Source organism: Paramisgurnus dabryanus, chromosome 6 (genome assembly GCF_030506205.2).
Source record: "Paramisgurnus dabryanus chromosome 6, PD_genome_1.1, whole genome shotgun sequence".
Lineage (NCBI taxonomy): Eukaryota > Metazoa > Chordata > Actinopteri > Cypriniformes > Cobitidae > Paramisgurnus > Paramisgurnus dabryanus.
In genome coordinates this window covers 46,798,606-47,074,625 of record NC_133342.1, presented here as the reverse complement: position 1 = coordinate 47,074,625, position 276,020 = coordinate 46,798,606, and the positions used below count along the sequence as shown (strand labels likewise).

At 39.5% G+C, this 276,020-nt stretch overlaps 11 protein-coding genes and 1 long non-coding RNA gene across 17 annotated transcripts; 9 read left to right on the top strand and 3 right to left on the bottom strand.

Annotated features, from left to right (window-relative positions):
- Positions 1-2,722: 2,722 nt before the first annotated feature.
- On the top strand, positions 2,723-7,666 carry cplx4c (complexin 4c). The gene is made up of 3 exons (XM_065276908.2): positions 2,723-3,128; positions 6,794-6,881; positions 7,442-7,666. Exons 1-3 carry the CDS (start codon positions 2,968-2,970, stop codon positions 7,664-7,666), a joined length of 474 nt encoding a protein of 157 aa, XP_065132980.1. The 5' UTR covers positions 2,723-2,967.
- A 21,583-nt stretch (positions 7,667-29,249) lies between these two features.
- On the top strand, positions 29,250-35,877 carry rx2 (retinal homeobox gene 2). Its single transcript, XM_065276899.1, has 3 exons — positions 29,250-29,529; positions 32,581-32,834; positions 35,434-35,877. Exons 1-3 carry the CDS (start codon positions 29,250-29,252, stop codon positions 35,875-35,877), a joined length of 978 nt encoding a protein of 325 aa, XP_065132971.1.
- A 3,230-nt stretch (positions 35,878-39,107) lies between these two features.
- Positions 39,108-49,362, bottom strand: gpsm2 (G protein signaling modulator 2). 3 transcript variants are annotated; one of them, XM_065276853.1, is made up of 16 exons: positions 49,180-49,362; positions 48,864-48,891; positions 45,931-46,256; positions 43,323-43,544; positions 43,098-43,233; positions 42,583-42,722; positions 42,358-42,481; positions 42,134-42,249; positions 41,903-42,058; positions 41,709-41,817; positions 41,440-41,569; positions 41,200-41,276; positions 40,960-41,127; positions 40,710-40,881; positions 40,158-40,396; positions 39,108-39,792 (listed from the first exon to the last, which is right to left on the bottom strand). In XM_065276853.1, exons 3-16 carry the CDS (start codon positions 45,993-45,995, stop codon positions 39,640-39,642), a joined length of 2,007 nt encoding a protein of 668 aa, XP_065132925.1. In that variant the 5' UTR covers positions 45,996-46,256; positions 48,864-48,891; positions 49,180-49,362; the 3' UTR covers positions 39,108-39,639. The 3 variants fall into 3 exon arrangements, with proteins under 3 accessions (XP_065132925.1, XP_065132924.1, XP_065132926.1); XM_065276852.1 differs by having other exon boundaries at positions 40,710-41,127; XM_065276854.1 differs by lacking the exon at positions 45,931-46,256.
- Positions 49,363-50,415: 1,053 nt separating this feature from the next.
- Positions 50,416-52,223, top strand: aknad1 (AKNA domain containing 1). Its single transcript, XM_065276975.1, has 4 exons — positions 50,416-50,629; positions 50,767-51,839; positions 51,921-51,977; positions 52,086-52,223. The coding sequence occupies exons 1-4, from the start codon at positions 50,416-50,418 to the stop codon at positions 52,221-52,223; spliced, it is 1,482 nt and encodes a 493-aa protein (XP_065133047.1).
- Positions 52,224-53,104: 881 nt separating this feature from the next.
- Positions 53,105-53,658, top strand: LOC135767259 (uncharacterized). Its single transcript, XR_010541985.1, has 3 exons — positions 53,105-53,228; positions 53,366-53,425; positions 53,524-53,658. It is a non-coding gene; the product is annotated as an uncharacterized lncRNA (long non-coding RNA).
- Positions 53,659-53,892: 234 nt separating this feature from the next.
- On the top strand, positions 53,893-68,096 carry LOC135767211 (uncharacterized). The gene is made up of 13 exons (XM_065276873.2): positions 53,893-54,030; positions 55,341-55,429; positions 55,755-55,883; positions 57,812-57,908; positions 59,802-59,896; positions 59,978-60,325; positions 62,209-62,385; positions 62,489-62,538; positions 62,690-62,815; positions 62,921-63,043; positions 63,137-63,248; positions 65,352-65,496; positions 66,070-68,096. The coding sequence occupies exons 1-13, from the start codon at positions 53,893-53,895 to the stop codon at positions 66,268-66,270; spliced, it is 1,830 nt and encodes a 609-aa protein (XP_065132945.2). The 3' UTR covers positions 66,271-68,096.
- A 12,416-nt stretch (positions 68,097-80,512) lies between these two features.
- Positions 80,513-97,021, top strand: fndc7a (fibronectin type III domain containing 7a). Its single transcript, XM_065276849.2, has 14 exons — positions 80,513-80,621; positions 81,073-81,088; positions 81,186-81,443; positions 84,227-84,484; positions 85,999-86,256; positions 86,490-86,741; positions 90,109-90,363; positions 90,458-90,712; positions 90,805-91,059; positions 91,145-91,399; positions 93,285-93,545; positions 93,992-94,021; positions 94,134-94,172; positions 96,528-97,021. The coding sequence occupies exons 1-13, from the start codon at positions 80,568-80,570 to the stop codon at positions 94,163-94,165; spliced, it is 2,439 nt and encodes an 812-aa protein (XP_065132921.1). The 5' UTR covers positions 80,513-80,567; the 3' UTR covers positions 94,166-94,172; positions 96,528-97,021.
- Positions 97,022-102,168: 5,147 nt separating this feature from the next.
- Positions 102,169-152,607, top strand: LOC141282369 (uncharacterized). The gene is made up of 31 exons (XM_073815124.1): positions 102,169-102,235; positions 102,354-102,373; positions 102,463-102,481; positions 102,689-102,949; positions 104,251-104,514; positions 104,607-104,876; positions 105,289-105,546; positions 108,952-109,221; positions 109,341-109,601; positions 109,835-110,095; positions 110,175-110,435; positions 110,508-110,765; positions 110,891-111,151; positions 112,568-112,831; positions 113,820-114,083; positions 115,673-115,930; positions 116,209-116,475; positions 118,460-118,723; positions 126,376-126,623; positions 127,611-127,695; positions 128,445-128,705; positions 130,419-130,679; positions 131,320-131,580; positions 131,718-131,984; positions 143,071-143,328; positions 144,614-144,880; positions 145,185-145,448; positions 148,080-148,340; positions 150,534-150,794; positions 152,062-152,125; positions 152,565-152,607. The coding sequence occupies exons 1-31, from the start codon at positions 102,169-102,171 to the stop codon at positions 152,605-152,607; spliced, it is 6,849 nt and encodes a 2,282-aa protein (XP_073671225.1).
- A 9,236-nt stretch (positions 152,608-161,843) lies between these two features.
- fndc7rs1 (fibronectin type III domain containing 7, related sequence 1) lies at positions 161,844-227,290 on the top strand. The gene is made up of 36 exons (XM_065276976.2): positions 161,844-162,116; positions 165,707-165,967; positions 166,105-166,371; positions 166,904-167,161; positions 167,748-168,014; positions 170,610-170,873; positions 171,749-172,009; positions 174,059-174,319; positions 175,558-175,818; positions 175,956-176,222; positions 176,465-176,722; positions 179,200-179,466; positions 181,933-182,196; positions 185,769-186,029; positions 188,294-188,554; positions 189,799-190,059; positions 190,197-190,463; positions 190,710-190,967; positions 192,646-192,912; positions 195,404-195,667; positions 197,155-197,415; positions 198,096-198,356; positions 199,598-199,858; positions 199,995-200,261; positions 200,789-201,046; positions 201,587-201,853; positions 203,662-203,925; positions 204,996-205,256; positions 212,538-212,798; positions 213,814-214,071; positions 216,621-216,881; positions 217,855-218,118; positions 220,608-220,868; positions 222,043-222,303; positions 222,627-222,923; positions 226,813-227,290. The coding sequence occupies exons 1-36, from the start codon at positions 162,056-162,058 to the stop codon at positions 227,040-227,042; spliced, it is 9,249 nt and encodes a 3,082-aa protein (XP_065133048.2). The 5' UTR covers positions 161,844-162,055; the 3' UTR covers positions 227,043-227,290.
- Positions 227,291-227,363: 73 nt separating this feature from the next.
- Positions 227,364-237,576, bottom strand: prpf38b (pre-mRNA processing factor 38B). Its single transcript, XM_065276875.1, has 6 exons — positions 237,141-237,576; positions 236,290-236,358; positions 236,010-236,161; positions 233,460-233,520; positions 232,066-232,301; positions 227,364-228,483 (listed from the first exon to the last, which is right to left on the bottom strand). Exons 1-6 carry the CDS (start codon positions 237,342-237,344, stop codon positions 227,736-227,738), a joined length of 1,470 nt encoding a protein of 489 aa, XP_065132947.1. The 5' UTR covers positions 237,345-237,576; the 3' UTR covers positions 227,364-227,735.
- A 399-nt stretch (positions 237,577-237,975) lies between these two features.
- eeig2a (EEIG family member 2a) lies at positions 237,976-254,688 on the bottom strand. Of its 4 annotated transcripts, none has more exons than XM_065276887.2 (11): positions 254,429-254,688; positions 252,402-252,522; positions 252,022-252,114; positions 251,801-251,917; positions 251,249-251,295; positions 246,273-246,376; positions 245,981-246,103; positions 244,839-245,022; positions 244,607-244,743; positions 241,101-241,164; positions 237,976-240,922 (listed from the first exon to the last, which is right to left on the bottom strand). In XM_065276887.2, the coding sequence occupies exons 1-11, from the start codon at positions 254,572-254,574 to the stop codon at positions 240,880-240,882; spliced, it is 1,179 nt and encodes a 392-aa protein (XP_065132959.1). In that variant the 5' UTR covers positions 254,575-254,688; the 3' UTR covers positions 237,976-240,879. The 4 variants fall into 4 exon arrangements, with proteins under 4 accessions (XP_065132959.1, XP_065132960.1, XP_065132961.1 ...); XM_065276888.2 differs by having other exon boundaries at positions 237,978-240,922; positions 245,996-246,103; XM_065276889.2 differs by having other exon boundaries at positions 237,978-240,922; positions 252,022-252,051.
- A 927-nt stretch (positions 254,689-255,615) lies between these two features.
- On the top strand, positions 255,616-260,214 carry LOC135767208 (uncharacterized). Its single transcript, XM_065276869.2, has 3 exons — positions 255,616-255,895; positions 256,003-256,423; positions 257,810-260,214. The coding sequence occupies exons 1-3, from the start codon at positions 255,734-255,736 to the stop codon at positions 259,000-259,002; spliced, it is 1,776 nt and encodes a 591-aa protein (XP_065132941.1). The 5' UTR covers positions 255,616-255,733; the 3' UTR covers positions 259,003-260,214.
- Positions 260,215-276,020: the final 15,806 nt, after the last annotated feature.

Here is a 276,020-nt window from a genome sequence, read left to right as displayed (position 1 = left end):
CACCACACACTTAGTTCGTCCCCTCTATCTCCTTGGGATCTGCCCACTTTTCTTGCATTTTTCAAATATTGCCAGTGGGTGGAGTCAGGCTCTGACCAGGGGTTTAGTTACGCTTTAAATACAATTTTAGATTGATAAGGACTTCCTACTGATCACAGAGCCGTAGAACATGCACAAGCTGCGCATGAAACACAGAATCGCAGCCTTGCGATTCAGAATCGATTTCAGGCAGGTCTTTTTAATGGGGAAATCGATGTGTCGTCACAGTCCTAGTTACAATTATTGCCCGTGTTAGTTTGTTAGTAAAATTTGTGCTGAGAAGGTGTGGACAGATGCAAAATGAAAGAGAGGAGAGTATTTAAATGAATCTCTTCACTGGTACTTGCGCCATTATTTAACACTAGGGGTGGGCGATATGACCAAAATCTTCTATCACGATAGGATTAATTTTATATCATGATAACGATATGTATCACGGTAGAGTTTTTTATGTTTTAATAAGGTTTAAATCTTTAATACCATAGAAATGTTCATAATTCTCACAAAAAACATATACAAGCATAGAAAGAAGATAAAAACAAACAAAACTCAAGCTCTCTGAAGATACACAGTCAATAAGAATGATAATAAATAATTATGCATGTATGTATAGGCCTATATATATTTTTATTTAAGGTAGAAAAGTGATTTAATCAGGAGCAGTGAGAGATTTTTTTCTCAATGCTGTTTGATTAACACGAGTGACAGACAGGAGCAAAATTAGGTAACTTCCCCTTTAAGACCAAAGTCCGGATCCAATACACTGTTACACATGCGCTTTCTCTTTTAGCTGTTTACTTTCTCTTAAGACCTTACTGGTCGTGTTTATGATGATGCTTGCAAAGACGGGAATTTTGACGCATATGTGTATTTAAGGCCAATAAAGCGGGAAAAATGCTCACGAGCTTAATAAGCAGAGGTCGCGCGACTTGCGCGCTCCTCACAGACAGAAAGAGCAGCGGTTGCGCGACTTGTCCGCTCCTGACACACAGAAAGAACGCACGCATACAGATCTGTTGTCTGTGTTTCAATGGCTTAAAATAACTTGTTTAAAAACTGCAGTGCTTAAATACGTGTACAAACGTTACGTTTTCGCGACCACACGCACAGGAGCGTGACGTGGGCACGTAACCTCGATAGAAACGATAGTCCAAAATCTCTACCGGTTGACAAATTTCTACCGGTTAATTTTGTCTACCGGTTTATCGCCCACCCCTATTTAACACCTAAATAAAAGCATGTATTAAACCCTACGCTGATTTTTAAGGCTCTTGGTAGAGTGCGCTAGTCCTCATGGAAATGGGATTTTAGCACTTAATAGGTTAAAAAGTAAAAGTTTAGTGCACTTTAAAAAAAAACCTGCACGCCCAACTAAGAAGTTGTAGTACTAAATGAAGAGAGTCTAGAAACAACATATTGGTGTTTGGGTCAGGAGGGATGAGGTCTAATTTAGGAAGAACTGAACAGAAGGGGTTTTAATCTGACTCACCCTGAAGATGTGAGATTATGATGCACTCGGCCTGTATGCAAAATACTCACAGTGTGTTGAGTTATGAGGACTTATTGTGGAGACTACGTTGAACATCTGTGCTTCTTTTATCTTTTTTTACCTGGAGATATAAAAAAAAGAAATTATGTACAACTAAATATTTAATATTCCTATTCTAATAAAATTATATTTTGCACAATTTTACACAGTAAAAATTTTAATAAATAATTACCTTAACTGGTAAAACCTTAAAAATGTTTTTCAAAAGTAAAAATTTCACTTTAGTTTAGGAGAATTTAGTTAAAAGTACTTTTTTTAAGTGTTACCAATTTAAGTAGTTTTTTAAGTTGATCCAACTTTTCACTTTTACAGTGTAGCTGTAAAAGTAATAAAATGTAAGCAAATGTGTGATGTTGACTGCGTTGTTATAAAAAATGGTAGATTTATGACTAAGGCTTTCTGAAATGAAATGGATAATATGGGATCTCATTAATCCAATATTTGGCCTTACTACTTTATACTAAAATAAATATTTATTGACTTCATTTGATGACGCTTACACGTTTTGTCCAACAAGATCATCTTCACAGACAAAACACAACTTTTATGAATTTACTAGAAATGAAAATTTAACCTAGGCTACAAGCGGAATGGTCTCTCTACATCAACGTCATCACCACCAAACTTCTGACAGCTCTTTCAAACTTTATTAAACACATTTAAAACATGTTCAGTGATAAGGAAAATACTATCTTGTTGGGAATTCTCCCCATGTTGTGTTGTTTTTGAGATCTTCAGGTGTGATGACATTTAAAGTAACAACCCTTTTAAATACACTTTGTGAGGGGCCAGATTTAAAGTCACGAGTGGGAGTATTACTTACATAGTGTTTACATATGTTGTAGAATAAAACCTGAAAATATCTTGTACTTGAGAGTTTAAGAGATATTTAAGGATTTTAACCAAAACCCCATCAAAAAACCCATTGACTTCAGGATGATGGAACCGCATGTGCTAAAATGACAACTCGCTTTAGGTTAGCCTAACCCTTACATCAACTTCACATTCATTACAGCAATATTGCTCCATGTTTGAGTACTTTTACTGTGTTTCTCACTGTAAGTATATCAACACAAAGGCAATATCTGTTGTGTCCTTGGATAGCTCGAGTGTTAATGGAGTATTTATAATGAGTTAAGCTCTTGAGCTGTTTTCATCATCTAATACATCGACACCCAGAGTCTCACACCTTCATCTCCATCAGAGGGGTCAAATCCATAATCAAGACGCCTCCATTGTCTTCATCCCTTCATCTTTTCTCCAAACTAGCTTGCACCACAGCATTGCATTGCTGTTCTGAAATTTCATGTTTGGGGGGTTGAAGAGTTAAATTCACAAAGTGAAACCTCCTTTAGGCCTATTCAACCGCTCCAAACAACATGGCGTTCCTCCTCCAGCAGATGGTTGGGGACAAACTGAAGAACATGACGGGGGGAAAAGATGCTGGAGATGAGAAGAACGGAGGCAAAGAGACGGCGGCGTCTAAAGGAATGAACAGAGAAGAGTTTGAGGAGTATCAGAAACAGCTTATTGAGGAGAAGTGAGTAGATCGCTCGCTGATGGCATCACATGACACATGAACACATTTTACAATACATGCGTGTGACCTGCTGGTGTATTGTGTGCTATTGTAATGTTAACTTGCCTTGGTTATGAAAGCTTAAACTATATAGACAACTTAGAGAGAGATACACAAACTTCTGGCATACAGAATTGCAATCCATCAAATGACAATATATGTGAAATAAATAAATCACCTGGATGTAAGGATTTAGTCAAGGTCATAACAAGATGTCCTCGATCAGTCTGAGATAAAAAAAATAAAACAGAAATAAGAAATCATTTAACTCTATAGTAAAAAAAATCCTATATATCAAAAATGTTTTGACTGGCTATGATTTTAGTAAATAAAAGTGATCAAAACAATATGCATTTACAAAAAGGTAAATTTGACAAACAGATTTATACTGTAACTTACTGTATACAGTGCTGGGGTAAAAGAAATTACCATATATACAATTTCAATATATATTCTGTACTTCTGTCTACCATACACAGGTATTTTCTGACTGTAAGTCATATATATTTTAGTGCATTTCACAAATAAAATGAACATTGTAAGTAGTTATGAATTACAAACTTCTAAACATCTAAAAAAATAACATGAATATAAAACAATGCATAATTGTATCATATGGTAATGGGAAACAAGAAAAAAAGTGTTGGGTTGTTTTAACCCATGGGTGGGTAAAATATGGACAAACTGTTGGTTAAATTGTTAAACGGTTGGAAATGTTAACGTAGAATATATCCATATCTGACCTACCCATGGGTAAAAACAAAAAGAAGGATAATGTAGAGTCTATGACTTGTATACTAGAGAGTTTGCAAGCAACTATTCTTTGTTAAACTGCTTTTAAACCATATAACTTATACAAGAGGTTTTCAAACTTTATGTGTGTGTGGACAACCATTTGTAATCAAGAATTTTCCGCGGACCACCTCATAATTCTCAAAAAAAAAAAAAAAATGTCAACACAAAGTCCTGAATTAATCTGAACCTCTAAATACGCTTACTAGCACTAAAACAGGTCATCACATCAGTACAACAGGTTTGTTAAAAGAAAGTTTACTGCACAAAACGGCTGCCACATATTTTATTTATTTATTTACTCAAGCGCCCGAGGGCATGGTATATTTGAACAACGGCTTCTTTCCATAGCAATGGAGTAGTATGAAATCCATACAGTAACAAGAACACTTGGATATAGTCAACATATCAAAACCTTTGGCGATTTTAGGGGATTATTAATCTTCAGAGTTTTACAAGTGCACTTAACAGCTAATCCGCAAAACAATCCAGAAACGTGAGATCAAGAAACTAACAGGAAATTAAAATAATAACAGGCCTTATTCATTCCATTTATAAACATTTCGTTTCATATAAATTGCTTATAAAGGCTATGAATGAATGAATTCTTTATTACGAACAATTAAAAAATGAATTAAACAAAAGACAGCAACACATGAAATACCCATCAATAAAACAGAATATATAAAAATAAAAACAAGTTGTCAAAAGGAAAAGCCATTGGAGTCCATTTGCCAGATGCCGGCGAAGATTTAATGTTTTCATTGGCCTATTTTAGTAATCACACAATAACTTGACAATTTAATTTAAAATTTATATCAATATAGGCCTACATATTCTTAAAAAAAAAAAATTCATATTTTATTTTGCCTTTACACAGGCCACCTGCAGTACCCTCACGGACCACTGTTTGGGAATGGCCAATTTATACAAATACAATGAATTAAAGTGAAGTATCTCCGCCTGAGAGTAAAACCCTTCCCAAACCCTCCATCCTGATCCATTTTTCAAACTTTAGTTAGTGTGTAATGTTGCTATAATAGCATAAATAATAGCTGTAAAATGATAAAGCTCAAAGTTTACAGCCAGGCGATATATTTTCTTTAACAGAAGTCCCCTTTCAAAGCCTACTGCGAACGGCCGGTTTGGACTACAGCCCTCTATTTCCTGCTTTAATGACGTCAGTAGAACAGTTTTCTGACCAAACTCCGCCCACAGGAATACTAAGCTAAGGGCAAGCTAAGCTGCTGTCCAATCACAACACACTAAACAAACTACAGAATCAGAACTCGTTACGTATTTCTGAAGGAGGGACTTCATAGAACAAGGAAGACATCAGCCTGTTTTGAGGACAGTAAAAACAGTGCTATTGAGATAAGTCAATTGTGTGAAAAATACAGCGTGTTTTTTTTTTACATGTGAAACATGAACACGTGTTATATTGACCACTATAAACACAATAAAAGCTTCAAAAAAGAACGAGACCTTTAAATTGTGACGTAAAGAATCGCATTTCCAGGTCCAAGACTCCACTCACTTCATGAGACTACAATCTGAACAGTCGTTTACGAGCGCTGTTTATTCATATCACACATTTAAGCTATATTTTTATAAACTTGCAGTGAACACTACATTCTTTAATCTCATGACATCCAAGACAACAATACTTTAACAATTCATAAAAGATCATCAGGGATAAAGGCACTGCACTGGGTCAGTGTATATTAGTATAGTTTGTTGTTTGCTTAAGGCATCTGATGGAGTGTTTGGACCCAGAAGTTGTGCTGTGTGATGTCAGACTTGACAAGTGTGTATCAGACAACTTACAAAGCTGAATTTCAGTCCTTGGACAAAAAAATATTTAATATTAAAATTAATTTTTAACCATGAATAATCAAGTTGTTTAAACGAAATAAAGAGACTTAATATATGATCTATTGCAGTTGTGAAAACTGACACCAGGATGTCTCCAAAGAATGAAAGTTTTTAAAGTGAGAAACCGATTACACTCTAAAAAATGTTAGGTTGTTTCAACATGGTTAATTAACAATAACCCAGCAGTTGGGTTAAAACAACCCATTATTTGGGTCATTTTAACCCAGCAATGTGTTCTGTCCAATAGTGACCAAGCCCTGGGTTAAAAATAACCCAACATTTTTTCGAGGGTGTGAAAACCACTCTGACGTCTTGGAAAACAGACTTCACACACTGTTGTGCTTTACACTTAATCTCTTTACATAACACCTGAGAGTGTTACGTCCAAAAACTGGGTCACAAGAGCCCTTATCAGGTCAAATGTCATTGCCCAAGAGTTATTTCAATATGGTGAAATTCTTATGGTGTAAAAGTAACCATGAAAAAATAGCTATAGTGGCAAATATGTTGTTTAATGTATTGGATGGTTGAGGTTTGGTTAATAATTTATAAGCCCTGGCCTTGTTTGACTGTAAATAAAGCCACATGTTCCGTATTGTAACCCTAAACCCTTTTAACCTTCTTAGGCTCTGTCCGGCTGTCAATGTCGGCCATTAACTGGGTTGCCAGGTTTTCCTAGCAAAACCCATCCAATTGCTGACAAAACTATCCCAATCGCGTTTTGTGTGTGGGGGATCCTCCTTTAAAAAAAGCATTCCAGGAAATAAAATCTGCGTTTTGTCAGGGATCATCTTGAATATATACTGTAAAAATAATCCTGTTATGCATGAAACATAATACACATATGATAACAAAAAGAAATGACGATACTTTGTTTACAGATTGTAGCATGTCATTGTAGCCTAAACACATCCCAGATTTATCTCAATTTATGATGATGTTTCATGTTTTGTTATCAGGATAGCGAGAGACAAGGAGTTTGCCACCAGAAAAGCAGAGAGGGCAAACCTGCGAGTGCAGCTACGTGACAAATACAGACTACCAGAGGTAATGTGAATGAATGAGGCCGACGACAACTGAATCCCACTGACAACTGAATTCATAAGTGTGATTTTGAACTGAAGAGGCCACGCCGTCTCATGATGCACAAAACTGTTTTATGATTGTAATTTTAATTGTATAAAACAAACACTGCACTGAACATGTGAGTTAAATGAGTGTGACATGGGAATGAGATGTTTTTGTTCAATGGTTTAGTAAAGAGTTAATTTATTAAATAATGAAATATACATTTGTATCAGTTTTAACATCATCTAATGTTTCTAAGAATATTTATATTTATAGCAAAAATGTATTTTGTAATTTTATATATTTTTAAGTTCATCCTGTATACAAACTGTGGTGAGAAGACACATGCTCCACAATCCTGACTATAACTTATAATACTGAAAATGATCATACAAACAATATTTATTAATAGCCGCGTCTCACGTGTACAGTCTTAACAAAAAAGCATTAACCCTTTACTCTTTCTGTAGCCTATTTTAATGATCCGAATCTGTTTGTTTTCCAATCGACGTTTAACACAACACTGTTTGGAAACACAGAGTGCTCAAGACGATGCCACGGTCCAGATGGCCGGAGATGACCTGGATCTGCCTGAGGAGCTGGCAAAGATGGTGGAGGAAGATGAGGAAGAGGAAGAGATCAACGATTCTTTTATGAGCAAACTACAAAACATGGAGGTGGACTTTGACGCAATAAAGACCAAAGCTCAAAACACAATGACGGAGGTGAAGCAGGCCGCAGAAGAGAAATGTGTAACCATGTGACACTGTAACATGTAAACTGTAATCAATTTTACTGTGCATTACAATTATTGATTAAAATGACTACTGTAAAATACATGAACTGTATACATGGCTGTAGGTTATCTTTTATCTAAAATAGCTCACTGTTCGTAGCACACAGACAAGTACGTGTTAACTGATTAACATGCTTTGTTGGTCTTAGAAACTAGCTTAACTTTAAGGTGTGGTTAACATTTCGCTTCTAAAACTGCACAGAAAAATCAACGTGTAAACAATGTGTCAATGACATGTTGTTTGCGTATAGAATATGTTGTTTAAGTATTAAAATTCTGTCTTTTTTATACGGGGCAGACACACCTGGAAAAAAGCATGTCCCACTTTATAGCACCACCTCGTTCTCTGTATTACATTATAAGTAATGTATTTGCGCGTGCAAAAAAAGTGAAATGTGAACCGCTCCTAAAAATGTCACAGGTATGATCATGCAAATGGAGAGCTGTGTTTTTTCAGGCTATTTACAGGTTGGCATTAACAATAACAATGTAATCAAATAAGATAAAGCATATTTGGCTTTCTATCCAATAGGAGGGCTCAGAGCTCGGAAATTTAGCCCAAACCCAGAGTACTCCCCCCTCCTTACCTAGGATAGATATACCAGCTGAGATGCGGTGATGGGGTGAAGAAGGAATATTGCAAAAACTGTCACGGGACAGAGGTGAGGGATGGCTATATATAGAGACATCTTTGCACTGATTGGTTGGATTACATGACCACGCTTCTCCCGAACATAATAAATAAACGTAATAACATGAAAACACGTTAAGGTTTTAGCGACTTTTATCCTGAAGTCAATGGGTTTTTGGTTAAACGCCTTAAATTTGATAAATGTTTTAATCTACAAAAACCCGTACTTGTCAAGTTTTAAGAGGTCCAATAAAGGGTAGTTGCTAACAAACTGCTACAAGGGACAGACAACTTCAACGTCATCATGCATTAAAATATCAATAACAATAGAAACCAATTCACAAAGATTAATCTGCAGAGTATTTCCTTATTAGTGAACATGTTTTAAAATGATAAAAGTTTAAAGAGTTGTCAAAAGCTTGGTTGTATTGATGTTGAAGTCGAGCAACTGTGGTGTAGTTTGTTGACACCTATAGCCTAATGTTAGCTTTTAATTTCTTCTAAATTCAAAAAAGTTGTTGATCTTTCGTTGATCAAAGATAGATAATAATTTTTCCCATAATCCTATTGAAAAAATCCTGTTGACTCTTTGTTGAGTGAACCCATGTGAACCCATCCAGGTTGGCCTACAAAAATGCAGCATTCCTGCAACTGCGTCCGAAAGCAAATAAAGTATAAAGTATTGTTTATACTCGACGCGTCCGCACGTTGGGGCAAAAATTACGTCAACGCGGAGTGGGCGGTCTAGTGCTTTGGGTGCGCGAGACCCCATTTACCGACCCTGAGGCGATTCTGTCCTCGCACGACGACTTGTATCCTCTTCTTTGGGTTAGTTTTTGTGTTCGATTGCTGAAGTCGCCTCCTGTCATTTTAAAGAATAGTACAACAGCGAGCGTGTCAACTATAAACGCCTTGTCTGTTTGTCGAGACGCACGCGAGATCAGCGGAGGCTAGTGTTGTGGACCAAAACGCAAGTATAAACAAACCTTTAGGCAGCTGACTTGTTGCCTTGCTGCCTCATGAGGCAATGACTTTGGAGGCAGCGTTTGTGCTCTTGGGAACACATTCAGACAGCCTTCATAGGCAGCGTAATGGAATTATAATTGAAATACAAACCGTTTGTAGTAACTGATCGAATATTTACAAACTCTATACTGATTTCTTGCTATAAATCCATACAAAGGGTGTAAAAAGTGAAAATAATACTTTATTTACCCTGAAACTGTGGCCGCTTTCTTGCTGCCATTTTTTTTTTAACTCAACCAATCACATTCCTCACGCGCACACACGCATAACATTGTGGGACATTGAACGCAGCAAAGAAAACATCTATGCTGCTACCTAATAAAGATATCTCAGGAGACAGGAAGTAAAGAAAACATTGGACTCGGCTGTGCCCTGATGCCTTCCTGCCTTGAAATGCTGCCTCCGAAGGAAGTATTTGAGAGCTTTTGGATGTAGCCACAGTGTGCTAATCAACCCTATAAAGCAACACACATATATTACACTGACGCTGTGGCACAGTTTACTCACAGGTGGTATCTCACTTTCTTTCATGGGATGTGATGGATTTACTCTGGAGATGAAGTACAGTATGTGTATAAAAGAATGATGTGGGAGTCCATTAGCACATAAAGATTAATCTGTAGATTAAAGCCACAGCATGTCGGTGTCTCTTTGGGATTTAACGTCATCAACAGCCTAAAATTACAGCACAGATTCCAGAGACGTTTGCCAAGCTATACTTGACTTTGTATTGTCCAATAGTTCATGTCTTTTGTAAATAGTTGTGTGTATTCAATCTAAAGCACAACATGTGTAATATAGAAACCAGTGACTTACAGATAATTACAGGTAATTTAATAAAGATTTGGCTTTAGGACATGAGACTAGTTTCATTTGATCAGGATTAGTTAACAGCTTTTATTCCTTTTCTTTGTGTCATCCCAGCAACGCCAGAAAATTGTACATAACTTAAACAATCAATGTAACATCACTTAATATTTATTTTTTGGACCTAACCAAAAATATTGATTCATAAAATTCCTAAAACTAAAAAAAAATTATAATCCAAGTGTAATGAAGTCAATATTATTAGTACAAATTGTTATGAGGAATCCTAAATTTTTAGTTTTTCATGCATTATCACAGAATTAGAACTGATGAAACCTTTAACTATTTAAATAGTTGTTAAAAAAGGTCATATGTTTTAATGTTGTTTTGCTGTAAATTATATTTTCTTTGTAAATGAAACCTTATTCAGGTGATTTGTGTTCGCTTTGGTATCCATGGACACTGTTCATCATGTTGAACTGAATTTCTCTCTACAATAATGAAAATGCATGTCTAAAATGCAGTTTTGTGTACGTTTCTGTGGAAAACAACAAAGCGTAATAATATCATAAAGTACCCTAAATAAACACCAAAATACAATCAAAAAAAATGTTTAACTCAATTAACTAGGCAAAGAAGTTGGAAAGAGCTAATTATATTACAAATAGTGCTGCCTCACAATTAGTTGTGACTAATCGTTTGCAGAATAAAAGTTTTTGTTTACATAATATACTGTGTATTATAATTATGTATAAATGATGTATAAAAAAATTAAATTCTAAATTTTGTTATAAGTTATGGGTGTCAGAATAAATGGTGCAGCTGCCTAGCTGTTACTGGGGCAGTATCCTTTAAGAAGGCCCTAATATGTACCATTTAGGTGCAGATATGTACATTTGGTACCAATATGTACCTCTGACATATAATATGAACGTTTTAGTGCAAAGGTGTACTTTCTAAAAGGGCACCACCCCAGTGACAGCTAGGGACCATTTATTTACTTTTTTATAATGTTTTATTAACGTAGTTCGAGAGAAACACGTCAAATAAACTACTTAAGTCCCTCCAGCTTTCTACAATCAGCTAATCAACAAATACTTTAGTATCACCAGCTGTCTACAATAAATAATCAACAAATACTCTAGTATCACCAAGCATCTACAATCAGTAATCAACATATCAACCCAATCAGCACAAACCAGTCAAGGCAAACCCGTATATAATCACAGTCAAACTCACCTAAGGATTCTCTACAGTCTTCAGAATCCCTCCACCACCTCTTCTCCTCTCACTTACCAGGTTACTCCCTGAACCAAGGGGGATACTCTGTGTTCGGGCTCATTTCTGAGCTCAGAGCCCTCTCCCTGGACAGCACGCCAAATACGTTTACAAATTTAATCTATCCAACTCTTAAAATGATTAGTAGACTTAAATTTAAAATTTAAGAAACTTGTTGAGTTAAAAAATTATGTAAACAATTTCCATATTGTTACATTTTCTCTTGTACAGATATGCAAAAAAAGTCAAAACAACCTTACATACCAGTATACGTAACAGTGTGAAAATTGCTTGCTTAAATTTTTTTACGCAACGGGTTTCCTCTTTTTTTTTTTTATTAAACTAATGTTAAGGGGTGGTCACACTAGACTTTGAGCATGCAGATATTTTTTCAAACCTTGTTGAATATTAGAGGGGAGGAGTGCTTTGTCCATCTTTGCTTTTCAGTAGAGAGAAAGCTTTCGCCATGACGTACAGTTTTCAACTGGTCACATGTCTCCACGTAATACAAATTCGAAGTCAAAGTTCACCGGACTTGAACTTTTGTATGCAGCGAAATGCGAAACATCTTAACACAAGTTTTGCGTTTTTGGTCTGATGCATTTGCATGCGTATAAATGAAAGTCAATGGAATGAAAAGTGTAGTGTGAACGCCCCATTATACTGTTCAAAATAAATATACCTAAGACATTAAATGTAATGTTTACTGTATAAGGTAACATGCTCAGTGAGCTTTCCACATTTTTGACAATTTAGTAACTTAAACAAATATTCTATACACTTTAGACATAACACACTGCTGTTCTCCTACGACTTATAAGAAAAAATGGCATTTTTAAGCAATAGTAAAATAAGCTTTTACTAACATTACTAAAAGACTCTCCCATTTTGTTTTATGACACAAAATAGTTTAAAACAGATTAAGAAGCTATAGTAAACTGCGGGTGTATCTACGGTTGGGTTTTTCAGCACTTCCCCCCATCCTCGCTGACGCAGCTCCTTCAGGCGTGAGCTGCTTTCTGGTTAATAGGATTAAATTGTCTTCTGATAAAACTAAGGCGCTTGATAGCTATGCTGCTCTTCTTAGCTAATTTGCTCTCAATTAGGATAATGAGGAAACAAGCAAAGATGGACAGCTTTATTATTTTAATATGATAAAATGATTATAAGCTTCTTCATTAAGTTAGCTAAGCCAACTATTGATTGTATTTGCCATATTGATCTTTACTGGTAACTGAAGATCCAAATACATGTGTTGTTTTACCTCATGGTTGGGTAACAAATCCAACAGTTGGTTTTAACCAAACTAAAAAATGTCCTTATTTCATGCAACTATGGATTGAAAAACCCACAAATTTTTAAGAACATACATTGGAGAATATCTGAATATCACCTAAGAAATAAGCAACACTATTGTGCAGTAGAGGCAGTGAGGCATACTTGTTTGTATTAGCCAAAAGCCACATCCTTGAAAGTATCCCATATAACTGCAACATAGAGTAGATAACATTTGCACTTGTAGTGATTTTATTGTTTTATACTGTTGTCTGAGGTCTACTTATGATGTTCGCGTGGTTTTTACATTCAAAAACATCAAAAGCAATAAGTAATAGGTATGGATGTCCCGATCCGATCACGTGATCGGAAATCGGCCCCGATCACGTGGTTTCAGACTCGATCGGAATCAGACGTTACCTTCCGATCAGGACTCGGATACAAATGCAAAATGGTTAAAATTGGGCCAGGACCGTACACATACTGAAGGTCTCGCTCTGCTCCGCGCCAGTATACGCGCTGCACTGGTGCGTGTGAAGTGACGCGAATAATGACGTGTTTTCATTCATAGTGTAAGCCCTGTAAACCCTGGCAAAAGGTATTTCTAAAGCCAGCAGCAAATGGCTGAATCCACAGGGAACCGCTTCCTAATTCCTGTTGAATTATCATCTGAAACCTTTCTCAAATAATTCACATCTACCCCCCAAGACAGTTACCCCATGGGGTTAGACAGAAGAGTCACACACCCTACCACACTTTCTCGTCCCCCTCTCCTCATGTTCTCAAAGCAAACTGTATATGGAATGCTACATTCTGCAAACACATGTATCTGAAACTGGTCTTGTTTGATGTTATATGAAGTGTTTTAATGCAAGTGGTACATTTGGGTTTATTAATATGACAACAGGATTCAATGTTAATCTGTGACAATAAATAAGTAAACTTAACCTGATGTTGGGAGACAACTCCTACCTTAGAGATGTTGACCAATCACCCACTGTATGTATATTAGGCAACACCCCTGAATTTTACAACAACCAATCAGTACCAAACTCATATATGCTTTGTCTCTCTGGATATTTAAGGGAATGATGTAAAATGGTTCGGGGGGACTTTCAATATCTAGAAATGTACCCCCATGATGCTGTATCTTTGATATAGCATCATGTATTTCATTTTACTTTGAGGAATCTGTAACCAGATTTCCATCTCCGTACCAGGTATGCATTGGTTTTTTGTTTGTTTCGTATTTGAATTGAAATGTAAATTGGCTTCTGAATTATGTTTTACCTACCTGGTTAATAAATTGTTATGTTTGTATTTATTCTGCGGCTACGAAAGTTATTGACATGATTAGTAAATTACGATGTATCCTTGTTTCCGCAATGTCTGAAAATCAGGCTAGTTCCGGACCAAAATCCCAGACTAGATGGCATAGTAGTACATCAGCGGAGGATTTTGGAGATCCGACTAGCACTTGGCGTTAGTTTAAGTTAAATTAGATGCGTGGAGGCTAATTTCCTGTTTAGAGTAACAAGTAAATGTTGTCTGACCACTCTAAATCAGATGAGCTTCAACCTCTGGTTATTTCAATATTAATCTATCTAAGTTGCATATTAAATTATGGCACGATTATACAAAGCTATCATTGGAGAAGACGGTCAGTTTGTTTTATGATAGTGGTCGTGAGCCTCTGGTTAGAAATAAATATTGTAATAATTAAGTTGCACCTCTATGGGGACTTAATAAAGTATGTTCAGAGATGAGCACGCATAAAAGGCGGCCTTCTGAACATATGGTCTAACCTCTAGCAGTGACCAAGCCTGATTCGGTTGTGATCGTGGGCCCGCATGATTATTAAATATTAATAAACGGCCGGTGCGTGAGTCCAAAGCGACATGAGTAGCCGAATGAACGGATGCAATAACAAGTAGGGCTAAACCAGAATAACCAAACATCCACCCAAATTCTGCAACTGTTAAAAGTAATTATCAATCCGATTTAGATTAACTTTATCTTGGAGTCAGATAATAATACAAAATCGCATAAATGCCAAAACGTCATCTGCAAGCGCTGGAAAAGACCGAACGCACTATAATCCTCGACCATGCCGTTTGGATTCCGTCGTTGGGCCAAACGGATGGATGGGGTCATACTTGGACCCCTTACAATAGGCTTCACACACTTGTGCATGCCCGACAAAACCGGGTTTTTACCACTCATTTAAATGACACGCCGATCGTTTTTGCACTATGTGCTCAGTTAATCTACATCAGTACGCAGCTCCGTGTCTCATTCAGAACCTCAAGAGTGCACATTCGCGCAGGAGGATCACATTACACATTGTAGAGATGATAGATAGAGAGAGAAAGGTCAGAATGGTGCACACATTGAAAAAACTTAATAGAAGTCTAGAAACAAAGTATTAAAGTGTGTATAGCCATGTCAATCATCTTATTACAATATGTTAACTAGATAACTGGATACAACTTACTGTATAGTTTAATAAAATAATGTATTGTGATTATAAATCAATTACGACCTAACTATAGTGATTGTTTAACTAACTGCTGACCAGCTTGGGGAATCTCTATGGCTAATTTATAAGACATAGCCTATTGCTGAATAAGTATGCTGTTTTTCTTGTTAATTGAGTCTTTTTGGGTAGTCTATCTTATGCATAGAAGTAGTCAAGGAGGTTAAGTCTTATAACTTCCTTCAAAGTTTGATCAATTGTGCATAATGACATGTGCAACAAATGCATATAGGGTGTCAGACTCATAGATTTGCATAGTTTAAAATTCAGGTTTTAAAGTTTGGGTCAACCTGTGGCACAGCTTTAAAGCTGAAACTTTATAAAATCCTATCAGAGGTCCAAAATGTCATTGAAACACACCAGTGGCTGTCATCAGGATTAAACATGTTACCCCTCGAACCCTCCCTCCGAACAGAGCATCCCCACAAATCCCAATTTAACCCTCTTTACATATATACTATATTCTCATAATTTTTTAACACATCTATAGTTATGCGCTGGCACAGAGTTAGACCCTTTTGACTCCACACAAAAACAGCAATGCGTGCGGCATGACATAAGGAACATCGGGGATCTGTTTTTTCGCTCTTCTTTATTCTTTTTTTATGTATTACAGAAGTATCGGATCGGGACTCGGTATCTGCAGATACTCAAAATCAAATGACTCGGACTCGAGGGCAAAAAAACCTGATCGGGACATCCCTAGTAATAGGTTATTTTGTATCATGGATTAGTGGCTCTCTGGAGAAATGGTTCGTTTAAAGTGGCGGGCCGCATTGAAGACCTGGACGTAAACGCCCACTGCTATGATTGGACAGCAGCTTCATTCCCCGTCGTTACATGTGGGGAAATGTTTTAAAAAGATTAATGTGTAAAAATAGCAGCCGAACACATATATGTTTGAGCCACAAACGATTCTGAGTGCTAAAGATAAAGATACACGTAAATGACAATACGTATAGTAAAGTAGAAGCAAAACTTTAAACTCAACGTGACTAAATTACCGTAAACAACACAGTAAGTGCGCATCAGAATCTAAACTGCGGCTGATAAATCCTTATCAATAACTTTGTATATTTCTATTGTGCTTGTGAGGTTGCTCTTAGATACACGTAACGTTACATACCACAGTTATATGATAAAAAAGCTTTGTAAGCAACACCGTAAGCGAGCATCATAATCTACATTGCGGCTGGTAAGTCCTTCTTTATAACTAACTTTGTATAATTCTACTATTAAATTACAATCGTATTGTTAAGTGTTTTACCTTTATTAATCGTTTAATGTTTTTAGTCAATTAAAACAGTCAAACATACGTGTTTAGACACGGGTGTTACAACAGGACATATCAAGCGATCTCTTCTAACAAAGCAATAGTGAAACGCAGTAACTTAAAGTAAAATGTTTTACTTACTGTGTATACCGCTGTGTCATTGGATCTGTCAAAAATATTAGTGATGCTTTTGTGTCACGGTAGGAAATCCAATGTTTCCTCCGTGTCATGTTTTGTGTTTGTGTTTGTACTCACGTAAGTCTCCATGTGCTCGTTTGATTAAGTGTTGTCACCTGTGCGCTGATTGCCTCGCTCCAGCTGATCCTCATCTTCACTCAGCTACAAATACTCACTCATCTCTCTCCCTGTTGTCAGATCCTCATTCATGTTCCAGCCACACCACTTGGATTATCGTCTCTCGTCTTCGTGTGTTTGGATTAGTGTTTCGTGTTGTCGTCTCCGTGTGAGTGTTCTGGTCCGTTCCTGGTTTCATCCATTGGCCATCATCACACTCATCACCGACTTTATTATTCAACACTTCTCACGCCACCGTAGACCTTCGATCACCATTGCCAACATTCTGGACTCAGTCATTATTTCAGTATCGTCATTGTATTTACCATCATTGTCAATAAACCTTTTCTGATTGCCTGCACTTGCTTCCTCCTCTCTACCGAGTCGTAACAGTAGGATCTGACCATCATGGAAGCAGCAGGCGATCGCTCCCCATCTCATCTGGAGGAGTTTTAACAGAGAGCCGTAGGTCGAATGGATCGCCAGGACAAGGCGATAGATGAGATGGGTCGAGCTTTCCAAGCAATGGTGACGAAGGTTTCCGAGCTCGCCCTCCAGGCTCAACATTCCTCTCACACCCCTCAAACACCCCATTGCACCTTTTGCACTTAATGGACACAAATTGCCAGTCATCACTCAGACCACCATTCCTGTTTCCCTCGTCACATCTGGTAACCATACGGAGAAGATTTCATTTTTCATCACGGACTCACCTCAGACTCCCATTGTTCTCGGTCACACTTGGCTCCATAAACACAACCCCAGGATCGATTGGCGTCTCGGATCTGTGGTTAGCTGGAGCGAGGAGTGTCACTTGTCTTGTCTTTTGTCTGCTGGTGTTAATGTTTCTGAGTCTGTGTTTCAGGGGGAAGCAGTGGATTTGACTAACGTGCCCGCGGAGTACCACGACCTGAAGGAGGTGTTCAGTAAGTCTCGGGCTGATTCTCTTCCTCCTCATCGTCCCTATGACTGTGCGATAGAGTTATTGCCAGGTACCTCTCCGCCTAAGGGCAAGTTATATTCTTTGTCTATTCCAGAGACGGCGGCCATGCAGAAATATATATCCAGTTCTCTAGCAACGGGGTTCATTCGCCCTTCCTCTTCTCCAGCGGGGGCAGGGTTCTTTTTTGTGGGAAAGAAGGACGGATCCTTGCGACCTTGTATTGACTACCGAGGGTTGAACAACATAACGGTAAAGAATACCTATCCTTTGCCGCTTATGTCTTCAGCTTTTGAGAGGTTGCAGGGAGTGTCTATTTTCACTAAATTGGACTTACATAACGCTTATCATTTGGTCCGTATCAGGAAGGGGGACGAATGGAAGACTGCATTTAACACCCCTAGAGGCCATTTTGAGTATCGCGTGATGCCTTTCGGGCTATCTAACTCGCCGGCAGTCTTCCAAGCACTCGTTAATGACGTGTTGCGAGACATGGTCGATCAGTTCATATATGTTTACCTGGATGACATATTGATTTTTTCTTCGTCTCTCCAGGAACACGTGCAACACGTACGACGAGTGCTTCTGCGGCTGCTAGAGAATGGATTGTTTGTCAAGGCGGAGAAATGCGTTTTTCATGCACAGTCTGTTTCTTTTCTAGGACACATCATTTCGACTGAGGGTGTTCGCATGGATCCTGAGAAGGTTAAGGCTGTGGTAGATTGGCCATCCCCAGAGTCTCGCAAGGCCCTGCAGAGATTTCTGGGGTTCGCCAATTTTTATCGGCGTTTCATTCGCAATTTCAGCCAACTAGCCGCACCTCTGACCGCTTTGACCTCCCCTAGTTTGAGGTTCAGGTGGTCAGACGCAGCTGAGGCTGCGTTTGCCAAACTGAAAAGCTGCTTTGTTTCAGCTCCTATTCTTGTCACCCCTGATCGCTCACGTCAATTCATAGTGGAGGTCGACGCGTCAGAGGTGGGGGTAGGAGCAGTGTTATCCCAGCGCGCATCCTCAGACGGAAAGGTGCATCCTTGCGCGTATTATTCTCATCGTTTATCTCCTGCGGAAGTTAATTATGACATTGGCAATCGAGAGTTGTTGGCCGTCAAATTGGCACTGGAAGAATGGCGTCACTGGCTTGAAGGGTCGGGTGTACCTTTCATTGTATGGACGGACCATAAGAATCTCGAATACATTAGAACCGCCAAAAGACTTAACTCCAGGCAGGCTCGGTGGGCATTATTTTTCGGTCGTTTCGATTTTACACTTTCTTACCGGCCGGGTTCCAAAAACATCAAACCCGATGCTTTATCCCGTCTTTTTGAGCGTTCCGATCGTACTGCTACTCCCGGGCACATTTTACCGGAGACCATCATTATCTCCGCGCTCAGATGGGAGGTCGAATCGAAGGTTTTGACTGCCTTAGAAGGGGTAACGCCCCCCGGCTCGTTGCCCACCGAACCGTTTGTTTGTGCCGGAGGGGTTACGGTCAGACGTTCTCCAGTGGGGTCATTGTTCCAGTGTTGCTTGTCACCCAGGGGTTAGTAGAACTAGGTTTTTAGTCAAGCAACGATTTTGGTGGCCTGGTATGGCTCGTGATGTCCACGACTTCGTCTTGGCTTGCTCGGTTTGTGCTGTTGGTAAGACTTCCAATCGACCTCCAGATGGGCTACTCTTACCGCTGTCTGTCCCTTCGAGACCCTGGTCCCACATTTCGCTAGATTTCATTACCGCCCTCCCACCCTCTAAGGGTAATACGGTGATTTTAACCGTAGTGGACCAGTTCTCGAAGGCGACTCATTTCATTCCCTTGCCCAAATTGCCATCAGCCAAGGAAACAGCGGTAGCTGTCATTGACCACGTCTTCCGTATACATGGCCTTCCAACAGACGTGGTTTCTGACAGGGGTCCCCAATTTGTGTCCAAATTTTGGCGAGAGTTCTGTAAATTGTTAGGGGCGACTGTTAGTCTTTCATCCGGGTTCCATCTCCAGAGCAATGGTCAAACCGAGCGAGCCAATCAGGATGTCGAAAGGGTTTTGCGGTGTTTGGCTTCCAACAATCCTTCGTCCTGGTGTCAACAACTCTCAATTGTGGAGTACGCACACAATTCTCTGCCAGTGTCATCCACGGCATGTCTCCATTTAAGTGTAGTTTAGGGTACCAACCACCTAATTTTGTCAGTACTGAATCCGAGGTGTCGGTTCCCTCCGCAAACGCACTAGTCCAGAGATGCCACCGCACCTGGACCAGAGCTCGCAGAGCTCTGCTCCAGGCAAGGTCGCGCACCAAGGCTAAGGCCGATCGCCACCGGTCGAAGCCTCCCCGTTACGTTGTCAGTCAAAGAGTGTGGCTTTCAACCCAGAATATTCCGATGCGTTCCGTTTCAAATAAGCTTGCTCCCAAATTTATTGGCCCGTTTTCTGTTACCAAAATCATTAATCCGGTAACAGTGCGTCTTAGCCTTCCACCGGCGTACAGGAGGGTTCATCCCGTGTTCCATGTGTCCAAAATTAAACCGGTGATTTTTTCCCGTCTTAATCCGCCTGCCCCGGTTCCCCCCCGCCTCGTATTGTTAATGGGGAGACCACATATTTGGTTAATCGTATTTTGGACTCTAGAAGGAGGGGACGCGGGTTTCGGTACTTGGTGGATTGGGAAGGTTACGGTCCGGAGGAGAGAAGGTGGGTTCCTGCTCGGGACATACTGGATCACCGCCTTATTGATGATTACAATCTACAGGTAAAGCAGGCTGGGAACGCCAAGGGGCGTTCCTAGGGGAGGGGGTACTGTCACTGTAGGAAATCCAATGTTTCCTCTGTGTCATGTTTTGTGTTTGTGTTTGTATTCACGTAAGTCTCCATGTGCTCGTTTGATTAAGTGTTGTCACCTGTGCGCTGATTGCCTCGCTCCAGCTGATCCTCATCTTCACTCAGCTACAAATACTCACTCATCTCTCTCACTGTTGTCAGATCCTCATTCATGTTCCAGCCACACCACTTGGATTATTGGCTCTCGTCTTCGTGTGTTTGGATTAGTGTTTCGTGTTGTCGTCTCCGTGTGAGTGTTCTGGTCCATTCCTGGTTTCATCCATTGGCCATCATCACACTCATCACCAAATTTATTATTCAACACTTCTCACGCCACCGTAGACCTTCGATCACCATTGCCAACATTCTGGACTCAGTCATTATTTCAGTATCGTCATTGTATTTACTATCATTGTCAATAAACCTTTTCTGATTGCCTGCACTTGCTTCCTCCTCTCTACCGAGTCGTAACATTTTGATCACAGTCTCTCTGCAATCCAGCATCGACTTTTGGCTTCTTTACAAATGAATCGGCGGTACACAAAGTAAACAAACACTCCCCACGCGAGCTGGAACTTCTTCAAAAACAAACTTTAACTCTTTCGCCAATGACGAGATAACTTGGCTTCCCTGCCAATGAGGAGAATTTCCTGCTTTCTGCAATACCGCTATTAACCCGGAAGTAGCACCTCACGTGAAAGAGGAAGAACTCCGTGTATGTTTTAAAGATCGCTCTGCATCTTATCTCTATGAAAAGTCCTTCACAAAAATTTTATTATCTCAGCTTTTTGCTCAAAAATGTTTTTTTTAAGAAACCTACCCATATATGAGAGGTGATAAAAAGAAACTAATGAAGGTAGGATGAAACGTTTTTGTTTTGTTTGAAAGCAGAGGGTCTGTGCTTTCATTTGATATATTGCTTGTTTATATATTTAAAGAAGAACATTTTCTGGAAGGCATTAAACTTTGTGAAAATCATGAAAAATGCTGGCGGGGAAAGAGTTAACCACGCATTCCTAATGTTATGTTTCAAGCCTCCGAGTTAAAGGGATAGTTCGGCCAAAAACGATATTAAACCCATGATTTACTCACCCCCAAGCTGTCCGAGTTGCATATGTCCATCGTTTTTCAGACAAACACATTTTCGGATATTTTAGAAAATATTTTAGATCTTTCAGTTGATTAAATGTAATGTTACGGGGTCCAGCCATAGTCCACAACCTTAAAGTCCAAAAAACGTGCGTCCATCCTTCACAAATTAAATCCAAACGGCTCCAGGATGATAAACAAAGGTCTTCTGAGGGTAATCCGTGCGGTGTTGTTGTAGAAATATCCATATTTAAAGTTTTATTAACGTAAATAAATACCTTCCGGTAGCGCCGCCATCTTAGTCACGTCCGCATTCAGGATGAGTGTATGGAGGTTTCTCTGCTGCTGCTCTGTCTCCCCACCCTCTGAATTTGTCATACGTCACTAAGAAAAGTGCGTACACTACGCTAATACTCTCTCCTGAGTCTAAGATGGCGGCGCTACCGGAAGGTAGTTAATTACGTAAATAAAATTTTAAATATGGATATTTCTACAACAACACTGCAAGGATTACCCCTCAGAAGACCTTTGTTTATCATCCTGGAGCCGTTTGGATTTAATTTGTGAAGGATGGACGCACTTTTTTTGGACTTGAAGGTCGTGGACTATGGCTGGACCCCGTAACGTTACATTTATTCAACTGAAAGATCTAAAATATTTTCTAAAATATCCGAAAATGTGTTTGTCTGAAAAACGATGGACATATGCAACTTGGACAGCTTGGGGGTGAGTAAATCATGGGTTTAATATCATTTTTGGCCGAACTATCCCTTTAAGGTATACAGCGTCTGTGTTGTTCCCAGGTTCTTCCACAACCGAAAACTCTAAAACCGTTTCCACGGTTACTCTATCATAACAGATCACAGCGTCAAAATAAAAGTCCCTCAGAAAAAAATTATTTAAAAGTCATCTTGGTTACATTTGGCAACCTTTAAAGACAAGTTTACTGATTGTTGAGACACACTTGTGTCAAGCGTAGCTGTGGGCGGGGCTACAAAAGTGGTCGTTGTATTTGGGTTCGGGAAGGTGCTTCAATTCTACTCTGACATCAGATTTCCTCACTCGGTCATAATACTGGCTTGGTAATAATACTGCCAAAAACTGTTATATTTCAGTAGCACGGACGTTTTCAGTTCTGAAACTTGCAGTATGTTAATTTAAGTATGATGACCTCTTATATAACAAATTATCAAGTTAAAATTAAGTATTTGATTCACCGCTCCTTTAAGTTATGTCTATGTCATCCAATATTCACTGTTTTAGATAGGTTCATTGTAGGGATACACAGAAGGGGTACATCAAATGTTTGGCAACCAAAGTTATTCGGCCGAAAAAAGCATTCTCAGTGTTTGCCAAAAATGAATTTAACTGAACAATAATGTTTTTAAGGATGCAATCAAAAAGCAAACTATTTTCGAACAAATCGTTTCAGTTGCTGAACGTTTGGTGTATCATTATCAGTGAGCTTATGCTAGCTTTAAAATAAATTACACTTACTTTGATATTTTATTTAATGCAATGACATTTAGACTAATAATGAGATGTGTGCTGAAATTCATTTAGGGACAGTAGAGAAAAATACATACTGTATTAAGTTAAATATTTATCTTTTTAAATGGTTAAATAGTGATGCACCCATTCGAAATGTCTGTGCAAGTACCGATATTAATAAATTTAGAACTTATCTCCTTTATTCAGTGATCCTAATTGGTCGTCTAATCTTTAGATTTGATTAAGTCCAGAGACAATCTCAAGCAGATACTGTAGTCTCATTAGGAGAGGGTTGATCTATGAGTCCATCAGTATCGCCTGGCCAACTGGAAAAAAAAAAAACATAGCCCAAAACCTTTACTTACTGTACCAACACAGGCCATTGAGAAGATAAAGGTAAAGACACAATAAACAATTAATAAAGAGTCTGAGCAGTTTGTTTTCCAATCTGAGGTCATGCGTGGCATTGCTTGATGAAGTCTAATGAGGTAGATGAGGTCAATTTACAGCAATTATCAACAGGTAAAGCCTATTTATCATAGTCAACAACACTTTTTTAGATTCACACATCATCTGAAAGCTTTCTATTGATGTGGTTTGTCAGGATAGGACAATATTTGGTCGAGATACAACTATATGAAAATGTGAGGGTGCAAAAAGAAATCAAAATTGTTCGTTTTTAAAGTTGTACAAAGTAAGTTCTTAGTAACGCATATAACTAATGATAAATACATTTTAATATATATTTATGGTAAAAAATATATATATATTTTACTTAATACCATAATGATTTGAATACAATTTATTGTTGACTATTGCTTTTTTGTGAGCCAGGTTCATAAATCTATATTCAAAATCTAAACCTGGAGATAAAGTTTAGGGATTTTGCAAAGTACATCAAATATGCATGCTGATAATAATGACATATTTTCTAAAATATGTACTTCATATAAAGAATTAAGGTATCTAAACAAACAAAAAAATTGGTCTCAATGCAAAGGCGAAATAAATGCATTTCACCTATGGATTTATAATTTTATAAAATTCTAAACCCAAATAATGCAACTATTTCTCTATCCCATGTGATTATAGAGGCATACAGAAATAATGTGATCATTTAGTTTTTTCACAAACATGTTTGTTTTGTGTGAGAGGCCACATTGAATTACATAAAATCGATCAAATCACACTCACACACAAGAAGTTTATACAGTACAAGTATTTACGCTGTATGCTACTCATCTTTATAAAGCATTAAAGACATACGGCTGGTGGCTGCGCTCTTGAAAAAAAAACACATCTTAATAAGTGGTGTGTTGTCTTTGTTAAGTTATGAATTACTGGCCACTTTCAGTAGGTCACTATTATCATTTAGACAAAAGATCGTTGAACAGACATTGTGCGGTGCATCATTAGCGCCGGCCTCCCTCTGTGGCCAAACCACAGCCAACATTTAGTGCAATTACCCCAGTAGAGAACAACTGTCAATCATTCTTAAAGGGGAAGGATTCTAATAATTAAACCTCTTAAGTGTTTTCCTCTTCCACCGGCTTTCTGTGTGTCAGGACAGTTTTTATAGCTTCATCCTAAAGATCAAGACCTCTGCATGCTCTCATAACGGAAAACCTAAATATGAGTGCTTCAGAATTTTTCCACACTTCTGGGAATGAAGTGTGACATTTTTCGGAATAATTTTACTGTCGGCAGCATCTAAACAAGGGGCACTGCGTGTATGAAGTTATAGCGTGTATTTTGCAGGGATGCCTGGGGTCGACAACCAAACGACGCAAAAGGTATCTTTTATTCAATTTATTATACATTTAACCTAGATAGAAGACACTTTGAGCTTCGTTTTCCATGTTTCAAAATTATTTTAAGATCAAAATTTAAAAAGTTAGAGTAATATTGTCATATTTGACAATATAACTAAGAGATTAAAAGAAACAGGGCATATAAATAGCTTGTATTTGTATATATGCTTATGTGAACACTTTTGATTGACTGAACAGTTTTTAATCTTTGTGAGTCATTATCACTGGTAGAGTATAAAACTTCTTATAGTTTTTTATTTCACAGCGAATCAAGCCATATAATTACCACTCAGGAACCTGTATCTACAAAAAAGCACTGTAAAAATAAACATATATTTTTATGTTACTTTAACTTCAAATGTTTCAACTTCAAAAGTTATGTCAACTTATCACAGGTCAAAAACTTAAAATAGTAAGTTTTTGCAGTGTGTGATTTAAACACATTGGACAACACATGACACATGATGTAATATTGCGATGATAAAGTTTAACAAAAGTGTGAGAATTTCTTTATGAGCACATACATTTTTAGATACTTAATATGAGCGTTTTAGAAGAAAAATAATGCACATTAAATAAACTACATTTTGTTTTAACCCAAATAAATAAGTACACTTAACCAAAACCATGAAATGGCCTATAACCCCTATTACTCAAGTGTTTTAGTGTAATGCACAATTGCATGATTCCTCTCATTCAACAATACATTTTGAGTTGAACAAAATTTATTTTAGATTATTAAAACATGGGCTTTGAAAAGTTCACCCATCATGCATTGCAACATTCATAAATTATGCTGCTACTGTTATAGACATTTTGTTTTGCTGTTTGCTGTTTTTATATACTGCAGTTGTTACTGTTATCATTGTTGTTTATTATTTTTGTGGTGAAGTTAAGAGCTCATCTTTCGCTTCATGAGATTTGATTACTGTCACCATTATTGAGATTTCTTCTATACCTTTGGTCTTAACCCTTTTCACTCACAGACAGAAAACATGTCCGGGATTTCACTGTAAAAAAATCGAGCATGAAATTAAAACAACTTAGTTTTTCAAGTCAGTTCAACCTACTATTTTAAGTTTTGGCTTGTGAAAAGTTAACAGAACTTATAAAATCAAGTAAAAATGGTTTAACTACATTTTTTTGGTTAAAGTAACATTCAAATATATGTTGATTTGACAAAGAATGTTACAGTGTGGGACCATTTGATATTGGTTCATTCACACTCTAATTTTCTGGAATCTATGCGTGCGTTCACACACATCCCGTAAAGATACTTTCTTCTCTCCAGAAACACGCATGCATTTTTGTTTCTAATTCGATCATAAAAGAGCCCATGGTGCGCTGTTCTATTGTGCTGGCGTCCAGTCGCTATTGTGGAGCTCCCTGATCTCTGTCCAGTTGCAGACATTTCTCGTTGTGAATGTTAATCTGCATTTAAATCCCCCATGTCAAAGAGCTGAACCATAACTTCTTGTTGCGAGGCACACGCGTCCTCACTACGACACACCCCTTATGCCATCGTTTCAGTCTTTTGTTAACGCAGCACACGTTCCGTAAATGTTATGCCAATGTTACTAGTTCCCCTTCACAGGAACAATCCCAGAATCAATTACGTGACATGTTTGTTCACACAGAAGGCCCTCTGACAATTTTATTGACTTTTCTGGCATCAACGTGCTGTATAAATGGGGTTTAAGATTGCAGTTCTCTCTTTTATCAGGGATTTGAACCAGATTTTTGGGAAATTTGACGTTCCTGAACCGGTTAGAACAAAAAAATAAAGTTTCCGAACTGGTTAATAACGTTCCATGTCAGCTGTGGGACACACAAATAAGTAGGCTGATCATTAGGACATTAAACTTAAATTATTAGTCAACATATTTTTCCTTAAGTCTTTATCTTGTCATCAAACATTAAAAACGGCTACATTATGCGGCATAACTGTAATTCTGACATGCCTACATTTGTTGAGTGCACTTAAACACGCACACACATAGACGGAGAAGGAATTCCAAACGGCACTTCGGGAAGAAGATGCAGCATAAACAGTCGCTCCACATAAAGTGAAAATTGTTTTTCAGTGCTTTATTCACCAAATGTATTTTAATGGACTACAGAATGAGACACAGTAGCGCAACTCTCTCTCAAGTTTATACATCAAGAGTTCTGATCTTTGAAGGGCATATAGAGATAATCACGTTTGATTGGAGTTGGACCGCATGTGCATCTGTGCGTAAAGAAAATTGCTCACTTTAGTGCCTTTTTGCGGTTAAATTGTTTAAAATCACTTAAGTGTTAACATTTGCAAGCCTTTTAAACATGTGCAAATGATCAACTTTAACCCTATTCAAATTTGCGGATTGATCTGTGAATCGCATGCAAGCCGAACCATGGGTTGTGATCTGTACTGATCACGGATCAACTGCAATTTGTTACACCACTAATTAGTATTAAAAAACATCCTGAGATACTTGGTAGATATTTACCTCTTATGATTGAGCATAAGAGACTTGGGCTTGAGTAGGCTACTTGCTGGTGGCAAGCTTCACCGAGTCATATTAGACAGAAATCTTGTCGAAGAACGAAAAAATTACAGTATTAACTGGTTACCATTATTTTAAATAAACGCTTCCGTTCTGGACATATATTTTTTGAAAGTTTCTGGTTTGGTTTCAGTTCCTTGCAAAACATCAAAAGTTCCTGGTTTTCGTTTTCGTTCCGTGAACCGGTTCAAAGCTTTGCTTAATATTACGAGTTTTATACAACTATGCTAAAATGACCTGTTAAAGAAACTTTTTCATATCGTCAACTGACTATTTATAGAACAGGAAATGTTTTGCTGGATTGAGATATTTTACGTTAAGTAAACGAAAAATTCAAATTAAGTGTTGAGTGTAACATTCTTAAGTACTTTTAACTCTTTCCCCGCCATTGACGATATTTCTGACTATCCGCAATACCGCTATTATCCACCAGATGGCGCAACTTACAAAACACTGCAGTATTGCCCTAGGGCAAACAGCTGTATGTCCGTGTAAGTTTTGAGGATCACTCTGATCAAAAGTCCTCTTCACAATGGAATTATCAAAATGTGGTGTTTTTTAAAGAAACCTACCCTACTTGAGAGGTGATTAAAAAAGAGAACTAATGAAGGTAGGATAAAACTTTTTTTGAAAGCAGAGGGTCTTTTCTTTCATTTGATATATTGTATGTTTATAAAAACTAAAAGAAAATTTTCTGGAAGGCATTAAACTTTTGTGAAAAATGCTGGTGCTGGCTGGCAACTTTTTAAAAAAAACACTGTTTTTTTTAAGTTAAGTTAAAGTTGCTTGTTGTTTAAGTAGGCAAAATTTACATTTTTAGCGCAGTGAGTGAACAGTGAAAATTTCTTGTTGCACTTAATTTTAAAGTTTAATGAATTTAAGTTAATGAAGTTATAATTCATTTCAACTTTCTTTAGTATGAGTTGTAATATAATATAAAAATAACTTAAGCTATTTCAACTTTATTTTTTAAATAACAGCAACTCATGAAAAATAGTAAGTTTAAACGACTTGAACAATAAAGTTGATTAAACTTGTTGAATTTTTTTACAGTGACCCCTGTCTGCGCTTACAGTAAAGTCTATAATAAGATTTTAGTGATAAGATTAATAAAAAAATTCTGAGAGGTTAGATTAAAGCTTGATTTATGATGAAACTGACAACTGTGGTCGTGCACAATGTGTCTTTGTGTCATATTTCATGTATCTAGAGTTCAGCAACATTCAGTGTAGAAACAATAAAGCATTTGAACTCAGCGGCCCAGTTGTCTTTCAGTGAAACCAATGAAGCATGGAAACCTTAAAGGGTCAGAGCTGTCCATTTACATTTCACTTGACAAATGTGGCGTGCCAGAAACACAGATTTTGGCCTGACACAGAGAAAGCAAGTTTAGAGGAGAAATAAACTGATTGGAGCACAATCTTAACACTTGCATCTAAACGTATTCATTAAGTTTATCAGACCACCACGGATTTAAAATTCAATGCAAATGTGTTTAACTTTTTGCATAATTTGTTTATACTTGCTTTTGACATCCTAGATTTACTGCAATTAATTCAGACGTATATCTGATAATACACGTAATACATTATAATATGTTTTAACATATTTTTAACATGTTTTTTAGACAGACCTTTAAAGTGGCACGCTGGTCCCTAGATCCGTTCACCTTCAACTATCTGACTGTCACCAGCAAGTTTAAAAAAACTATTTTCTCAAGGAGATTCGCTAGACAAGCAGATTGGATGCATTTGTCACCGGATACAATGAATATGGGGGATGACGGCTGTCTTTCGACGGACAATTACCATGATCTGGGAAAAGGCGGCTCTGGAATGGGCGGTCGTGTCCACAGCATTGATGTGATTCTGGGCTTCAGTAAGGATCAGGACGCTCTGCTCAATCCTGTTGGCGTACATAAAGTAGACGGACCTGACCTGGAGGAACAAGAGAAGCAGATGAACTCTGACCCCTACAGTCACCTGCAGAGTCTCTCTGATAACTCTCAACAGTCTGTCTATCATGGTAAGAATGACTATAAACTCAAAACAGAATGTGGTACGAATGAAAAAAGACATAGAATGGGTGAGATCAGTAATCATTGACATGAGAGAGTTTTGCAGCAATTTTGTTTTTTTAATATTTGTGCAAAACGTGTCTGTATGTAAATTTGTACTTGCTTGCCAAACTCAGGACTTTGATAGGTGGTTGCTAGGGTGTTGCTATGATATTTCGGTCCGTGAATACGGCTTGTATTTTCCTTCAATTTAGGCTGAATTTTAAAAGAGCTCAGCATTAAATATGAGCAATAGTGAAATTGCCTTATAGGGACAGTAAAAAAGTGTTTTATTAATCAAGATCAATGTTTTTAGTCATAAATATGTCCTCATTGGTGTCAAATGACCTCTGCAAGTGATTTGACTGTCTTTGTAAGCTTAAAATTTCTTCTCTTTACTTACATTAAACGGGTAAATCCAAGAAGGCTTCCATGTCATTCCACCATACTGATAAACTATAAAAGCAGAGACGGTTTTTATTCAGAACACGTGAACCAGCTGAAATGAACAAGGAGATCAGTGAGTTTATAATGGCTACCGTAGTTGCAACACGCGTTTGAAAAAGCGAGGCGCTAGAGAGCACTGTTCGTTTGAATGCAAAATACAATTTCACCACTAGATGAGGGAAAATCCTACTTATTGTCCCTTTAACCAACACCATTCGTTCAATTAGTAAAGCTATTGAGTTTCAAAATATTTTGTCTATAAGTAATCTGTATAAACTCCAAGCTGGGAAGTAAGGCAAACTTATTTTAAAATTATTTGGTGCTATGCCCTATTCACATTACAAGTGAGACACAGCGTCAAAGCAACTTGATCCAATTCATTTAATACTGTATGGAGAGCTTGGAATTTCCGGCAAAACAAGCAACACTGACCAGATGGGCTGAAAATACTCTCAACTTTATTGATGCAAATGATGAGCGAATTTCAGCAGCAGATACCAATAGGAGTGAAGCTTTCCATCTTTCATTAGTTACTGCAGTGGATGGTTACCTATTTGTTTATAAGTGTTACTAGGACAAGAAGAATTAAGAAAGCCACCTAACAACCTCATTAAAGGGATAGTTCGGCCAAAAATGATATTAAACCCATGATTTACTCATCCCCAAGCTGTCCGAGTTGCATATGTCCATCGTTTTTCAGACAAACACATTTTCGGATATTTTTGAAAATGTTTTAGATCTTTCAGTTGATTAAATGTAATGTTACGGGATCCACGACCTTCAAGTCCAAAAAAAGTGCGTCCATCCTTCACAAAATAAATCCATACGGCTCCAGGATGATAAACAAAGGTCTTCTGAGGGTAATCCGCGCGGTGTTGTTGTAGAAATATCCATATTTAAAACTTTATTAACGTAAATAAATACCTTCCGGTAGCGCCGCCATCCTAGTCGCGCACGCATTCAGGATGAGAGCTTACGCAGCCTACGGAGGCTACTCTGCTGCTGCTCTGTGCCCACGCCCTCCGAATTTGTCATACGTCACTAAGAAAAGTGCGTACACTACGCTAATACTCTCTCCTGAATACAGAGGAGTCTAAGATGGCGGCGCTACCAGATGGACAAAATAGCGCCGTTGTGTTAAAACTGGACTTTGAAACCCCCTTTTAAACATTTGAGGTTTCAGTACCCTAATTGTGTTGTTGTGTAAACAAGCAACCAACACTCCTAAGAAGTTTCCTGTTTTCGGTTGAAAATGTAGTCCTGTAAACGGCCCCTGAGAAATAACCATCACTGTACATTATTGATTCTTACAGCAAATGAAGAGATTCTGCGGCACAGAGTTTTGTACTCTTTATTGTACACTTCAGTGTTTTGTATATGTAAGAGCTTTCTTAGAAATATACTGGCGCAACTTTTAAACGCTTGCAAAGTGAAATAAAATGAAAGATCTTGAGAGCAGCTGCTTTAGTTTTATCAATAAAAAGCCTAAAGACTGCGGAGAACACTATGGGTTTGGACTAGAAATCAGGAATGATGTTAAAAGATTGTGCTCAGTACATCACGCATTAGATCAATAGGCGAGTAGGCAGTTTTTGTGGCTGTTCAATCTAGTCGAATGGGTTTCAACTACCTCTGAATGTGGTCAAAAGTGGATGAGCTCAAAAAGTTTCACAGCCCGTTTACACCTGTATTTAGCGTTGTCTACTTGGGATCTGATCAATCAAAATGCATCCTAATACCAGGTGTAAACAGGGCCTTAAATTAGCAGTCTTGGTCACATGAGCTCCACGGGTTTAACTGGTGACATCTGTGTGCATGCTTAAGGATTAATGGATGGACTCCTAGTGATGGAACTTGAAAATGTTTGGTTTGTTTTATATTTGAAACCATCGCTGCATCACACTGGTGTATTCTGAAAAGTACATAAAAGAAGTTTGTTTGTTTGAGGACAGGACTTTTAATCTTAATCTTATTATTCAGCACAAGGCCATTTTAAAATAGAACCATGGTATTACCTTGTTTCTTGTACATGATACTACGATTAAACCATGTTTGTTTTGGACACGATACTACAGTAATGCCACATTTAGACACTGTCAGAATTACAATGCCATATTTTTGTTTGACTTTACGTTTAGAGTTTTAAGTATATATTACCAATGTGGCAATAATACATCGAAGTACAGTAATATGATATTACCATTGCTGTTTATTTTTACATTGTTCATTCAGCAGATGTTTTACTGTATGTATTTGACTGATTAAATCATATAGTAATGGGCCTGTATAGTATTTCTATATTTTTGAACACTTTTTGTATACAAAGAAATGTTTTTTTTATATTAATACTGGTGTTATTATGGTTATGCTTGTGTTATAGACTTAAATGTATTTTGACCTAGCAACCACATAGCAAGGTACTAAAATGCATGGAATGTCTTGTCAACAACCTTAACTTCTACTACACAGACAAACTTTTTTTCAACCACATATTATTTAAAAATATGTAAAAAAACGAAATAATGTTGAACACGTGTCCATTGCAACTTTAAACCTTTATTTTTTTGCTGTAGATACGGGTCTTTTCTCCACAGAGAAGTGCGACAGTGATTTGGGAGATCCGAGGAGTTCTATGAAGAGTGAAAGTGGTTCCCCAGACCCCACTGATGAGGATCAACCTAAAAAGAAACACAGACGCAACAGAACCACCTTCACCACCTATCAGTTGCACGAGCTTGAACGTGCCTTTGAAAAATCCCACTATCCTGATGTGTACAGTCGAGAAGAACTGGCTATGAAAGTCAATCTTGCAGAAGTTCGAGTTCAGGTAAAGCTTTGGACGATAACAAGCACTTAATGACATTAATTAAGGCACAATGGTGTAGTGATCGCTGTAAGTGTAATTTCATTAACATGTTGACATTGGAGTTATCTGTAATAGAATTAGTCTCAGCCTTAGACATCAAACCTATGGACCGCTGGCTAAACGTCTGATGGTTGGCTAAATGTCTTATGCATACAGCTCAGTTAACTGGAAACACTTGAGCAGATTTTAAGTCATTTTCTGATTGCTTGAATTATAAAGGATTACTGGGAGATGTGTGTGTCGCATCCTAGAGACAACACAAAGCTGTCTCGTCGTAAAAGAAATCTGTCTTTTTAACATCGGTGACAAAATGCTTTATCAAGATCACAAGTATGCAAGGTTCAAAACATAAAATCTTTAAAAGACATCCAAGAGTTTAACTTGAAGCAATTCATGGAATCTAAAAGAGATATTTTTGCCATTGTTGTTAAAAACTTTGCAGACGTTTGTAAATGATGGTTGCACCCAGTCTTTTATTGTGGTGACAGTTCCTAAATATGACACGGCACAATGTAAAACTTGATTGGTTGCTTTACGTGTCAGTCAGTCATATGGCCTTTTAGGTGGTCATTGGCCATTCAAAGTGTGACTATTAAGTGTAACTTCAGTATGACTATAATAAAATTAGATTGAAGAGCATTACAAGGTTATGATGTTAAAAAAATACAGGTTGTTGATTCAATGAAGATGCTCTTGTCCCATATGAAAATTAACATGGTTACTGTAGTAAAACCATGGTTTTGCTAATAATAATAATCAATACATCAAAAAAGCATTGTAGTTAACTCAATGGTTAAACCTACAATCTAGAGGTTTTGGTGGTCGGAATCGTGGGATTTCAATAAAGATCTTCAGCAGATTACAGGAAATCTTTCAGTGACAACAATGCATATTCTGTTATGTTTCCTAAGCTAAAAATATGTAACGTTACCTTCTCTCTAGACACAAAAGATTAAAACTATTTTGAATTAAATCTTACCTATTAATAAGCAGGCTGTGTGTGAAGTGACTCTAATAACTCTGTGATGTTTGTTTGTGTGGCGTAACTCCAGTCCTCCCAGAAGAACGTTGTCACCTCGCTTTCATTAAAGGCTTGCGTGATTTCATGCAGCGTCGCTCAGAACGATCAGTGCGTGACATCGCAGTAGCGCGAGAGCTGTTTGAAAGTGTACAGAGTCCTCTACTCTCAAATTACTCTCGCGCGACTATGATGTCACACGCCGAACAGTCTGCCTAGCTCACTAACAAGGTGATGGGTTGAATCAGGTGTTTAAAAAAAAGACATGTAAAACATATTTTGAACTGACTTAAGGCCGTTTCACATGGTACGCGGCAACCGCGAGTGTTTAGTTCTTTTTCAATAAGAGACGTGCGGAAAGCGGCAAAACGGGGGCGGTTACAGAGGTGAAGCGGAGTTGGTCCACACGCCTTGCTCGTGCACCCAAAATCCTATTCCTTCTCCGGACATGGTAGTTCATGACAGGCGCCGTTGAAGATAAACATATTTGCACTAAATGCTGCACAAAACGCTTCCAATACAAGAGAAAATCTGAAGCCGCGCGGCGATTTTGCCGCGTACCGTGTGAAACAGCCATTATAAAGACGAGCGGCAATATGTTTTCAGCAAGTGATGGGCGATTTCGAAGCATGCTTCATGAGGCTTCGAAACATTTATGAATCTTTTGTTTCGAATCATTGGTTAGGAGCTTGTTTCAAATTTTAGCAAACGAGGCTTCATTTCGTCATAATTGTTTCGAAACGTTTCGAAAATCCGATGATTCACCGCTAGGGGGAGTTGATCACAAATGACCAGTGTGAGTGAACTCAGGGGCCAGTTTTATTATAAAAGTTCATAAAACATTCATCCTTTTGACTAATAATCCCTACCATGTTGTATACTTTTTGTTAATAGACAGATTTAATGACTAAAATGTGCATAATTAAAAGGGAGTTCGTTTTGCTTCGGTTCAATTTATTTGAAGCTCCGAAAAGCTTCGTTTCACTGTTTTCAGCATGTACCGATCTTCAACAAGCCAAATGCCGAAATATCATCTGCACGCGTAGTCGCGTACACTATAGGCTTGTTCGACTTCTTGCGCCGCAAGAACCGACAGCCGGATGACGTCAAAGTACCGCGAGAATGATTCTAGAAATCATATTTCGTCTCGCTCTCGCGATACCTTGATGTCATCCAGCTGTCGATTCTTGCGGCGCCGCATGAAGGCTTTTAGGTTCTTATTCATTTACGTCGATGGAAGCCGAACGCAGTGGATTCACAATCCAATTGGAAATATAAACGCCCTCAAGTTTTCATTGCCAAACTGTTTCCACTCATTTATGAAAACAGTTAACTTACCACAAAATAAGTAATGCTACCAGGTTTATTTGAAATGACATTGGTAAAATGTATAAAAATATATATGGTGGCCATCTAAATCACCTAAAATACAGTATATTACTAGTATTAGTAATATACTAGTTGAACATTTTAACCTATAAATAATAGGTAATCAGTTCCATTGAGCTTTCTGAGTAATTGTGTCTGTTATCAACTGTACAGGTGTGGTTCCAGAACCGACGTGCAAAATGGAGGCGACAGGAGAAGATGGACACAGGCACCATGAATATTCATGACGCTGCAATGTTGTCCTTTAATCGGCCACCCATACCCCCGAACATGGGGTCTGTGAGTAATTCGCTTCCCCTGGACCCTTGGTTATCCTCCCCGCTCTCCAGCGCCACCTCCATGCACAGCATCCCGGGCTTTATGGGACCGGGCCAAAGCCTCCAACCTGCCTATCCGAGTCACCCCGGGTTCCTGAATTCCTCCCCGGGCATTGTTCAGGGAATGCAGTCCATGCCACCTCCTCCTTACCAGTGTCCCCCTGTATTTAATGAAAAGTACCCGCTGGATGATGTGGACCGCAGCTCTAGCATTGCGGCTTTGAGGATGAAAGCCAAGGAGCACATTCAGTCCATGGACAAAACCTGGCAGCACATGTAATGGGGGAAATTTTGGACACTGTTCTGTTCCGTTGGGATCTTGCAGTCATGTAAAGGACTAAAAGCATTTTTCGATAAGAGTTTAGCCAAATGCCACAGGCGAGACATGGCAACACACAGCTCAACATTCGGAGAGGTGAGAGGATGAATGTATGTCTGACAAAGAACACAAAAAAGGATATTATGTTTTCATAAACAAGCCTGGAATAATGCTGATGATCAAATCTGATTCCTTTGGTAATCACTGGCAACAAAGCACTGTTGGTTGGGGATTGTTGAATTTCAACCAAGGTGTGTCGGTGAAAGCAACCTATAGCTGTTGAGCTTCTTAGGACAGTAGTTTGGTGCCAAGCTTCTCTAAGCTTCAGACTGAAGATTCACATTGGCTATTTTAAAAGGACAGCGCAGCTCAGGACAACTTATACCTCAAGGTCTGCTCAAGGTCATATTCTACCAGCAAGAAATAAAAAACTATTGAACGTTTGGAAGGAGTGACTCTTAAAGTTTTATTTTCATATAAAAATAAGACATAAGACATAGGAATTAGATTTCTTAAACTGAAATGTTAGTTGTATTTACAGACCATGTTGTGGAGATTAAGTCTGTGTAAATCACCTGAAGAGCAAACAGTGCCACAGTTCTGTCTGCTGGGTTTTGACATAAACATTACATCATAAAACATTTGAAGAGGTGAGGGTTCACATCATAGGTAAATCTCACAAAAATGTATATCTTAATGCAAAGGAGAAATAAATAATTAGTTTTTGCACAAAGAAAATGAAGCCTATTTTTACTGGGAGAATGGTAACTGAATGGACGAACGCAATATTAAGAGAGTAACCAAACATCTATCCAAATTTTACAATCTTTGAATATAATAAACCCTATGATTCAAGATTTTATATTTTGGAGTCAACTCAAGATAGTCAAAATGACTTGTAAATCCAAGTTGATTAAACAAAAAAATTAAAGCAGCAAAGAATTTTTTACAGTGCAGAGCGCCCTGAGAACCTTCACCTTGCCTCCGTGGAATCCACCACTTTTCAGTTTTATAATGAAAATGGCACATTTTTCCTTGGGACTTTGGTTTTTTTTGGATGTTGGGGTAAAATATGACCCAAACTGTAAAACATATTTTAGGTGTTACCAATTGTTTCAACTAATAATTTTTACAGTGCATGTACGGTATGTTCTCAACAGGTTTCAAAAAATTTAAGTTAATATTTCTGTTAGAAGTCCTACTTTTCACAAGATACAAGACGATTGTGTAGCTGTCATAGCAGTTGTTTGAAAATGTGTATTGGGGCGTTCTGCACAGTATCCCCTGCTGTTTCTTCATTATTTAACATTATTGATTGCTCTTTGACGCTTAATGCTTCCAGGCCAGCTGTCAGGCACCTGCGTATGGCATGTAAAATGTGCAAATGTCAATCAGATAACAAACTGTAAGAATTGTTTTTTATGTTTTTATATTCAAAATTCAAGGCTGTACTGTCCAATCAAAATATAAACAATTACAATTATTTTATACTTTTTTTATTGGTTGTGGCCTGATTGGTTAAAAAGTGAAAAAAAATATGATCAATTAAATGCATTGTGTGCACTGTGAACTAAAATGTTTTAAAAATTTTGATATTAATGTGACCCTGCACGTAGAAACCCAGCTAAAGTCTTTTTGTTTATTTACTGTTACATAAAATGATTAAAGAACATTGTGTGAAAATATAATCTTGATATCTTTAAAGGGATAGTTAGAGACATTTTCCCACTCTCATATTGTTAAAAACCTGTAGAAATGTGTTTGTTCTGATGACCATAAAGGAAGATATTTTGAGGAATGTTTGTAACCAAACTTATCATAAGCCCCATGGGGCTCATGATCCTCAAAATATCCAAAAGATCCAGCATACGGTCCATGAGCTCGGACGGTTTGCTGTCACCCAGTCCTTGAAGTGCGAAAAGCCTGCTGGCTATCTCAGCGTCTGACAGTTCAAACGTTTTCAACAGGTGGGTTTTAAGTGCTGTATACTTCTCATTTTCGGGAGGATTTGTAAGAAGGCTCACCACCCTGGATGCTGTTGAATTTCCGAGAGCTGACACAACGTAGTAATATTTTGTTGTATCCGCAGACCGCAGTGATCTCACGCAGCGCGAACTGCGCTTCAGTCTGAGCGAACCATGCCGATGCTGACGATTCCCAGAATTCGGGGAGTTTGAGGGCGACAGCGTTCGTGGTCATGATCGCGTCGTGTCTCTGGATACGTCCAGCAGACTAATATCGGGGTCACCAGTGTGGAATTTGCAAGAGACAACTTCTCACTTTAAGCACACGAATGCGTGTGTCATTTATTTTCAAAGGTAAACAACAGAAGGAACTCCAACAAGCGCTCATCAGCGTCAGCGTCATGGGCCGTTTTCTGGCTGACATTTCTAGAAGAGGAATTTCTATGTGACTGAGATGTTTAGCATGTCTAGCACTTTTTGTATGTTTGTGAATGTGGGTAGACTACCATTATTCAACAAAGGCAAGGTAAAAATGGTTTTTCATTCTCTGTCCCCTTCAATAATTCATTCATCCATTATGGTTAACATATTATTTTATAAATGTGTGTTGTAGAAGAGTATAATTAATAAAATAAGAGTTCTTATAAAATATGTTTTTTATGGTTTTCTATGAACTACAAAGAAACCAAAGAAGATTCTCAATTAAAAAAAAAAAAAAAATATATATATATATATATATATATATTATAGTAACCATTACTTGAGTGCAGCTTTAACATTGATGTGCATATTAACTTTTTGTTATTAACAGTAACAATAAAGACAAATAATCAAAATGCATAACTGGTTGTTTACAATTTGTTGTAAGCTGTCAAAACAAAGACTGTCATTTAGACACACTATCAAAATAAAAATTAATAAAAAAAAAAAAAAGCAATCTGCTGACTTAATAATTTAAAGATGCACTCATTACCTCAAGAGTCAAAACAATAACAGGTCGCCACCTACTGGTGTAATGACATAATCTAAAGAAGGTACTGAATGAATCAGAGTCGTTTTGGTGAACAAACAGAATCATAACGATTCGAGTCATTATTTAGAATGGGAACATAGCAAATAACAAGAACTTTATATCGATTCTTCAGTAAGAGGAGCCATATCTTCATAAAAAGTAATACTTTAAAAAATCCTTGTGTGTGCAAGCACGTGTCAATAAAGACTCAGAGATGGACATATAATACAAAGGTTTAATGACTGCAGCAAGAATAGATCATTCAATGATTCTTTTAAATTCTGTACATACCCTTTATTTCAGCAACTCTTGTCCTAACTTTTTTTTGCCTAACCACATTTGTTAACAGATTCTGAGACAAGTAGTAAGTACTTTTTGTTTCAATTACAAATCTCATACTAAATGGTAAATAATGACAAAAAAAAGTTTAATAAATACAAACCTGCAGTCTTGTATCAAAAGATACATTAGTGTGTGGTTAATCGCTATGATTTTTAAAAACAAAGCAACACATCCTAAACTAACATCAGAACTTCCCCATAAACATTGTACATTTAAAAAAATGAACTAAGAGCTTAAAATGTAAAAAAGTTAAAATGTGCTATTTACAAAAATATTTTTTTCATCATCACTTTTGTTTAGTTCATCTGTACATAAAATGCTTTAAAAGACAACTGTCCACAATTATTTGACAAAACGTAGTTCTAACTGATGATCAAATGTGTAACCAACATGATGTGTGAATATTCAGCGGCAGGAGGGCAGTGTGACTCTCTGCTCGTCCATCCTCTTAGCCTGTGAACGCATGATGAGACTGAAGAAATCTTCATCTGGGACGGTGGGTCCTCGAGCAGAAGAAGGAGGAGGAGCAGCACAGCGCTGATCGTCCAGACGAGACCCCTGAGACACAAAAATACACAAGTTATTACACAGACATCAACCTTAACACACCATGGACAATGTTGTCGAACCGTAATTTAAGTAATAAGAACCATAAATTGTGCTCCGTACATGTCATGTTTATTAATGATTTGATAAAGAAAGATGCCTCATTAATTGCCTTGTTCCTGTAGCTCAACTGCTAAAAAGTTGCATTAGCAGTGCAAAGGTCATGGGTTTGCTCCCATTAAACACACATACTCATAAAATGTATATCTTAAATCCAGTCACTTAGGATAAAATCATCTTTCAATATCTTTCCTTTCTGAAGTCTAAATTTTGATCTTAAAGCAGTTAGCATTTTGATCATTTTCTTGCTTTCTTACCTGACACTTGACAAGCATGTCGAAGAACTGGTCGTCCGGTTCGGTGGCATCTGTGCTAGCCATGACTTGACTGAGGATCATCCGTCTATTATTACTGTTGCTGTGTTCAGACAGCGTGCGCAGGCCGGGCAAACTGTTTGCTATCCCTGCCCTCTGTTCATCCAGCCTCCTGCCCTGAGCGTTTTCCAACAGTCGGAGAAAGGGCTCTTGACCCGGAGTTGCGGCAGACTCTGAGACCGCTGGAGAAACAGAGAAACACATGTAAAGCTATCTCAATTTAAGTTAAAAGCAGATGCATGTAGGTTTTTGACTGTATTAAAAAAAAAATTAAAATACTATAATACATTCGTGTAATGTAACGAGCAGATAAACTTGTGCTTTCCTTCATTATTTAAGATGCTTTACGTGTCTGGCAACGTGTCTGGGGTCGGGAATAAACACTGTTTTACAATATTTTGAATTTAGACTGCAGTACTAAGTTAACGTTACATACAGCTCCTTTAAAATGTTTTGGGCTTAATAAAAAAATGTAATAAAAGTATAGCGCCTTACATTTCCTGATGTTTCTAGTTGGAGAAGTGGGTGGAGATGAGGGTCTAGAATTGACAGACACGTGACCCCTTGCATCCTTTATAGCACACCGCTGGTCATCCATCCTGTTGCTTTGGAATCGACTGAGCAGGTCAAAGAAGCCTTCATCTCCTAACATATCTGCACTGCCATTCTGAAAGAGAAAAATGCACTGATTAATAACAAACACCGAGCGCCACTTTGTGTATGGACAGTGCTTTGGTTTCAGTACTTTATTCTGAGGAGTTTCTCGTGTGTTGCTGGTGTCCTGCAGGACTTTAGTGGAGCTGCTCTGCAGTTTGTGTTTCTTTCCTCTTAAACGATTGACGAAGGAGAGTTTTGAGGATGATGATGTGGATTTAGGCTGTTTGAAGAGGATGTCACTGGTCCACTTCTGAGCCTGTACCACAGGAAATAAATCAATCATGGTGCCATTAAATGCTTACATTGGTTGCAAATGCTCACAACTCACATTGATCTTGTCGGGTGTAAGTTTCATCAGCTCCAGGTTCTCCATACTGTGCCGCCTGCTCATCCTGGGTCTTGCTCCTAGACAACAATAAACTCGATTTAATACTGATACAGGAAATCAGTTAAAAAGCATAACAAACAAGTCAATGGTGAAAAATTTCTTATGAAGGACCCTGAGATGAGATACTATGAGACAATAAAGAGACTATAAGCAAAAGCTAAAGGGAATTGAGTGCTGTACCATGCAGGTTGTAGTCGATTTCTTTGCTATCAGAAAGGACAGAATTGTTTGTGCTGTAACTGAGTCCGAGCATCATCTGAAGATCCGATACGTTCATGCGAGCTGTAAGTTCACCGCTTCGATCTCCAGTCTGTGTATCAGAACAGAAAACAACAACACATTAATGCATCACACCTTCATTGTGTTTGCTTGGAGTTAAATCTTGACTGAATAAGTTACACAACATATATATCTCCGCAATAAGGGTGTTTTATCTGGAAAAGGCGGACCTCTTTTGAGATTTCCAGGTGTTTTTCAGCAAAGTGCATTGCCTGGTCATGATTTCCAAGTGCTGTGTGCGCATTTCCTAAACTCCAACAGGCCCTGCCTTCACCGATCCTAAAAAACAAAAACAAATAATCGGTGTGATCACAGCCTCATAATTTTGTGTAACGCATGACAGATTGATATATAAGCAGTGCACCTGTCGTTGAGGTCCTGAGCAATGATGAGATGTTTCAGATGATAGTCTATGGCTCTCTCATAATCCTGCAGCAGTGTGTATGTGTTACCAAGACTGTAGCAGGCCTGAGCCTCCACCGCCAGATCTTTCAGCTGACGTGCCAACTGCAGAGCTTTCCTACACAACACAACCGCTGTCAGACCCCAAAAAACTGATAAGTGCATAAACAGGCGAACGAAAAAATCCACACACCTGTAATGTTCGGCGGCTTTCTCAAAATCACCCAGGAATATACAAGCATTTCCTAGGTTGCAATAAGCTCTCCTTTCTGCAGAGCGGTCGCCAAATTCTTTAGCGATAAGCAGACGCTAGAAGACAAATTATTCAAACATACTACATTGTAAGGATGGGTTTAAAAATGTTGTTCATCCACACGCTGTCATCTATGCCTACTATATTTCATTTATGACACTCACCTGTTCGTGGGAAGCCACTGCATCCCGAAAGTTTCCTAGCAGGTAATATGTGTTTCCCAAATTCCCAAAGGTCCTTCCCTGTGCTGCTCTGTCTCCGAGCTCCTTCACGATAAACAGGTTTGCCCTAAGAAATTGCAAAAAAAGTGAGGGTCTTTAAAATGCATGGTGAACACTGGTGGCTTTGTTTGAAATCTCTGTACGGAAGACATTAGCAGCAAAACTCACTCATAATATTCGCTGGCTTTTGTAAGTGCTGTCATGACATCTTCAGGAAACTCTCCGGGCTCCGCCCCGCTCCAGCAAATACTTTTCCCCTTGGCATGGTACACATTTCCAAAATTGTAAAGGGCTCGAGCTTGACCCACCTTCAGAAAAAAAAAGATTCTTATTACTGTATTATTTGTTTGGGTGTGTTTCCCATGATACATGTCAAAATCAAAATTGACCATCTCAAATAGATGTGTGTAAAGATAGATATGTAAAAAACACAAGTTACAAGTTTATCAACCCTTTAATTTACATTTATAACAGGTTCACTATTCACCAAACTTTCCATGTGCAGGTTAGACATTGCCCATTTATTAACGCATTTACTATACTTGCATCTCTAGACAAGCCTATCCCCTATTAATGTTCAATATTTAAAGTAATATGAGATAAAATGTCACTTTAGATAAAAGCATCTGATAAAGGAATAAATGAAAATGTAATCTATTCCATTAAGCAAACATTGTGCTCACCTTGTCACCCAGTTCCCTGGCAATATCTAAATGCCTCTGGCAGCACACCACCGCTTCATCAAAGCGGCCCAAAACCTTTAATGTGTTCCCCAGGTTACCGCTGGCTTTAGCCTCACCAAGCCGATCTCCAGTGGTCCTGAGAGAGCGGTGTCGTTAATAACACACATTATAAATATCATACAATAAAAACACACACAAAAAAACAGATCAAGTGCGTGTGTGTACCTAGTTAGAGTAAGATCATGATGATGAAACTCCAGAGCTTTGCTGTAGTCATGTAGATGGAAGTAGGCATTGCCCAGCTGACTGTAGATGGCACTGAGCACCTGCAGGTCTTCTGTGCCAACCTGCATGGCGGCCTCGAAGAAAGACACGCCAGCGTTGTAATCCCCCATTTTACACAGGCGTTCCCCCTCCAGAGCCAGGTCCAAACAGGATGCCTCCATCCTACAAGGGCAGCAGGGAGCGTTTATTTAAACGACTGAGGTGGATTGGTGCAAAAAAAATTGACTGCGATAATCATGCGCGTGTCATCAGTAAAGCCGGTACGGTGATTAGTATTAAATCGCCATCAGCTGCTTTCATATGGAGCGGCATTTATTACACAGACCCGTAGTTCACGGAGAACCTAGGCAAAACCGGGTTCATAATCGAGGAAAATCGATTCCGATTATCTATGCCATTTTGCCTAGCTTCTCGGTGAACTACGGGTCTGTGTAATAAATGCCGCTCCATCTGAAAGCAGCTGATGGCAATTTAATACTAATCACTGAACCGGCTTTACTGATGACACGCGCATGATAATCGCAGTCGATTTTTTGCACATCCCTAGTTTTTAGTTTGTTTTAGCTGGCCTGGATGAACTACAATACACCGAGATGGGTCATAAGGGAAAGCTTAATTCACAACACTTTGGGTATACGCAAGTCTATACCTTCGAAAGAATCTAAGTTACAATTCATATTTACGATAAGTGTATAACCAATAAAATACAAACTAGTCATTTTTGATATGGTTTTACAGGTGAATATGGTTAATTTTGTTGTGATGATCATACCATTAAACACACTTTCAAATGTAAAAAAAAATCACAAATATCAAATAATCTGACACCGTCATTGAAACAGTTCTTGCAGACATTTTAACCATCTTCAACAGTTGGTTAACCTCTACAGATAACTAGCTAGTTAGAGGCCAAGGCCATACCTGGTGCCTCTTCGTCTCATACAATCAAAGCCAACAGGGCATGTGAAAGGCATCTAAAGAGCTTCGATGTCTCCTTGAAATGTCCTCAGACTGGGCTGTAATCTCCAAAACCAGCTGTCCCAAACACACGTGCATCACAAAGATGCAACGCTCTCTCAATCAAATAAATCCCACACCAGGAATTACACCACATTACACTACAGGCTAAAATTACTTTTGTGAAATGAAGAATATCGCAAATCGTGGTTCATCTTACAACGTCACACTGGACGTCTTTGACAGCTTTGGGAAAAACTGTCGGGCTCAGCATTTGTACAGCTAATCTGATTGTGTTTCTTCTTTCCACTGTCATGTGTGATTAGGGAGACCACTGAGAGAAACATGACAGAGATTAGACCCCGCTGGGTTTGGTTTTAATGTCATAAAACTCACTGTCATTTAATCAGATGACTAATTAATGAAATGTAATTAAATATTATAGTTATCTGTGTCTGCCTCTGATATAACCTTATTCAGACACGTGGAAAAACAAGAGTTACCAACATGGTCACTAATATATGGCATCCAAAGATAATATTGTTGGGCTAAACAATACTTACAGGGCTCAAAGCTATGAATTTCTGATTTTTACCGGCCCTGTCAAAATTTTCACTGGTCCCACCAAACAGCACTAAAATAAAACAAGCATTGTTTTTGACCCATGTAGCCTTAATAAATAAGGTTAGGTTACTACAACAAAAATGACAAGCCTACCACATAAATTTCAAATATTGATAAAGACAAGTAAAAGGTCAGTAATAAAATAAGAACAAGTAATCAAATGATGAGCAATAGCACAAATAAATACAACAGAACAAATGTAATAACTTTCAGACTGATCTGAAACTAAAATAGTATTGTGATTTTCAGGTATAGAAATTTAAATGTTAATTTATTTTATTTTTAATGCCATATCATCACGAAAGGTTATTTTTATGTCAAAAACAAAGCATCACAACATTCAAATATGGAATTGAAAGCAATCAACTTTAAAGTAATACTGCAAAGTATTCACTGCATATATAAAATATAAAAAAACACGCAATTTTTCTTTGTCCTAGTTCCAGGTTTATTTGAGGTGCTGTCTCTATGATCTAATGCACGCGGATTCAATATGCTGTTAGACATGCGTTTTATTTCTGAACTGTTAACATTTAGTCTACTTAAGACATAACTGATTATATTACGAAGATAATCATGGCACTTCAAGATAATTTTGCATATTGCATACAAACATATTCTTTGTGAGTGACAGATGTTAAGCAGAAACAAAAGAAAAAAGGCTGAACCCGATCCAGCACACAGGGTTACAACAAGCAATCATAAATGATTCAAAGCTTTATTAAATATTAAGCGAACTGACAGACTCTTGCCTTTTCCTTATATAGACACAAGCGAGTAAACCGGTCTATAATTGTCAGGTCAAATCTAGATCTCGGACAGCACTAGTTTCAGTCGCCCAGTTTCTGAGACCCCGAAAGTCTGACTGTTAATGTGCACAATTCAATTATTGCTCCTTAAGTCAAGACAACTATTTACAAATGAAAACTCTTTAAAGGTGAAGTTGAATGAATGTAGGTATGCCTACCTGTAGTGGACATGAAAGGTTTGGATCTCATTGGAAATGCTAACCGCTGCCCTGCTCACAGCCATTGAAGAGCATTATCGAGTGCTGACCTGAGCAAAATCCAGAAAGTAGTCCATCCAAGACAAAAAGGAAAACAAAAAAATCATGTGCAACTAAAGCACTTCTGAAGTCTCATTGATGTTTGTGATGGGAGAATCCAGTGTGAGCACAAGAGTCGTCTTATCCACACTAATATAATAGTGCCGAGCACGGTCTTTCCACAGCAATAGGTTTGGGAAGTATGTGTTTGTGTGTGTTGTGTGTCCAGGACGCTCTTCCGGAGCTCTCTGTGAAGAGAACACAAGATGCCGAGTGTGAAGCCTCATTCGGAGCGTAATGCCATGGCAACACCCACTAAGCAGCGGACACATGCAAGCGAGGCAGATATTAAGACTTGTGTTTGTGCTTTGTGTATTGAAAGCTAAATCAAGGGGCCCTACTAAGTAGGACATGGAGGAAGAGAGATCATCCCATAAACAGTGATCATCTGCTATGAATGCAAGCAAGGACCAGAAGCATGATGTGCAGAAAGAAACTTCATCTTGGATGAAAGTCTTCATCAAACAAAATCTCTCTACCATACATTTTCTCACTCTTGGACTCATCACCAATCTTTACAAACAATAATGCTTAAAGGAATACACCACTTTCTTAAAAAAATCTGGATAATTTACTTACCCCCATGTCATCCAAAATGTTGATGTCTTTTATGGTTCAGTGGAGAAGAAATTAAGTTTTTTAAGAAAGACATTCCAGAATTGTTCTTAATTTAACAGACTTTATTGGACCCCAACAGTTTAGAGCAGTAAACTGTTTAATGCAGTTTTTAAAATTGCAGTTTCAACGAATCTAAACTATCCCAACCGAGGCATAAGGGTCTTATCCAGCAAGAAAAATTAAAAAGATGCTCTTTTAAACCACAATTTCTCGTTTTGCACAAGCCATGTGACGCCCCAGCGGACCTTATGTAATGCGCAAGCACGTCACGCATCACAAATGTGAAACATACACTTGTGGGCTATTTTAAACTATAAACTGACACAAAGCCATCAATTAGTATCATTCAACATACAACAATGTAAGAACTGTCCTCTTTCTTCACACTTGTCAACACTGGGGCGGTAGTTTCACATACATCATTGCGTGAGCTTTCGACGTGCTTGTGCATTACGTAAGGTCGCGCTGGTGCATCACATAGTTGGTGCAAGATGAGAGGTTTAAAAGTAAAAAAAAAAATTCTTGCTGAAAATGACAATCGTTTTGCGAGATAATACCTTTATGGCATGCTTGGGATCATTAAGAGCCCTCAAAAGCTGCGCTGAAACTGCAATTTTAAAATGCATTGAAACCATAAACTGTTGAGGTCCAATAAAGTCTATTAAATTGAGAAACTTTTTGGATCACATGGGAGTGAGTAAATTATCAGGATTTTTTTAAGAAAGTGGAGTATTCCTTTAATAAGCATCATTGTATTGGACCATTTAGCAAGTTATCACATTTTTCATTGATATCAGGCAGCATAGATAAGTAAACTATCACATGTTTGAATAAAGCACATTTGTTTAGGTTTCTCTGGTAAGAACACAGATATCATCATTATCAAAAAACGCACTGTCCATGTGTGTACTACTCTGCATTAGTAACCAACCAGCTAGAATTTAAGTTGGTCAGGATGACTGGTCTCCAAAAATAAGTAAATAAATAAATCTGGGCTGGACGATATGGCCAAAATTTCTATAACGAAATATCTCAATTTCAGACGTGGAATTGGATGTATGGATGTTAAAAAAAAAGCCTTTGGATAAATTGCAAAACAATGCCCACAACGAATGTCTGTCTGTACCTTCAAACTTTTGAACAAATTAATTAAAAATTTGTAAAATATATTTGCCAAAAATAAGATTTTAATCCGAGCAGGCATTCTGTTTTCCCCGCCATCCCAAAGAGCCCAGCTCATGGTTGCTTAGCTACGAAATATGCTACGGGAGCGCACTTTGGAAGAAAGAAGCACCATGACCCACGTTTAAGGCACATTTTTAGAAGTGACATGAACGGCCACAGGACGCTGTGATGTATATTGAAATATCAGAAATGTGTTAAGAAACCATATCATCATTATTGAAAAATATAAACCACAAAATATATTGATTTATTGTCCAACCCTAAGAACAACAGTTCTCCAGAAGAGAAAGAGAATTACACTCAACTGTAAGTGCCAACAAACACAATCTGCATGATAAAACATGTTTCACTGTTCATGCCAACTACCTACAAATCCATTGTGCTCTTTATCAATTACAAACAACTAAAAGAACTCAAAAACAGTGCCAGTTACGAAACTGGTTTGCGTGCTAACCGATAAACAGCTGTGCGATTCTCAGAGACAGGTTGACTAGACAAGATAAGACATGAAGAGAGGTTAACAAGACACACACAACTTCAATGACACACAGGATATGACATCAGCAGTCATTACAAAACACGACTGTCACTTGACAGCTGAAATCAAACTACTCACTGTTAATAGACAAAACGTATCCATACAGAAAGTGACCAAGTAAGAAAATACCAATAAACATCTGCGAGAATTTCAGTAACGAAACAAGGATTTAAGTAAACAGCACCAGGGGTTTGGGTATGTTGGATGAATCAAAGGGGATTCCACATGATCGTACAATTGTAGATAAACAAATAGACAGAGAGATGAAGCTAAAATATACATAGACAATAGGACAGCAAAGCAGAAGCTGCGAGCAACACAAGAAAAACAGCAAACATATAACATAAATTATAGAAAGCATCGCAACGAACAGTAGCAACACTCCCAAAGCAAACAGTCCGAGTTTGAGCAAGCAGAAATATTTATAGAGCTTACACACATAAAATACACCAACCTGAAATGTGTGTCTGACTTCTGACAGCCTAAACAAAGAGGAAAACACAAACATTACAATTCATAAATACATTCAATTTAAATGTACTGACGAAACGATCACTCTAAGTTACAATATATTTACAAAGAGACTGTCTAATGTACGAACCCCCAAAAGACCTCAAGTTTTTATTTTTTTATAAAACCAAGTTTACTTTGATGGTTTAAATTCAGATTGTGTGTTTATTGCTTATTGTGTAGCATTAGCGGGTTAGCGCGTGTAAGTTAGCCCCTTCTTTCTCAACGGCCGTTACGGACTAAACTTCACTCGTACTCACACAAACTCCTCCGTTTCCTCACCGACGATCCCTCGGTTTCGACTTTATGAACAACCAGATGACGAATAACACAGAAATTCAAGCGGATAAAATGACGCGATAAGTTAGAGCAGTAAAACAACAAAACTTAAATTCCTCGAGGCGCTGCAGTAAGAAAACTTCACCAACGCCTGTTAGTGCGAAATGGGCGTGGCCAAGACCACGTTCCTCGACCAATCAGAGCAGAGAATTCAAAGATAACCACACCTCCTAAAGGAATGACCAATTAAATTTGAATTTTCATCTCTGCACACTTTGAAGGGAAATTTTGGTTAACTTCATTGTCAAGAGTTATTACTTTAATTTGGTTTAAATTATTTTTAGCAACAACAAATTTGTAATGGTAATTAAACTAAGCGTTTACCCATGACCTGTCATAAGATATCGTTACTTTTCAAACGCACGAAGCAAGGTTGATTGACAGTTCCCATAGCAATCAGCTGTTTGACTCCACCCCCTGCGCCTGTACAGCACCTGTAGCACAGGGCATTAACATCAGATACGACATTTATTATTTAAAATGCTTAAGATGATCCTTCAGTACAGGCTTGAGACTTAAGCAAAATACTTTATTGGACCTGTACTGTTATGTCATTCACGAAGAAATGAGCCCAGGTCGAGCCGAAAAACTCTCCTCCGACCCCCAGAAATACACGAAACCATAACATCAACAGGTAAGTGCAATGTCATATTCTGATCTGTTGTTTTTTCTGCTTCAAATATATTATTACATTACTATTTATATTATTCTTCAAAGGCTGTAAAATATTTACAGTATTTAAAATACTGTTATTTCCCTTGTTTCTATATTATTTTTATCTACTGTTTGATCTTCTGTAAGCTAGTACAGTAACTTGATTAAGCATTTAATATAAAGTTTAAGCATTTGCTCCTATATATATTAGTACGATTTCTATTTTATGTTTTACTTTCTGGAACATTTAATGTAAGTTAATATGTGACTTTAAAAATTAAAAGCTCAGTGTTAAAAACAGTAACACATTTCTTGAAAACAAATGCAAGAGCGCCATAAATAGGCCTACATGAAAACTGAATTGAATTTGAATGAAATAATGCACGTGTCAAACAGCACGTGCTAGGAGTTAAATGAGATCGGTCTTGTGTTATGCTTTAGTTATAATTTTACATTAGGAACAGTTTTTTAAGTTTAATTTCTTGCGTCTTTGTTGCTAGGGAATGAGTGGAGACGCGAGTGGGGCGCGCGCGGGAGACGCAGAGGACGCACACGCTCGCATCACATCGTCATCTGTGTTGTGGGAGAGACGCATCGAGCAGAGTATTTTTGTGGATATCAGTGATGATGAAAGCCTGAATTTCAGTGATGTACAGGGCGCCTTCACTGTGCACCTGTCCCAGGGGTCTGATTCACCGGAGAGCCCAAAATTCACAGGTAACTAATAGAGATAAGATCTAGGGTTGCAAAATTCCAGCAATTTAAATACAATTTAATGCACTGTAATTCATTTGGGATAAAAGCATCTGCCAAATCTGTAAATGTAAGTTAAACACTATTGTTTGTGTATACAGACAACACAGAGCTATCAGGTGAGACTGAAGAGAGCTCCACAGAAAGTGCCGAATCCATCAGCAATGAGCGTTCAGAGCACAAAAACACCAGGAATAAATCCACAAACCATCCAATACAGAAACAGAGAACTGCAGTAAAGCCGGTCAGTGGAAAACATCAAGATGATGCTATCAACACCAGTGATGAAGAGCATGAGGAGCTCCCATACGACGGTGCACACACCAATCACAAAACCAAATCAAAATCATCTAATCTTTGTGAAACCGTTGCTGGGATGCCCATTCAGGATTTTAACGTTAAAGACACCTTGCAATCAGTTCTTGCTTCCGATCACAAAGCAACGCAGGACGTGGCTCCTCCCTCAGCCAAGCCCATCCAAGCTGCGACCCACATCACTGATTTTCTTCTCAGACACTTTTCTCGGGAAGAACTGCTGAACCCATGCAAGATGATCGATGCTGAGACCCTACCAGAGATCTCTCTGATGGACAGCATTGATGAAAGCGTGCTGAATCGAGTTTCTAATGCTCAACAAGTCAGCTCAGATGAAAGGGAAAATGTTCAAAATAAATCTGAGGAACCTGATTCCTCAACTGCTGAGGGTCATGGCTTGTTTGAAGATTTAGGAAAAGGTACGCAAGAAGCAGCAAGCAACTGCAGTGATGCAAACATATGCATCGATGATGCAGATACCAGTCGAGGCTCTGATGCGGTATCCATTGTGGATGATGAAGATGAAGATAATCATCCTAAACTGTCTAAAACAGACCCTAAGCTTACCTTCAGCAGGACCAGGTCCTTCAGTGAAATGAAATATGGACAGGGACAGGTGCATTACCCTCTACCTGACTTCTCTAAAGTGGCACCTAAAGTTAAAATACCTAAAGGTAATGGATCCGTTAAACCCATCGGACAGTTACAAACTATATCTCGAGTTCAGTCTTCACCGGGAATTCTGGGTAAAAGCCCCTCCTCGTGTACAGCCACAGCTGATGTCATCAGCAGGGTTTTAGAAGACTCTCTTTTCTTCCCAGATAAGGAAGAACAAGCTGGCCTAGCACATCAGTTACAGGTGAATTTATATTTGTTACAGGTACTTGTAATGCTCTTTGTACAAGTTTAACTAATTTCTGACCCTCTGGTTGGTTTACAGGCTGAGTATGACAGGTTACTCGCTAAATACACTGAAACTGAGAATCTTATTGGCCAGGTGAGAATCAAGAGAGTTTTTTTTATAAAGATTTCTTTCTTTCTTTCTTAATGTCTGCCTTTTATAGTTTTATTATTGTAATTTTGGGATTTTATCACTCTTAAATAGCAGATCCATGCCTCCAGTGAGCCTTCTGTGTCTATCAACTGGAATGAGACCATCGGCAATAATGACAACACCAAACTGACAGCAAATACCCCACAGGCACCAACTGCAGGCAAGATGTCATTTTATGTCTTGCTTTAATAGTAGTGCTGTGTTACAGTGTAACCCTGGCAGCAGAGAAATATGAGATGGTTTCTTAAGCGGTTAAACAGGGTTTTTATATCAGGTGACCTTAGCCTCACAATAAGGAAAATACAAAATATGTATATATTATGGTTGTGCCGATAATTATATATATATATTTATATACAGTGCTTAATAAATTTATTAGATGAATTATAAGAATAAATACATTTTAGCATTAAAATATATATATGTGACTAAATAGTTTAGACATACTGCTGGATTAACCATTACAGAAACATAACCATTAAACTATAGGCTGATATCAGTCAGAAAAATCGGATATCCGTATCAGTGGAAAAATTTAATATCGGTACATCTCTAAGTGAGATATCTCTAAAATCGTATACTTAAAGGAACACGCCTACATTTTGGGAATTTAGCTTATTCACCGTATCCCCCAGAGTTAGATAAGTCCATACGTACCTTTCTCATCTCCGTGCGTGCTGTAACTCTGTCTGACGCAGCCCCCGCTAGCTTAGCCTAGCAAAAAGACTGGAAGTGAATGGCTCCAGCTAGCATACTGCTCTCAATAAGTGACAAAATAACGCAAACATTTTCCTATTTATGTGTTGTGGTTTGTATAGTCACAGCATGTACAAATAACAAGGTGATATGAGACACAGCCATCTTTTAACAGTATACATACTGGGAACTATATTCTCAGAAGACGAAGCACTGCTACATGGGCGGAGTGATTTGCTCGCAGCACCCGAGAAAAATGTTCACGTTATGAACTTATTGGGAGCAGTATGCTAGCTGAAGCTATTCACTTCCAGTCTTTGTGCTAAGCTAAGCTAGCAGTGTTCTCATGTCTGCGTTTTGCATCCGGCAGTTTCAGGTGTGGAGCAGTGCAGTCTCGTGCAGGACCCTTCGGGTGCGCAGACAGACGCAAAGACACTGTCAGATGGGGATAGACTGACCTCTGAACTCCGAGACATCATTAATTCATTTACACAGAAGGTACAGCAAAACACCAGGAGCTGAGGATACCTTATCTCTGTGTTTTATCTTAACATTTCAGCAGTTTGTGTAAAATCAGTGGACCTCAGGGTTTAAACTGCACGTTAAAGTGCATCTTGTTTTCAACTTTTATGCAGGTGGATGAATTCAAAACATGTGTCCAAACCATGACAATGAATGTGGAAGAACAACAGATGGTAGACACCAAATGTTTTCTACTGATCCATAATTTATTTCATAAAACATTTCATTCTCATAAAAAATTAAACTCTCATCATTATGGCTCTTTCTGTAGGTGCTGAAGAGCATGATGGAGGCTCAGGATCAGCTGGAGAGGAATTACCTCACAAAACGTGAGGAGCATCGTGCTCTTGAGATGCAAAACTACATGGGGATATCCAGAAACACAGGAGAGTTTGACCCTGACAGGTAAACATCATGTGTGTCGTTATTTTATTTCTCCTTGATCATTTCAGGTGAAATGTAAAACATAAAGTCTCCCAACAATACCTGAACAAATGAAATATAACTCCATTAATTCTCCTGAGCTCTAAAAGAGAAACCGCTGATGAAGTTTCTTTAAGGTTGAGTCAATCATGGATGTTTTAAAGATCCCTTCACATTAATGTTTAGGGAGGTGGAGGGACAGATTTTCAGGATAGGCATGCACCTGGAGGACATTAAAGAGCAGATCGACAGAAATGTCTGCCATCTTTTCTATCCTCCATCATCATCCTCCACTCCTCCTCATTCACCTTGTAATGATATTTCTCCCTCATCACTTCATCAGTCATTGCAAGAGGTAACACACATTGCATGTACACAACACAATAACATAAACTTTCAAAAAAAATGCTACATAGCTGTCACACCTTTGCACCTGATACCAAATGTATACATATCTGTACTTAAATGGTACATATTAGGACATATTTAAAGGGTACTGCCCCAGTGACAATGTGGGACTATTTCTGAAAAAAAAAAATCTGACAGTGAACAAACTCATAATTCATCTCTCATAGCTGATATCACACAAACTTCTAACCGACACTGTGTATAAAAGAAAATAATTTTAAAACAGCACTAAATTGACCTGCTATTAAGACATCACTAATAGATTAAACTAGACCCTTATGCCATCCTCTTGATTATCTTTTTTTCAGACAAACACAATAGGAGATATATTAAAATATGTCCTGGCTGTTGAAAACTTTATAATAGTAGTAAATTATCCCTGCAAACATAGGTCAGACGGCAACGTCGTCTCCCCGGCCAAAAGGGGTCACCGCAGGACGGCACAAATGCACAACATGTCCTAAAATACATTTTGTATACATTTGTATATGTCTATATTTGTCTGAGGTTGCGTGTATTTAAAATTTTATGTATGAGTTTTATGTATTAACATAACTAGTTTTCAATCATGATGGGACGTGATGGAGGGACGTATTTCGACTGTAATCGGTTTTGCTGGGATCCTTTGATTTGAAGCCCCAAAAGGCGTTCACAAGAGAGTGCTTTTCCGGCGCATGACGTGGTATTCTCATAAGCCGTAAATGCACTTGTGCATCGGTTGTTAAGGGAAACTGGTTGTTTTAGTTTGTAAAGTTTTAAATATTGATCACATCGATTACCCTCAGTAGGACTTTATTAACCCAATGCAGCCATGTGGATTACTTTTGTGAATGGTGGATGGACTTTTGTGGGCTTTAAATCACAAGCACCATTTACTTCCATTATAAAGCTTGCAACAGCCAGGACATTTTCTTATATAACTCTGATTGTATGAGTCTGAAAAAAGATGATCACATACATTAAAGATGGCTTGAGGATGAGTAAGTCATATGGGTTTTTTTTATTTTTGGCCGAACTATCCCTTTAACTCACTCATATGCAGAGTGACTATACAATTTGACCTCTCTCTTGTTGTGTTTTCCTCTCCAGAGTTTGAAATTATTAATGTTGTATACCACACACACATGGTGAAGCTGATATTGTTGTTTACCTCATATCCATTTGCCTGTCTTGTTGTGCTCTGTTACGTGATATCTGAATAACCGTAGCAGGTTTGTGGATGCTTGCGTTGAATGAACATCACGTGTCACATTGCAGGAATCGCTCTTCAGCATCTCTACAGTCAGACAAAACATGATAGAGAATGATGAAGATGAGGAGGATGAAGATCACAACTTTATTCTACAGTACGGCTACATTTTATTCTCTCTTTCTGTTTGAACTGATCCATGCACAATCCCCTAAAACAAGGATTTAAATTTAAAGGATTGAAAATGTAGAGGATTTGAAAAGATGGTAATTTTCAACAATAACGCAACATTTCCAGCCCCTTGTTTGCCTTTACAGACAGATCAGCGATGTGGGTTGTAAGAGGAGAGAGGATATAGTGATAGTTAACACAGCTGAGCTCAGTAAAGGCTGATTGGGTTACAGACGTAGGACTATCAGTTTCATTATGGAAACACAAAGTACCTCCTGTTAGTTCTTGTGGATGTTCTTCTGCTCTCTGAGGTGTCCTATCTTCTCCACTGGATATGAAAAAGACAACCTGACGGCGACGCAGGAGCAAGATGACAATGAAGACTTTCTTACACAAACGTATACCACTGCTTCATTACAGCAAGCGCTGACACACGGCAGGTTAGGATCACTGCGATATTTCCTCTGCATGCACTTTAATATCATACATTTTCATTGAATCAGTGAATTATAGTATAGTTTAAAAATCATTATGATAAAACAGTGCTTTGCTAAATTGTGCAAGATAATTATGGTAGGTCAAAGATTTGCCTTTTAGATTAAAAAAGGCAAAATTTACTGTTGTTAAAAGAAAGTTAAATTCTAGTAAGTGTGCTTAAATTAATTGCATGCTTATAACAACATTTCTTATGATCAAAAGTAAAGTACTTTTTTTTTACATACAACATGGTAGTACTATAATTTCTTGGACATGTATGATGGTAACACCCAGTGTTTGGAATAACGCCGTTTAAAAGAACGGCGTTACGTAACGACGTTCATTTTTCAGTAACGGGCTAATCTAATTAATTACTTTTCCCGCCGTTACAACGCCGTTAACGTTACCGGACGTTAAATGCGGTGCGTTACTATGCACTGACTTAACCTGTGTGATCCAAACGCAACCCTGGCTCACACAGCTAGTGAGGAGGTAGGTTAATAACGAGATAAGCGATTATGATTGGCTAAGGCAGAGTAATGTGTTTCATGGTAGCCAATCAGAGCCAGTGTTGTTATACACATGCCAGCGCACGCGCCTGCGGCGACACACACACAGGGCGAATTCCAATCGAAAGTGATGATCACTATGCCCTATTCCCTTCGAAGATCAAATCTATTGATGTATAAACTCTAGATAAAGTTGCGCAATGTTGTCTGATAGTGTGGCTAAGTAAAATACACTTGGTGATAAAATACAGCGTCTTTTTCTGTTTATTTGGATTTTACATCCCCTTCGCGAAGTGCCCTTCAAGGGCGCACAAACGGCATTTGGAATTTACCCACACACACCGAACAGCTAAACAGAGATTCGCGGCAGCAGAAGAGATGGTGAGTCAGGAGGAGCAATCCGATGAAAAGTTGGCATTTTCAAGGTGGAGATATAAGCACTACTTCAAATTCATTATGGTCAAAGCAAGAACGTGCATGTAATGTGCACATTATGTCCGGGAGCGAAGACTTTGTCGACATCCGTTGTAAGCAACTCTAATTTAATGAATCATATTGTTAAACTGTTTACTTTTTTAATGAAGAAAACGAAATACAGCAGCCTATGTCTTCCAGACTATTTATCTCAGTTTGATTTATTTAATTTGCTACAGTTATTGCAAACACACTTTATATTATTTAACTGTTTACTTTTGAAGAAAATACCTGAAGTACAGAATGTCTACCAGACCAGTTGTCTGAGATTGGGAGTTTGATTTATTTAATTAAGAATACGACTACAGAGCAAACACACTTTTTGTTGTTTAAAAGTTAACTTTTTGTGAACAAAACACTTGGAAGTACAGGTTGTTTACTTGACCAGTTGTCTCAGGTTGAGATAGTTTTATTTAATTTAGTTTGCTGAAGTTAAATGCACTTTATATGGTGTAACTGTTTACTTTTCTTACAAAGATAATACTTGAAGTGTAGGATAAAACTCTTGCTGTCTGTTGACGTGCAATAAATATGGAAAGTTATGTATGAACACCTGTCTGTTCTACTCATTTCAACTGACATGTGAAAACTGCTAAAAAAATACAAATTCTTTGACATATAGCAACTTTTTTTTAACCGTAACGCAAATAGTTACTTTCCCTGGTAACGAGTTACTTTTATTATAGGGTAATTCAGTTACTAACTCAGTTACTTTTTGGAACAAGTAGTGAGTAACTATAACTAATTACTTTTTTTAAGTAACGTTCCGAACACTGGTAACACCATAATATACTTTAAAATACATTAGTATACGAGGTAAAAATCATATTACACAAGTAAAATACACATACCGTTACATGTTACTGTACCATATATGTCAAAATATAATCCTGCTATTTTTGTTATAGATGTGAGGAAATCAGGAGACGAGATGAAGACCTCTCAAATGTAGGAACTGATATTATAGGACCTTCTGTTGGGAACCCAACTACAGACCAAACACAGGTAACAAGTTAACGCATGAAGAAATGAACAGATAGAGTCATATTTTAGTTCATTTTTTTTTCACAAAATAGTTTTAAGAAATAAAAGATCACATTTAAAACACATTAGAGCAAGTTAAAGAAGCTAAAATGTACTGTATGTAGTATGGCATTATGTTTTTATGTACTGTTTAGTAGGGGTGAGTGGGGCACAAACTATTACCGGGTTAATTGTAACATGGCTACTTTAGGTATTTACACAGGGCCGAGCAATCTATGCTTTTGGTCTTTTTCTCTTACTGTCAGAAGATGATCTGTGAATTTGTGAAAAGTTTTTATGTGTTTTGGTTTAGATATTGAACAAAGAGTGTTTTGTAGGCATGAAAGTAAATTTCTTCATCTTATGTATTTTTTTCGATTTCTTAAGTCACCAAATGTTACCTAAAATATTACTCCATTTTGAAAGATGTCAGCAACTTCTAGTAACTGATAGCTGGGATTGAAATTTTTTTACACAGCGGGGTTAGTTGTCACATTGTTATAGTTAAGCCCTTAGGTATACTATGATAATGAAATTATTTTTTGTCTTAATTGCGAAGCCTTTTCAAAAAAATCTATTTATACACATTGATGCATAATACAAGGATGGTTAGATGAAAGATCATGGAAGGATGGAAACGTGGGATCTATCTATTATAGGCAGATACTATATAAACATTATCCACCTTTAGTGTATATATACAGAATTTTATTGAATTATTTGTGTTTAAACTAAATTTTCCAGCAAGTGTAACAACAAACCCTCTGTTTCTTGCCACCTATGGGATAAGTTGTAACGTTTGCACTCCTGTCACTTTCGGTGTAATTGTACAATAACGGTAGGGCCCACAAACAAACTTTAAGTGTTTATTCGTAGCAGGGATGTGTGTGTTGCTTGTGTAAAACGTAATAAATTAAACTTCAATATTTTTTTAATGATAGAGCCAAAGCCAAAAAACATTACTTTGTGCCCTGCTCTCCCCTATTCATTGTCAAATTGTGACCCTGAACCACAAAACCAGTCATAAGGTTGAATTGTTTAAAGAGTAACTAAACCCTAAACCAACTTTTTTTAGTTAATGATCTGTAAGAATGCGGCTTTATTAGTGCTGTTCATTGATTTGAGTAACTTTTTTGACATTTGGGTATTAAGTGTTTCAATGCTAGAATATATGATGTAAAATGTCTGAGTGCTGCCCTCTTCAGGTTGAACGGTGGCTACTGCAGTTGAATTTCCCTATTGAATGTTGCGGTACCGCATGACATAAGCGGTATGACCCTACATAAGCAATCTGAAGCTCACCATGCCCTTGTTACGATCTCACCACACCCTTGGTACAAGCTCAGTTCGTCCCCTCTATCTTCGTTGGGGTCTGGCCACTTTTCTTGCATTTTTTAAATATTGCCAGTGGGTGGAGTCAGGCTCTGAACAGGGGTTTAGTTTTGCTTTAACACTGAGATTTATCTTTCCATGTTGAGGTATGTTTTGTTATGGCAAGATAGTATTTGGCAGAGATACAACAAGGGCACAGGGCAGTTGTAGCCTAGTGGTAAGAGTGCCGGGCTTGCAACCCGAGTTATTATAATTATTATTAACCCGAGTGTTGCTGGTTCGAGGCTCACGACCGGCGGGTTGCGACTGTGGTGCCTTTTTGGCATAAAAGAAAAATCTATCACTTTGACCCCTACAATGTATTGTTGGCTATTACTACAAATATACCTAAGTGACTCTATGACTTGGTTTTGGGGTCCAGCTTCAAAATTATAGTAATAGTTAAAGTGCAGATAGAGATGCTGTGAGGTTTTGTGTTAGAGCTGTTATTGTATTTGTGACTACAGTGTGGCCGAAAGTACGAGGATGTCTTTGGTCTTTCAGAGTTTTTGGAGTCCAGAAGCTGACAGCGGCTTTGTCAGTTCTGATGCGAGTCGGCCAAACACAGGACTTTCTCAGACAACCGCTAATGCTTTCAGGTAAATAAACTCTTACAACCATTTAATCTTATCAATGAATTATATACTACAGCAAAACTAAACATTTATTCTTTCCATCAGTTCTGCACATCCTGATGATGTCATCAGCACAGCAAATATAAGCGATTCAGACAGCGAAATGTCTCATTCAAACGTACAAACAACTATATCTGTAACAACACGACCACAACAGTCCACTGTGAACAATGTGCAATATGAACAGCTGGACACAACAAGCAACTTTATTACCCAGAATGCACCACTTAAAGGTCCAAAGGTTGAAGCTGCATCAGAAGGTGGGGCCATTTCCATTCCTGAGCAGATGACTGAAAGAAGAAGAGATATTTATAATGGAAAGCATCACACTTCACATGACACACAGAGACCAGACCGAGACACAAACTCACCATCACACTGTTCCTGTCACAAGTGAGTCTTACTCAATTCCTTTGCATTGTGACATCAAAATTAAGTTAAGTTTGTTTTACCCTTTAGTTCTCATTAGTTTAATTTCTTACTTTCATACAAATTTTTATTAGTGTAACAAACATTCAAGAATAAATTTCATACATGCAGCTTTATTTGTTGAGATAATTTTTAACAAATGCAAACCTTCCATGAGGAAAACCAGTTTACTTTCTGTTTTAACATAAAAAAGACGTTAAAATGTCATGATGAACACGATGTCCTTATCAATCTAAAATCACTATGAGTTTGAGTCGTTTATAACGTGCATTTAAAAAAGCAACACTCGTTAAACTTCTTCCTTTATTTCTTAACGCCATATTCATGGCGAGAACCAGGTAATCCATACACAAGTTTATTCAGAAAAGTTGATTTATACGCAAGTATCTTCAATTTGCATGTTTTTGGCCTGTGGGAGGAATCCGGAGTACCCGGAGTAAACCCATGCTGACACAGGGAGAACATGCAGAAACTCCACACAGAAAGGCCACCTGCCCTAGCCGGGGCTCGAACCGGGTACCTTCTTGCTGTGAGGCAACAGTGCTACCCACTGAGCCACTGTGCCGCCCCCACTCGTTAAACAAAATAATTCAAAATATTCTCTATTATCATGAAAATACCTGAAAAAATCTGAAGAACGGCGATATAAAGGCCCTGTCCCAAATGGCACATTTTGGACTTGTGGTCCTCCTCAGAGTCCACACTTTGATGACATCATAGAGTGCAGACTTAGGGGCCCTTGATGCGAGTCCACATGAGTGCACCGGAGTCGTATTTTGGGACAGACTCGAGCGCCACACCCGAAATAGGAAGAGAAGTTGCCCGTCAGTGTGAAGTGCATGAAGCCTGCTGCAGTGTGGGCTTCGTCGGAGACAGCAATGAAGGGGGCAAAGGGGGCGCTGATGAGCACACTTGAAAGCGTAAAAATGACAGATGGGACACCCTATGGACTCGTAGACTAAGCGAGCACGCGCAATTTAAGTCCACGAGACCGAAGGTCCACATGAAGTGCGCCATTTGGGACAGGGACAAATATTCTTCTAGACATTTCCTGGAATAGCTACTTCTTCCGTGGCACAAAGGGAGTTTCTGCATGTTGTAATTCATTCAAATTCATTTATTGAGAAAACGCGCATTTGCACGATTAATCGTTACAGCCCTACCCCACAGATAATTTATTAAAACATCTTAAAATTGCCACTTTGTAGGTGTGAGCAAAAATGTGCAGTTTTGGGGTGTGTCCTTTTAAATGCAAATGAGCTGATATCTCCACTAAATGGCAGTGCTGTGGTTGGATAGTGCAGATTAAGGGGGCGGTATTATCCCCTTCTGACATCACAGGGGAGCCTATTTTTCCACATGCTTGCAGAGAATGGTTTACCAAAACTAAGTTACTGGGTTGATCTTTTCACATTTCTTGGTTGATAGAAGCAATGGGAACCCAATTATAGCACTTTAACATGGAAAAAGGTCAGATTTTCACAATATGTCCCCTTTAAGAGTGCAATTGTAAGATGAAATGACTCTACACTCTCAAAAACAAAGGTACAAGAATGTACAAAAGTTGTTCATTTGGGCAGCCCCTTTAAAAAAGTACACTTTTGTAAGTAAAAGGTGCATTATTGGTAACTCAAATGTAGTGTACACATTTGTACCTAAAAGGTACAAAAATGGTAGCCTACATATTAGGACCTTTTTAAATCATTTTTCTAAGAGGGTAGTTGCACACAACTTTGCCTAAATGTCACAATAATGATGGCAGAAATGCAGAAAATGATAAGGCTCATCCAGTACACTGTTAATGTTGACCTGATGATCAGATTAAATTTCTGTATTATTGTTTTCAGTAGTGAAGTTATTCTTGCGCTGCAGTATGAGGTCTCACACCTCAAGAGGGCACTAGAGGAGAGTTTAAGTCATCTACCTCATATGAGCAGATGGGTGGATTACCCCAACAGCAGATCTCATTCAGAAAGAAAGCACAGAGGTCAAACGCGTGGTCAGAACAGAACCGGCTCCAGCAGGTAATTAAATCGTTTATGAAACAGGACTTATTATATTTACCGTCTGATGCTGTTGCTTCTTAAACATTAGCTAAACTAATAAACTTTATCAATCTACCACCAGACGTGTTAAGACAGACATCTCTTCTGATACAGAGCCCAGCAGGAGAAAAGGTTAAGAGCTTCACACATCAGATTTAATCCTGTTTTCAATGTCTCTCTATATGTATGTAATATCTAAATTCATGCATACAAATATTGGGGGTAATACTGTAGGTATTTAAAGGACAATAAAGTGAAATTAAAGCAATTTGTGTACTTTCAGTTACAGACGGTGAAGATTCAGATCAAACATTGAGTTTCCAGAGAGGCTTGAGTCCATCGCTTGAACAAACACACAGCCGCTTCAGCGCTCTCTCTGACAGAAGATCATGTAGATCTTCATCCAAGGGTAGGATGACTACACTACACCTGTAATATAATAATGTTATTTATTGTATCTCATAATATAGTATAATAAATATGTTCTCAACGTTTCTACTCTTAATGATCACAGCATCAGTGGACACATCTCAGCTCACGTCTGGTAACCATCAGAGAACCGGTAATGGGCCGACCATTCACAATACCACTGCTGACTCAAGATCAACATATAGTAGCGCCATCTACAGGCCAGCAAGTAAGGAAACTTTGTCTTCAGTTATTGTGGGATTGTTTTGCCAATAATGCTTACCGTGGTAAATTTATGCACAGAGTTGATTTGTCGTTTCAGTGGGAAATCTCTTTATTAACAGCAAAAAACTTGTCACGTCTCTTCCCGCTAATCCTTCCCATAAACCTCTGCTGCAGGTCAACTATGGATCTTCTTATAGTCTACCTGCTGGGTAAGCAATAAACCAATTTAACCACTCACAGACAACTAAACATATAGCCATTAAGTGATCATAACAATACATGTCATTCTTACTATTACAGTATCTAAGTACACATTGTTTCCTCTTCATAATTGCGCACAAGAAAATTAAATATTATTGTTTTTTTGAAGAGCTGTCCATTCTCCATTTGTTGATATTGTTGCTGTTTTAAAGTCGCAATATAAAGCAGCAGGTACTTTTATGATGCACATGGTTCACATATTCTGACACTTCGGGCACATATTTTGAATTTGAAGTGAAGTCACCAGTCGCCATTGCTCTTAACACTGGAGCTCATCGTAAAGTTAAGTCTTTGTTTTTTACTTTGAGTCGTTTGGGGCGAGATGACACACAGCCCTCTCACATGCCATCATAGTGCTTAGTTGATCTGTTCCTGCTGCACGCAGCAGAAGGTTTTTACGAAGGTGAGTGGTTGTGCAGGTGACGTCTCTCCACGCTCGAGCCCACCTCTGCAAGCCGGCCAGGGCGCGGTTAACCAAACTGCATCCCGGGCACGGTACGGAGCAATCACACTAGTCAAACCAACCAGGCTTTGAGGGTCAACTGTGCTCGGACTCGGTTTGGATAATGTGAGTGCACCCTTAATATCCGCGCTATCCTCAGTTTCTGGTTATAGAAACTATGGCAAAACAAGTGGACAAATGTGGATGTGGCGGTTATACAACATCTAACACGCAGCTGTTGTGTCATGCAGCTAATTCATTATGGCATGACCTCATCTGTGAACATGATTAACGAATATCATACGTCTCTGGATGGTGAAAACAACATCTCCCATCGTTCTACTGTCCTTCATTTAAGAGCACCAATTTCATTGTTAAAAAACAACGTTATTTTGTGTATTTGGGATAATACAATGTGTTTGCGTGGTTTATGGTTAAAAACCACGTTTTTTCCCACGTACCGTAAATGTTTGTAGCTACAGCTTTCCCTGTTTTCTTGAAACACACAGATTTTGTACAAAACTGTCCCTGATTGGCCAGCTAATCTGTACGTTGTTACTGGCCTGAATACCTTTGACGTCAGCCAAAAATGTGACGCTCCTTACCATGTTTGAAAGATTTGCGCACAATGCAATGCTAACAGGAGTTAACTTACAGCCTGTGAGTCCAAGTGGGAAGAATTAGGATAATGTCGGTCATGGGAACAAATGTGTTTGTGTTTTCCCCTATATTTCTATTTTTCTTAAATCAAAACAAACCAACTGCACAAACCAATTGATATTAATTGGAATGCACAACCAAAAAACGAGATTTCTGAAAAAATAAACATGTTTTGATAATGTTAAAAACGGATTTATCTCGTTTTGCAACAAAACTCTTCAAAACTCAACTTTTCAAACTGATGAGTTTCGCATTAAATTGATTTTTGTTACTCTTGCAATAGACAATTCATTGTTACATCTATGACTTTGGTTTAAAAATCTATGATTTGTAGATCCTTTTCCTTTTAGAGGCCATTCATTAAGTTGCGCTCAAGTTTATTTTTAATCTAAATGCGCGGCAAACGCACTCAAATAAACGCTTCTGAAACAAAATACGAAAGCTTTGAAAAGCAGAAGAATTTTTTTTTACATTTTTTAACGCCGCAAATTGCGCGAGTGGTACTGGATAAGTGCTGGCAGCCTAGGGACAGCAACCTTCAACCTGTTGGCCTGACAACACCGGCCCTATTGGCCAAAAAGACAGACCGGCCCACCGGGAACTCTCCCGTTCCCCCCTTGGACAAAAGGAAATGTAAAATCGTGAATGGACCATTGGTGCTCTTTAAGATTAGTCATTATTATTGCATAATAGCGACCTCTAGTTGTGAAAAGCCTACGTATTGTGGCTTTAATTTACAGAATTCCTACAAAGTATGTTGTCTTTGTATATTGTTGTATATTTTCCTTATCTAGAATAGAAAACATGAGTATAGACTGATATTTTAGAGGTTTTAATTTTTGACAAAAATGTCACTGGAATTGCTAAATTATCTTTATAACACATAATTGATCACTGTAACTAAAATACTCAACAGTGTTGTCTTAACCTCTGCCGGATGTTTTCTTAGGTTTAAAGTGCGAGATCGGGAGTCAGTACCGCCTGTGTCCAGTAGGAGACGCTCTACTCAATCTGACTCTGCACTGCTTCCCAGTAATGTGTTTTTTCAGCAGACATCACAGCGGACCGGTGCAAGACGACGCTACACTAGCAGGGTTAGTTTATCATACGGTTAACATCCACACAATAAAGCATATACATAAATGCATCAGTCCAGAATCATTCTAGCATGTCACATTCAGGCACAACTGAGATAAAAAGAATCATGAACGATTTACAAAAAGAAGTCTGTGCATGTGTTTCATGAATAACGCCCCATTCAGACAGCCAACGACAAGCAGTAGCAGAGCGACGCGATCTCATTCATTTCAATGGAAACCTGGCGACTTCCGGCAACATGAGCGACAGTGACCGTTGGCGACAGTATGGGCGTGTCCAGCGACGCGAGAAAGTTAAGAAAAGTTTAACTTTATGCAAATGTCGAGCGACTTTCGGGAGCGACTACCAATGAGAACAAAGCAGTGGAGTTCACGTCATCCTTCTCTCGTCAGTTACTAGAGTGGATCGTACTCATTTTGTTTATGACAAGCAGATTTAGAAACGCCTCATTGAAAGAGACAGGCGACACACAGCGATAACGTCGCTGGCTGTCTGAACGAGGGGTCAGAACCATTGGGATGATCTCTTATGACGCACAGTTTCATCGACCCATGTTTTATTTTCATTAGGAGGAATCAATACATAAGACTTTGGACAAAGCCTTACAGGCGGCCTTTCTGGTGAAACAGACCACAGAGAAGATGGCCGACGCGCTCTCGGCTGATCTGGCCAAAGCTCAGCTCCAGAGGAAGATACATAACCAACATCCCATAAACAACAGGACAGCCAGATGTAACTTACTCTCTCTGAGCACTTCTCAAGCACATTAAAGGGTCTTCTCTTATACAACTTTTTTATATGATCAAAAAGTTTTACACGATGTCACTGTCTGTCTGCTATAATGACCATGAACAACAGGGGGCAGAATTGAGTCTTCTAACGTAGCTGCGATAATCAGTGCTTAAACTTCTCTCTGTATCAGCAACACATATTTCAATAATCGTATAATATATCACCTGGAAGCAAAAGGGGGATTTTAATGTTTTAGGTTCCCATATTTGTTAGACTATCACTCATTTTCCTTTAAGCTGAAGGTTTCATTTGACAATAAGAGACAAAACCAACAGCAGTCAAGTTTCGGTCAGTATTTGTTTGTGTGTGTTTTAAGCCCCTGGTCATTGCTGGTTTTGTTCGTGTATAGGACAGCTTAAACTGTTTGGTTGGTGTAAAATATTCAACTATTTCCCCTCAGACATAATCATAAAAGTAGCTAGGCAACCAAATGTGTCTCGCAGATCAAACACACCTGCCACAATGTAACTTACATCCTTCAGAAAGCACTGTAATAATAATGCAATACAAAAAAAGACTGAATGTCTATGTTATACATGAACTTTTATCAGATTGTTCAAAAATATATCTTATTTAATCCTAGCTTATAAGCCTAAAGCTATTTTATTATAACTCTGTTAAATATACACATTTGTATATTTAGGTATAAGCAGTTTTGCTGCTTGAGTAAATTGATTTTGTTTTGTCTTATTTTAACTGGAAAACAAAACCAAAGCCAATATAATGTCTTCTGTCAGATGCACTTTCACAAGCAGAATGGAAAAGGCTTCTTGTTTTTTAATGCTCTCCTAGACCTCAGCAAATATAACTTGCATATGAATATGAGGGAAGGATATACAGTAAGGAGTATGGATATTCTTATAAATCATCTTTGGAAGCAAACTTTTAAAAACAAACTTTAATGCATAAAAAGTAAGATATGCAGAGGTGAATTGCGTCTTGAAAGGTGGGAAATCTTATTTACTGGCAAAGTAACACTATAACAATCCCCTGTAGCAATCTCAGTGTAAAAATAAAAAAGTGAAAATGTCATATGGACATACAGTATCAGATGTCCTTCTCTCATGGCATTGTATGAATATTTTTCCTCTTTGATGTACAGCGCTCTATTCAAAACCAAACAAAGCTCAGACAAATGCAGCCCATGCGTGACCCAAATAAATAAGATTTTCTGGAGGGGATTTTCAATACTCCATCGTCTCTGTCTCTCTAAACAAAATGAAATAGATACACTGCCTTCCCTGGTGGAAATAACATAAAAGAAACCATCACAGAAAATCATGAAAAAAACCATTAGGAACCATTAGCTTTTACCATTAAATCCCTTTTGGGACATATTCCAGTAGGATTTAATGGCCCCATCAATAGAACTGAACACACACCTGTAGAGACCCACAGAGACCATTATAGTTTCCATTACAACCAATACAATTCCCATTAAAACCATTAAATATAGAATTTGTGTGATGTTTATTGTTTTTATTAGCAGAGTTTACTCTTGATATGTTATATCAAGAGTAAACCCATTAATATATTCATTTAAATAGTTGACTGTGATTAACAGGGGTGTGAAATATGTGGGGTTAAAATAAGTTCAATGTGGGAACATCTGAATTAACTAAATAATTTATCATATTTAAACCAACCTGGCTTCATTGGGGTACAGTAATGTAAGTAATTTTCCAATGGTTAGATGAAAAATAAATTCATAAATTGTATATTGTATTAAAGGTGAATTGTATACGAAAGGGTCAATTCCTTGGTAAATGTTCAAAGTAAAACTTTTTTTAATTTGCAGAAATGTACTCTTGTCTTTTTCTCAATCATTTTTTGTGGTCTCACCCTGAGATGCATTTTTAACAATATTAAAGTTCACATTATTGAACAAGACTTCTGATTACAACTAAAAGATTCGTGAAGTGACTTTAAACTTTTGGAAAGAGGCGTGTTCCGGCGCAAACCATCCCTGATGCTATTTTGCAGTTTCAAAAAACAATTGCGCCACTGACCAGAAAAAAAAAAGTTTAAAGTCAGTGGCGCGTTGCGCGTGGTTCATTATGCTATTTTAACCCTTGTGTGGTGTTCGGGTCTGTGAGACCCGTTTTTAATTTTTACTGAAAGAAAATGTATGCAATTAGTTGTTGTTTCAACCTCAGATTCATTGGCCTTGGCTCATTTTCTATAAAGAACATAAAAATAATCAAATTTATAATAACTGTACACTGTACACCCCCCCTACACATATATATTACATATGTGGTGTTTGGGTCCACTGGACCCGGGGCTAATAAGGTATGTAAAAATTGAATGTGCTATGTAACTTCACTCTATTTTTCTCCTTTCTAGGACTCTTGTGAGTGCATGAGTGTGTTTGTATATATGGCTGTACATATATGATGGATGCATGTCAGAGTTTTGTCCTTCTGCACTTGCTGTAATGCCGCACGGATACACATGTTATATATCATGCATGAACATTTGTCTGTACCTACTTTCCCAAACACTTTACCTTCTGTCTATCAGGAACCATTCTACATTTTACCATTATCTCCCTTTCAAAAAAATCCATAATTTTATTGTAGTAAAAGAGTAGTAATCATGGTTATTTGGTATATTGGTTACCATTTGTAAAACCATGGGTTTACCTCAAAACCTATGGTGTGTGTGTGTGTACTTGGTATTTATCAAATGTCCCACAAAGATGTGTGTGTGTGTGTGTGTGTGTGAGAGAGAGAGAGAGAGAGAGAGAGTGAATAATATAGAAAGAAAATTTTTATCCATGTATTTTCATCATTCCAAATTCTGGCCAATAGCAACACATTGTACGGCAGTGTGTGTGGACATAAGATGGACACAGTATATGTGTATAAAATGCAAGAAATGCATAAGCAACACAACTACACAGTAAAACTTGCTTCTTATGTGTTGTGTTGGCTGGCATGAACAGGTTATGTGTTCAGTGTGGATGATGTCTTATGATACGGCATCTGTTCAGTTGGGGCCTGTCCTGTGTAGACTGACACAAATGTGTACAATTTCAAAAAGTTCAAAGAATTAAACATCAACAGTGATGAAAAACATTTTTTCTTTTATACTTTTTTAAAATAAACATGTCCCCCCCCCAATATCTGTATCAGAATAGAATTTTCTTCTTTTATTTCACATTACCACAAAAACGAAATGGCACTTTAGTTCATTAATAGTCCTCTACCAGTAGTAAATGACAAATATTAACCATAAATTCTGTCTATGTTACTTGCAATAAGGCTAAAGTAAACATCTGTAAACAATATTACATAAATTTGTATGACTGCATTGATTTAAGATACTAATAATGCTCTGGGTCCACCAGACCCACAAACATAGTCTAAGCAACAAAAATATGAACACCACACAAGGGTTAAGGGCGCGAGCTTGACCATAATGTATAGCGTGCACAACGCGCACACACTTTGCTTATCTAATCTACACAGATGCAACAGTTATTTTTGCAAATCATAAATTGTTACACAAAAAATATTAATACACGAGATAAGGGAAATCATAGTGGTGAGCATTGTGGTGATAGTTTTTATTTATTGTGTGGCTGCGTTAAAAAAATATCATGCAAATAACGATTAAAATATTTTCATAAGTTAATAATAATAAGTTTGTTGTGTGGCTGTATTACGTTTATTTTATGTAAATAATAATTAAAATGTTTTCACAAGAAACCTTAATGTATATGAACTTGATTTGTAAGAGTACTTTGGGGTTGGACCTTGCTTGCGTTTCTTGGGTCCGATTTCAAAGCCCCCAAACCCTTTCAGCGGTGAGGGTGGACGCAGCGATGTCCTCTGCTGGCGTCTGTGTGGAGGCAGATCCACCTCCCGTTACACGGCGTGCCCGATTTATGCTGGCAAGCTTGGGATTCCCCCGTCTCCTGACATCATTGTAGCGCTTGGCGCAACGATATGCCTGCTGATGAGACTGTGGCTATTTCCTCTCACGCCTGTTTAACCTATGCTGATTTGGGCGGGTTTCTCCTATCCATCCCCATACAAAACAACTTCTCTGTCTTTGACTGCTCTTACAAGAACGTCTGTCTCCTCGGCTGTAAACCGCTCCTGGCGTGCGCCTGGTAAATCCGTCATAATAATAGCAACCCGCCATGGAACTTGCGCCCTTGCGTTTAAAGGGAATGTTGGATAGCGTTCTGATTGGTTTATTTGACGTTACGCCCAAACCACACCTATGAATAATGAACCTACTTCAGACCAACCCCTTATTGATTTGCGCCCGGCGCAAGAGTTATTTCTCACGCCGGGAAAATAGCAACAGCGCCCAAGATCCGCCCACAAACTCACTTGCGCGTTGCGCTTCGCACTTGCGTTTCAGATCGTTAAAATAGGGCCCTTAATGTTTTTTCTTTTTTGGTTCCCATGCATCCACCAGAAACAATCCCACCAATATAACCCAACACATAACATTACAGAGCACTATAGATTTCTTTAAAAAAGCTAAAAGAAAAGCTTTAAAAAAGCTTTCTTTACTTTTTATCCATAGTTTTTATAAAACAAGTTAGTTTAAAATTCTTTAAGTTTGATATAAGGGTCTTATTTCGTACAAAGTAAAATATGTTGCATGATTTATTTATTAATAAACCTAAGGCTATTTATTGTTTGGAGGGTACAATTGGTAAACCGCACCCCGTCTCAAGTGGATTCTGGGTATCAAATCTGGGCACGCAAACAATGCTCATGCCACACTATGATACTGTGGCTGCCCAGAAATGTCATAATCAGATCTGGCATACGAGTAGCGGCTTTTCCCGGCCAGTTTTGATAACACTCAGGTGTCCTGTAGCGACCTCCAAGTAGGTCTCCTTTAGTATCCTGAGGGGTTTTGGCTGTTCAGATAATAATACCAAAAGTGCAAAGTTAGTTTTGTAATTTTCAGGAGAAATGCGACAGGTGTTGATGTCTGCAATATCTCTGAGCTAAAGTAACCAAATCCAGTGCCGATTAATCATGCTTTTGAACAACTGAACAATTTGTAAAAACACTTCAATGAGTAAAGAGTAATGAGATCAAATGAGTAAAGATGAAACTGTATGCCTTTCATCAAAAAAGTCCTGTGAGATGCAAGAAACTATTTTCATATAACAAAGTATTGATGTATTTTTACCATCTTTCAAGTATATCTGCACTTTGTTATGTATATCGGCAAACGTTTACTTTGCTAGATACTTTTCACTCCACTACCTACATTTCATAAATACATGTTTTTTACCTTTAATACTTAATGAATAAAAACTTAATACTTTTAGATTTTTTAAATAATTAAGTATTTTAAAGAAAGTAGTGGAATAAAAAAGTTTTTTTTAAGCTCGAATGTAGTGAAGTACAAGACAAACACTGTCATAAAGTACAGATACTTAACGTGCACCTATTTCCTTGCTAAAAACAACTTTATTTTGTGTATTATTTTTTGTGTTTGCATTATGATTAAAAACACATTGTTTTCCACAAACTGTAAATTTTTGTAATATATTTCCCTGTCTTCTTAAAACGCGTTGATTTTGTACAAAACTCATCCATTTGAAAAGCGCTGTATCCCTGATTGGCCAGCTAATCTGTATGTTGTGATCTTGTGCTAGGTTTGACAGTCATGCATTTCCTATCTTAAATTGTACATTATATACGTAAGGAATAATTGACGACAGGCCGTATAGGTTGAAATTGGTTGTTGTTATTAAAATTAATCAAACTGTTGAGTTTGTCCATATTTGACCCAACTTTTTTTACAAGTATTTTTTTAGAGTGCAGAAATAGTTTAAGCCAAATATTTTACAGTATGTGTGTCCTTCTTTACTCTGGCCACCATCACCAGCTTTGTTGTTTTAGCAAAGTTTTAATGTCCATCCATAATTATTTTCACTCTTTTTTTATTAAGATACAGGAAATAGTTTTAATACTACATACACATTTCCTGTATTTTCTGGTTGTATTCTAATAAAGAGACTAGAAATAAAGAATTATATATGATCACTATACAATTGCAAAAACAACAAATCTAATGGTAGAATGGTGCCCTAAGACTTTTGCAGGTTACTTTATTTCTTCAACCTCCTAAGATCGGGTGTGTCCACATATGTGGACATTACATTTTTGTTGTTTGCACCATAATACTTAATTCTGTGTAGTGTGTAACTGGAACCTGTTGTATACAAATGTGAACAATTACACTGCTTCATGTTCAAAGAAAAATATTTGGTTATTAACCCTCAAACAGGTGAGGGATGAAAGTTTCACATGAGAACAGGAAAGTTTCACGTGAGCACATGAAACTAAAATAATGTCACCTTAGGGGCTCGGTAGGTTCCCTTCATCTCAGAGATATAAAACTTTGTGACTTTTCCTAAATAATCTATCTTTACATACACAAAAAACATTGATTCGGTTGTTCTAAAGGTATGTAAAAATTGTTTTTATTAATCTGTTCTTAATTGAAAGTGAATGGGAAATGCAAAAATGTTTTTTTCTCCATTTGTCAAAAAATAAATATCAATAAATCCAGCATAAATCTGAAAATGTTGACACAGAAATGAAGGCCTGGTACTTGTGCACAAATGCAATGCAAAAAACACGTACTCACACAAACACACACACACGTGCGCATGCACATTCGCGTGCACTCACACACAGACACACACACTTATACTCAAATTTTTGTGCCATTTTGTAAAAACAGACATTTTCAAATGCATCAAAAACTATAAAAATTACTATTTGAAATAACATTTACATATCCAGTAAAATGAATGGGTCTCTATGGGCCTCTGCTGGTCGAAATGATTTAATTCAGTAATTCTTTTATGTTTTTTTTTCTTCCTAAAAACCGATGGCTGAATTAAACACCTACACCTACAAAGCCAAAGTGCAGTAACTACGCATTTGGTCAAAATTAGGTTAAGGATTGAAATGGGATTTATGAGATCTTTTGTTCCCTTTCAGTCGGTCACTACGACGTCACGTCGTGAACGACGAATTGGGAACCGCTTCGCGGGTGACCTATCTGCTTCGAGAAACCTTTAAAACGCCAATGAACTTGGCATGCAGATAATTGCATCTGCCGGCGCCGCCCCGCCGCGCAGGTATTTAATGAGCGGCAGGTGCAGTTATCAAATCAGCTTTTTTAGCTTCGAAAGCTGGCAGTGACACTGCTCACGAGAAGCTGCTCTCTTTGGAATAGATCTCGGCGTGCTAGTTGGTTGGGCGAAGGCACCACAGCGGGGCTCGCGAGTGTTTCCACCTCTCTATCTTTTTTTGTGATCTCTTTCACATTTTTTAGTTGAGTGTGTGCGTTCTCCTCCCTGTGTGCTTCATCAACTACACAGCTAAAAGAGTGATTTCCCCTAAAAGAGCTGCAGCTGCTCACGGGCGTTAAGCGTCTTTTTAAAGATGTCTTTTCGTCCGTGTTCGACTCCTGGATGCGACAAATACATGATTCCTCGCGATGGACACGATCACTGTCTCTCGTGTTTGGGTCTCCAGCACGCTGAGGCGTGGGAGGGACATGCTCCGCTTGCGAGAGCCTGACTCTTGCGGATCTGCGGGGTCGTTTGGCGTTTCTCCGGGAACGCCGCCCTTCGTTGCCGATCGCCCCTAAGAAGGCGGCTGTGAAGCTACGGAGAGACGACCTCCGCCTCACGGTGCTGAATCGGCGAGCTGGTTCATCCAGCAGCCCTCAGCCACCGGATCCGCAACCATCTGAGGTTCCGATGGAGACGGAAAGCGCGCGTTCTGCATCGCTTTCTACCTCTGTCGGGCCTCCCGAGGATTCCGTATCTGTTGTAACATCGGAGGGGGGGCCGTCATTTTCGGACGTGGATCTGGATCCTCTCCCTCCTTCGGGAAGGGTTGCGGTTCCTGACCTCGATCCGGAGATGACTGCCATGCTCGCTCGGGCTGCAGAGACGGTCGGGTTGGAGTGGAGAGCTCCTCCCCCTCCCGTACCGTCCCGCCTAGATGATTGGTACTTTGGGGCTGCACGGGCTTCACAGCCTTCCCCACCGGTACCTTTCTTTCCCGAGGTGCATGATGAGCTGACTCGGTCGTGGAAAACCCCGTTTTCCTCCCGGAACCGGCCGCATCAGCCATCACCCCTCACCTCCCTCGATGGCGGGGCTGCTAAAGGGTATGCCGGTATCCCAACAGTGGAGCGTTCGGTAGCGATGCAGTTGTGTCCTGCCGGCGTTTCCTACTGGAGGGACCGTCCTACCCTTCCCTCACAGGCCTGCAGGCATTCGTCAGCCCTGACGGAGTCTGCATACCGGGCTTGTGGGGAGGCAGCCTCAGCCATACATGCCATGGCTTTGTTGCAGGTTCATCAGGCTAAGGCTCTGAAGGACCTGCACGAGGGAGGTCACGATTCGGCGGTCTTTAAAGACCTATGTGCGGCTACGGATCTGGCGCTACGTGTGACTAAGACCACCGCACAGGCCGTCGGTCGTGCTTTGTCCACTTTGGTGGTCCAGGAGCGCCACCTCTGGCTGTGTCTGGCGGACATGAGAGACGCCGATAAAACCCGGCTCTTGAATGCTCCCGTGTCCCAGACCGGCCTGTTCGGCGAGGCAGTTGAATACTTCGCACAACAAGTCTCAGCCACCCAGAAGCAGACTAAGGCCCTTGCCAACACCTGCCCCGTCGACGTCGGCACCTCAGTCTGCCCCTCGCCGAGGGCGTCCTGCAGCGGCGGCCGCCTCCGTTCCTCATCGGGGCCCTTCTAGGAAGCGAGGAACCGGCCGTCAGCAGCCCGCCCCGCCCTCTCAGCCCGCTAAGCCTGGTGGAAAGCGTAAGTCCAAGCGGCTCTTCGGGAGATGGTGAACGCACCACTCCCCCCCCCGGAGGAGGACCGGGTGGGGAATCCTTGATTTTCTTTAATTTCCGTTCCGCCGGCTTTTCAGCCGGCACCCACAAAACCACAAAAAGAGCGAATTCCTCTTCCTCCTCCAGGTCTTCAGAGGCAGCCGGGGGTGACGGATGGGCTCATAACCCTACGTCCTCCCTCCCCTTTTTCGCCAGTGGATGTGTCGAGCGCACCGAGACATCCTCATCAGAGTCTTCCCCGCGCAGCCATCCATCAGTCTGGTGAGTGCTCATTTACACAATACACATGTCAGCGCAGCCCAAGAGAGCGCGTCATTGAGCACCCCCGTTCCGCTCGCCGCGGGTGCTACGATCGTGCCGTTAATTCCCCTCGCTCGGTTTCTGGAAGCTTGGCAGCAACTTTCCAGCCCGTCGCGTTGGCTTTTACGCACGATCCGTCTCGGCTATGCGATACAATTCGCCCGGCGACCTCCCAAATTTACGAGCATTCGTTTCACTATAGTGAAACCCGTCGATGCGCACGTACTACGTGCTGAGATTGCTGTCCTATTGGCAAAGGACGCGATCGAGCCGGTTCCTCCAGCCGAGATGAGGTCGGGGTTTTACAGCCCTTACTTTATTGTACCCAAGAAAGGCGGCGGGTTGCGACCGATCCTGGATCTGCGTGTTTTGAATCGAGCACTCCACAAGATGCCGTTCAAGATGCTTACGCAGAAGAGCATATTTCAATGCATTCGCCCACAGGATTGGTTTGCAGCCATCGACCTGAAGGACGCGTACTTTCATGTCTCAATACTTCCCCGACACAGGCCGTTTCTCCGCTTTGCGTTCGAGGGTCGTGCATATCAGTACAAAGTCTTACCGTTCGGGCTCTCTCTCTTTCCCCGCGTCTTCACGAAAGTCGCAGAGGGGGCTTTAAAGCCCCTCAGAGAGGGCGGTGTTCGCATCTTGGCATATCTCGACGATTGGCTTATTATGGCACAGTCGCGTCAATGCTTTGCACTCACCTAGATCGGGTGCTCAAACACCTCGCCCGTCTCGGTCTTCAGGTCAACCGAGAGAAGAGCAAACTGTGCCCTACACAGAAGATCTCTTTTCTCGGCATGGAGTTGGATTCGGTCAAACTTACAGCACGTCTCACGGAGGCGCGCGTTCAGTCGATTCTGGCGTGCTTGAATACGTTTTCGGGCAAGACTGCGGTCCCTCTGAAACAATTTCAGAAACTCCTGGGGCATATGGCAGCAGCCGCGGCCGTGACACCGCTCGGTTTGCTACATATGAGACCGCTTCAGCATTGGCTGCACGACTGAGTCCCGAGGAGAGTGTGGCTCACCGGCTTTCACCGTGTCACGATCACACCGAAATGCCGTCTCACTTTCACCCCGTGGTCAGACCCAGCGTTTCTCAGGGCGGGGGTGCCACTGAGACAGGTCTCCAGACATGCAATAGTATGCACAGATGCCTCCAACACGGGGTGGGGAGCCACGTACGGCGAGCTTGCAGCTTCAGGGGTGTGGGCATCACCTCAGCTGCATTGGCACATAAATTGCCGAGAACTGTGGGCTGTATATCTTGCGCTTGTCCGCTTCAGCAGCGAGTTAAGGGGCAAAGATGTATTAGTTCGCACAGACAACATTGCGACTGTTGCGTATATCAATCGCCAAGGTGGAGTGCGCTCTCGTCACATGTCGCATCTCGCCCGCCATCTCCTCTTTTGGAGTCAGAAGAATCTGAGGTCTCTTCGTGCCATTCACATCCCGGGGTCGCTCAACACAGCGGCAGACGCGCTTTCACGAGCAGCACGCCCTGGCGAGTGGCGACTCCACCCTCAGTCGGTCCAGCTGATTTGGAGACGTTTCTTCAGAGCGCAGATAGATCTGTTTGCATCTCCAGAAACAACCCACTGTCGCCTATTCTATTCACTAAACGAGGGAACACTCGGTGTGGATGCATTGGCACACAGCTGGCCGAGAGGTCTTCGCAAATACGCGTTTCCCCCAGTGAGCCTCATTGCACAGACATTGTGCAAAGTCAGGGAGGACGAGGAGAAAATTATTTTAGTTGCTCCATACTGGGCCACCAGGAGTTGGTTTCCGGAGCTCACTCTCCTCGCGACAGCCCCTCCCTGGAGGATTCCCCTGAAGAGGGACCTTCTGTCTCAAGAAGGGGGCACATTATGGCACCCCCGTCCCGATCTGTGGAACCTCCATGTGTGGTCTCTGGACGGGGCGCGGAGGTTCTAGGTGATTTACCCCAAGCGGTATCTAACACCATCGCTGCAGCGCGAGCGCCGTCTACAAGACAGGCGTATATGCTGAAATGGAACCTGTTTGTTGTATGGTGTACCTCTCAACAAGAGGACCCCCGAGAATGCTCGATTAGTATTGTGCTTTCATATCTCCAGCATCGCTTGGAGAAGAGGCTGTCACCATCTACTATTAAAGTAGATATCGCGGCGATATCCGCGCATCACGCACCCATAGACGGTAGATCTGTGGGTCAGCACGATCTGGTCATTAGGTTTTTAAGAGGTGCGCGGAGGCTGAATCCTTCGCGCCCTCCCTCTATTCCTCCTTGGGACTTGTCCATGGTGCTGAAAGCCCTTCAGCACTGCCCTTTCGAGCCTCTGCTGACGGTGAGCGTTAAGTTTCTCACTATGAAAACTTTGACGCTCCTCGCATTGGCTTCTATTAAAAGGATAGGGGATCTTCATGCATTTTCGGTCAACGATTCGTGCCTTCAGTTCGGGCCGGCTGAATCCAGCGTTACACTGAGACCCAGGCCGGGCTACGTGCCTAAAATTCCCACCACTCCCTTCAGAGATCAGGTGGTGAATTTACAAGCGCTGCCTTCGGAGGAGGCAGACCCAGCCATGGCTTTGTTATGTCCTGTTCGTGCACTACGTGTGTATGTGGATCGTACTCAAAGCTTTCGGACCTCAGAACAGCTCTTTGTCTGCTATGGTGGTCAGCAGAAAGGGAAAGCTGTCACTAAACAGAGGATGTCTCATTGGATTGTAGACACAATTGCCCTGGCGTATGAGAAACAGGGCATTCCTTGCCCTTTTGGTTTGAGAGCCCATTCAACTAGAAGCGTGGCTTCATCTTGGGCTTTGGCTCGTGGTTCCTCACTTTCAGATATTTGTAAAGCTGCTCTCAGTGAGAACATCGAGGAACGGCTCCTGTGTCGGCTTGGAGCCTTTCTTTTCGGTGCTGCACGACCGCACCATTATGGAAGGCAGTTAAGGCAAAAACGTTACAAAAAACAGTTTTTGTCTCCTCCACTGCTTGGTGGCCGATGTTGCGGAGCATCGGCTGCCAGCCTCTCACTAGATGTATCCTTAAGAACCTGGGTGAGGCTAGCGCCCACATTGCACCCCCTAGTGGTTTCTTTGTGAGTTTTTCCGTAGAAAGTTCTGATTTACCACGTTTCCCTTAGCGGAGTTCATTCCGCACCTCTCTAGTGTACTAAGAGAGTGTATTTTTTATATAGACCTCGTGTCTTTCTATCCATCACCTTAGTGGTAGACCCCTAGAGGGTTTTCTTTCCGCAGCGATCTTAGTCCCGCCTGACGAGTTCGCTTTCCAGTTCGCTAGTCACTATCGTGGGTTAAGGAACAAGTAGTGACCGGCCTCTGCTTCAACCCCATTTCCGTTCCCTAAACAAGGAGAGTCGGAAGGTTTTCGCAGGCACTGGAAGGGTCAGCTTCAGTGGCGCTTTGGTAGGGATTCCCAATTCGTCGGTCACGACGTGACGTTGTAGTGACCGACTGAAAGGGAACGTCTCGGTTACATATGTAACCCTTGTTCCCTGAAGGAAGGGAACGGAGACGTCACGTCCCGTCGCCACAGTTTGCTGTTCCACTGCTGATACCGGCCGGACCCTTTTTCCTTCTGTCCAGCTTTCTCAGCAAAAAAAAATAGCTGATTTGATAACTGCACCTGCCGCTCATTAAATACCTGCGCGGCGGGGCGGCGCCGGCAGATGCAATTATCTGCATGCCAAGTTCATTGGCGTTTTAAAGGTTTCTCGAAGCAGATAGGTCACCCGCGAAGTGGTTCCCAATTCGTCGGTCACGACGTGACGTCTCCGTTCCCTTCCTTCAGGGAACGAGGGTTACATATGTAACCGAGACGTTTCTTGTGACAAAGTCTCCTGGTTCAATTTTGTCCCATTTCAAAAGTGTGCGCCAAAATTGCAGTAACATATTTGACTGGCCGGTATAAAAAACTTTAAGGGCATTTTTCTCGGTTTCAGTGTTTGCGTAGTTACTGCACTTAGCCTTTGTAGGGCAGTATATCCATATCTAAAAACAATTTAAATCAAATTTAGATCATAATTTTCATACAAATTTGATATTTTTCCGGCAAGCCAATGGTGTAGTTAAGGTACTTGCATCAATGGGCCACCGTACTCAAAACACAGCTTTATTGTATAGATTAGAAGTAAACAAACAAAAAAAAAAGATATATTATTTGTATTATTGAAAATGTATATTTTTCTTACAATTATGCTTTCAACTTTGGGGTCATATAGACCCCAAGGTCCAGAAGTGAACAGAAAACGAGGAGTGTTTGAAGGTTTAATGCATTGGTTTTTCCTAACCCCAAGGAGCTGAAAGAAATCTAAAATGCCAAAGCTCAGGTCTTAGGAGGTAAATCACATTTTAGTCCAGTTCACATTCAGGAACTCTAGCCATTGTGTTTACTAGACAGAAATGACATGACAAGTTAACGGGTGTAAACTATTATTTCTCAGCAGCAAACGACCCAAGTACTCTCCTGTGTCTCCTCTTGAATTTCAGAAAAGATCTTATCAAATTCTTTAAAGACAAAATTATCTGTGCTATATCTACATTCATTCATACTGTATGTCAACAATTGTTTCGTTTGTTACAACAACTCTTGTAAAGAGTTTTAATGTACATCTGAGAATAAATTCATTCTTCATTAAAACCGAAAAATCTCTCATCTTTGGAAATGCATCATCTCAGCAATAAAATCAATAAAAGTGTGTACCATGATATAAACGCCTCTTTTCAGATCTGCAATTGCAGTATACAAACAACAGTTTTATAACATGAATAAAGGATGAGTAAAAAGATATAGTTTGCATCCTTGTGTGATTGACAGCAATACCTAGAACAATGGTAAAGAGTCTTGCATCAGTCATGGAGTGTATTTACAGTATACCGTCCTACTGTGCTGACAGGTCAACCCTCCCACCATCCCAAAGGGAGGGGCGCACACCAACACTCAGTGCTCTCAGAACAATAAAATACCTGTTGGATGTAAAAAAAAAGAAGAAAAAAATGAAAACTTTAAGCTTTAGCCACTACCCTACAGATATCTTGAGTTAAAACAGCAGGAGAGAGCGTGCCCTGAAGGTAGCTCCAATATCAAAGCATGGATTTTAAATATTTATCAAAAATCATCTTATTGATTGTCACTGTGCTACAGGTAAGAATTAACACTTTTCTGAACGGATTCATCTCAGTAAGACTTCTATGCTCTGTCAATTACAGTTTAAGTGCATCTTTTATTTCTACTATTTACATACTAGACCAGTATACTGTTTGTAAGGTTACTGTAGTTTGTAGACAGTTTTATTCTGTACAGGTAGAAAATATATCTCCCTGTCTGAGATCTGTGCTGAGTGATGTTTAAATAAGCTTCCGTCTACACTAATGGCACATAATACCTTCTGAAAGAGTAATAAGGGACTCTGAAATAAGTACATATTTTAATATTCCACAATAGCTACTCTGTGTACTAAATATGTAGCCTATTTTACTGTTTAAAGCTACTTTGCGTCAAGGCAAACTGTTAAAAGCGCACGTGAATTGAATAAAACCTCTTTTAAATAAACACACATGAAGTAACTTGTTGTGTTTCTATCTTTCATTGACAGATATGCACAGCTCAGGGTAAGAAACTCTTATACTGTTTGTAAATTATCGAGTTTTACTTCAGTATTGTGCTGATTTATATGATTATTAATCTCTCTGTACTGTATGTATGCAGGCATCAATGTGTCAGTGTTTACAGTCACGTCTAAGAGTATAACCGTGCGCTGGAGCAGATACGCGGGCGCGAGCTCCTATAAGATCACCGCCACGCCGAAGAACTCACCCGTGCCATCGGTGTTCGCGCAGTTCAGCGGGAGTGCGGTCATGGGCTCCGTGAACGCGCTCTCGTCGAATACGGTGTACCGGATGCGCGTAGAAGCGATGGACAGCGGGGTGAACGTACTGAGCAGTGCCGAGACCGAAGACACCACAGGTGATGCCTTTTTTATACAGTATATCATCCACTATCAGATAATCCTTAATTGGTAACACTTTAATAATGATGCATTTGTTAACAAATTATTACAGTAAACAAACCGTAAGAGTTATTATTAATTTTAACATTTACTTAAACATTAAATCTGATAACGTAAGTCAATAGGCCTACACAACAAATCAACAAAAACAATTGTATTAACAAAGATGCTGTAATAATATATTGTTTATTTTTAGTTTATTGTTAATCTCTACATATCTCCCACTTCAAGTACTAAATAAGTTAGCAATATTTTATTATAAAAACATCTGTTAACATTAAGATGAACTGAGAATGAACAATGCACTTCTACAGCATTTATTAATCATAATTTATTATTTTAAATGCATAAAAATGATCTTCAATGCAGTTTAAAACTATAGCACCAATAGACTAACATGAACAACCAACAATTAAATATTAACTTTGTTCACAAACTTTAACAGAGATCAATAGAAAATAAATAAATCCTCTTTACACATTTTACTCATTGGTTTATGTCAGCTAATGCAGTGGTTCCCAATTTGGGTGGTGTACGATAGTGCCAGGGAGCCTTAGTTCAATGACATTTTATAAAATACAGAACTTTATCATGACTTCTGAGTAATTTATCCTTAAAAAGATACAAAAACAGCACTACATGTATAATTTATGTTTTGTTTAATTCAAAAAGTTTGAAATTTTGTTTTCATGCTTTATGTGAAGAATAGTCTTGGGGTTTGCAAAAGATTACACTCTACACAAGGGACCACTGAGCTAATGCATTAACAAATTTTGGTAGACTTGATTGTAAAGTGTTTTAATTTGGATTTAAAACCAAAATATGTTTTCCTAAATGGGGGCTATGTGTATGGAGCTAGAAGAGTCTCAATAAAGATAAATGCACACACTACATTCACATATGCACACACAGGATTCATAAATACACATGCAGGATACACAAATGCACACAAAATTCACAAATGCACACACAAAATTTAAGAAGCACAGAAGATTCACAAATGCACACAAAATTCACAAATGCACACAAAATTCATAAATACACAACCAATTCAGAAATGCAAACAACATTTACAAATGCACTCAAGATTCACAAATGCACATGACAAGATTCAGAAATGTATTTCTGATGCACACACAAATATATCTTGATTTACAAACTGTTTTTGGTCTGTGAACTTTACTGCATTTGTGTGTGAATTTTGAGACTCCCCTGACTTAGCTCGACACACAAATGCCTTTTTTTAAACAGGGAATGATCTGCAACCAATCAGATATCTCCCTTGTTTTAGTTAATCACAACAACGCACCCCACGTGGGGGATTGTTTACTTATAAGAAGAAGAAGTTTACACAGCGTGATATGCACGTGGTGCGGGCGCGAGCTAACGTTAGCGCGGTGGAGTTCTGTCTGTCAGTTGGTTGGTTGAGACCTCAACATGGCTTCTGGCAACCAAGGGGAGCGGTATGTAGAACTTAAAATGTTTAGCTAGTTATCTCCTTGGTTGCAGATCATTCCCAGTTTAAAATGCAGTAAAGTTCACAGACCAAAACCGTTTGTAAATCAAGATATATTTGTGTGTGCATTAGAAAAACATTTCTGAATCTTGTCCTGTGCATTTGTGAATCTTGAGTGCATTTGTAAATGTTGTTTGCATTTCTGAATTGGTTGTGTATTTATGAATTTTGTGTGCATTTCTGAATTTTGTGTACATTTGTGAATCTTCTGTGCTTCTTAAATTTTGTGTGTGCATTTGTAAATTTTGTGTGTGCATTTGTGAATTTTGTGCGCATTTGTGTATCCTGTGTGTGTATTTATGAATCCTGTGTGTGCATATGTGAATGTAGTGTGTGCATTTATCTTTATTGAGACTCTTCTAGCTCCATATATGTGGGCTTATTTGTTGATTCGTTAATGCATTAATTGCCCCACTTTTCAAAGGTGCCTCTAAACATTGCACTCTAAAAATGGCTGGGTTATTTTTGACACATAATGAGTAAATATTGGACAGAACACATGCTGGGTTAAAAATTACTCAATGTTAGGTTGTTGTTATGCATGCAACCAAGGGGTATAATAACCCAGCAGTTGGGTTAAAGCAACCCAGCATTGAGTCAATTTTAACCCAGCATGTGTTCTGTCCAATATTTCCATTATATGTCAAAATAACCCAGCCATTTTTAGAGTGTGTGTACTTAATTACGAAATATAGAACGAGATACATTCTACTTATTTTGTACATACATGTCGTTGTTTATAACAATTATAACATTATTAAAATGGTTCGTCTACACTCTAAATGTTATTTTCAACACAGCACTGGGCCATGCTGGGTTGTTTCAACCCTAAATACTGGGTTATTTTTACCAACTGTTGGGTCAAATATAATTTTTGGGGGGTTAACTGTAGCCCAAGCTGCTGGGCTCTTTCCTTTTTTACCCAATGCTGGGTTGAAAATAACCTAGCATTTTTTTGTGTGTATGGCACCGTAAACACCTACATTTTTAAAAGTTGGTTTTGGGTTATGCATAGAGGACAACACTGTAACTATATGGATAATCTACATGCAAGTGCTATTTAAAAACACATGTGTACACAGCACATACATTGTATTAAGTTTTTCTTTTGCAAGTACACCTTATCTAAAGTGAAACCCAATTAATTTGCATGCCGTAGATGTGGCATAAGGATAAAGCTTTATGATAATCTTGTTTTGTTGTATTCTTCTTCTTCTCCACCAGCACCTGATGTTCCCTTCATACAGCAGGCTTACTCTAAACACAGCGACAGCATCACAGTGGAGTTCGGGCAGGTGTCGGGTGCCACCGGTTATATCCTACGGGCAGAGACCGAGGACGGATTCTTCTCTGAAACGGCCGTGGGAACTTCTCCTGGGACGGTGGTCAATCTGCAGCCCTATACCCAATACATCCTCAGCGTAATGTCTGTCAATAGTGGAGGGAGGAGTCAGCCATCTCTACCCATCAATGCTAAGACAGGTAAAATTTATTGATCAAAACATCTGACCTTATCCATCACACATTTGTTTTCAAACATTTATAAGCTGTTATATATTATATTCAAGTATAAGTAAAAGTCTTGGTCTTAATTGGTGCTTAGCTGGTTGGTCAACTAACACATCTCCAAAAAACTGTCTGACAACAGTAAAATAATCTTAGTAGATCAATAAACCAAGCAGCTTTTGGCTCTATAACCTCTAGAGCAGAACAGCTGCTCTTAAAAGTAACGTACAGTTTTACTATGATGTATATATATATGCTAGAACTGTAGTATTACTATATTTACATGGGTGCAGATATCTACAGAGCGGTTTAAACTTCAAAACATCAGTTTAAGTTACAATTTCCAGACACAACATGTATTAAGTGTTGTCTGCTATCCTCCACTGCAAGACTACAAGAAAAAAAAATGTGTGGCTTATAAATCTCCACCCAAAACCTCAGCCTTTTATATTAAACTTATATTCAAAAGATCACACATAACAAAACAGAAGGTAAACCGATCTCCACTCTCTGCTTAGATGACAATGAGTTGGCATTTAAAACCTGGAGTAATAATGCTGTATTGTTAAGTAACTATTGTGTAAGATGGTACTTCTGAGGAGGATGGAAACAGCATCTTGCTGGAATTGAATATAAAGATAAAGCATGAGAACTAGGCTGTCGCAACTCCCCGAGGAATAGCTCGCTGTAACATAAGAAGAACGATTTTTTTAAGTTTCACATGTAATACCAGAACTTTCCTTCTACTCTATTTCAGCCCACAGGTTCGCTATAGGTTACTTTCTTTCAGACAATAGGAGATATTAAAATTAGTTTTTATATATTTATATGAATAGAGCTCACAAGTATTTAATGTGCTGAAGTCACCGGCTTCCCTTTTATGCTTCACTGATCAAAACTCACCACCAGGGGGCATTTGTTTTCATGCTTTTGAATCTTTCACCTCTCCGTTGTTCTTGTGCTGTTAATGTTGCTCAACCTGATTTTGCCAAGTGAGAGATGTCCTCAGGGCAACATATTGTGTTGAACCATGGACAACGTTTTTGTGAGTGTGACTTCTCTTCCGAGGGGCGCAAATTCAAAATATTTGTTAGGTGTGTCATGTTAACCCATGTGCATCATGCGTCATGTCAAAATAAGTGCCTGCTGCACACACTTCAAAAGGGTTTATGATAAAAGAGACGCTCCCATTCACAAGATACTTGCAAAACACTGACTTAACACTAAACTCTGATTGCACATGAGATTAAGCAAGTATCTGGCAAACGCGAGTGTCTCTTCTATCATAAACCTCTCGGATTTTGACATGACGTGCCACGCACATGATGGGCTACATGTTGTGATGAGCTTTGCATCGTGTGACCTCAAAAAAGAAGTCACTGGCCAACACTGGCCAAGTATATTATAATAAATGTATAGTTTGGTGGTAGAAATCATACATTTGGTCAGCTCAATTATTCTGTCTTACTTTTCTCTTTTTCTCTCTGTAGTCTTGGTGTCTCCAGCGTTGAATTCCAGTTCTTCCAGCAGTGATTCTATCCAGCTGAACTGGATTCCAGTGGACCACGCTGTGCTGTACACACTGTGTGTTATCAAGGATGGTTCAGACACACGGGTTAAATTCAACACGACTGAGACCAACATCACCTTTCCTGACCTTGAACCTGGCACCACATACTGCATCAAAGTCAATGCCTGGGATCCTGAGGGTAACCTGGGAGATGACATCACAGTCTGCCAAATCACACGTAAGGATCGGTCACCTTCATCTTATCTGGCTCTGCTTTATGTTGATTAAAAGGCGAGACTTTAAAGCAGTGGTCACCAATCCTGGTCCTGAAGAGACACCGGCCCTCCAGGACCAGGATTGGTGACCACTGCTTTAAACAGAAATGGAAATGATTGTTCATAAATACTGAGTTATAGTAAATGAAAATAAAAAAATCTAACCTCCACAGCTTGACATTATCTCTCTCTTCAGGTCCTCCTGTACCTGGCGCTGTGCAGGTTCAGTTAATGCTGGGCCGTTCTGTTGGTCTGGAAGTGTTTTGGCAGTTGGTCCGTGGCGCCGACTCATACTTTGCTCTGAGCTCAACGGGTCAGAACTGCACCTCTCTGGATGCCTACTGTGTCATTAGTCCCCTGAGCTGCGGACAGAACCACACCATCACCGTCTATGCATCCAATGAGGCCGGACCCAGCGATCCTTCAAATCCAGAGGACCTTCTGACCTGTATGTATTATTCACAAACAACAATACTGCTAACTTACTACCAACTAGTACATTTAGGCATTTAGCAGACTTACGAGTTGTAGGAAACAATAAAGAGATTTGTCATATGTACCCAACAATTCAAGAAGTGCTTATACCAAGTTACAGTTGATCATCAAAGACTACACCTAAGTTTCTGATAGTTTTGAAAGGAGTAATGGTAGTGTTGTCAAGTTGAGTAAAATAAAATAAAATCAACAAGTAAAACAAAAAAGTTTTGAATAGACTACATATTAAAAAAGTAGACCTCCAGATTGTTTTATCCCTTTCTCACAAAAAGTTGGAGACCCCTGCTCAAAGATAAAAGCGGTAAGTACTTGCGGATCCACCTTTTCCAGAGGAGATCCGAAGTGTATTGGGTTTGTTCTACCTTCTCCTTGCATAAACATCCCTTTTTTGAACAGTCCTAATGGGAGAACTGGTTTTCCTTTAAGGAGTAGCAGATGGTTTGGCGTCAATGCCTCAAGATCATTGAGATCCTCTGACAGTCTTGTAATGGAGCGATTGTTTAGCATAGCTTCAGCCTCACAGAGCACGGTATGGAATCCTTCATAATCCAAGGTTTGCTGACAGAGCACAGAACACAAGATCTTCCTGATCATCCATATCACGCACTCTCATATGTCACCGTGATGTGACCCAGCTGGAGAGTTAAAACTCCACTTGATTCCCTTTTTGGACAAGGCTCTTTCAATGCGGTCATGATTCAAAGAGGCTAAGGCTTCTCAAAACTCTCTTTCTACACCCACAAAAGTGGTGCCACTTGTCCTCTTCAGCAGATAAACCTTTGCAACGCGTTGATGCACAAGTCTGTGTCAAGAGAATAGGCAACTTCTGGGTGCATGGCCCTGCTTGTCATGGAAGTGAATACTACTCCATATCTTTTCACGATGCTACACCCTCTTTTTACGTCAACTGGCCCAAAGTAATCCATGCCAAAGTTATTGAATGGTGGTAGATCAGGAACCACTCTCTCTGCCATTTTTTTCCACCATTTGCAAATGAGGCATCTTGATATGATCTTTATCACTGCAGTTGGTCCACTTGTGTTACGATATTTTATCCTTCTACCGGAAAGAACATGATTTTTACCTCCATGCCCAAGCTGTAAATGGACATGACAGAGGATAAGATTGGAGATATGTTGGTCCTTTGATAAAATTAGAGAGTGTTTAATGTCCTCAGGGATTGCTGTGCTTTTAAGCCATCCCCCAACTGGTAGAAATCCTCCTTCTAAAACCAGATCCAATTTGAGAAGGCTGCTACTTCTCGGCACTTGTGACTTGCCAAAGGTTTGTGCAGCAAATTCAATGGGGAATCTCTCTTGCTGGCAAAAAGAGATTATGCCCCTAACCCTAATTTTCAGCATCACCTTCTGATTTCCAAGTGATGTAAAGAAAACTTGTATCTCCTTTTACACATCCAACCTTGCTTCTCCAATAACACTGCTGTTTGCACGCCTCAAACTCTTTTCTTTTTTTATTTCAGTTTCTTTCTGCTTAATAAACCACGCAACTGCAACTTTCAATCTTTGCTAATCAGAGAAATGTGTCATCAGTTGGAATGTGGCATTGATGTCAACAAGTATCACATTGACCATCAGACTTCTCTTTACTTTCTCTGTCACTGTCGTTGGCAGTGACACTTCTATCCACAGGAAATTTTGCTTTATAAGACCTTCTGCCTTTTATCCATGTGAAGCATCGTCAGCAGGGTTAAGGAATGTGGGAACGTATCTCCACTGTTCGATTTCTAAGTTGACCCTGATGGTGGTTACCCTGTTTGCTATAAAAGTTTTAAATCTTCGGTCCTCATTCTTTATGAACTTAAAAACTGATGTGCTGTCAGTCCAAAAGCAAGTCTTTTTTAATAGAAGCTGGAGCTCCGATTGAAGCATCTTGTCTATTCATACTGCAACAACGGCAGCGGTGAGCTCTTCAGGAGGAATGGTAAATGGACTGCATTTATAAAGCGCATTTATAGACCCATGGCCATACAAAGCGCTTTACATATTGCCTTACATTCACCCATTCACTCACACATTCATACACCGATGACGGTGTCAGCCATGCAAGGACCCATCCAGCTCATCGGGAGCAGCTGGGGTTTGGTGCCTTGACACTTGGTCAGTTGGAACCGGGGATTGAAACAACAACCTTCCAATTTGTAGACAACCTACATCAGGGATGGGCAACTTCGGTCCTGGAGGGCCGGTGTCCTGCAGAGTTTAGCTCCAACTTGCCTCAGCACACCTGCCTAAAAGTTTCTAGTATGCCTTAATTGACCTTAATTGGCTGCTTCAGGTATGTTTAATTATGGTTGGAGCTAAACTCTGCAGGACACCGACCCTCCAGGACCGAAGTTGCCCATCCCTGACCGACATGAACCACTGAACCACTGCCGCTCCTAAGTGAACCACTACCGCCCCTAATGGTAACAGGTTTCAGGAGGCCACTCGGGCTTTGCCAAATAAGAAAGTAACATGAACCCTCTCATGCATGTTCTCATGCGTTCTCGCTCGCATTGGTGAAGTGATGCAATTGGGCCCTGACAGTCCTCCCAAATCCTGCCGGTTTCACAAATCTGTGGATCTTGAAATATGTCACCACCTCAAGATCTGTCAGCCAATTTTTCCACTTCTGCTTGAAACCTGGAGGTATTGGAACATCCCAATCACACTTCGTCCTGCATAACCCCTGCAACAGCAGCTTGGCCGGGAGTACTTTAAGTGCCAGGAACCCCAATGGATCGTAGGCGAAACTGATGATGGATAGCATGTCTCCCTTGGTTGCCGGCTTCTCTTTGACTCTCAGCGTAACTAAACCCCTGGTCAGAGTGTGACTCCACCCACTGGCAATATTTGAAAAATGCAAGAAATGTAGGCAGATCTCAAGGAGATAGAGGGCACGAACTAAGTGTGTGGTGAGATCGTAACAAGGGCGTGGTGATCTTGAACCTGCTTACGTCACGAGTCATTTTTTGGACCCAACATCCAATAGGAAAATTCAACTGCAGTAGCCACCGTTTAACCTGAAGAGGGCAGCACTCAGACGTTTTTACACCATATATTGTAGTATTGAAACACTTTATATCCAAATGCCTTTAAATGTGTCTCCCTTATTGTTGGGTTCATGTTAACTTATGCATAACCTAATGTTAAAAAATGGAAACTTATTGTAGAGTGACAACACTTGTAAAGACACTAGGACAATAGAACTGACAAGAAGAATAAAAGTACTCCTCCCTTTTTTAATTAAACCTTTAACAATCTATAAATAAATAATTGTTTGTATTTAATTCATGTATTTACGAATGTGATGTTTTTCAGATCCCTGCCCTCCAGAGCTGGTGTGGATCGAGGAACCGGTCGCAGGAAACTGTTCGGTCATGTGGTCTAAGGATTCATGGGTGGATTTCTACATTGCCTTTGTGAAAAGAGACGATGGCTTAGAGGAACAATGCAACACCACTGCCTCGGCCTGCCAATTCAGCTGCATCTGTGGTTACTCGTACCTCACAACTGTTTTCGCTTACAACCAGGCTGGGCCCAGCCCACCGGGTCAAATACTCAACTATACAACAAGTGTGTACTAAACACAACACACGTGCACTTTCAAAAATATACAAGAATATCAACTAAACTGTACAATCTGTATCTTTTATCTCTCCGTCTCCAGTCCCATGCTGTCCAGAGGACGTGTCCGTGTCCCTCATATCCACAGAGACATTGGAGATCTCGTGGTCAGCTGTTCAAGGTGCTGAGATATACGAGACGGTGGCAGCGGACCAGACCGAAAGGATCCACTGCAGTGACACGGCCCCTGTGTGTGCCCTCTCGGACCTTACCTGTGACAGTCTGTACAGTGTGGTGGTGCGGCCGTGCAGTGACGGTGGATGCAATAACACCTGCAGCGCACACACACGCCAGACAGGTACACACACACTAGGGTTGCAAAACTCTGGGAATTTTCAAGGCTATTAATGGGAATAAACTCAGAATTTGCCAAAACTCTATTTCTCTCAGCTCCCTGTGCTCCTGAGATCCAGAACGTGACACAGGTGAACTCCTCAACGGTACAGGTGTCATGGAGTTCTGCAAACACTCGGGCCAACTACAGCGTGCTCGCCGTCAGTACTACAGATTCGCTCACCTGCACGTCCACTGGCACGTCGTGTTTCCTTAGCAATCTGCCCTGTGGAACCAAATATGAGATCAGCGCCTATGCCAGCACCGCCGCAGCCCAGAGTCTGCCTAGCTACACCTTTCCCCTAGAGACAGGTCAAGTGAAAACATCTCGAAAGTTAAATTGATTTTTAAAGTGTCCTTCAGCAACCCATTCATGAATTGTACCCTCTCTCGTTAGGACCCTGCTGTCCAGCAACTCTGAGTGTTGAACAGATGACCCAAGCCATGAGTGATGTGGTCTGGTCGCCCGCAACAGGGGCACATTCATACGTTACCTCTCTGACATCATCCAGAGGTCACGCCAAATGCCATACCATGGATACGCACTGCCTGATGGGATGCATTACGTGTAACACCAACTACAGTGTATCTCTGGAGGCCATCAGCGTTACTGGACATAAATCACAGTGCAATTACCACGGTTTTTCCTCAAGTGAGTTCAAATGTTGTGTTATTATGGTATCACTACAGGATCATCATACAGACCTTTCAACCAGATCATCTGTCATTTGTTAAAGAGGACATTAGGGAGATGTAAAGGGCCGTTCACATAGTGACAATAACTATTTAGACGATAATAACCACATAGCAACAACCTAGCAATGGCATAGCAACACCCTAGCAACCACCATGGGTACCATAGCAACCACATAGCAACAACAACAACCCCAGGTACCTTAGCAACTGCATAGCAACACCTAGCAACCAAATAGCAACACAATAGCAACCCCCCCGGGTACCATAGCAACCAAACAGAATACCTTAGCAAGCGTTTAGCAGGACCTATATCTCTGAATCAGAACACATGTGTGCGCTCTTTTGACTTATGTCAAGCACCACTTCACATTTTCTTCATGAAATGGTCCAATTACTTTTTGTATATAAATAAGCCAAAAACTAAATCTGTTATTTCCCTCCGCATTCCACAGTAAGTAATGTGAAAACAGGGATTAATGACAACAAAATAAACTTGTGAAATTAAAGGGTGAGAGTGAGAAGAGACGTAGAAGAGGCGACAAAAACGCGCTATTTGCGCGTAGTTGGACGCTTGAACATTTTGAGTTTTTTCGCTGGGTGAAATTCTAGTCACTTGAGTCGCGTGTAAATTCGTATAATGGGAGGGGCTTATATAGCTTAAATTGAGTAAACATACCAGATTGTTTGACCTCCTCACTTACTTTCATCCAAACAAGATCCTTTTAATTCCTGTAAAAGTACGAAGATGTCTCATATAGCGATGATGATTGTCCTCCATTGTTGTTTTGTATTTCTGCTTCCACTCTGCTTCCTGTAATCACATCACTGCTAGAGCAAGCTCCTGATTGGTTAATGCGTCGTGAAAATCCTCCAAAGTTCAGATTTTTTAAACGCTCAATTCGCCCCGTGCCATTCGCGCTTACCGCGACACAGGATGCCTATCCGCGTCTTTGCATTGACTTAACATGTAAATCACTCGCGCTTGCCACTTCTTCCGCGTCTGGTGTGAACACATCGTGAGGATTTGGGAAAAGAAACTAATATAAGTATTATTAAGTTTGTGGAAATTAAATGTTTGGGCTTGAATGGCATGAATCCAACAGCAATGGCCGCGATGTAACATTTGTTTATTTATATTGAAAAATAATTATTAAATTTTAAATGGTTTTTTTTGCTGGTATTACCTTATGAACTGCGATTACATTTACGTTGCCACAGTGTGTTCACAATGTAATACATTTCTCATACAATAGCCCATTACATTATGTGAAAAATTGTCATTACATTGAAAATTTTTATAACATTATGTTTTTACAAAATTGTATTATGTTTTGAGAAAATGATACTTATTACATTATGTGCAGTTGATACATTATGAGCTGCTACAGTTTTTGTTGTTTCACTGTCCAGTTAAATAATATTGTGTGACATTATTGTAAGCCATACTGGAAAGGCTTAATCCTCTCCCACCCATAAGCTTCTTTTCAACGTTCTGTTCTCATTTATGATGAGCTTTTATTACAATTCACAAAATGTCATCTGATCCTCCTGACCACTGATCCAACAAACCATGTGACTAATAGAAGCCAAAGCTGAACGTCTCTTCTGCCCAATGATGAGAAGGAGAACGGTCTCTTGACCACTGTAGACCAAAATAACTTCAATCTTTTGATTACATTTAGGTGTACTAGTTAGTAGTGCGAAATCCCAACTGGTTTGATATCTTAAATATGCGACTGTACTTTATATTCTTAGTATCACAAAATAAATAATCAGTGTTCACTTCAGACCCTGTCTACATCACATCTCATCTCATTCTCTTCATCTTGTATCTCTCTAAGGTGGCTGTTGTCCCTCAAGTGTAAAACTGTACCGCATGGCGAACAATACTCTACGCGTGTACTGGCGCTCTTCTCCAAGCCTGTACAACTACATTGCTGACCTGTACGGCACCAGTTCCAACTACACCTGCAGCGCGACACAAGGGTCTAACTCGTGTGACGTTGCGGAGATCTTATGTGGGGAAGTCTACACGGTCGTGGTCGCTCCATTAACACTGGATGGTTCTAAAGTCAAATTCTGCCCAAAGAGACTCTACTCAGGTACAACTCGCTTTATACTACATTATATGCTATAAAATTACTGTGTTTAATGAATAAGAAACGGCAACATTTTCAATAAGGTTATTAGTTAATGCATTAGCTAACATGAAGTACAATTAGCAATGCAGCATTAATTTATTATAATAATTTATTATTTATCATTAGTTAACGCACAATGAAATAACATAAACACCTGTTAACTAACATTATCAAAGATTAATAAATGACAATAACTATATTGCACATTGTTAGTTCACGTTAGCTAATGCTGAAAAACTAAAAAAATGGTGCCTTTATGTCCTAAGAGATAAACAAGAAAGATATTTAGAGTTAAAACAATTAAATAATATCGACTTGATCAGACACTTTAAATAATATTATAAACATAATAAAGCTTTTTTTAATGGAAAATTTGAGAATCATCTTTGTTTCTTGATTGTTTTTAGTTTCCTGCTCTGGGAACACTGTTGGAATGGGTATGTATAACATTATTAAAATGAAAATACAAAACATTCATAACTTAACTAATGAGATATTAAACCCATAAGTTTGAACAATAACCAGTGCTACATGTGTGTGTTTCTGCAGTGATCTATCGAGGAAGAAGAAGTGTGGATTAAAACTCTAGTGAGTGCAAATAAAACACAGTTAACATTGACTGTAATGAGTAAACACGCACATCATCGTTTTACTCTGGTGCCTTGTGTAAATGACAAGATATTCAATACTATAGCAGCTCATTGTGTCAACATCACACAATAGATTACTGCTGGACTGATACAGTACAATGACAGATGTCATTACATTTATGAAGCACAAATGTGATTTATGAGGCACATTTAGATGAGTTGGTATTCTTTGTTTTTCCCTAAGGTTCAATGACAAAAAGTAAATTTATTGCAGTATTAAGCAAATTAATACAAACATTTACACTACCACCTTTTTAGTCATAAGTGAAGAATTTGCAACCCTGTCTGAGAAATCAGGTTAATGTCTTATAATCTAATAGTGAGATGAGGAGCATCAAAGTTTGATTTTACATTGATTTAGATATTAAACATTAAACAGAATGATCTTTACATTATGTAGAATGGTTTTATGTAGTAAATCACAAAAAAAGACTTAAGCTGAGTTTGCACAAACTGGAACACATATATCTTCAAGACAGTATAAAAAGCAAGTGTTGCTTCTGGACCCCTATTTCTTTCTGGACCAATATCCAAATATGTGACCCGGGACCACAAAACCAGTCAATTTTTTTAAATTGAGATTTATCCATCATAAATAAGATTTATATTGTACAGTACGGTATGTTAGGATAGGAACAAATTTGGCCGAGATAATATATTTGAAAATTTGGAATCTGAGGGTGCAAAATTAAAATAGTGAGAAAGTCCTTAGCAACACATATTACTAATGATGTGATTTCTGTTGGGAAATTTTCATGGAACATGATCCTAACTTAAAGGTGCAGTGTGTAAATTTTAGTGGCATCTAGCGGGTGGTGATGGTGCAGTGGATAAGACACATGCCTTTGGTGTGAGAGACCCGGGTTTGAATCCACTGTGAGACACCATTGTGTCCCTGAGCAAGACACTTAACCCCTAGTTGCTCCAGAGGCGTGTGACCTCTGACATATATAGCAATTGTAAATCGCTTTGGATAAAAGCGTCAGCTAAATTAATAAATAAACTCTAGTGGTGAGGTTGCGAATTGCAACCAATGGCTCAGTCCACTGCTTGCTTTTGAAACGCATAGAGAAGCTATGATAGCCGCCACCAGAAAGATGTCATCGTCGGAGACAACTTAGTGAAAAAGTTTGTCCGCTTAAGGGCTTCTGAAACATGGTGGCACAAAATGGCGACTTCCACATACAGTAAGTGGACCCTCGGTGTATGTAGATAAAAACGTCTCATTCTAAGGCAATGAAAACATAACGGTTTATTATAAAAAGGTCTTTATACACCCCTGAAAATATAGTTTTGTATATTATTTTGCTTTCTGTCAAGAGATCCTTTTAAAAATTACACACTGCACCTTTAAAGGGGACATATCATGAAAATTTGGCCTTTTTCATGTTTAATTCCTATAATCGGGTCCCCAGTGTTTCTATCAATCTAGAAAATTATAAAAATACCAACCCTGTAAACCATTCTCTGCAAGCACGTGAAAAAATAGGTCATTGAAATTTGGCTCCCCTTGTGATGTCAGAAGGGGATAATACCCCCCAATCTGCACTATCCAACCACAGTAATGCCATTTAGTGCAGAGATCAGCTCATTTATATTTAAAAGGACACACCCCAAAACAGAACACCTACAAAGTGGCAATTTTAATAAATTATCTATATGGTATTTTAAACTAAAACTTTGCATTACGTACTCTGGGGACACCAAAGATTTATTTTACATCTTAAAAAAGTCTTGTGAAATCTCCCCTTTAATATCCTTATTATTTTTGCCATAATAAATGTATAATTTTGACTCATACAATGTATTGTTGGCTATTGCTACAAATATACCCGTGCGACTTATGACTTATGTGGTTTTGTGGTACAAGATCACATATGTTTTAGATTTGAGATATTCTCATGTGAAAAAAATCCATCATTTCATAACCAAACGATTTTGTGTCTTAGTTGTTAACAAATCAAGTTGGGAATAGAGTTGCAGTTATTGTAGCTATATATAACAATTAAAAATGAAAGGATAAAGGTTAATTTGATTTCTCACGATACAGCCTTTTTACAGTAAGTGTGTTCTGTCCTGAATAGCCAAAAATATTGTAAATACAGAGATATGAATGAGATCAGCCTGAAAGATGAGTGATGTAATTATGGTTATATGAGACAAAAGAATAATAAGAATGTGGTGAGATTAGCTGTAAATGACGTGAACAGCACTTAGGTCAGATAAAAGCACATTATAGTGTGACCGCCCTCTCAAGTGTCCCGATCTGATCACTTTTTGTCCTCTGTTAAAGGGCACGGCTAAGAAGATCACGCTATGACATCACGGACAGCAAGAAGACTTTTATCCCCATCCTATATTGATATACTGTTTGTCAGAAACTTAAACCTGATTGAAAAATATATGTTTAAACATTTGAATTGATTTTTAAACCTACTTTATATGAATGTTTTGATTGTATACTGTAACGCCATGTCCAAACTTTCAATGTCTCTTTAATGATGACACAATCTGAATACAATGTCATGTTAAACATGTACTGTACAATACCTTTTTGATTGAAACTTTAAGCATTTGTAGGAAATCCCCCAAGCAGAAAGCCTCCAAATGCCTGGACCGGTGTGTGTATACAGTAGGGTGGATCTGTAAAGTAGGTTATTGAGAAATCTGAACATGTTTCAGGATTAGTATCTGCCCCGGGTCACATGTGTCCTTTGGATGATATAGCATAGAAACTTCTACTGCAACTTAATACAAAAACAATCTTTAGCACTCTGAATAAACTGCATAAAGCATAAAAGAATGAGAATATATGTGTGTTGTATTATTTTTTTAAATGTTAAAGTTGGGTCCTTGGGTCCACATAACGAAGTCTACGAATTTAAGCAAATGTTTAAAACAGGAGATTTTATTCTTTTAAAGACTCCTTGAATTACAGGGTTAACAAAGAAGCTAGCTGTAAGATAAATCAAATTTTTCCGGATTATTCCATCAACAGGTTTGTCAGATGACATGGCATATGTTTATAAATGACTTCCAGATAGAAACTTTAAAATCTTCTGCAGCCTTTTTATAGAAAATGGTCATTTATAAGGTACTGTAACATAAACATCATCTATAAAGGAAATACTAAAAAGACAAAAAGCAAAAGATTACATTTTTTTATATTTACAAGTTTGTTAACAAATTATATTTTCTTACAATAATTGCTTTGACAGAAAATATTACACATAAACTGAACATTCAAATCTAACAAGAATAAACAATTTGAATAACTATGATGTATAAAAAATGATGAAAAAGCTACATGAGAAAAGAGAAATGAAATGAGATATAGGAGTGTTATCATCTGAAAATATGATGCTCTCAACAGATGAGATGATATCATAATCTTTTACATAACACATATTTTACCCATAAAACACTTTTAAGTTATAATCTTAGACCTCACAGTTTTTATCAAATGAAGACAAATCCACACAATAGGAAATCACATTTATGCCTTCATCAGGTGCTTTTTTAAAAGCAACTTACGGCAACTAATTTCTTCCCTGGGTATCAAATCCATGACCTCTACACTACAGAAACACATAAGGAAGATCTTTACATTTATGTAACTGAAACAAAAACAAAATCTGCATCTTTGGATTTTGGAGAATGTTCTTTACCTTATGTAGGATGATTTAATGTAGAAAAAAATTACTTTAGTTTGTTTTTTACAGAGATTCAAATATTCCATCAAATGAATTTTAGGAGAAGCATCCTATCAAAGTTAACCTATCAGACCAAAATCAATAAGAGGTTTCCCAAGCAAGAATCTTCAAGAAAAATCTGAGCTATTTCATTTTCCTCCAACAGATAAACTTTCACATATGTGATGTAAGTGCACTGTAAAAAAAGTGCTGCCTTAAAAAAAATGTGTTAAATGAACTCAGATTTACAAGTCATTTTAACTTATTACTATTTATCTTGACTTAAGAAGACATTAACTTCATTTTATAAGTTGTAGCAAATCATCTCTTGTCAAGATAAATAATAGTTAAGTTGACATGACTAAATCTGAGTTGATTCAACTAAAAAAATTAATGCAGCAAATCATTTTTTAGAGTGTGTTATTGTCTGCAGAAGGTAAAATGTGTGTATATTCATTAACAGATGCAACCGCATAAGACAACTGATTAGATTTATTGATAGCACTTTATTTTACAGTACGTGTTGTGAGGATTGGTGAGAACGAACCTAAGCGCAGACACAAATGGATAAACACTTGAGACTTTATTAAAGGGATACGTCACCGATTTAGCATTCAGCTTTGTATCTGTAGAAACCCGGCAGTATTACTGAATGACCATGTTTCCCTACATCATTTCCCCCTGAGAGGAGAGATATCTGCATTTTGGTTCTGCAAAAAAGTCCTCAGATCATGCAAAAATCATCATATTACATCATCGGAGGACTTTTTTGCAGAACCAAAATGCAGATATCTCTCCTCTCAGGGGGAAATGAGGGAGGGAAACATGGTCATTCAGTAATACTGCCGGGTTTCTACAGATACAAAGCTGAATGCTAAATCGGTGAAGTATCCCTTTAACAAAACAGAAAAACAAAATCCCACGATGGGGCAAAACCCAACATCAAACTGAATAGCAAAACATTGACAGGACTAGACTATAATATATTAAACCAGACAATAAACTGGACTAGACTAACACTAGAACAAAGAACTTGACTTAACTGGATAATATATGAGAGGAACACAACAGGAACAAACAGTACGTACGTAGACAGAACAATGGGCACAATGACTTAAATAGGGAGAACTAAATGACACACACCTGAAAAGAATCACAAGTACACTCTCAGAAATAAAGGTACAAAACTGTACCTTTTCTGTCACTGGGGCTGTACCCTTTCAAAAAGTACAGCTTTGCACCTAAGGATTTCATTTTAATACCTCAGAGGTACATGCTGGGACCAAAGAGAGCGTATTAGTACCTCAAAAATACATATTAGTATCTCAAAGGTACATATTGGTACTAAATATTTACATATCTGTACCTAATGTTCCATACAATTACTTTCTTAAAGGGTGCTGCCCCACTGACAGCTACGTAGGGTACATATTTTGACTTTTCTCTAACAATGTAGGTCCTCGAGGTACGGTAATCTACCCAAAATTGTATTCTGTTTTTTATTCATGTAAAGGTACCAAACGGAAACTTAGGGTACAGCCCCAGTGACAGAAAAGGTACAGTTTTGTACCTTTATTTCTGACAGTGTAAGGGATCGGGTAAAAAGTGACGAGACCCGGGAAATGCTGGTCAGAATAAACCAATACTAAAACCACGCATCTCCCACATAAAACATGGTACCGCCAGAACCCTGTCACAAAGAATATAATTCAAGACTCTGACAGGATCCTGACACGTGTACTTACCTTGTACATGTATGGTAAATATGTTGCACTTATAGACAAATGTGTTTTACTTACATTTGAGTATCTACATGATAATTAATGATGAGTATCATTACTGTATCTACCAGTAGTACATACTTGGTCGTTATTAAGTAACTCCAGGTAAGTACTGAGTAATACCAAATACATACTTATAGTATACTGTAACTAACAAGAAACACTACTGTACTTACAAACGAACATTCAGTATAGTATTGAGTGCTTATAGGCAAGTGTGGGTTAATGAAAGGTACTTACAGTGTACATATATGATAAATAATAACAAACACTAGTGTACTTTCAAATTGTATGTACATGGTAAGTGTATAGTACATATAGGCCAGTCTACGGTAATGACCAGCACATATAGTGTATGTATAGACGGTTTCATCGGACACACGTGATACACGTCTGGATCGGAACCTTACTTCCTGTTTTGTTTTTTTAATGGTCTGACTAGATGCTAAACTGATCTTTTGAACAAATGCCTCGTTAAAAATAACAAATGTTTTGGTTTCCTAGGTAATCTATGTGTTGTTGTTTTTTGCTTGTTATATAAACAAACTACGTTTAAAGAACTTTGTTGTTATTTATTCTTAGCGGAGTTTACCGGAAGTTACGTGCGGACCGCAACAGCCGCTTGTTTATGTTGTTACTGCTGAAACCGTCTATACTGTAACTAACGAGAAACACTACTGTACTTACAAATTGTATATACTGTAAATGATAAGTGTGTAATACCAACAGGCCAGTATAAGTTATAATGAAAGGCATATATAGTGAAGACAACTACTGGGTACATTCAATAGTATGTCCATAGTAACTGTGGACTGTAAAATAAAATGTTGCTTTTTTCACAGTTATTACATAGGACCTACCATCTAAGATGTAGCATAGCATGCATTTGCCACTGTGAGTTATATTAACTAGTAAGATTATAAAATAAGATGCATTTTGTGTTTAAGGGTACAATACAGGACAAAGATACTCACTAATGTTTGTTATTAGTTATCATATACGTACACTATAAGTACCTGTCATTAACTTACACTGGCCTGTATGTACTAAACCCTTACCATGCACATACGATTTGTAAGTACAGTAGTGTTTGCTATCAGTAATCATATATGTACACTATGAGTACCTGTCATTAACACACACTTGCCTGTACTAAGTACTAAATACTTATATTGTACATTCATTTGTGAGTACAGTAGTGTTTCTGTTAGTTACAGTATATCTACACTATAAGTATGTATCTGGTATTACCCAGTACTTACCTGGACTTACATAATAACTACCAAGTATGTACCACTGGTAAGTACAGTAATGATACCAATTAATTAGTATGTAGATACTCATTTGTCTGTAAGAACAACATATTTACCATATATCTACAAGGTAAGTACATCTTAGCTTTTCATTGTAATAACACCTCCTATTTCAATCTGAAACCAATTTTCCTCCCAGACACAGTTTGGTGTTTGGAATGTGCTACTTTCATGGAGATGGTTGACCAGTCTTTCACTGCTCTTGGGATTAACAGGAATTCTTCCTGACTTGTGTTGAAGCAAAACAGTCATGATACTGGCCTTGGTTACTACTACACAACATAATAACAGCTAGCTGGACACTGAGTTGGTGTGTGTTTCATGGTCTGAATTGAAGATGCAGATTCGCTTTCCCTTACAACTTGTGAGATCAGTGTGACCCTGACAAAGACACTTTACTCCATTATTCTTGCCTTTAAAGTCACGGCACATATAATACAAACTAATGGATTGCGTGAGGGGCAACATCAATCACAGCGTAGCCTGGGAAAATATCAGACTTCATAAATCGACAAGGTTGTGTCCTGACTTTAGACCTACTAGTTTGGTGGACAGAACATAGAAATGGTCTAGATGTGAAAATATGGCATTATTTTAGATTTACAGGCTGTATTGTAAACTAATAAATGCAATTTGATTCTTTCAGTTAGTAAAGCCAACATGACTTCCGGTGATACAAAAGTGTACATCACCGCACAGTTCTTCAATTAATGAATGACCAGCCTAACTAACCGAACCACAACAAATCCCTTTAAATTTATTTGAATAATATAAAATGATCATAAAACTATATGTGTGTTTTATTTTCAGTAAGCCGATCCTTTTCTCACAGTTACACCAGAATGCTGGAGGCAAGTTAGTTTTTGTATAAGGAAGGGAATATTACTCTTTCCATTATACCAATCCTGCATTCTTGAAACCTAATGACTTAAGCCAACTATCCTATATCATTTCCCATTCAAAAATAAGCTAAAACGCTAGTATGCACAGCAGTAAAATGTATAATATTTTTTTTCAAACACTGAATTAGTCAAACATAATGCTAATTATATTAGAGAGAAATTAGTTTAACAAGTTTGTGGTTCAAAAAAGCCTTCAGGTCCCCAACAGACCCCTTAACCCCCAACACACACACCCAAAGAGCTATGATGTCTTCAGCCCAGAGGCATCCACCTGTCCTCATTTCAGATGCACTGATTGGCTCTCACACATCAGGTATACTTGCATCAGTGCATCAAGGATTCAGATTCCACTCTGTATTGGCGAGTGCATGTACATCTGATGCACATCCAAGTAACCATGCATATTTCGGGAAAATTGTGGTTCTTTCTAGCACTGGTTTCACTGACACAGGTATTTATTTATTCATCTGTTAAAACAAAATGATTTGTTAAAAGATTGAATTTCTTATGCTTCAAGTCATATCTCTTATTTGTTTTAAGGTAAATGAAGCTAATGGAGGTAAGTGTTTATTTTTTAAGTATTTTGTGTAAAGTAGAATAAGAAGTTAATATGGTAATATTATTTATTTCACATTTTTGACCTTACTCAGTCAATATTAAACACATCAAAGTTATATTTTCATAGTTTATCAAAAAAAAAAAAAAAGAATTTAGCTGAGTTCTCACAGAATGGGTCTCTAACAAAATGAAAATTTATGTCCATCAGACTGTCTGATCACATCGATTACATCACCGGCCGCGTCCTCTCTTCTGGTGAAATGGAACAGTTTTCCAGGAGCAACAAGTTATTTACTGGACGCCAGGGTTGTGAATTCAACCAGCATTGCACCAGTATTGGTTCAGCTCTCTTCATCCAACACTGAGAAAGTGGTGCAAGGCTTGAGGCCAGGACAAAATTATCAAGTGACTTTAAAAGTTTACCAGTTTTATTATGTGATCTGTATCAATTCACAGATAGGACAAACCGGTAAGTTAAACACACAAGTCACCTGTCTGTTGCATGTTGTAAATATCATTACTTTTATTTATGTTTGATTCTTCAATTGAGGGCAAGTGAGGGACACTTTAAGTTAACTGGCACTGTCGAGACACCAGAATTTTTTATGTAAATTAAAAATATCACAACAAACTATACATTGTTGAAAAGATCTTAGAATGTAGTTTTCATATTTCAAATCCTTTAAGCAGTTATAATGCAGTGCCTGTAATTTATTTATTTGTGACAAAAGTGTGCAGCAAATTAACCAGCACAAACCTCTTTTTTTGGCTAATTTTATGTATAAAATAATTATATTGCATTATTTGTATTTATTACAATACATTTAAACTGCTATTAAAATATTCTTATTTAATATTTTCACCTCCCGACACAAACTTTAAAGTGTCTTCTTTAAAACAAGACCCAAATGGGGCTTCTAGACAAAATCCCAGAGTTATATTAATTTGAAGGGTTACATCACCTTTCCACCCCCACTCAAAAACGGCTGTGCCAGGTAAAGGGTTAAATCTTAATGTAACGTACAATGTTTCGAGGCAGTTTCCCAGACAGGGTTTTTGAGACAAAACAATGGCACTGATATATGTTAAGAAATGTCATTGCAATATGTTTATAAAGTTAGGCAGCTCAAACATGCACTTTAGTCTAGGACTAGGATAAACCCTGTCTGGGAACCACCCCTGAATGTTTCAACACCACATAACAAAGTCTGAATTTTTGGAAAATATTAAGGAAGTGATAATTAATCTTTTGTTAAAAACAACATTTGTTTTAAATCATCCTATAGACTTCAACTAAACTTCAACTAACAACTTTATACTTAAAGGTGCAGTGTGTAATTTTTTGAAGGATCTCTTGACAGTCAGAAATGCAAAATAATATTATATAAAACTATATTATCAGTGGTGTATAAAGACCTTTGCAATGAACCGTTATAAGTTTATTACCCTAGAATGACATGTTTTTATCTACATATATCGAGGGTCCCCATTACATGGAAGTCGCCATTTTGTGCCGCCATGTTTCTACAGAAACCCTTACTGGACAAACTTTTTTTTACTAAGTTGTCTCCGATGACACGTTTGTCCGGTAGTTCTCTATGTGATTAAAAAACGAGAGGTAAGCAGTGGACTGAGCCATTGGTTGCAATTCACCAGCGCCTCACCACTAGATGCCGCTAAAATTTACACACTGCACCTTTAAACTAAAATGAAAAATCGCTATTAAATGATTTATTTTTAATGCTTGCTTTTCTATTTAATATTTCACAGTTCCTTCCACCTCACAAATAACATTTTCCAAAGCGATATCGAGCTCCTCAATTCGCTTTGAATGGTCGAATGCAACCGGAGCAGATAAATACATACTGGGAATAGACAAAACATTTCCTCCATTTGATCATTTGGAATACCAGTTCCTCACAACAAGCGGACAAATAAACAACCTCCAACAATCCACAGCATACAACTGCTACGTTTATTCATCTAATGCTGCAGGTCTTGGTGCCAAGAGTCTGGTAAAAACCATTCGAACCTGTAAGTCCATTTGTTTTTCTTCTTTATCTTCCCGATTGCTTTAGAGTAAATAAGAGTTTATCAGGATAACATCTAACTTTTTTAATCTACAGTGGTGCAGCCACCAGATGGAGTGAACGTGGTAAAATTAACTGACAGTACTGCTCGTGTCTCGTGGCTAAGCGTTTCTAGTGTACTGCTCTACCAGGTGACGGTCTCAGCCAATAACAAACCAGGGATCGCACCTGTTAGTTGGAATTCAACTACTCTTACTTTTGACATCCCAAATCTTGTTCCATGTACAACATACACAGTAGGGGTGTCGTCCATTAGCATGTTCCTGGAACCGGGAGAGGCATCGAACGTCACCTACACAACTCCTAGTAAGTCAAAAACACATCAAGCTGATGTCTTTATAAATACACTCATTTCAAACTAGTTAGGCTTATCAATTATGATGGTTTTGCAGGAGATTTTATAACTTATTCGCTGTTTGTGCTAAATCCCCAGCAAGTAATTTTGCATCTAAATGACATCTAATAGCCGTCTAAACACATCCCAGATGTCTAGGCCTAAACAAGGCAAAATTTGGTCTGTTACCCATAGAAGTGGGTTACTATATCTGGTCTAGTTAACCTTGACAGTGACATTATGGCTATTGCTTGCTGGGTCCTTGATCAGCCAAGTTCACAAAAAAGTACTTTTCACAAAAAAGGTGAAGAAGGTCTGCCAGTTGCAGTACCAGCAGGTTTACTTCACTGATCTGGAGTTTAATATGTTGTTTTATCCTTTCAGGCATTTTACCGGTTACCGTAGTCTCAGCGGACTACAACTGCGTTACCTCTACGGCATCTGTTAGCTGGGGGGCTGTATTTGGTGCAACGTCGTACCGAGCAGTAGCTACGGATGATAATGGCATGACTCGTAACTGCACAACCATGACCACCTCCTGCCAGATCTCTATGCTGTCCTGTGGAAGACCATACACTGTGCGGATCGTAGCCATTGCTGACTGTGAAAGCACCTCAGGAGAAAGCTACACCTTTGAGACAGGTAAAGTTGCCTTCCACTAAACCAGGACAATCCTCATGGTGTGGGCTGACCAGGTCTGTGGGAAAACACACCTCATGAAAACACTAACACATAAGTGAAGTGAGCTCTATACTGAAGGTCATGTGGTATCAGGTGGCAGAATTGTTTCAGTTCCTGACGGCTCCGTTTTAGCCCTTAAGTCAGTAAATCTACCTGTCTTTATACTCTGGTCATGTATGTTTCTCATCACAGCTTTCTTTAAAAAAAAAGATTGTTTACCAAAAAGATGTTTATTTTGTCATGGAGCATTTTACAAAGTTAAGAGTTACTTACCAGGTCCAAAAAAGCACAATAAAGTAATCCACACAACTTGTGCGCATTTAAAGTTGTGAGAAACACACCAAAAGTTAAGCCAATGTATGTTCACTGAATATCTCTCAACATCTAAGCCAGCATTCAAATCAATGTCCCTTTAGGGAAGTCGTACCACTAGGCAGCCATGTTTGCCACGCCTCCATGCACTTATTTCAAGTCCTAAAGACTAAAATCTCTAAAATCACATGCTAAAATTATAATTGCTAGAATTTTTGTTATTTAAGCTTAAATAGCACTAAACAAATTTTTTCAGTGTCATTTCAGCCAGTCCGCATGTGCAGATGTTGTTCTTTTAAATGGAAGGGGAAACTTCGGTTACCAGAGGGGCCATAATGGAGCATTGATTGTATTGTTCCATAGTCCTGCCCTGCGTTCCAGTTAGTTTTTATGATCTTCCCTCGCTAACTTCCCTCACTCTCGTTCACTCAAATGTACATCCTTGCTTATGTTGTACGAGTGCCCACTACTGCTGGAAAACTTGAAGTAGTTTTTAAATGGATCGCCCTAAGCCCTTGATCACATGCAAAGTGGAGACCGTATATGGAGCTGTCTGAAGTGTACATATAGTAGACTCACAACCTCTGTCAAAATCAAGGGAGCGAGGGTCTGTCCATATAAACTTTCCTCGTCCACTTGACGAAGTGGAACGCACTTCAAAATGGCGTCAGGGATTCCCCCGAGTGTTCTAAAACTGGAGTGGAACGCAGCCATAGTATACGTCTTTTTCAGCCTGCCGCCATGTTCATTCCAAACCGAGGCTGTGAGGGATGGACGTCCCTCGTGCAATTTAAACCTTTTGTTTTGTACCAGGATGCTGGTCATTCAACCATCAAACCACAGAAAAAACATAAAAACCACATAAATTATGGACTGTTAAAATGAGAAGGGACATATGACCTAATTTTGAGATAAAAGCAGTGCAATATGTACATAAAATCTGTTTTGTTATTAGCCTGTTGGCTAATCACTAATTTCTAACATTGTAAGCATGCTTACTTTTAATTAAAACACTAATATAGTCCTATCACTAAGTAAATATCGTACAGATTGCAAAAATATATGTACACAATGCACTATTCTCATCTCAGCTAGGTCATACAGTATGTCCCTTCTCATTTTAACAATCCCCATTTCCTGAGGTTCTTTGTCCTGTATTTTCTTTGTTTTGATGGTTGAATGACCAGCATCCTGATACAAAACAATAGGTTTAAAGCACACGCTCTGGACATCTATCCGCTTCCGTTTGGAATAAACATGGCAGCGGACTGAATAAGCTGTACTGTATAGGAGTGCTGAATCTTATCAAATCTAATATCTTTACTCAAATATGCCGTCCAAAGGCATGCTGTGGCAGTATGATATCTGCAGTATTTAATTGTAGTATATCCAATCACAATACAGCAGTTTGATTCGAGGGAGCTATGGGGTAGATTTGACCAAAATTTCGTATAATACAACACATAATATGTCTGTGATGTAATTTCCCTACTCCTAGTGGAATTGTCATGTAATCCAAACAACCAGTATATAAAATTCTGAGAAAGCTAAAACAGCATATGAGACAAAGATGACATACTGTACAGTATCGGTCAAAAGTTTGGAAACACTGATTCTTTAAATTTTTTTCCACATGATAGAATAACAGTAAATTCATCTAAACTACAAAATAACACAAATGTAGCTACAGAAATTATGTTGTAACTACAAACATACACAAGTAAAAGAGTAAGAGTAAAAACTGTTATGGGCCCTATTTTAACGATCTAAGCGCATTGTCTAAAGCGCACGGTTCACGTCTAAATGGGCTTGTCCAATGCCACTTTTGCTAATTTAACGACGGGAAAAATGGTTTGTGCGCCGAGCGCACGGTCGAAAGGGGTTGTTCATATTCTCCTAAAGATTAATGGGGGTGTTTTGGGCGTAACGTGCAATCAACCAATGAGAGTCTCAGCTCTCACCCCCTTTAAAAACCAATTGCGCTGGCGCTAGGTCTAATCCCTATTTAGATGACGGACTTTGTAAACTGAAAAACTAAGCGGAGGGAGAAGACCCTTAGTTTAAGAATAAGGTTAAAAAAATGTGTTGTTTTAATTTTTATTGAAATTTTTATTTTTTGGATTAAAACCTTTTAAAGCCGTTTTCTTTCAGTCATAGAAGTAAAAATAGCAGGCTTTTAATTGCTGTAAATTGTTTGATATCCTACATAATCATTGTAATCTCATAAAATAATTAGCAAATAATTAGCAAATACAAACAAGAGATAAAGAATTTACAAACGTGCAGAGAGCTGAAGTGTTTCGGCACTAAAACAGCACCATTGGATTTTTACAAAGCATTACTTAAAATGTTTCTCATCTCACCATATCCACAGGTACAGTGTCATCATACACAATAAATCCGTAGGGTAGCATTTGAAAACATTTAAAAATGGATGCATTTGTTTAAAGCAAAGCATTCATTTACTTACCAGGCTGCAGGTGAAGCAGCTCTTTGCGCCTTCTAACGTCTCATAATTAGTCCTCATTTATGTCCAAGAGACTCAATAATAATCTTTTACATTCAATCCTTTAATCTTTCATATTTAAAAGCGTTTTTGTGCTGCTGCTGCGCATTCATGTATGTGATAAGCATACCCGCGTTGTTATCCCGTTTATAGGTGAATATTACTAATGCGCTCAATTGTGCTATTGACTTTAGACTTTAGACCAGGTTTTTGTTGGTCAATGGTGTAGTCTATTTTAGTTGCTTCAAAATAGCAACGCGCCAACAATGCGCCTGAACACACTTCGTTTTCAGACCAGAACGCCCACGGGTGCAAAATTGGGCACAAATGCATTTGCTATATTGCTATACGTGAAAATTATAATTGCGCCGGGTCGAAACTAATGCACTTCATTGTGCTGGGTGTATGATAGAGCCCAATATATTTTATATAATTTATATATTTTATATTTTATAAAGTTTTATATTTTAAACTTTTGGCAGATTTAAAATATATCTTTCTTTCTGTATGGTCTAATCCACTCCTCCTTCTCTCAAACAAATACACAGCACCCTGCCCACCTCATGGTGCCAGTGTATACCGTGAGTGCTCCAGTAATGTCGTCATATACTCCTGGAATGCCACCGACAACACAGCTTACTACATCGCCATGGCTCAGGGCTCGGACGGAGAGATCCGAGAATGCCTCACTGAGGGCACCAGCTGTTACTTCACCAACATGAACTGTGGGAAAAACTACACCTTTACTGTAAGCTCCACCTTCTCCGGAGGCCTGAACTGCAACAGCGGGAACACAGAGCCTGTGGCCGTCACCACAGGTGAGCTTGAAATCTGCATTTATATCAGCACACATATGAACCGATAAAGGAAGATTACTGTACACCACACATGTAATCTAAATATTATTTACAATCTCGTTTAACTGTGTTCCCCATAGCCCCATGTTTGCCGCAAAATGTCCGGACCACTGCGGACTGTAGCTTTGGTACTGCTATTGCTACTTGGGATTTGGTTGAAGGAGCCAAGAGCTACGTTGTGGAGGCTCGCGGTAACCGCCGGGATTTCTACAACTGTTCAAGTCAAGGCAACAGCTGTATGCTATCAGATCTGGACTGTGGAGAGAGTTTGAGTGTGTGGATCTTTGCCAAAAATGAATATTGTACAACTGATGCAGTACTTGGTGAAGTGGCAGATACAGGTAAGTGTGTGACAACTTTTACAACAGTATTACCGTAGTATTCATGGCCATGCTATTTTTAAACACATACCACATTAATACCATGTATCATGGTATTCTGTCACATACCTTTGAGTATCTAAATACCAGTTTTTAAGTTTAGTAATCATACTGTGTTATGATAAACATCAGCGTACCATAGTTTTACCGCAGTACTTTTTATAAGAGTTTGCTTGATGTGTCTCTCTTTGTAGTTCCTTGCCCCCCTCAGAACGTGTCCACTGCGTACACCTGTAGTTCAACCTCCGCCTCCATGACGTGGCTCACCAGCAACGGTGCCGTCTTCTACATTGCCGTGGCAACACACTCAGATGGTACAGTGCACACCTGCATTTCCATGGCAACCGAGTGTGTGTTCCAGGGCCTGAGATGCGGGGGGACCTACGATGCTTATGTCCAAGCAACAAACATGCATTGCAACAGCTCAGAGAGTGATCACATCACACTGAAGACAGGTAAAATCACATTCCTTCAGTATAAAACACAGTTTTTGACAGTGTACTTGGACTAATCTTAATTCGCTCCCCCATGCAGCCCCATGCGCTCCAGTTAATGTTGGAGTGGTCAAAGACTGTGGAGCGTCTCAGGCTATTGTGAGCTGGCAGACGTCTCAGACCGGTGGTCTGTACACAGCTGTACTTACAGATGCCCTTGGACCCTCACTTAACTGCAGCACCAGCACTAACAGCTGCACCGTCCCGAACATGCGCTGCGGGGCGATCTACAATGTCAGTGTCACGTACTATAACGGTCAATGCAACAGCCTGCCGTCCCCAGCCTATCAGATACCATCAGGTAAGTCACGTGACCTAGTGACTTTTACGCACTAGTGGCAGCTCTTTAAAACAAAATACTTTTGTCTCCCAGTTCCCTGTCAGCCTCAAAATGTCACATCCGCGCTCCAGTGTGAAAACAACACGGCTACGGTAACATGGAGAGCTAGCGCGGGAGCAGGCTGGTACACGGTGACGGCAGTCGGGCTGCAATACTCAACTTCCTGTCGTAGTAATGGAACTTCCTGTCAGCTGACCTCACTGCCGTGTGGAATGAGATTAAATGTATCTGTACAAGCTCAGGATAACACCTGCAACAGCAGCTCACCGACTAGTGCTGTTATAACAACAGGTCTACTACTCGCTTTGCCATTGTTTTGATAATATGTTAATGCAAAAGAGTCCAAATACTCCTCCTCTCGAGGCCTCTGTATATTAAAAAATTAATATAATATGGCTTCTTTACCTTTAATCCAGCTCCATGCATCCCCACTAATGTCATCGCCAGTCTAAACTGCACCAACAAAATTGCTTCCGTCACTTGGACTGGGTCGCTTGGTGCCACCGGGTACCAGGTAAAGGCAGAAAGCAGCAATGGGCACAGGACATCCTGCAATGCAACAAGCACACAGTGTGATGTTACAGACCTGAGGTGTGGACAGCAATACTCCATCACTGTCGTGGCAAAGACTATTGACTGTATGGGTCAATCTAGCCAACCCGTTCCTCTTGTCTCAGGTATCTTAACAATTTTCCTCCAATGCAATTACATAAACAACCTGATCTCACAAAGTTCTGTCGGATAGTCACAGGCATTCTTACGGATTGGTTACTCAACTGCTTTTTCCTATTTTCAAACCACTGTCGCTTAGGTTTAAGGTTAGATTTGGTGTTTGCGTTAATATGTCACTTTAAGTATTGGTTTATACAATTTTTTCTGCTTTATTCTTTTATATTTTCTAAACTTTAAACAATTGTCATCTTGCGTTGGGGTTAGAGTTGGGTTTGGGTAAGGATTTCATTTAATGTAAATCTAACCCTAAACCGAACCGACAATGGTAAGAAAATAGGACAAAACAGTTGAGTAACCAATTTATGAGAATGCCACGAAAAAAAACAGTCCATGGCAGGGCCACGGAAAAATGCAGAGATCCGTGACAATGCCACGGAAAAATTAGCAAAAAATTCCGTGACTATCCCACGAAGACAGTTTGCCATGAATGTAACTAGGGCTGCATGATATTAAGGGAAAATGTGATATCATTCATTTCAAAAACTATTTAAACAATTGTTGTTTTGTAACGAAAGAAATTACTTTGTGTGAATTCTTATATTTTTCTCCACATAACAAAGTTCAAACATTCAGGCCATATGCCTTCAGATCAAAAGGTTTTGAAGATCATGTAAAACATTTCAGTCAAGTGACTCCTTAACCTTTTAACTGCAGTGTAAGTACAAACATAGATATGTATAAAGGCTAGATGTCTCACCCGCACTGCTGGCCAATTGAGTGGAACGTCCGCATTTTGGCGGCCATCTTACTACAGGGCGCTCGCTCACTCGTAGCATTGAGTTTTAATGATGCAGGTACTTTTAAATGACCAAAACTTGCTTAATTTTTTACCGATTTTCAAATGGTTTGGTTTGTTATAAACGTCAAAGATGTACCTATGACACTGCGTACTTATACTAAAAATAAATAAAAAATTCATTAAACATGTTAAAGCATCCAGAATTATAGCCACGTAAATAACGTTTGTAAGATGTAAAATCTAAAAACCAAACCGTTTGAAAATCGGGAGAAAATTGAGCAAGATATGGTCATTTAAAAGTACCTGCACCATTAAACTCAATGCTAAGAGTGAGCAAGCTGTCTGAGGTAAGATGTCCGCCAGGTGATGACGTTAGAGCCTCCGCTGTAACACATCTAGCCTTTATACATATCTATGAGTACAAATATCAAAAAGGCCATTACTTTTCAAAGCAATCTGAGTCGAACTGAAGGGGGCCTTCTAGGAAGCCAGCAAGTATCCCTAACATCTTAGCAATCACGAACAAAAATGGGAAACATCTCTCATAATTTCATCAAAAAGGTGAAAATCTAGTTTGCAACTAAAGTTTGATTAACCTCACTCATATTGGTTTATATCGCAGCACCATGTCCCAACACTAATGTTCAAGCCAGGCTGGACTGCCAGACCAACGCAGCGCTCATCTCCTGGACACCAGGAAATGGGACGTTGCGTTTTAACGCAACACTGCAGTCATCCAGGGATTTCAATCAGCACAGCTGCATAACTAACAGCTCATCCTGTAACATCAGCTCACTGCAATGCGGTGAACGCTACAACATCAGCGTTACAGGATATGGTCAGACCTGCTCGTCATGCTCTACCACCTCACTCTCTCTAGATGCAGGTATAACTTTAAATCATCACACAGAAACGCTTTATGATAACAGACATTTATTGACCTTACTCGCCACTTTAGGCTCCTCAAATTGCCATTTTTTGGAGGAACCCTTTGGTGATTTATTAATAATACTTATACTACGGATCCGTTGAATGCTTGAATCTGATTGGCTGATGAACGTTCTGAGGTGTGCAATTATTTTCTGGGAAACGCACGACGACAGTAATTCCAGGCAGCTCTCTTGACCGCATTACACTTTGCGTATTAACTGTAATAACAGACTAACAAAAACAACATGACAGACGATTTTCCGAGGCAATAACAGCGCTGTTTAGAGATGCACAGAGGTAGCCTCATTCACACAATCTCTCTCTCTCTCTCTCTCTCTCTCTCTCTCTCTCTCTCTCTCTCTCTCTCTCTCTCTCTCTCTCTCTAATAACTTCATTAATAACTGCATTAGAATGCTATCACTGGCTTAAGCCTCCATTGATTTCCAGCTTTAAAATGACGTTTTGAAACAAGCAAAAGAGCCGTTGGATGAGACGCGGAAGAAATAGTCCTTGCCACAATAGCGATTAAAGTACAAAAAACGGACGAATCCCTTTAAATATATAATGTGATCGATGTCTTGAGGTGTGGTAACCGTAGTATAAGTGACATAATTGACAACGGACCGTTGAATTACTGAAAAATAATACACACCCGAGGTGTAACGGCCACGACGCGAACCACCACGGGTGTACATTATTTTGCTAATAACTCAACAGCCCGTCGTCAATTATTCCTTACTTACAAAGAACCCCTACGAGCTTTTGAGAGTTATTTAAAAAGTGTGTACTCAAGGAACTCTTCAATACATACAAATGTCAAGTTCACATAACTGTATCATGAGGTTCAATGTGGCAGTGTGTAGTGTTTTTACTTTCATGATAAAATCTTTTTTTTTAGTTTTGCCTTATCAAGTGTTGCCACATTTAACTCTTTTGTCTTCCAGCTCCATGTGTTCCCACACAGGTAAATGTGTCATTGACCTGTCAGTCTGACACAGCTTCGGTGTCCTGGACCGCCTCTGCTGGCCTCGTTTTGTATTACGTCGCAACAGCAGAAAGCGCAAACGGACAAACGCTAACATGCAACTCCAGCAGCACGTCCTGTAACATCAGCGGCCTGATGTGTGGTCGCGCGTATAACGTGTCAGTCACTGCCGTAAGCGCAAACTGTACCGGGCAGCGTAGCGGAGTGTATCTTCTTAATACTGGTTAGTATTCAAGCAAGTGTATAATCTCTTAACTAGCAGTATTTTTTTATATTACAAAATACACAATTTTGTCTAACTACATTTTGCACTATACTACACAATAATTAAAGGCACAATATATGTTATTTTCACCGCTAGAGGTTGCTAAACAACAACAACATCATAGCTTGATGATGCTATTAAAAAGCATGAAAAATAAGAGTTGTAGTCTTTACCTTAAATTTTTACAATAAAATCGATCTGACAGGACTCACAAATATTATAATAAGCTCACAGTGGCTATGTTTACATGCACAAAATTGTGTCAATCCGACTGAATTTAATCTGTTTACAGGTTACGACAATACAGTTTACATGTACTCTACATGTACATTCTATATAATCCCAACCAAACGTCTGTGGAAAAACACAGCCATGGTTACCAGATTCACCAGCCCAATGGACATTCAAAACTAGCTCAAAAGCATCCCAGAGACTATTCACAGCCCAAATACCAATAAATAGTATACAAAATCATTTCATCTTTAACCCGCAGGAAAAAAATCTAATCGCTTAAACAGTTGCCCAATCTGAACTCTGCCAAAAGTAGAGGATCTCTCATTGAGTTCATTATCTCTGGATAAATGTACAAAGTCAAAGTTGAGTTGGAGAAAGTTGTTCTTAAGAAGTTTTCAGTATATTCAAAGAAAACACTTTTCGAAAGGCATGCATGACACTATATGACAATAATGCGTGATGCCATTACTTTGCTCTTGCATAATTGATAGAAGCCACAACAAAGAAACAAGCCTGAAATGACTACTTCCACATTTACTACTTTTGTATGCGGCACTGCGCAGATTGATGGTCGTATGACATTAAACTATCGTGAGAGTACTGCTTTTGAATCGCTCTTGTGATACTTTCGTGTCACATGCTAATCGGTATGCGCAGTACCACATCAGGTAAAATACACCGACGGTTATGGCAGCAAAAGCAGAAACCGTGGATAACCCATTGACAAGCGACCCTATGAACAGGGCCAAAGCATTCATTAAAATTGTGAATTCTCTAAATTCAAACATTGATGAAATCATTTGAGATAATCTGTGCTAGTAGTTTTGGGATATTTTAATACAAGAATCTTAAATATTGTGCCTTTGACTGCTTTACTGGTTGTATGAATGCTGTTAATGAAGCTTTTGCAAAAAACTATCACATCCAAGTAGTAACCTTACACTGGATACGACTGTATGGGATATGCAACTAAATATGTATGTATTACAGTGTTATTATATCAATTATAACTATAACACTTAAAAGTATTTGTTTGGTCTCTCGACATAACTTTCTGTAAGCATTGTTTACACTGAGCACCCACACCCACAAATGATGTCTTTAATACATAGCCAGGTGCAAAGTGGTCGCACCTTATAACTTTACACCATTTACGTTTATCTATTGTAATTTTATTGCTTTTAGTTGCGTGGTAAGGGATAAATCAATTTATGTTGGTAACTCCATGATCAACACTGACACCTTAGATGTTGTATTTAATCTGAAAGAGCTCTTATAATATACTAAATGAACATTATGTTTTTTTCTGTCAGCACCCTGCGCTCCTGAGTCTGTGGTCAGTCAGCTGTTAGACTGTCAAACAGGTGCTGTTCGCATCAGCTGGCAGTCAAGTAACGGGTCACTGAGTTACTGTGCTAAAGCTGTATCCACGGCTGGTAATCTGACGTGTAACTCCACATCCACATCCTGCGTTATTCCTGCCATCAGCTGTGGACAAACCTATAACATCACTGTGGCCGCTCAGGGCAACAGCTGTACCACCAAGAGTGTGACCAGTCAGATAACAGCAGGTACAGTATCATTTAGACAAAGATATGCCCACTGTGACTAACATTTGAAATAAAAAATCCTTTAGAATAAATATTAACATTTTAAGTCAGCATGAAACCAAAATTTACCCCAATATATTACCCCAGGATATTATTTAATATAATTAATGTAAATGTATTCGGCTAAAAACTAAGTCATATACGCCTGTGATGGCATTGAGGTGAGTAAATTATGGGCTGATTAAATTTTTTTGGTGAACAATTTCTTTTAATAGTCTTTGTGTTATCCTCCTCTATAGGGCCCTGTCCACCCAGTTCAGTCTCTGCTGTGTTGTTGGACTGCTCTTCTAACACCGCCTTAGTGTCCTGGACCTCTATACCTGGAGTTCAATACACGGCGAGAGCCAATGGCACCACGGTGTCCTCTGCTGGTGTGGAGTGTAATACAACAAACTCAAACTGCACTCTTACCAATCTACAGTGTGGCAGTCAATACAACATCAGCGTCACTGCTACCAGAAACAACTGTAGTAGTACAGCCAACATGATGTCCAACTTTACCACAGGTTAGGGTGACTTAGACATTTTAAAATTATACTAAACCAAAATTTTGTCTACAGTTCAGAGTCAGGCTACCTCTTAAAAAATGCACTGTGGTGGCCACGTTATTGTGATGTTACAGATGCTAATACCATAGTATTTGGACACTTTAAGAGGCATGTTAATGCAGTTAGCAAATTTTGAATAACTTAAATTATTTTAAATTTTATTCTGGAAAAGGGTGCCTGTGCCATCAAACTTTATATCCTTAAAAAGTTTTACAAATATTTATTTAATATAGGTGAAAGCGGGGCACAATCTAACACTTTTTGGTTTTGGCTCAATCGTTAAAAATATATTTATGTTTGATTAATTATATTTTTACACAAGCAACACACACATCTCTGCTACAAATGACAATTTGAAGTTTGTTTCTATTACTTACCATTCTTGGACAATTACACCAAATGTGACAGAAGTGCAAACGTTACAACCCATAGGTGGGGTTAATTGTAACAGACAGGGAGGTAGTTGTAAAACTTGCTAAAATTAAGTTTGCAGGCAAATATTTCAATACTTATTTGTCTATATACTTGATGTAGATATTTTTTATATTTCTGCCTATAATAGACAGGTATCTACACTATTCATGCCTCATCTAACCACAGTTCAATTACATATGGATACAAATGTCTAAATATGTGACAAATATGACATAAAAAAAACATTTATATATATGACCCAGTCTGTAAAAACCATACTAAAGTCTTAAAATCTAATTTTAAGATGATGAAAATATTCTTTCGATTTTAGCCATTCATTTCATTATGATTTTAGGCAATGTCCACATGAAGCCGGTGCATTCCCTATCCGATAATTTTTTTTCCTTGCTCTAAAAAAATAATCCATAAACACGAAACCACTGAAACCGACTGAAAGCGGTGTAGTATATATGCCAGACCAGTATGGGGCGCTGTAATTCTGCCACAGATATACACTATACACGGAGAAGAAGACTTTGAGCATGCGCATAACCAACGTATGGTGTTGTCCATTATCGCTTGTTGGTCACCACAATTGCATAGAAGCAATAGATTTTGCTGAAATAAAGCTAGTAGGCTTTAGTAGCTTCTATAGCACGAACACAATTACGTAGTCCGCCGTTATTGTTGTTGCTGTTACTTGTGACGCTTCCGACACGTGATGTGATGACGTTTTCGCTTCACAAAATATACGGATTGGCTGTACAGACGAAACCGCAAGGGTGTCGGTTTCAGATTTATCCACTTTAGGACCCGGTTTCAAAAAATAGCGGATTCAGTCTCCCAAAAGCCAGATCCGTGTGGATGAAACGGCAATACGATAACAAATTTATACGTATACAGTGATACGCGTCTCCGTGTGGACAGCCCGTTAATCTTTGACATGACCTATTCAATCAATATTAAAGATATGAACAAAAATAAATTTTGTTCACACAAATTTTTATTAAGACACATTTATTTTATTGGCAACCAGCAATCATTAGTGTGTAGCCTATTTAAAACAACGACAAGAATTACACTAACATTAGCTGTTTTCATATTGTTAGTGCTGAGGGGTAAGTTGTAACAAAGCGATTTTATTTTTTGTGGGAGACGTGTTTTGGCAGCGTGAAAACAATACGGAAAAACAAATCACTCAACCCTGTGCAACAATATAAATGGTCCATGTTACCACTAACCCCGGGTTTTTGCCCCGCGCACCACTTCTACAGACATCTTCATTTGTTTTCATTTTTAAGTTTAACAGAAGTGTCCAAATATTTTTGCCACTGTTATGTACCATGCTACTGTAAGATTACCATATACATTTACTATGTATTTTATAATACACATTATTCAAATGTACTATACGTAGTATTACCATAATCATAGTGTAACTATGTTCAGAAAAGATGGTATTATTTTAACTTCTGTCATGCACAACAGACTATTTGAAAATCATCTCTCATCTCCTTATCTCTCTTAGCACCGTGTGCACCGGTTCTGTCTGATGCTGTTCTGAACTGTAGTTCTCGGTCCGCTTTGGTGACGTGGTCCGGCTCAGCGTTAAGTGGAGTTGTGGTCTCTGTAAGCGCAGTGAACACACAGGGTGTCCGGCTAGGCTGCGGACCTTTAAACGGTCAATCTTGTGTAGTGGACGGACTGCAGTGTGGTCAGACGTACACGTTTGGAATGAACGCAACACAAGGCCAGTGCACCAGTGCAAGCAACACACTGCAGAGACAGACAGGTAACAAGAGCAATCCGTCTCACAAACACTCCTTTCATTCTGCTGTACGATCTACAATGTAATAAAACCTTATGTTAAAGTTCCTCATGTCAAGAAGAGATGCGCTATAACATTTCTAAACAATCAAACAATGTTATCTGGTGAATACATTTAATTCAATAACTTGAAGGTGGGACCAGAATCATATCTAAGGACTAGAGTAATATCTGGCAAATAACGTATTCAAATGAATACATTTTAATAGAGGGACTAAGGATTAGGGTAATGTACTTGGAAGTTGATTGTGACTTAAGCCAGGCTCACACTACAGGTGTCACGCTTTACCTCTACACACAGCTGTGCCACAGGACACAGGATACAAGTAAACACTAAACTTTACTGACGATGAAGGGTACACAGCAAACACAAGGTAACATTAACGAGAACTGACAAAGACTGAACTAAATCAGGGGTTTAAATACACAGGAGAACGTCTCGGTTACGGATGTAACCCTCGTTCCCTGAAGGAGGGAACGGAGACGTCACGTCGTGACCGACGAATTGGGAACTCGCTTAGAGAGACCAATCTGCTTCGAATACTACTAAAACGCCAATGAACTTGGCATTGAGATATTTGCATAATGCTGGCGCCGCCCCGCCAGGTGCGTATATAAGCAGCAGGTGCAAATAAGGAAATTAGCTTCTTTTTCGCTGAGAAAGCCGAAAAGCGTGACCGGCCGTAACAGCAGGTGGCAGCACCTGTGGCGACGGGACGTGACGTCTCCGTTCCCTCCTTCAGGGAACGAGGGTTACATCCGTAACCGAGACGTTCCCTTTCAGTCGGTCACTACGACGTCACGTCGTGACCGACGAATTGGGAATCCCTATCAAAACGCCACTAGGGGCTGACCTCTTCCAGTGACTGCGTAAAAGCCCTCCGGTTCCACTTAAGGAGGAGGAGGTAGGTTTTAAGGCAGAAGGCCGGGCACTAGATGTTCCTTTAACCCCACAGAAGTGCCAGCGACTGGGAAGCGCCCTACCTGAGCGGGATAGGAACGCTGCGGAAGCCACCACCCGTCTTAAGGGCTAATGGTGGGCGAAAGTCAACCGTAGTTGAGAATAAAGACAGCCGTGGCTGTGTAAGCAAAGCAGTGCTCTGCTAAGGGAAACGTGGGCTGGTAGGATTAACCCCACGGAAAAATACTCACAAAGGAACCCGGTGGGACACAATGTGGAGCCCGAGCCAGACACGTAGGTTCGCGAGGATACAGCTAGTGAAAGGCTGACAGCCAATGCTCCGCAACAAAGGCTGCCAAGGCAGCGGAGGAAGAGCAATTCAAACCATTACGCATTTTTGCTCTGAAGGCCTTCCATACTGACACAGTTATGAAGCATCAGTTGGAGGCTGCAAGCCGACATGCGAGTCTGCTCTCCGTGCCCTCCCTGGTGAGGAAAGAACACGAGAGGATACAGACTCGATACGAACACTGTAAAATCTAATGAACGTATTAGGTGTCGCCCAACCAGCAGCTCTACAGATGTCTGTTAGCGAGGAACCACGAGCTAGAGCTCAAGATGAGGCAACGCTCCGTGTGGAGTGCGCTCTCAAATTAAAGGGGCAAGGAATACCCTGAAGATTATAAGCCAGGGCGATAGTATCAACTATCCAATGAGACATCCTCTGCTTAGTGACAGCTTTCCCTTTCTGCTGGCCACCATAACAAACAAAGAGCTGGTCTGAGGTCCTGAGGCTTTGCGTGCGATCCACGTAGAGTCGCAGTGCGCGTACGGGGCACAACAAAGCCATGGTTGGGTCTGCGTCCTCCGGAGGCAGCGCTTGCAAGCTCACCACCTGGTCTCTGAAAGGAGTGGTGGGAACTTTGGGCACGTAGCCTGGTCTGGGCCTCAATGTTACGCTTGAGGCAGCAGGACCAAACTGAAGGCACGAGTCGTCAACAGAGAATGCATGTAAATCCCCTACTCTCTTTACTGAGGCCAATGCTAGCAGGGTCAGAGCTTTCATTGATAAAAGCTTCAGACTCGCAGACTGCAAAGGCTCGAACGGGGGGGCCTGAAGGGCTTTCAGCACCATGGACAGGTCCCAGGGAGGAATAGAAGGAGGGCGCGAGGGGTTTAGCCTACGAGCGCCTCTTAAAAATCTAATAACCAAATCATGCTGGCCAACTGTTCTGCCGTTGATAAGTGAGTGATGAGCAGAAATAGCAGCGATATCAACTTTAATGGTGGAGGGTGACAGCCTACCGTCTAACCTATGTTGAAGATATAAAAGCACGATGTTAATAGGGCATTCTCTGGGGTCCTCGCGTTGCGAAGAGCACCAGGTGACGAAAAGGTTCCATTTAAACGCGTAAGCCCGTCTCGTAGACGGGGCTCGTGCCGCGTTGATTGTGTTAGATACCGCTTGCGGTAAATCACCTAAACCTTGCGCGCGCTCAACGACCACACATGGAGATCCCACAGGTCGGGGCGCGGGTGCCATAATGTGCCCCCTCCCTGAGAAAGAAGGTCCTTCCTCAGGGGAATCCGCCAGGGAGGGGCTGTCGCGAGGAGCATTAACTCTGGAAACCAATTCTTGCTCGTCCAATATGGGGCGATCAGTAAAAGGCTCTCCTCGTCCTGCCTGACTTTGCACAGTGTCTGCGCGATTAAGCTCACTGGGGGGAATGCGTATTTGCGCATCCCCCGAGGCCAGCTGTGTGCCAATGCGTCCACGCCGAGGCTGCCCTCGGTTAGTGAATAAAATAGGCGACAGTGGGTATCGTCCGGCGACGCAAACAGATCTATCTGCGCACGACCGAACTTCTTCCAAATTAGCTGGACCGTCTGGGGGTGGAGTCGCCATTCGCCGGGGCGCGCAGCTCGAGAAAGCGCGTCCGCTGCTGTATTGAGCGAGCCCGGAATGTGAATGGCACGAAGGGACCTCAGATGCTTCTGACTCCAAAGGAGGAGATGACGAGCGAGATGCGACAGGTGACGGGAGCGCAAACCGCCTTGACGGTTGATATACGCAACGGTCGCAGTGTTGTCGGTGCGTACTAGTACATCCTTCCCTCGCAGCTCCGTAGCGAAGCGTACAAGTCCCAGATATACTGCCCACAACTCTCGGCAATTGATATGCCAGTGCAACTGGGGTGCTGTCCACACCCCTGAAGCTGTAAGCTCGTCGTACGTGGCACCCCAGCCCGTGTCGGACGCATCTGTATGTACAACAGCATGCCGAGCGATCTGTCTCATGGACACACCGGACCTGAGAAACGCGGGGTCCGACCACGGGGGGAATGTTAGGCGACACGCAGGTGTAATGGTTACACGATGGATGCCGGCGCGCCACGCTCTCCTCGGGACTCGATCGTGAAGCCAACGCTGAAGCGGTCTCATATGGAGCAGCCCGAGCGGTGTCACGGCCGCTGCTGCTGCCATATGCCCCAGGAGCTTTTGAAATTGTTTCAGCGGGACCGCATTCTTCCCTCGGAATGAACCGAGGCAAGTCAGAATTGACTGGACGCGCTCTTCTGTCAAACGCGCCGATAAATCGATCGAGTCCAGTTCCATCCCGAGAAAAGAGATTCTCTGCGTGGGGCAGAGTTTGCTCTTTTCCCAGTTGACCCGAAGACCCAAACGGGCGAGATGCCGAAGCGTTAAATCTCTGTGTTCGCAAAGCGTCCGTCGAGAATGCGCTATTATAAACCAATCGTCGAGGTAAGCCAATATGCGAACGCCGCTCTCTCTGAGGGGTTTTAACGCCGCCTCCACTACTTTCGTGAACACACGGGGAGAGAGGGATAGCCCGAACGGTAAAACTTTGTACTGGTATGCCCGTCCCTCGAATGCAAACCGGAGAAACGGTCTGTGACGAGGGAGAATGGACACATGAAAGTACGCGTCTTTCAGGTCTATAGCCGCAAACCAATCTTGGGGGCGAATTGAATTGAATATTTGCTTCGGTGTTATCATCCTGAAAGACCTCCTCTGCAGAGATTTGTTCAGAACGCGCAAATCCAAGATCGGTCGTAACCCCCCGCCCTTTTTGGGTACTATAAAATACGGGCTGTAGAAGCCCGATCTCATCTCGGTTGGAGGGACCGGCTCGATCGCGTCCTTCGCCAGCAGGACTTCGACCTCTGCACGCAGTACATGTGCATCGGACGCTTTCACCGTGGTGAAACGAATGCCCGAGAATTTGGGTGTGTGCCGGTTGAATTGTATTTCGTAACCGAGGCGGACAGTGCGTAAAACCCAACGAGACGGGCTGGGAAGCTGAAGCCAAGCCCCCAGGGACCGTACGAGGGGAATTAACGGCACTACCGGGGAACCCGCGGGGGGGCGGCGGAGCGGGACAGGTGGTACTGCCGGTACGTCTGCTGGGACAGCATAAGTATCTACAGTATGTGTGTGTGTGACACTGACCTGAGCCCGCTGAGGGTGACGGTCGTCTGGTCTCCTCAGCGGAGAGCACAGACTCCGAAGAGGGTGCTGGTGGTCCCGTCTCCTCAGCGGAGAGCTGGAACTCCTCAGAACACCCACTGGCGATAGAGGAGAGGGAGGAAGAGCATGTGAATGCCCGCTCACATCTCTCTCGATCCTCTGAAGACCTGGAGAAGGAATAGGAATGCACTCTTTTTGTGGTTTTGTGGGTGCCGGCTGAGAAGCCGGCGGAACAGAAACAAAACGAAACCAAGGATTCTCCATCCGGCCCTCTACCGGTGGAGGGAGCGATGCCGTCACCGTCTCCCGAAGAGTGATCCCATCCAATTCCAGGTCGCCCGTCTCAGGGCCGCTTCGATTTCCGTCTACCACGGGAAGCGGGTGGGGCGGGCGGGGCGGGCTGCCGACGGCTGTTCCCCCTCCGTGGCCTGGAAGATGTTCTAGTGGGGGGGGTGGAGGCAGCCGCCGCAGGGCGCCCTCGGCGAGGAGCAGACGGGGCCGCCGGCGCTGGAGGGCGAGATGCAGGTCGCTTGCGCCGGGGCATGATCTGAGCGATCGCCTCCGTCTGCTTCTGGGCGGCGGAGAACTGCTGGGCAAAAGACTCCACCGACTCACCGAAGAGACCAGCCTGGGACACGGGAGCGTCTAAGAACTTGTTCTTCTCCGCATCCGACATATCCGCCAGACATAGCCATAAGTGGCGTTCCTGGACCACCATCGTGGACATGGCACGACCAATCGCCTGCGCTGTCACCTTCGTAGCGCGAAGAGCCAGATCAGTGGCAGCCCGGAGCTCCGAAAGGACAGGCGAGTCGTGTCCTCCCTCGTGCAGATCCCTCAAGGCCTTCGCTTGATGAACCTGCAGCAACGCCATTGCGTGCAGGGCTGAAGCCGCCTCTCCACATGCCTGGTGGGCAGCGCCCGTTAAACCGGAGGACTGTCTGCAGGCACGAGAGGGGAGGGTTGGGCGGTCCTTCCAAGAGGGAGCGTGTGCCGGACACAGCTGCATCGCGACAGCACGCTCCACGGGAGGGATCCCCGTATAACCCTTAGCGGCTCCGCTGGTGAGGGAGGTGAGGGGGGAGGGCTGAAACGGCCGTAATCTCGTGGAAAACGGCGACTTCCAGGTTCTAGTCAGCTCCTCGTGCACCTCGGGGAAGAAAGGCACCGGTGGAGAGGGTTGTGAAACCCGGGCAGCTCCAAAGAACCAATCATCCAGGCGGGACGGTTCGGGCTGAGGGGGGGGAACCCACTCTAACCCTACGGTCTCCGCCGCTCGAGCGAGCATGGCCACCATCTCTGGATCGAACTCCGGCGTCCCAACCCGACCAGAGGGAGGAAGGGCGTCGGGGTCCACGTCAGGGGGAGGAGGCCCACCCTCGGATGCTGCGGCGTCGGTGGACCCGGAGGGCGGCGCGATGGATTCTAGAGACATCGTAGAACACGACGCTGAAGTCTCCATCGGCACATCAACCGGCTGTGGATGAGGAGGCTGAGAGCCTGAGGACGAATCCCCCGCTCGGCTCAGCACAGTGATGCGCAGGTCGTCCTTAGAGAGCTTCACAGCCGCACCGTGGCGGCGTTCAGCACTCGCATGACGAGGGTTGCGTTTTTCCCGGAGGAAAGACAACCGTCTGCGCAAATCCACAAGGGACATGTTCTCGCAGTGAGAACACTTACCCCCAGCGAACGCTGCCTCTGCGTGCTCGATGCCCAAACACGAAAGACAACGCTCGTGACCGTCCTTCGGACCCATGTATTTGCCGCACCCAAGATCGCACGGACGAAAAGCCATCCTGAAAAGGACGCTGATGTCCGGATATACGAGAGAGTGGCTGCCTTTAACAAGGCACAAAGCTCTCTCGTATCACTCTTTTAGGGAAATTCACTCAGATGCTCAGTTGATGATGCGCACAGGGAAAGGCAACGCACACACTAAACTCAAAACAACAAACAGGTGTAGAGTCGTGGAATTAAGCGAAGCGTCCGCTGTGGTACTGCTAGTCCAACCAACTTCAGCAATCGAATCCCACCAGAGTAAAGTAGCTTCTCAGTAGCAGATACTGCCGGCTTTCGAAGCGATAAAAAGCTAATTTCCTTATTTGCACCTGCTGCTTATATACGCACCTGGCGGGGCGGCGCCAGCATTATGCAAATATCTCAATGCCAAGTTCATTGGCGTTTTAGTAGTATTCGAAGCAGATTGGTCTCTCTAAGCGAGTTCCCAATTCGTCGGTCACAACGTGACGTCGTAGTGACCGACTGAAAGGGAACACAGGTGGAGATAAGAATGATGATGGTGATTAAATACTACAGGTGAAGACTATGAAACATGAAGGGCAAACAAATACAACTTAGGATATCTGTTACAGTACTCCCCCCTCTCCCTAGGTGCATCTCGCGCTGTAACATAAACAACACAGAAGTGGAGGGAGGGGGGGACAACAATGAAAAAAGTCAATAGACATGGGGTGGTGACGACGGTGGGAGGAGCCAGGGAGGTGCCAGAAGAAGGAGAACCCGATAGATAGCTAGAGATTAGTCAGAGGGAAGCCCTAGGGTGGAGTTGCCGGAGGGAAGAGCCATGGTGGAGAGATGGGACTCGACACCCTGGAGAAGAGTGACGGTGACGACAGCCGTGTAGTAGGTGACCAGGGTTGAGCCAAGCAGACAGAGGGCCCGGGCGGAGCCGACGGGTCTGGCGACTGAGGTGGAGGCGGGGATCTGGAAGCCGCGGCGGAAGATCCCAACAAAGCCGGCAGGGTGGAGTAACGAAGTGTAGCCGGAGGAGTGTAGTCCAGAGGGAAGGATGGGACGATGACCTTCCCAGGCTGAGCCAGAGGGATGAGGAAGCCTGGTGGAGCTGGTAGGGGGACGGGCCACGGTGGAGGTGAAGGACTCTTGACCCGAGGTGTAGCTAATGGGTCGGATAACTGAGTCAGAAACAGGGTCTTGTAGGATGCAGGTGGAGACATGAGAAATGTAATCTGGAGCCATTTGATTAGTAGTTGAGATATTGACTAACGATGAAAGAGGAGGGAGGCTGGGCGAGACCAGTGGGAACTGTACCCAACAAAAGTCATCATCAAAACAATCAAAATGTCCAGAAGTCAACACTGGCTCACCCTCAGTGGTGGGAGTGTGGGCAGGGCTTTCCTCGTAGCCCATGAACTCCACCAAGACTCCCACAGTGACACATGGTGTAACCGGCTCACGCCCTTGGTCAGACAGTTCTGGAGACTGCAGTTCTGTGGCGGCGTTAGACACAGTGGCGGTTAGATCTGGCTCGGTAGTCGTAACAGACTCGAGCTCCCTGTCTGCGATGGCCGTAGGCTCCACGCAGCAGGGTGACAGCTGGCTGATCTCTGGCTCGGGAGTGGGGCTGGCAACGTCCTCAACGGTGTATTACCAGCACCCACTCCACGAATGTGGGGGAGACCCCTCGTGGACCCTCCTCGGACAACTGTGTGTGCATGTGTGGCCATATTGAGGCCACAGCTGAGAAATGTTCGTAGCAGGGAAGGGGGTCAGAAACCAACATACGAAATTCTTCTAGGTGTTCTCGAGAGAGCAATCTCCTTACTTCAGGCACAGAAAGCGAACAGCAGGGATATCCATTTAGTGAGACGAGGAAAATAAAAACTAAACACGAACACTAGGACGGAAAATAAAAAACACTAAACAATGGACGCCCCTTAAACAGTTGGGTCGGTTATTCTGTCACGTTTACCTCTGAACACAATGAAGAGGATGACAAGAAGATACAAATAAAAACGTAACTTTAATGACGATGAAGGGTACACAGCAAACACAAGGTAACATTAACGAGAACCGACAAGGACTGAACTAAAGCAGGGGTTTAAATACACAGGTGAACACAGGAGAAAACAGCTGGATATACTAATGACAATGGTGATTACTTACAACAGGTGAAGACAATGAAACATGGAGGCAAACGAATACAACTTAGGATATCTGTTACAACAGGACTATTGGCTATTTACCTAGATTTTTCCCTCCCAAGAATGTGAAAGAAAATCGGGTCCTGCACCTTAATCGGTTCCGATGTTCGGCTCAGATCATCATGTAATGTGTGATATTTACAGATCAAATCTTACACATCCCAATGTGCTCACAAGTAAAACAGGGCTGTCCCAAACATATCAAACATGTTTGATATTTAGGATTTTAATCGGGATGATTACATCATTACTTTGACAATAACCAATAAGAAATCCTGAAAATCCAGTAGTCTGAGCTCGGCCTTAGGGGCGTTTACACTACAATGTTTTCAAACATAAACAGTAAAAAAAACAAGAACAGTGTTGCAATCATAAGTGCACAAAAACTAGCCTCATCAATCCTAACACAGTTTACATAGCTAAGTGTTTGTGTGCTTTTAAGAAAAGAAAATATAGGAACATTGAAAAGATATTAAACACTGTATTGATGAGGTTTTTAGCTGATTCTTAAAGACGGCTACAGAATCAGCAGATCTTGTAGCAATCGGCAGATCATTCCACAGATGTGGAACAGATCCAGAGAAGGTACGTGATAGACGTTGCTCGTTGGTATAGCACAGGAATATAGATGGTACATGGTACATACGTCTGTATATGTGAGTGATGGTAAGAGGTGCTGACCCACTGGTGGCCAGGAGAAGAAACTACTATAGTAAGCCAGTGTCTCCTGACAAAAAGAGGAGTGCTGTGTGCCCTCTTCGGCACATTAAAGACTACTCTTGCTGCTGCATTCTGGAACATGCAAAACTGGGAGTCCAGCCAATAGCACATTGCAGTAGTCCAGTCTGGACAGGACAAGAGCCTGGCCTAAAACTTGTTTATCATGCTCAAGTGGAGTTGTAGCAGTGGTAGGAAAAGCCATGTTTCTGAATTACAGAACCCAGGGGTGTCATGTATATAGAAAAGAGCAGTGGTCCAAGCACTGAGCCTTGAGGTACCCCGGTATTGAAACATTGGGGTTCAGAGACATCACTTCTCCAGTACACTCTGAATGACCTGCCTGAGACGTAAGACTTGAACCATAGTAGTTCAGACTGTATAGATCACAGTCTGTAATACCAGTGGGCCACTTTATATATCATGGGTGATTTTTATCTCTGTCTAGAAGTCTAGAATGTCTGTTGTAAAATGTAAGAAATGTGTCTTTCACATCCACACCCATGTTTGACCTTCAAATACAGTATGTAATGCATCACATTACAGTAAAAAAACAAATGTATTTCATTTCATGTTGACATTAACACTGAGCTAATCGTTTTGTGTTATTTATCCAGCTCCATGCCCACCACAAAATGTATCTGCCAATGTGAACTCTAGCAGTAACACAGCAACAGTAACCTGGGGAAGTAGCCAAGGGGCGGTGCTTTACTCAGTGACAGCCAGCAGTGTTAATGGCCAATTGGTTAACTGCACCTCAGCGTCCACCTCATGCGTCCTTTCACCTTTGGCCTGCGGACAGCAATACACGGTCACAATGAGGGCTGTAGGCACAAACTACAGCAGTGAAGCCAGTGCACCTGTACAGATCCAAACAGGTAACAATCCAAAAACTCGTCAATCTCGTTCTGCTTGTCTACTTTTTAGGAATCTTTTCAGTAGCCACACATTTTTGTCAACTGCAATTAACTTTCAACATACTTCATGTAATATTTTGCACTGTATGTATTTTGAGGTACCCACACAATTTAGCAATGACTAAAAATTAAGACCACAAGTATATACACTAGTGGCAGAAATCATCCGCAGCACATGCAGTCTTCTTTAAATATGACAGGTTAAAACAACAAATCAATAAAAATGGAAATAATTATCGGTTAGTTGGGTGTGCACGTCATGGGGAAAGATTTTATACCACTCATCACACATTTTTCATATCCTATATTAGGGATATTTCTTTAGTTAATTTTACCAGTACTCCAAGTTTTTTTCAAGTAGTGCCTTTCCAGAGACACCCATAGCCTTAAGAGACGGGGGATGTGGTGACTGACAGTGTCAAAAGCGGCAAATAGATCCAGTAGGATCAGTACAGATGATTTAGAGCCAGGGTTAGGCAAGTTCGGTCCTAGAGAGGCGCAATCCTGCATAGTTTAACCTAAATCTTATAATCTAACCTGATGTCTAAATCCTGAAGACACTGCTAGCTTGTTCAGGAGTGTTTGATTAGGGTTGGAACTAAACTCTGCAGGACTGTGGCTCTGAAGGACCGAACTTGCCTAGCCCTGATTTAGAGACTGCCCTCGCCTGCCTTAGGGCTTCAATGACTGAGAAAAGTGCAGTCTCTGTGGAGTGACAACTCTTGAAGCCACACTGATTGAGGTCCAGGAGGTTATTTTGTGTGAAGGAGGACAGCTGATCAAAAACCACACGCTTAAAAGACTTGGCAATGAAGGGAGGAAGGGATACCGGTCTGTAGTTTTCTAACATTGCAGAATTTAGTGTGGGTTTCTTCAGCAGTGGGGATATACGGCCTTTTAAAAGCTGTTGGAAATGTGCCAGTGGAGAGAGATGAGTTGATAATGTGAGTGAGAGCAGGGTTAATCAATGGAGAAATAGAATAAAGGAGATGGGTGGGGATGGGATCTAGCGGGCAGGTAGTCTGTAATGGTTACTGTATATATATATATCAGTCGGAAATGCCAGTGGGTAATGTTGCATACTATAGATAATGCCATAATTTTATAGCTCAGTAGTAGAGTGTTTACAGCGCAAAAGGTCATTGGTTCAAATTCAGGGAACACAAATATTAATAAAAATGTATAGAGGTTGTAATGCACTGTGAGTCGCTTTGGATAAAAGCATCTGCCAAATGCATAAATGTATGTATACAAAGGTTAATGTACCAGTAGTTTTGGCAATATTATGACATTATGATCAACGCTGATACATTTAAGGAAAAAAAACATTACCCTGGGTGATTTGTCTCTCTGTCTAGAACAGTGGTTCTCAACTCCAGTCCTCGCCCCCCCCCCCCCCCCAGAACATTTTAGATGTCTCCATATATAAAACACCTGATTCAGTTCATCAGCTTGTTAGTGTGTTAATTAAGGAAATGTTTCAAACATTTTGAGAACCACTGGTCTAGAAGGTGACTGAAAATGTCTGTACAATTTGAGGAGATGTCTTCACATCCACACCTATGTTTGACCATAAAATACAACATGAAATGCATCACATAGTAAAATGTGGAAATGCATTTAATTTCATGTTGACATTAACACTGAGCTAATCGTTTTGTGTCATTTATCCAGCTCCATGCCCACCACAAAATGTATCTGCCAATGTGAACTGTAGCAGTAACACAGCAACAGTAATCTGGGGGAGTAGCCAAGGGGCGGTGCTTTACTCAGTGACAGCCAGCAGTGTTAATGGCCAATCGGTTAACTGCACCTCAGCGTCCACCTCATGCGTCCTTTCACCTTTGGCTTGTGGACAGCGATACACGGTCACAATGAGGGCTGTAGGCACAAACTACAGCAGTGAAGCCAGTGCACCTGTACAGATCCAATCAGGTAACAATCCAAAAACTCACCAACCCTGTTGTTCTCCTCATCTCTTTTTTAGAAATCTTTTCAGTAGCAACACATTTTTGTTCACTTCAATTTACTTTCTGCATGCTTCGTATAATATTTTGCACTGTATGTATTTTTAGGAATCTATACACAAGGCAAAATTATTAATCAATAAAATCAAAAATAACCAATTATTATCATTATTTCAGTTAATTTTCCAGATTGACAACTGCAGCTTGTTAACCCAACATTAATGGTTAACTGAAAAGATTTTAATATTAAATTGTTGTTGAGGAAAAAGTAAAACAAACAAACTTTTGAATTTTATTTAAGGTTCCAAATTAAAGATTACATTAGTATGTCACTTTGTAAATTCCTCAAAGTTTATACTAAAGTTAGCAAAAATCTAATTGAACAATCGTTTAGCTTTTAATCAGGATAATCAAATAAACAATCCAATTATTAATTGATTATCAAAATAATTTTTAGTTGCCACAGAAATATGTCAACAAAGAAAACACAACTACAATCATCAGGGCATTCAAAGTGTAAAAGGATCAAAATCAATACAAACTGATCAGCTATGACACAACAGTCAGAACCAATTAAGACAAACAGTTTCTCTCTTTTTCTATTCTAGTGCCTTGCACCCCACAGAATGTCCTGCCCACTGTGGACTGTGGATTGAATTCATTAGTGGTTTCGTGGACACCTAGTGCAGGTGGACAGAACTACACAGCCACTTTACGAGACACAAGTGGCCTGTCCACCACCTGCCAGTCTTCAGGCTCACAGTGTAATATCACAGGACTGAGCTGTGGTCAGGTGTACTCCGTTAATGTGATCGCATCTGATAATCTGTGCACCAGCACTCCCAGCACTACTGCCAGTACCCAGTCAGGTATCTATAAACAAAAACTAATTATAATCTATGTCCTTTGTCCTGCTTACAGTTTGTTTAAATGGCTTATGAAATGCATAAGAAAAGACTGTAATCTGATTAAAAGTTCTGATTCTTAGTATTTGTTTTACCCATAGTTCCTTGTGCAGCCAGCTCCATCAATGCAACATTGGACTGTGTGCGTGGGACAACCACTGTGTCGTGGCAGAATGGGACAGGAGCTCAGGGTTTTGCTGTATCTGCCCTTTCATCTCGTGGTAACAGGGCTACCTGTGTCTCCAACAGCTCCATCACAAACTGTGTGCTGAGCTCTCTGCAGTGTGGTGATGTGTATGCTGTGACCATACAGACTCTTGGACAGACGTGCAATGCCAGCTCACAGATGACTGGCTCTCTGATCACAGGTGAGGCTTAGAAATGTAACCTTAATGTCATTTATTGAAGGGGCTTTCAAAGTTTTCCGAGCCACTGAATTAGACTGCTTTCAACTAACATATCACCTCTTCACAACTCAATGTGCAAATTGGCAAAGCTGATTTCCAAACTAAATCAAACCACCATTGTGACTTCATTTCTATTCAGGTATTGTCATAGAGACAGTTGTAATTTCTCAAAATGCCTATTTAAGTCTGGTTGTCTGAATGTTGTTTAAAAGAATATTCTGACTTAAAGCTTTTGTAACATAAAATAATGACTACAACCAAGTAGTAATAACTAGGGATGCACCAATCCAGGATTCGGATTCGGCCGAATACTGGACTTTTTGACGGGGTTTGAGTTCGGCCGAATCTTAGATTTTTTTTCCACCGAACCGAACCCTAAGCTTGCGCTACGCTGGTCGACGTCACGCGGCCGTTGATTACACACATCAGGTGCTGACGTGGAGATAAGTGTTTTTTTTTTCCGGTGAGCCTTAGGGGCGTTTCACATTTCGTGGACGCACCTGGAAAAACTAACGCATTGCACCGCCTCGCTTTCATTGTGCTTTGCAGTTGGGCTATCAAAATGCATCCCCGCCCTGCCCGTCGGGCTATCTTGACTTATAGAGAGGAAAAAATATATTTAAATGCTTATGTATCCTCTCACAGATTTGGATGGGTAATTGTGGTGCATGAAATTCAGGCATTGGGTATTTAAATTGCGTTTGAGCGCGCGATCGAGTTTTACTTTCACTTTCGCGTTCGGGCGAAGCCGCAGTACAGGAAGCAATCCGTACTGATTTGTCATGGATTTTTGTGCAAATCCTTCAACATCGTCCTGTCAGTCATTACTATCCTCACGTAAGAAAATTAAATCTCTCGCAGCAAGCTTTAAAGTGATATAGATTGTACGGGCAGTGAAGAGAGTGACTCTGTACAGAATCTTAAAGCGACAGTAGCCCCTGTTTTTCTGATCGAAAAAATTATCCAATCTGTAACTGGATGATCCAAACTGTGAGTTTTGTGACCCACTGAACCACTTTTAAATGGTGGGTATATCTGGTGTGGGTATGAGCAGGAACAGTTGGTTTACATGGAAATCCAGTTTTTTTGTTTGTTAAAAAAACAACAGCATCAAAACAACAACAAGAATAGCAGATTAAACATTGTGGTAAGAGGCCCTATTGGCTTTGTATTGGCAAAATTTCGGGCTACCAAAAACTGTAGAGTGCCTGCCCGAAGGGCTACCAGGGATTTTGAAATTTTGCGAGCCCTGTAATGGAATAAGGATGCGAGTAGGATTCGGTATTCGGTTTCGGATTCGGCCGAATCTTAAACAGTGGATTCGGTATTCGGCCGAGCCCAAAAAATCTGGATTCGGTGCATCCCTAGTAATAACACTAGATATGACTATATTGGATATGCAACTAAATATGCATGTATCACAGTGTTTCAATTACAACCCCAAATCAGAAAAAGTTGGGACACTGTAGAAATTGTGAGTAAAAAAGGAATGGAATAATTTATAAATCTCATAAACCTATATTTTATTCACAATAGAATATAGTTAACATATCAAATGTAGAAAAGGAGACATTTTGAAATGTCGGTCCAAATATTGGCTCATTTTGGATTTCATGAGAGCAACACATTCCAAAAAAAGTTGGGACAGGTAGCAATAAGAGGCAGGAAAAGTTAAATGTACATATAAGGAACAGCTGGAGCAGGACCAATGTTTAGGAATAGGAATGTTGTCCCAGTCTTGTCTTAGGTCTTCTGCGTCGCACTTCCTCTTTATGATGCGCCAAATGTTTTCTGTGGGTGACAGATCTGGACTGCAGACTGGCCATTTCAGTACTCAGATCCTTCTTCTACGCAGTCTTGATGTTGTAATTGATGTAGTATGTGGTCTGGCATTGTCATGTTGGAAAATGCAAGGTCTTCCCTGAAAGAGACGACGTCTGAATGGGAGCATATGTTGCTCTAAAACTTGGATAAACCTTTCAGCATTGATGGTGCCTTTCCACCAGTGGTGGACGAATTACACAAATCATGTACTTGAGTAAAAGTAAAGATACCCAGGGTAAAATATTACTCAAGTAAAAGTAGAAGTACTTGCTTAAAATTTTTACTTGAGTAAAAGTACAAAAGTATCTGCCTCAAAATGTACTTAAGTACAAAAGTACTGTGATTTATTATGGCCGTATCATTTTTGTCACAAAACTCAAATTATGTGAAATAACTCTCTTGGCTAACCAATCTATTAATATAAGGACATTAATTAATCAGACACTGATGTCTATTAAAATTATCATAAGCCAAAAACCTTAAAAAAAAAAATTTCCTTTAGCACCAAATGAAATAACAGGATTTGAGAGCAGTAAGTCTCATTTCAAGATTTATTTGTTAAATAATTTAAAGGTGACATAGAATGATTGAACTGGTTATTTATTCTTGTTCTGTGATGTGACATGAAGACAAAAATGTTTTTGTTTGAGTCTGTAATGCCTCAGAAGCTTCCTAAAAACCTCTCTCAGATAGCTCTATTAGGGTGGGGATTTTAAACAAGTGGTTTTGCACCTATTTGGCTCCCCCTATTGGCTTAACTTGCAATCTCATTACTGATTGGCTGACTTTGCTGCCACTCTAAAAATGTAGCCAATTATTTGAAAGTGGAGGGGCAGTTAGATGCCTGTGATGTCATAAGCATCAGTTTTTCAGATTGGGCCGTTTTCTGGCTGACTTTTCTAAAAGAGGAATTTCTATGAGACTGAGATGTTAAGCATGTTTAGCACTTTTTGTATGTTCGTTAATGCGGGTAGACTACCATTATTCAACAAAGACAAGGTAAAAATGGTTTTTCATTCTCTGTCCCCTTTAACAGTTTAAGTGTAATAAAAACTTGAATTAAGCACAGGTTCACATGAGTTTTCTTATACTATCTGGAAGTTGATGGAGCCTCCACACTCTCCAGGTTTTCTTTCCTTGATGATGTTACAGTAACATACCTTTTAATGTTGGCAGTACGATGCTTTCTCTGCAAAAGAACAGATTTAAAACATTAAATACATAACGTTAAGTCTCCCTTTCTTTGACAAATAAAACAAGCCTTACAGAATATAATTTCAGAAATGATTAATGTGCTTTAGCATGTCATATGTATATTGTAATACATAATTAAATGTATTATTATATTTTGGAAGCAAAACTTTTGAAAATAACAATCTCAGTTAATAGGGAGCACTCCAATCCACCTGCCTGTTTAAGCATCATACACTGCATGGCTAGTCAGAATGTCATTTATATTTTACAACAGTGTTGATAGTGATTAATTGTCATTTTAAAATAACAGAGCACTGAGCTTCAAATACAATGAATTTAAGTGAAACAGCTAACTATACGGCTAAAAATAGCTTCAGCCTGCATAGCTTAAAGTTAATTCATGATAACGTCGTATATATTTTATCAACACAATTAACAGTTTTCTGCAAGCTACTGTTAAGATTGCTCATTTAAAAATATAACCAGAATAAAAATGGCTTACCTCTACGCGTTTCCTTAGATTTGAAAGAGTATTCTTTTAAAACGAAATAGCACAGTTTCAAGGCAGGCAGAGAAGACACGAAGGACTCGTTCTTTTAATCAAGGACTTAAAAAAAACTCGCGTAAATAAGGCCATTGTTGTTGTGACGGGTCAGTTATCTCCTTTGTTGTTTTTGAATGCAGTTTCATTCTCCAAACGATGCATTGGCTGGCTGCTGCACTCGCGTGACTCGCGTAGCTTACGTGAAACAGCGCGGCAACCAAAACAAGTTCAAAACGAAGCGCATGCTGTACCCTGATTGGTGGTTTGACGCATCACGTGTGCATTCTTTTTGTGCAGCTTTAGTTTGCCCAGTTACGTTTTTTATCCACTGATAAATAAAAAGGAACGACCGATTTTTTAAAATGTAGTGGAGTAAAAAGTAAGATATTTGATTTTAAAATGTAGTAAAGTAAAAGTAAAAGTCTCCCAAAATAAAAGTACTTAAGTAAAGTACAGATACGCGAAAAAACTACTTAAAGGTTCTCTAAGCGAATCTGCGAGACGTTAGTTATTGTTGACTTTCGAAACTGTTTTCAAACAGACGGAACGTAGCCAACTCCTCCCCCTCCCCCTCCCTTCCGTGCTTTCATGAACGCGCCCAACCCCCACCCCCAAATCCTTCTTGTCGTTTATTGGCTGGAATACTTTGTTTTGTTTTGTGAGCTAGGTTTGGCCATTTGTTGATATTGCCGTTTGTGAAGCCTGGGCTGTCTACAAAGATCGCGTTTTTTTACAGTTTGATCAGCGGACAGGCAGCAAGCAGATAGTGAGGAGATGTTTCCGGTATGTAACAAAAAATGTTTTATGGTCTAAAACGCTTCAATTCGCTTAGAGCACCTTTAAGTACAGTAACAAATTACATTTACTTCGTTACTGTCCACCACTGCTTTCCAGATGTGTAAGCTGTCCATGCCACACGCACTCACGCAACCCCAAACCATCAGAGATGCAGGTTTCTGAAATGGGCACTAATAACAACTTGGGATGTCCTTGTCCTCTTTAGTCCGGATGAAGTGGCGTCCCAGTTTTCCAAAAAGACCTTCAAATTTTGATTCGTCTGACCAAAGAACAGTTTTCCACTTTGCCAAAGTTCATTTTAAATGATCCTTGGCCCAGAGAAAACTGGGTCATGTTTAGATATGGCTTCTTGTTTGACCTATAGAGTTTTAGCCGGAAACGGCTGTTAACCGACAATGTTTTTCTGGAAGTATTTCAGAGCCCATGTTATGATTTCCATTACAGTAGCATTCCTGTATGTGATGCAGTGCCATCTAAGGGCCCAAAGATCACGGCATCAAATATGGTTTTCCAGCCTTGACCCTTACGCACAGAGATTGTTCCAGATTCTCTGAATCTTTGGATGATATTATGCACTGTAGACGATGATAACTTCAAACTCTTTGAAATTTTCTCTGAGAAACTCAGAAAACTATTTTTTGCTTCAGTATTGGGGAAATTGGTGATTCTCTGCCCCATCTTGACTTCTGACAGACACTGCCACTCTGACAGGCTTTTTTATACCCAATCATGTTGCCAATTGACCTAATAAGTCGCAAATAAGTCCTTAAGATGTTCCTTATATGTACATTTAAATTTTCCAGCCTTTTATTGCTACCTGTCCCAACTTTTTTGGAATATGCAGCTCTCATGAAATCCAAAATGAGCCAATATTTGGCATGACATTTCAAAATGTTTCTACATTTGATATGTTATCTATATTCTATTGTGAATAAAATATAAGTTTATAAGATTTGTAAATTATTCCATTCCTTTTTTACTCACAATTTCTACAGTGTCCCAACTTTTTCTGATTTGGGGTTGTATAACCATAACACTTAAACAATAGTTGCTTGATCCTTGCACATAACTTTCTATAAGCATTATTTACACTGAGTACACTACACCCACATATATGATGTCTGACTTCCTAAGCAGAGAAAACACAGGACTTACACGTGCACACATGCACCACTGCACACCACACCTCACTGTGAACAGTGCACTGCAATCAGGTAAGGAACCCACCACCACAAGATGCTATGCTGCTGCCACTGGCCACCCCACTCCTGAAGGCAAAAGAAAAGACAGACAAATAATTTAAAACACATAAATTAAAACAAGCATTGCATACAACAATCTGGCTCTTAACACAGTCAACTGCCCAAAAACTGCTTGTTACTTAGTGCGCCGCATCTGGTCAAATAGTAACTGAGTTAGTAACTGCGTTACATCATTATAAAAGTAACAGAGAAAGTAATTATTGTGATACTTAAAAAAAATCAAATATTTCAAATAACTTGGATGCCCCTAATATTAAATCTGTTGAATGAATTAAATGGATACTAGAGAGAAACCAGTAATTTTGTAGCAGCATGTGATGATGTGATGTGCTTCATTAGATCAGACTTGCCACAGACGTGGAGAGACTCTTTATTCATGTGCTTTACATAACATATAAGTTGCACGTTACATAAACATTCCTGCCTTTCACCTCAACGATGGAAAAGTAGTGCTTATATTATACTTTGTGTTTGCGACCGCTACCTTTGAGCTCGTAGTACTGCCATTGCTTTGTGGTTAAGGGTGTGTGTGACTTGGGCGGACTTCACCGTGAGGACCGGGCTGCCTGTGAGTGCCTTGGATGGGGCTAACAACAGCAGCAGCATCCGCTGCTCGTTGAGAAGAGAGAATGACGCATGCTTTCACATCAGTCTCCAAAAGTCTCCAACCACGGCAGATAAGATCGCTAGATTTGTCCTAGTTGCTTTTTTTTAAATAAAGTCGCTACAGGGGTCTAGAAAGTTGGTAAATCCAGTGACAAAGTTAGCAAAACTGCTCAGACTTTTTTTACACTGTATAAACTGCTCGGACTGACTGTCTGTGCGTGTGTGTGAACTCTGCCTCTGGTTTGCTAAAGATGGAAATTAAGCCAATCATCATCAGCTATGTGGTTGTCACACTCTGAAAACACACACACACTTTGCCCATCTGGCAGTCAGGCACTGGAACGTACTTGACGCATTGCACAAACCAAACGGCATCCGATTCCATTTGAGTAACCCGAATGGCATGCAAAAGGCAGTCTTCGGACGGTCGGATTCAGAGACAGGAACTTGGTTATACCAACTGGGCAGATCTAAAGTAGAAAACCAGTGGGCACCCGTCAATGAATCCAACGTCTCCACAATCCGGGGTAACGGAAACGCATCCTTATGTGTTTTGGAATTGAGCTTACGGTAGTCTAAGCACATGCTTAAACTACTGTCCTTTTTCTGGACTAATGCAATGGGGGAAGTGTATGGGCTTCAGCTCTCCCAGATGATTTGCGAGTCTATCAAATGACTGATGTGGGTCTTAACCTACTCTTAAACTACTCGGATGGTGGAATACGTCGGTACCGCTGCCGGACTGGAATGTCGTCAGTTAGGGGGATCTCGTGGAAAAGGAGGTTGGTACAACCCAGGTCTCCTTTGTGTGTCAAGAACACACTTTGATACTCAAGAAGGAGAGCCCTAACCTGCTCCTGTTCCTCGACCGACAGTCCTTCTAAATCAACCAACACTATCTGTGCTTACATATCCGACATGTCATAAGAAGCCACCCGTGCAATCAAGGTTAAGACCTCGGTCAATCCATTTGGTAGCCCCACTAAATATACCTCCCTTAACATTCCAATAACCATAGTGGGATACAGTACTATGCCAATGGTTCCGACATTTATGACAGGGACCGAAACAGTCCCCCCTCTCACCTGTACTAAAGAGGGTGAAGCCAATAGTCCCATAGGCAAACCGGTCTCGGTGGGCTCAAACAACACAGACTTACCAATGAGCAAGGAGAAACAGGGGGCCATGACAAATGCCAGAAATGTGACACACCCTATGCCCCTTACCTTTATGTGATTACCACGGTCAGCAGCACAAACAACTTGTTGGCATTTTTGAAATACTTGGGTCATATTTTCATCCTCAGCCACACTTGACAACTCGAATAAAGTGGATCTGTGCCAACCGAACAGCTCCCGATAACAGCGGCTAAGCACATTCATGCCCAAAATACCAGGCGTGTCTGTGCCACTACGTGGACCACGGACCACCAACACTCCACAATTAGGGATTTTACTACCGCACAGTAGGCTTGCCGCGATAGTCGGTGAAACGGTGATTACTGGTGCTTCAGCCTCTCACCGGTTAGATCCTTTGCCCACCGCGACAACGTCTTTCACCGTCGTTTTGATATTTTCGTGTAATTAAATCATTTAGTTTCGTTAGAGAGAGCAAACACACTAACAACTGAATGTGTCTGCTGCCTGAATTCAGCGGAGCTGAACGTGCGTCAAGTCACAGAGCAGCCGGTGTCAGGTTTCATTTATTTCTGCCAATGTGCAAGATGAGCTGACCGACCAGACGATGGCAGAAGACGCCTGTTTACTCGTTTTTGTTATAATATACATATATGATGTTTAATATAAGCGAGATCGTTTCGTTGTTGTGTTTTTCATCAAGAAAAATAATAAACCCATCATTCAAGCAGCGCTTTATGGAGAAGTATCCGGTTGCTCTGCTTGGGACTGGGGGGTTCTGTGACAATTACCTGCGCACATTGACTCAAGCACTTAATTAAACCAGCTGCATTGCACGCAAATTCATACTTGATTAAAAGCAGCGTACGCAAGCACTGCATTTAAACAGTTGCGTAATTCAAAAGTGAAAGTAAAATGTGCACGTCTGAATGCGCATTTATAAGCCCCTTCCGCCCGTTGAAACCGGGATCACCGGGTTTGTGACACGCCGATTAACCGGTGGGAAAATTCTGTCACTGCGGCAACCCTACCACACAGTTCGATATCCAATTCAAGATATCCAATATACAGAATTTCCAGTCCATTCGCTGCGTGGAGCTGCAGCCAGTGACATGACTGCAACCGATCTTGGCCCCCTGGTTTAAACCTCAACCGGAAACAAGATTCCGTGATGGTAGATACCATGGAACCAGTATCTACCAGACAGGGCACTGAACCCCCCCAATATTTACAACAAGGTGTGGACATGAGGACACTAAACGGGAGCAGAAAATTCTCTCAAAGAGACTCAACAACACCAAGGAGAACTCCAATAATGTTTCTCCTTCGCACTGTCGCTGAGATAAAAATGCTTCTTGCAGAGCGATATACGGCTATGCACAACCATACACTTCACGCAGTGCTGCAATAATTTTGTCTAGATCACTTTTATCAGCACTAGACCAGTATTTAATCTCGTTTTGGGCCTCTCCTTCAAGGTAATCATATAGGAAAAAGGCTTGCTCTACGGAGGTCATATTACGACCTCTTATACATGCTTGGGCCTCCTCAAGCCACTCATCGATACTGATACTAGACCTGCCATTAAAACTTTGGCAGCGTCGGTCCCTTAGAATAAATACAAATTGTTCGACTGTACATCAGATCAGCTGATCGCGGATGGGCGTGCTTCACTAACAGAAGGTGCACCAGGATCGGGCAGCTCAACCGCGGCACGCTCCGGTCGCAACCTCTCATTATTCATCCTTAATTGGGCTGCTAAATCCCGCATTTCCTGCAATTCATTATCCATGGCATGCTACAAAAGGTACTCAACCAATCAATGCTCTGTCACCAACGTGCTGTAAAAGAACACACACAAGAAAAAACTCTCCTCAAAGTCTGAATCTGATAACCAGTCGAATATCCTGCCGACTACGCCAAATGTGGCGTTACCAACTACTGATTTGTACCAACTACGCCACCCGGGGGTTATTTCCGGGGCTGCCCTCTACCTTAATGCACACAGGTTTGTCACGACTGTGTCAGGTTTCAGACCAGAGTTGAGTAAATGAGAAAAAAACTTTATTTAAAATAAATTCAAATTTTATTCACTGTTTCAAATAGTAAAAGCAAACATAAAACTTCAGGGTGGGAGAAGACCTGACGTCCTAAGCAGAGAAAACACAGCACTCACACGTGCACACAAGCACCACAGCATACCACAGCACGGCACACCTCACTGTGAACACTGCACTGCAATCAGGACAGGGAACACATCACCACAAGATGCTATTCGCCACCCCACTCCTGAAGGCAAAAGAAAAGACAGACAAATAATTTAAAACACATAAATTGAAAAAAGCAGTGCATACAACACTCTGGCTCAGCACAGTCAACTGCCCAAAAACTGCTTGTTACTTAGGCGCCGCGTCCAGTCACCCCAGCTATCAGATTACCAGCAGGCTGACATAGGCAAAAGAAACAGTAAAAATCTTTGCAGAGGCACCTGCACAAAGGGAAGGCACCTCACATATCACAAAAGGAAATTAGAACATAACTAAACTTAAGTAATAAGAAAACAAAAATAAATTATACCACAAATTCAAACCAATAAAGAAATAGAATCCAAAAGAATTTGATTACCATTAAAGTAAGAAAACCTCAACCCAATAAGGTTATGAAAAGAATAACAAAAAAGATAATACAAAAAAATGATTAAATCAAAACACAAAAAATAACCCAAAACAAGAATAAACAACAATGCTAGTGACAGTCAGATAATGACTACCCTGACGCCGCTTTTTAGGTCACTTACACTAACGTTGGGAAGAAGCACCATGCCCCCAGTTTGTCAGGATCCTGAATGTCATTATATGTGTTTTGTCTTGTTTCTAGTACCAGGATCCTGACACCCTCATATAAGTGTTTGTGTGGAGAGTCACTTGACCTATTTGTTATGTGTGGCACGTGCTCTCATGTCTTTAGTCTTAACCTTACCCTCCTGTATCCTGATTATGTATGATTAGTTTTCTCACCTGTTGGTTATTGTCCCCTAATTAGTTCCCCTATTTAAATGCCATTGTGTCTCTTGTCTTGGTGGTATCATTGTATGTTCGTGTGTCATGGTCAGGAGTCTGTCTCGTTTTGCCCTGTTTGTTATTATTTTATTCTTGCCTTGTTTACCCCCTCGAGGGTGTTTTTGTTATAAAATAAAAGTCTTTTGAGTTGAGAGCTGTCTGCACTTGGGTTCATCCACCCCCATTCCTGACACAGTGGTCCACCCTTAAATGAAATAGTTCCATAAAACCCCACTGTGATAGACCATAACCATTGAAAAACATTCACTGCCAACAGCTCCTACCTTGCCACTATCCACACGTAAACCCAGAAGTACGGCGGCTCGCTCGGGTACAAACAAACACACACATAACATGACCTGAAACAATTTTATAGAGAGGCAAATGAGCATAATCATAACATGCCCTTGGCTTGCTTGGTGATGTCAGATATCAGATGATGTCTGTTACACTAAGTAAAATCTTAATTAGCTGCTTCAGCTGTGTTTGATTAGGGTTGTAGCTAAACTCTGCAGGACACCGGCCCTCCAGGACTGAGCATTGGCACCCTTGCCTTAGATGTTATATTTATTCTGAAAGAGCTCATATAATATACTAAATGAACACTATGCTTTTGTCTTTCAGCACCCTGCGCTCCCGAGTCTGTGGTCAGTCAGCTGTTAGACTGTCAAACAGGTGCTGTTCGCATCAGCTGGCAGTCAAGTAACGGATCACTGAGTTACTGTGCTAAAGCTGTATCCACGGCTGGTAATCTGACGTGTAACTCCACATCCACATCCTGCGTTATTCCTGCCATCAGCTGTGGACAAACCTATAACATCACTGTGGCCGCTCAGAGCAACAGCTGTACCGCCAAGAGTGTGACCAGTCAGATAACATCAGGTACGGTATCATTTAGACAAAGTATGCTCACGACCACTGTGACTACCACTTAAAAATATTTTTCCTGCAGAATATTTGGTCCATATAAAACCAAAATTTGCCCAGATACACATTCTTGATATTTGACGACATTTATGTAATAATGTGAATGCAGAAATGAATCTTGTTATTAAAGGTTTCGAATGCCATTTCATTGTTGCTTAATTCTGGACATACAGATTTTGATCAAAAAAGTTAAAACTGAAGACTTTGCTTTTCCAGCAAAACACATTTATAGTTATATTAAAGCTCACATAACACAAGCTGTTCTGCTTATATCATGTTAATCTTGAGTACCTATAGAGTAGTATTACATTCATTATATATCCAAAGAGTCTTCCGTTTTATCTTTTATGTTAAAAAAAAGTGCATATTTTTAAAGCCAAAAAAATAAGAAAATTGTGCTAATGTCAGATTAGAGCAATCTTGACCAGATGTAAACACTAAATTGACTATAAAAAAGTCGTCACACAAACTAACATCTTACCCATGTGAGAACTTACCCCACTCTCCCCTACACATTTTACACAGTAATGTTAGCTCAGTGTACCTTTTGATCCGCTTTAGCTATAATTTGAACTAAGGGAATCTACTTGTTATTTATTTAGCTTGTTATCAGAAATAAACTACTCTAAAAGTTCTGTTGTTATTGATTCATGATGGAGTTTACCTGAAGTTACGTTTGTTCCACGAAAGCCGTTTGTTTATGTTGTTACTGCTGAAACCGTCTATAGCTTTGTAATGGCATTGAATAGTGGCCACTGTTTAAAGCCCATCCATTATCAGCAAAATAAATCAATACAACTCTGGTGGGTTAATATTGGTCTTCTGAAGCTAAACGTTAAATTTGTGAGAGAAACGTTTCATATTTTTGTGTATTTAGAAATCGAAACCCTGGCTTTTAAATGTAAACATGTCTAGATAATAAAGGATGGCACATCGGCTCTACCTCAATACGTACAACGATCATTTGTCATTGCGTGTCTTATGACTGCGTGTTTTATCACAACATACATGACGATTAGTCAAAAGACTCGTGAGAACCAATGACTTAATTACCTGCTGACCTGGAATCTGATTTCTTTTACTGATGACGTCACTATTTAATGCCATTACAAAGCTAGGAAGAGCAAGGACCAAACCATATACACCGGCCAAAGGCAATGAGATGAGTAAATTATGGGCTGATTTTATTTTTTTGGTGAACAATTTCTTTTAATAGTCTGTGTTTTATCCTCCTCTATAGGGCCCTGTCCACCCAGCTCAGTCTCTGCTGTGTTGTTGGACTGCTCTTCTAACACCGCATTCGTGTCCTGGACCTCTATACCTGGAGTTCAATACACGGCGAGAGCCAATGGCACCACGGTGTCCTCTGCTGGTGTGGAGTGTAATACAACAAACTCAAACTGCACTCTTACCAATCTACAGTGTGGCAGTCAATACAACATCAGCGTCACTGCTACCAGAAACAACTGTAGTAGTACAGCCAACATGATGTCCAACTTTACCACAGGTTAGGGTGACTTACACACCATTTTAAAATGATACTAAACCGAAATTTTGTCTACAGTTCAGACATCCTCTTACATAATGCACTGTGGTGGCCATGTTAAGTGTAACAGAAGTGTCCAAAATTTTTGCCACTGTTATGTACCATGATACTGTAGCATTACCATATTCATATACTATGCATTTTATAATACACAGTATTCAAAGGTATTATACACAGTATTATCATAATCATAGTGTAACTATGTTAAAAATATGGTGTTATTGTAACTTTTTAAAATCATCTCTCATCTCCTTATCTCTCTTAGCACCGTGTGCACCGGTTCTGTCTGACGCTGTTCTGAACTGTAGTTCTCGGTCCGCTATGGTGACGTGGTCCGGCTCAGCGTTGAGTGGAGTTGTGGTTTCTGTAAGCGCGGTGAACGCTCAGGGTGTTCGGCTAGGCTGCGGACCTTTGAACGGTCAATCCTGTGTAGTGGACGGACTGCAGTGTGGTCAGACGTACACGTTTGGAATGAACGCAACACAAGGCCTGTGCACCAGTGCAAGCAACACACTGCAGAGACAGACAGGTAACAGAAATTTTTCCCACAAACACTCCTTTCATTCTGCTGTAAGATCTACAATGTAATAAAACCTCATATTAGAGTGTCTCATGTCAAGGAGAGATGTGCTGTAACATTTCTAAATGATCAGACAATGTTATCTGGTGAATAAATGCAATTCAATAACTTTAAAGATGGGACCAGAGTCATATCTAAGGGCTAGAGTAATAAAAACACTAAGAAGTTGATAGGGCCAGTAAGATACAAATTCTAAGCTTCCTACCACTGGTTATAAGTCCCGGACAACAAGTTTTAATGCATGCAAGGTCAAAAAACACTATTATTTTTTATATATAAATGTAATACTTAATTTCTCAGAGATCCCCAAATGTTTAGTGTGAAGCGGTCCAACAACTCAGTTTGCCTAAACCCCACCTACTCTGCTCTGATTGGTCAACTGACACAGTCTTCGCACAATTCAACAATTCAACAATAGCGCAACATGCATTGACCTAGTGCTAACATGGCTTGCTGAGAAGACATTAGCGACATCAATACACATCATTCATCATTAATCCAAGCAATAAAAACTACAACAGACACTAACATTTTTACACTCATTTAAGCAAGCATGTATGCTAACCGGGCCATAGCAAACATCTGTAAACAGTAGTGCAACATGTGTTAGCCGCTTGCTAATGTGACTCACTGACAGTATATTAAAGAGTTTAAACACTGACATCAATACACATCATTCATCATTAGTCCAAGTTATAAAAACGATGACAGACACTAGCATTTTTAGAGTACACTTATTTAAGCAAGTAGTAAACATTAGTTTAACCAATACATAGAACCAATACATACCATCGGAGACCAACAAAGACCAATACCTGTACACTGTAGTGTGTTTTGGGCCGAATTCCATTAGAACCAATAAAATTCCCAATAAAACCAACAAAACCAATAGAATTTCTGTGATGGTGTCTGTTGTTTTTTTTTAGCAGGGATAATGTAATAATCATAGGCTACTTACAAGTTGTGGTTAGGAGATGCATGTTGTTCCAAATAAAGTGCGTACTGAAAAGGGCTTGACATTAACACCCGCCAAATGCGGGTAGATTTCGGCTGTGGCGGGTAAGGCAGCCAATCACACTAGCCACTTTGGCAGGTTGAATATAATTTTGTAATTGTAGTTTTCTTAAAAGTTATGCGAAATGATAAACCATGCGCAACGCGTCACTGGGAAACTACAACTCCCATGAGCACTCTGCACCCAGCGCAACGCGCGATCAGCGGAGCGTTGCAAACCAAAACGGCACTTTTTATCTATTGATGCTTTACTAGCATGTTTTTCATGCACCTAAAGATATGATACTGACATCTGGTATATACCAGCTAATAAATTTTGTCTTAATTTGTGTGGTCAGACTGCATTTGATATTCAATCTGCATCTAATTTAGCTAAACCAAGTAAATTTGCTCGAATTAAAGTCATTTTAGGAAGCCAAAGTCAAGTTTAATCATTTTAAATGTATTTTACCAGCAACAAAATTGTGGCCAGTAAAAATGCTGAGTGGCTAGTAACTTTTTAAAACAACTAGCCACTTTGGCTGGTGAGCAAAAAAGTTAATGTCAAGCCCTGGTACTGAACCATCTTTCATTACCTAACGTTTAGTAAATCCCTTCTTGAAAAAGTAATTTCTTCTTGACATGATGTTTACATATTAAGTAGCTGAAGTGTCTGTGGGCAGGTCAGAGTTTTCATTTCTCTGAAGACTGTAGGCGGAGATTATTATGCAAAGTAGAATCTATCTACGTAGATTCAATACATTTGACAACTCGTTTCAGTGATTCAGAGTCGACTCCCTACTTTAGAAGCCAATACCTTTATTAATCGTGCACTTTTTGGTTTAAGTACTTTGCACATCATTTACATTGATGGACAGCTACATGATACAATGCATACAGGTAATTTTCGATTAATTTCAGTAATTTCCTGTGTGGCTCTTTAAGCTGGGCTCACACTACAGGATTATTTGCCCAGATTTTCCCCTCCCAAGAATTCGAAAGAAAATTGGGTCCTGCACCTTGATCAGTTCCAATGTAGTAGGGGTTATTTACCAGAGAGCTCGAGCGCTGATGGATTTGCAATTGGGACTCAGTCTGATTGAGGGTAAAACACAGGGTAAAAAGATCCATTGCTGAGTGCACATGTGATTTTTTTTTTATGCAAAGTAAATCTTGTCAGATTTCAGTACCTCAGAAGGTCGAACCCAGGGAATACAAATACTGATAAAAATGTATAGAGCTTGTAATGCACTGTTAGTCGCTTTGGATAAAAGCATCTGCCAAATGCATAAATTTATGTATACAAAGGTTAATACACCAGTAGTTTTGGCCATATTACAACATAATGATCAATGTTGATATTTTTTTTAAAGAAGCATTAACCTGAGATATATATAGTGATTTTGATCTCGGTCTAGAAGGCGACTGAAAATGTCTGTAGAATTTGAAAATTGGTCTTTCACATCCACAGCCATGTTTGACCATCAAGTGCCCCCTGTAATGCATCACATTATAGTAAAATGTGGAAATGTTTTAATTTGATGTTGACATTAACACTGAGCTAATAATTTTTTGCCATTTATCCAGCTCCATGCCCACCACAAAATGTATCTGCCAATGTGAACTCTAGCAGTAACACAGCAACAGTAACCTGGGGAAGTAGCCAAGGGGCGGTGCTTTACTCAGTGACAGCCAGTAGTGTTAATGGCCAATCGGTTAACTGCACCTCAGCGTCCACCTCATGCGTCCTTTCACCTTTGACCTGCGGACAGCAATACACGGTCACAATGAGGGCTGTAGGCACAAACTACAGCAGTGAAGCCAGTGCACCTGTACAGATTCAAACAGGTAACAATCCAAAAACTCATCAACCTTGTTGTTCTGCTCATCTACTTTTTATAAATCCTTTCAGTAGCCACACGTTTTTGTCCACTGCAATTTACTTTCTACATACTTTGTGTAAGATTGTGCACTGTATGTAGTTTGAGGTATCCATATACACTTTAGCAATGACAAAAAAATTAAGACCACATGTATATACACTAGTGGCAGAAATCATTCGCAACACATGCAGTCTTCTTTTAATAAACCAAAACAAATTCACTTGACTTTCGACTGGCAAAAGCATAATCTAAATCATGGATCACATCTGCAACTTAAACTAAAGTTTATTGTCTGCTTTAAGCTCTCATATTATGTTTCAATCTTAAATATGTAAGGCTAAAACAATTAATCAATAAAAACGGAAATAACCGATTATTAAAATTTTCATTTTCTGTTAGTAGGGTGTGCACGTCACGGAGAAGATTTCATACCACTCATCACACATTTTTCATATCCTATATTATGGATATTTATTTCAGTTAATTTTACCAGCATTCCAAGTTTTTTTCAAGTAGTGCCGTTCCAGAGACACCCATAGCCTTAAGAGACAGGGGGATGTGGTGACTGACAGTGTCAAAAGCGGCAGAGAGATCCAGTAGGATCAGTACAGATGATTTAGAGCAGGGTTAGGCAAGTTCGGTCTTAGAGAGGCGCAATCCTGCATAGTTTAACCTAAATATTATAATCTAACCTGATGTCTAAATCCTGAAGACACTGATTAGCTTGTTCAGGTGTGTTTGATTAGGGTTGGAACTAAACTCTGCAGGACTGTGACTCTGTAGGACCGAACTTGCCTAGCCCTGATTTAGAGACTGTCCTCGCCTGCCTTAGAGCTTTAATGACTGAGAGCAGTGCAATCTCTGTGGAGTTACAACTCTTGAAGCCACACTGATTGAGGTCCAGGAGTTTATTTTGTGTGAAGGAGGAGAGCTGATCAAAAACCACAAGCTTGAGAGTCTTGGCAATGAAGGGAAGAAGGGATACCGGTCTGTAGTTTTCTAATATTGCAGAATTTAGTGTGGGTTTCTTTAGCAGTGGGGATATACGGGCCTTTTATAAGCTGTTGGAAATGTACCAGTGGAGAGAGATAAGTTGATAATGTGGGTGAGAGCAGGGATAACCGATGGCGAAATAGACTTATGCTGGGTACACACCAAAAGAAAATTGGGCTGATTTTGGGTCGATTTCCCTACTTCCGACAATCCTAGCTATGTCCCGAGTATCGCAATGGTTCTACAGATTAATTTATCAGATTGTCCCTTCGTGTGAGGTGTGTTAAGAGTGTCCGAACCTCCTCGGAAGAACGTCTCAGCCGCACCGATCGCGAATCGTAAATATTCAAGCACTATCATTGAAATGTCTTCCTGCATATCCTCCGCCATGCTTATTTTAAAGTCTCACAAAATTTTGTGGGATTTCCTGTGTTCACAGTCGAGACTCTGGTTAAAAATCTGTTTGTGTGGGGTGTGCTGTCTTTGACACATAATGGCACACCACACACTATAAGAGCAAAATTATTAAATCTAGGATTTTTTATCCTCATGTTTGTGGTCTATCACATTTTAAAAATCTTATAAAATGTAAAAAATCTTTTGGTGTGTACCCAGCTTGAAGTAGATGGATGGGGATGGGATCTAGCAGGCAGGTAGTCGGTAATGGTTACTGTTTATATACCAGTCGGGAATGCCAGTGGGTAATGTTGCATACTATAGATAATGCCATAATTTTAATAATGGTTAACGTTAATGTTCCTGTATAGCTCAGTAGTATAGTGTTTACAGCGCAATGTATATAAAATGTACAGAGCTTGTAATGTACTGTAAGTCTCTTTGGATAAAAGCATTTGCCAAATGCATAAATGTATGTATACAAAGGTTAATTTACCAGTAGCTTTGGCAATATTATGAAATAATGATCAAAGTTGATACATTTTTAAAAAGAAGCATTACCTTGAGATATTGGGTGATTTTGATCTCGGTCTAGAAGGCGAATGAAAATGTCTATTGTAGAAATTTGAGGAGTAGTCTTTCACATCCACACCTATGTTTGACCATCAAATACAACATGTAATGCATCACATTATAGTAAATTGAGCAAATGTATGTCATTTCATGTTGACATTAACACTGAGCTAATCGTTTTGTGTCATTTATCCAGCTCCATGCCCACCACAAAATGTATCTGCCAATGTGAACTCTAGCAGTAACACAGCAACAGTAACCTGGGGAAGTAGCCAAGGGGCGGTGCTTTACTCAGTGACAGCCAGCAGTGTTAATGGCCAATCGGTTAACTGCACCTCAGCGTCCACCTCATGCGTCCTTTCACCTTTGACCTGCGGACAGCAATACACGATCACAGTGAGGGCTGTAGGCACAAACTACAGCAGTGAAGCAAGTGCACCTGTACAGATTCAAACAGGTAACAATCCAAAAACTCACCAACCTTGTTGTTCTGCTCATCTACTTTTTACAAATCCTTTCAGTAGCCACACGTTTTTGTCCACTGCAATTTACTTTCTACATACTTTGTGTAAAATTTTGCACTGTATGTATTTTGAAGTATCCATAAACTTTAGCAATGACAAAAAATTAAGACCACATGTATACACTAGTGGCAGAAATCCGCAACACATGCAGTCTTCTTTTAATAAACCAAACCAAATTCACTTGATTTTCGACTGGCAAGACCATAATCTAAATCATGGATCACATCTGCAACTTAAACTAAAGTTTATTGTCTACTTTAAGCTCTTCATATTATGTTTCAATATTAAATATGTAAGGCTAAAACAACTAATCAATAAAAACGGAAATAACCAGTTATGAAAATCGTCATTATCGGTTAGTTGGGTGTGCACGTCACAGAGAAGATTTCATACCACTCATTACACATTCTTCATATCTATATTAGGGATATTTATTTCAGTTAATTTTACCAGCAGTTTTTTTCAAGTAGTGCCTTTCCAGAGACACTCATAGCCTTAAAGCAAAAACAAAGAGTTTTTTTTTACCTTAAAATAATGTTTCCAAAAAAGTTTCAGTCGTTAATCCACTCGAAACAGGGTGAACGGCACTTTCACATTCGCTTTGCAGACCTCTATCGGCCAAAGCCGCACTAAAGAAGTGTCCAACCGTCGGGTCGTGGTCCTGTAGTCCGAGTGAAAACTACAAAAACTTGCTTTACGGCAGACCTACAATCCAATCAGAGCCAGCTATGCTGCAGTATTAACGACAGTGGGTAATGGACAATTACGTTTCTAACCTGTAGGGGGAGCAAAGAGCAAAAACTCTTTAGTGTTGCTTTAAGCGACAGGGGGATGTGGTGACTGACAGTGTCAAAAGCGGCATATAGATCCAGTAGGATCAGTACAGATGATTTAGAGCAGGTTTAGGCAAGTTCGATACTAGAGAGGGCAATCCTGCATAGTTTAGCCTAAATCTTATAATCTAACCTGATGTCTAGATCCTGAAGACACTGATTAGCTTGTTCAGGTGTGTTTGATAAGGATTGGAACTTAACTCTGCAGAACTGTGACTCTGTAGGACTGAACTTGCCTAGCCCTGATTTAGAGACCGCCCTTGTGCCTGCCTTAGGGCTTCAATGACTGAGAGCAGTGCAGTCTCTGTGGAGTGACAACTCTTGAAGCCACACTGATTGAGGTCCAAGGAGGTTATTTTGTGTGAAGGAGGAGAGCTGATCAAAAACCACACGCTTGAGAGTTTTGGCAATGAAGAGATGGAGGGATACCGGTCTGTAGTTTTCTAACATTGCAGAATTAGAGAGCAGGAATAACTGATGGAGAAATAGACTGAAGGAGATGGGTGGGATGGGATCTAGCAGGCAGGTAGTCGGTAATGGTTACTGTATATATGCCAGTTGGTAATGACAATGGGTAATGTGGCATAAGATAATGCCACTATTTTAATAATGGTTAACGTTAATGTTTTTGTATAGCTCAGTGGTAGAGCATTGTGTTTACATCGCAAAAGGTCATGGGTACGAACCCAAGGAACACAAACACTGATAAAAAGTGTTTGTAGAAATTTGAAGATTGATCTTTCACATCCACACCCATGGTTGACCATCAAGTACCCCCTGTAATGCATTACATAATAGTAAATTGAGCAAATGTATGTCATTTCATGTTGACATTAACACTGAGCTTATCGTTTTGTGTCATTTTTCCAGCTCCATGCCCACCACAAAATGTATCTGCCAATGTGAACTCTAGCAGTAACACAGCAACAGTAACCTGGGGAAGTAGCCAAGGGGCGGTGCTTTACTCAGTGACAGCCAGCAGTGTTAATGGCCAATCGGTTAACTGCACCTCAGCATCCACCTCATGCGTCCTTTCACCTTTGGCCTGCGGACAGCAATACACGGTCACAGTGAGGGCTGTAGGCACAAACTACAGCAGTGAAGCCAGTGCACCTGTACAGATTCAAACAGGTAACAATCCAAAAATTCATCAACCTTGTTGTTCTGCTCATCTACTTTTTATAAATCCTTTCAGTAGCCACACGTTTGTGTCCACTGCAATTTACTTTCTACATACTTTGTGTAAGATTTTGCACTGTATGTATTTTGAGGTATCCATACACTTTAGCAATGACAAAAAATTAAGACCACATGTATATGCACTAGTGGCAGAAATCATCCGCAACACATGCAGTCTTCTTTTAGTAAACCAAACCAAATTCACTTGACCTTTGACTAGCAAAACCATAATCTAAATCATGATTCATGGCTGCAACTTAAAATAAAGTTTATTGTCTGCTTTAAGCTCTTCATATTATGTTTCAATATTAAATATGTAAGGCTAAAACAACTAATCAATAAAAACGGAAATAACCGATTATGAAAATTGTCATTTTCGGTTAGTTGGGTGTGCACGTCACAGGGAAAGATTTCATACCACTCATCACAAATTTTTTATATCTATATTAGGGATGTTTATTTCAGTTAATTGTACCAGCATTCCAAGTTTGTTTCAAGTAGTGCCGTTCCAGAGACACCCATAGCCTTAGGAGACGGGGGATGAAGTGACCTACAGTGTCAAAAGCGGCAGATAGATCCAGTAAATAGATTGCATTTATATAGCACTTTCATAGACCAATGGCCATTCAAAGCGCTTTACATATTGCCTCACATTCACCCATTCACTCATACAACGACGGCGATGTCAGCCATGCAAGGCGCAATCCTGCTCATCGGGAGTTGCTGGGGTTAGGTGTCTTGCTCAAAGATACCACAACACTTGGTTAGGTGGAGCCGGGGATTGATTCACCAACCTTCCGATTTTTAGACAACCTACATGAACCACTGAAACACTGTCGTAGGATCAGTACAGATGATTTAGAGCAGGGGTAGGCAAGTTCGGTCCTAGAGAGGTGCAATCCTGTATAGTTTAGCCTAAATCTTATAATCTAACCTGATGTCTAAATCCTGAAGACACAGATTAGCTTGTTCAGGTGTGTTTGATTAGGGTTGGAACTAAACTCTGCAGGACTGTGACTCTGTAGGACTGAACTTGCCTAGCCCTGATTTAGAGACTGCCCTTGCCTGCCTTAGAGCTTCAATGACTGAGAGCAGTGCAGTCTCTGTGGAGTGACAACTCTTGAAGCCACACTGATTGCGGTTCAGGAGGTTATTTTGTGTGAAGGAGGAGAGCTGATCAAAAACCACAAGCTTGAGAGTCTTGGCAATGAAGAGAAGGAGGGATACCGGTCTGTAGTTTTCTAACATTGCTAACATTTCTAACATTTAGTCATTTAGCAGACGCTTTTGTACAAAGCGACTAACAAATGAGGTAAACAATAGAAGCAATTATAGCAACACAAGAACAGCAATACATAAGTGTAATGGAAATAGTCTCACCAAGTCCAACACAGTATACATAGAAGAGGGTTAGTAATTTTTAAAGAAATGTACAGATAAAGGAAAAATAGAGAAAGATAGTAAGTCTGTTATTAGGAAGTGAGGTAATGGTAGAAGAGATGGGTTTTAGCCGATTCTTAAAGACAGCTACAGAGTCAGCAGATCGTGTCACGACTGGCAGATAATTTCACAGTTGTGGAACAGCTCCTGAGAAGGTACGCACTGTTTTTTTTTCCTTTTCGAGAAGGAACCACAAGCTGTCGCTCGGTGGCAGAGCGCAGGGATCAAGAGGGTACATAAGGCTGTATAAGTGAAGGTAAGGGGGTGCTGACACAGTGGTGGTTTTAAAGGCCGGGAGCAGAGCTTTTAATTTGATGCGAGCTGCTGTAGGAAGCCAGTGTAACTTGACAAAGAGAGGAGTGACGTGTGCCCTCTATGGCTCATTGATGACCACTCTTGCCGCTGCGTTCTGAATCATCTGTAGGGGTTTGGTCGTGCAGGCTGGAAGCCCAGCCAGTAGGGCATTGCAGTAGTCCAGCCTGGACAGAACAAGAGCTTGGAGTAGGACATGAGTAGCGTCCTCATTTAGGAAAGGTCTAATTTTCCTAATATTGTAGAGGATGAATCTACAAGAGCGAGCGGTGCTAGCAACATGCTCCGTGAAGCTAAGCTGATCATCAGTGACCACTCCCAGGTTTTTGGCCATCCTGGAAGGCGTAATGGTCGAGGAACCTAGCTGAATGGAAAGGCTGTGCTGAATCTTTGGTTCAGATGATATGACAAGCAGTTCTGTCTTCGCAAGGTTAAGCTGGAGATGGTGATCCTTCATCCAGAGTGAGATGTCCCTCAGGCATGCCGAGATGCTGGCAGAAACCATGGGATCATCAGGGTAGAACGACAAGTGGAGTTGAGTGTCATCCGCATAGAAGTGGTAGGAAAGCCATGTTTTTGATTGACAGAGCCCAGGGATGTCATGTATATCGAAAAGAGCAGTGTCCCAAGCACAGAGCCTTGAGGCACCTTGGTATCGAGACGTTGGGGTTCGAAGAAGTCACCTCTCCAGGATACCCGAAATGACCTGCCTGAGAGGTACGACTTGAACCATAAAAGCGCTGTGCCAGAGACCCCCTTAGCCATGAGGGACGACAGGAGGATGCGGTAATTGACCGTGTCAAAAAGCGGCAGATAGATTCAGTAAGATCAGTGCAGATGATTTGGAGGCTGCCCTTGCCTGCCTTAGGGCTTCAATGACTGAGAACAGCGCAGTCTTAGTGGAGTGACCACTTTTGAAACCAGACTGATTGCTATCCTGGAGGTTATTTTGTATGAAGAAAGAGGAGAGCTGATTGAACACCACGCATTCAAGAGTCTTGGCAATAAAGGGAAAAAGAGAAACGGGTCTGTAGTTCTCTAGCATAGCAGGATTGAGAGTGGGTTTCTTCAGCAGCGGGGTTATCCGAGCCTTTTTAAATGCTACGGGGAAGGTGCCAGTGGAGAGGGATGAATTGACAATGTGGGTGAGAGCAGGGATAACTGACAGAGAGATGGCCTGAAGAAAATGGGTGGGTATGGGATCTAGCGGGCAGGTAGTCGGATGGTTAAAAGCAAAGACCTTGGAAACATCCGCTTCAGATTGGAGAGAGAAGGAGGGGAGGGAGCATGTCTCAGATGTTTGAGCATGCGCAAGAAGTGGCGGCTCGAAGAACTGACTGCTGAAAGTTTTCGTTTCCTTAACAAAGAAGGAAGCAAAATCATCAGCCGTTAAGTTGGATGAAGGTGGGGGGGCATGAGGACAAAGAAGAGTAGAGAAGGTCTTGAAGAGAGTGTGAGAGTCAGGTGAGTTGTTAATCTTTGAATGGTAGTATGGCAATTAAGTGTGGGTTTCTTCAGCAGTGGGGATATATGGGCCTTTTAAAAGCTGTGGGAAATGTACCAGTGGAGAGAGATGAGTTGATAATGTGAGTGAGAGCAGGGATAACCAATTGAGAAATAGACTGAAGGAGATGGGTGGGGATGGGATCTAGCGGGCAGGTAGTTGGTAATGGTTACTCTATACATACCAGTCGGGAATGCCAGTGGGTAATGTTGCATACTATAGATAATGCCATTATTTTAATAATGGTTAACTTTAATGTTCCTGTATAGCTCAGTAGTAGTGTTTACAGCGCAAAAGGTCATTGATTCAAACCCACTGATAAAAATGTATAGAGCTTGTAATGCACTGTAAGTTTCTTTGGAAAAAGCATTTGCCAAATGCATAAATGTATGTATACAAAGGTTAATGTACCAGTAGTTTTGGCAATATTATGACATGATCAAAGTTGATACATTTTTAAAAAGAAGCAATACCTTGAGATATTGGGTGATTTTGATCTCGGTCTAGAAGGCGAATGAAAATTTCTACTGTAGAAATTTGAGGAGTGGTCTTTAACACCCATGTTTGACCATCAAATACAACATGTAATGCATCACATTATAGTAAAATCAGAAAATGTATTTTATTTCATGTTGACATTAACACTGATCAAATCGTTTTGTGTCATTTATCCAGCTCCATGCCCACCACAAAATGTATCTGCCAATGTGAACTGTAGCAGTAACACAGCAACAGTAACCTGGGGAAGTAGCCAAGGGGCGGTGCTTTACTCAGTGACAGCCAGCAGTGTTAATGGCCAATCGGTTAACTGCACCTCAGCGTCCACCTCATGCGTCCTTTCACCTTTGACCTGCGGACAGCAATACACGGTCACAATGAGGGCTGTAGGCACAAACTACAGCAGTGAAGCCAGTGCACCTGTACAGATACAGACAGGTAACAGTCCAAAAACTCACCAACCTTGTTGTTCTGCTCATCTACATTTTACGAATCCTTTCAGTAGCCACACGTTTTTGTCCACTGCAATTTACTTTCTACATACTTTGTGTAAAATTTTGCACTGATGTATTTTGAGGTATCCATACACTTAAGCAATGACAAAAAATTAAGACCACATGTATATACACTAGTGGCAGAAATCATCTGCATCACATGCAGTCTTCATTTAAAGGGATAGTTCCCCCAAAAATGAAAATTCTGTCATCATTTTCTCACTCACATGTTGTTACAAACCTGTTTTGTTCAAGTAGTGCCTTTCCAGAGACACCCATAGCCTTAAGAGACAGGGGGATGTGGTGACTGACAGTGTCAAAAGCGGCAGATAGATCCAGTAGGATCAGTACAAATGATTTAGAGCAGGTTTAGGCAAGTTCGATCCTAGAGAGGCGCAATCCTGCATAGTTTAACCTAAATATTATAATCTAACCTGATGTCTAAATCCTGAAGACACTGCTAGCTTGTTCAGGTGTGTTTGATTAGGGTTGGAACTAAACTCTGCAGGACTGTGGCTCTGGAGGACCAAACTTGCCTAGCCCTGATTTAGAGACCGCCCTTGTGCCTGCCTTAGGGCTTCAATGACTGAGAGCAGTGCAGTCTCTGTGGAGTTACAACTCTTGAAGCCACACTGATTGAGGTCCAGGAGGTTATTTTGTGTGAAGGAGGAGAAAACCACAAGCTTGAGAGTCTTGGCAATGAAGGGAAGAATTGTGTAGTTTTCTAACATTGCAGAATTTAGTGTGGGTTTCTTTACAACCTGGTTATTAGGCCTCTTTTAAAGCTGTTGGAAATGTACAATGGAGAGAGATGAATTGGTAATATTGGTGAGAGCAGGTATAACTGATGGAGGATTAAACTAAAGGAGATGGGTGGGGACGGGATCTAGCGGGCAGGTAGTCGGTAATGGTTACTGTATATATGCCAGTTGCTAATGCCATAGATAATGCCACTATTTTAATAATGGGTAACGTTAATGTTTTTGTATAGCTCAGTGGTAGAGCGTTTTTCAGCACAAAAGGTCATGGGTACGAACCCAGGGAACACAAATAACGATAAAAATGTATAGCGCTTGTAATTCACTGTAAGTCGCTTTGGATAAAAGCATCTGCCAAATGCATAAATGTATGTATACAAAGGTTAATGTACCAGTAGTTTTGGCAATATTACTGTCAGGGTATTGAGACACGAGACATGAACCCAAATGCAGACGTTGACAACGAAAAGAATTTATTAACATAACAGGGAAAAACAGGAAAACAAAACCCACGAGTGGGCAAAACAAGACAAGGAAAATACGACACTAAACTTAACAAAACTAACAACAAACTCTTCAAAACATTAAACAGACTACGACTAAGATATTACCAAAACCTCACAGGCAAAACAACGGGATATGCGACAAGACAAACATGCGCAGAACATCAAACACAAGGACAATAAATAGGGAAAACTAATGAGGGACACAGCTGAAATCAATGACAAGTAAGGGAGCGGGTAAAAAGTGAAGAGACCCGGGAAATGCATGGTCAGAATAAACCAATACTAAAACCATGCATCTCCCACATAAAACATCCCTTACGAAAATTAACCATGGTTTTACTACAGTTAAAACCAAAAAACCATGGTTACTGTAGTAAAACCATAGTAACTACAAAATAACCATGGTTTTGACAATCATGGTTTTCAAAAACCATAGTTAAACCATAGTTAGTGTAGTAAAACCATGGTTTTGCTGATAGTAATCAATACACCAAAAAACCATGGTTACTACACTTTTACCACAATAAAACCATGGTTAATTTTCGTAAGGGATGGTACTGCCAGGACCCTGTCACAAAGACTAGATATTATTTAAGACATGATTCTGACAGGATCCTGACAGTACCCCCCTGACAGACAGAGAACCACCAAGAAAACATAACAAATAATAACTGAGGCAAACAGGCAATGTCAAAAAATGGATTGGGGTGGGACAATAAAAATAACAAACAAGGGAGGGGGGTGGGGGAACACAAGAGTTCATAGGGGGTGGTCCAGGGTGGGAGGGGGGAAGGAGTCCTGGGTTTTTTGGGTGAAGTCCAGGTGAATTTAGTATAAGACCTGGGAAAGGCATGGCAGGAAGGGGCCAACTCCGGCTCTGGCCGCGCTGGCAGCTGTGCACACGGCTCTGGCCGCGCTGGCGGCTGCGCACACAGCTCTGGACGCGCTGGCGGCTGCGCATAGGGCTGGCGGCTGCTCAGGCGGCTCTGGGTGCGCTGGCTGGAGAGCCGAAGATCCCCTCCTCCGCTTATTCTTTCCGGGTCGAGGTGCAGTGAGAGGAAGGGGTGTTGTAACCAACTCAGAGGAGAACCTCCTGGAAGAAGACTCCCAGGAGATCCTCCTCTCTCGCTTCCCTCGAAGGGACACAGGTGGGGAGGAGCTATCTGGAGCCGGAGGGAAAAGTTCTGGGTCGCCGAGAGTCAAGCCTCCCATGACTTGACCCTCCGGGATAGGTTAAAGAGGAGCGGGATGGAAAACTCCAGTAGGATTTCTGAACTCACGGTTCATGATATACTCCACAGAGTCCGGGAAGCTCATAGGTTTGACGACCCATTGCTCAGTCTCGGTAAGGGGCTCATCTAAGCAGCTGTAAAAAATGACTTTGAGCTCCGACTTATTAAAGCCGGTGCCCCTCGCTGCTTTTAAAAAGTCCATGGCAAAATCCTTGACAGAATCTCGCTTCTGATGCAGGCCAAACAAGACATGAGCCCCATGGGCTCTACGGTTGGCAAACTCACTGTCCATAGTCTGCTGGGTTCAGTTTGGCACGTTCGTTCTGTCAGGGTATTGAGACACAAGACACGAACCCAAATGCAGACGTTGACAACGAAAGGAATTTATTAACATAACAGGGAAAAACAGGAAAACAAAACCCACGAGGGGGCAAAACAAGACAAGGAAAATACGACACTAAACTTAACAAAACTAACAACAAACTCTTCAAAACATTAAACAGATTACGACTAAGATATCACTAGAACCTCACAGGCAAAACAACAGGATATGCGACAAGACGAACATGCACAGAACATCAAACACAAGGACAGCAAATAGGGAAAACTAATGAGGGACACAGCTGAAATCAATGACAAGTAAGGGAGCGGGTAAAAAGTGACGAGACCCGGGAAATGCGTGGTCAGAATAAACCAATACTAACACCACCCATCTCCCACATAAATCATGGTACTGCCAGGACCCTGTCACAAAGACTAGATATAATTCAAGACAAGATTCCGACAGGATCCTGACAATTACAACATAATGATCAACATTAATACATTTTTAAAAAGAAGCAATAGCTTGTGATATTGGGTGATTTTGATCTCGGTCTAAAAGGCGACTGAAAATGTGTTGTAGAAATTTGAGGAGTGGTCTTTCACATCCACACCCATGTCTGACCATCAAATACAACATGAAATGCATCACATTATAGTTAAATTAGCAATTGTATTTAATTTGATGTTGACATTAACACTGAGCTAATCGTTTTGTGTCATTTATCCAGCTCCATGCCCTCCACAAAATGTATCTGCCAATGTGAACTCTACCAGTAACACAGCAACAGTAACCTGGGGAAGTAGCCAAGGGGCGGTGCTTTACTCAGTGACAGCCAGCAGTGTTAATGGCCAATCGGTTAACTGCACCTCAGCATCCACCTCATGTGTCCTTTCACCTTTGGCCTGCGGACAGCAATACACGGTCACAATGAGGGCTGTAGGCACAAACTACAGCAGTGAAGCCAGTGCACCGGTACAGATCCAATCAGGTAACAATCCAAAAACTCATCAACCTTGTTGTTCTGTTTGTCTACTTTTTAGGAATCTTTTTTAGTAGTCACACGTTTTTGTCCACTGCAATTTACTTTCTATATACTTTGTGTAATATCTTGCACTTTATGTATTTTGAGGTATCCATACACTTTAGCAGTGACTAAAATTAAGACGACTTACAGTATGTTGTTGGTCCTGGATCAACGTTTTAATCAAAAGTGTGGGTTTCTTCAGCAGTGGGGATATACATGCCATTTAAAAGCTGTGGGAAATGTGCCAGTGGAGAGAGATGAGTTGATAATGGGAGTGAGAGCAGGGATAACCGATGGAGAAATAGAATAAAGGAGATGGGTGGGGATGGGATCTAGCGGACAGGTAGTCTGTAATAGTAACTGTATATATACCAGTCGGAATGGCAGTGGGTAATGTTGCATACTATAGATAATGCCATAATTTTAATAATGGTTAACGTTAATGTTGTATAGCTAAGTGGTAGAGCATTGCGTTTACAGCGCAAAAGGTCATTGGTACGAACCCAGGTAACACAAATACTGATAAAAATGTACAGAGCTTGTAATGTACTGTAAGTCTCTTTGGATAAAAGCATCTGCCAAATGCATAAATGTATGTATACAAAGGTTAATGTACCAGTAGTTTTGGCTATATTACGACATAATGATCAACATTAATACATTTTTAAAAAGAAGCATTACCTTGAGATATTGGGTGATTTTGATCTCGGTCTAGAAGGCGACTGAAAATGTCTGTTGTAGAAATTTGAGGAGTGGTCTTTCACATCCACACCTATGTTTGACCATCAAATACAACATGTAATGCATCACATTATAGTAAATTGAGCAAATGTATTTAATTTCATGTTGACATTAACACTGATCAAATCGTTTTGTGTCATTTATCCAGCTCCATGCCCACCACAAAATGTATCTGCCAATGTGAACTGTAGCAGTAACACAGCAACAGTAACCTGGGGGAGTAGCCAAGGGGCGGTGCTTTACTCAGTGACAGCCAGCAGTGTTAATGGCCAATCGGTTAACTGCACCTCAGCGTCCACCTCATGCGTCCTTTCACCTTTGACCTGCGGACAGCGATACACGGTCACAATGAGGGCTGTAGGCACAAACTACAGCAGTGAAGCCAGTGCACCGGTACAGATCCAATCAGGTAACAATGCAAAAACTCATCAACCTGTTGTTCTTCTTGTCTACTTTTTACGAATCCTTTCAGTAGCCACACATTTTTTGTCCACCGCAACTTATTTAGTTTGCAGATACTTTGTGTAAAATTTTGCTCTGTATGTATTTTAAGGTATCCATACACTTTAAAAGTGACTAAAAATAAGACCACATATGTAAGGTGAGGAAAATAAGTATTTGAACACCCTGCTATTTTGCAAGTTCTCCCACTTGAAAATCATGGAGGGGTCTGAAATTGTCATCGTAGGTGCATATCCATTGTGAGAGACTTCATCTAAAAAAAATCCAGAAATCACAATGCATGATTTTTTAACTATTTATTTGTATGATACAGCCGCAAATAAGTATTTGAACACTAGAGATGCGCGGATGGGCTATTATTTCATCCGCAACCGCATCACAAAACTCATCATCCGTCCGCCATCCATCCGCACCAACGTTTCTGACCAGTTTTTAAAACCGCACCCGCCCGCCATCCGCTGACTGGGCGATGCAAGACGCTGCTGATGACAGCCGCGAGACTAGAAAGCTCTAGAATATCAGCAGTGAACTCAGTCTCCGATCGGCGCACACGGGACAAAAATAAATAAATAAGTAATGCCTAAATTAAACGCACAAATTACATAGTCTGCACTGGTGTCATCCTGATTTACCACTTTGTAAAACTTATTCCAGGCAAACCTTTTCTGACCTTCTATTTCCTTTGTTTTTAATTCTCATTTTTTGAGGCATTGATAAGAGCTATGTCAAAATGCGTCCTCATTTCTCTGCGCTGTTAATGATAGAACGAATGGATTCTTAACATGCCGAGGCTATCCCAAACAATTAAAACCTTTATTAAATAAAAGTGTATTAGAAAACTTTTTCTTGTCACTGTTTTAGTATTATAAGTTATGTTTTGTGTTAATATTATTCTGTTTATGTTGCGTATATTTGCAACATAAGGTTGATTATTTGATATACTGTTGAATAGTTTAATCTACATCAATGTGTCATATTTTCTGAAATAAATTAATATTTTTGATTACATATTTATTTTAATAAGTCAGAAATGTCTCCGCTGTTTTCTGCTGACAGGCGCGGTGGGGGCTACTGGGGGCGCGTGCAACAGGTGACGCAAATTATGGGTCCTCAGATGGCTAGACCGTCTCATTTCAGTTCTCTTTGAGAACTTCTGAGGCTGCCACCCTGAAAGACAGAGTGCTCACCTTTTAAGGTTGCATGCTTAGAAGGACACAGCTAACAAGCAGTCGATCCGCCACCCGCCCGAATCTAATTAAAATATTATTTTTCGTCACGTCATCCGCCCGATCCGCGGTTTATCCGCGGAGTCCGCGGCTGTAACCGCCAACCGCGCATCTCTATTGAACACCTGTCTATCAGCTAGAATTCTGACCCTTAAATACCTGTTAGTCTGCCTTTAAAATGTCCACCTCCACTTCATTTATTATCCGTAATTGTTTGAGGTCCTTCGCTGCATAAAGACACCTGTCCACCCCATACAATCAATAAGAAGCCAACTACTAACATGGCCAAGACCAAAGAGCTGTCCAAAGATACCAGAGACAAAATTGTACACCTCCACAAGGCTGGAAAGGGCTATAGGGAAATTACCAAGCAGCTTGGAGAAAAAAGGTCAACTGTTGGAGCAATCATTAGAAAATGAAAGAAGCTAAACATGACTGTCAATCCCTGGGGCTCCATTAAAAGATCTCACCTCGTGGGGTCTCAATGATCCTAAGAAAGGTGATAAATCAGCCCCGAACTACACGGGAGGAGCTGGTCAATGACCTGAAAAGAGCAGGGACCACCGTTTCCAAGGTTACTGTTGGTAATACACTAAGCCGTCATGGTTTGAAAGCATGGATGGCACAGAAGGTTCCCCTGCTTAAACCAGCACATGTCCAGGCCCCTCTTAAGTTTGCCAATGACCATTGAGTGATCCAGAGGAGTCATGGGAGAAAGTCATGTGGTCAGATGAGACCAAAATAGAACTTTTTCATCATAATTCCACTAAACGTGTTTGGAGGAAGAAGAATGATGAGTACCATCCCAAGAACACCATCCCTACTATGAAACATGGGGGTGGTAGCATCGTGCTTTGGAGGTGTTTTTCTGCACATGGGACAGGGTGATTGCACTGTATTCAGGAGAGGATGACCGGGGCCATGTATCGCGAGATTTTGGGGAACAACCTCCTTCCCTCAGTTAAAGCATTGAAGATAGGTCGAGGCTGGGTCTTCCAACATGACAATGACCCGAAGCACACAGCCAGGATAACCAAGGAGTGGCTTTGTAAGAAGCATATCAAGGTTCTGGAGTGTCCTAGCCAATCTCCAGACCTAAACCCAATAGAGAATCTTTGGAGGGAGCTCAAACTCAGTGTTTTTCAGCGACAGGCCAGAAACCAGCTTGATCTAGAGAAGATCTGTGTGGAGGAGTGGGCCAAAATCCCTCCTGCAGTGTGTGCAACCTGGTGTAAAACTACAGGAAACATTTGACCTCTGTAAATGCAAACAAAGGCTACTGTACCAAATATTAACACTGACTTTCTCAGGAGTTCAAATACTTATTTGCAGCTGTATCATACAAATAAATAGTTAAAAATCATACATTGTGATTTCTGGATTTTTTTTAGATTATTAGACATGCACCTACGATGACAATTTCAGACCCCTCTATGATTTCTAAGTGGGATGTTCAAATACTTATATATATATGTATATATATATATATATACATATATATATACATATATATATATATATATATATATATATATAGATATAGATATAGATATAGATATAGATATAGATATATAGATATATAGATATATTTCTCGAAGTCAGTGGAAAGTGGTTGCTTACAAATGGCCAGGGGTTTCTTTCATAAGAATTTATTTGAGGGTCTGCATCAACTGGCACCTCCATACGGAGGTTATCACCTTATCACCTTGCATTTTTATTTACTCAGTAACGGATATAAATGGTAAATGGACTGCATTTATATAGCGCTTTCAACAGACCCATGGCCATCCAAAGCGCTTTACATGTTGTTACAAAAACCGATGGCAGTGTCAGCCATGCAAGGCGCCACCCAGCTCTTTAGAAGGTGTCTTGCTCATGGACACTTCAAAACTTGGTCAGGTGGAACCAGCAACCTAGCACTTTGTAGACAATGTACATGAACCACTGAGACACTGCCGTCTACTTAAATATGATTTAGGTTGTAACGAAGCACAATACTTTAAACAAAACATAATTAAGTAAAAGAAAAATTACAGATTTTAAAAACTACTTAAAAAATGACATTATCAAAGAGCACACAATCAGTCTCCTTGCGGTTTCCAAACCATACTCAAGCACAGACACATGCAGTACAAATGATTTCCCCATACAAATAATTACTTACTTAGAAATGTGGCAACAAAGAAAAGACATCTACACTCATCAAGGCAATTAAAGTGTAAAAGAATCAAAACTAATACAAACTGATCAGCTATGACACAACAGTCAGAACCAATTAAAACGAACAGTTTCTCTTTTTTTTCTATTCTAGTGCCTTGCACCCCACAGAATGTCCTGCCCACTGTGGACTGTGGATTGAACGCATTAGTGGTTTCGTGGACACCTAGTGCAGGTGGACAGAACTACACAGCCACTTTACGGGACACAAGTGGCCTGTCCACCACCTGCCAGTCTTCAGGCTCACAGTGTAATATCACAGGACTGAGCTGTGGTCAGGTGTACTCCGTTAATGTGATCGCATCTGATAATCTGTGCACCAGCACTCCCAGCACTACTGCCAGTACCCAGTCAGGTATCTATAAACATAAACGAATTATAATCTATGTCCTTTGTCCTGCTTACTGTTTGTTTAAATAGCTTATGAAATGCATATGAAAAGACTGTAATCTGATTAAAAGTTCTGATTCTTAAAATTTGTTTTACCCACAGTTCCTTGTGCAGCCAGCTCCATCAATGCAACATTGGACTGTGTGCGTGGGACAGCCACTGTGTCGTGGCAGAATGGGACAGGAGCTCAGGGTTTTGCTGTATCTGCCCTTTCATCTCGTGGTAACAGGGCTACCTGTGTCTCCAACAGCTCCATCACAAACTGTGTGCTGAGCTCTCTGCAGTGTGGTGATGTGTATGCGGTGACTGTACAGACTCTTGGACAGACGTGCAATGCCAGCTCACAGATGACTGGCTCTCTGATCACAGGTGAGGCTTAGTGGTCTGTACTGTAGGGCTGTGAGCATGGCAGTTTTTTACCCCTGCTTTGGTAATGCATCAATTCACCGCGGTGGTGTGGTGGTTTTGTGCGTGTGGTGGGTGCTTGAGCCCAGCCCTGGAGCACCCACGGGATCGCCGTCTACGTGGGTACTGTAGCACTTCCATCCGTGTAAAAAAAAAACTTGGTTCAAGTGAGAAATCTTTTTGGGGATATAATGTTTCCAGATGTGCTGAAAACAGGTTCTGATGGTGTACTGGTAGCGCAGATTGAGACTTTTTCACAACCTTGACTGACCAAGAGAGTTCAGCTCCAATCTTAGCACACCTGCCTAAAAGTTTCTAGTATGTTTAGTAAGACTTTAATCAGCTGCTTCAGCTGTGTTTGATTAGGGTTGTAGCTAAACTCTGCAGGACACCGGCCCTCCAGGACCGAGCACTGACACCCCTGCCTTAGATGTTGTATTTAATCTGAAAGAGCTCATATAACATACTAAATGAACACTTTGCTTTTGTCTGTTAGCACCCTGCGCTCCTGAGTCTGTGGTCAGTCAGCTGTTAGACTGTCAAACAGGTGCTGTTCGCATCAGCTGGCAGTCAAGTAACGGATCACTGAGTTACTGCGCTAAAGCTGTATCCACGGCTGGTAATCTGACGTGTAACTCAACATCCACATCCTGCGTTATTCCTGCCATCAGCTGTGGACAAACTTATAATATCACTGTGGCCGCTCAGGGCAACGGCTGTACCGCCAAGAGTGTGACCAGTCAGATAACAGCAGGTACAGTATCATTTAGACAAGGATATGCTCACATCCACTGTGACTAATTTTGAAAATGTAAAAAATCTTTAAAAAAATTACTTAAATGTCCTAATATAACTAAGGCATATAGTCCTAAATAAATCTAAAACCTACCTGAGAAACCGCCCTTTAGAGTTATATTAAATACAATTCTGCATGGCATTGAATATTGGCCGCAGTTTAAAGCCAATGCATTAGAAAAATGAATTCATATACAATATTGGTCTTCTGGAGTGAAATGTTTCATTTGTGAGAGAAAACGTTTCATATTTATAGCGTATTTACCAATCAATATCTTGCCTTTTAAATATAAACACAAATTATGCAACAACGGCCCTACTGATGGATTAATTTTTATAATAATGGATGGACTTATAATGAGACTTATAATGCCATTACAAAGCTTGGAAGAGCCAGGATATTATTTAATATAACTCTAAATGTATTTGGCTAAAAACTAAGTCATATACACCTGTGATGGCATTGAGGTGAGTAAATTATGGGCTGATTTAATTTTTTTGGTGAACAATTTCTTTTAATAGTCTGTGTTTTTCCTCCTCTATAGGGCCCTGTCCACCCAGTTCAGTCTCTGCTGTGTTGTTGGACTGCTCTTCTAACACCGCCTTAGTGTCCTGGACCTCTATACCTGGAGTTCAATATACGGCGAGAGCCAATGGCACCATGGGGTCCTCTGCTGGTGTGGAGTGTAATACAACAAACTCAAACTGCACTCTTACCAATCTACAGTGTGGCAGTCAATACAACATCAGCGTCACTGCTACCAGAAACAACTGTAGTACTACAGCCAACATGATGTCCAACTTTACGACAGGTTAGGGTGACTTACACACTCCATTTTAATTATAATTAACCGAAATTTTGTCTTCAGTTCAGACATCCTCTAGCAAAATGCACTGTGGTGGCCATGTTAAAGTGATGTTACAGATGATGGTATCATGTTACATGTTACTAAAAATATGCACTTTACATTTTATGCAATACATTGGTATTAGGTATGAATGTTAAAAATTATAATTTTGCACAGAATAGAAGAGACAATAATGTGTCTTTTGATACTTTAGCTGACGTGCTATGTTGAGCTAACCCTGAGATTTAGTCAACATTAGCACATATGTTAGTTTGGGGCAAGTTGTCACATGCTTTTTACATTGGATTTTATTACTATTTATTTATTTACTTACTATTCTAAACCTTGGGTTATTCTAAATCCCGGGTTAAAGGAATCCTGGGTTATCTGCTTCACCTTTCACACTGTTCGTACTTAACCAGGGGTTAAGAGATAACCATGGGTATTCATAATCTGACGTTTCACACTGTTCATTCCTAAACCCTAGGCCAAGTGTCTGATACCCTACTAGGGCTGTCACTTTTGAGAAAAATCAAATTCGAACGGATTTCGAATATCATGCAATGTATCCGAATATATTCGAATATCTAGGCGCCGCCCCCCCACGCGCATCAAAAACCCACCGTAATGGAGATTCAATCACAAAATTATTAACAGTGACAGTCATACACAGGGTTGTCTGGATTACTTTTTTACTTAATGTTTGAAACTGCAGGTTATCAACTTATGAATAACAAACTTATATATATATATAAAAGTATGATTCAGAACAGTTACAAACAATAACGTGACAACTTAAATAGCAGCAGGAGTATATAGGCAGACGCAAACGGAATTCGCGCCCGCAGATTTCGGCAGAAAACTCAGCGGAATTCCGCGGATTTAATGCCCGTCATTGACAAGCACACGTTCCGCGCTTGAGCGTGTTTGTGACCAGAACTGTCATTGACAACAAGCACACATACAAAACCTATCCAGCGCGTTTGTGAGCCGTCATTCACAAGTACATTAACCCTGCGCGTGCTGTTTGCTCGCCCGTTTTCAATGATAGAGAGCACAAACCCTTTGATACTTGAGATGAAATTAAACTTACCGCTTTAAGCAGATCTCACTTGTCGTCAATGTGACGCGCAACAGTCAGCACATGATCATTTCAAATCCGTTTACAAGACAAATGCTGTTGTTGTTTAATATAAAGTTTACATTGCGTTGTAAAAATTATGAAATTATCTTCATACATGCTAATTTCATAATGCAAACTAATTAACACAAGCTTTTTATTCTGCTATAATATTTAACACTATAAACAATATGTCATTTTATATACAAACTATAATTCTATCTTGACATGCACATGAGATTCATTTTGGTCCAATTTGATTCCCTCTCTTGCGCACAGTTGCTGTCGTCGGTCTCACTCTCAGCCTCCTTCCTATTACGAGGTGTTTTACTGTAAAAAATGCGCTACACATGGCATTTAAAAAACCGGATGGTTCATTTATAGTTCGAATACGGATATTTCACGTCATGTTCGAATGCATATTCGAATATCGAATAAAAAGTGACAGCCCTATACCCTACTCCTACAGCTGTCTGAAATTATCAAGCAACCCTGAATACCTTAATTGGCTGCTTCAGCTATGTTTAATTGGGGTCATAGGCTGTGTCCCAATTCAAAGGCTGCGACCTTCTAAGGACGTATTTTAAGACAGATTGTGTCACAGCAGCGCAACTTGAGGCTGGTAAGGCCGTCCCAATTCAAAGGATGCTTAGAATGAAGCCTTAAAATGCGTCCTCATTTCTCCGCGTTGTTAAGGATAGAACGAATGGATCCTTAACAGCTGAGGATATCCCAAGAGTCATTGCGTGCCCGCAACGGCTGCAAATAATGGGTGGATATTCTAAAATAAACAATTAAATGCACTTAAATAAAAGTGTATTTATCAGAAAACATTTTTCTTGTCACTGTTTTTGTATTATAAGTTATATTAATATTATTCTTTTTATGTTGCATATATTTCTAAGGTTGATTAATTTGATATACTGTTGAATAGTTTAATCTACATCAACGTGTCATATTTTAATCTAGTGTGACAATTTACTCGTCAATGGGGCAAATTGTCACAAGTGAACATTATCTATTCAACAGTCTACAACTGTAATGAATACAACATATGTGTCCAAGACTTCCTTCTTTCATTTGAGATTTATACCATTGTAAAGTATGGTGCTCAGTTAATGTTAGACAGTCTGAAAAGTGTGACAGCTTACCCCATTTTCCCTTACTACAAACTTCTTTAACCATTTTAATCAATTTTATTTTAAAGTGTAACAGATAACAGAAGTGTCCAAATATTTTTGCCACTGTTATGTACCATGGTTGTGTAGGATTACCATATTCATATACAATCCATTTTATAATACACAGTATTTCGCTTTACTATATGTGGTATTAACATAATCATAGTGTAACTATATTAAAAAAGATGGTATTATTGTAACTTCTGTCATGTACAACAGACTATTTAAAATCATCTCTTATCTCCTTATCTCTCTTAGCACCGTGTGCACCGGTTCTGTCTGACGCTGTTCTGAACTGTAGTTCTCGGTCCGCTTTGGTGACGTGGTCCGGCTCAGCGGTGAGTGGAGTTGTGGTCTCAGTCAGCGCTGTGAACGCTCAGGGTGTCCGACTGGGCTGCGGACCTTTAAACGGTCAATCCTGTGTAGTGGACGGACTGCAGTGTGGTCAGACGTACACGTTTGGTGTGAACGCATCACAAGGCCAGTGCACCAGTGCAAGCAACACACTGCAGAGACAGACAGGTAACAGCAATCTGTCTCACAAACACTTCTTTCATTCTGCTGTAAGATCTACAATGTAATTAAACCTCATGTTAAAGTGTCTCATGTCAAGGTGAGATGTGCTGTAACATTTCTAAATGATCAGACAATGTTATCTGACGAATAATTTCTAATGAATTACTACGAAGGAGGGATTTCAGTAATAAGGACTAGAGTAGGGATGCACTGAATGTTCGGCAAACGAAATGATTAGGTCGAAAATATCAAAAGAATTTAATTTTCAGTGTTCAGTCAAATAAGTGAAAAGGCCGAATACATTTTACCAAACAGTGAGGTCTTTGATGACGCTATCAAATTAACCAGCGCAAAGTGAGAGACTCTCTTCCTCTGCCTGTGCTTGATCATGCAAGCAGGCTCACGTCTGCTGCTCAACATACAGTACAGTGATGCATAAGTGTTGTTGCAAGTATTATCAAAAGAAAAAACCTCCTCCGCACCGCAAGACCTCCATACGTGCGTCAACGCATCTTCACATTGACTTAACATTGAAATCACGCGTGCTTGGCGCCTCTACCGCGGCTGGTGTAAATGCAGCATTATGGTACTAGTAAACCTACCTCATTGTTTGCCCACACAAAACAGCTTGATGCATTTGTCATCTTGACAGTTTGTAATTATGGCTTTTTATAAGAATTTGCGAAAAGAGTGTGGTGCTTCTTTACAAGATAACTTCGCCATCTACTGGCCTATCATGCTTAATACAGCATATTTAATCGACTTTGCGGATCCGTGCAAATGATGATCTTTTTGAAAGGGTTGACGTGCATATGTAAATTCTTTCAAAAGCACAGGAAATCTGTTCTTCACTACACTACAGTATTTTTTTTCTTCTTTAGCCCCATATCCACCACAGAATATCCAGTCCATAACAAACTTCGGCAATAACACAGTGAGTGTGTCCTGGTCTAGCAGCAATGGAACGGTTTCTTATAGGACCACACTGGAATGTTCAAATGGACAGACATACACATGCAGGACTAATGCAACAGGATGTGACATCACTAACATGCCCTGTGGACAGACCTGCGCAGTCAAGTCAGTAGCGGAGGGGATGACCTGCAACAGCACTATTGGCATTGGACCAAATATCACAACAGGTAAGAAAAACCAACAATTAACTTTGTGTCAGTTCTGGAACACAAGAACATTGAAAAAATGTTGCCCCCCTTCCTGATTTTTTAACATGTTTGTCATACTTTAATGTTTCAGATCATAAAACAAATGTAAATATCAATCAAAGATAGCTGCATGTTGTGTTAACTTGTGTTTTTAAATGAAGGTTTTTATTATGAAGGGAAAACAAAATCCAAACCCACATGGCTCTGTGTTAAAGTGCTTCAGTTTCTTTAACCACATCCACCTGTTTGCAATCAAGAAATCACTTAAATAGGGCCTGCATGACAAAGTGAAATAGACCAAAAGATCCTCAAAAGCTACACTTCACATTGAGATCCAAAGAAATTCAGGAACAAATGAGAAAGTCAGTTATTGAGATATATCAGTCTGGCAATGTTATAAAGCCATTTCTAAAGCCTTGGAACTCCAGAGCTTGGGACTCCTACTTCAAGAGCACAGCAATGACTCATCCAAGAGATCACAAACTTTTTGGAAGGTGTGTGTCCCATCATGTCTGGCATAAAAGTAACACAGCATTTCAGAAAAAGAACATCATACCACAGTAAAATATAGTAGTGGTAGTGTGATGGTCTGGGGCTGTTTTGCTGCTTCAGGACCTTGAAGTCTTGCTGTGATAAATGGAAGCATGAATTCTGTTGTCTACCAAAACATCCTGAAGGAGAATGTATGGCCATCTGTTTGTGCCCTCAAGCTAAAGTGTACTTGGGTTCTACAGCAGGACAATAATCCAAACACACCAACAAGTCCACCCCTGAATGGCTGAAGAAAAACAAAATGAAGACGTTGGAGTTGCCTATTTTAAAGTCCGGATCTTAATCGTATTGAGATGCTGTAGCATGACCTTAAAAAGGCAGTTCATGCTAGAAAACCCTCCAATGTGGCTGGATTACAACAACTCTGCAAAGATGAGTGGGCCAAAATTCCTCCACAGCCCTGTAACAGACTCATTGCAAGTTATCGCAAATGCTTGACTGCAGTTGTTGCTGCTAAGGGTGGCCCAACCAGTTATTAGGTTTAGGGGGCAAACACTTTTTCACACAGGGCCATGTGGGTTTGGATTTTGTTTTACCTTCATTATAAAAGACTAATAAAAGGATGATTTAAAAAAATCCTTCATCCATTGTGAGAAATTTGACAGAAACTGTTGGATTGTCAGGCTGGAATGACAAGTGGTGTTCATCTGCATAGCAGTGGTAGGAAAAGCCATTTTTCCGAATTACAGAACCTAGGGATGTCATGTATATAGAAAAGAGCAGTGGTGCAACACTGAGCCTTGAGGTACCCCGTTATTGAGACATTGGGGTTGACCTGCCTGAGAGGTAAAACTTGAACCATAGTAGTCCCGTTCCAGAGACACCCATAGCTTGAGAGTCAACAGGACGATGTGGTGACTGACAGTGCCAAAAGTATAGATAGATTCAGTGGGATCATTACAGATGATTTACAGCAGGGGTAGGCAAGTTCAAACCTAGAGAGCGGCAGTCTGAGTGTGGGTTACTTCAGCAACAGGGTTATACAAGCTTTTTTAAAAAGCTGTGGGAAATGAACCAGTGGAGAAAGATGAGGTGAAAATGTTAAAAATAAAAGGATGGAGAAATGACATGAAGGAGATGGGTGGGATCTAGTGAGCAGTTAGTCAGAAATGTTTACTGTATGTATGCCAGTTGGTAATGCCAGTGGGTAATGTGGCATACTATAGATAATGCCATAATTTTAATAATGGTTAACGTCAATAAACCAGTAGTTTTGGCTATATTATGACATAATGATCAACATTAATAAATTTTTTAAAAGAAGCATTACCCTGAGATATTGGGTGATTTTGATCTCAGGCTAGAAGGCAACTGAAAATGACTGTTGTAAATTTGAGGAGGGGTCTTTCACATACACACCCATGGTTGACCATCAAGTACCCCCTGTAATGCATCACATTATTGTAAAATGAGCAAATGTATTTAATTTCATGTTGACATTAACACTGAGCAAATCATTTTGTGTCATTTATCCAGCTTCATGCGCACCACAAAATGTATCTGCCAATGTGAACTGTAGCAGTAACACAGCAACAGTAACCTGGGGGAGTAGCCAAGGGGCGGTGCTTTACTCAGTGACAGCCAGCAGTGTTAATGGCCAATCGGTTAACTGCACCTCAGCGTCCACCTCATGCGTCCTTTCACCTTTGACCTGCGGACAGCGATACACGATCACAGTGAGGGCTGTAGGCACAAACTACAGCAGTGATGCCAGTGCACCCGTACAGATCCAATCAGGTAACAATCCAAAAACTCATCAACCTTGTTGTTCTGTTTGTCTACTTTTTGGGAATCTTTTCAGTAGCCACACGTTTTGGTCCACTGCAACTTACTTTGCCCATACTTAATTTTGTATTCATACATGTATTTTAAGGTATCTATACACTTTGGGAATAAATAATAATTATGACCACATGTATATACACTAATGGGAGAAATCATCTAAAACACATGCAGTCTCTTTTTCTTAAAACAAACGAAATACACTTTCGACAAGCAAAAGTATAATCTAAAGCATGATTCATGGCTGCAAAAGTTTATTGTCTACTATAAGCTCTTCAAACTATGTTTCAATAGTAAATATGTAAGGCTGCAACAACTAATTTATAAAATAACCGATTATGAAAATCCTGATTAGTTAGTTAGGTGTGCACGCCAAGGGGAAGGATTTCGTACAAATCAGCACAGGTTTTTTGTGTCTTATATCTTCTGTCGCATGACAAACTCCTACAGGCTATGTATGCCGTCCGGAAACAAAAGTAATGAGTTCATGTCTCAGGTTTTTCGGGTTTGACTCGAGTCATTCGATCTTTTCCAATATAAGGCTATGCAGCACGGTGAACACAAAATGAACTTATCACCCTCCGAGACGACTCATTACTCCCGAGAAACACTAAAGATTCGTTCAAAATGAACGAATCGTTCATGAACGACCCATAACTAGCGCCCACTTCTAGAAAGGGTAGCTACAGTATTAAACTGTCTCTATTTAAAGACAATTTGTCGAACTGTCAACTGATGGATGTCTTAATATTTTGAAATTGTTTTGTATCACTTTTCAGCCTTATGGAGTGCAACAACTCTTGATCGGATATCTTTAGAGAGCTCCTCCTGTCAAGGCATGGTTCATAAGAGATGATGCTTTTTAACGACAGTTAAAATGTTTTAAGACACATAGAAACTAGAATTATTTGTGTGTTGTCAGCTTATGCACATTGTGTTTGTCTATTGTTGTGACCTAAATGAGGATCAGATCATATTTTATGGCAAATCACTGTAGAAAACCAGTTAATTCCTAAGGGTTTTCTTGCCACTGTAATTGTTGTTGCCCTACAAATATGTCAACAGAGAAAAGACAACTACACTCATCAAGGCAATTAAAGTGTTAAAGAATTAAAACGAATACAAACTGATCAGCTATGACACAACAGTCAGAACCAATAAAGACGAACAGTTTCTCTCTTTTTCTATTCTAGTGCCTTGCACCCCACAGAATGTCCTGCCCACTGTGGACTGTGGATTGAATGCATTAGTGGTTTCGTGGACACCTAGTGCAGGTGGACAGAACTACACAGCCACTTTACGAGACACAAGTGGCCTGTCCACCACCTGCCAGTCTTCAGGCTCACAGTGTAATATCACAGGACTGGGCTGTGGTCAGGTGTACTCCATTAATGTGATCGCATCTGATAATCTGTGCACCAGCACTCCCAGCACTACTGCCAGTACCCAGTCAGGTACCTATAAACATAAACAAATTATAATCTATATCCTTTGTCCTGCTTACTGTTTGTTTAAATAGCTTATGAAATGCATAAGAAAAGACTGTAATCTGATTAAATGTTCTGATTCTTAGTATTTGTTTTACCCATAGTTCCTTGTGCAGCCAGCTCCATCAATGCAACATTGGACTGTGTGCGTGGGACAGCCACTGTGTCGTGGCAGAATGGGACAGGAGGTCAGGGTTTTGCTGTATCTGCCCTTTCATCTCGTGGTAACAGGGCTACCTGTGTCTCCAACAGCTCCATCACAAACTGTGTGCTGAGCTCTCTGCAGTGTGGTGATGTGTATGCGGTGACCGTACAGACTCTTGGACAGACGTGCAATGCCAGCGCACAGATGACTGGCTCTCTGATCACAGGTGAGGCTTAGTGGATTAAATGTGTGTAATTGAATTAGAAACGTAGCCTTAATGTCATTTATTGAAGGTGCTTTTAAAGTTTTTTTTAAATTAGCTGTTTAGCTGTTTGATTAGGGTTGTAGCTAAACTCTGCAGGACACCGGCACTCCAGGACCGAGCACTGACACCCCTGCCTTAGATGATGTATTTAATCTGAAAGAGCTCATATAACATACTAAATGAACTATGTTTTTTTCTGTCAGCACCCTGCGCTCCTGAGTCTGTGGTCAGTCAGTTGTTAGACTGTCAAACAGGTGCTGTTCGCATCAGCTGGCAGTCAAGTAACGGATCACTGAGTTACTGCGCTAAAGCTGTATCCACGGCTGGTAATCTGACGTGTAACTCCACATCCACATCCTGCGTTATTCCTGCCATCAGCTGTGGACAAACCTATAACATCACTGTGGCCGCTCAGGGCAACGTCTGTACCGCCAAGAGTGTGACCAGTCAGATAACAGCAGGTACGGTATCATTCAGACAAAGATATGCTCACATCCACTGTGACTAACATTCAAAAAATTTTAAATCCCTTAGAATAAATATGAATATTTAAAAAATAACTACTTAAATGTCCTAATATAACTAAGCCCTAGTCCTAAATCCTGGATTAATTTAAACCCTACCTGAGAAACCGCCCTTTAGATTTATATTAAATCATATTCTGCATGGCATTGAATAGTGGCCGCAGTTTAAAGCCCATGCATTAAATCTTTTTTCATATTATAGCGTATTTAGCAGTCAATAGCCTGCCTTTTAAATGTATACACATCTAGATAAAAAAATTATGTAACAACGGCCCTACCTCAGTATGTACAGTGAGGAAAACAAGTATTTGAACAACCTGTTATTTTGCAAGTTCTCTCAAATCATGGAGGGGTCTGAAATTGTTTTCGTAGGTGCATGTCCACTGTGAGAGACATAATCTAAAAAAAATCCAGAAATCACAATGTATGATTTTTTAACTATTTATTTGTATGATACAGCCGCAAATAAGTATTTGAACACCTGTCTATCAGCTAGAATTCTGAAGCTCAAAGACCTGTTAGACTGCCTTTAAAATGTCCACCTCCACTCCATTTATTATCCTAAATTAGATGCACCTGTTTGAGGTCGTTAGCTGCATAAAGACACCTGTCACCACATACAATCAGTAAGAATCCAACTACTAACCTGGCAAAGACCAAAGAACTGTCCAAAGATACCAGAGACGAAATTGTACACCTCCACAAGGCTGGAAAGGGATATGGGGAAATTGCCAAGCAGCTTGGTAAAAAAAGGTCCACTGTTGGAGCACTCATTAGAAAATGGAAGAAGCTAAACATGACTGTCAGTCTCTGGGGCTCCATGGAAGATCTCACCTCATGGGGTCTTAATGATCCTAAGAAAGGTGAGAAATCAGCCCAGAACTACACAGGAGGAGCTGCTCAATCACCTGAAAAGAGCTGGGACCACCGTATTGGTAATACACTAAGACGTCATGGTTTGAAATCATGCATGGCACAGAAGGTTCCCCTGCTTAAACCAGCACATGTCCAGGCCCGTCTTAAGTTTGCCAATGACCATTTGGATGATCCAGAGGAGTCATAGGAAAAGTCATGTGGTCAGTTGAGACCAAAATATAATTTTTTCGTCATAATTCCACTAAACGTGTTTGGAGGAAGAAGAATGATGAATATCATCCCAAGAACACCATCCCTACTGTGAAGCATGCGGGGTGGTAGCATCATGCTTTGGAGGTGTTTTTCTGCACATGGGACAGGGTGATTGCACTGTATTCAGGAGAGGATGACTGGGGCCATGTATTGCAATATTTTGGGGAACAACCTCCTTTCCTTCAGTTAAAGCATTGAAGATGGGTCGAGGCTGGGTCTTCCAACATGACGTTTAGTAACAAGACTCGCAAGAACCAGTGACTGTCTTACACACTGACATGGAATCTGATGGATACATTTTTCTAATAATAGATGGACTTTTAATGGGACTTTTAATTCCATTACAACGCTAGAAAGAGCCAGGATACTATTTAGTATAACTCTAAATGTATTCAGCTAAAAAACTAAGTCATATACACCTGTGATGGCATTAAAGGACAAGTTCGGTATTTTAGACTTAAAGCCCTGTTTTCAGATTGTTTATGGTGAAATAGAATGGTTTTGACTGAAATTTCGACATTTGTGGCTGCCCTGAGAATTTTTGCGTGTTTGTGTTTCAGCTCAGACCTTTACAATGAGTTTAATGGTGCACTGGAACAATCCTTCCTAAAATGCATTAAACTTTCGTTTACAAAGACGTGAAACTCACCGAGTGGTCAGGGGTGTTCACTGATATGCTCACACAAAAATCACTGCAAAAGATGCTTTCCAACAGCTGTTTTAGCATTCGTTGTTAAGTTGTGGACCTATTTTTCCAAACGCCTCACACCCGTATATTCTCCCGCTTAGAGCTTGAATAATAGACACTCCAGCCCAGGTGGTGGCGCTAATCCACCTTTGCCAATTGCAAGAATAGAAACAAAGTTCCCAGCGCGGAGTAATACCGTACTTCAGAGGACATCTAATACAAGTCAATGGAGTTGGTAAAAACTACGATAAAACCTGTTGGAATGCGTATTTTGGAGCGATTTTTGTGTGAGCATACCAGTGAACACCCCTGACCACTCGTGAGTTTCACGTCTTTGTAAACGAAAGTTTAATGCATTTTAGGAAGGATTGTTCCAGTGCACCATTAAACCCATTGTAGAGGTCTGAGCTAAAACACAAACACGCGAAAATTCTCAGGGCAGCCGCAAATGTCGAAATTTCAGTCAAAACCATTCTATTTCACCATAAACAATCTGAAAAAGGGCTTTAAGTCTAAAATACCGAACTTGTCCTTTAAGGTGAGTGAATAATGGGCTGATTTTTACTTTGCTTTAATAGGCTGTCTTTTTCCTCTATAGGACCCTGTCCACCCAGTTCAGTCTCTGCTGTGTTGTTGGACTGCTCTTCTAACACTGCCTTAGTTTCCTGGACCTCTATACCTGGAGTTCAATACACGGCGAGAGCCAATGGCACCACGGTGTCCTTTGCTGGTGTGGAGTGTAATACAACAAACTCAAACTGCACTCTTACCAATCTACAGTGTGGCAGTCAATACAACATCAGCGTCACTGCTACCAGAAACAACTGTAGTAGTACAGCCAACATAATGTCCAACTTTACCACAGGTTAGGGTGACTTACACACTCCATTTTAATTATAATAAACCGAAATTTTGTCTACAGTTCAGACATCCTCTTACATAATGCACTGTGGTGGCCATGTTAAAGTGATGTTACAGATGCTAATATCATAGTACTTTAAAACAGTAGTATTTGGACACTTTAAAGGGGACATTTCACAAGACTTTTTAAGACGTAAATTAAATCTTTGGTGTCCCCAGTAGACCTGTTTGAGTCATGACTCACTCGGATCTTTCACCCGGATCTTTAAATTAACTCATGAGTCGAGACTCTAGTATCATTAACCTGGATCAGTTGAGTCCTACTACAATTCAATGTAAAACCTGCTTTGACTCGAGAATCTCTCAACTCGTAACTGGCTGATCCGTAACCGGCTGATCCGCGCAAACTGTCTCTTGAATCAGAGCCGGAAACATTGCAGACTCGAGACTCTCCGGCTCGGGGGGCTACATAATCAGGACAGTTTTTGTCTATATTTTGTCTATATTATTATGCTATTATTATTAGGCCTATTTTTTTAAATGGTCGACCATAAACACCAAACCTAAAACCTATAAGTATATTATTTCAGAAGTGAAAGGCTTTTGTTGTGGATTTGCTTTTGAAGAGACTTCAGTCGCTCCATAGATCCACTAACCGGTTGATTCGGGCGATAGTGAATCTGTAGAACGAGTGAAGTCTCATGAGCTCCATGGTCTGCGAGTCTGCAATGTTTCCGGCTCTGAGAATCTCGAGTCGCGTGGATCAGCCGGTTACAAGTGGGTCTGTACTGAGTTTCCTTGGCGATTTAGCAATACTGACTCAAGTGACTCACACAACCCGGATCACTTTAGTGAGTGACTCACAATAACCCGGATCCTTAAAAGGAATCGAGTTTGCTAGGCCTAGTCCCCAGAGTGCGTATGTAAAGTTTTAGCTCAAAATACCATATAGATCATTTATTATAGCATGGTAAAGTTGCCACTTCATAGGTATGAACAAAAATGTGACGTTTTTGGGCGTGTCTTTTAAAATGCTAATCAGCTGATGAAATGCAAACACTAATCGGCATAATGGTGGTTTGTTGAAATTGAAACTCTTGTGCTGTCAATTATTTTCTCCATCTTTTCTGCACTAAATGGCAGTGTCATGGATGGATAGTGCAGATTAAGGGGTGGTATTATTATAATAAGATCCCCTTCTGACATCACAATGGGAACCAAATTTTCAAAAATCACTTTGTGTGACAACAACTTCTATAGTCAACTTCGTGTTCACATTTGGTCAAGATCACTCTAATCTGATGTTAGCACAATTTTCTTATATTTTTGGCTTTAAAAGTAAAAAATATGCACTTTACATTTTATGCAATACATCTTTGTTAGGTATGAATGTTAAAAATTATTATTTTGCATAAATAGAAGAAAGAATAACGTATCTTTTGATACCTTATCTGACATGCTATGTTGAGCTTACCTTGAGATTTAGTCAACATTAGCACACATGTTAGTTTGGGGCAAGTTGTCTTAATGACATTGGGGCAAGTTGTCACATGCTTTTTACACTGGAACTAGTTTTATTATTATTTATTTGTTTATTTACTATTCTAAACCTTGGGTTATTTTAAACCCCAGGTTAACAGAATCCTGGGTTATCTGTCTCACGTTTCACAATGTTCGTACTTAACCAGGGGTTAAAAGATAACCCTGGGTATTCATAATCTGACACACTGTGTATTTCTAAACCCTAGGTCAAGCAACCCTGAACACCTTGATTAGCTGCTTCAGCTGTGTTTAATTGGGGTCATAACATTTGAACCCTGGGTTAATTTCAGGGATAACCCCACTTCCAAATTACAAGTGTGAAACTATCCTTAACCTACTGTAAGTTTAAAAGCAGGGTTTAGAACAAAGAAGCCGCTAACGCAGTATGAAAAGCCCTTGAGTTAATATTTCCAGTTCTGGTTTGAATTAAAATTGAAATCAATAATCACAATTAAGTTGTGTTGTTCTTTTCAGATAATCTAGTGTGACAATTTACCTGGTGATGGGGCAAATTGTCACAAGTGAACATTCTCAGTTCAACAGTCTACAACTCCGTATTGAGATAAGATATGAAAATGTAGAATATAACATATGTGCCCAAGACTTCCTTCTTTCATTTGGTGTGAGATTTATACCATTGTAAAGTAAATGTTAAACAGTGTGAAAACTTACCCCTCTCTCCCTTACTATAAACATCTTTAACCATTTTAATCCATTTTATTTTTAACTGTAACAGAAGTGTCCAAATATTTTTGCCACTGTTATGTACCATGGTTGTGTTTGATTACCATATTCATATATAATCCATTTTATAATACACAGTATTTCACTTCATAGTGTATCTATATTAAAAAGATGGTATAATTGTAACTTCTGTCATGTACAACAGACTATTTAAAATCATCTCTCATCTCCTTATCTCTCTTAGCACCGTGTGCACCGGTTCTGTCTGACGCTGTTCTGAACTGTAGTTCTCGGTCCGCTAATGTGACGTGGTCTGGCTCAGCGCTAAGTGGAGTTGTGGTCTCAGTCAGCGCTGTGAACGCTCAGGGTGTCCGACTGGGCTGCGGACCTTTAAACGGTCAATCCTGTGTAGTGGACGGACTGCAGTGTGGTCAGATGTACACGTTTGGTGTGAACGCAACACAAGGCCTGTGCACCAGTACAAGCAACACACTGCAGAGACAGACAGGTAACAGCAATCTGTCTCACAAACACTCCTTTCATTCTGCTGTAAGATCTACAGTGTAATAAAACCTCATGTTAAAGTGCCTCATGTCAAGAAGAGACGCGCTATAACGTTTCTAAACAATCAAACAATGTTACCTGGCGAATAAATTAAATTGAATTACTACATAGGAGGGATTTCAGTAATAAGGACTAGAGTAGGGATTCACTGAATGTTCGGCAATCGAAATGATTAGGTCGATAATGTCAGGAACTGCCCGCCTGGTCGCTCTATCACGACCAAGCGAGACAGTGGGGAACGAACCCAATCGCAGATGAGGTTGGGGAACATGAAACAAGACTTTAATAAATGACAAACACAAAGCAAAAACCCACGATGGGGAAAACAGTACTAGAAATAATATAAACTAGACAGGACTGACTTTTAACAAACAAGACTGGACTCGACCCAAACACGGACTGGACACAAGCCGATCTTCGCGATCCGGGGAGACCTGACAGACGACAAGATCAAGGACATGACAAATACATTTAAATACGCAACGCACGAGCACAGGATGTTAGACAACAGGGCATTATATAAGGGAACAAATCAAGAGGGAACAGTGGAAACTAATCAAACATTGATGGGAGAGCTAACGAGGAGACGAGGGGGTGGGAACACAAACGAGACACAGCAGCACACAGACCAAACAAAGGCCATGTGCTACAACACAAAACATGGATACTGCCACGATCCTGCCACATGACTAAACAACTATGAATAACTATGACAGGAGGGCAGGATCATAACAGTACCCTCCCCTTAAAGGGACGCCTCCAGGCGTTCCTCAAGGGGGTCCACAAGACAAATTTCATGACAAGACTGACACTGGCATAACACAAAATATAACAGCATGACAGATTATATGAAAAACAATACTAGACGACATCATGGGTAAACAATACAAAAGTTCACACTTGGGAGGCACGGTAGGCAAAGTTCTGGGTCCAAGGGGTGCAGACGAAGATAGGTACAAGGGATCTGGAAAGTCTTGACAAAGGGGCATGACAAACTTGACAAGGACTGGAAATACTGACATGAAACAAAACTGCAGTGACTGCTAAAACTGCAGCTCCTGCAATGGCAGTACAGGCTGCGCCGGCTGGCTGAAGCTGTGGCTGCGCCGGCTGGCTGAAGCTGTGGCTGCGCCGGCTGGCTGAAGCTGTGGCTGCGCCGGCTGGCTGAAGCTGTGGCTGCGCCGGCTGGCTGAAGCTGTGGCTGCGCCGGCTGGCTGAAGCTAGCTGTCGAGACTGTACTGGCTGCGCTGGCGAAATCCTCCCCACTCTCTCGTTCGGCTCCGGCGAAGACCCTCGACGGCTTCCCCTCCGGGCTCCAGGCCATACTTGGGGTGGCCGGTTGGCCCCACGGGCTGAACGATGGAGTTGGACCCACCAACCGCGGATCAGCTCCTGCTGACCCGCGCCTCGTCCGCTGGGTTCTATAATGGCTCGTGCGTTCTGTCAGGAACTGCCCGCCTGGTCGCTCTATCACGACCAAGCGAGACAGTGGGGAACGAACCCAATCGCAGATGAGGTTGGGGAACATGAAACAAGACTTTAATAAATGACAAACACAAAGCAAAAACCCACGATGGGGAAAACAGTACTAGAAATAATATAAACTAGACAGGACTGACTTTTAACAAACAAGACTGGACTCGACCCAAACACGGACTGGACACAAGCCGATCTTCGCGATCCGGGGAGACCTGACAGACGACAAGATCAAGGACATGACAAATACATTTAAATACGCAACGCACGAGCACAGGATGTTAGACAACAGGGCATTATATAAGGGAACAAATCAAGAGGGAACAGTGGAAACTAATCAAACATTGATGGGAGAGCTAACGAGGAGACGAGGGGGTGGGAACACAAACGAGACACAGCAGCACAAAGACCAAACAAAGGCCATGTGCTACAACACAAAACATGGATACTGCCACGATCCTGCCACATGACTAAACAACTATGAATAACTATGACAGGAGGGCAGGATCATAACAGATAATAGCTAAATATTTATTTTCAGTGTTCAGTCAAATAATTGAAAAGGTTGAATACATTTTACCGAACAGTTAGGTCTTTGATGACACTATCAAATTAACCAGATTCTTTTCCTCTGCTCGTGCTTGATTGTGCACACAGGCTCACGTCTGCTGCTCAACATATAGTACAGTGCTGCATAAACGTTGTTGCAAGTATTTTCAAAAACTGTTTATAGGCATGCGAGATTATATCCAAAACAGTGATGGTGGCCTACATGTGTTATTAACGCTTCTCCAAAAAAGTTGACAAATTTTTTCACCTTATAATCCAGGGTCGCTTAGGCTAAATTTACACTGCAGACCTTGATGCCCAATTTTGATTTGTCGACTATAACCAATTATTTGTGCTGCTGAAGAGTTGCTGTCCACCTGAGTTGATGTCATTTGCCAGTGTCACATTTTCAATGACGCCACGCAAGTCTTGACATGGGAATATCCGATCGAAAAATTGGAATTGAGTCACTTCAAACAGGCAGTGATGTCTAATGCTGTGTTTACACCAACCGCGCTTGAGGCGGCAAAATCACGTCTATCGCGCCTAGTTTGCCGCTTGAACAGTTTGAATGCATTTGCGTGTCTAGAGCTAAATAGACGCGCTGAAAAATCCGCCAAAGTACACATTTTTCATTTGGAGTGTCAGCCGCAAATTCGCGTCAATTGTAGTTCTAAACGTAGTTTCGAGAGGAGCCTAAACATTCAGATCTGTCAATCATCATTATGGGCGTATATAAGGCAGCCTTCCAGCCTCCGGGTCCGGCTGCAGTTTTTCCGGCATCCCTCCTCCTCCCCATCTCCTCCTTCACTGCTCTCTTTCTTCCTCTGTGCATTTCTGTTGCAAGGGGGGGTTGAACTTGGGGCTCGAGCCCCTGCCTCAGGTTCGCTCTCTCTGAAGGTTCAGAGCTCAGCTGTAGAGCTCCCTTCGAGGACAGCAAGCCAAGTTTGTTTACCATTAATCATTAAGATCTGAATGCGCAGGCGAACTATTGAAACACAAAATGGACAAAAAGCACCAAAGCCAGGCGCTCAATTCACGCCAATGAGGTGGAATTACGTCTACCGCGCTGTGCCAAACCCCTCATCCGCACCGCGAGACCTCCATACGCGCGTCAACGCGTCTTCACATTGACTTAACATTGAAATCACTCACGCTTGACGCATCTACTGCGGGTGGTGTAAATGCAGCATTATGGTACTAGTAAACCTACCTCATTGTTTGCCCACACAAAACCGCTTGATGCATTTGCCGTCTTGATAGTTTGTATTTATCGCTTTTTATAAGAATGTTCGACAGAAGTGTGGTGCTTCTTTACAAGATAACTTCGCCATCTACTGGCATGGCATGCTTAATACAGCATATGTAATCGACTTTGCGGATCCGTGCAAATGATGATCTTTTTGAAAGGGTTGACGTGCATATGTTAATTCTTTCAAAAGCACAGGAAATCTGTTCTTCACTACACTACAGTATTTTTCTCTTCTTTAGCTCCATATCCACCACAGAATATCCAGTCCATAACAAACTTCAGCAATAATACAGTGAGTGTGTCCTGGTCTAGCAGCAACGGAACGGTTTCTTATAGGACCACTCTGGAATGTTCAAATGGACAAACATACACATGCAGGACTAATGCAACAGGATGTGACATCACTAACATGCCCTGCGGACAGACCTGCGCAGTCAAGTCAGTGGCAGAGGGGACGACCTGTAACAGCTCTATTAGCATTGGACCAAATATCACAACAGGTAAGAAAAAACAACGATTAACATGGTGGCAGTTCTGGAACACAAGAACAGTGAAAAAATGTTGCCCCCCTTCCTGAATTTTTTTACATGTTTGTCAGACTTTAATGTTTCAGATCATAATTTTTTTTTTAAATATCAATCAAAGATAGCTGCATGTTGTGTTAACTTGTGTTTTTAAATGAAGGATTTTATTATGAAGTGCAAAACAGAATCCAAACCCACATGGCTCTGTGTTAAAGTGCTTCAGTTTCTCTAACCACATCCAGGCCTGATAACTGCCACACCTGTTTGCAATCAAGAAATCACTTAATAGGACCTGCCTGACAAAGTAAAGTAGACCAAAAGATCCTCAAAAGCTACACATCCCATTGAGATCCAAAGAAATTCAGGGACAAATGAGAAAGGAAGTCAGGCAATGGTTATAAAGCAATTTCTAAAGCTTTGGGACTCCTACCTCAAGAGCGCAGCAATGACTCATCCAAGAGGTCACAAAAGACCCCACAACAACATTCAAAGAACTGCAGGCCTCACTTGTCTCAGTTAAAGGAGCATTTCACCCGTAGTAACATTAATCTTTATTGAAAGTGCGTCATATTTGTTAGACAGAACTGTGCTGAACAAAAAGAACACAAAGGCTTGTCTCAGTTTTGCCAGAAAACATTTTGATGATCCCCAAGCCTTTTGGGAAAATACTCTGTGGACTGACGAGATAAAAAATTCACTTTTTGGAAGGTGTGTGTCCCATCGTGTATGGCATAAAAGTAATAAAAAATATTTCAGAAAAAGAACATCATACCAACAGTAAAATATAGTGGTGGTAGGGTGATGGTCTGGGCTGTTTTGCTGCTTCAGGACCTGAAAGACTTGTTGTGATAAATGGAAGCATGAATTCTGCTGTCTACCAAAACATCCTGAAGGACTATGGACATCTGTTCGTGACCTCAAGCTGAAGTGTACTTGGGTTCTACAGCAGGACAATAATCCAAAACACACCAACAAGTCCACCTCTGAATGGCTGAAGAAAAACAAAATAAAGATTTTGGAGTGGCCTATTCAAAGTCCTGATCTCAATCGTATTGAGATGCTGTAGCATTGCCTTAAAAGGGCGGTTCGTGCTAGAAAAGCCTCCAATGTGGCTGAATTACAACAATTCTGCAAAGATAAGTGGGCCAAAATTCCTCCACAGCGCTGTAACAGACTCATCGCAAGTTATCGCAAATGCTTGACTGCAGTTGTTGCTGCTAAGGGTGGCCCAACCAGTTATTAGGTTTAGGGGGCAAGCACTTTTTCACACAGGGCCATGTGGGTTTGGATTTTGTTTTACCTTCATTATAAAAGACTAATAAAAGGATAATTTTAAAAAATCCTTCATCCATTGTGAGAAGTTTGACAGAAACTGTTGGATTGTCAGGCTGGAATAACAAGTGGTGTTCATCCGCATAGCAGTGGTAGGAAAAGCCATTTTTCCGAATTATAGAACCTAGGGATGTCACGTATATAGAAAAGAGCAGTGGTGCAACACTGAGCCTTGAGGTACCCCGTTATTGAGACATTGGGGTTGACCTGCCTGAGAGGTAAAACTTGAACCATAGTAGTGCCATTCCAGAGACACCCATAGCTTGAGAGTCAACAGGAGGATGTGGTGACTGACAGTGTCAAAAGTGTAGATAGATTCAGTGGGATCATTACAGATGATTGACAGCAGGGGTAGGCAAGGTTGGACCTAGAGAGCGGCAGTCTGAGTGTGGGTTACTTCAGCAACAGGGTTATACAAGCTTTTTTTAAAAGCTGTGGGAAATGAACCAGTGGAGAAAGATGAGGTGAAAATGTTAAAAATAAAAGGATGGAGAAATGACATGAAGGAGATGGGTGGGATCTAGTGAGCAGTTAGTCAGAAATGTTTACTGTATGTATGCCAGTTGGTAATGCCAGTGGGTAATGTGGCATACTATAGATAATGCCATAATTTTAATAATGGTTAACGTCAATACACCAGTAGTTTTGGCAATATTATGACATAATGATCAACATTAATAAATTTTTTAAAAGAAGCATTACCCTGAGAAATTGGGTGATTTTGATCTCAGGCTAGAAGGCAACTGAAAATGACTGTTGTAAATTTGAGGAGTGGTCTTTCACATCCACACCCGGGTTTGACCATCAAGTACCCCCTGTAATGCATCACATTATTGTAAAATGAGCAAATGTATGTCATTTCATGTTGACATTAACACTGAGCAAATGATTTTGTGTCATTTATCCAGCTTCATGCGCACCACAAAATGTATCTGCCAATGTGAACTGTAGCAGTAACACAGCAACAGTAACCTGGGGGAGTAACCAAGGAGTGGTGCTTTACTCAGTGACAGCCAGCAGTGTTAATGGCCAATCGGTTAACTGCACCTCAGCATCCACCTCATGCGTCCTTTCGCCTTTGACCTGCGGACAGCGATACACGATCACAGTGAGGGCTGTAGGCACAAACTACAGCAGTGATGCCAGTGCACCCGTACAGATCCAATCAGGTAACAATCCAAAAACTCACCAACCTTGTTGTTCTGTTCGTCTACTTTTTGGGAATCTTTTCAGTAGCCACACATTTTGGTCCACTGCAACTTACTTTGCACATACTTTGTGTAATATTTTGCACTATATGTATTTTAAGGTATCTATTCACTTTGGCAGTGAATAAAAATTTTGACCACATGTATATACACTAATGGGAGAAATCATCTAAAACACATGCAGTCTCTTTTTCTTAAAACAAACGAAATACACTTTCGACAAGCAAAAGTATAATCTAAAGCATGATTCATGGCTGCAAAAGTTTATTGTCTACTATAAGCTCTTCAAACTATGTTTCAATAGTAAATATGTAAGGCTGCAACAACTAATTTATAAAATAACCGATTATGAAAATCCTGATTAGTTAGTTAGGTGTGCACGCCAAGGGGAAGGATTTCGTACAAATCAGCACAGGTTTTTTGTGTCTTATATCTTCTGTCGCATGACAAACTCCTACAGGCTATGTATGCCGTCCGGAAACAAAAGTAATGAGTTCATGTCTCAGGTTTTTCGGGTTTGACTCGAGTCATTCGATCTTTTCCAATATAAGGCTATGCAGCACGGTGAACACAAAATGAACTTATCACCCTCCGAGAGACGACTCATTACTCCCGAGAAATACTAAAGATTCGTTCAAAATGAACGAATCGTTCATGAACGACCCATCACTAGTGCCCACTTCTAGAAAGGGTAGCTACAGTATTAAACTGTCTCTATTTAAAGACAATTTGTCGAACTGTCAACTGATGGATGTCTTAATATTTTGAAATTGTTTTGTATCACTTTTCAGCCTTATGGAGTGCAACAACTGTTGATCGGATCTCTTTAGAGAGCTCCTCCTGTCAAGGCATGGTTCATAAGAGATGATGCTTTTTAACGACAGTTAAAATGTTTAAAGACACATAGAAACTAGAATTATTTGTGTGTTGTCAGCTTATGCACATGATGTTTGTCTATTGTTGTGACCTAAATTAGGATCAGATCATATTTTATGGCAAATCACTGTAGAAAACCAGTTAATTCCTAGGGGTTTTCTTGCCACTGTAATTGTTGTTGCCCTGGAAATATGTCAAAAGATAAAAGACAACAGCACTCATCAAGGCAATTAAAGTGTTAAAGTATCAAAACTAATACAAACTGATCAGCTATGACACAACAGTCAGAACCAATAAAGACGAACAGTTTCTCTCTTTTTCTATTCTAGTGCCTTGCACCCCACAGAATGTCCTGCCCACTGTGGACTGTGGATTGAACGCATTAGTGGTTTCGTGGACACCTAGTGCTGGTGGACAGAACTACACAGCCACTTTACGGGACACAAGTGGCCTGTCCACCACCTGCCAGTCTTCAGGCTCACAGTGTAATATCACAGGACTGAGCTGTGGTCAGGTGTACTCCGTTAATGTGATCGCATCTGATAATCTGTGCACCAGCACTCCCAGCACTACTGCCAGTACCCAGTCAGGTATCTATAAACATAAACTAATTATAATCTATGTCCTTTGTCCTTCTTACTGTTTGTTTAAATAGCTTATGAAATGCATAAGAAAAGACTGTAATCTGATTAAATGTTCTGATTCTTAGTATTTGTTTTACCCACAGTTCCTTGTGCAGCCAGCTCCATCAATGCAACATTGGACTGTGTGCGTGCGACAGCCACTGTGTCGTGGCAGAATGGGACAGGAGGTCAGGGTTTTGCTGTATCTGCCCTTTCATCTCGTGGTAACAGGGCTACCTGTGTCTCCAACAGCTCCATCACAAACTGTGTGCTGAGCTCTCTGCAGTGTGGTGATGTGTATGCGGTGACTGTACAGACTCTTGGACAGATGTGCAATGCCAGCGCACAGATGACTGGCTCTCTGATCACAGGTGAGCCTTAGTGGATTAAATGTGTGTAACTGAATTAGAAACGTAGCCTTAATGTCATTTATTGAAGGTGCTTTTAAAGTTTTTTTTAAATAAGCTGTTTAGCTGTGTTTGATTAGGGTTGTAGCTAAACTCTGCAGGACACCGGCCCTCCAGGAATGAGCACTGACACCCCTGACTTAGATGATGTATTTAATCTGAAAGAGCTCATATAACATACTAAATGAACACTATGCTTTTGTCTGTCAGCACCCTGCGCTCCTGAGTCTGTGGTCAGTCAGCTGTTAGACTGTCAAACAGGTGCTGTTCGCATCAGCTGGCAGTCAAGTAACGGATCACTGAGTTACTGTGCTAAAGCTGTATCCACGGCTGGTAATCTGACGTGTAACTCCACATCCACATCCTGCGTTATTCCTGCCATCAGCTGTGGACAAACCTATAACATCACTGTGGCCGCTCAGGGCAACAGCTGTACCGCAAAGAGTGTGACCAGTCAGATAACAGCAGGTACAGTATCATTCAGACAAAGATAGGCTCACAGCCACTGTGACTAACATTCAAAATAAAAAAATCCTTTAGAATAAATATAAATATTTAAAAAGAACTACTTAAATGTCCTAATATAACCAAGGACTAGTCCTGGATTCATTTAAACCCTACCTGAGAAACCGCCCTTTAGATTTATTTAAATCATATTCTGCATGGCATTGAATAGTGGCCGCAGTTTAAAGCCCATGCATTATATTTTTTTTCATATTATAGCGTATTTAGCAATCAATAGCCTGCCTTTTAAATGTATACACATCTAGATAAAAAAATTATGTAACAACGGCTCTACCTCAGTATGTACAGTGAGGAAAATAAGTATTTAAACAACTTGCTATTTTGCAAGTTCTCTCACTTAGAAATCATGGAGGGGTCTGAAATTGTCATAATAGGTGCATGTCCACTGTGAGAGACATCATCTAAAAAAAATCCAGAAATCACAATGTATGATTTTTTTACTATTTTTTTGTATGATACAGCCGCAAATAAGTATTTGAACACCTGTCTATCAGCTAGAATTCTGTACCTCAAAGATATGTTAGACTGCCTTTAAAATGTCCACCTCCACTCCATTTATTATCCTTAATTAGATGAACCTGTTTGAGGTCGTTAGCTGCATAAAGACACCTGTCCATCCCATACAATCAATAAGAAGCCAACTACTAACATGGCCAAGACCAAAGAGCTGTCCAAAGATACCAGAGACAAAATTGTACACCTCCACAAGGCTGGAAAGGGCTACGGGGAAATTGCCAGGCAGCTTGGTGAAAAAAGGCCCACTGTTAGAGCAATCATTAGAAAATGGAAGAAGCTAAACATGACTGTCAATCTCCCTCAGACTGGGGCTCCATGGAAGATCTCACCTCGTGGGGTCTTAATGATCCTAAGAAAGTTGATAAATCAGCCTAGAACTACACGGGAGGAGCTGGTCAATGGCCTAAAAAGAGCTGGGACCACCGTATTGGTAATACACTAAGACGTTATGGTTTGAAATCATGCATGGCACGGAAGGTTCCCCTGCTTAAACCAGCACATGTCCAGGCCCATCTTAAGTTTGCCAATGACCATTTGGATGATCCAGAGGAGTCATGGGAGAAAGTCATGTGGTCAGATGAGACCAAAATAGAACTTTTTCGTAATAATTCCACTAAATGTGTTTGGAGGAAGAAGAATGATGAGTACCATCCCAAGAACACCATCCCTACTATGAAACATGGGGGTGGTAGCATCGTGCTTTGGAGGTGTTTTTCTGCACATGGGACAGGGCGATTGCACTGTATTAAGGAGAGGATGATCGGGGCCATGTATTGCAATATTTTGGGGAACAACCTCTTTCCTTCAGTTAAATCATTGAAGATGAGTCGAGGCTGGGTCTTCCAACATGACGTTTAGTAACAAGACTCGCAAGAACCAGTGACTGTCTTACACACTGACATGGAATCTTTTTCTAATAATAGATGGACTTTTAATGGGACTTTTAATGCCATTACAAAGCTAGGAAGAGCCAGGATATTATTTAATATAACTCTCAATGTATTCAGCTAAAAACTAAGTCATATACACCTGTGATGGCATTAAGGTGAGTGAATAATGGGCTGATTTTTACTTTGCTTTAATAGGCTGTCTTTTTCCTCTATAGGGCCCTGTCCACCGAGTTCAGTCTCTGCTGTGTTGTTGGACTGCTCTTCTAACACCGCCTTAGTGTCCTGGACCTCTATACCTGGAGTTCAATACACGGCGAGAGCCAATGGCACCACGGGGTCCTCTGCTGGTGTGGAGTGTAATACAACTAACTCAAACTGTACTCTTACCAATCTACAGTGTGGCAGTCAATACAACATCAGCGTCACTGCTACCAGAAACAACTGTAGTAGTACAGCCAACATGATGTCCAACTTTACCACAGGTTAGGGTGACTTACACACTCCATTTTAAAATTATAATAAACTGAAATTTTGTCTACAGTTCACATCCTCTTGCAAAATGCACTGTGGTGACCATGTTAAAGTGATGTTACAGATGCTTATATCATAGTACTTTAAAACAGTAGTATTTGGACACTTTAAAGGGGACATTTCACAAGACTTTTTAAGACGTAAATTAAATCTTTGGTGTCCCCAGTAGACCTGTTTGAGTCATGACTCACTCGGATCTTTCACCCGGATCTTTAAATTAAGTTTGCTAGGCCTAGTCCCCAGAGTGCGTATGTAAAGTTTTAGCTCAAAATACCATATAGATCATTTATTATAGCATAGTTGCCACTTCATAGGTATGAACAAAAATGTGACGTTTTTGGGCGTGTCCTTTAAAATGCAAATCAGCTGATGAAATGCAAACACTAATCGGCATAATGGTGGTTTGTTGAAATTGAAACTCTTGTGCTGTCAATTATTTTCTCCCTCTCTTTCTGCACTAAATGGCAGTGTCATGGATGGATAGTGCAGATTAAGGGGTGGTATTATTATAATAAGATCCCCTTCTGACATCACAATGGGAACCAAATTTACAAAAATCACTTTGTGTGACGACAACTTCTATAGTCAACTTCATGTTCACATTTGGTCAAGATCACTCTAATCTGATGTTAGCACAATTTTCTTATATTTTTGGCTTTAAAAGTAAAAAATATGCACTTTACATTTTATGCAATACATCTTTGTTAGGTATGAATGTTAAAAATTATTATTTTGCATAAATAGAAGAAAGAATAACGTATCTTTTGATACCTTATCTGACATGCTATGTTGAGCTTACCTTGAGATTTAGTCAACATTAGCACACATGTTAGTTTGGGGCAAGTTGTCTTAATGACATTGGGGCAAGTTGTCACATGCTTTTTACACCGGAACTAGTTTTATTACTATTTATTTGTTTATTTACTATTCTAAACCTTGGGTTATTTTAAACCCCAGGTTAACAGAATCCTGGGTTATCTGTCTCACGTTTCACAATGTTCGTACTTAACCAGGGGTTAAAAGACAACCCTGGGTATTCATAATCTGACACACTGTGTATTTCTAAACCCTAGGTCAAGCAACCCTGAACACCTTGATTAGCTGCTTCAGCTGTGTTTAATTGGGGTCATAACATTTGAACCCTGGGTTAATTTCAGGGATAACCCCACTTCCAAATTACAAGTGTGAAACTATCCTTAACCTACTGTAGGTTTAAAAGCAGGGTTTAGAACAAAGAAGCCCCTAATGCAGTATGAAAAGCCCTTGAGTTAATATTTCCAGTTCTGGTTTGAAATTAAAAATTGAAATTAAAAATCACAATTAAGTTGTGTTGTTCTTTTCAGATACTCTAGTGTGACAATTTACCTGTTGATGGGGCAAATTGTCACAAGTGAACATTCTCTATTCAACAGTCTACAACTCCGTAATGAGATAAGATATGAAAATGTAATGAATTCAACATATGTGCCCAAGACTTCCTTCTTTCATTTGGTGTGAGATTTATACCATTGTAAAGTAAATGTTAAACAGTGTGAAAAGTGTGACAACTTACCCCACTCTCCCTTACTATAAACATCTTTTACCATTTTAATCCATTTTATTTTTAAGTGTAACAGAAGTGTCCAAATATTTTTGCCACTGTTATGTAAGGGATAATGTAGAGGCAGCCGGTAGTTATCGGGAAATAAGCCCCGACAGTGTGATCAGGACCCGACGCGAAGCGGAGGGTCTTGTATCACACTGAAGGGGCTTATTTCCCGATAACTACCGGCTGACTCTACATTATCCCGCTTATTACACGGCTACTTGTCACATAAGAAAAAAAACTGGACATGAATATGAATTTGAAACATTTTATTGGCATATTTGTTTTAAATTAACATTTTTATCCTTCCCCGAAACTTTGCACAGATGCATAAAATGATCGTAATACCTTATTAAGATCCTCTGCTTCATACTTGTCTGTCTCCATTTTTTTCTCTTTTAGCCAGTCTTTGAGAAGTTTTAATGCCCATTCTGTATTTTTTTGTGTGTTGGCTTCGTAGCTGTCATGCTCTATTTTGTCAAGTTCAGTCTCAGTAAGCTCTCTGTGTCTTGTCGTGGTTGTCCAGTGTTTGTCACAAGATGGCGCCAAACAGACAGTAATCTTTATTGATCTTTATTGGCGCGGAGCGATCTTACTCGTAAAAGGAGTACCGGCTATGCGTTATTATTTTGGAGCGGTTATTATTCGAAAAGAACGAACCTGCAAATGTCTCAACTGACCAATCAGAATCAAGCATTCCAGAGAGCCGTGTAATAAGTATTCATATACAATCCATTTTATAATAAACAGTATTTCACTTCATAGTGTAACTATATTAAAAAAGATGCTATTATTGTAACTTATGTCATGTACAACAGACTATTTAAAATCATCTCTCATCTCCTTATCTCTCTTAGCACCGTGTGCACCGGTTCTGTCTGACGCTGTTCTGAACTGTAGTTCTCGGTCCGCTTTGGTGACGTGGTCCGGCTCAGCATCGAGTGGAGTTGTGGTCTCTGTAAGCGCAGTGAACGCTCAGGGTGTCCGGCTGGGCTGCGGACCTTTAAACGGTCAATCCTGTGTAGTGGACGGACTGCAGTGTGGTCAGATGTACACGTTTGGTGTGAACGCAACACAAGGCCTGTGCACCAGTACAAGCAACACACTGCAGAGACAGACAGGTAACAGCAATCTATCTCACAAACACTTCTTTCATTCTGCTGTACGATCTACAGTGTAATAAAACCTCATATTAAAGTGCCTCATGTCAAGACGAAACGCGTTATAACGTTTCTAAACAATCAAACAATGTTATCTGGCGAATAAATTCAATTGAATTACTACGAAGGAGGGATTTCAGTAATGAGGACTAGAGTAGGGATGCACTGAATGTTTGGCAATCGAAATGATTAGGTTGGAAAATATCAAAATAATTATTTTCAGTGTTCAGTCAAATAAGTGAAAAGGCCGAATATATTTTACCGAACAGTGAGGTCTTTGATGACGCTATCAAATTAACCAGCGTAAAGTGAGAGACTCTCTTCCTCTGCTCGTGCTTGATTGTGCACACAGGCTCACGTCTGCTGCTCAACATATAGTACAGTGCTGCATAAGCGTTGTTGCAAGTATTTTCAAAAACTGTCTATAGGCATGCGAGAATATAAACAAAACAGTGATGGTGACCTACATTTGTTTGTGCTGCTCAAGATACTGAGTTTATTAGTGCTTCTCCAAAAAAGTTGACAATTGTTTTCACCTTATAATCCAGGGTCGCTTAGGCTAAATTTACACTGCAGACCTTGATGCCCAATTTTGATTTGTTGACTATAACCAATTATTTGTGCTGCTGAAGAGTTGCTGTCCACCTGAGTTGATGTCATTTGCCAGTGTCACATTTTCAATGACGCATGGCACGTCTTGACATGGGAATATCCGATTGAAAAATTGGAATTGATTCACTTCAAACAGGCAGTGTAAATGTAGTCTAATGCTGCGTTTACACCAACCGCGTTTAAGGCAGTAAAATCATGTCTACCGCACTTAGTTTGCCGCTTGAACAGTTTGAATGCATTTGCATGTCTAGAGCTAAATAGACGCGCGGACAAAAAACGCTAAAGCTCACATTTTTCAACTGGAGCGTCAGCCGCAAATTCCCGTCAAACACAAAATGGACAAAAAGCACCATTCTCGCGTACCACGCCAGGCGCTCAATTCACGCCAATGAGGCGGAATTAAGTCTACCGCGCTGTGCCAAACCCCTCATCCGCACCGCGAGTCCTCCATACGCGCGTCAACGCGTCTTCACATTGACTTAACATTGAAATCACTCACGCTTGACGCATCTACCGCGGCTGGTGTAAACGAGCATTATGGTACTAATAAACCTACCTCATTGTTTGCCCAAACAAAACAGCTTGATGCATTTGCCGTCTTGATAGTTTGTATTTATCGCTTTTTATAAGAATTTTCTACAGGAGTGTGGTGCTTCTTTACAAGAAAACTTCGCCATCTACTGGCCTATCATGCTTATTACAGAATATTTAATCGACTTTGCGGATCCGTGCAAATTATGATCTTTTTGAAAGGGTTGACGTGCATATGTTAATTCTTTCAAAAGCACAGGAAAATCTGTTCTTCACTACACTACAGTATTTTTTTTCTTCTTTAGCCCCATATCCTCCACAGAATATCCAGTCCATAACAAACTTCAGCAATAACACAGTGAGTGTGTCCTGGTCTAGCAGCAACGGAACGGTTTCTTATAGGACCACACTGGAATGTTCAAATGGACAGACATACACATGCAGGACTAATGCAACAGGATGTGACATCACTAACATGCCCTGCGGACAGACCTGCGCAGTCAAGTCAGTGGCGGAGGGGACGACCTGTAACAGCTCTATTGGCATTGGACCAAATATCACAACAGGTAAGAAAAATAGGCGGTTAACATGGTGTTATTTCTGGAGCATTTGAAATTAAAATAATCGTATTTACTTTCTTAATATATTCTTCTGGTCTCAGTGTGCATATTTTATTAGTTAACAATGTTCCAAAGAAAAACTGGTTTCTGAAATGACTTTAGTTCTTGGCTGACATCACCCAGGCTGGCCAAGCTGCTGGTTCATGATGACCAAACGCCACATAGTGATTTAAGCATTGCTTTAGACTTTTACTATTCTTTAACATTTAGGCATTTAGCAGACTCTTTTATCCAAAGCGACTTACAAGTGAGGTAAACAATAGAAAAAATGGGGATCTAGCGAGCAGGTAGTTGGTAATGTTTACTGTATGTATGCCAGTTGGTAATGTCAGTGGGTAATGTTGCATACTATAATAATGACACAATTTTAATAATGGTTAACGTTAATACACCAGTAGTTTTGGCAATATTATGACATAATGATCAACGTTCATAATTACGGATCTGAGGCTAGAAGGCAACTGAAAATGTCTGTTGTAAATTTAAGGAGTGGTCTTTCACATCAACACCCATGTTTGACCATCAAATACAACATGTAATGCATCACATTATTGTAAAATGAGCAAATGTATTTCATTTCATGTTGACATTAACACTGAGCCAATCATTGTGTGTCATTTATCCAGCTTCATGCGCACCACAAAATGTATCTGCCAATGTGAACTGTAGCAGTAACACAGCAACAGTAACCTGGGGGAGTAGCCAAGGGGCGGTGCTTTACTCAGTGACAGCCAGCAGTGTTAATGGCCAATCGGTTAACTGCACCTCAGCGTCCACCTCATGCGTCCTTTCACCTTTGACCTGCGGACAGCGATACACGATCACAGTGAGGGCTGTAGGCACAAACTACAGCAGTGATGCCAGTGCACCTGTACAGATCCAAACAGGTAACAATCCAAAAACTCACCAACCTTGTTGTTCTGTTCGTCTACTTTTTGGGAATCTTTTCAGTAGCCACACATTTTGGTCCACTGCAACTTACTTTGCACATACTTTGTGTAATATTTTGCACTATATGTATTTTAAGGTATCTATTCACTTTGGCAGTGAATAAAAATTTTGACCACATGTATATACACTAATGGGAGAAATCATCTAAAACACATGCGGTCTCTTTTTCTTAAAACAAACGAAATACACTTTCGACAAGCAAAAGTATAATCTAAAGCATGATTCATGGCTGCAAAAGTTTATTGTCTACTATAAGCTCTTCAAACTATGTTTCAATAGTAAATATGTAAGGCTGCAACAACTAATTTATAAAATAACCGATTATGAAAATCATGATTAGTTAGTTAGGTGTGCACGCCAAGGGGAAAGATTTCGTACAAATCATCACAGTTTTTTTGTATCTTATATCTTCTGTCGCATGACAAACTCCTACAGGCTATGTATGCCGTCCGGAAACAAAAGTAATGAGTTCATGTCTCAGGTTTTTCGGGTTTGACTCGAGTCATTCGATCTTTTCCAATATAAGGCTACAGTATGCAGCACGGTGAACACAAAATGAACTTATCACCCTCCGAGACGACTCATTACTCCCGAGTCATACTAAAGATTCGTTCAAAATGAACGAATCGTTCATGAACGACCCATCACTAGCGCGCACTTCTAGAAAGGGTAGCTACAGTATTAAACTGTCTCTATTTATAGACAATTTGTCGAACTGATAGATGTCTTAATATTTTGAAATTGTTTTGTATCACGTTTCAGCCTTATGGAGTGCAACAACTGTTGATCGGATCTCTTTAGAGAGCTCCTCCTGTTAAGGCATGGTTCATAAGAGATGATGCTTTTTAACGACAGTTAAAATGTTTAAAGACACATAGAAACAAGAATTATTGGTGTGTTGTCAGCTTATGCACATGATGTTTGTCTATTGTTGTGACCTAAATGAGGATCAGATCATATTTTATGGCAAATCACTGTAGAAAACCAGTTAATTCCTAGGGGTTTTCTTGCCACTGTAATTGTTGTTGCCCTAGAAATATGTCAACAGAGAAAAGACAACTACACTCATCAAGGCAATTAAAGTGTTAAAGAATTAAAACGAATACAAACTGATCAGCTATCACACAACAGTCAGAACCAATTAAGACGAACAGTTTCTCTCTTTTTTTTATTCTAGTGCCTTGCACCCCACAGAATGTCCTGCCCACTGTGGACTGTGGATTGAATGCATTAGTGGTTTCGTGGACACCTAGTGCAGGTGGACAGAACTACACAGCCACTTTACGGGACACAAGTGGCCTGTCCACCACCTGCCAGTCTTCAGGCTCACAGTGTAATATCACAGGACTGAGCTGTGGTCAGGTGTACTCCGTTAATGTGATCGCATCTGATAATCTGTGCACCAGCACTCCCAGCACTACTGCTAGTACCCAGTCAGGTATCTATAAACATAAATTAATTGTATTATATGTCCTTTGTCTGCTTACTGTTTGTTTAAATAGCTTATGAAATGCATATGAAAAGACTGTAATCTGATTAAATGTTCTGATTCTTAGTATTTTTTTTACCCACAGTTCCTTGTGCAGCCAGCTCCATCAATGCAACATTGGACTGTGTGCGTGGGACAGCCACTGTGTCGTGGCAGAATGGGACAGGAGCTCAGGGTTTTGCTGTATCTGCCCTTTCATCTCGTGGTAACAGGGCTACCTGTGTCTCCAACAGCTCCATCACAAACTGTGTGCTGAGCTCTCTGCAGTGTGGTGATGTGTATGCGGTGACCGTACAGACTCTTGGACAGACGTGCAATGCCAGCTCACAGATGACTGGCTCTCTGATCACAGGTAAGGCTTAATGGTCTGTACTGTATGGCTGTGAGCATGGCAGTATTTTACCCCTGCGTTGGTAATGCATCAATTCACCGTGGTGGTGCGGTGGTTTTAGAATATTTGTGCGTGTGGTGGGTGCTTGAGCCCAGCCCTGGAGCACCCACGGGATCGGCGTCTACGTGGGTACTGTAGCACTTCCATCCGTAAAACAAAACTTGGTTCAAGTGAGAAATCTTTTTGGGGTTATAATGTTTCCAGATGTGCTGAAAACAGGTTCTGATGGTGTACTGGTAGGGCAGATTGAGACTTTTTCACAACCTTGACTGACCAAGAGAGTTCAGCTCCAATCTTAGCACACCTGCCTAAAAGTTTCTAGTATGTTTAGTTAGCTGCTTCAGCTGTGTTTGATTAGGGTTGTAGCTAAACTCTGCAGGACACCGACCCTCCAGGACCGAGCACTGACACCCCTGCCTTAGATGTTGTATTTAATCTGAAAGAGCTCATATAACATACTAAATGAACACTATGCTTTTGTCTTTCAGCACCCTGCGCTCCTGAGTCTGTGGTCAGTCAGCTGTTAGACTGTCAAACAGGTGCTGTTCGCATCAGCTGGCAGTCAAGTAACGGATCACTGAGTTACTGTGCTAAAGCTGTATCCACGGCTGGTAATCTGACGTGTAACTCAACATCCACATCCTGCGTTATTCCTGCCATCAGCTGTGGACAAACCTATAACATCACTGTGGCCGCTCAGGGCAACGGCTGTACCGCCAAGAGTGTGACCAGTCAGATAACAGCAGGTACAGTATCATTCAGACAAACATATGTCCACGGTGACTAACATTTGAAATAAAACAATCCTGCAGAATAAATATTACAGGACATACACATATTAAAGGAGTAATTCATAGGAAAGTTGTAATTACCCCATTATTTACTCACATTAATGCCATCTTAGATGATATGACTTCAGCAAAACACATTCAGTGTTACATTAAGGCTCACATAAAACACATCTCATGTTAATCTTAAGTATTTTTTGTGATTTTCACAAAAGTTTTACAAAATGCCTTCCAGGAAAATTTTCTTCGAAAAATATATAAACATACAAATATATCAAATTAAAAAGGGCAGAACCTCTGCTTTCAATAAAACAATATACAACAAACAAACAAACAAACAAAACAGGAATAAAACTTTCATCATGTCTATTTTTTACAAATTTTTTGTCGAAAAGATGAAATAATTGCATTTTTGTGAAGGGATTTTGTTAGAGATCATATTCAGAACGATTATAAAAAATATCCTTTAAAAAGTTTTAGTTTTTTCCTCCTCTATAGGGCCCTGTCCACCCAGTTCAGTCTCAGCTGTGTTGTTGGACTGCTCTTCTAACACCGCCTTAGTGTCCTGGACCTCTATACCTGGAGTTCAATATACAGCGAGAGCCAATGGCACCACAGGGTCCTCTGCTGGTGTGGAGTGTAATACAACAAACTCAAACTGCACTCTTACCAATCTACAGTGTGGCAGTCAATACAACATCAGCGTCACTGCTACCAGAAACAACTGTAGTACTACAGCCAACATGATGTCCAACTTTACCACAGGTTAGAGTAACTTAGACACTATACTAAACTGTATAAAATTATACTAAAGCGAAATTTTGTCTACACTTCAGAGTCAGACTTCATCTTACAAAATGCACTGTGGTGGCCACGTTAATGTGATGTTTCAGATGCTAATACCATAGTACTTAAAAACAGAAGTATTTGGACACTTTAACAGGCACATTACTGCAGATAACAAATTTTTAATTACTTAAAATATTTTAAATGTTATGCCCGAAAAGGGTGCCTGAGCAATCAAACTTTAAAATAAATGGTACTTGAAAAAATATTTATTTAATATACTACAAACATCTTCATCCATTTTCTATCCATTTTTAAGTATATCATAAGTGTCCAAATATTATTGCCACTGTTATGTACCATGGTACTGTAGGATTACCATATACATATAATGGTGTGAAAAAATGTTTGCCCCCTTTTTGATTTTTTGCATGTTTGTCACACTTAAATGTTTCAAATCATCAAACAAATTTAAATATTAATTAAAAGATAACACAAGTAAATGCAACATGCAGTTTTTAAATGAAGGTTTTTATTATGAAGGGAAAACAGAATCCAAACCCACATGGCTCTGTTTGAAAAAGTGCTTGAATTACCCCAAAAATACCCCAAGAACACAACGGCAACTCATCCAAGAAGTCACAAAAGACCTCACAACAACATCCTAAGAACTGCAGGCCTCACTTGCCTCAGTTAAGGTCAGTGTTTATGACTCCACCACAAGAAAGAGACTGGGCAAAAATGGCCTGCATGGCAGAGTTCAAAGACAAAAAACGCTGTAAAAAGAACATAAAGGCCCGTTTCGGTTTTGCCAGAAAACATCTTAATGAATACTTTTGGGAAAATACTCTGTGTACCGACGAGACAAAAGTTTCACTTTTTGGAAGGTGTGTCCCATCATGTATGGCATAAAAGTAACACATCATTTCAGAAAAAGAACATCATACCAACAGTAAAATATGGTGGTGGTGGGGTGGTCTTGGGCTGTTTTGCTGCTTCAGGACCTGGAAGTCTTGCTGTGATAAATGGAAGCATGAATTCTGCTGTCTACCAAAACATCCTGAAGGAGAATGTATGGCCGTTTGTTTGTGACCTCAAGCTGAAGTGAACTTGGGTTCTGCAGCAAGATAATGATCCAAAACACACCAGCAAGTCCACATCTGAATGGCTGAAGAAAAACAAAATGAAGACTTTGAAGTGGCCTATTCAAAGTCCTGACCTCAATCGTATTGAGATGCTGTATCATGACCTTAAAAAGGCAGTTCATGCTAGAAAACCCTCCAATGTGGCTGAATTACAACAATTCTGCAAAGATGAGTGGGCCAAAATTCCTCCACATCGTTGTAACAGACTCATTGCACGTTATTGCAAACACTTGATTGCAGTTGTTGCTGCTAAGGGTGGCCCAACCAGTTATTAGGTTTAGGGGCAAACACTTTATCACACAGGGCCGTGTGGGTTTGGATTTTGTTTTCTCTTTATAATCAAAACCTTTATTTAAAAACTGCATGTTATGTTAACTTGTTATCTTTGATTAATATTTAAATCTGTTTCATGTTCTGAAACATTAAAGTGTGACAAACATGCAAAACAAAAATCAGGAAGGGGGCAAAACTTTTTCACACCACTGTACTATGCATTTTAAATTACACAGTATTCCAAAGTACTATACGTTGCATTACCGTAATTGTAGTGTAACTATGTTCAGAAAATATGGTATTATTGTAACTTCTGTCATGTACAACAGACTATTTGAAAATCATCTCTCATCTCCTTATCTCTCTTAGCACCGTGTGCACCGGTTCTGTCTGACGCTGTTCTGAACTGTAGTTCTCGGTCCGCTATGGTGACGTGGTCCGGCTCAGCGTTGAGTGGAGTTGTGGTCTCAGTCAGCGCAGTGAACACTCAGGGTGTCCGACTGGGCTGCGGACCTTTAAACGGTCAATCCTGTGTAGTGGACGGACTGCAGTGTGGTCAGACGTACACGTTTGGTGTGAACGCATCACAAGGCCAGTGCACCACTGCAAGCAACACACTGCAGAGACAGACAGGTAACAGCAATCTGTCTCACAAGTACAAAGTGCCTTATGTTGACCTATAACATTTCTAAACGATCAGACAATTTTATCTGGCAAATTAATTATTCAAATGAATAACTTTTAATGGAGGGACTAAGGACTAGGGTAATGTACTTGGAAGTTGACTGTGACTAAGGACGGGTTCACAATACCGGATTATGTGCCCAGATCTACCCAGATTACCCCCTCAAAAAAATCCAAAAGAATATCAGGTCCTGCACCCCAATCGGTTCCGACGTTTGGCTTAGATTATAATATAATGTGTGATGTTTACAGATCAAATCTTACACATCATGATGTGCTAACAAGCAAACTGGGGCCGTCCTAAACATATCAAACATGTTTGATATTTAGGATTTTAAATCAGGATGATTACATGATTACTTGTTGCTGTATAGCTCAGTGGTAGCTCAATGGCAGATCATTGCGTTAGCAGCGCAAAAGGTTGTGGGTTTGAACCCTGGGAACACACATACTGATTAAATCCATACCTTGTAATGCACTGTAAGTCGCTTTGAATAAAAGCTTCATAAATAGATACTTTACAATAACTAATGAGAAATCCTAAAAATCTCATTTTTTTAAATCTCAAAAAAAAAAATCACAATTTACATGACATAAATGGTTAAAGTATTAATGCGATTTGGCATCATTTACACAACAACTGCGTTTTGGGGTCACAAGTTTCAAAGTGTACATTTTTGATAACCACGCTTCCTCCTCTCAGTGTAAACTACGCGTTTTGGAATCTGTGATAACGGTGACTTCACTTCAATATTGAAGAGTTTATTGTCATATGGAAACACTGAGCCAATGAAAATATGAAATCATGTAATGCGCATTTGTAAATTCAGTCTATAGACATACGCAAGTATAACCAAAACAGTGATGGTGGCCTACATGTGTTTGTATTGCTCAAGATACTGAGTTTATTAATGCTTCTTTATAAGATAACATCGCCATCTACTGGACAGGCACGCATAATACAGTATATTTAGTCGTCATCACAGCAGCACAGAATGACATATTTTTTTCTCCTTTAGCCCCATATCCTCCACAGAATATCCAGTCCATAACTAACTGCGGCAATAACACAGTGAGTGTGTCCTGGTCTAGCAGCAACGGAACGGTTTCTTATAGGACCACACTGGAATGTTCAAATGGACAGACATACACCTGCAGGACTAATGCAACAGGATGTGACATCACTAACATCCCCTGCGGACAGACCTGCACAGTCAAGTCAAGGGCAGAGGGGACGACCTGCAACAGCACTATTGGCATTGGACCAAATATCACAACAGGTAAGAAAAACAGGCAGTATTATTCTGGGTATTATATGGATTCTGATGCCAGTTCTGGAGTATTTAAAATCAAAATTAATCTTATTTCCTTTTTTTAATATATGCTTCTCGTCTCAATGTGCATATTTCATTAGTTTACAATATTCCAAAGAAAAACTGGTTTCTGAAATGACTTTAGTTCTTGGCTGACATCACCCAGGCTGGGCAGGCTCTTGGTTTATGATGACCAAACCCCACATAGCGATTTCAGCATTGCTTTAGACTTTCACTTCACATTAATCCTTTAGCAGACACTTTTATCCAAAGCATTTACACATGAGGTAAAGAACAGAAACAATTAGAACAACACGAGAACAGCAATACATAAGTGCACAAAAACTAGCCTCATCAAGCCTAGCACAGTATACATAGCTAACAAATACAAAGTTGCTTTTTAAGAACAGAAAAGATAAAAATAGGAAAATAGAAAAGATATTAAACTCTGTATTAGTAAGTAAGGTGGTCAGGAAGGCGGAAGAGATGGGTTTTAGCTGATTTTTAAAGACTGGTACAGAATCAGCAGATCTTGTGGCAACCAGCAGATCATTCCACAGTTGTGGAACAGATACAGAAAAGTTATGTAAATTTATGTTATGTGACAAGACTTGCTTGTTGGTAAAGCGCAGGGATCTAGAGGGTACATAACTCTGTTTAAGTGAGTGAAGGTAAAGGGTGCTGAACCACTGGTGGTTTTAAAATCCAGGAGCAGAGCAATATCTCTATTGCCGCTGTATTCTTGAACATCTGTAGAGGTTTTGTTGTGCAGGCTGGGAATCCGGTCAGTAGCGCACTGCAATAGTGAAATCTGGACAGGACAAGTGCCTGGACTAAGACTTGTGTATCATGCTCAGATAGGAACGGTCTATTGTTGTAAAGGATAAATCTACAAGAGCAGGTGTTGCTGGCAACATGATCCGTGATGCTAAGCTGATCATCAACTACCATTCCAAGGTTTCTGGCTGTCCTGAAAGGTGTAATTTGTCCATGAACCCAGTGGTTGTGATGAATCTAAGGGTCAGTCGATATCACAAGCAGTTCTGTCTTTGCAAGGTTCAGCTGTAGTGGATGATCCTTCATTCACAGTGAAATGTCACTCAGACATGCTGAGATGTGGCTAGAAACCGTTGGATCGTCAGGCTGGAATGATAAGTGGAGTTGTGTGTCATCCACATAACAGTGGTAGGAAAAGTCATGTTACAGAACCTAGGGATGTCATGAATACAGAAAAGATCAGTGGTCCAAGCACTGAGCCTTGAGGTACCCCATAATCGAGACGTTGGGGTTTAGAGACATCACCTCTCCAGGATACTCTAAATGACCTGCCTGCTTGAGAGTCTTGGCAATCAAGGGAAGTCTGTAGTTTTCTAACATTGCAGGATTAAGTGTGTGTTTCAGCAGCAGGGTTATATGGGCCTCTTTAAAAGCTGTAGGGAATGTACCAGTGGAGAGAGATGACTTGATAATGTGGGTGAGAGCAGGGATAATCAATGGAGAAATAGCCTAAAGCAGATGGATGGGTTTTAGCGGACAGGTAGTGGTTACTGTATATGTGACCGATCACAGAAAGTAGGGACACAAGTCGGATCTGGGGCATTTTGAGTTATTCATAGATTCTCATAGTGTAGTCTCTAAGATTTCCAACGATGTGTAACACATGGAAATCTGATAATATTTGAAGAAGTTGTTGCCATTTGAATGTAGAAACTGAAAAAAGTCAAAGCGGATAAATTAGCCTCCTAAGTTTCACCTTTCTCCTGCTGGAAGTGACAATAGGGCTCATTTACATCTCATTGGCTAAGCCATACCCCCGTAAAGCCGTTTTGGGATACAGATGCTCTAGCATCATATGCAGTATTTTGTGACAGAAGAACGGATGACAACATGCAAAAAATAAACAGGACTTTTTACCTTTGTGTTGATCACAAGTCGACTCCAGTCTGTTTCAGATGTGTGAATCGTCCAATGACCATTTTTGTCCACAAATGCATATAATCCGTGAAATATAGATATATAGTCTATTGTTTACGTCAGATTTGGCTTGAACGTCTTGTAATAGAATATAATATACAATCTGAGGACTATTTACGTCGTAACACTGTATATGAGATTACACTTTAGGTTCCGGTAAACACATGAACCCGCCTTCAAAGTTTGTAATTAAAATAGGGAGACAGTACAATAGATAATCCAAATGGTGCCGTCGAAAAACGTGACGTCCTTTAAGAATGTAACCAATCGCTTGCTCGTTCCTCCATCAGCCAATGACTACTTTTTTTTTTTGCGTAAACGTCAACAGTCACGGATGTTACTGACAGCTGATCAAGTTCATCATGAGTGACTTTACAAAAGCAGTAGTGTTTCCCACACATACCCTTTCTGATGTGAGTCTGTGTCCGAGCTCTCTCCCTACCTATGATGTGGCATGCCCGTGCACGTGTTCTGTAGTAACAGCAACCGTGTATTCTCTCATATTTAAGAATTTGCAACAAATTGTCTGCGCTATACGCGATATGCAATAAAACTACCACTCGTATTTAAATTAAAAAAACGCTCACAACAACACTGATGAGAAGAGCAACATCAGTACAGCCTCAATGTAAATGTATGATGATTTTTTTCAGACGATGTCGCGTTTTTAGCAGCAGTTTAAGAAAGAGCTGATTGGATTAAACAAAGAGTAACTGGGTCGTGGGTCCTTACTGGGTCCTGTTTAGTCACTATTTTAAAGACAACAGAACAGAAACTATGTAAAAATAGCATTCAGTTGTGTTAAAAAGCAATATAATGTGACGGATGCAGGCATTTGTTATAATACATACATAATGCTTTTTATTTATAGGCCACAAATGTAATGTGTTTGTTAATGTTGTTTAATGTAAATTGGTTTTAATACTTTATTTGAACCAATTATTATTGCATCTTCGTTATTATGTAATTTTAAATGCTACTGCTCACTTGGGTCTATTTTTACTACCCCAAAATAACAAATTACTTCATTATCAGTTAGCAAAATAATTGTTAGGGCCAGTCCTTGATTAGTTAAAACATTTAAAAATAATGTGATTTCAGTTTCTTATTCATTTATTTTATCATTGTGGGTTTCTTAAAAAGTGTAAAAATATCGTCTCGTCTCGTTCTCGTGAACCCAATCTCGTGTTTCGTCTCGTCTCGTGGATTAAGTGTCTCGTCACACCCCTACAAAACATGTAGCCAATTAGATAACGAATTCAATAATCATTGTGTGACTTTTTTTGTGTGTTTGAATTCATGCTGCGTTGCAAGAACTGACAGTCGGATGACGTCAAAGTACCGCAAGAGTGAGTCGAAATAAGACTACTCCGTAAGATTTCTGAATAACTCTCGTGGTACTTTGACGTCATCTGACTGTCAGTTCCTGCAGCGCAGCATGAAGTCGAACACACAGCAGTGCGTCACCACAGTCACGTGACTTCACGCAGTTCACAACAGAACCAAAGAGAAGACCATGCTGAATAAAGTCGTAATTTTTGCTATTTTTGGACCAAAATGTATTTTCGATGCTTCCAATCATTCTAACTGACCCACTGATGTTACATGGACTACTTTGATGATGTTTTTATTACCTTTCTGGACATGGAAACCGAACGTGTCATTTCACTTTATTTATTATGACTCAACTTGTATATTTAAATGTTCTGATTTCTTTGTATGAATTCAATATTTGGCTGGATGGCTACATCTGGTGGAAATTTTGTGTTAATAGCCCACTTAGAAATCCCCTTACTGATAAAAATGCTGATGTGTCAAATATTTATTTTCCGCGCTGTATATACTAGAGTCAGAACCTTCCGAATGACATACAGGGCCCTATTTTAATGATCTGAAACACAAGTGTGAAGCGCAAAGCGCAAGTGACTTTGTGGGCCGATCTTGGGCGCTGTTGCTATTTTCCCGGCGGGAGAATTAACTCTTGCGCCAGGCGCAAATCAATAAGGGGTTGGTCTGAAGTAGGTTCATTATTCATAGGTGTGGTTTGGGCGTAACGTCAAATAAATCAATCAGAACGCTATCCAACATTCCCTTTAAACGCAAGGGCGAAAGTTCCATGGCGGGTTGCTATTATTATGACGGATTTACCAGGCGCACGCCAGGAGCGTTTCACAGCCGAGGAAATCCACGTTTTTGTAAGATCAGTCAAAGACAGAGAAGTTGTTTTGTAATGGGATAGGAGAAACCCGCCCAAATAGCCACAATTGTCTCATCAGCTGTTATCCCAATCGTTGCGCCAAGGGCTACAATGATGTCAGGAGATGCCAGCATAAATCGGGCACGCCGTGTAACGGGAGGTGGATCTGCCTACACATGACCTGACGCCAGCAGAGGACATCGCCGTGTCCACCCTCACCGCTGAAAGGGTTTGGGGGCTTTGTAATCGGACCCAAGAAACGCAAGCAAGGTCCAACCCCAAAGTACTCTTACAAATCAAGTTCATATACATTAAGGTTTCTTATGAAAACATTCAAATTATTATTTACATAAAATAAACGTAATAAAGCCACACAACAAAATTATGAAAATATTTTAATCGTTATTTGCATGAGAATTTTTTAACGCAGCCACACAATGAATAAAAACTATCACCACAATGCTCACCACTATGATTCCCCTTATCTCATGTGTTAATATTTTTAAGTGTAACAATTTATGATTTGCAAAAATAACTGTTGCATCTGTGTAGATTAGATAAGCAAAGTGTATGCGCGTTGTGCACGCTATACATTATGGTCAAGCATGCGCCCTTAAAATAGCATAATGAACAACGCGCAACGCGCCACTGACTTTAGACTAGTTTTTTTGGTCAATGGCGCAATTGTTTTTTGAAACTGCAAAATAGCATCAGGGATGATTTGCGCCTCAACACGCCTCTTTTTTTGCGCTGAACCGCCCAGGGAGCGCAAGTTCATTTCCTAGTTTGCCGACGTGCGTCTGTGGAGGGAAAAGCCCGCTGTGCGCCGGTGCAAAATACAAATGATACATGCGTCACTGACAAAGTCAATTGCGCTGGGTGCAAGATAGGGCCCACAGTCTCTTTTCATAAAACAAAACAAATACAATTGACTTCGACTAGCAAAAGCGTGATCTAAATCATGATTCATGGCTGCAACATAAACTTAAGTTTATTTATTGTCTACTTTAAGATAGTAATAGTAGTAAATAGAATAGTAAATATGTAAGGCTGCAAAAGCTAAATTAGAGAAACTAGATTATAAAATAATATGCTGATGAGTGGCAGTTGATGGTCATCAGAAGGCTGGTGAGAGAGGGAAACATTTACAGGATTTTTCTGTGTCAAAACTTGAACAACTGAACTCATGGGGCAAGCTTGATGTGTCACCATGGAAAAAATCCATCCAGCCTATTTGGAGTTTTCTAAACGATTCAAAAATTTTAAACTATGTATGAAGTTTCTAAATGAAACATTAAATTTTACTCGTGTCAGTTTTAACTTACAAATCATGATTCAACAAAAACTGTCATACTAAAATTTATTTTAAATGTATGCAAAACGTAAGAACAACTTTGACCACACATACGCAACAATCATGAACAAGGAAAAACATATATAAAGTATATAACACAGATATAGGGTTCTTTTTCCTTGTTCATGATTATTGCACACGTGGTCTAAGTTGTTCTTACGTTTTTGCAAACATTTAGAAGAAATTTTAATATGAAAGTTTTTGTTAAATCATGATTTGTAAGTTAAAACGTCCGTACGCACATTTTAAGAACACATTTGTGCATACGCATGCTTGGTGAATGAGACCCAATGTCTTTAAAAGGGTCCATGTGTACCAAAGCAAACACTGATTACCTAAATGGTAATTTCATAGAAAACAATAATTTACAACAAAATGACAGCACATCAGTAAAGCTAAATAGAGCTTTATGACCTCTTAATTAAAGCAACACTATGTAGTTTTTTTACCTTTAAATAATGTCTCTAAAATTATTTCAGTGATAGAACAACTTTTAACTGGACACATTGTACTGTTGCTGCAACCTGAGCAGCCTCCTACCTGCTACAAACACACTCTGAAAGTGGCGGTGGAGGGTAGGAAACACAGCCCCACCCCTCCCCCTGCCTGCAGAAGAATGTCTGATACCAGGCACTGTTGCGCTTTTCAACCACATGGGGGAGCTGTAAGTCATTTTTACATGGAAACTACATAGTGTTGCTTTAACAATTTAGATCCCGCATCAGTTCTTATTCTTTGATCAAATGTTAAAAACATTTAGAGGCGAAAGGGATTATAGGTATTGCTTAAAACATTCTGAACTTACAATTTTAAGTTCAGTAAACTTGAAAGATTATGTGTATGAATTTTGTATGTGAAAAGTTACATGAACTAAGACTTTTGATTTATGGGCCCAGAATGTAGAAATAACAAAATTGGAAATGTGATGCTGTTGTCTTCCACTTAGATGAAAAAATCATTTTGCATTTAGTAAAATTTACATGTAAGAATCGGATACAAAAAACAATTCCAGAGTAAGGCAAACCTTAAGTATGATGTGGAAGAAATGCAAAAATTTACATCATACTTATACATATACCTTCAAACTGAGCATGTTCATAATCTAGTGCTCGCTATTTTATTAACAAACTTAGAACTTTTAGTTATCTCAGTATGAAATATTAAATTGTCCATACTATTTGTTTTACTTTTTTTGTGGCCATTTTTGCCTTTATTTGAAAGTGATTAAGGAGATGACAGGAAAGTACAGGGAGGAGAGAGGGGTATGGGCTCGGCAAATGACTACGAGCCAGGAATCGAACTCGGGTCGCCAAAAGTGCGAAAACAACACATGTCGGAGCGCTGCCCACTACACCACCGGCTCCGACGTTGTTTTACATTTTTAGAATAATCATTTTTCTTTGAGTAATCTTAATGTTTCTTGTCTTAAATAGTTCAGTAAAATTAAAAAACAAAGTTTTTTATACTGTACCCTGCCTTTAGTAATTGACTAAACTTTTATTAATCTTTAAATACTAAACTGAAAATACAACTTGTCAAACTGCATTCATTCAAAATTTTAAAAAAGTCACTTTCCCTTTTGTCATTCCAAAACATTGTTACAAGATTTCTCCTCTCAAAGGTGACCAGAAGCTGTCGAAGCTGTGGTCACCATTTACATTTTATGAAGCGAAAACCTTTCCAAACATCTTCATATGTCTTTATTGTGTGTGTGTTTGTGCAGTGCCGTGTGTACCTGCTCATGTTCAGGGCAGTGTGGACTGTACATCTGGAAACATCTCTCTGTCCTGGGATCAAAGCGTTGGTGCTGTTTCCTACACCGCGACTGCTCAGGGTAACGGTGGCTATGCTTCAGTATGTAACAGCACTGGACCAGCGTGTGCCTTCTCAAATCTTCTGTGTGGGATGAACTACAGTTTTTCTGTGAGTGCGTCTGATGGGACCTGCAGTACCGCACCGAGCCAATCCGTCCTGCTGACGACAGGTACATATACAAAAGATTGTATTTGTCGCATACACAGTTACAAAGATAAGACTAGTAGTAAATCTGGCATACTGTGTAGACTATGCAATGATTTTTTTTTCTTAAATGTTTAGATATATTTAACAACTAAAACCTACACACCCTTGAGTATAGTATCCACCAAACTGAATTTATGTTGCTCATTGCCCTATGAATATTTTGATTTGAATGCATTTGTATAAATGTCATTCGTCAAAATATAAGTATAATATAAGTATAAAATATAAATATAATATAAATATAAGTAGAAAATTTAAATAAGATCATAAAGTTAGTAATGCCCTAAAAAATATTGCAGATGTTTAAGTATTTACCAAATCTGAAAACGGATGCTCAAGAAGACAACTTAATAAATTAAGCTGTATGTAAGCTTTTGAACAAGATGATTGATGTCAAATCCAAAAATGCAATTCTTAACATTCCTTTTATTTAAAGGTGCAGTGTGTAAATTTTAGCGCCATCTAGTGGTGAGGTGCTGGTGAATTGCAACCAATGGCTCAGTACACTGCTTACCCCTCGTTTTTTTAATCACATAGAAAAGCTACGGTAGCCGCCACCGGACAAACATGTCATTGGAGACAACTTAGTAAAATAAAAGTTTGTCCATTAAGGGTTTCTGTAGAAACATGGCGGCGCAAAATGGTGACTTCCATGTAAGGGGACCCTCGGTATATGTAAATAAAAACGTCTCATTATAAGGTAATAAACACAAAACAGTTCATTATGAAAAGGTCTTTATATACCACTGAAAATATAGTTTTGTATATTATTTTGCATTTCTGTCAAGAGATCCTTCAAAAAATTACACACTGCACCTTTAATGTAAACTTCTGACTTCAACTATATATGTAAAATATTGTAAAATTTAAGATTGAAAAATGTTTATGGTAAATTTCATAGGGATTGTTAATAGCTGTAAATTCTGTGAATTCATTTTCATATGAAATCATATTAAACACATTTCACTTCACTTCAGTACCCTGTAAGCCACAGAATGCAAGCGCCCAGCTGAACTGCAACACAAACACTGCTGTTGTAACATGGGAGCCCAGTGATCGTGTTTTGAGTTACATAGTCAAAGCCAGCAGCCCTGATGGACATCAAATCAACTGCACAAGCTCCAACTACAGCTGCACATTACCCAGCATGCACTGCAGTCAGAACTACAACGTCACTGTCGCAGCCCTGGATGGAGGTTGTGGCAACAACAAAGCAAACTTTATTCTGCCATCAGGTGAGTGTATGGCAACTGTTGTGCACCCGATTACAAAGAAACTCAGATTTATTGCTGTGTAACAGATAAAACCATGCACTTTTTAAAGTAAGAAAATTGCAGCAAATAAATTTCAAAAGAATATTTTTCAGAAATACACAACTGTCCGTGTCTTTGCTACAAGCGAATGGGGCAGAGTCATGTGTTTAATAGTTTTAGTTAATGATAATACCCCTTTGTCTCATAGTGTGTCAGTTTCTCATAGGCTGCGTCCAAAGTCGCATACTGTCATAAGTTAGACATTAACTGGAATTACATTAATTTAACCACAAGTGACATTTTTTAATGAAGCAACATCTGTCATTCATCTTCTTCCTCCTTCTAAACACTTCAGTATCTTGCAGTGACTCGTAGTCTAATAGTGTCTGACTGCCTCATAGTGACGCAGTGACTCATAGTGACGCAGTGTCTCATAGTGTCTCAGTGACTCATAGTCTCATTGTGTCTCAGTGTCTCAGAGTATCTCACTGTCTCATAGTGACACAGTGTATCCTAGTGTCTCATAGTGTCTCAGAGTATCTCACTGTCTCATAGTGACACAGTGTATCCTAGTGTCTCATAGTGTCTCAGTGACTCATAGTCTCACTGTGTCTCAGTGTCTCAGAGTATCTCACTGTCTCATAGTGACACAGTGTATCCTAGTGTCTCATAGTGTCTCAGAGTATCTCACTGTCTCATAGTGACACAGTGTATCCTAGTGTCTCATAGTGTCTCAGTGACTCATAGTCTCATTGTGTCTCAGTGTCTCAGAGTATCTCACTGTCTCATAGTGACACAGTGTATCCTAGTGTCTCATAGTGTCTCAGTGACTCATAGTCTCATTGTGTCTCAGTGTCTCAGAGTATCTCACTGTCTCATAGTGACACCGTGTATCCTAGTGTCTCAGTGTCTCATAGTGTCTAATTTTTTCATTTATTTGGCAAAAAAAGAGAATGTGTATTGCCATCTACATGAACTTTGTGTGCATTTTTAGCACACAAAGATAACTTGCATTTATCAAAATGTCAATATCAGTGTAGCTCTTAGATTTATCACTGAGAGGCTGCTTTAATACTGAGAGTATATGTGGACGAGAGAGAAACATAACGTTAACACCTGTAATATTTAAATCCGTCTCTTTTGTCCACTTTTGACTACTTCTGTCGTGATTACTTTGAGGGGCAATTTATGAGATCGCTTAACTTTTACACGCTAGCAAAATGAAACTACGCGGAAATCAGCCGCTTTCGTTTTATCAATGAAAGGCTAAAAATAGCGCTGAATACGAAAAGACTTAAAAAATGTGTTCAGTACCTCAGATTAGATAAATGGTCAGAGAGAAGGCGATCTCCTGTGGCTGTTCGAACACATTCAACCCATAGACTGCAGTTCTATCTATTGTTTTGTTTCCGCTGTCATCATAGGTAACATGAAATAAAAATGTTTTCACACACCAAACTTATACAACGCTGGCGCATCCTCCAACTGCGGGCAGACTTCCTTTTCTCTCCCACTTGCCATTTCTACACGTAACATAACCTGCAGTTACTTATTCTCCAAACCAGTAACCTCTTCTTTCGCGCGAAAGGGAAACACGCTATCTGAGGTCACATACAGGGCATGAGGCTACATTGCGCATGCCATGAACCGTTGAACCGTGCGACACACACGCGCTCCGAACCGAGACAAGCGAACCGAACGGTTCAGATTTTTTTCATGAACCGTGCCACCCCTAGTCTCATAGTGTCTCAGTGTCTCAGAGTATCTCAGTGTCTTATAGTGTCTCACTCATAGTGATGCAGTGTCTCATAGTGTCTCACTGTCTCATAGTGACACAGTGTATCATAGTGTCTCAGTGTCTCATATTGTCTCAGTGACTCATAGTCTGATAGTGTCTCACTGTCTCATAGTGAAGCAGTGTCTCATAGTGTCTCAGTGACTCATAGTGTCTCACTGTCTCATAGTGACACAGTGTCTCATAGTGTCTTACTATCTCATAGTGACACAGTGTCTCATAGTGTCTTACTATCTCATAGTGACACAGTGTATCATAGTGTCTCAGTGTCTCATAGTGTCTCAGAGTATCTCAGTGTCTTATAGTGTCTCACTGTCTCATAGTGACGCAGTGTCTCATAGTGTCTCAGTGTTCCATAGTGTCTTAAAGTGTCTCATAAACTCCAACTAAACTGTTTACCTTGTTTATTGGCATAATGGTGATGGTCTCCCAGTTCAGATTCAAGAAACATAAAACAAACTTTTGAAGCCGTAGATAAAAAAATATCTGGGGTTGTATATTGATGTGTTTATGGTAAAATCTTAAATTGTTCCATGTATTACAGTGTTAGGTTGTTTGTGAAGTAAGTCTTGTTTGAAATATCTTTTGCACAATGTCGAACTGCAGTCCCCGTTCACTTACACTGCATGAGAAAGTTCAAATGAAAGTGAATAGTGTATCTTCCACGGAAGAAAGCCATTTGTCACTGAATAATATTGATTTTGTTGACTTACCTGCTGCTCTCCGATATCTGTAGCTCCGTGTGCTCCTCTGATGGTTAACGGTACACTGGACTGTGTCACCAACTCCGCATGGGTTTCTTGGAATCTGGACAATGGTGCCCAGTCTTACTCTGTGCTGGCTGTATCGAATGATGGTCAAATTCGTAACTGCTCCACCTCAAACTCCAGCTGTAAAGTGGCTGACCTGGGCTGTTCAAAGATCTACAACTTTTCTGTGACAGCCACAACCGGTCCCTGTCAGAGTCCAGCCAGCAGCAGCTTTCAAGTGGAGACAGGTGAGTACAGATCCAGAGAATGTCCCTGCAAGCTACCCTACGATGGCCCACTTAGGGTGCACTCACATTAACCAAACCAAACCATGCCCCAGCGCGATTGTCCCCCATCCCTACTCCCCCAGAAGCACGCACTCACAATGTACTTTTATTGATCCGAGCCCGTGGGCGCTTTCGTCATTAGGATGTAATTGTTTTGAAGAAAGCAAGAAGTAAGTGCTCTCTTAACACTGAAACCCATCTTACTGTTAAGTCTGTGTTTATAATTCGGAGTCGTTTGGTGCGCGATAACACACAACCCTCTCACATGCCTATCATATTTTACTTAACAATTCCGGACTGCACGGTTACATGATTGTCTCGTCATCTGTACAGTGCACAGGACCGCCCACTCCAATACTTAAAGGCGGGGTGCATGGTTTTTGAAAAACACTTTAAAAAGGTAGTCGGCAGAGTACCAAAACACACTTGTAGCCAATCAGCATTAAGGGGCGTGTCTAGTAACCAACATCGTTGCCTGGGTTGCGTATGTGTGGGGCGGGTCTATCAAAAGAAGGTCCAGATTCTATTGGGATAGGGGCGTGTTTGTTTAGGTGATTTCAAAGATCACGCACCCCACCTTTAAAGTCAGTTTGCATGATGGGCCAACTAAAGTGTGGCTGCATTTTACAAAATCAGAAAAAGACAAAGCTAAGTGTAATTATTGTGACAAACTATTATTCATTGTATCGAATTTAAAGAAATGCACCTTGTTTGATGCGTTGCGCATCCTGAGTGCCGACTCTGCCAAGTGCTCTTTATTAGTCGCCGCCAACAGCACCTTGTGAGAAACCAGTGCTTTTTTCCTATTTTTATTCATATTTTTTTATTATTATTTACAAATAGGATAATAATTTAGCATGTTTCATGATAAAATCAGTCCAACGTTCATATATCATCATCAAACATAATTTTTCATCTTTCTCTCTGTCTCCAGGGCCTTGTGCTTTGTCATCTATCGTGGCGGTGACTGAATGTCAGAGTAGTGTCATCCAGGTACAGTGGCAAAGAGCACCGGGAGGAAATTCACTCTACGTTGCCACAGCAGAGGGTCAAGACCGCTCCCTCATTTCCTGCAATAGCTCCGCCTCTTCCTGCAACCTTACTGGTGTGCGATGTGGCATGGAGTACACCATCATTGTGTCTGCATCCTCCAACCGCTGCAGCAGTCTCCGCAGCCCAATTTACAAAATCAGCACAGGTAAAACACAAATGATGAAGATGCAGATCTTTAAAGGGCAAACAGTATGTAGGCAATACGAAATGGTGTTGTCAGAAAAGTTCAATGTTACACTGATAAAAAAAATCCTTAAGATTTAAATTAAGTCATATCTAGACATTAGAATTTCAAAGAGACATCAACTCACTATAACTTTTTTATTACTTTTTGAATATTTTGTTTTACATTATATTTTTGTTTTTCGATTTTAGTACTTTAGCTTTATGTTACACATATTTATATCTTATCAATATTTTGCAGTCAATAGAGTTTTCCAAAACTGTATACTTGTATAACTGTCTGGGTAACACTTTAGTTTGATAGTTCACTTTACTAATTATAAGTAACTTTACAAATACTTATCAACTACCAATCTTTAGAGAATTAGTAGACTGTCTGCTTAATATCTACTAACACTTTATTGTGATGATATCTCAACAGACATTCAACTGACTATAAGTATCTTTGCATGTGCATGTCAACTTATTCCAATAACCCAATCCTCCTACCTAACCCTAACCCTTACATTCTAGTAATACACTAATGACAGTTAGTTGACGTATAGTTGCAAATTATTAAAAAGTTTGTTGACATGTAGTTTTTGAAGCGCACGATGCAAAGTTCGTCACAACATGTATGTAGCTTGTCATGTGTGTGGTTCGTCATTTCAAAATATGTGTTCTGCGCTTTGAGAGATCGTGTGTGCATCACGTGTCATGCTAAAATAAGTGCCTGCTGCCTTGAACTTGAACTTTAAAGGAGACGCTCGCGTGTGCTAGATACTCGCACAATCTCATGCGTAATCAGAGTTTACTGTTAAGGGAGTGTCTTGCGTGTATTTTGGGAATGTGAGCGTCTCTTTTATCATAAACGTTTTGACGCATCTCCAGCAGGCACTTATTTTGACAAAACACGTTTTTGAATTAGCGCATCCTCGGAAGTGCAGTCATGAGCCGCCACTGGTTAGTAGAATGTGGACAATTAAAATAAAATGTAACCACTGTGGTTGACAAAAAAAATGTGAACCTTGAGCAAGTAAGCTATAATCTAGCAAATACCCAAAGACGTTTGCAACCAACCACTGTGCAATGCACATTGAGTGAATTTTCTAACTAAAAGGTGCAATGTGGGACTTTTAGTGGCTTCTAGTGGTGAGATTGTGAATTGCAACCAATGGCTCAGTCCACAGTTCACCCTCCTTTTCGAAACGCATAGAGAAGCTATGGGACCCACCACAGGACAAACGAGACGGCATAGTAACAAAACATGCTCTGTAGAACAGTTTGTCCGTTAACTCTTTCCACGGCAACGTTTAAAAAAAATTTGCCACCCAGTGCCAGCATTTTCCTATGATTTTCACAAAAGTTTTATATAGATATTTCATCGTCACCTATCTTCATTAGTTCTCTTTTTATCACCTGTCAAATATGGGTAGGTTTCTTCAAAAATAATTTTTTTTTTAGCAAAAACCTGAGATAATTGCATTTTTGTACAGGACATATGTTAGAGATCAGATTCACAGCGATGATCAAAACATACACAGAGTATTTACTGTTTTTGGATCAGTAGATGCTTCAGTGTTTTATTAGTTCAGTAAGAGCACCACCTATTGGATGATAGCGAAAATATGGATTGCCGTAAAAACTCGTCATTGGCAGGGAAAGTTCTCTCCTAATTGTCGATGGCGGGGAAAGACTTAAAGGCTACTGTAGAAACATGACAGCGCGAAATGGCGACTCCCATGTAAGGGGACCCGCTGTATATTGTTGGAAACCTTTTTTAGCGAAGACCAAGAGACTTGGATTTCCTCAAGCAGTAGTCTTTATTGCAGAAAGCGATCTTCAAATCACAGCATAGAGCCCGGGAGCTGCAGTGACCAAGTCTGACTTAAAGTATACATGCATTACAATTAAAGCCATTCAAAGGGGGCAGCCCATTCAGATGGAAACAATGCCAACAGATTACAATATAAACATCAAAGAAAGTTTACAGTCAGGCAAGAAAGGGCAGCTGTAATTGCATCCCAGATCATGATCGCTTCACTGAGACCACTTCTTCATCATGATAAAGAAAGGTTCACACCTTTGCCCTACGATTTACTCGCGAACAAATTGTCACCTCGCCCAATGGAACAAAGACAGGAAAGCCAGCCATTAGCTTCAATTACCTTTCTTGTTTCTTTCATATTTAGGTGAACAGATACATATGATAATAATTAATAAAACAATTACTTAAAATTATATTTCAAGTTATGTAAATAAAAGCGTCTCATTCTAAGATAATAAAAAACAATACAGTTCATTATGTAAGGTCTTAATACACCACAGATAATATAGTTATGTAGATTATATTGCATTTCTGTCAAGAGATCCCTCTAAAAGTCCAAATTGCACCTTTAATAGTTGCAGTTGCATTCTTTAGATTTGCTTTCATTGCATCAACTTTTCATTTCTTCCTCTGATCCTCTATAGTGCCCTGTCAGCCTACACCTGTAGACGCCCATACAGACTGTCAGACAAATAATGTGTCCGTGTCATGGCAGCCGTCATACGTGGCAAAGAAGTACACGCTAACTGTGGTCGGCAGAGCCGGAGACGTGGCAAGATATTGCACCGCGGACAGTAACTTCACCCTGAGTGATCTTCGCTGCAGCGATACATATTATCTCTCTGTTTCAGCCAGTCGTGACAACTGTACCAGTCTGCCCAGTACTAACATCACATTTAATACAGGTAAGAGCACAGACACACACCATTCACCCATTGTCACCAAACACACATTAAAAGTGAGGAGAAGTCATTAGTGGTTTAAAATAAGTTGCTAACTACAATTGCATTAAAATATCAAAAAATCAGTAGCACAGTGTAGTCTCCCTCCTATGGTGTCATGTCCACATTATCCTCGGTTTCCACTTTATGCAGTCACTCTTTGGTTTATGTAATGCTGGGTAGACCAATCAGCATATGCCATTATGAGAGCGATTCAAAAGCAGTACTGTTGTGATACTCTTGTGATACTTTGATGCCAGTACACCAACTCCTGTCATTCCACTATTCTTCACAGCATCATCAGCGTCCACTTTTGTTAGTTTCGTGACGACCTTGGCCAAAATTACATACTGTGCCTTTAATGAGGCATACACACCAAATGCGAATTCAACAATTTGCGTGAGTAGATAACATAAAAAGTCAATGCGAATGGCACGAATTGCAGCGAACACGTGATTTACCCATAATCCTGAATACACACCAAACGCAAAGTGTTCCGTGCTCTAGATTACTCATGGGATTTAAATATTTCAATATTTTTAACTTTCGCAAAGACGCATTGGGGCAAATAGTGTTTGTTCGTCGAATTTGCGCTCTGTGTGTACGCCCCATAAGGCAGTTATTATGAATGAGAGCCAAAATTCACATGCTGTCACCCAAATCACAGAACGATGGAAGTGCATGACTAGCTATAACTAAAAAGCTATTATGTATTAAGATTAGTATTTCTTAATCTCGGTTGTGTTATACCTAAGCAATAAGGTACAAGAAGTTGTGCTGAATTGTGGAATAAGTCACGGCTAGGGGGCGTTGTTAGACGCGACACACAACACATTCATCCGTGACTTATTCACGATACAGCACTAACCTTGAGCACCTGATTGCTTTTATAAAATGGTAACCTCACAATACAAATATTACAGCCTAAAAAAATTTATCAACACAACTTTCATAAAATAAAATCACTAAAAGCCCTCCTTACGCTGGAAAAATAGTCCTTGACCGACTGTGAACAGTAGCAGAATGTTTCCCATGTTTGCATTGTTAAGGTTGCTGTGCAGTGATACACAGCTATTGACCAATCAGAATCAAGGACTGTCACTAACCGTTTCATTACACTTCTGTGTTTATTTCACAGTGCCATGTAAGCCAGCAAACTTGACATTAGCGGTAAATTGTGTGAACGGCAGTGCCTTGTTGTCATGGAGACAAAGTACAGGTGCAGTGTCCTACGCGGGACTTGCTCGGTCTGACAATGGCACAACAATCCAATGTCAGAGCACCAACACTTCCTGTGGTCTGCAGGGCTTAGTGTGTGGCAGAATCTACAACTTCACAGTCCAGGCATCAGATGGCATCTGCAACAGTTCAGTCAGTGACACACTAACCAGGGGAGCAGGTACAGAAATAATCTTACCCTTATAATAAACCACTGTACATGACAACTTCTTAAGTTTACATCTATTCTGGACTCTAATTGGCTGTTTTATTATTATTCAGTCGTCCATTTCAATAAATAAATGATTAAATAAATGTTTTAATGTCTAATGAAAATAAATGAATATGTTAGCACAGCCATATTTTAACATACATTTAAACATACCTTTATATAAAAAGATTCATAAGAATCATTTCAGTCAAATGTTTACAAACTTTTGACCTGTACTGTATGTATATTGAGTATAAGTTAACTAATACTAATGGCTTTGCTGTGTCTCACAGTTCCCTGTCCTCCGGCTGGTTTGAGAGTGATTCCTAATCCTCATACGGTAGTGAATGGAACTCAGATCTTGAGGGCATCCTGGCTCACTGGTAATTGTCCTAATTCTGAATACCTCCTGCAAATGAAAGGCGGCTTTCTGGGCGACCCCCAGGCACTATATGAAGTCGCTTCCTATTGGACGAGCCGCACATTCTTTGAAGTTCCCCTCCCATGTGGTTCTTCATACAACGCAACAATCAGGGCTAAGAACTGTGCTGGCTCGAGCGTTGAGTCCTCCGCTGTCTCTGGAACCACAGGTGAACAATCTTCAGTCCAGATACTAAAGTTCATTTTGTTGTTGTCAAAGTTTTGGCTTTATGTTTAATGATTTATATAAACTAGTGTGGTCTTAAACATTAACAAACAGAGCTATTAGAAGTTATAAGCTTTCAAAACGTACAGTCTCTCATTTCCACCAGTAATGATCAATGAATTTTAATGACATCATTCTGCACTTTAGCTTCTCATAAGACTTCAGGCTGGTAAACTAAACCCTATTGGCAGTTTCAAAAAGCAGAACAGCCTCTTTAAGAGTCACTTCCCCTTTAAACCCCTGTTTCAACTTCAACACATAGCAAACAAAGCTGCACATTTTAAGGCACTACAGTGGGTTTTAAATACTAGTTATGCTAACTAGTTTAATACTAACTGGCAAATTAAATTGCCAGTGTTCTTTGCCATTTGTGGGCAGTGTAAACTTTACGGCCTGGTTTCACAGACAAGGCTTAGCTAAAGCCAGTGTTTTTAAACATCTATAATAAACATGCATTGGGAAAAGATGTTACTGGTGTATATCTTAAAGGGACACTCCACTTTTTTTGAAAATATACTAATTTTCCAGCTCCCCTAGAGTTAAACAATTGGTTTTTACCATTTTGAAATCCATTCAGCTGATCTCCGGGTCTGGTGCTAGCACTTTTAGCATAGCTTAGCATAATCCATTGAATCTGATTAGACCATTAGCATTGCGCTCAAAAAATAACCAAAGAGTTGTCAATATTTTTCCTATTTAAAATTTGACTCTTCTGTAGTTACATTGTGTACTAAGACCGACAGAAAATTAAAAGTTGCGATTTTCTAGACAGATATGGTTAGGAACTATACTCTCATTCTGGCGTAATAATCAAGGACATTGCTGATGTAACATGACTGCAGCAGGCATAGTGATATTACGCACTTCCCGAAAATAGTCCCCTGGCATTGACAGTTACTAAGGGGACTATTTTCGGCTGCTGCGTAATATCATTGCGCCTCTTTGTTTTTTTTGAGCATGATGCTAAATGGTCTAATCAGGTTCAATGGATTATGCTAAGCTATGCTAAAAGTGGTACCGCCAGACCCAGAGATCAGCTGAATGGATTCCAAAACTGTAAAAATCAAATGTTTAACTCTAGGGGGGCTGGAAAATTAGCATATTGTCAAAAAAAGTGGAGTGTCCCTTTAAGACATATACTGCACTGGCTTATTTTGTAGATCTGTTAGGGCAAGTTATTTTCTGTTAAAACATTTTAAACATGTGTCCAGGCATGGACTAGGGTTTAGCCATGTCTGTGAAACCAGGGGTACATGTTTATGAAAATTTTTTGCTGGCATTTGTGGGGCAGTGAAAACTTTACATGCTCATAAAATTACAACCCCAAAACAGAAAAAGTTATGACACTGTAGAAATTGTGAGTAAAAAAGGAATGGAATAATTTACAAATCTCATAAACTTATATTTTATTCACAGTAGAATATAGATAACATATCAAATGTTGAAAGTAAGATATTTTGAAATGTCATGCCAAATATTGGCTCATTTTGGATTTCATGAGAGCTACACATTCCAAAAAAAGTTGGGACAGGTAGCAATAAGAGGCCAGAAAAGTTAAATGTGCATATAAAGGAACAGCTGGAGGAGGACCAATGTTTAGGAAAGGGAATGTTGTCCTATTCTTGTCTAATACAGGCTTCTAGTTGCTCAACTGTCTTAGGTCTTCTTTGTCGCATCTTTCGCTTTATGATGCACCAAATCTTTTCTTTGGGTGAAAGATCTGGACTGCAGGCTGGCCGTTTCAGTACCCGGATCCTTCTTCTATGCAGTCTTGATGTTGTAATTGATGCACTATGTGGTCTGGCATTGTCATGTTGGAAAATGCAAGATCTTCCCTGAAAGAGACGACGTCTGAATGGGATCATATGTATCTAGAACTTGGATAAACCTTTCAGCATTGATGGTGCCTTTCCAGATGTGTAAGCTGACCATGCCACACGCACTCATGCAACCCCAAACCATCAGAGATGCAGGCTTCTGAAATGAGCGCTAATAACAACTTGGGATGTCCTTGTCCTCTTTAGTCCGGGTGAAATGGCATCCCAGTTTTTCAAAAAGAACTTCAAATTTTGATTCGTTGGACCACAGAACAGTTTTCCACTTTGCCACAGTCCATTTTAAATGAGCCTTGCCCAGGGAAAACGCCTGTGCTTCTGGATCATGTTTAGATATGGCTTCTTTTTTGACCTACAGAGTTTTAGCTGGCAACAGCGAATGACACGGTGGATTGTGTTCACTGACAATGTTTTCTGGAAGTATTCCAGAGCCCATGTTATGATTTCCATTACAGTAGCATTCCTGTATGTGATGCAGTGCCATCTAAGAGCCCGAAGATCACAGGCATCCGGTATGGTTTTCCGGTCTTGACCCTTACGCACAGAGATTGTTCCAGATTCTCTGAATCTTTGGATGATATTTTGCACCGTAGATGATGATAACTTCAATCTCATTGCAATTTTTCTCTGAGAAACTCAGAAAACTATTTTTCGCCACAGCATTGGAAGAATTGGTGATTCTCTGCCCATCTTGACCTCTGAGAGACACTGCCAATCTGAGAGGCTTTTTTATACCCAATCATGTTGCCAATTGACCTAATAAGTTGCAAATTGGTCTTTCAACTGTTCCTTATTTGTACATTTAAATTTTCTGGCCTCTTATTGCTACCTGTCCCAACTTTTTTTGGAATGTGTAGCTCTCATGAAATCCAAAATGAGCCAATATTTGGCATGACATTTCAAAATGTATCACTTTCAACATTTGATTTGTTATCTATATTCTACTGTGAATAAAATATAAGTTTATGAGATTTGTAAATTATTCCATTCCTTTTTTACTCACAATTTCCACAGTGTCCCAACTTTTTCTGTTTTGGGGTTGTAAATGGGGCAGGGAATGAAAATATTTTTTACCTTGTCTTTGTTGAATAATGGTAGTCTACCTGCATTCACAAACATACAAAAAGTGTTAGACATGCTAAACACCTCAGTCTTATAGAAATTCCTCTTTTAGAAATGTCAGCCAGAAAACAGCCCAATCTGAAAAACTGATGCTTATGACATCACAGGCATCTTACTGCCCCTACACTTTAAAATAATTGGCTATATTGTTTGAGTGGCAGCAAAGTCAGCCAATCAGTAATGAGATTGCAACCTAAGCCAGTAGGGGGAGCCAAATAGGTGCAAAACCACTTGTTTAAAATCCCCACCCTAATAGGGCTATCTGAGAGAGGTTTTTTAGGAAGCTTCTAAGGCAGTACAGACCCAAACAAATTTTTTTTTTGTCTACATGTCACATCACAAAACAAGGATAAATACCCCGTTCAATCATTCTATGTCACCTTTAATTTTTTATTTTTATCAGCTTAATTTCACATAAAAACAGTTACAGATAATTAATTTGCTTGGACAAGTTGCAAAAACACAATAAGCCGGAAATAATAATTTATAGTTTGAGCTATTATGTACAATTTGTGGGTAACTTGACTTCAACCTTCATAAAGAAAAGAACTCGACAAGTAACTTGCAATTTTATGTTTCAGAGGTGGCAACAGAGTAGCAAAAGTTGTAACTGTAACATTATATTATTTACTGTCAATGACCCATAACAGTGTTTATGGTCGTAATGCCAGTAGCTTCATCATAGTGGTTGTCATGTTGAGAATGAGATTAGGACTAGCTGTACAGCTCCGTTCAGCAGTTAAAAACTAGTCAGCCTGCCGTACCTTCACATAAACGACACAGGTGCTGCTATAGAGCTGATAGGGTGGCAGGGAGTTTCATGATGTGTTCATTTAAACAGAAAAACACAACTCATAATTTCTCATTTTTCCCCAGTGCCTTGTGCTCCTGTAAATGTGACATACACTTCAACGACTGTGGAATGGAGTGCATCTATATATGCCACAAATTACACCGTATATCAAGTTACTCCAACCATCAGGACACAGCTCTGTGTGACCTCACAGCTCTCCTGCGCTGTCACCAGCAACGGCAGCATCATCGTAACTGCTCGTAACTCTGCTGGAGAGAGCCAAGACTCACTGCCTGCTTCATTAAAGTCTTAATGTGTGATACACTGTAACACTACAGTTTAAAAAGCTTACATAAACTCTTTCTCTGGCTGTGTGTACTTTAGATGCAATGCTAAATATTTGAAAATATATCTATATATATATATAAATATATATTCCTGTTTTTGTACACGAGCAGATTAATATTAAATATAAAGAGCATTTCTGCATGTGATTCTTGTTTAAATTATGATTTAAAAATGTAAAGCTCATGTGAAATAAATGACCATATACAAAAATCAGCTGCTGTTCCAATGCAATTAAATACATTGACAATGATGTAATGTTTTAGCAACGAATGAAAACATACAGCAGTTTCATACAAGAGTTTTATTAGAAAATGAGATGCAATAGAGCAATGAACCAAACAGCATAATATAAGCACAGCATTCAACCTGTGCCACAAACTTAATTCTGCAGTCACTCGGTTCACATTTAAAACATACTCTGCGCTCTATGTACAAAGCCATTTGTGAGAAATCTGAAAATACAAATTAAAAAAAGGTTTTAAAATGCCACGTTCAGTCCTGACACCGGTAATGGGCAACAAAAGGCAAAAAATCTTGATATCTACACCAGTGGTGGATAGCAGTGCGACGAAAAACCCAGGCATTTCTATTTGTTTATGTGAACACAAGAGGTGCAGAAGAAAAACCGAAATAAGGGGATTTGAGAAGACGACCTGGATCAGGGGGATTCTGCACGAACACTGTTTGATCTTTCTCCTGCTTCGGGACTGTGGCTCCGGGGATGCTCTCGACCGTTGCTGGGTTCTCTGCGGTGCGAGCGCTCTTTGCTGCGGCTGCGTTTGTGTAGCCGTTCCTTACTATGGCTGTGCTCCCTCTTCCTGATTCTCTCGTCTCCTGCTTCCTGTCTGGTCTTGCTGCCGGAGCGGGAGCGTTTCTTGCTAGATCGCTCCGTTCGGTGCTTCTTGTCTCTGCTTCGGCTCCTGGAACGCTTGCTCCTCTTTTCTTCCCTGTGTTTTCTGTCCTCCTTTTCCTCCTTGTGCCGCCTCTCATCGTTTTCTCCTTTGCTCCTCTTGTCTTTCGTTCGCTCTCCGTCTCTCTCCCTCTCCCCTCGTTCTTTGTGATGTTCTCTGTCTTTTCTGCGACTACGCTCTGTCTCACTATCTCTCTCCCTCTCTTTGCGTCTCTCACGGCTGGGGCTGATACTCCGGCGTCTTTCTCTGCTGCGGCTGCGTTTTCGCTCGGCGGTTCGGTCAGGTGTCCTGGAGCGTCGTCGTTCCCTGTCTTTCTCCCTTTCCCGCTCTCTATCTCTGTCTTTATCACGGTCCTTTCCCTCTCTTTCTTTGCGCTGTCGGTCTCTTTCTTTCTCCAGTTCACGGTCAAAGCTAGCACCGCGTCGTTCTCTGTGGCGGCTGTGACTCCTGGAGCGGTTCTGGGATCTCCCGGGGCTCTGACTTCTTCTGGGAGTCCTGAACACACACAAACAAACTTTAGGGTCACATGGATTTAAGAAATACAGGGCTGTCTTTATGTAGGGTAACTGACACTGGCTGCAGTGTTAATGCATTTAAAGGCGGAGTCCACGATGTTTGAAAAACGGTTTGGAAAAGGAGACGGGCCGACTACCAAAACACACTTATAGCCAATCAAATCAAATCAAATGCCGGGTTGCGTATGTGTGGGGCGGGTCTATCAACAGAAGGTCCAGATTCTATTGGGGTAGGGGCGTGTTTGTTTAGGCGATTTCAAATATCAACACTGGCTTTCAAACATCATGGACTCCGCCTTTAATGACAATGATACAGAAAATATCACAATATGCAAATGTCAATGGTTTGCCATAACCAAACAATTTGAATACTTTTAATACTCAGGTTTCCCACACCTTAGTTTACTCCAAATTCAAGGACCTTTCAAGGACTTTCCAGATCCAATACCCTCAAATTCAAGGACTTAATGTGGGGACACATTTCAAGTGAGAGCAAGTTCACATTGTATTACCTAATAATATACATTGTTACAGTTCTCTTTCAAGGGAACTCGCACTGCGTCACTGCAGTGACACTTTGGGGACCCCTCCAGGAGTAAGTGCGTCTGAATGTGTATATCAAATTCAACCAATGGTGAGGCTTAACGACAAAGACAGGGTGACGCTGGAGTCAGGAAGTATATTACTATCTGAAATATTACCAAAGACGGCATTACAGGGATGCAGGAAGTATGGCAAGGGAGACGCACGCCTCGTTCCCTTCTCAGAGAACAACAATTACATACGTAACCCGAGACGTTTTCATGTGTCAAACACAACTATGCAAAAAAGCATTTTGGTATGAATCAACATTCGCATACAGAAGACATTTTAGCACGTGTGCATAAATGTCTAGAATTGTTATGATATTATCCTACACTACACAGGGATTAATATAGATTTTTTTCCAGAAACCTTATTGCATAAAATAGATTCAAGCATTATCAATGACCTGTATCTATGTGTGTATATTTTCAAAAAATTTCCAGGGCCTTGAATTTATCCCCCCGATATACAAACTTTCAAGGATTTCAAGGAGCTGTGGGAACCCTGAATACTACAAAAAGTTACACATAGTCCAAGGTTTAAGTCGATACAGAGGGACTAGCAATACAGAGGAAGTAAAGCAGGGCTCGCAAAATTTTTTAATCCCTGATAGCCCTTCGGGCAGGCACTCTTTCATTTTTGGTAGCCCGAAATGAATTCAAGTAGCCCGAATAAAAATTACACTGTTTAATGTAGAATATTGATAAATCCTGGATTTTCATGTAAGCCAACTATTTCTGCCCATCCCCAGCTAACAATTTGGTACCCAAAACGTTCCCCTAACATTAGTTTTTGGTTTCTAGAATGTTATTTTCCAAGGTTTTTGTTTAATAGCAAGGAATGTTTTCTTAAAGAAAATAAACATTCCCCTAATGTTATTTTTTGGTTATTTTAACGTTCCCCTAACGTTAGAATAATTGAATGTTATATTACTGAATGTTATATTATATGAATGTATTATAACACAGGTTATTTTTAATTTAATTTAATATAATAAAACACCTCAACACATATTTAGATAACATAGTATTTTATCAAATATATAAACAACCAGTGACTTTAACACAATATAGAAGACTTAAAACAGATATTTATTAAAAAGGAATAAACATTTAATTCCCTTTAGGTTAACAGATCTTACCATAGCCGTTTATTTTCGCTAGAATAATGTTAGACTCTGAGGTAAAACGAAATGACAAATAAACATTATATTCGCTTTAGGTAAATGTAATATCTTACCACTGCTGTTTAGTCACCTATCAAAAGCTTCTAACATCATATTCTCTTAATAGCGTAGATGTGTCAAATCGATCGGAAATCACTCAAATATATTTTCCTTCTCATATATTTAAGTTACTACCTGAAGAAAGAAAAATGAAACGCTAAAACAATGTTAGTCTATGAGGTAATTTTTTTTTTAATGACTTGAGTTCGTGCTGAGCAGAAGAGCAGGCAGGTGCTTGTGAAGAGCGAAGCCGGGAGAAGCGCGTGCAGAGGGTCGCGCGCATTTCAGAAGTGCGCATTAAAGGATGGGTTTATTTATGATTGCTTTCACTTCATTTCCTGACAGGTTCACTCGTTACGTGAGGATAATGACTGACAAGAGGACGACGAAATACATACAATATAATTACCTAACTAAATCTGAGACAAAGCAAAAACATTAAAATATTATTTCCTACCCAAGATAGCCCGACGGGCAGGGCAAAGATACATTTTGGTAGCCCGACAGGAATTCACAATAGCCCGGGACTTCGGGCTAGCGATTTTGCGAGCCCTGTAAAGGCTCATCTTTCTCCCAGAAGACATGTGTATGTTGGTTATATAATATAATTTACAAACTTGGAGTGTTATATTACATATTGTATTTTTAGCAAGTTATTTCATTTTTCTTCAATATTGTGCAGTCCAAACAATGCTTGTAATTAGGGATGCACCGATGGGATTTTTTGGGCCGATACCGATTTAAACAGGCAACTTCTGGCCGATACCGATGGCAATACCGATATTAAACACTTGTATACAATACTACCTCCTCTTGATGTTTCTGCAGAACACTCGTTGCAAATGGCGATTTTTTTGGTCTTTATCTGAGATTTTGAAGAAAGCCCAGACCGCAGACATTTTCCCGAAATACTCTAGACCGCACGGATCACGTGAATGAGTAATCTCGCGTGATTAACTACGTGATTTATAATTTTTTCCCCTCATCACACGGGTGACAAACTATAATTTATACAACTTATTTTGTTTTGGGAAGTATTTAAAGCAACACTATGTAGTTTCCATGTAAAAATGACTTACAGCTCCCCCATGTGGTTGAAAAGCACAACAGTGCCTGGTATCAGACACTCTTCTGCAGGCAGGGGGAGGGGCAAGGCTGTGCTTCCTACCCTCCACCGCCACTTTCAGAGTGTGCTTGTAGCAGCTAGGAGGCTGCTCAGGTTGCAGCAACAGTACAATTTGTCCAGTTAAAAGTTGTTCTATCACTGAAATAATTTTAGAGACATTATTTAAAGATAAAAAACTACATAGTGTTGCTTTAATTATTTTGATAATTATTGTTAAAAATGTTGGATTATGCAACAGACATGCAACTCACTGCCTTTATGCTGTTAATTAATAAACAATCGGTATCAGCCTTTCTCGTGCTGTTGCCGATGGTTTCAAATTCATAAAAAATCGGCGCATCACTACTTGTAATCTTGGTGTATAAACAATAAATGAGAAACAAAAAAGTAAAACCAGGCACTACAGAATTTTACCCTGATCTGCCACACAATGTAAAACTGCTAATACAGGCTAATAACACATTAGTGTAGGGGTGCCTGGAAAAGTGGGTATACTCTTCATTTATGCCCCCATTTTTCAAGTAGAAAAGGGTATACCCCATGTCATCAAATAGAAAAGTGGTTATACTCTGTATACCCTCTGCACTACACCACTTTAATAACACTAATATAAAAAATTAAAGTACCTGGAATGGCGCCGATCTCCATGCTTTCCTGAATCGGCAGGCTCCTCCTCCTCCTCCTGCTCATCTTTTTGAGGAGGTTTACGTGGCCTGCTCTTCATGTGCTGGTCGATGCTCTTCTGCACAGGAACCGGTATCCGAGGGAACAGCGTAGAAAACCACTCCAATTTCGTCAGGAAGGAGCGGAGCATCTCTCCGATCGTCATCATGCACCCTCCTCCAGCCTTCACATCCAACTCCTGATCAGACACCAACAGGAAGAAGCGGCATTAACAACACTATATAACACATTAAACACACACTTAAGACTGCTGCACATCGCCTCTGACAACACACTGTTCGCGCCCTTAATTTATAAACTAAAATGTGATGACAAAATACTGAGTCTTCACCTTTGCCCACACCTGACTTAATATTCAACAATTGAAAGTGCACAAAGTCACTTTTAACTCAGGTTATGCCGATCAATAGTTTTACACTTTATATTGTGAAAAAACATCCTTTTGTATTTGTCATTTATTTTACTACTGGAAAGGGCCAAAGAGATAAAGCGTTTGACTGGCACTGATATCATGCAGAAAATATCCATTTAAACACATGGTTTTAAACATTTTAGCAAATAATGTCTTTAAATGTAATAAAACTTGGTGGGACTGCAAAGATGACCTGCCTTACAGTAAAACAATATAGTGTGATTATTAAACAGCACTTTAACTGATAAAAATAAACCTGACCACTACACAAATTAGCTCCCACAGTGTCTCTTACTATGTAATGACTGAAAAAGTTGTGATGCGTAGGATGGCGAAGGTCAGTTGGCCTATATGCTGTACCGGTTGGTGTGAAGGGGTGGAGTGGGTGGTTGAGTTTGACTAACTGCACTCACGAACGCCAGCCAAGAGAGTGGAGAGCAACCCTATATCCAATCCACCCGCATCACAAGGACCATCTGGAGGAGAGAACAGTGAAGTCAGCCAGAGACACACAGAAACCAGCAACACGCCTGTGGCAGAAACGTCTGCTCATGACAAATAAAACCTCCTCTTTATGGACTTTAAAATGAATGATATGTTACCAACCACTTTCCAGGTGAGAGAAGCTACAAATGGATTCTTATCAAAGCTATGAGTATCTTGGATACAATGTCTAAATTCACGTGTACTATAAACAATTGTGCCAGTAAATTGTATGACTTGATCTCTTAAAACATGGCATACCTAGAAAAAGAGTAAGAATCAGTCAATCTGACGTTGTGAGTGTAACATTAAGTCAAATGAGGACAAAGGTGGAAGTACAGAAACGTGCATCACAATAAGCATTGGCCTAAAGCTTGTCTTAGTTGGCTAACATTAGAAAGATTAAAGAAAGAGATGAAGGCATTACCCGTGACGACATACCTCCTCGTCGTCTAGGAACTCATCATACCAATCTACCATATCAGCAGGAGGTTGTGTATACCTACAAAACACAACATCAGAGAGATACATGCTTATTATATGACATCCAGAACATTTCAGTAATATGGGTACTTTTGCCATACAGGTTTATCATCAACTCCAGTCTTAGGGAGAGCATAGAAAAGACTATAGCGAAATCTAGGGATGCACCGAAATGAAAATTCTTGGCCGAAACCGAGGAAACCAAGGCCGAAAAACCGAAACACCGAAATAAATTATTATGCCAATTATTAGTTCAAATGCATTTATGGCTATCACTGTGTACTAACTTTACTAGGGGTGTGTGACAGATCACAAAACTCACGGTTCAGATCACATTACAGTTTTTGAGGCACGGATCGGATTATTTTTCAGATCAGCAAAAACGGGATGGGGAAAATCTAATAACAAATAAAGAAATTACAAACATTTATAAAAAAGAACAAAGCTGCACATTAAAAAGGGCTAACATTAGCATTAGGTACAGAAATCGAATTAAATGAGTCATAACACTGTCTTTATTGTATAAATTAAATATATTATTATTGTTAGAGCTATTTGTCTCTTTGTTAAACTTAAGTAGGTTGAGGTTACTGTCTTTTTAAATAAGCAGAGACTGGTTTATGACTGTAATCTATACACTTAAGACATAAACAAATGTTTTTATTAGAAAAAGAATACTTTGGAGATAATTTTGTTTATATGTGCCCTGTCAATAACAGAAAGATTTTACGTTCGCTTGTTTGCGTCTCACTCCTGTGTGCACTATTGAGGGCACTTAAACGCGCGCGCACACAGAGAACGAAGGCGAATCTCAAACAGCGCAGCATAAAAACGTTACGTTGTTTTTCATTGCTTTATTCGGCACATGTATGTTAATGGACTATACAGTATGAGACACATTTGCGTGACTTTCTCTAAAGTTTACACATCAAGAGTTCTGATCTTTGAAGGGCGTTTTCACTGTGATGATCACGTCTGGACCGGACACTACCGCATGTGCCTCTGTGCGTACTTTAGCGCCTTTTTGCAGTTATATACATCCACGCCGCATACATGTTGCTTCAGACAAGCACGTACAGGTCGCGGTTTCTGTTTGCGTCATAACAACATTTCGGCTGTATTGTTTCGGTGATAAAAGTCTTTCGGCCGAAAGCCGAAAATGCTCTTTTGGGCAATTTTCGGCCGAAAATTTTCGGTGGCCGAATATTCGGTGCATCCCTAGCGAAATCTATTTGACTATGTGTAACAAATTTATTAGCCAGCACCCAATGTAAGGGTTTTGCCACAACTGTCTTAAACTTGCCGTATCTGTCATAAAATCATCTGTTTATGTTTCTGTAAAGCCAGTAATGTGTGTAAGCTCTTTAGTCCAGTATACAAAAAAGACAGAATACATAGTAAAGCACTTTATACACTTATATTACATTATGCATTTGGCAGACACCAAAGTGAGTTACAGTGCATTACAAGCTATACATTTTATCAGTATGCAGTGTTTCCCATACATTGATTTATCTGTGGCGGGCCGCCACAGAATCAACACTGGCTGCCACAAATAGATTTTTATGATTCCAGATTTTAATTTTACTCTTTAAAATGTATTAATTCATTGTAGCGAGCGCTCAACGCGCCTCCCTCTCTTGTTGCGTGCAGCTCCTAAACATGCTAAACATCTCAGTCTCATAGAAATTCCTCTTTTAGAAATGTCAGCCAGAAAACGGCCCAATCTAAAAAACTGATGCTTATGACATCACAGGGATCTAACTGCCCCTCCACTTTAAAATAATTGGCTACATTTTTTGAGTGGCAGCAAAGTCAGCCAATCAGTAATGAGATTGCAAGTTAAACCAGTAGGGGGAGCCAAATAGGTGCAAAACCACTTGTTTAAAATCCCCCACCCTAATAGAGCTATCTGAGAGAGGTTTTTAGAAAGCATACAAGTTTATTTAGGAAGCATATAACTATATTCTATGGCCGAACAGCACTTTTGGGAATACTTCGACTCGGCGCAGTAACACCCTCCCTCTCCCATTATGAGAGGGAGAAGGGGAGCGGATTTTTCAGGCGAGTTGAAGTACTCCCAAAAGTGCTGTTCCGCCATACAATATAGTTCCTCTTTTAAATCCACTTAGAAAAGCGCTACGTTTTATTTTGTACCACCAAACTTGCTCGTATAACTACTCGTCTTAAATAGGAAAAATGTTGATGTGTTTGGTCACTTCTAACTTTATCTCCGAGTGTTACCATTGAATGAATGGGGCTAAGCTAAATGCTATCGAAGTGTCGCAGCGCGCCCCAGGGCTTATGTGCATGCACTAAGATGACAGAGGGATGTATCAACTCTTCTTAGTTAAGGTAATAACATATTTTAATATTGAAAATGAGAAGACTATTCCTTTAATGGGGAACGCAATGTATCGTCACAGCCTAACCAGACCCCAGTTCATACACATGTAGTGCTAAAATCGTTGACTGTAATGAATGCAAACGGGTAGTTTTGAAAAATACCTGATGTACATGAAGCCCAGTGCCCTGATATAGGGCGAATCTGTGTGAGTGATGAGACCCATCACTTGCTTCCGAGTCAGTTTCAGTGTAAACAGCTTATACAGCAAACAAAACGCAGTGGACACGATCCCACCTGTCCCGACTCCTCGCACCTGCAAGAAAAATGCATTCAAACTTAAACAATGCCCTGTACTGGAAAGGCCATAATCTCCCTGGGTTATCTTTCATGAAAGCGAATAGGATGGGAGAATGAGGTCTCGAGGCACGTACTTCTACTTACCCCTCCGCACATTCCCGTCTGTCCCGCAGTCTTCCTGCTGCCCTTCTCCCACGGCTCCACGTGTGTGACCTGAGCAGACACAATACACATTAAACTCAAACTTGATCAGGGGTTACAGGGAAATTGTGCAAGTCTAATTAAACTAATCAGGACAACTATAAAGCTTTAAAATGGTTTGACGTTTAAGAAAATAACTACACTTAAATAGATTAATCTTATCATCGAGATATCTTTTAGAGGGATTGTTTTCTATCTAATGAACGTTAAAACATTGACAAAATTCCAATAAAATTCATTTAGGTAAAAAAATTGAAAGGACTGATTATTTTAAAATTTAGGACTAAGAGTTGTGTAATATATCGAGTTTTGCTTATATACAGGTATATTTTATTTTCATCATATGCTGATTTTAAAAAGGAAATTGCGATCTCACACGAGGCTTTGACTTGCATGTAAACATTTATTCCACTACGTTGATCTAATCTCATTCAAACCATACAAGCTTTTATAAAACGCCTCTTTCTCCACAAACTATCTTTTAAAAATATATTAAACTTGCTAATCCTATAAGAAATTGAGAATTACATGGTAACGTTCACTTCATGTCTTTATAATATCAAAGACTACGAAGAAGAAAATTAGCTCATGCTAGCTTTTAGCATTCACGGCCTAACAAATCAATAGGGTGCATAATAAACACTTTACGTACAAAAGACAAGTTTCTTAAACATTAAAACTAGGCAACAAAATAACTATCGCATTATACACTTAAAACAATCATCATATTTTAAAAACAATAAAGAAAAGCGCGGGCTCCACGCGCATCGTTCGGCCCGGTTTCGTTTCGGCACCTTAAAGTAAATCTCGTCCACCACCTCGTGGTACGTCTTGAGCTCGTACAACTGGACCTTGAAGTACGGCGACGATAGTACGTTTGTCAAGATCATCGGGTTCAGGTTCATAGTTTTCTCGTTGCCCCATAACGGCAGAACATTGCCGTGTTTCCCGCCGGCCGGCTTACTCGCGGCCTGCTGCTGCTGTTGACTAACCGCCATAGTCGCTCCTTTACAGCTCCATTAACACACGAGACGCAAGAAAACGAGCGTTTCTCCTCGGGGATGTCGCGGAAACGAGTCCGACGAGGTGCGCGAGCGACAAAACAACGTTTCTTAATTCATTCAAAACAAATACTGGACCGTTTAATCGTTATTTCGTAATTCGATCGGAAAAGAACGCCAAGCCGTGCGTACTAGCAACGAACGGTGGAGACAGACAAGATGGCGGCCGGGGGCGGGGCCAAGGAAAAGGTTGCCAAATAACTGCGAATATGGTAATTCTTCCTTTGATTTGATCCATTGGTAGATAATTTGAATAATAATAAGCACATTGTTATCCTCTTATATGTATGCAATGCTCTAGTTCTTAGCTGCACAAAATAATAGATGAGATTGATGACAATGTTGTGCACATCATTTGTTTTTGAAGCAATGGAAGAAAAAAAATACAATATTAAATTACAAACTTCAAATTGGTTATTGAATTTATTAGGAGACAATTGGCGATTCCAGCACTATGAATGTGACATTTGCAGTCAAAACTTGAAATAATTTATTACAACCTGAAATAATAATAATTTCTCAGAGAATGCATTTATTACCAAAGTATTAAACCATCTGTTTATTTTTCCCCAAACCCCGGATGATAGGGTCCACACATCAGAAAAATATCAGTCCATACTCATGTTTTCTATTTTAAATGAGGGAAACATGCAAGCATTATGGATATGAGAAAAAGAAGGCACAAGTTTTTGAGAGACATCATACTTTATAGGAATTTTGTGAATTAAAATGCATAATCCAAAGGAAATAATACCCAATGGAGAAGGGACGGCTCTTCAAAGAAAATTTAATATTTATTTTAAGTTTTGTATGTGTTCATGAGGAAGTAACAGCGTTGTGGACAAATCTCCGTTATGGACGTGACAATTCTGAAATTTGCACTTAATATTAAAGATAATAAAAAAATGCTTTAAAAACTTTAACAGATACGTGCAGTGGTACCACCAAATATTAACATTTGAGATATCTGTATGATTAAAAACTTTTGGTAAAAACTAGTGGGCGACCGATGTAGGTTTTTATGCCGATATTGAGAAATATTAATAATTGATATTAAAGGAACAGTATGTAAGAAATTTATATCAATTAATCATAAAATGGCCCTGATATATCACTAGACATTAAGAAATCATTTTTATTTCAAATACTTATATCACGGACAACAGTGGTCCGGCCAGGATATTGTCATTTAAAAAGTGGAGTTGCAGCCCTCAACTGATGTTTATGTTGTCATTTTGTGTATTAGCCACCAGTTGTGTGATTGTAGTACCAGTTTTAGCCACAAGTTTTGTGATTGCAATACCAGTTTTGGCCACAATCCTCCATAATGTTCCTTTAAGTGTGGCTGATATAACAAAAATGTCATTACCATAAATGAGAGACAAACCGGTGAGAAAAACAAAAATACAAACAAAATTTAAAAATTGTTGAAATATTTGTTGTGCATAATATGTATAAACATTCACTTTCAAAGTACTTGAAAAATATTTACAAGACGTAGGCCTGCTGTGGATGACAGATTCTGCACCAGAGTGTTGTTGTGTGAAACACAATGTAACTTCCCATTAAAAGTGAATAATAGTAATAAAATAGTGAATAAAGTGAATAATGGTCATTACTATCTGTCAGACTTTGGCTTCACATCAGTTTTTCTCCATTATAAACAACAAATTTAAGGAACAGAAACATATATTGGCTGATGCGGATAATAAAAATTGTACAAATACTGGTCGATATATCGCCCACTTCAATAAATAAGTCTATCACTAAAAATAGCTTTCATGAAAAGGTTTACTGTTGCACTGAGAATCTATTTGTATCTCTTTTGTTTGGGAGTTAGCTATTTACAAAGGATTTGGCAACACAAGCCTCTAGTGTACAGTAGCTGACTGCAGATATACGTGCCCTTGCACATTAAAGCTTTGATCATCTATTTACTTAAAATAATGGCATTTATTGTCATAATCTCACAATACACTAACTTAATTCCATTTAATCCTCTCCATATTTAAATAAAGAACTCCATCTGTACATATTTTGATTTGTGAGATGGATTTTTACTTCAATATAGTTGAAATTATTTTAAATGAAATGTTTTCTCAATTTTTGTACAGAAATGCTTGTAAAAATTTAACCTAAACATAAAAATCACAAGCTCAACCAAATATCAACTCTGTACAAAGAAAATTGCACCAAGACTAAAAACATACAAAAACAGCAGATATAACATACATTTGCTGAAACAAAAATTATACTGAAAGCATCTGTACAAAGAAATATTACATGCAGAGAATAGTGCATATATTATATGCAGTATTTTATGTTTGTTCTAACCATAGATGTAAATGTAAAGAAGAGTGTATCTAATACATGCATATATCAATGCTGAAGAGCTCCAGATTATAATAAACAAACAATAATTTAGATGTGACCTCTTTCTGAGTTTAAAACGATTTAAAACCATTACATTTTGTTAACATTTTCATTAACTTATACATATAAACACATATAAACATATTAATAAAACCATACAGTTCATGTTTTCCTTTTACATATACAAAAACTTAAAGCAAAACTTTAACATCTTAAAAACATAAAACCTGAAAAACTGCACATTTAAAACAAATCTTAACAACATTTAACTGTTTAATATTTTAATACATTTTTAATACATATTTAAATAAAACCTTTTCTGTACAAATTTCAGCTCTGCTGTGTTTCAGTTCGTGCATGAGGCCTGTTTGGTAACCGAGCCCAACATCTCTCCTTTCAAAAGTCAATACCTTCAATTTTTTTAACATTTACTTATTAAAACTTAATTTTAAAGCCATTTGACACTGATCCAACAACTGCTAACGAACAAATGAGAAATGTTGGTGTTTGTTGGATCATTGTGAATTGGCCTTTACAGAGTTTACTTGAGGTGACACAATGGTGACATTGCTGTGATCTTACTGAGAACTCTACACCTACCTGGAATCGAACATATAGCCATATAGTGGTATAGACTATATCCGTGCTTTACTGAAAATGCATAGTCTCTATTAATGTACGTATTCATAAACGTTAAAGATAAACCAAAAAGGTTTTATCAAAATATCCATTACTTTAAAGTGCATTTCATCATTACAGTTAAAAAGTTTTTATAAGCAATTCCACATACATAAGTATAAAAACTATAAAACATTTTGGCACTTCCACCATAGTGGTCTTTAAACGTTTTTGAGGTCCCATCTGTAAATGACTGTGAGAACTATAAACATCTATTCAGTTGAGATACAGCAACATTACAATAAGATTAGCTGCCTGTTATCAGAACCAGCTGACAGAGGCATCTTAATCTGTGATCTTCTCCGGTTTGCCCACAAGGGGAAGCAGTGACTCCTTGATCTCATAAATGTGTCGAGTACCCAGCTGCTGTCCTCTCTTTTGACACGGGATGTTACATCATCTTACCCTGCGGTTATTCAGTCTAGCGCTTTATAACCACCTGTTCAAAGGCACTAGGTCCAACCCTTATTAAAGGAGAGAGAGAGGAATTGAATTGAGAGAAGGCAAATGCATTTATTTACGTATTACATAAGCACAATCTGACATCATTATATTTTTAGCACTCCTGTAACATAATACGCATTTCTGAAACAAACACCTCCAGAGAAGTGTATGCCAATAGTGACCTCATGGAGACGATACCTGGTATGCTGACTGCCCAGTGCAGTGCTGCCTCCAGGTCCAATAAACAGTCGCAGACCCTCCTCTACAAAACACATGCAATTCACAGTTAATTACATTTAAATACATTTACTCTATCAATATAATGTGATCAAACACACCAATGATGTTTATGTATACAAAGCTTTTTTTATATATTATCAAACGGTTCAGTTTCCTGGCTGTAAAAAAAGGTACAAAAGCTATCACTGGAATGGTACCATTTAAAAAGGTCCTAATATGTACCATTTAGATACATACAGGTACCACAACATGTACCTTTGAGGTACTAATATGCCCTCTTTAGGTACAAATGTGTACTTTTTGTAAGGCTACTTTCCTGGTGACAGCTTTTTTACCTTTGTTTCTGAGAGGACTCATATTGGTTTCGTACACACTGCAAACTTTTGGGAGTGACAACCGAATTTAAATGCCCATAGCAACGTTCTGCCATCTCGCATGCTCATCACTCACAGCTTTGACCAAAATAATTTAACAGCATTGTGTTTTGCAATAAACCTCTGTCTTGGCGTTGTGTATTGTACGCTTTTGTGAGGCTGCTTCACAGTGCGCGGTCTAGCAATGTTGCCAGGTCCTTGTCTTTTTTGTACATACATACCGTTTTTGGTGTTAAAGCTCCACTGTGTAAGATTTACTCCCATCTAGCGGTGAAATTCTATATGACAACCAACTGAATATTACTTTCTAGCCCCCCCCCCATTCGGAACGCGTTTTAACTCATACGGTGGCCGTGTCATGCCAAGGTTAACATGGCTTCCAGTAGCTACAAAACAAAAGCAATGAAAAAAATGAACAATTTGCAATGTCTTTTGCCTGTGATCCATCAAAGCACACAGATTTGTGTTAAACATGGAAAAAGTCTGATTTTCATGATATGTCCGCTTAAAATCACATACATCCATAAACGTAGCTTAGACACTTCTTTTTCATTGACGCGAGGAAAAATGTCCCAGGAGCTGTTACACTTGGTATTAAGATGTGTTTTCATCGATCAGATAACAAGTGGACGAGAGAGACACATTAAGTTTACACTTGGTGTTTAAATCCGTCTCTTTTTGTCCATTTTCTCTCCAGAATACTGAGGGGATGGTCTGTGGACGAGTCCCTCTCCTGTCATTTAATCATGAGCGAGAGTAATGACGGGTTTAAATGGACGCAAACTAATATTATGTCAGAGTCCAATGCTTATGTTTAAGTAAACATGTTACATGTCTGTGTATATGTAAGAGCTTTCTCTCATATTGGTGAAATAAGATCACTCAAATTTCACACGCTTGTAAAATGAAACGAAAGACACGCAGATCAGTGGCGTTTTATCAATGAAACGCTATAAAAATAGGGCTGTCACCGTGTGTTTGTGCTAGAGGTCAGAGAATATGAAAAACATTTATCTCAGTACCTCAGATTACATAAATGGGCGGAGAGACGGCGTGTGGCTGTTCGAACACATTAAACCACATGCATGTTTACACTAACAAGTGTTATGCATAATCATGCTAAAGTTAGCCAAGGAAGTTTACAACATGGACTGTAAAGATGTAAACGAATATGCTGAATTACCTGTGGAGAAGATAGAAAAAAGCAACTTCAGTGTCCCTTGAGCCCCATCTTGGAAAACTAACTCCAATATTGACTTTGGTCTTGTTGTTTTTCCTGTCGCGTTGTCGTTTAAAATCCCCCTTTCGCTTCCTTGGCGATGTGTTTTAATGTCCTCGAAAATATGTCTTCAACAGGCTTTCAAATCTGCCTCAAATCAAAGATCGCGGGATCATCACGGTTTGCAGCTGTTGTTGAAACCGAAGGATTCAGCTACGCAGGTCACAGGCTGGATACGTCATTAAGCCTGGTTTATTTAAATTAACTGAGCATTACATTCACAAGTCATAATCATAATACACAAATTTACAATTAACTAAGAATAATTGTCAGCTTTATAATTGTTAATATTCTGAAATAAATGTCTTGATGACGTATACCGCCTACACATGCAACCTCCGGAGGCTTCAGCTAGCAGTCAGCGTGAGTGTAGTCTGAAAGCGCGAAAGGCGGAGCTTGAATTTCAGGAATGTGCCTCGTCGGCGAATGTTTTTCAAAGATGGAGGCAAAACATGGATGCGCCAGTCGAGCGATTCGACCGTGTGTATTTTAAATAGCAGATTCTACACTTACGAGAATACTTTGATTAGTGGGGTGGAAGTAATTACACATAAATGAGCACATACTTTTGAAAGAAAACATGGGTTTTTGCTGAGAATTAACTCAAAAAAGTACACAGTGGAGCTTTAATAAAGTGTGATGGTGCCCGTCGCAATATTTTGTTCTTTGAGATAAAGCATTTAGATTTATTTCAGTTTATTATTGGATTTTTCTTGTTCGCTGTTTTGTTTAGTGCAAGATCTGGCAACACTAGTCAGCAAGCGCCCGTGCTTCTGTTATTTTCTGCACAAGACTTTTTCCCCTTCTAGGAATTAATTTTTTCAGAAGAGAGACCTGTCATGTCCATGCTGCACGTTTAAACACTTTATTAACTACTAGTTGTTCAGTTCAGTTATGTTCACACTATGCAGAGGTTCTGTAAATGCGGTTGTCACTGCCTGCGGGAGTTAATTCGGTTGTAGAATGCGGTTTTCAGTCCTGTAAATTACTGAACTGTGTGTGTACAGAACAGGATTAAGCATTAAAAGGTGAAGTGACAACCGAATTAATATGCAGTGTGTACGGGACCATAGAGATGTTCAGAGTTGTTGTAGCAACAATGGGCTTAAACTTGCTGCCTCTGAGGTCTGTCTATGAGTCAGAGAATGAGAAAAGAGGGGAAATTCAATCATGTGTTTGTTTGAAATGCTGGTAACTATAGTAAACCTTCCTTTAACCAAACCACAATGTGGTTCATGTAATGTGCAAGTGCAGCAGAACACATGTCAGAATTTTCCTGTGCGTGTCTGTCTGAAAGTCTTTACCTTCTACAGTCAGGAACAAATAAAACTGCATTATGCTTGAGTTTAGACTCACACTATATGTTTGGCTGGTGTGTATGTTATGGTATGGTGGTGAGAATTAGGTGCAAATTTAAACAAGTGGCTCAGAATACAGTAAAGCCCTTTTCACACAGACATTAACGGAAAATACACAAGAAATGCATCCAGGATTTTTCCAGGATCGTTTGATTTTTTTGTTCATTTACACTGCCAATGATTTGCCGGAAACTGTGTGTGTAATATTGTTGATATATAATATTTACGTAAATATATCAACATTATTGTATACATTATAATTATAGTCTAGTATTTCATTATTGCGTACATATGATGTAAGTTGTACAATTTGAAGAAATTTTAGTACAAAACATTTGCTTGAGGGATATTTGTTTGTAAAAACATCTGTAGGCACAAATTAGTGCGTATGCATGCTTGGTGACTGAGATCCAATGTTTCTAAAAAAAAAAACATTTGTGAATGAATGAGTACCTTCAGCACTAGAGTCCAGTATACTGTGGCTAAAGTCTTGTCCCTGTAAGATCGTCTCAATGATATCATCAGCGTCCACTCTTGTAGCGTCCACTCTCTTTAGCTGAGACTCGACCGAGTCTTGCTTTACAGGGTACCTTAAAAACAAAGTCACGCTTCATTCTTTATAAAGACATCATCTAAAGCTATCACATATCATCTCTAAAAACACATTTTACATGGCTGTGTTTACCTGCTGGCACTGTGTGATGGTGTAAGGTGATGTGGCACTGGGGTACAGGCCCGTGGGCGGGACTCTTTATCATCACTGGGCTCTGGTAGGCTGCCGATCCCCGTGGAGGCACTGCCCACCGATAAGTTCCTTCTATGGGAGAGCTCCGTCAAGCTAGATGAACGTGAGTGATCTGTACTGTAACCTATAAGAAAACACAAATGGATCAACATTAGTTTTGGATCAAATCATTATATTTTACATTTTTTATATGAAAGCACAACAATTGTGCATTTGGCAGACACTTTTACTTGAAAAGTTCCCTTGGAATCAAACCCATGACATTAAAGGGACACTTCACCCATTTGCATTAAGCTTTGTATAGTTAGTATCCCAGTCATGCTTTTGAATGGTCATGCATCTTTCCTCAGTTGCCGCTGAGACAGGAGAAATACAGATTTCAGTGTTGCACTTCCTTCTTTCAATGATGTAAAAATCATCATTTTGCATCATTGAAAGAAGGAAGTGCAATGTCTTTGTTGAGGGGTTGAGACTACAAACACCCCTTTTCTGTGTCAAATAGGCACCAAATTTTAAATGTATGTTACATTTCGACTACAAATATGACACACTTTCAATAAAGATTAATGTTTCTACAGGTGAAATGCTCCTTTAAAGTGGACATATCATGAAAATCTGACTTTTTCAATGTTTAAGTGCTATAATTTGGTCCCCAGTGCTTCTATCAACCTAGAAAATGTGAAAAAGAACACCACAGTAATTTAGTTTTGGTAACCTATTCTCTGCGAGTATGTAAAAAATAGGTAATTAAAAATTGTCTCTCCTTGTGATGTCAGAAGGGGATAATACCGCCCCTTAATCTGCACTATCCAACCACAGCACTGCCATTTAGTGCCGAGATCAGATCATTTGCATTTTAAAGGACACACCCTAAAACGGCACATTTATCTCTCACCTACAAAGTGCCAATTTTAATAAGCTATAATAAAATATCCATATGATATTTTGAGCTAAAACTTCACATACATACTCGGGGGAAACCAAAGATTTATTTGACATCTTAAAAAAGTTGTGTGAAATGTCCCCTTTAACGTAAACCCCTTCCGATGGAGCTACAGGAGCACTAAAAAGTGAAGACCTACGCGATGAACACGGACCTGAGACCTTGGAGTGCTGGCTGGCATAGCTGGATGTTCTCGAGTGGCCACACTTTCCCAGTTCATCAGGAACAGAACCATGACCACCGGTGCCTTTTCTTTGAGTTTCTTCAATGTTAATATCAGAGGATTGTTAGCGTCATGTCTAAATGAGTGGTGAGCATTGACTAAAGGCACAGCAATACAATCTATCATTTTAAATACTGTAACCATTTTTATTTAAAAAATGAACTAGTCTTTATAAAAGCATAGTGTACTAGTTAAATTGTAAGAATACCTGTACAGATGTGAGTTGTTTTCTGTGTCTCTCCTCTTCTGTCTTCATGAAGACACATCTCTGTATCTCCAGGAAAACCAGTGGTCATTGCAGTGGATGGAGGCCTGGTAGAATCAAAGATGTCAAATAAATGTGGTGGATATCATCTGAAAAGCTATTATAATAGCCCAGAGATGTTTCATTGCAGGTGCAAAACAATAAATAAACCAAAATAAATCCAACAATAGTACCAGCAACTAACCTGTATGACTTTTTAAAACATTTAATAATAACAATAACAACAACTACTACATGAAATTAAACAGATATTTTAAAACTTTTTAAAACAAGAAATAATACCAATAAATGAGACTCGAGCCAGCACCTCTGTTAATTTGCCAAAAAGGCCCGGTTATTGGGACTTGTGAACATGGCAGTCCTGCTTGGATTCGCACCAAAAACAATCGGTCTGAGACCCCGTGAACAAACTTGTCTCTGCTCTTTTGCAAACTTTTAAATCTAGAGTGGTTCGCTTGTTGTAAAAAAAGCAATCCAACCCAACGGACCAATAAACCAGGGTAATAATAAACGAGTATAATGGGTAATAATGGGATATAAGCACTAGCAGCATGCATTGCAAATACGGTAGGACAAACATATTTCAGACAAACTGTCCAAACATATAAAAAAACACAAAACTTCACAAAATGTTTAGCGAGCGTCTCGAAGTGATGGGCTTTAATCGCTTATTGGAACAAAATGATGAAATAATATAAGGACAGCTACAAAGAAACCCACAATAAACATATAGCTGTCAATTGACAGATGAAAACTACGAGAGGAATCCAGGAACATACGCAAGTGCATTCTAAACAATGAGAGGACACTTTAAACTCACCACAGTTTTATTAACAAACTTTGGTCCTTTTAAAACATTTAAGAGCGAACCAACCAATAAGAAACTGCAGTAGTGTCTTAGGGCTCTATCATACACCCGGCGCAATGCAGCGCAAGTGTCTATTACTAGTTTCAACTCGACACAATGATAATTTTCACATTTAGCGCCATGTTGTTTAAATAGCAAAATTCATTTGCGCCCATGGGCGTTCTGGTCTGAAAACAAGGTATGTTCAGGCGCATTGTTGGCGCGTTGCTATTTTGAGGCAACTAAAATAGACTACGCCATTGACCAACAAAAACCTGCTCTAAAGTCTAAAGTCAATGGAGCAATAGTGTTTTTTGTTATTTAAAGAGCGCGTTAGTAATATGCGCTTATAAACGTGACGACAACGCGGGTATGCTTATCACATACATAATGCGCAGAAGCATAAAAACGCTTTTAAATATGAAAGATTAAAGGATTGAAATGTAAATTATTATTATCGAGTCTCTTGGACATAAATGAGGACTGATTATGAGACGTTAGAAGACAAAAAGAGCTGCTTCACCTGTAGCCTGGTAAGTAAATAAATGCTTTGCTTTAAACAAATGCATCTGTTTTTAAATGTTTTTAAATACTATCTTACGGATTTATTGTATATAATGACTTTGTACCTGTGGATATGAGAAACATTTAAAGGTGACATAGAATGATTGAACGGGGTATTTATCCTTGTTCTGTGATGTGACATGTAGACAAAATATTTTTGTTTGGGTCTGTAATGCCTTAGAAGCTTCCTAAAAACCTCTCTCAGATAGCTCTATTAGGGTGAGGGATTTTAAACAAGTGGTTTTGCACCTATTTGGCTTCCCCTACTGGCTTAACTTGCAATCTCATTACTGATTGGCTGACTTTGCTGCCACTCAAAAATGTAGCCAATTATTTGAAAGTGGAGGGGCAGATGCCTGTGATGTCATTATCATCAGTTTTTCAGATTGGGACGTTTTCTGGATGACATTTCAAAAAGAGGAATTTCTATGTGTCTGAGATGTTTAGCATGTCTAGCACTTTTTGTATGTTCGTGAATGCGGGTAGACTACCATTATTCAACAAAGACAAGGTAAAAATTGTTTTTCATTCTCTGTCCCCTTTAAAGTAATGCTTTATAAAAATTGGCGCTGTCCGAATGCTGAAATGCTTTGGCTCTCCACACGTTTGTAAATTCTTTCTCTCTTGCTTTTAAAGGTTTTATTACAAAAAAATTAAAGTTTCAATAAAAATGAAAAAAAAATTTTTTAACATTAATCTTAAACTGTGGATCTTCTTCCTCCGCTTAGTTTTTCAGTTTACAAAGTCTGTCATCTAAATAGGGATTAGACGTAGCGTCAGCCCAACTGGTTTTTAAAGGGGGTGAGAGCTAAGACTCTCATTGGTTTATTGCACGTTACGCCGAAAACACACCCATTACTCATTAGGAGAATATGAACAACCCTTTTCGACCGTGCGCTCGGCGAACAAACCATTTTTCCCGTTGTTAAATTAGCAAAAGCGGCATCAGACACGCCCATTTAGACCGTGCGCCGTGTGGTTTAGACAATGCGCTTAGATTGTTAAAATAGGGCCCTTAATCCCAGTTTGGAAATAAAGCAAATGGCCTACAGGTCTGACACCTTAAATATAGCAATGTCTTCTTTACATCCAGTGTTTACCTTTTTAACTCTGAATCATATGTTGTCTTTATTTGAATAAATTATTACTTTATTAATATAATAGCATTTATTATTAATGTTTTAGTAAACTGAAGTGCAGAACTGAATTCAAACGTTATGATGCAAAAATTGTACGCCAATGTTTTATTAACAGTGAAAGATGAAGGGTGGGTGGGTGTCCCAGAGCGATACATTTATTCCCTCTAAATCCATCAGTAACAAAATTCTGACTCACATTACACAACTACAAATCAAGAGTACAAGCACTTCTACATTCAACACTTCATAAGGACACACACACACACACACACACGTCTCATTTTAGCCTGATTCACTTCTCTGTCATGACAAACACACACCCGTCATTAATTTCAGTTGCTAATCTACAGTCAAAACACTGTGTTGGCTCATGAGAGATCCTGCCAGCTTGCTTACATAATAATATGAATCACATCTCTCAGTGCGTTTGATTATTAAAGGAGGAATCTCACACTGCCTCACATCTGAAACCATACTGTACCATATATAAACACATAACTGATTTAAATACTGTGTGGTCAGGTCTAAAAAAATAAGATAAAAGAGAGGTATTTGCATTTCATTCAAAAAAGAAATAATGACTGTGAATACAGCTTATTGCCTATTTTAAAAAATATATCTGTATCAAAGAGTGTTTAAGCAATATAGAAACTTGATAATTGTTGTGAATCCAGTTTCAAATATACAGTAAAACCCTCTAAATAAATCACTAACAGCATATGTGGGTTATGCAATTTTGCAATGTGCACTCTAAGAAAGGATGTGTTAATTTTTTACAGATTTTTTTGTGTTATGCGTTTAACACATTATGTGTCATTTTGTGTTGATCACAAGTTGTGCTAATGGTAACACAAAGTGTGTTGTTCCAATAATAACAAGAGATGTCCCTAAACTAACACCTAAACTAACACGTTCAAGAAGAGTGCATGACTAAACTGATTAAACAGTACAGTGATATATTTCTACGTAGCCCCTGATGGGATCCTTTGAGTCAATGGGATTCAAGTTTGTATCTTTGTAAAAGGTTTTACACAACTCTGACCAACAGACTTACAGGATAAGAAGAGATACAAGACACAAGATTCTATATGAAATTAACTCAACAAACCCATCAAGGTTTTAGGCTAGTTACAGAGAAAAACACATCTGTGTCTTATCTGCTTTAACCTCATCAGAAAGTGGTTGAATCAGACTTCCTGTGTTCATGTTGCCTCAGACATTGCGCTAAGATAAAAAGTGAAAACACAAGCACAAACACACATCGACACATCCACAGTGACAAGGAGAACATGCAACAGAAACGCAGCATTGATCGACCCGAATAACCAAAACTTTGTTGTTAAAACTAGTGGTTTGCGTAAAAACCATGCAGGCTTTTCATTTAAAGTCCCTCTATGGTGAAAATTGAAATAAAATAAATGAATAAAAAATAAATAAAAATCAAATACTGTAAATAAAGTTTTTATTGTTGTTTATATGTCTGTCTGGTATTTTTTAAATGCTTTTAAGACAACCATGTGCAAATTCATCATTACTTGCTGAGTATTTACTCCATAAAATTGACAGCCTCAAAACTGTAGTTTGAAATCCCCTTGGTTTCCGTCACAAACACGTAACCAATCACATTAACACAGTTGAACGAGTGGATTAGTAGTTTATGTATTGATGCCACACAGACTCTGCGCTGAAACGATTGTAACACTGCTGCTTCAGGTTTACTTCTGGGACGCAAGCACGCACTGCTTATGTGTGCAGTGTGAATGCTCTGACCTGTTACAACATCAGTGCTAAAAAATATGCACAACTCACATATGCATTTTATAACCATCAGCTACGTGTCTGGAACTGCCGAATGCAGCATCTATGTACAAATATATGAAGAGGAGGCCACAGCGACTAATTCGCAGATTCAAATCTTTGGTTCGAACTGGTAATATTGAGAAGAGGCAGGGACTATTTCTCATGTAGAGCGCTGCAGGGATTAACAATATTTGTATTCTACAACATAAAACACACCAATAATACTACAAAAATACGTCATCCCTGTGGCACTCTAATCATAGATCTGCATATACTAAGTGAGGAAGGGTGTAGAGTTACATTCTAGCTATTTTAAGGCATGAAGAATTTATCATCATTGGAAAAATGTCTACATATGATGTTTAGATGCTCAAAGATGAGTTTTAAGGGATAAAATGATTATTTAAATTATTATTATCAACATGTGCAGAAATCAAACCCCTGAGCGAGGCATTGCTAGTTGCATGCATTACCAATTCAGCTAATGAAGTTTTGCTGGCCTTGTCACAAGGGTTTTGATTTGAAGTGTAACATATATTGCATATGACAAAATGAAGAGATTAACTTACGTTTTAAAGCATGGATCACCTGACATTAGCTGCATACTAATAACCACCTAGAGAAAAAGAAAGATATGAGGTGAACAGTTACATATACATTTGAAGCCAAGTCTGGATGCAGATCTAAACTCAGGCTTTGATACATTATTGCGTTGTAATAACAAGACTGATCAGCACATGTAAGTGGAGTGTGGTTCCCTAAAGCTATAAATGTTCAGGCCTGAGGAATTCTGGGTACTCTCAGAACCGCTCCCAGCATGGGTGTAATGGTATGGAGTCATGGAATTCTGGGGGGCCTGGTGCAGACCTCCAGGCGCAGGTGGGGGTTTGGAATGGGAAACACAACTCTCAACACAGGCTACAACATGCCACACAGAATTAACATGAATCTAAACATGTAACGCAATACCACACACAAATCTGAGGGGAGAGGACACACCCCTCACACACCCCCTAGAAACAGCACGTTTATGATATAAATACACATAAGCACAAAATAAATACATAAGGCATACAGCCTTAACATAAATGTACAACTGTTTAAAAAATGTGTGTGTGTACCTTCAGTATAGAGTTGTCCTGTCGTGTGTTTTTTGTGTTATATCCCTCTAGTAGACAGTGTCGTGTCGTGTTTCCTGAGCCGGCAAATTCAGCCAGGTTTAAATCAGCATAGCCGAGCTGTATGACACGGACATACAGTAGTCACTCCCAAAAATCAGACTACAGAAATCTTAATATATTACCATTTCTATAGTCTTAAAGATCACACGGAGAAGCCTTACCTTTGCAAACGTCTTGCCACCTTTCAGCTCCTTAATAAAGAAATCCAATAAATTATTTAAAACCTCAAGAAACCTCAAGCTTGTACGAAGCCCCTAAAAAGACATGGAGCAAAAATTAAATAAAGTTTTATTTTCGAGTGTGAACGTGAAACTATCGTGTGCGCATGTGAAACTATCGCGTGCGCGAAAGTTTCATGTGAGCACGCGAAACTAAACAAAAAAAAAATAATTAAGCACATGAAAGTTTCGCGTGAGCACATGAAAGTTTTATGTGAGCACATGAAACTAAACTTTAGATTTTTTTTACTCCAATGTCACCTTAGGGGCTCGGTAAGCTTGTCATAGAAGCCCATTTAAAAATGTACAAAATTAAATCGTACCTTTCTTACAGATACTCGGAGCACACATGGGTCCAGCACCCCTGTCACCGCGTTAGCATTCATTTTACATAAAAATGAGAACATTTTCTTCCAATTAACACAGTTAGCCACAACCGGCTCCCTGCAGGAGAAAAACAGTAATATGTTAGTGTAAAAATTACTTTAAAATCTTGTAGATCAATAAATACTGACTGAGGCTGTTATTGCAAAAGCAATGCAATGCATACAATTCTGTATGTAAAAGCACATCATTTATGCAGTAAAATGTATAGTAATATGTACATACAGTTGACCTCAAGAGAGTCATGAGGAACAAAACATAAAAACAGTCACTGATCAAACAGGTGACCTCATATACAATATTAAGAATCAAGGGGTAACTGTTTTAGTTTCAGTTATTTTTTGTGTTGTGACTAATATGTAAGCATCTCTTATGTAAAATAACTATATGAACATCAATCTGCAATTTTGTGTTCCCTTTTATTGTTCCTAAATACAAATTTTTGGCAAGGGGAATGTAAACTTAAAACTTCTGGGTCATTTTTTAATGCCGTTATTATTACTCTGTGTTATGTAAGCATCTCCTATATGAAATAGCTTGTTGGGACAGTACTAAATTAAAACTGCAATTGGTGTGATCCCTTTAATTTATTGCTAAATACCATTTTGTAGATTTTGCATGTAAGCTTATGAGCTCAACTGCATGTGGCAGGTGTGTAAAACAATACAAATGTATCTTTAACAAGCTACATGTAACAATTTGATATAACGTTTATAATAGTTGTTGAACTATGTTTACTATTTTCGGCAAAACCTCCATTGCAAACCTCAATTTAATTTAATAAAATCATTTTCAATTTGAAAATGATGCGCTGTCATGTTAAAACCAGCTGTTAATTGACATAAGACTCTGTCTACATTTGTCTACACTGCAGCGCAAACCCCCGTGTTCTCATAATAAAACAGGGGCTGCAGCGTTTACGAACGACTCCGTTTATGAGGGTCGAGTAGTCTAGATGAAAGGCGTAAACATGGCAAAAGTAATGCATTTTAAAATATAAAGGCATTAATCTAAACAGGGCCTAAAAGATAGTCAGAAAGTAGAGAAAACAAGAAAAGTAAAAGTTATAGCAATATCATAGTTATAACAATGTTATAGCAACAGCATAAACCTAAAGCTACTGTAAGATCAGGTTAAAAAAATAACAGTTCTGATAGTCTGAGGTTGCAAATTAAACACAAAAACCTCTTAAACTATTATTGCTCCCTATTAACAAAAGAAAATCTTTTTACTGACATCCTTGAACATCTTATTAGAGTCAATGCAGGAATATCTCCATATGCAGGATTAATGAGGAGCAGAGGATTCCTGGCATTCACATTGGACTCTGTGTTTACATTCCTTTGTAAAATGCGCTCAGTTGAGCTCAGCCTTGGCAGTTAAAGGAAGGACGGAGGAGATTCCGAGCCCACTTTTCCCGATTGGAGGCACATCAGACCTGTTGAGCTCCCTGAAGACCCCCCACCCATTCCCTCAATCCCAAAACACAAGCTCCTCTATAAACCCAACAGAACTGGCTTTTAACAATGATCTGCTGTATTGCATGAAACATCTATTCAGTCTCTGTATCACTTAACTCATGTCAATAAAGCTAAAAAAAAAACCATGTTAACACAATACAAACAATGTTGGTTACCTGCCACTGGAAGTCTTTTATCACCTTTAAACGTGTTTTCAGCATAAATCAGTCAAGATAATGAATATTGATATTAAATATTCAGACACAATACCAGATTGGCAGTTTATACTGTAAATAAAGAACATCTAGCTAACAGCCTGCTCTTGTTGTACGATTACATTTTCAGGCAATTTAAGTAAAGTTTGATACGCACTCACTAAGAACAAAATCCACGAGGCAAAGCAAAAGCATACACTGGATAATACAAATGCAGCATATTCAGTAACATTTATGAATTGCTATTAAATAAGGCATTAACATATTTGTATGTGTGGTACTGTTCCTCACCTCGATGACTCTTGTGAAAACCCTCCGTCAGTCAGTCGGACTTTACAGAAGAGAACCCCGTTCACATAAGGGACAGATGACAACTCCTCCAGCTCCACATCCACTTTAAACTTGAACCTCTTCTTCCTCATCATCATAAAAGACATGTATTTAATATGTATGAAGCACGACAAAAGAAAGGAAGGATCACTGCTGCTGAGGTTTAGAAAGCGGAGGTACACTAAAAGCCAAGTGTGTCTCCTCTCTGAGTGCGCCTTTTAAACCGCTGAGACGTTACACTTTAAAATAAAAGTCCCACTTAATTTTATTATTATTAATATTAATCAAAAGTGTAAAATAAAAGTCCAACTCATTATTAATATTATTATAATCATCATGATTATTATTATCATCATTATAATTATTGTTATATTAGTAATAATATTTATCAAATTATATTTAAATATTATATATTGAATTCAATAAAATGATTTTTATGACAACTTATCAAGTTGCTCTATTGACAATGTTGATAAACATTATTCCACCTTAGTTTCGTATAAAAAAAACTGAAATGACAATGACAATTGTTGACAACTCATTAAATTTAAAAGAAATACATTGTTATTTTTTATATTCTATTAGTATTCTGTTTTATATTAAGGAAATAAAAAAAACTAAAATATGTACAATGCCATCCGAAAGAGTGAAGAGAGTAAAACAACTCCCTATTGAAAAATCCAGCTAAAACCAGCCAAAAATGGGGCTAGGCCCGTGCCCATAATGCCCATTGTATAATCTGGCCCTGGTGGGTCCAACCCACAATTTGAAAACCACTGAACTGCACCACTGTCAGTCGACATGTCACAAAATTTACTTTTTTAATAAGAGATCAAAGTGACATGTATAGGCTACTTTAAGTTTTCACTCCAAACATAGATGAGACACTTTATCTTTCCTCTTAAAATCAATAAAACGGTTTAGAGTACATATCAGCTCTTAAATGGTTGACTAAACTTTCAGAAGGACAATTGAGAATAGACTAAAAACATTGGCTCGGTGTTCAAAGTTAAAATAACAATTTGGTTTGTTGTCTAACATGGAAGGACATTTAAATTTTAGCACATTATGAATGAATGAAGTGTTGAGTGTCTTCTCTCTCCAGTACAGCAGGAGGCGCTCTGCAGCTCTGTAGTCCGCCAATAAACCCACTAAAGAGTGATGTGTTTTTGTGTATCCTCAGTGTTTTTCGCTCTTGAGAGTTTTATTGAGTGTAAATCTTGAATAAGTGAGTGAGTCTTGTCTCTGTGTATTTAAGTGTTGACGATGAGAGATGAGATGGACTTAATGTGCTGTAAATCAGTAGGAACTGATCTGTCCATGCTGGATATTGATGATTTCATCAAAGAAATCTCTCAGCTGAAGAAAGAGGTGGCGTTACTGGAGACAAAGCTCAGGTTAAGAGGAGATGAAGGACTGAAGAGAGAGGTTTACTTTGTACATGATCTTAAACATACTTTACCTGAATCACTCTGTTTGTTTGACGAATTGAAATAATTAAATGTATAATCTTACTCTGTGTGTTATGTTGTCAGGATGTGGATTGTTGTGAATCTTCAGTGTATGTGACTGATGATGGGAGTCTGGATTCAGTGTGGATGAGCAGAGATCAGAGCCGCACACCACAGCCACTGCTGGACTCTAAACTCTCTGAAGAGAAATCCAGACACACACAGGACTCTGAGCTCAGTCTCACTTTACTCTGTTATACTGAGTCAAAGCCCACAGACACTCAGGACACTACAGTGTGTGACAGTAAACAGAGCTTACAGGAGGATCAAACCTCCACAGAGTCTCTGGATTCTGTCTGTAACGCTGGAGAACAACAGCAGATCCTGCAGACCAAACTGAAGATGTGTTCAGTCAAACTCATCGACTGCAGGAACATCATGATGAAGATGAAAACTGAACCTACAGGAGAGAAATGTCGCACTGATGATGATCTTGTTCCTTCAGGTTTGTTTGTTTCTTTTTTTACTGTTGATCTGTTAACATGCAGATCATTTTGTGTTTTCTATACCAAGAAAGTGACAAAATGAAAACCACTATTTTCTGTTACAAACTTTCACATCTAAACAAACTAAACATCTTTAGGTTTGATTTTTAAAGATTTATTATAAAAAAATGATTATTTTTTCCACAAAATGCAATAAATCCATGATATTTTTTTAAAATGCTATAAATTGATTCGATCAATATATAAATGTGCATTCATCTTATATTCATTTAGTTAAACAGTGGTATATACTGATTAAAAAAATAAACATTAATGTCATTAATCAAAACACTTTTTCATATTAAAGACACTGTCATTGCTGCTGTCATCCTTGGGACGTCATCACTTAACTTTTTTGACAGCGATCAGCTGTAAAATATTTTGGTCCTGCTCAGTTTTCGTTGACTTCAAGGAAAATAATGGAAAGTTTTTCATAAGATCCCCCGTAGTCAATGTGTTAGCATGACAGAAGCTTGATGCTGTTCTGTAAGAACAAACAACAGACGGCATTTTTCTGTCTCCTGAGTGCCTCTCGTGTAAATTATTAGATTTTGATGGCTTTCCACAGAAAATCACCACAGGTTTATCAATGCCATCAAAAAACTATTATTTTGTTTATTTGTTGATCACGAATTACAAAGTTGATGAGGAAAACTAGGATTTCATGTGTATTCAACACGCCGGCATTATTGTTTACAATGCGTGGAATGGTGCGCTGTGATTTGTTGAGCGGATTTATTGCATTTCGCAAAGAAGGAAGTTTTGGGCAAAAGGGAGAAAATATGACAGAATAATACGGCGTATATTGGATTTTGAGTAAAATTAAGAATTTACTTTTAAATACTGACCTGATACAATACTGATTTTGGCGGTAACTAATAAAAAAAAAAGAAATTTATAAATATATATATATATACACACACATACATGTATAATTTTAAGAAAAAAATATATAATTAATATTTATACATAATATAAATTATATATAAATATGAACATGTACATACACATGCAAGTGTTTCTTAAATATGTACGTGTGTGTGTATTTAACCATAATTATTTTGTTCTACAAAAACTTTTATTAGTTTTGACTAATCGTTAGGCAGCCCTAATAATTCATACAATATTAGTGATTACTCTCTTGGGTGCATTAATATCATGGAGAATAAGGAAGATATAACATTACTGTTATTATTAATGGCTTCTGTTATTTAATTTGTATATATTTAGCGCAACTCTAATATATATTTGTCGCAAACTGACGACTCCTTACTGTTTCTGAATGTAGAAAAAGATATATAATTTGTGTGAATGTCAGTAAGAGATTTTTTTTTTGTTTCTTTCAGATATGAAGACTGAATTATGTTTGGATGGAGAAATAACGTCCTCAAGATCAGAAGAGCGACTGACAACAGAAACAGAGCAGAAAATCAGCTTTCCTACCTTGCAAGAGAAAAAGCTAAATTCAGAAGAGTGCAGAGAGAAAAAGAAGCAGAAGAAGAAGAAGCAGGAGTTTCACTGTGAGCAGTGTGGGATACATATTTTTGCAACTACATCTTATATAAAAGCTCACATGAGGACACACAATAATAAAAAGCTTTTCCACTGCACTGAATGTGACAAATATTACATCAGCAAACAAACTCTTAGTGTTCATAAGAGATATCACACAGGAGAAAAAACTTTCAAGTGTCCTCACTGTGAGAAGAGATTCAGCCACGAATCTCATCTGAAGAGACATGAGCTTTTACACACCAATGAGAGACCGTATCAGTGCAGTGAATGTGGAAAATCCTTTAAGGTTTTAGGCTCCTTAAAATTACATAAACAAATACACAGTGAGGAGAAACTCTATCAATGTTCACATTGTGATAAAGGTTTTTATCAGAAAGTTCAGCTGACAGTCCATGAGAGAATTCACACAGGAGAGAAACCTTACGTCTGCTCTCATTGTGGTAAGAGCTTCTCTAATCCATCAAATTTCAGTATTCATCAAAGAGTTCACACAGGAGAAAAACCTCATCGCTGTAATGTTTGTGGGAGGAGTTTCAGTCGGCATTCAGTTTTAGTGTTACACCTGAGAACTCATACAGGTGAAAAACCTTTCAAATGCTCTCAGTGTGACAAGACGTTTACTCAGTCAGGTTCCTTAAAACTCCACCAGAGACTTCACACAGGAGAGAAACCTTACGTCTGCTCGATCTGTGGAAAGGGCTTCTACGAGTCACGACATTTGACAGTTCATCAGAGAGTTCATACAGGAGAAAAACCTTATCACTGTGTTTGCGGGATGAGTTTTAGTCAACAGGCAAATTTTCTGTCGCACCAGAGAATTCACACGGGTGAAAAACCTTTCAAATGCTCTCAGTGTGACAAGACGTTTACTCAGTCAGGTTCCTTAAAATCCCATCGGAGACTTCACACAGGAGAGAAACCTTACGTCTGCTCGATCTGTGGAGAGAGATTCACTAATGCACAACCTCTTAAGACTCACAAGAAGAAACATACTGAAAAAGAAACTACTATTGAATCATCGTAGCTTTCTGTTTATTCAGAATAAGTTCAGTGAACTTTCTTACAGATTGGAAGCCAAAAACTGAATGTGTGAAAAAAATAAAGTGGATGCATTTTGTGAGTAACAAGCCAAAAGATACCATGTTCAAGAGTTTATGAAATGTTTTAGCTTTTGTACAGCATTTTTCATATTATTAGCATCTTAGGATAAATCCATTTATTGTTTTTGTCACTTTTCTAAGTAACTTTGCTATCCAATTTAATCTTTACTTGACCTAATTTAATCATGTGGATCAGAATAAAATGCCTAAACAATAGTAATCTGTAATATTATACTAGACATGTTATTTTTGTGTGTTTTTAAACACTTGTTTATAAATGGTCTTGTGATTAACTGCAAAACATATATAGCTGCAAGCAGCAGAAATGTGTAATATACAATCACATCATACAAACATTTAATATGATAGAATGGCCACTGGGTGGTGCTTTCTTAGATTTAGCACAATCCACTTGAACTGAGAAATAAATAAGTTGACTTTCATTCTGATTGTCCATTAGCTGCTCATAAAAATCTATTTGTAACATACAGTTTTCTGTAGTAACCACAATTTTACGGTGGTCTTACTATAGTAACCGTACAAGGTGTTTGGTTTATTGTATATTTTTGGGCTATGGTTAGACGTCTATTCAATTTTCACTGACAGCCCAAATCTGGCCTTGTTTTAGCCTATACGTTTGGGTTGTGTTTGGATGGCTATTAGACGTTGTTTAAGTGCAAAATTGCTTGCTGGGAGTTCACTCAAACATGAAAATGCTCCTATAACTTGCCATCCCAATTTCACCATGTTGAGCTCAATAGAAAATCGCACAATGGTATTTTATATATATATATATATACAATTATTTGTTTAACTGAAGAATAGAAGTCGAATACATTTGCGATGGCATGAGTATAAATAAATTAAGACAATTTCATATTTGGGTAAACTATGTGACCTTTAGGAACAGTCCCAGCGCCATGGACGAGCCTGTGGTCTCCCTCCATCTGTTCACCAGCTCCATGTCCTGTCAACCAACAGTCCTTGCTTGTTTGCACATTTTTTTATCCATAGGCTAAAGTTATTGTTTTAGACCTATAACTCCTGAATAAAAATGTGTTTGGTCTGATTTAAAAAAATATATATATTTTAAATGTATTTGATTGGTTTGTCGATAGTTAGGGATGACATATTTTTGTATGCCAACCCCGGAAGCTAGCTCCCTTCCAAAAAGGCCCATTCATTTTTGGATTATTGCAAAAAATTTGATACTTACACGGTTTTGTCCAACAAGTTAATCTTTACAGATGAACACAACTTTTACGAATTTTGAAGTCTAAATGCATAAATAATTTTTTTTTTTGACTTTTGTAGAATTTGTATGTCACTTTTGTTAAATACGGAGCTGTTTTGGGAGGGGAACCATTGTCCCGCTAACTTCCAAGTTGGCCTACAAAAATACATTATCCCTACGGCACTCCATTCAAGCAATCCTAACAATAATTTGCACAAAAGGCTACATGGCTCAAATTAGATTTAAACTTTACGTTTATTGCCCTCTTTCAATTTAAAAATAACAACCTGCAGAGAAATTTAATGAATAAGGAATATAATTTTTAATAAGGAATATAAATAAAATTAATGATTGATACAACTTTATCTGATGATGTTTTTAAGGCTATAAGCTATCAGAAGAGTGATTCTTGTTTGATTTAAGAAGTCTCTTTGTCATACCAAACCCAGTAGTGGAGGTTTTCTTTGTTTCAGTTGGAAGTTCATCAAGCCAATATACTGAGTGCCTATAAACAAAATCAAATTATCACATAAAATCACAGAGATAATGTCTGGTTTGAGCACTGGATTTTAAATCTGTGTGCAACATTTAAATGTACTGTGATTCTTCATAATGTACTACACTATGATGTGGTCAATGCAGACCGATCAGCGGCCAACTTGAAGCAGTGCATGCCGGTTAGTAATTTTGTCCGACTTGAGCTGGCGTTACAGGCGCGTGACTGTGTCGTATGGTTTTAAAATACCGCTAGAGCCATGTTTCCTTGTTTTAATCACGAATGAAGTGAATTAGATGGTGAATTTGAAAAAAAAAACTTTTAATAAAAAGTTGCAACCAGAAACATTTTATATCGAATATAAAATACATATAATATAAAATTACATGAATGTTCATGTTAAACAGATTTAACATGTATTTCATATTTCATAACATAGACTCATTATGATTCCTGTTTGGTTCATCTTACATTCAGATTATACTCCTATAAAATGCTGGCACTAATATGCATTTATTTGAAAAACTTGCTGGGTCCCAGGAGATCGTATATAAATGTACAAATATGCCTTACTATCTCTGCTTATCTACAGCATACTTGTGTACAGTACCTGTCTGAAAATTTAAGCAGGTTGGGTTTGGGCCGGGAGAGCTGATCTAACTGTGTGGTCATGGGCAGATGAAGCACATCACTGATCACTTAACAGAATGAATAGTTTATCTGGAAAGACATTTAAACACGTCAAAACATTAACATTTAAGCACTAAAAATGCACAACAAAAAAACACACAGAACAGTCCTAAGTGTGAATGTGGATAGCAGTGTAAACTCAATTTAATTGCTTTGGCTGATGATTTTTATAAGAATGACTTATATTAAAATAATATTTAAAAAATATTGACAAACCCAGCTGATGTATTTATGTTGGGTTATTTCAACAACCTATGGATGTCAAATACAGTCGTTTAAATTCTATGTAAATTTTATCCCAACGAATGGGTTTGTCAATATTTTACCCATCCAGCATTTCTAGAGTGTATATATTAGCATTATATGACCATGTGTAAAATAATTAAGCATTACTGCTATATTCATAACCATTTATGTAGCCTATCCTACTGTTAAATCGAAATAGACATAGCCTAGTAGGAAATTGTAAATGAAAATCACACAAATTAAGAGGACACGAACAATTATAAGGTGTAAAGCTGTATAGTGAAAATTAATGTCCTGACATATTACATTTTACTCTTTTTGGGACCACTGAGGAACATGAAGTTTCTCATCAAATCATTGCACAACATTATACTATGTAACAGAAGTGAACGTATCAGACAATAACAAACTAAATTCACGTTGTAATGGAAGATTAGTATCTTTTTGTACAGAAGTAAGCTGTTCTTTATAACTCATCTCGGTCCATGGGCTGCAAACAGGCCGCAACGCGTCTATATACTCGTGAAATCTTTACTATAAAAACGTGTGATGTCGGGGTGCGTTTAAAATATTTCTATCAAATGCTGCGTTCAGGCCATTACCATTATTTTATGATGACAACACGTGACCTTCAACTCGAAGCTGTCCACCTCCTCAAACTGGGTAACATTAATAAACTAGATATTAAAGTTTGAGGACAAACTTTATGTTGGCTTGAAAAAGCGTAGCCTGAACATTTAAAATGGTTTGACAGAAGTTTATTTTAGTAGGCTATCTGGCTGTTAGCATGATTAGCATGAAGTTAGCATGATTAGCATGAAGCTAGCATGATTAGCATGAAGCTAGCATGATGTTAGCATGATCAGTATGAAGCTAGCATGAAGCTAACATGATTAGCATGAAGCTAACATGAAGCTAACATGATTAGCATGAAGCTAACATGAAGCTAACATGATTAGCATGAAGCTAGCATGAAGCTAACATGATTAGCATGAAGCTAGAATGAAGCTAACATTTATTCCGTTGCTAGGGTACTAAGTTTGGTTGCTAAGGAGAAAATTGGCATCCCATAATGATCAACCTTCAAGCCACAAGTAAAACGGTCCAACCCCCGTGTCTCTATGATGTTCTGAAGCGGAGATATAAGGCTTTGTTTATTCCGTTGCTAGGGTACTAAGTTTGGTTGCTAGGGAGAAAATTGGCATCCCATAATGATCAACCTTCATGCCACAAGTAAAACGGTCCAACCCCCATGTCTCTATGATGTTCTGAAGCGGAGATATAAGGCTTTGTTTATTCCGTTGCTAGGGTACTAAGTTTGGTTGCTAGGGAGAAAATTGGCATCCCATAATGATCAACCTTCAAGCCACAAGTAAAACGGTCCAACCCCCGTGTCTCTATGATGTTCTGAAGCGGAGATATAAGGCTTTGTTTATTCCGTTGCTAGGGTACTAAGTTTGGTTGCTAGGGAGAAAAATGGCATCCCATAATGATCACACTTAAAGCCACAAGTAAAACGGTCCAACCCCCGTGTCTCTACGATGTTCTGATGCTGAGATATAAGGCTTTGTTTATTCCGTTGCTAGGGTACTAAGTTTGGTTGCTAGGGAGGAAATTGGCATCCCATAATAATCAACCTTCAAGCCACAAGTAAAACGGTCCAACCCCCGTGTCTCTAAGATGTTCTGAAGCGGAGAAATAAGGCTTTGTTTATTCCGTTGCTAGGGTACTAAGTTTGGTTGCTAGGGAGAAAATTGGCATCCCATAATGATCAACCTTCAAGCCACAAGTAAAACGGTCCAACCCCCGTGTCTCTATGATGTTCTGAAGCGGAGATATAAGGCTTTGTTTATTCCGTTGCTAGGGTACTAAGTTTGGTTGCTAGGGAGAAAAATGGCATCCCATAATGATCACACTTAAAGCCACAAGTAAAACGGTCCAACCCCCGTGTCTCTACAATGTTCTGATGCTGAGGTATAAGGCTTTGTTTATTCCGTTGCTAGGGTACTAAGTTTGGTTGCTAGGGAGGAAATTGGCATCCCATAATAATCAACCTTCAAGCCACAAGTAAAACGGTCCAACCCCCATGTCTCTATGATGTTCTGAAGCGGAGATATAAGGCTTTGTTTATTCCGTTGCTAGGGTACTAAGTTTGGTTGCTAGGGAGAAAATTGGCATCCCATAATGATACACCTTCAAGCCACAAGTAAAACGGTCCAACCCCCGTGTCTCTATGATGTTCTGAAGCGGAGATATAAGGCTTTGTTTATTCCGTTGCTAGGGTACTAAGTTTGGTTGCTAGGGAGAAAATTGGCATCCCATAATGATCACACTTAAAGCCACAAGTAAAACGGTCCAACCCCCGTGTCTCTACAATGTTCTGATGCTGAGATATAAGGCTTTGTTTATTCCGTTGCTAGGGTACTAAGTTTGGTTGCTAGGGAGAAAATTGGCATCCCATAATGATACACCTTCAAGCCACAAGTAAAACGGTCCAACCCCCGTGTCTCTATGATGTTCTGAAGCGGAGATATAAGGCTTTGTTTATTCCGTTGCTAGGGTACTAAGTTTGGTTGCTAGGGAGAAAAATGGCATCCCATAATGATCACACTTAAAGCCACAAGTAAAACGGTCCAACCCCCGTGTCTCTACAATGTTCTGATGCTGAGATATAAGGCTTTGTTTATTCCGTTGCTAGGGTACTAAGTTTGGTTGCTAGGGAGGAAATTGGCATCCCATAATAATCAACCTTCAAGCCACAAGTAAAACGGTCCAACCCCCATGTCTCTATGATGTTCTGAAGCGGAGATATAAGGCTTTGTTTATTCCGTTGCTAGGGTACTAAGTTTGGTTGCTAGGGAGAAAATTGGCATCCCATAATGATACACCTTCAAGCCACAAGTAAAACGGTCCAACCCCCGTGTCTCTATGATGTTCTGAAGCGGAGATATAAGGCTTTGTTTATTCCGTTGCTAGGGTACTAAGTTTGGTTGCTAGGGAGAAAATTGGCATCCCATAATGATCAACCTTCAAGCCACAAGTAAAACGGTCAAACCCCCGTGTCTCTAAGATGTTCTGAAGCGGAGATAAAAGGCTTTGTTTATTCCGTTGCTAGGGTACTAAGTTTGGTTGCTAGGGAGAAAATTGGCATCCCATAATGATCAACCTTCAAGCCACAAGTAAAACGGTCCAACCCCCATGTCTCTATGATGTTCTGAAGCGGAGATATAAGGCTTTGTTTATTCCGTTGCTAGGGTACTAAGTTTGGTTGCTAGGGAGAAAATTGGCATCCCATAATGATCAACCTTCAATCCACAAGTAAAACGGTCCAACCCCCGTGTCTCTATGATGTTCTGAAGCGGAGATATAAGGCTTTGTTTATTCCGTTGCTAGGGTACTAAGTTTGGTTGCTAGGGAGAAAATTGGCATCCCATAATGATCAACCTTCAAGCCACAAGTAAAACGGTCCAACCCCCGTGTCTCTATGATGTTCTGAAGCGGAGATATAAGGCTTTGTTTATTCCGTTGCTAGGGTACTAAGTTTGGTTGCTAGGGAGAAAATTGGCATCCCATAATGATCAACCTTCAAGCCACAAGTAAAACGGTCCAACCCCCGTGTCTCTATGATGTTCTGAAGCGGAGATATAAGGCTTTGTTTATTCCGTTGCTAGGGTACTAAGTTTGGTTGCTAGGGAGAAAAGTGGCATCCAATAATGATCAACCTTCAAGCCACAAGTAAAACGGTCCAACCCCCGTGTCTCTATGATGTTCTGAAGCGGAGATATAAGGCTTTGTTTATTCCGTTGCTAGGGTACTAAGTTTGGTTGCTAGGGAGAAAAGTGGCATCCAATAATGATCAACCTTCAAGCCACAAGTAAAACGGTCCAACCCCTGTGTCTCTACGATGTTCTGATGCCGAGATATAAGGCTTTGTTTATTCCGTTGCTAGGGTACTTAGTTTGGTTGCTAGGCAGAAAATTGGCATCCCATAATGATCAACCTTCAAGCCACAAGTAAAACGGTCCAACCCCCGTGTCTCTACGATGTTCTGATGCCGAGATATAAGGCTTTGTTTATTCCGTTGCTAGGGTACTAAGTTTGGTTGCTAGGGAGAAAATTGGCATCCCATAATGATCAACCTTCAAGCCACAAGTAAAACGGTCCAACCCCCGTGTCTCTATGATGTTCTGAAGCGGAGATATAAGGCTTTGTTTATTCCGTTGCTAGGGTACTAAGTTTGGTTGCTAGGGAGAAAAATGGCATCCCATAATGATCAACCTTCAAGCCACAAGTAAAACGGTCCAACCCCTGTGTCTCTACGATGTTCTGATGCCGAGATATAAGGCTTTGTTTATTCCGTTGCTAGGGTACTTAGTTTGGTTGCTAGGCAGAAAATTGGCATCCCATAATGATCAACCTTCAAGCCACAAGTAAAACGGTCCAACCCCCGTGTCTCTACGATGTTCTGATGCCGAGATATAAGGCTTTGTTTATTCCGTTGCTAGGGTACTAAGTTTGGTTGCTAGGGAGAAAAATGGCATCCCATAATGATCACACTTAAAGCCACAAGTAAAACGGTCCAACCCCCGTGTCTCTATGATGTTCTGATGCTGAGATATAAGGCTTTGTTTATTCCGTTGCTAGGGTACTAAGTTTGGTTGCTAGGGAGAAAAATGGCATCCCATAATGATCACACTTAAAGCCACAAGTAAAACGGTCCAACCCCTGTGTCTCTACAATGTTCTGATGCTGAGATATAAGGCTTTGTTTATTCCGTTGCTAGGGTACTAAGTTTGGTTGCTAGGGAGAAAAATGGCATCCCATAATGATCACACTTAAAGCCACAAGTAAAACGGTCCAACCCCCGTGTCTCTATGATGTTCTGAAGCGGAGATATAAGGCTTTGTTTATTCCGTTGCTAGGGTACTAAGTTTGGTTGCTAGGGAGAAAAATGGCATCCCATAATGATCACACTTAAAGCCACAAGTAAAACGGTCCAACCCCTGTGTCTCTACAATGTTCTGATGCTGAGATATAAGGCTTTGTTTATTCCGTTGCTAGGGTACTAAGTTTGGTTGCTAGGGAGAAAAATGGCATCCCATAATGATCACACTTAAAGCCACAAGTAAAACGGTCCAACCCCCGTGTCTCTATGATGTTCTGAAGCGGAGATATAAGGCTTTGTTTATTCCGTTGCTAGGGTACTAAGTTTGGTTGCTAGGGAGAAAAATGGCATCCCATAATGATCACACTTAAAGCCACAAGTAAAACGGTCCAACCCCTGTGTCTCTACAATGTTCTGATGCTGAGATATAAGGCTTTGTTTATTCCGTTGCTAGGGTACTAAGTTTGGTTGCTAGGGAGGAAATTGGCATCCCATAATAATCAACCTTCAAGCCACAAGTAAAACGGTCCAACCCCCGTGTCTCTAAGATGTTCTGAAGCGAAGAAATAAGGCTTTGTTTATTCCGTTGCTAGGGTACTAAGTTTGGTTGCTAGGGAGAAAATTGGCATCCCATAATGATCAACCTTCAAGCCACAAGTAAAACGGTCCAACCCCCATGTCTCTACGACACTCTTAAGTGAAGATATTCCATCTGGGACGCTTTTATTCCTTTATATGGGCATGTTTCCTGCCCCATTATAAGTCAATGGGAAATTTTGGGGGCCTCTTACACCCCAGGGGTACAGCTTACACCCCATTGTGATGTATGTTCTTACAGAGCCTGTCAGCCTCCTTAAATGTGGTAACCCACAAGTTTCTACAAGTTTCTCACTCGCAGCTATGACTCGTCAAAGTTTGTCTCAATGTTAAGTCAATGGAAATTTTGGGGTGTTTGAGCCCCCCGTTTAGGAATTCGGAAGGTCCCATCAGTTAGAAAAGTCATAGCATAAATCTACGGACCAGTCTTAAAAGTTTTGTAAAGTTTTGTGGGTGTAGCTTGAAAGCTCTAGGAGGAGTTACAGTCAGAAAAAGTGGGGGAGCATAAGAATAATAATAATAATAATAAGTTTAGATACAACAACAGTATGTTGGCTTTGTCAAGCCAACATAATTAATCCCACTTGTTGGCAGCTTTAAAAACATACAACAGGGAGTTACATTTTAATGCTTCTGCTAAATATTATGGAACACAGAAAGTTTGTCAAGTAACAATAATAACTTTAACATTCTGGAAGTGTTTGCGCGTGAGGTTGCAGAGGTCACGTTGTACAAGCAGAGGCGGCAGGTGGATGACGTCAAAGTACCGCGAGAGCGAATCAATTAACCTTATGGAGAAGTCTAATTTTGACTCGTTCTCGCGGTACTTTGACGTCTTCCGCCTGTCGGTTCCGTGCATACATTGAGGAATATAACATTTAAATAGTAAGTAGATGGTGGTCCTTTCCTGTCTAGCAATGTGCGCTTATATTAAAACTAAAACAAACTTTTGTTTTTATTAAAGTTCTGTCGCATTTCATAAAGTGTATTGAGTTGGTATAATATTCTGTGTGAGAGCTTCAAAAAGGGTCACGTGATTTCCGGTAAGGGAAAAAATGTATATTAGGTTTATTATTATTATTTTTATTATATTATTTATTGTGAACAGTGAACATAAAATGTCAAATCTAATAATAAAGATACAAAAAATACAAAGTCTTACAAAATTTGTCAAACGACAGCATAATTTAAAGTCCTTGGTATTTATTTTAGTGTTTACAGGTAGTGATTTAAAATAGATAAAATAGCTTTTTCACAGCCAATTTACATTTAGGGATAAAGAAATTTCTAAATATAATTAATAAATTCATAAGGTACCAACTTTTAAAATCAATAAAGAACTTTCATAAAAAAACATCCTTTTCTTTCAACTGTATATCAATATTAGTTCTATTTTTAACAATGGGGTGTTCTGGGTTCGGGCCTAAAGCCGAGCCTGGAACCCTTTCCTCGCCAGGCAGCGAGGAGATTTATTGAGCCAATACCAAGCTCGGAGCCCTCCACTCTGAGCATGCCAAATTCACATTTCAATGACTCTATCCAACTTATATGTAAGTGTGAACTCGTAAACAATGTGACAGTACAAATCTTGCCTTTTATCATTTTCTGCTATCATTTGTAACTTTTTTTAGTGCAAATAAATTTGATTCCTTTAGAAATTGCTAGCCAAATAAACCATAAATTAATTTGATAAATTCATTTATTTATTGTATGTACTGTATTTATATGAACCTTCTGGGAAACGGTCTAATGTTATTATAACATTAGATGAACTCTTATGACTTTATTCTTATCTGTCATACTTAATTCAGAGAGAATCTAACATTAATGAATCTCACAGCCAAATCAGAATAGAAAATAGTAATAGAAAATTTCTCAAATGAAGTCATCAGTTAATTTTATGACCCCTACAATAAATGCTGTATTGTCTGATGTTTTTTGTCTTATGTTTTCAGTGGTGGAATTCAGCTTAGTACACATTTGAGGTTGTTTTTAGCTTATTTTGAGTATTTCATTTTTTGCAACACTATTACTGTTACACTATTATATGATGCATTCCTTTGTCTATCATAATTGAAAAATTAAATAATTTTGGAGAAAGTGGCTGTTTTTAGGTTGTTTGTTTACAGTTTTGCTTTAGCAGACATTACTAGACAATCAATTATTTAATAGACATTAACAAAACATTAATAAAAAATAACACTGCCAAAACAGTTTACTGTCAAGCTATTATATTCATGTTATATATTTATTGTCCAACATTCCCAATTTGTCTGATGCATTTCCTTAATTAAATTTCATATGTTTGCATATATAGTTTTAATTCAGTATGGAAGACACAAAGTTTTTTAAATAAACCATTAAAATGATTTGATTTTGTGATTGTGTGTTATGCTGTGTTGTCAATGTCAACATTCAGGTTGGATTTCAGCTGTGTTGCAATGGAACGTTCTACTAAGTTTCGCTTCTTGTATACTTTCTTTCTTTTGAAGCATCATCAGCACAGCAGCTATGAGTTGAACTGGAGTGACGTCAACTCTCCTTTGACTGATTGGCTAGAAGAGGGGGAGCTGTCAATCTAGAACTAGTGGACCAATGGTGACACTAAAGCACACCCCTGATTTACATGAAACTCTAACTGCAACTATAAAGTGCTGCATGCAGGGATGACGTCCGCGCGGACCATTAAAGATTACGACATGCACACATCTCCTGGAAAACCTGTATAATTCAACCAATCAGAGGACGACTTTGAAATCTGCTGAAGTGTTATCAGAAAGTGTACATGACATCTAAAGCTAAGACTGGGCTATGCAAGACTAGCAATTATTGAGAAAGGCAAGTGCAGAATGTGGAAAAACAGCAAAAGCATTCAAAAAATATGAGTAGAAAATATCATAAAGAAAAAATGAAAAATGTAAACAAAGAAAAAAACATGACCTTGTATGTGATTTGGAGAACTTTACATTCATGTTCGCAGTATAATTTTAAATGTGTTTAAAGTTCTGGTCAGTGCTCATTATTTTCTGATCACAATAAATGTGGTAATAAATTTTGCCCATAGCTTTCATCAGACCTCTAAGCTTGTGCCAGGCTGCAGCCTTGTTTTTTCATTTTCCAAAGATCATCTGCAACAATCTGCTTATCTCTCTTATCAATACAGCTTCCTGCCAAGATTAACTAGGGGTAGGCAACTTCGGTCCTTTAGCTCCAACCCTGGGAAAACCTTGCCTACCTCTGGTTTTTGGGTGACTATATATTACATCTTTTATATTAGCTTGGCTTCTTTTATGTATGTTAATATTTAAACAATGATAAAACATATCAGGAAGTAAAATAAAATAAAATCAACAATTAAAACAAAAAAGTTTTGAGTAGACCACCAAATTGTTTATCATTATGGTAGCCCTTGCTCACAAAAAGGTTGGAGACCCCTGCTTTAGACCTTGATAAATTGTTCAGGTGTGCTCGATTAGAGCTGGAGCTAAACTCTGCAGGACATCGGTACTCCAGGACTGATTATTTTTATTATTATACATCATCAGGACACTTTCTTGTAATGGGTCAGACATGCAAATATCATGCTTGGTCTTATAAACCGATGTTAAGTAACCAATGGTTTGTTTCAGGCTGTATTTCTGCTGTAGTACAAATACTGCCATAACTTTGTGTTTTATTATTTTCTCTATTTAAACTGTTACTTTCTTCCAATGCTGAACTGCATGTTTGTGTGTGTATGTTAGATATGTGTTTAGTCTAGTCAATAAAGTCTGGTTCATATCACATGGGATGTAGTTTGTTGTTCATGCTCATATCTGAAGTCTCTAAAAAGATACTGCCCTTAAATTTTAGGATATTAATAATTTGGCCAAAAGAGTTATATCCTCCTACTTTATACTACAGTCCGATCATTTCTTTTGATCCAGATATTTATAATTGATAATAATCAATTTGTAGTATTGATAACATACTACTTTGTCAAGTAGGCCTAGATCAGTGTACCTATACAGTAGTATAAGTTTATTATAAGTGCATTGTTGCATTATGGGGTATACTTCAAATACTGGTACACTTTATAGACAAAAGGACACCCCTTCAATCAAAGATGTTTTGGGTGGCACAGTTACTCAGTGGGTAGCAGTGTTGACTCACAGCAACAAGGTCCTCAGTTTGAGCCCCAGCTGGGTCAGGAAGTCTTTCTGCATGTTCTCTCTGTGTTTCCTACTATTTATTTTATTATGTGGCTTGTTTAAATTTGTTTTACTATCGATTAGTAATTTTTGTGTTTCTTTGGACTTGATTTAACTCTTAAAAATGTTTATTCTGTATGGCACTTTGTCAGTCTGGTGAAAACTTTTAAATGTGCTTCATAAATAAAAGAACATGCCCCCCCAAAAAAAATTCACAAAAAAGCCACATGTCCCCCTCCCCCAATATTTGAATCCAGACTGTGCCTAAAATGCTAGCATAAGCGACCAAAATAGAGCGGTGAATCAAACAATCAATTTTAACTTGATAATTTGTTTCATAAGAGGTCATCATACTTAAATAAACATCCTCCAACGTCCTCTTTACTGAAATATAACAGTTTTTGGCACCAAGCCAAGAAAATGGTTGGTTCGGGAATGTGCAGAAATATGATGTCAGAGTAGAGTGGAAACACCTCCCCAAACCCAAATACAACGACCACTTTTTTTGTAATGATTGTGCTTTATTTTGTATCATAAAAATTGTACAATCAAAGAATCATGTAGCAACATTGTAAGCATAAAGGATTACAAATAACATTTGAAGTAAAAGAAATACACTTTATGGAAAAAAGAGAAAAAATTTAAATAAATAAAAAAATTAAATGAAAAAAAAAAAAAAAAAAATACAACGACCACTTTTGTAGCCCCGCCCACAGCTTCGCATGACACACGTGTGGGCCAGGGGCAAAGCAAACCATGCAGTGTCTCAACAATCAGTAAACATGTCTTTAAAGATTGCCAAATGTAACCAAAATTACTTTTAAATACATTTTTCCTCACAGACTTCTATTTTGACGTGGTGATTTGTTATGAGTAACCATGGAAACGGAGTCTTCGAAGAACCTGGGAACAACACAGACGCTGCATACCTTAACTCGGAGGCTCGGAACATAACATTAGGAATTGGTTTAAATTTGTTTTTGATGAAGTTCCAGCTCGCGTGGGGAGTGTTTGTTTACTTTGTGTACCGCGGATTCATTTGTAAAGAAGCCAAAAAAAGTCGATGCTGGATTTGCAGAGAGACTAAAAGCACCACTTATTGGATCTGACAAAAATGACACAGCAGTATACACAGTAAGTAAAACATTTTACTTTATTAAAGATAATGTTACTGCGTTTCACTATTGCTTTGTAAGAGATGTCCTGTCCGCGCTTACTGTGTTGCATAAGGTAATTTAGTCGCGTCGAGTTTTGTTTCTACTTTACTATACGTAACGTTATTGTCATTTATGTGTATCATCTTTAGCACCCAGAATCTTTTGTGCCTCAAACATGTGTTCGGCAGCTATTTTTACACATTAATGTTTTTTAAAACATTTCCCCACATGTAACGACGGGGAATGAAGCTATCATAGCAGTGGGCGTTTACGTCCAGGTCTTCATTGCGGCCAGACTCTTTAAACGAACCATTTCTCCAGAGAGCCACTAATCCATGTAACAAGTAATTATTGCTTTTGATGTTTTTGAAAACAACGCGAACATCATAAGTAGACCTCAGACAACAGTATAAAACAATAAAATCGACAAATTCAGAAGTCTATCATCATTTCTTGCGTTAGCGTAATAAAATGAGACACAGCACGTTTCACATAAGTTAGTCAAAGGCTCGGCAAAACATTACATGATATGTGTTCGTTCTTCGTTCAGGGTAGAGTGCCAAAATATTGACGTGTTTAAGCAAAATCACTCTCCACGACAGAAAAACATTATCAAAAAATCGTTTATGTTAAGCACCAGCGCTGATGAGACGTGATCTGCAAATGTAACTAAAAGCAACTCCTGTTGTACACGTTAAATCTCTTCAGCAATACTTAACCCATCAGAAACGTACTACCAATCTCTAAAACGGTAACTTAAAAAAAAAAAAACATATTCAGAATATTAATCAGAAAATCCGACGCATTATTACATTAAACGTAATAATATAACATAATAATGTTAAACAATTATATTTATAGTAAAAACGATCCCCAAAATAACACCTATAGTCCTTTCTAAGACTCAACTCATTATTTATTCAAATACAACAACCAATAGCAAGTCTCCAAGTGCACGCACCCTTCAATATTTTTTATTTTGTTTTTAGTAGCTGCTCTGTTTATTAAAATTTTAATATCCAGTTTGGTTGTAATATGATATATGATAGATATAAATGATATAAAATGGTTACAGTAAGTACAGTATTGTAGGTATATTCATTCATGCAGTCTTAAAAAGTCATCATCAGTTTATCGAGCTCGCGTTTGAAAATCTTATGTATAACGTATATGAGTGGGGAGATGAAGCTCTTTTTACTCAAAGACCCGCCGCCTTTGGTAAGTAATTTACACTTGAATATGCTATAGATGGACGTATACATTTTGCTGTCTTGTGTGTTTTGATAAATAGCAAATGTTTTGGTCTTTCCACAAATGTTCAAGCTGTGGTTAGGCTTTAAGTAACGTTAAACACACTTCGGTAATTTACTGGAGTGACAACTGAATTCTCCTTACTAATTAACTCTCGCAAAATGCAGATAAGTTATAGTAACCTTTACAAAAAACTGAATAGTGTGTAACCGAACTGAAGAAATAGTTGTTGATGAATTTTGGTTTCTTTATTAAAAATCATGATTACCATACTTTTACCACAAAAAAACATGGTTTATTTTCGCAAGGGAAGTGTGCTTTATGGACACTACAGGCCACTCTTCTAAAAAAGCCCAAGTTAACCCAGGGTTTAGTAATGTAAACATATATGCATTGTGAAACGTGAAACAGATAACCCAGAAGTCAGTTTACCCGGGGTTTACTTGTACTGCAGCATCATGGTACTTTTAATTATAATAATAATATAATAATAATAATAATAATAAAGATCAAATAATATAATCGGTGAAATAGTTTTCTCCTAGACAAATAAATTCCATGTAATTATTTTACAAGAAATAAAACTGCATGCTATATGATTCATTTTGAACTACGCTGAGCCGCTTTAAACCAGATATTTTTCTATTTTTTTCTCTCTCTCGCCATGAACCAGATGACATCACATTTATAATTGGTGATGTCATAGAGAACGCTGCTCTCATAAAGCGCTGTTTGCAGTGTGTTTGGTCATTCTATGGTGAGGCTCAGAACAGTAAAGGTTGACAACATTCGGGAAGACACTGCAAGGGAGGTAGGAAAGGAAACCTTACCAAGCATTACAACACAAACTTGGCACAACAAAGTCTAAGTTTTACATTCAGATAATTTAAACACATACTGTACAGAACAGTCGGCAGAGGTTTGGTGTCCTTGTGTAATTCAGCCTGAAGGTGGCACTCTAATATTGATTTACAGTCATATATAGACAGTATTATTGTATTTGGATATTTTGTATGTACATATGTAAGATGCTGAGTTGTTTACACAACTACTGAATTGATGTAACCAAAAGAACCTGTTACATATGTGTTACAGCCTTGACACAATGTACCAATATAAGAAAGTACTTAGGACTACATAATATATGTTACTAAGGTATGAAGCAGCCTCTAGCTAACACATGACAAACAAATGTATACATTCAGTTGCCTACTGTTGTAAATACTATTACATGCTGTTAAGAGTAACAGGGAGATTCAGATTTTTATTATTTATTTTCTTTAAACGCATACATCAGAAGAACCAAATCTTGTCTTAAAAGGCAAAATTCCAAACAGCATTTTCCTTTGATATTGTAGTTGGTTAAAAGCACTTTTTATAATTTTGTGTGTGTTTTATATTTTGTCTCTCTGTCAAGATATGCTTTACCTGTTCAGGAAAAGCTCCCTGCAAGGGAAAACAAACAGATCAATCACCCATCAAGATCTTCATTATCAGGTATTGTGCTTGAGTGTGCTTACTTTGTATCTACTTACCTTATCTATCTGTACCTTAGTTTATATAAACTCACCTGTACACAGCTTAAATACATGTAGTGACTTCCTACACTGTGAAAACTATTGCTATGATCTACTCAATATTTTTGGTGAAGCATTTTTACACTTAAAAAAATTGATTAAATTTGAAAGCTGTGAAATCGAGTAGATTTCAATTATTACATTAATTTCCTATCACAAATTAAATTGAGTAGATGAAATCAAAAATATTAAAGGAAATCAATAAAAAATCCTAAGTGAAGTCTACTAAAAAATGTAGTTGATATAATTAAAAATGTTACTTAGATGTAGCTGAAAATTTTGTGAATATTATTTAACTAAAATAAATTAGTTTTATTTACTTAATGTTATAAATTTATTTCATACTGAACCATCAATGATCAATGATAAACAAAGCAATTTGTAAACGTTATTTTATTGAAAATGGCAAACATTGTACATGTTACAAAAACAATCAGCTGAATAAACTCTGAGAGGTCTCTCAAATTCACAGCATGCAGAATTACCTCTTGAACCTAGACAGGTGGACCAGCAGCACTTGTACCTGCAACAAAGATAACTTTATTTAAACGGCTGTCCCCTGTGTATTTTACATCAGGAAGTAAACTTTGTCTGACTAAACTTGCGCTATTTAATGCGA

Bases quoted from the DNA above. Each gene is read 5' to 3' on its own strand.
- cplx4c (XM_065276908.2), top strand. From the start codon at position 2,968: ATGGCGTTCCTCCTCCAGCAGATGGTTGGGGACAAACTGAAGAACATG. The intron at 3,129-6,793 runs GTGAGTAGATCG...TTTTGTTATCAG, and splicing joins AAACAGCTTATTGAGGAGAA to GATAGCGAGAGACAAGGAGT. The intron at 6,882-7,441 runs GTAATGTGAATG...TTGGAAACACAG, and splicing joins ACAAATACAGACTACCAGAG to AGTGCTCAAGACGATGCCAC.
- rx2 (XM_065276899.1), top strand. From the start codon at position 29,250: ATGCATTTGTCACCGGATACAATGAATATGGGGGATGACGGCTGTCTT. The intron at 29,530-32,580 runs GTAAGAATGACT...TTTTTGCTGTAG, and splicing joins TCAACAGTCTGTCTATCATG to ATACGGGTCTTTTCTCCACA. The intron at 32,835-35,433 runs GTAAAGCTTTGG...TCAACTGTACAG, and splicing joins TTGCAGAAGTTCGAGTTCAG to GTGTGGTTCCAGAACCGACG.
- gpsm2 (XM_065276852.1), bottom strand. From the start codon at position 45,995: ATGGCTGTGAGCAGGGCAGCGGTTAGCATTTCCAATGAGATCCAAACC. The intron at 42,250-42,357 runs GTGAGTGTCATA...TTTGTCTTCTAG, and splicing joins CAGTGGCTTCCCACGAACAG to CGTCTGCTTATCGCTAAAGA. The intron at 41,818-41,902 runs GTGCACTGCTTA...TTTGTTTTTTAG, and splicing joins GCTCAGGACCTCAACGACAG to GATCGGTGAAGGCAGGGCCT.
- aknad1 (XM_065276975.1), top strand. From the start codon at position 50,416: ATGAGTGGAGACGCGAGTGGGGCGCGCGCGGGAGACGCAGAGGACGCA. The intron at 51,840-51,920 runs GTGAATTTATAT...GTTGGTTTACAG, and splicing joins GCCTAGCACATCAGTTACAG to GCTGAGTATGACAGGTTACT. The intron at 51,978-52,085 runs GTGAGAATCAAG...ACTCTTAAATAG, and splicing joins CTGAGAATCTTATTGGCCAG to CAGATCCATGCCTCCAGTGA.
- LOC135767211 (XM_065276873.2), top strand. From the start codon at position 53,893: ATGCACCTGGAGGACATTAAAGAGCAGATCGACAGAAATGTCTGCCAT. The intron at 54,031-55,340 runs GTAACACACATT...GTCACATTGCAG, and splicing joins TTCATCAGTCATTGCAAGAG to GAATCGCTCTTCAGCATCTC. The intron at 63,249-65,351 runs GTAAGCAATAAA...ATGTTTTCTTAG, and splicing joins TCTTATAGTCTACCTGCTGG to GTTTAAAGTGCGAGATCGGG.
- fndc7a (XM_065276849.2), top strand. From the start codon at position 80,568: ATGGATTTTAAATATTTATCAAAAATCATCTTATTGATTGTCACTGTG. The intron at 86,742-90,108 runs GTATGTATTATT...GATGTTTTTCAG, and splicing joins TCCAGAGGACCTTCTGACCT to ATCCCTGCCCTCCAGAGCTG. The intron at 90,364-90,457 runs GTGTGTACTAAA...CTCCGTCTCCAG, and splicing joins AATACTCAACTATACAACAA to TCCCATGCTGTCCAGAGGAC.
- LOC141282369 (XM_073815124.1), top strand. From the start codon at position 102,169: ATGTCTTCAGCCCAGAGGCATCCACCTGTCCTCATTTCAGATGCACTG. The intron at 118,724-126,375 runs GTAACAAGAGCA...GCCCTTGGTCAG, and splicing joins CACACTGCAGAGACAGACAG to ACAGTTCTGGAGACTGCAGT. The intron at 145,449-148,079 runs GTAACAGAAATT...CCATTTATCCAG, and splicing joins CACACTGCAGAGACAGACAG to CTCCATGCCCACCACAAAAT.
- fndc7rs1 (XM_065276976.2), top strand. From the start codon at position 162,056: ATGAGGGCTGTAGGCACAAACTACAGCAGTGAAGCCAGTGCACCGGTA. The intron at 166,372-166,903 runs GTGAGGCTTAGT...TTTGTCTGTTAG, and splicing joins GACTGGCTCTCTGATCACAG to CACCCTGCGCTCCTGAGTCT. The intron at 198,357-199,597 runs GTAACAATCCAA...TTTTTATTCTAG, and splicing joins ACCTGTACAGATCCAAACAG to TGCCTTGCACCCCACAGAAT.
- prpf38b (XM_065276875.1), bottom strand. From the start codon at position 237,344: ATGGCGGTTAGTCAACAGCAGCAGCAGGCCGCGAGTAAGCCGGCCGGC. The intron at 233,521-236,009 runs GTATTTTTCAAA...TGTGTTTTGTAG, and splicing joins CTGGGCTTCATGTACATCAG to GTATACACAACCTCCTGCTG. The intron at 232,302-233,459 runs GTATGTCGTCAC...GTGTCTGATCAG, and splicing joins AGTTCCTAGACGACGAGGAG to GAGTTGGATGTGAAGGCTGG.
- eeig2a (XM_065276887.2), bottom strand. From the start codon at position 254,574: ATGTCTTTTATGATGATGAGGAAGAAGAGGTTCAAGTTTAAAGTGGAT. The intron at 241,165-244,606 runs GTACTCATTCAT...TGTGTTTTGTAG, and splicing joins ACTGGACTCTAGTGCTGAAG to AGGAGGGTCTGCGACTGTTT. The intron at 240,923-241,100 runs GTATCGTCTCCA...TCCTTTAATAAG, and splicing joins CTGGGCAGTCAGCATACCAG to GGTTGGACCTAGTGCCTTTG.
- LOC135767208 (XM_065276869.2), top strand. From the start codon at position 255,734: ATGAGAGATGAGATGGACTTAATGTGCTGTAAATCAGTAGGAACTGAT. The intron at 255,896-256,002 runs GTTTACTTTGTA...TTATGTTGTCAG, and splicing joins ATGAAGGACTGAAGAGAGAG to GATGTGGATTGTTGTGAATC. The intron at 256,424-257,809 runs GTTTGTTTGTTT...TGTTTCTTTCAG, and splicing joins TGATGATCTTGTTCCTTCAG to ATATGAAGACTGAATTATGT.